Source organism: Neolamprologus brichardi, chromosome 10, assembly GCF_056152115.1.
Source record: "Neolamprologus brichardi isolate AB-2024 chromosome 10, ASM5615211v1, whole genome shotgun sequence".
In the NCBI taxonomy this organism is placed as follows: domain Eukaryota; kingdom Metazoa; phylum Chordata; class Actinopteri; order Cichliformes; family Cichlidae; genus Neolamprologus; species Neolamprologus brichardi.
The window spans coordinates 13,770,903-14,046,690 of NC_142113.1; the positions used below are offsets into that span (position 1 = coordinate 13,770,903).

Here is a 275,788-nt window from a genome sequence, read left to right on the forward strand (position 1 = left end):
TTGAGTGTCCTGAAATAAAATTTATCACTTGACTCGAGTTTTTTGGTGTTGCAAACGAGCCACGTGACTCTTTTGGCTGACTTGTGCTAATAATAACAAAAGTATATTATGTGACTTGTCAGGGTGGACATTTCCTGTGAGAGCGAGCTCGCTGGAGAAATGAAGCTTCGAAATCTCCTCCTGCCGCTTGCAGTCGGCAGGAAGTGGACACAAGGAAGGCAACATCTGCACAGCACTATGCAGCTTAATTAATTAAGAACAACTTTATGGGGAGATTAGCAAATAGAGTAAATGACTGCAGCTAATTATACTTCATTCAATGAGGTCTCCACTACCTTTATCTGGATGCTGTTGTTAGTGAGCTGGCCAGATGCATCACTACATGGCACTGGTATGGATACAAAAACAGCATAAGATGATACAGTGAGAACACCCACACACACTCCAATACACTTCTTATTTAACATAAACATATGCATGAAACCATTCTCACCTTGCTTTGTTTTGCAAACTCAAATCTTTGCTTTTAGTTTTATGTCTTTATGCTTTTTACAATTTTACCGAAAGGCCAAAAGAGAGAAGAACAAAACACCCAATGATGCTGAGGGACACAACTAATAATTTTTACCATTTAACATCTGCTGGCAACTCGTGGAGAGCTGATCTTGTGTGGAGGACCTTCAGAGTTCATGGGATTGTTGCCATCTTGTTCTGTTATTTGAAATGTTTATTCTTGTGCAATGTTCACCTAGGATATAAACTTAATATTTTCCATGATGGGTGTTGTTCTGGCTGGTGTGGTCAACTCACAACATGGTCTCTGGTCCGCTCCTGTCATTGTTTGTTTGGGCTTTTGGCATACCTAAATGTTTTACAAGGAGGGAAATGAAACCATTTGCTAGCCTTGGATATAAACGCGTTGTGTTCTCATAGGAAACATTCTGATGTTTTATTTAAAGAAAACTTGGCAGTGGAAAAAAACACCACTTCTGTCTTTAAAATGTTTTCTATCCATCCATTTTTTAATATCTTATCCCGTGGGGGGAAGGGCTATCCCACTTGACAGAGGATACCTTGAAACAACCACATCACTTTAGCATCAATTTCAAGCCATGAGTTAACCTAAAATTGCATTTATCTGGCCAGGAGGAAGCTGGAGTAATCAGAGAAAACTCATGAGGTTCAAACCTGATTATATAAATGATGGATATGATGTTAACCACTGGTCATCTGGACTTGAGTTTGGCATTTTGACCATAGCCAATGAAATAAGGGATTGAGAGCACAAGGTCCTAAGATAAGCATTTGCTGAGGTCATATATAAGGTGAACTTTCCTATAGACTTAAATACAACATGACCTCCTTTGTGCAAAGACAGAGTTGCCCCCTGCTGGCTGTTTCTGCACTAGTTGTGCCAGACTGCTGATCCTTGTGGGTAAGGGGTTAAAAGGCTGTGGTCAAAGAAAATAATGAATGGGCTACTATAGAAAATAAATTACCTATTTTATAAGTGTTCTTGTGAGTCTGAGTCTTGCAACTGCTCTGTGTTCTGCACTGTAATTACTCCAGTCCTTTTTGGCCACAATAGAACCATTACACTATATATTTATTGCATTTTGTGTTACCCTCTTGGTCAAATCTTCAATGTGATATTTTTCAATCTGATATCTAAAAATCACATTTCCAAAACCTGATTGCAGCTTCTACTGGTAAACAGAAATGTGTTTTCTGTTTACAAATAACTTAATATCATGCATGAGATTTTTTTTTTGATAGATTATAGGTTAACAAGTCATTTACAACACAAACAATCATTTTATGACAAATGCAAATCACCTCAGTTACTAACTCAGTTACTTTTTTGAAGAAGTAACTATAACTAATTACCTTTTCAAAGTAACTTGCCCAACAGTGGTTGTATCACTGCAATAGAGCACTTTGCTCTGAGACTGCAGGTTTACTTGCGGTTCCTCAGGTAGAATGGGAGGCAGAGCTTTCAGCTTTCAGGTCCCTCTGTTGTTGAACCACCTCCCATTTGGGATTTGGGAGGCAGACACCCTCTCTACTTATAAGATTAGACTTAAAACTTTCCTTTTTGATCAAGCTTATAGTTAGGTCTGGATCAGGTGAACCTGTCCCCCTTAGTTATGCTGCAATAGGGCTAAGGTGCTGGGGAGGTTCTTCTTTACTCACCTTTTTTCCCCACTCACTGTGTTTATACACCACTTTGCATTTAATCATGAGTAGTTGTTAATCTCTGGTTCTCTTCCATAGTGTGTCTGTGTTCTGTCTACCTCCCCTCATCCCCAACTAGTTGCAACAAATGGCCATGCGTCCCTGAGCCTGTTTCTGCTGGAGGTTTCTACGTGTTACAAGGGAGGTTTTCCTTCACTGTCACCAAAGCATTTGCTCATAAGGGATCATCTGATTGTTGGTGTTTTCATTATGTTCTCTCTGTTATTTTAGGGTCTTTACCTTACAAAAGCTCCTTAAGGCAATTGTTGTTGTGATTTGGTGTAATATAAAGAAAACTGAATTGAATTAAATGTTTAATTTAAATTTCACAAATAGCTCCTTTAAAGTATATATGTTCATACTGTATGTTTTCTCTTTCTCATTATGTTTTTCTTCTCCTCCACCACTCCTCTCTCTCCTCCTTCACTTCCACTTTATCCTTTTCCTCCTCACTTCGAGCCTCATCTCCTGAGCTGAAGACAGAGCTCTAATACACAAAAATGTGCATAAACATGTTTATTCATTCCCAATATTGTTGCAGTTGCTTGCAACTTTGATGTATCTGGACAGATGACAATGAGCTGGCTAGACAACAACAACAGCTGGTTATAAGTTAGCACTACATGCTAACTTACATAAGTTAGCCTAACAACTAATGTTAGGCTTGAGTGTCATAAAAAGGACACTTTCCCTCTAATAAACAGTTTGATTATATTCTCACATCTTAAGAGAGTTTATTCACTAAGTATCCAAGTCTGAAAATGTTATATCCACTTTAAAGAAGGCTAACAGCAGCTAACAGCAACAAAAACTGCAGCGCTTACTAACAGAAAATGTCCTCAACAACTGACCTCAGTATTGCTGCCACTGATCAGAAGGGAACTTACTTGACTGATTGAGTTGTATCGGACTCCTTTCACAAAGATTTACATCCTCCTAGCGTAAATAGACATGGACACTGGCTGAATAAACAGCAGACCTAAAGCCTACATTCACCAGATTTGTTTTTCCTAGAGCGACTACAGTAGATAAGATTATGTAACTGAGCTGAGAGGAAAACAGAATTCAGTTGACTGCAATCTGCAATCTACTGACATCTAGTGGCGAAATCTTCCACACTGTACCTTTAAAGAAAAATAATTGAATGTACTGAATATTTGATGTGTTTGTTTCTTCACTTGTTATTATTAGAATGTGTTAAATTTGTTGTAACTTCTGCTGCTCTCTTTGCCAGGTCTCTCTTTAAAAAGAGATGCACTAAGGTCAGGTTATCTTCTGTTTTAAGTTTGTTGTTTTTTTGCACATTTCAAATTATAAACAAGTACAAGAAAGAAAATATTTAGAGCCGCTTCAAGGTTCCCTGTATGTGAAAGCGATTATTTAAAATACTGTAACGCATTAGGCTCCAGTTTCCATCATTCCCCGCTTTGCACCCCCGTAATTAGGTGAACCAGGTGCGCTCAGCCAATCAGGTGTAGACAGAGCATTGCCCCAGGGGACGTTAAATCATACAGTTCTTCTGGAGAGGTGTCCGTCACACCTTGCAGTGTTTTGCTTTAATAAGCCACAGCTTGCAGCTCGGAAAAGTGGAAATATCAACCACATGTCATCTGCTGCGTTTGTCGTCGCCTGGTGGCCGCACGGGGGAAGCCCACAGCGTGAGCAGACAGGCAGAGTGAAGGCACACAGGGCTCAGAGCATGTCGCCTCCTGTTGCTGCAGCTCACTGTGGGATCTGCTGTCGACCTTTCACACTGTACACATGAAGGCAGAAAGCTTTTTTGCGCCTCTCCTCGCTATGTGCGACCCGGACCTTTGGATGAGTTTACCAGCAAAACGTCTCCTCTGAGCCTGGAGAGGGGAAATTTAAAAAAAAAACGGGTTTGTCGTTTGCGGGGATTTTCTTTTTCTTTTTTTGACACAACTTGTCAGAGAAGTCGTTTTCTGCTCCTGCTACTGCTGGCGGTTTGTTCGGAGCTTCTTGCGGTGTAAAAGTGTGAAACAAGTAAAAGAGAGCAACAGATGTTTCTGGTGGATATGCGGCCGGCTGAGGAATGAAAGCTGCAGCGAGGCACCGGCGGCCCTTCCAGCGGTTCTGCTGCTGTGGAGTCGGGCTGGTCGCCGTCATTTGGCTCGCGCAGGTCATCCAGGCACCAGGTGAGACCTTAATATAGACACAGAGGCTGAGCGCGCCTGCGTGCGTCTACTCTATAAATCCGAACAGATATCAGCTGTAGGATGTCTCGTAAGATTGAAATAAAATGTAAAACACATTCTTTCTCTTCACATTCGCAGTATAATGAATCTGACTTTCCACGCATGTGTGTTGGCTCTCAAGAATGAGAAATGCCGCTGCTGTGCCCACTCAGATGCTAAATTATTATTATCTCGTTCTTATATAAAGATATATGATGATTAATTCTCTGCATCCTGGCAGTGAGGAGGAGAAACCAGAAGGAAATTGTTTAAAAACGCACACACACGCACTTAGATGTGTATTAAAGATAGTGCTTCTCTCAACTAGAGCTACAGGAAACTAGTAGAAACGCTGCATAATTCATGTGTTTGTCTTCAAGAAAAAATAAAGATGTATGTATTACATATGTATACCTGTGGTACAGCTGCAGATGCACGTGTGTAGAAATACATGTACATTATTCCAACACTTAATGGTGATGAATAAGTAGGAGAGCAGGCAGGTGCGCACTGGATTGATTGTCAAGTTGAAATCTGCAGCAGGGTCTGTTCACCCTGAGGGAAGGTGACAGTTTGACGATTACATAAAGCAGTGACAAACTGTGGCATGTTTAAATCCAATCACTGCAGATAAGGTCATTTATGGGTTGGGCTTCAATTTATATTACATCTTCATCTCTGAAGAATTACTGTAGGGCATGTTTAATTTTTCGGGGCATATTTGCCTTATCCCCAAATAGACCGCCTGCCCTGTTAGTGTCCTCCTGTTCCCAGGCAGTTACCCGAAAGCAGCGAACATGGCTTTCAGTGGACAAAATAAAATGTTGCTAAGTGTTGTTAATTAATAGTTAAATTAATCTAATTTGTCTCGGTTCGTTTCTTTTGGCAACATGTGACATAACTCATATCCCCTAGGACTGATGCCTGCAGCCTCCAGGGTAAAATAAACTTACATCTATAAAAGGACATGTAGTGAAGGAAATGTCACATAAGTAACTGGCTTTATAATTTGTGCATACACACACACGCACACCTCCATCTTTATGTGCTTCCGTCTCCTTAAAACACAACCCCTCTAAGATTATGCGACACTTCCAGTTGCATCAGTAGCCGCTAAGTTAGATGCGTTATTCTCATCTAACAGCATTGCACCTAAAGGCATCACCCCGCCCCCTCACCCTTGTCCTCCTCCAGCTCATCATCATCCCCTCATCGCCTTTGCTGATGTGATCCCTCACTGTCACGCACACTCATCAGCACCAGCATCACCAACTGCGTTGCACCCCTCTGCCACCCTTTGTTCAGATAAATATTTGAATAGGTGAACTTTTTGTTCCATCACTAGTGGGTTTTTTTTGGTTTTTTTTACCTTTGGGCTTCATCCCAGTAGCACAGGACATCCTTGGTGGAAGAGTGTCCTTCTGAATGAGCCGTATCATTAATATTTATACTTCACCTTTAAATTATGAGTGTGCCCATCAGCTCTGAAGAGGGTTTCCGAACTGAGACCAAGGCTGCTCAACTTAAAACCATATAAAAGCACAAAGCGCTGGGCAAAGCATGTGTCCTGCTGTTTGTAATGATGACAGGCAGGTTACTCTCACAATAGTTGGAAAATATTACACATACTGTAGCATCCTGAATACCACTGCTCCTATAACCATTTATGGATGTGTAGCTCTGTTACTATCAGTCTGATACTGGGGTGGGGAAAAGAGAAGCTTTACATTAAGGATTGGTAGAATGCATTACAATCCAAAGCAAGCTATTGTCATGTATTTCTGTGCAAAATCATGTTTACTGTGATTTTTGCCAAAGAAAAAGATTAATGGTAAAATATTCATTGTTTTTAAGCAATGCAAAACACAAGAAACACCCTTCGGACACCAATATTATCACATGAGCAAGACACTTCCAACATGGGAGCTCGTCTCAGTTTCTGGGAAGATGTAAAAAAGCTTAGCAGGTTTAGTGAACGTTAATCTTTTTCACATTTTTCTGTCAACTTTGCAGAAGTAAACATAATATGTAAGCAAAGTACACACATGGCTGTACCAATACTGCTAATTTATATAACCAGCAGACATGAGGCAACTTTGGGATCATTTGGAGCTGTGTTTGTGTCTACCTGATAAAATTCAGCATATATGTGAACTTTTAATAGTACCAAGTTTCTATAAAGTGAAACACACATTTTGCCCGTGTTGCTGGGCATCTACCGCACGTTCACAGATAAACCCACGGCTGACGAGAGCACTGAGAATCAACCAATCAATTTTTTTAAAGCTGCATAAACCTGACAAAATGCTCCCGAGTCCCTCCACATGAAATCTTCATGCTTTTTCTTAAACACCTGCATGAAGATTACAGTGACACATCCACGTATGTAGATCTCGAAAGATTGAACAGCTCAAGTATTTGGATCTTTTACGTAAGTAAAGGTAGCAGTACTACAGTGTAAACACAGATAGTAATGTTGCTGCTCACACAAAATAACGGTGACATTTTAGGATAGGAACATTGTGCACACGTCCAGATGCCTGTCGTTGAGGTACGTAGAAAGGTTTGGCACATGTTCTTCTGTTATAAAAAATACTGTGAAACTGTGATCATCCATGATTTGTTCCTAACTGTCCGACTCTAAAATGTCTCCACACTTTTTTTTAAGTTTTTGATTTGGTATTGTCTGCACTCAGATGTTAATCAAAATGTGGCTGAGGTATAATTCAGGTTGAATTTAATGTTTATCAGCTCTTTGTTTAGCGACACAGGACACTTACTAAATGTGCAGTGTGAATGTCAAAGAGACCCAGAGGACTACAGCGTTATCTACGTGGAAACATTGCAGTGTTTCTGTGTAGATAACAGTGTTTCCATGAGAAGATTGGACTGCAGATTCCCCCCCCCCCCCCCCCAGACATTTTACCTGTATTGCTACCTTTTGAGGATTTCACTGTCAGGCAGATTTACTACTGCAGACTGCTGTCTGTCTGGCCTTGTGGAGGCAGTGAAGGTGTTTGGGGTTAGATCTCAGGAAGCCAGCCTGTCAGTCATTGTGTGACTGGCATCAAATGTCTTGTTTCCGCCAAAGATGGCGATACTACTAGGTTTTCAGAGAGGAAAAGAAGATAGCGTAGGGCCTTGTTAATCTGTATCTTAAATAACACATTGTTGTTTCAAGTCAGACAAAGGGAGGAAAAAAGAAGCTTTAAAGGTTTGTATGGTAGTTAGATCATTAATCCCAGTTTAGCACAAGTTACAAAAAGATTCCAAATATTTGATTTCTTCATCACATTAAGACTAAAAACAAAAATAAACAAAAGAAATCATAAATTATGCTGACATAACTTGCTTGGCCCTTCCCACAGTCTGCACTGCCATGCAGTGAGCTATGACCAAAATTATGTATTTAAAGTTTATGTGTTTATACTGGACCATTTCTCAGCAGGATTAAGGTATTTCCATTCAAACACCTCATTTCTTGTTCCATCAGCTTTCATCACTGATCAGTCTGGTTCCTTTTTCCTTTGTTTACATGTAAATGTTAGGGCCTCTAGCAGACAGTCTTATCTACTGTAACAGTAAAGTTGTCCAAATTTAACACCATTGATCATCCTTCTGGTCAGCGTGAAAGTAAACACTGCGTTCTTAATGCGTGGAAAGTGTGTGCATGTGTAATTTCTGTTACAAAACTTGTAACTTCAAGGATGTCTTTAAAAAAACGTTCAAAAAAACGAAACACTGGAATTTTGAGGTTTAGCACCTTAGAAAACTTTACAATATAGTGCACTGAAAACTGTGTCCATGTAGTTGGAATGTGAAAATCTAAAGTGATAAATTCAGAGGCTAAATCATTTTTTAATCAGTGTTTGTTTAATTTAATTAAAGTTAGAAAAAAATTGCTTTTAGTTATATGAATGCTTATATTTAAAGTTATATACGCTCATTGGCCGCTTTGTTAGGTTCACCCATTCAACTGCTTGTCAGCCAATCACATGACACCAACTCAGTGTACTTAGAATGCTTTGAAAAAGAGAAAGTATCGAGCGAGCTGCAGTTCTCTGGGCTAAAATACCCTGTTGATCTCAGAGGTCAGAGGAGAATGACCAGATTAACTCAAATAACTGCTTGTTACAACCAAGGTATGCAGAAGAGCATCTCTGAACACGCAACACATTAAACCTTGAAGCAGCTGGGCTACGGTAGAAGACCGCAGCACATGCCACTCATGTCAGCTACAAACAAAAACACTAAGGCTACAACTCACACACAGGCTCACCAGAATTGGACAGCAGAAGATTTGAAAAGTGTTGCATGGTCTGATGAGTCTTAATTTTCTGCTGCCACATTCAGATGGTAGGGTAGACATGAAAACATGGATGTATCCTGCCTCGTATCAACAGTTCGTGCTGCTGGTTGTGGTGTAATGTAGTGGGGAATATTTTCCTATCACACTCTGGGCCTGCTTCTTATTGTTTAAACACCACAGCCTGCCAGAGTACTGTTGCTGCACACGTCCATCCCTTTATGACCACAGTGTACCCTCCTGTGTACCATCACGTACAGTGTATATAAGATTTCTGTAGTTACTGGACATTACACCAGCCTAATAAAAGGTCTATTTTAAGTTCATTTGTTTGCATTTGTTACCTCAGCACTCCTACACTCCATAACTCGTGACACTTTTGTTACACCTGATTGTTTTATGATGTGCGTTTGATTTGATGCCCTAGTAAACTACTTTGCAGGGTAGATTTTGAAGCTTGCTTAATTAATTATTATTGATTTGATGATTTTAAAAGCATACTTTTACAAAGAATTATTGACCATGTACATCTTTTTTCCTATAATATAAACCTATGTAAAATTCATAGGTTTTTCTTCAAGGTTTATCTAACCTGGGTAATCAACCTTGTGTATCATCCTGTATTCTTCCAGCAAAATAATGCGCTGTGTCACTAAGCTCAGATAATCTCAAAGTGGTTTCCTGAACATGACAATGAGTTCAGTGTACTCAAATGGCCTCCACAGTCATCAGATATTAATCCAATATAGCACCTTTGGGATGTGGAGGAGCAAGCAATGAATAAGCAGCTGTGTAGCCAAAATCTCAGAGGAATGTTTCCAACACCTTGTTGAATCTATTTATGAAGACAAAAGGGAATCCAACCCAATACCAGCGAGGCGTTTCTAATAAAGTGGCGAGTGAGTGTATTTTTCCCCACACTGGAAGCTATTGCTTATTCAGTGTTAAAGATAAAACTGATATTTGCTTTCTGGTAAGGAGGTGTGACAGTGTTTAGATTTATTAACAGACAAATTTATTAGTTCAACTGTAAACGGCTTTTAAAATATCTACTCTTCAAAACCCAGATATATGATACAGTTAGTCAAACAGCCATGCTGTGTGCAGATCATAGCATGTTGAGATTACAGGAATAAACATCACATATTTATGTCTCCTTTTTTTAATGAGCTAAAATGTTGGTTTAGGCATTTATAGATGTGTCCCAGTCACACGTGTGAAACGCGGTACAGAGCCATCTGTGGCAGAAACCTATTTGAATTTCACACGAGGCGAGTTCCTCTTGATACCTCAACATGAAAGCCTTCACGTCTCTTCTCAGCCTCGACCGCTGCCCTCGTGAAATGGGCTCATTGAGCTGTAAGGTACAAAGGGACACGACAGCACCCGGCAATCACGAAATGCATCAGAGGCAGACGCCGAGAGGCCTCATAATAAAAGGACGGCGTGTAGTAGAGAGCGTAATAACTCCCTCGCTATCTTCTCAGCCTGTAGTGGAAAGCTCTCAGTGGGTGGTGGTGGAGAAGGAGATCTGTATATATATATATTTATATTTATATATATATTTATTTCCATATATATATAGATTGTAGAGGCAGATTTATCTGATGGGACTTATTCAGCTGTCGCTCTGTCAAAGCTATAAAAGGAAACCCACACATTTCAACTGTTGAGGAATAAAATACACAACAGAAATAGACACTGTAAAGATTTCAGCACTGATGGCTGAGAAATAGTGAACATGCTGTTATCTCCCACAGACAGAAACACAACGCTACAGTGTGATTATTTATTTATTTGTTTTTTGCTAGACAACCCCAAAAAACCCTCACATTGGAAATTACAGTAAGATTGCTTGTCCAGCTTTCGAATTCGTCAATACAGAAAAAAAAAATGATGGTGTTGGTAAAAATGAACAGTTTTTAGGCAGCACACACACAGCTCTGAGAAATCGCGACAGGTATTTTAATTCAGCTAATTATTTTCGTTATGACCTCTGATTATTTAGTTTTCATTTTGGTTTTTAAAAAATCCAGTAATTGTTACAGGTGAGAGATGTAAACCAGCAAGTGTTTGACATTTTTGGCTTGAAAAGATCAATAAGCGGTTTGTCCTGTCGTCGGCTAATTAAAGAAACAATCCATCCACATGCCGTGCAAAACATTAGTGAGAATAGTTTTTGGTATTCACTCTAAATCAAAGCACCTTCTGAATCTGGAGTCCTGTGAGGCCTGTTCATTTGGCTGCTTTTGCACTAAAATGGCTCGTGTTGTTTTGCAACAGAGACAGAGTCTTTGGGGTTTCAGCCAGGCGTGAATGGTGAGACGCTACAATGGACACGAAGGTTAATGCAGGAGAAGTCAGACAACCAGAGCCTGGATCTGGATCAGCCCCGAGCAGGTGAGTCACCATTCTTTTCCTAAATAGATGCCGCTTGTTTCTCCAGGACACACCAGCAAGCTCCACAACACTGTCTGTACTTCCTTCCACTTATTCCACGTAGATAATGCCTTAAAAAAAACCTATATGCTCTATAACAGTGAATTTTTACATTTTCTTAAAACTGAAATAAAACAGTTTTATACACTGAGGCAGTCATTAGTTAGGAATATAGAAAGCAAGCTATGCTGACTGATTGTGTATGAGGGCGACCTGAACAGTGACCACCACCAACTCTGATTCTCCTGCTCCCTGGAATTCCCACTTTTCCACCTGCAGGTGCATATTTGTATTGGCAACTGGATCTCCTAAGATGAAGTAGCAGGGAGCCAAAACTTGTAGGAAGTACAGGTTGTTGGCATTTATTGTAATTTGTTCAAACAAAAACATGGCTTTTCAATGAGCTGTGTGCCAGCACATGATTTTACGCACCACAGTTCAAGTCATTTGAGACAAATGTTCTCTCAGACTTCTTGGGATGTTACAGTTGTGCTCTGTGTTGAAAGTGTCACCCCCTCTTTTGGTGTGGACACTCCCTGATCTTTCAGGTGCAAGTTTGAACCCTGTGTTGAAGTCACAGGAGGTGAGAAGAGGACTTCAAGGAAGCAACCCACAGTGGAGGCTGTGTATTACTGCAAAAGCCAAATTTATTTGGGGTTCTGGATTTTGTTTGGTTATTTATAGGCACAGTCTCTGATCTGATTTATAGTGTGGTTCAGCAGTTATTTCCTGCTGGGAGTTCTTATGTATTTGTATTGTGTGTGTGTGTGTGTGTGTGTGTGTGTGTGTACGCAGGTAAAAAAAAGAAGTCTACTAGAGATGTGCTTCTCCCCTGCAGGTGAACTGAAAGGTCACACAGAGTAGGCATTGTGTTGTCATGAGTGTGTAGTTTGCGTGTCAAGCTCGTGCACTGTAAAGAGCAGGAGATGGATGAAGCCCATAAGAAGACCAGCAGAGTGAAGATCCGATTAGATTTTCTGAGGTAGTCTGTCTCTAACAAATGCCCAGTTACTTTCTTTGCTTCCTTAGCTTTAGTCGGCCCTGAACGCTTCGGATGGATTCAAACTGCCCTTCATGAAATTATTACTGAGACATGCAGCCGCTGAGCAGCCGTAATGGGACTGCTGCTTCTCTGGTTCTCAGGCTGATTAGCTGGCTGGCTGACATGAGCTGCATTCATCACAGCTGACAGTTTTATTATTAAAAATTCAGATCGGAGAGGAAATCTCTTCATTGTTGTGCGGGGAGAATAGCACAGAGTAGATAAAATAACACGGCTTCTCAATGAAAAATCTGTTGCCCTTCTGACAGAATACAATTCAGTATCTCTGTATCATTTGCATTCCCTCTATGGCTGTTCTAATATTAGGCTGTCAGTCACAATCCTGTATTGTATGCAAACTGAACAGTTATTGTTGGAAGCTGAGGACAAAATTTCAAGCTTGGTCTTTGGGCAAGTTATGCTAATAATATTCCATGCAAATGGCCTGCCAAGACCACACTCCTCACTAAATGCCACCCAAAAACTGTTCTGCCTAATCCGGATGTGCAGCTTAAAAATAAATAAACACAGTACAGGGACATGAGTATTGGGCCACACCTCTTCATCTTTGAATTCAGGTGTCATTGCCACAGGTGTATAGGGTCAAGCACCTGGTCATGCAGTCTGCCTTCACAAACGTTTGCAGAAGAACGAGTCGTTGTTAAAGAGCTCACTGAATTTGAGCGTGTTGCTGTAATAAGATGCCACAGTTACAACAAGTGAGTTTGTGAAATTTCTTCTCTCCTTGCCCGAGGAGTTCAAACGCTCCTCGGGCAATGACATCTGCACAAAACCTGTGCCGACCAGGGGCAAGACTGCTCCTCTGAAGCCATGTTGAAACACCTCTAAGCAGTAATTTGGGAAATTATTTTGAAGCAGTAATTTAAGATAAAAACAATATACCACCAATCATCCTCTATTTATTTTATAATGTCTCTGCAAATCCACAATAAGTGCAAAATCTCGTCTTAAATACACCCGTCAGTATTTATAGCCTCCAGATTGATAGTTAACCATGCCTTCATCCCAGGCTGTCAGAATTAATCAACGCCCCCAGTAGACACGCACCCATCATTTTACATATAAGAAAAAAAATTGATTTTAATTTATTTTTTTTTCTGTTGCGTGATGATGAAAACAGATATACAGGTGAGATACAGGTAGCTCACTGTCCCTCAGTCTGCCACACATCCTTACAGTAGAGGTGCTCATACTTCGCACTCCTGAGATAAAATAATGAGATTCATTGTATCTTCACCCCAGTGCTCCATTTGTAACCAGTTTTATGTTTTTTCTTAATCTGATGACACATGACCTTTATTGAGTTCCTGGCTGCAAACAGATTTCCCTCATTATCTCTTACAAAGGCACAAGTGCACATGGGGAAGGTACTTGGCTGTGCTAATAGACTGGAGACATAAAGATGTAAAAAGGCTGGACAGGTAGTATAAGGCACAGCAGTGAGCACGGCCCGAGCCTCAGGTTGCAGTCCCCCTTCTCAGCCGGCCGCTTGACAGTGATTGCATAATCTGGAGTGTGATTAAAAACCCTGCCCTGGACCTCGGGGGATATTATCTCGGGGATTGCACAGTAACATTCAGCCCTCTGGCTCTCTTTTCATCCGTCTGCTTCTTAGCAAGATGGAGACGGTGTGAGCTGACAAGCCTCGAGGAGACTGTGGTTGCTAGGCAACTGAATGCTAAATTTTGAAACCCAGACAATTCAGTCTTTCAAGCATTAAAAGTGCAAAGAGCTAAAAATAGACAGCTGGCCTCGGGTGGGGGTTTAGGGTTCAAAGACTCCAAACGATGTAAATGAAGTAAATGGCTCAGGGTGCGTTGTTGTCGAGGTTTGTTATGTTTGTTTTGGCAAGCAACAGTCGGCTTAGAATAGTATTTTTCCACAGCCATTTTTGGAGAGTTTTTTTTCAAGAGGGAGGAAGTGTTGAGAAAGAAAAACTGGCAGATAATCCAACTCAAATTGTCTTCGAATGGTCCTGGACTGTTATCAGGGCGCTTACATTATACAGTCGCTAATGAAACTGGAGAAGAAGCTTTGCAAAACAGCAGATATGGGTCCTTGTTCCAGTTCATATTCTGTCCATTAAATACTCAGCGTTTTAGGGCTGAAAGTATGTTTATCACACTCTCCTTTAAAAGGAGCTGTTTATGTTTCAAATCAAATTTGCATGTATCCCTTCAAGTCTGCAGAGCCATTTCTCCATCTGGAGTGCTCTTGAAGTTGCTCAGTTTTGGAGATGTTGACTGCAAGAAAGTTGTCTCCTTACTATTAAATATATTGAAATTTGGTAGATACTTACAGGCATATTTAAATTCTCACATGAATACTGTGTAAGTATATCCGATTGTACTTAATTACACCCATAACTGCTTACTTATATACATACTTAATTACTTACATACTTACTGGCACATATAATGGATTAATAGCTTACATACTTACATAATTGCCTACTTACATACATACATGGATGCTTGCATACTTGCTGAAATACATACTTAACCCTTTGAAGCCTGAACCACAAAATAATAATTTTAATTTTTTAAATTCTAGTTTAAAAAATATATATGAATGAGTTTTCATTTGTAGTATATTTGCTACATCAAGCATTTTCTGACGTACTGTAAAACGTACAGTGTACACGTACAATGTATGTCGGTCTTTGGGGGAGAAAAAATTAAAATTGACGATAGAAGTGTCATGAAGTCTCAAAAACAAAAACCCATGTACCAAATATGGTGTACTTGGCTTTAAAAGGGTTATTTTCTTACTTGAATATTACATATAGTGACATACTTACTTATTTGCTTGTTTTCTTGCTTCATTAATGTCAAGAAAAGGTATCATATTTCCTTTCATAAAAGCAGCACCTACCTAGTACCTAAAAAAAAATCAAACACTCAGTCCTTGTTGTTAGCAGCTTTGTGTCTTTGTGCTGAGCTACAATCACCAACTATGGTTGTTGGAAGTGTGCAGTGAGCTAAGAGTGCTGCTCACCTCAGAGGAACTCACAGGGCTCTAGACTAACCTTCTGCCACAGTTACATTGGTGCGCCCAACTTGATTAACTGCATTGCTTAACCCCACTGTTTTACATGTTCACTATTCGCTGTCCATACAGACAAGATTGATTTATAAATGATTAACTAACAATCTTGTCAACACAAAGTTCTTTATTTGGAGCACAGTTCTAAAAGAAAGATAAGTTACTCAAAAAGTGCTTGTGCTTAAAGTGTGTTGGCACTCTTTGGCAATATTGTAGACAATGTTAAACTCAATCATCACATCGGCCTCCTCTGACGACCTCTTCTCCCCAGCGCTGAAAGGCAGCGGGGAGAGGGGGACACTTGGGGAGTGCATTTATCATGGCATTTAATTTGTTTTCTGGACACACTGTGCTTTTTTAGCGTTCAGAGGTTGATGGCTCCGTGTCAGAGGCTATGAATTTCAGACAGATCAGGGCTTAACTTAACGAAAAAGTCATCTTTTCTCATTAACCACAGCTACATCCACTTCTGTCGGGCCTAGGCTACATAAACACAAAACGAGGACCCGAAGCATCAGAATCTGTGAGTTCTCGGCCTTCAGCACCGATGGTGTGTCCGTGTACTTGCCGTTGGGTGAGAAAGCCGCCATCTCACTGATTCTGATGCGTCGGGTCCACGCTTTGTGTTTATGTCTTTGTGCAGAATCCGTTTACCTGCTCTCATTTGATGTTTTAGCTGTTTGGTGGTTGCTGAAATAGTTTTGTGAGCTTTAACCTGAGATTCTGGCGTTTCTGGCAAAATACATTTATATTTAAAAGTTGATTCAGGATTTTATAACTCGATATCGCTTTATTCAAGCTACTCACCTCTCTCTATCCACCTGCACTTTCAAACGAACACTAATGTAGAACTACAGGAATATCTTGACCGCGGCCAATCAGAGAGGTCCCGCCCCTTTTATCTCTGATTTGTTTAGACCACGATATGGGTATAATGTGTGTTTGTTGTTGACCACACGGAGACTTTCAGAGTTGCGAAGACAAGGTGCAACCTAGGACTTTTTTAGAAATTAGGTCGCATATGCAGCCAAATTGCTTGCACTCTAGAGCCCTCTTTGCATCCTGTCACAAACACATGCCTCCCATAGATAGATGCTGAGTTCTTCACAGTGATGTGGTTGGCTGGTATAGTAGTGCGGAAAGAAAATGGTTCATATATGAAACTGCTCACATAATGGTTTTGCATTTTAGGTCTTCTTTCGAGTTTAGTAACTAGGTCATGATTTCTGGAAACTCATTGCTGCAGTTTCTCAAATGCTTTTTGATGGTTTGAGCACAACAATGTGAATACCATTTACTTTTACTGTAGAGAAGCAAAAGCCACCATCTCTATGCAATGGATAAAATGTACTAAGACCACATTTTACTGTGGGGGTTGACCGGTATTCTTTTAAAATGAGTGATTAATTTGACGTTTTGTGTTTCTCCTTTGAGTTTATTGTCTTGCTAATGATGCATCGTGTTGTAGTTTTATTGAGTGAACGTACACCCCACAGTTTTCTTTTGTTCTCTGTTATCAGAACAGCGTAAAATGATGTTCAGCGTTTATTGATGTGAAAGGTGGTTGTTGGAGCTTGAAGCCTGCTGCTGTTTCATCAGCTTTGCATTCAATCTGCCTCAAAGGAAAGGGAATCAAAGAACAAATACATAATTGAATTTACACTACACACCTGGATAAAATATTTATTTTCTGATTTCTCATGAAAAATGCAGCTGAGTTCTCTCTCTCGCTCTCTCTTTGTTTGTGTGTGTGTGTGTGAGAGAGAGAGAGAGCGAAAGAGAGAGCAAGAGACTATACGCCAGCGCCAGTCTGGTTGGTGCATGATATGACTTTACTCGATATGCTTGTCAATACCGTAGCTTGGCTCCAGGACGCCCTGCAGACTTACAGATCGATAACATTATCCTGTACCGCCCACTGTCCATCCATCGACTCCGCTGAAGCTCCATGGAGGTTTGATTTCTAAAACCTGCAGAATTTGCTCAGCACTGACCTTATGCTTCAAGATCTAATCTGCAGCATGGCCTGTTTTTGATCTGGAGCGAGATAAAATACACATTCAAGAAACAATCTGTCCTCTCACACTGCAGATTTAAAAATAGACTAAGGTTGTCATCTGATGTCATTATGCTGTAAAGTAGCAACTGGTTGATTCGTCCATTCAGTTTGAAATGGAAACATTATTTTATAATGGCTATAAGTCTTGTGGAGGACTCAACTAAAAGCTAATAAAGTTTTATGCTGTAGATTTTCAGTGCGTTGAGGATGGAAGCAGACACATTAGGGTCAACTTGCACTTGTTTCTTTACAAACATGCTAAACCATACCTCCTGGTTTTTATTGTGCTTTAGAGTTAATCTTAAAAATTTATGTGCTGACCTTTTTCTTTAGCGACTTATTTTCAGCTATAAATGATTGCGTTTTCCTTCTATGCCAGTCTCACACTGACAAACTTCAACAAAGCAAAAAATACAACAGCAACTGTTGCTTTAAGGTCAGCATAAATCTTACTGGATAGTCTAGAGCACACAAAGAGTGATGAGTAGATTCATAGCACACAATCAGAGCGTACACCTGTCAGCCACAAGATTAAAACCATCAGTTTTATAGTGTTTAGACAGATTGGCTACGAGAACCTCTGGGGGTGGGGTGGATGGTGGACCAGATCTACCAGTTCTTTTAGGTTCTGTGTTTTGTAGAGTGGCCGGCCATGTGTGGCCAGGAGGCTAGACACACACTCATAGACCTGGCTAATGATGATATTCTTGGTAGTGGGGAACAACGACAAAAGAGAACATATGTTTCTTTGCCACCCCAGTGGCCGTCCCTAAAAATGATCTGACTCTGCTGGTGCCGCCCTGCTCTGTCAGCAGTTTGTAGTGTGATGGGGTACATTGTCCTATGAGACAAGGCTGCTGCCGTCAGGGAGCACAATTTGGGTGTTTTGGTTTTTAGTTAAAGTAAGATCCAGATAAATGCCTACACCCAAAGTCTGAAGTTGCTGCTCATATGTGGTGTATATAACAGGGGAAAAAATCCTTTGCAAGAAAAGGTTTTAGGTCTTGAATGACCAGCATATCATCAAGTTATTGTTAGGCTTGAGTTTGAGTTCTGTCAGCGTGCATAGCTCATCTAAATCCTCAGTTGTGTTTTTTTGTTTTTTTAATGTGAACAATTTATGTATTTGTATTTATACTGACATTTGAATTGTCCACCCATAGCATATATTTGCATTTGTGCATCTGAAAGTAGAGAAATGTTTTGTTGATATGAGCAGTTTTTAATTTGCACATAATCTAAATGATACTCGTCATCTGATATTTCCAATTGGCACAGATCTTGAAACATGTTTGGTGATTAAACATATTTTTGTCATTAAATTGTATGCAGTACAACATATATTTATTATTTTTATAATGTATTGGTCCCTGTTAATATTTTGGAATGATTTGTTTCTCTGATGCATTGTCTTTTGGACTAGAGGAAAGAATGTCCAAAATACACATGTCATTTTTTTAGTTTACAATTTATCACTTGGATTTTATAGAAATAGATGCATACTCAAGGAGATACCTCACTTTATTGAAACATCCTAAATCAAACAGTCATTTATTAATGTTAGTAATATGGTAATTACTTTTTTCCGGTAAAAATTTATATATTTTTTTACTTCAGAAACATCTTGGTGTAGCACAAATAGTAAGGAAACTTGTTGCAGGGTTATTTCTTTGTTGTAGCAATGCTCCTTGGCAATAAATATTATACCATTGGAACACCTGTTCATTTCCCTTTAAATTGAGCCACTTTTAGAAAAAGAAAAATGCGTTTAAGGGTTGAGCAGCAGAGTTGAGCAGCAGGGTTGAGAAGCAGGGTTGAGCAGCAGAGTTGAGCATGAGGGTTACGCCCATGAAAAACTTGGCAAATCTTCTCTGTCAATGCCAAACTGCTTATTCTGATATTGACTCTTAATTGGTGTCATGTTTATTGAAGAATCTTCACCAGCTTGAAGTTCCCCTGTGGCACGGGCCCTTTTTACAAACAGTCAGACATGGTATGCTTGGAGTAGACACCAACTAACCACAGGGTCCATGCTCACAGGTGCTGACAATCAGCCTTGATTGGAGCCTGATTGTCAGCACCTGTGGTACCAGAAGCTCAAAAGAAGTGTCAATAGCAGAATAAGTTGAAGATTTGGGGTTTTTTATGGGCAAAACCCACATGCTCAACTCTGCTGCTCAACCCACAAATGTGGCTCTGTTTAAGAGGAAATAAACTTCCCAACCGTAAAAGATTTATTACCAAGATGCATTTTTACAACAAAGAAATAATCAGCCAAACACAAATCTCCTTACTTTTTACACTGTTTATGTACCAGACTTTACAGTTTCATTCATGTTTGTCTTCTGAAGGGTTTAGCTAAAAGAGTTTGTCTATATATCAGTCAGTTTGATTTATAGAGCAATTTTATCCCTAAAGACATGGCTATTGACAGTATTTTCAGGTTTAACTTATTTACGGTGTTTAATAAACCCTTTGAATCTACCAACCCACTACATTTCTGTTTAGCAAAAAGGAACAAGTTAATTTTATACCCTACTTAGCAGTAAAGTATTACAAAAGCTGCTTGGTTGTGCTAGTTCAGGTTGTGAAGAAGTCCTTCCTGTCAGCAGTACAATGCATACTCGTGTTTCTGACAGTCTGTCACTTTACCAGCAACCACACAGCGAACTAAACAGATCTGAAGAGTCTGTTCTTTAGCAGTGCTGCTTGTGGAGGAGTGCAACAAAGATAAGTGAGCTGCTGTGAACACTGTGACAGACAGAACTGGATCAGAGGTGAATGAGCTGTGGGAGCTTCTTGTGATGCTGGCAATAAAAAACACTGAGCCCAGAGAAATGATATATAGACTATATATACTCTCAGAGTAACCGCACACCAGCGCTGCTGTCCACATGTTCCAAAGTGATTAGTAAACTTGTGACTTTACTGCTCTGATGGCGCAGCTGGCTCAAATCCCCTGATTGGGAAAGTTGCAGATGTGCGATCATCTTCGAGCCTCTGGTGTTTCCGTTTGTGGCCTTGCACTGTGAGACCACAGCGTTAGACTCTTGGCAAAAGCACATTCAGCAACCTTGAGGAAGCCAGTAGACTGTTTGTGTCTCTGTGTATCTGTGTGCCGTGCCCCCCCCCCCCCCCCCCCCCCCCCCGCTCTCTCAGACCTCTCCTGAGGGTTTGTTAGGAAAAATAAATATTTTTAGACATTACAGTCCAGAGCTGCTGTCACTTTTTTTTCTTTCCTTTTTTCATAAACCCTAACCATGGGAAACACATATTCACCTCCCCTTTTCTCACTGCTCTCTCAGTTGCCTTGCCTATGGCTTCCTACTGCCACCCATCAGAAAAAAGCTGCCCCCAGGGAGCAGGTCGCCATAGTAACTACCTTCACCAGAGCAACCCCTCAAAGGGTCCATCTGAGCTACATGTTGAAGCCCCTTCATTTCCATCCTAATCTGAGAGTTTGTGTGTTAGCACACATGTCCGACAGCTGACAGGCCGCTTGAGAAGGTGCATGAGGAGCTGCTTCAAATCCAGCCTCTTTCATTTGTCAGATTGGGTGACAGAAAGTTTACGTGCTAAGCCTTGACAGTTTATTGGACGAGCTGTGGCCCGCAGTAACAGCTGGACCACAAAGGAGCTTTTTTACCTCAGCCCGTCCACAAACTCATCTCGACTCTTAAAAACCATGCACAAGAAGCAGTTCGTGGCACAACAGCAAAAATGCAGAAACGTCACTGCACAAACATTTATTTTTTCAAACTGAACAAATTTCTGTCCCCCTCCTCGGGACCATATGGCCTCCTCCTCCTCTCGATCTCTGCCGCTGCAGAGTCAAAGATCAAATCTCATATTCCTGATCACAGGGGACCCTCTTTTAATCCATGCAATCTGTTGTTCGGTTTCCATGCAGCCGAGGTGCAGCGTGTATCGTGGCGGCTACGCTGTGCTTATTGTGTGCTTGTCGACCCGCTGTTGTCTCACAGAGCACAAGGGCTATTAATAGCTTCATGCTCCCCAGTAGTTTACATTCATCCAGCTCGGCTCAGAGTTGTAAATTGGAGCTGTACCACACACTCAAGGCTTTCTTTTGCAGTGTCGAGGGAACAGAGGGGAGCTAAGCTGTCATTAACAGTTCTTTTTTCCCCCTTTTTTTTTCTTTAAACTCAAGGGAGGACAGGAAGCAGCTGCCAGTTTCACTTCCACCTCACTTCCTGTCTCATTTGTCACTGCAAAACGAACACTGCGTCTCTGTGATGCTGCAGTTTGTAGCTTGTCTGTCAGAGATCTTACCTGAAATTGGTGATGATGATGATGATGATAAAAAATTATATATTCATTTAAAACGTGTTTACAAATGATGATTAATAAAAATAGCCTTCTGGGTTTTTTTCTTTCTGTTTTTTGTTTTGTTTGCAGGTTGCAGGTTTCAGTTTTTAGTTGGCATTTATTTAATAAAACGTGTGTACCTTGCAGCCATCCATGAGTTTCCAGAGGACATCTTCACCAAGGAGCAGAGGAAGAATGGGGCCGTGTGTCTCCATGCACTCTGTGTGAGTATTTCTTGCAATGTTGCCTCAAATCTGCACATTTTTCCTCTCCATTTATAACCCTGAGTCATGATGCTGACACTTGACATCAATGCAGAATAAACGCACACAACAGGACGACATGTATAGCTGGTTTATGTTATGTAAAGGCAAAGTGTGTATGGGTCCCTCTCTTCCAGGCCATCTACATGTTCTACGCTCTGGCAATTGTCTGTGATGACTACTTTGTTCCTTCCCTTGAGAAAATATCTGAGGTGAGGAAAACCAGCCCCAGCTGGCCTTCAGATATAAATTTATTGTTTTAAAATATTATTATCGGACTATTCAAACTGTTTTTTAATTAAATTTTCCAGAACCTTCAGCTCAGTGAAGATGTAGCCGGGGCCACATTTATGGCTGCTGGAAGCTCAGCTCCAGAGCTTTTCACCTCTCTCATTGGTTAGTAACCCAGCTAGTCTTAACCAAGTAGCAGCTCTTTCCATTCAGAGAGAGCATTTGTTTTCACTGCTTGTCATCAGATTAAATGAGAAAAAGTGATGTTTGTCAGCAGACAGTGCCAAAACCTGGTGAAGTGGAGCATGGGTAAAGAATTGCTTAACTTTCAAAATAAAGCAAAGCTTTTGGGAGAGGATTGGCTCTCTTCAATCCTCTCGTGGTTTCAAAGGTCCTGATCGAAGTAGGTACCGGACATATCCAGGAGATGTCAGCAGAGTCCAGTTTAAAGCAGCACAATGATTTTTCTTAGTAGATCATATTTTAGCTTGATTCTCATCTGGGGTTTACAAGGATAAACAGCCCCTAAAAACACAGAATGACAGACAGATTTTATCTGACATCAGACAAATCCTCTGCACTTTTTCAGGTGTCTTCATCACTAAAGGGGACGTTGGCGTCGGCACAATCGTGGGCTCAGCTGTCTTCAACATCCTGGTCATAATTGGTTTGAGTGGAATCTTTGCAGGCCAGGTAGATTAAACTTGTGACTCTTACTCACATCTTACAGCCAGATGTTTGTCACATGTGGTGTAACTTTTCTTTTTCCATGCTTGTTTAAAGGGAAACTGTTGTGCTTTTAGATATTGCTACAGTGGTGATGTGTTTGTTAAACGTTATTAAAGTTTCAAATGAGTTCAGACTGCTTTAAAGGCTCGGTCTTCCACAGTTTTTTCCACTCCACTGCCAAACAGAGGGGTTTAGTCTGAGCGTGGTCATCTCAGGACAAAGCAACTTATCAAACTGGTGTAAAGAACCTTCATTTAATCTGGCTTTGAAATGGATAATTGGCAAATGTTATTAATAAAATGTAATAGAAGACATTGCAATAGAAGAAACCTGTTCATGCGCAGCTCTGAATAATGAATAATAAAATATTGTAACACGAGTATCTGTTCTCCACAGACAGTGGTTCTGACATGGTGGTCTCTCTTTAGAGATTCCTCCTACTACATCCTGTCAGTACTGACTCTCATCATGGTGAGATACACATTTAAACAATAAAGAGTAGTTCCTCTGGGCTCCGTGTCATCCTTTTTGCTTTTAAACTGTCTTTTCTTTCTCCTTAGGTCATCTATGATGCCACAGTCGTCTGGTGAGTCCACACAGCTTTTTCATTCTTAAAGGTTGTTTTAAGAAATTTTCAACTCCCTGTTTTTTTTGTGTGAGCCAGTACTTTACACTGTTTTCACTGCTTGTATAAATGAGCTCAGTTTGACCTTTGAGACTCGGTGTGTTTAAAAAGTCTGTCAGGAATCGGATTAAATGGGTTGGATTGCAACAGGAGCTGACGTTCCTGTTGACATGATTTTATTCCTCGTTTGCGGTTTACTGATGACGAGAATTGTAAATGTCACAAAAAATGAATTTAAAGCGTATTTTAATTTATTAGTAATGGCAGCATTATAGCTGTGATAACGGACTGTGGTAAATCTAATATGTTTCTGATTTATTCTTGAAAAATAGTAACATCTGAACAAATATTTCTAATCAGAGGCATGAAAGGAAAATGTTAGTAAATTAATTTTGATTGATTCTTTTGGAGGTTTATGCCATCAGTGGCACTCATTTCAGTCATTTGCAGCTTATTTGTAAGATTGATTTGATACTGGTTGTTAGATTGATTTCTTTTGTGTAACTCTTCCTTTACAGCTGTTTTTTTCCCCCCGCTCTGGATGCCTTCTTCACTTCTCATCCCGAGACCTTTAGAGTAAAAGAGCTTTCCATTGTTTGCAGTGTTGGGATTTTATTGAAAGGGTAGATTTATTCAAGGATCTAATGTCCACTGTGGCGCTGAATTCCTTCGTGATATATAGCGGGCTGTTTATTGAGTCCCACACCGAGGCAATCTTGGTGTATTTCACCTCACCGCTGTTTGCAGCGGCGTCTTTTACTGTCAGTCCTGTTTGTTGGTACGGATTGTATTTGAACTTGTTCCCTGGCATCCTAGTGCTCAAAGTAGTTCAGAAAGGACAGAGCAGACTGCAGCACACTGAACTTATTGTGCTCTCTGTGTCCGTTTCACTGCTGTCAGTCATAGCTTTATTTATTCACAAATCAGGAAAAGTAGAAGTAACTTTATCCAATATAAAATAATTTACTGTTATCCTTCTCGATTAAACAAAATGGGTTTAATTAAGGATGCTATATGCTGGGAATGTAACACAAAAAGAGGCACTTATGTGCATGCACGCGAGTGTGCTAAAGTTTTTCTGTTTTGAAGACATCTTTACGATTGTATCGGCCAATGGTTGAAGTGTGATTTGCCTAGATCACCAACACTGTGTCTCCTTGGAGACAGTGGTGTCATGCCACAGCTGAATAAGTATGCAGTGGGCCTATTGAGGGTCGGGTTAGGGATTCGTGCCTGACTAATTCTCAGGTTTTGGAAAGAATCTCAAACTGTGACAGTGAAAATGTGGCAGTGATGTTGAGAAGTGATGTTGTGAAGGCTTAGCTGTAAAAAATAGAGATGGCCAAGGAACAATGGGACAGTTTCAGTGAATTCATATTCAAAGACAAAGAGAAAACATGCATAATCTGAAGTGAACTGGACAGTGTGTACTAGACGTTTAGCTGCTTATTTTACAAATTGCTTTGTATGACTCACTCTGTGTCAGTGTTTCTGAACTGCCTTGTTTTGTGTTGATGTTTTTATATATATTTCAACTACATTTATATCCCTATATAAAAAATCATTCACAAAACACTTCACTTCTCTTTGACCTTTATGGGAAAAGCCATGGGGTCAAGGAAAGATATGAAGGGGAATTCATAAGGACTTAGCAAAAGATAAATGCAGTGTTAGGATGACTAATTGCAGGCTTTTTAAATGCATTTTTTTAAAGGATTTATATTCAAATTTGTATATATAAAGTGAAACGCAGTGCTTATAAAATTGAGATTAGTTGCTCGTCTTCTCTACTCATATGTTCTTGTACTTTATTTTGTATGCATTCTTTTTTTTATCCAAGTTACGATCTTCTCCACCTTCATGTTGTAATGTTCATAGCTCATGTGTGGGTTTAAGAACCTGTTGAAGGTTCTGATTGAAAACATTTTTATTAGTTTCGAGAAAGTTGATTCACTTTATCCAGATTTAATGTTTTCAGTGGGAGAAACTTTTCATCGCTCAACTAAGAAGCAGAAGCTGCAGTCAGGTGAACAGAATTAACTTTATCAGGGTTTCTTTCCCTGGATTAGTGAGCATGCATTGAGACATATCAGCAGAGTATGGCAATGGAAATGGAAAATAGGTTGGGTGTTTGTTTGCACACTCCATCACTTTGGATTGCAATTTAATAAATGATGCCCAAGTGTCTCCTCTGCTAACGGAGCATTACAGGAAGCACTGAAGTACCCCTTCTTAGTATTTAGAAGATCTGCTACTGTCATGGCCCCTGTCCAGATGCTTCTGGGATACCTCACTGAGTTTGGAATCTCTCTGAGCAAAACTGACTCCTCAACCACAAACTATAAGAAACTATAAGAAGTTGGTTTAAGGCGCTCCTATGTTACTGAGTTCAAATGACAGTCTGTTGGTAAAATCTGAATGATAATGGACTTTTAAAGCCATGTTTTTGGTGGTTTCTGGCAATTCAGAGGTTCAGAATACAAAGGTGACTTTCATTATGGGCATCTGATCAAAGTGTTGGAAATGAATAAAAGCCTGAATTTACAGTTAAACGCTTAAATTTGCAAAACTCCATCCATCCATTCTAAATAAATACATAAATTATAGTTATAAATATTCAAACAAAAGGGGGAAACATAAAAGATAAATGTGTCCCACATTTCTATCTTTAAAAAAAGATTTAATAAATAAATACATTTCTTTTGTAAGCTACCAAAGACTGAACTGCTACACTGTGACAGAGTGAAACTGTGAATAAAAGGTGACCAAAGAAGAACACAAACCAATCAGTGAAGAGGAGGAAGTGTGGTCAAGCGAGCTGGATAGATTTAAAGTTAAATAAACAGCTGTTTCTGTTTAATTAAATTATCCTAACTAAACAAAGCATTCTCAATTTATCAAGAGACTTTTCACGCTGAGGAAAACAAAAATTCAGGGAATTCTTATTAGGAATTCTGGAGAGTTTGAGGTCAATACTGTCATTAGTTTTCTTAAAAAAAAAAAAAAGAAGTAGGAGTGATTATAGATGCTTTCATAGCATTTTATTCAGCAGGGATATTTAAATTCCATCCTAAAAAATGGCTCAACTGCTTGAATTTGGTCCTCGGTTTTTAATATCACTTAATACTAAGACTGTGGCTCTGATAATATGGACTCCCTGGAGTGTAGTTAACATAGAAAGTTTGTAATCTGTATGTGGCATCTCTGGCAGCAGTTTTTGAGATCTGTAGAAACCACAGAGTTTTATTGCAGCTTGAGATTTTTTTTAAAGAGTTTAAAACAAGTGAAGGATTTCAGGGATATTAAAGCTGAAATAAAACACAGACAACATGTTCATCTGAAAATAGTGTGATAGTCCTCCTCGGGTAAGAGATCTCTCTTTTTCAAAGTTTCCATAAATATTATATGAAGTATTTGTAAAGGTGTTTTCTCCATCATTTTCCCAATTTGAATAAAAAAGAAAGTCACGTTATTGTTCACATTTGAAATACAGATGGAATAACCCCCCAGAAAAATGCAGTGTGCAGCATTACGAGCTCAATCTTAGCCTTAGGTCCTCTACTAATTGGAAGGCTGATGGTTAAATCCCTGACTGCTCCAGTCTTTGGGCAGGATACTGAACCCCAAGTTGTTCCCAATGCACACTGATTCTGTGAAGGTCAGACTTACATAAACGTTCTGCTCACTGTGCAGGTGGGAGTCCTTACTGCTAATGACGATGTATGGAATCTACATTATCATCATGAAGTAAGCTTCCTGAAGACAAAACCTCCTGATCAGTCAGTAAAGCTCCATATGTGTGAGTTGTAAGAATACTTGGATGGTGTAAGATGGTGGTTTGCTCTGTCACAGGTTCAACTCCCAGATTTTTGTGTTTGTGACACGTCGGTTGAGGAGCATCAGGCCGTGCTGCCTCCGATCAGAAGAACGGCGAGACAACAAGTTGGGAGAAGACACCTCGGCGTGCAACACATCGATGGTGCTTCTCAACAAAGGTTTGTTTTTGTTTTGTTTTTTTAAATGATTTGTGTGTCGAGTGTGAATGAAGTAGTTTTATATGTTGTGCTTTTCATTGCCAACATCTCATACACAGGCCAAGCCCATGGTCAGGAGGCTTCTCCAGTCGTCATGGTAGATGAGCTTCTCATCCTCAACCCTCACAAACTGTCATTCTCAGAGGCTGGCCTGCGGATTATGATCACCCCCCACTTCTCACCCCGCACCAGGCTCTCCATGGCCGGACGCATGCTCATCAGTGAGGTATTTAATGCTCACATACTGTGACGCACTCGCGCACAAGACGAAAAATTCTAAATGATCTTTTTTGACCGCAGAGACAGAGACTGCTCCGTATTTCAAAAAATCAACGGGACGTTGAGGCCGGACCCGGGTCAAGAGGGGGGTCCACCAGCAACAGTCTGAAGAGGACAGCCTCCTGCAGTCTGGAGAACGGAGGCGGGAGACCCGGGATGGTCGACACAGAGTCAGGAGACAAGCCAGGGGCCGAGGTGGGCCAGCAAGAAGAAGAAGATGACGATGAAGATGGGATTTTCAGTCCAGTGCGCATTCCAGGTGAGGAATGTATATTTTAGACTGTATAATCAAAACAGATATATAAGATGAGCTAGATAGGGCTAGGACTTCATAAACATTTGCTTTCTCCTCCTTTTCAAAAAGCAAATGTTCAATTCCGTTAACACCAAATCACGACAACAGTTGCCTCACTTTATATTGTAAGCTAAAGACGCTACAATGATAACTCAGTATTATTATTAACATAGTAACAATAATATAGAGTCAGACGATCCACTATGAGCAAGCACTTTGGCAACAGTGGGAAGGATAAACTCCCTTTTAACAGGTAGAGACTTCCAGTAGAGCCATGCTCAGGTCGGGTTGGCCATCTGAGCTGACTGTTGAGGGTGAGGGAAAGAAGACAGGACAAGGACACGCTGTGGAGGAGAGCCAGACATTAGTGATAACGAATAATTAAATGCAGAGTGGTGCATAAACACATAGTGAGTGAAAAAGAAATGCACAGTGCACCATGGGAAGCCCCTACCAGCCTAGGCCTGCTGCAGCATAACTAAGGGAGGCCCTTAACTATATGCTTAAGCAATAAAAAAGAGAGTTTTCCATGTGAATATGATGGCTCTCGCTGATTTTCTGTTCATTTTTTAATGTGTAATAACACTTGTTGCTTCTAAGTTCGATATAATGATTTGATTGATTAGCTGATTGACGATTGTGCTATAATGCTCATTTCTTACTCCATAGTCTTTTGCTCTACTAGAGAAGCGCTGCACGATTCAAGGTTAAAAATAATTCTTATTCATCTCTCTGCAGCCCCCGAGTTTACCCACTTACCTCCTGCCTGTTTAAGGCCACCCTGCCTCTAAATAAACTTTCTTCTGATTGGCTGCCCCTTAAAAACAGGAGGTTTAAATGCCAGGTGGGGTGGACAGAGAGCTGTGCACCTTAGATAATCACATTAAGGATATCATGAAGCCCCAAGAGTAATCACAGGGATTACTTGTGCTTTCGCTGGCCTCTGAACAGCCTTCAATAAATATAGCTAGAATTTGTCAGTTTATTGTTGCCTTAAATTGATCTTACTCCTCTATCATGTTAACCCCTTGATTGCTGATACAGTCCAAACGCTGTCTCATCACAGATGGCTGGTGTGCGCGGGTAAAGTGGGTGATCACATGGCCTCTGGGCCTATTGCTCTACTGCACTGTGCCTAACTGCATCCTGCCACGCTGGCACCGCTGGTTCATGGTCACCTTTGTGGCCTCCACTTTATGGATCGCTGTCTTCTCCTACCTCATGGTGTGGATGGTAAGAGCTGGTCTTCTGTCTACAGTATCTCTTGTATTCTCAGACACCTGCTGAAACTGATGTGATGTACATCTGCATGTTGGTTTGTAAATTAAAACAAAAACAAAAACTAGTTTGAAGGTTTTATAGACCAGTAAGATAACTTTATCCTGATATTTTCTATATGTTTCTATCAGGTCACCATCATCAGCTTCACACTAGACATCCCAGACTACATCATGGGCATAACCTTCCTGGCAGCAGGGACAAGCGTGCCTGACTGCATGGCGAGTCTGATTGTAGCTCGACAAGGTAAATGTGTCTCTCCCTTTCATTTTTATGTCTCTTTGTGAGGCAAGTACTTAAGCATTTCTCTGTCACTTTTCCTGTCTTTACTCAGGCATGGGGGACATGGCAGTGTCCAACTCTGTAGGCAGCAATATCTTTGACATCCTGCTGGGTTTGGGTTTCCCCTGGGCTTTGCGTACACTTGTGGTGGACCACGGATCAACAGTAATGCTTACATTCATCTTTATGTAACACCTATTCAAACTTCTTTCTTTCCCGGGTTACTAATTTTTCTGTGCGAGTTATCAGAGCGAAGGTTTGCAGCTTCTCACTTCTGCTTGATGGTCATAACACTGATGTTTTTCTTTCCCACAGATATCCATAAATAATAAAGGACTTGTATATTCTGTCATCCTGCTGCTGGCGTCTGTGTTTCTAACAGTAAGTAAATGCTAAATACCAAAGGTTGCACAGATATATAGGTGTTGATGTTCAGAAAGGTGTAAACAGTATAAAGTGTACAGCAGAGAGCTCTGCTAAATTTGGGGTTTTAAAAAAATCCCACCCAGTACATTTCTATATCAAACAGATTTAAAGTCATACGAATCAATAATGCTATTAGATCATTCAGCCAGGTTTGGGGCTCTTTGAGTGTTTTGGTTTGCAGCATTGCTGCAAACTTAATATACACTCACCAGTGTGTGTTCATTAGGCTACAAAATAACTCTATTAAATCAGCTGTGCATTGGGTGCTCGGCACCAGTTGCCACACTAACAAAGTTGGCAAACATGTGGAGCAGCTTGCAGCTAATGAACCAGATGTTTCCCTCAGGATGTGGTGGAGAGCAAAGCTTGCAACATGTTGCACTGCCCCCTTGGGGTTGAAATGTATATAAGTAGAAAGCTGTCCAGTTATGTTTTTTTTACTAAACAAAAACTAAACTAAAAAGGTAGATACATTAAAGCTAATTTTAATTAAAATAAATGGACTCTAGGCGATTCTGTCCCTGATCAGCATGTCTGCATGCTCTGCATCTGCTTGCAGGTGCTGAGTGTTCATCTGAACCACTGGAGACTGGACCGTCGGCTGGGTCTGGGTCTAATGTTTCTCTATGCCATCTTCCTGCTCTGCTCTATCCTCTTTGGGCAGATGTGAGGCGTACAGATCAAAGGCCAACCCAACTCAGACACCATGCTGAGTATCTACCTTTCTACCACACGTCCTCCTTCCTGAAGCCAAAAAAAAGTGAAAAAAAGTGAAAAAAAGTGACGGCATTGATGTGTTCCTCTTGTTAATTCCTCTGCAACTCAGTGGCACTTGTTAGGGTGATACTGTACACATGCAACTACACAAAAAGTTTTACCTTTTTTTTTTGTCCTTCTTGTACAGTGGAGTGTTTAAAAGCAGTCTTTCGGTATTAAATTGGGTGATCTAGCAGAAAATGTAGGAATGTGGCAGATGGAGGCAGCAGATCTGTTGGGCCTTTAGTAATATTTAAAAAACACACACAAGTTATGTAACTTAAAAGATGTTGAAGTGCTGTTATTGCACAGTAATGTGGTTATTTAATGGCCAATATTTTGATGATGATTGTACAGAGAACTGAGCTGAATCTTTGTTTTTCTGTGTAAGTATTACAGCAGCCACTCTGCTTTCCTTTCCTGCTAACGTGCTATTATAAAAGCTTTATGGTCGGTGCTGGACTGATGATTGGTTGTTCTGCTTTCAGGTGATGGATGAGGCTCATGATTAGGTCATGTCGCAGCTAAATTTGTCAGCTGTGGACTAATTTGCTAAATTGCTTTAAAAAACATTTTAAATTGGTTTGGAGATGAGGTGCACCAAAGGCCTGTGTTCTGAAGCAAGTCCACCTTAAAAGGGATGTTTTCTTATCTGGCTTCAGTTATCCTAACATCAGAAAACCCAATAAATCTGACAAGGTTAACTCAGAAAAGTCAAGCCAGGGTTTGTTTGTTTTTTAATTAGCAATGACTGAGTTCATGTGAGAGGGACTGTGTTTGCAGATGACCAGTCGTAAACATGGACAATAGTATTGACACTGTTGCCACATGATTTACAAAACTGTAATATTAAAAGAAAAAACAACCAAATCAGATAAGGTCAGACTTAAAGAAGTGTACGTGTGACAGAAAGACAACTTTGCTCATTAAAACATAAAATGCTACATGAGTATAAGCCATTTATAGCTAAATGCAAGATACTCAATCACTGCTCAATCATGAAGGTAGAAAGGGTCTACTACTACTCTGCGTTACTTTAAGGTGCTGGTTGCCTAAAAGAAAGTTCCTGTGGGGTTTAAGACAGTTTAAGTCCTTCAGTTGCAAACTAGTCATTGTTACATGTCTGAGAAGAACAGTGGCTCATCTCAGTGTAACACAAAGTCATTTAAACTTCTGGTCTGTTGCTCTGTCCAGTTAGGAATCACTGCGAATACATTTCACCTGCTTTGGTGCAAATGAAAGTGACAACAAGATGATGACCCCCAAAGAGCAGCTCTCTCTCCTGACTGATTTTTCTCTAGATTCGCCTTTTGCCAACTTCCTTGTAACAGTAGTTGCAGTTGCATTCAAGGTTTACGGGTTGTCCAGCTTCAGCAGGATGAGACATCGTTTGGTGCTTTTGTAAGGAAGAAAGTGGGCTGTTACGTGAGAGAGAGCACTACAAAACTCATCAATCCTGCTGCAAGACTGCTGTCTTCTCCTGTATACAATGAGGAAGAAGAGTACTTCTAGAGCGCTGCAAATGACCTCCAATGGGTTACTCTTGCATGTTTCTGACCAAGCTGTCTGAAACAGGTGGCCCTGGTCTCCTTTAGCGGGACCTGTTCTCACAGACCAAGGAACTAACAAGAACTAACAAGGAGTCTAGCAGAAAAGCGAAACTAGAAAAAACTAGAAAAAGCAAATCTAAAAAAGCCGTCATGGGGGGTAGCCATTTATCTGCACTGCACTTGTCACTTTCATTTGCACCAATGCAGATTCACGGTGGTTTATGTTTATGACTCTGTGAAATACTGGGGCGATTAAGTGTTCACTCATTTTATTTTCTCAAGCAGTGTATGAAAATAATTCAGTCCAGTTAGTAGGCTTAGCTGACTTGCTAATTTTACATAAGGACAATAAGTACAAAAGTTAGCTATAGCTATACTAACAATTGTAGAACAATGAAAAGGTTTAGATTTGTACAAGTTACTCCTGCTAAGAAGTGTAACTTCTTTACAAAGTGTAACTTTGTAACTATCTTTTACAAAGATAGTTATCTTTGTAAAACTAAAAACTCAAGCCCTTAATCCTGGATTATAGTCCAGGACTCTGAGTCATGAAATATCCGTTCATCTCTAATTTGAAATAAAATTAAAAAAAAAAACAACCAAAAACTCCAATATAACTTATAGCAAAGTATTAATCTCTTAAGCTCTTAGTACAGTTTTTTATGTCTGTTTTTAGTCTGAAAATAAACTCAGAACTAAATCTGTCAAGATAACGCAGAGACGTAAATACTTTTCTCTGAAATATAGAGGTGTATAAGTGCAACTTGTCAATGTGGAAATGCTGACAAACTGCCATTGATCTGGAGTTTTGGTTGGTGCACTCTGAGGGCATCTCTTCAAAAACTCTCTACTCTTAATGAGACTCCTACAGGCACATTGAAAGGGCCAACAACCAATCACCTCCCCCCAGCTGATCCAGTCCAGCACCAACCAAGATTTATTGGAGATACATGTTAGCAACCCTAAGAGCAGAAAAATCTGCAAATCTTTCCCATTTCTGCTGGATAGATTTCAGATCGCACTGTTCTCCATTCATTTTAGAGCAATAGTAATAGAGCAAATTTACATGTTCTACTTTTTTCATTTATTTAGATTTTCAGTGGTAATTCAGCCAAGCTAATTCATGACAACATCACTACCTAGCTGACTTCACCATGGCAACAAGGACAAATGGTTTCTGGGAGGGTTCGTTTTACTGACCTGTGTCTGATACTGAATCCACATATTTTCACGCAAGAATTCAGTATTTTATTTATTTTTTTATTTCTGACTACAAAAATCAAAGCGGCTGAGAAAGGTTTACACAGCTTGGATGGAGGGCAAAAATGATGCATCAACAGTAAAAATCCTGCTCTGTATACAGTACAGAAAAATGTCTTTATCAAACGGAATAAGATATGTTTCTTTCCCCACAATAATCGGGAGAAAACCGGCCATGGCGATAGTGGGAAGGAAAAACTCCCTTTTATTAGGGAGGAACCTCCAGCAGAACCTGGTTCAGGCGGCCATCTGACCAGTGAGGGGTAAGGGGGAGGGACACAGAACAATAAAGTCACTGTGGAAGAGATGCAGAGATTAATAACTACTGATTAAATGCTGAGTGGTGTGTAAGCAGATAGAGAATGAAAAAAGGAATAAAGACTCGGTGCATCATGGGAAGCCCCCCCAGCAGTAGTCGGGATTAAAGACTCGGTCCATCATGGGAAGCCCCCCCAGAAGTCTAGGTGTATTGAATCATAACTAAGGGAGGCTTCAGGGTCATGTGATCCTATATGCTTTATCAAAAAAGGCCATTTTTAGGCCTAATGTTAAAAGTAGAGAAGGCGTCCAAACATAAGCAGGCAAATAAAAAAGAGGGAAACCACTGCAGTTTTGAATCTTACCAAGAAATAACTTTTCAATCACATCACAGGAGTTTCGCATCATATTGACACAATTTAAGCTGGTCATTTCAAGTCATTTTGTCCGTGCTGCGAAGAGATTACGAATAGAGATTTTCAAATAGCCTCGTATTTTCTGAATGTAGCTGACGTTTGTGTGAAAATATTTACATGCATTCAAATGTAGCAGCTGGCACTGAGTTACAGCAGAGCACGTCAGACGAGAAAGTGGGTACTTTTTAGTCCTGCACCACAGGAAACCATACATGCGTCAGACTGTTTTTAATACAGCCGAAATGAAATGCACAGTTTCACAATATTTTGACAATTTTGCCTGATTCTAAGCACGTGTTGCTGCAGCTTACTGTAAGTAAAAAGAGTAGCAGTAGTACTACGTTTTGTTTTGTTTTTTATTTCGTTTTGAGGTCTTATTACTATGAAATCTAATATATATAAAAATATCAGTGTCACAGATTTTAATGACTTTATGTGCAGGTTACTAGTGAAACGTCACGTTTAGGTACGACTATCGATGTTTGTATTTCTTGTACGTTTTATGCGATCGTGTCACTTTGGTGGAACATTGTGCAGCAAAGCAGCCGATCAGGATAGACACAAAACAGCGCGCACACGCAGAGACGCGTCTGCTGTGTATTTATCGTGTCAAAAATCGCGTTGTGTTAAACAATATATACTCAGATACACAGTGTAATTGTTGGTTTCTGATGGACAAACTGTTCTCTTTTAGATTGTTGTGTGAATTCAATTCTTAAATGTTCCAGCAAAGGGATCCAGGTGATTGTTTTTCTTCCTTCAAATGGCTGTACAATTATTATCTTTGTCTATTCGACAATACTTTTTACTGTTTTTAAATGTTAAATAATTTACATAGTTTTACAATAATGAATGTCCTACAGAGACTAGTTTTGTGGTGTTTTTAAATATATTTTTTAAATACATGATGTAAAGTTAATTGTGAGTTATTGTAATGGAAACAAACGCGCGCTCTGCCGGTGCGTTCAGTGACCTTTCTAAGGTGGTAATCTTTTGTTTCATGGCTGATTCACTGACACGGCTGGACTTCACGTAAGAGAGCAAAGAAGACGACGCTCCTATTTACAGGTTTAAATTCAGTGAGAATTTTGAAATTTGTGAGCAGAAAACAGTGAATTTCTTTTATCTCTGCCAAGTTGTTTAGTTGGTTGTCTGCAGTGGAGGCAAATGAAGCTTATTTTTAATTAACTTTAATTGACTATTAGACTTTTTACATTGCCTTTTAACTAGTTAGGTGTGTGTGATTTTGGATGATGACATAGTTTTTGTAATTATGCCTCTGTACGCGACCACGTCTGTAGACTTCAGCCAGCCATTGATTGCAAAAGGGTTTTCATCCAAGTATTAAAAACAAACTTGATGCTGTGCAAATCATTTTAATATTTATAAATACAACTGTAAAAACTCCGTTGAATCAAAGCCTAAAATCCGCATTTTAATCACATCTAGACCGTTTTCACAGCACCACAGTGGATTTTACATCAGAGGTGAAATTACAAAAAGTGTCAATTATCCAAATGTTTATGGGCTTAACTTTATATTTCAGATCACAGCAACAGTCTTGCATGTTATCAAAGTCCGGTTTTAGATTGATTTGCTTTGATATTTTGTCAAATTAATGAGCAGGTTCCAAAGATGGAGTGCAGTCAAGGTTCAGAGGTCTGTTTTTGTGCAACACTCACAAGGAAAGGGAAACGTTTACTCAACGCTGAAACTTTTTTTTTTTTTTTTTTAAATAGAAATTAATCATCATAATAATTGCTGACATATTAAGCTGCTATTGCATATTCATTGGCCAACACTGGCCTTGTTCACTTTTGTTGGCATATCAGTAAATAACATGTCACTGGCCGACATTAACGTTAGAATTTTTGTGCAGTTCAAACTTTTAAAGTTAGTGTGTGAAGAGCCATGATGAAGATCTTTGTTCTTTTCACACAGGAGGGACAAATATGTAACTAAAACTACAGAAACAGGTGATATTTATAAGGGCAATGATTTGTTGCTTGTAATGTTTTCCCAACTCAATATCTTAATCCATTATTATTATTATGATGATAGAAAAAGGTATAGGTAAGCCTTCATCTTAAAGCCACTACAGGCAAACGGGGATAAAATGTTGGGTGAAAATTTGCCTCAAAGTGGCCGCCCCCACAGTCTGAGTATCACTATACTTAAAGTTTAATTGCCAATATGAGCACAGAATATCAGGTAATGATTGCATTCAACTTTTTCCATCATCTCCATCCTTCATCAAAATTTGTTGTTTTGCCAGCAGTTTACTTAAAGCAGTGTGACACCAGAGTCTTTTTTAACTCCACTGTAAGCTCCTGATACACACCTCATAATATGTAGCGTCAGAACAGCTCGACTTGCTGCAGTACTTGTTGTGGTTTCACCACAAAAAAGCAAAATAATAAAAAAACAACAACAATGTTCTGGTTATTCTGCTGTGATGTTGGAAATAGAAGATATTTTAGGCTACAAATTTACTGCTATAGAGATTGTATTGGATCATAGAAGACTGTTCTTGTATCTTGAGTGCAATAAAAAAAAAGTGCAATAACAACTGATTTTCTTAACATTTCTTTTAAGAAGCAGTGATTTGCAAAATGATGAAGGTGCCACTTTACGTGGTCAGTCCCACTGGACGTCTAGAAGGGAAAAGGTTTAGTGTGGTGACCAGCGTCTAATGGAGGAAACCAGAAAAGAAACTGGGCAACGGCCAAACTTTTTGGCCACTTATTTAACTGAGAACTAAACTGAAGGTGAATTCTGGAGAAATGTTTAAGCTGAAATAAACACTAATGCCATTTTCAACTCTCCCAGCTTCCATTACTTTTTCCCCATCCGTCACAGTGAATGTCACGATGTAAGAGGAAAAGAAATAACAGCAGACTATAGTGCTTAGTATTTTTATTTTCCTGAAGATAAATTTTCATACAATAAAACATTCCATCACAATCCAAATCAAAATCCACCCCATGAGAATTCCCCTACTATGTAAACCTATGACCTCGATTTAACCCTTTCATGCACAAATTATGGGAATTGTGCTAAAATATTTTCCTCTTTTTTTAAAAAATAAAATCTCACTGCCCACACATGTGGACACCATGCAACACAGGAATAAAAATGGGTACAAAGCCAGCGCCGACAGCATACATGAAAGGGTTAAATATGTTATTACTATAGTTGAACGCGTCTCACCCAAAGCTGGAAGCAAGAAAACCCGAGTCTGATATTAAAATGACACAAGAGCCGACTGTGACAACAAAAGCCGAGCACGTGCTTCTTGTTTATGTCAGTTTAGTTTGGATGTTGGCTGCTTAACCGCTGAACGCCATTATCCTCTTAATCACATTATGGACTTTGCTTCTTGTTGTGGAGCTTTGGAGGAGAGCGGCTCAGTTCAGACCTGGATCACAGGATTAACTAGAAAGCAACTTCCGCTTGAGTCCCGAAATGTCCCACGCATCAGGTATGCAAACATCACTGATGAATACAAAAACAAACACAAAAAGAAAACAAAAAAACAACAAACAAAAAAAAAAACGACCAGCAAAATATCCTAGTAGCCACCATCTCTCTAGATAAAACTGTAAGTTTAAAACATGATGAGAAAATAAACCAAGTTATACTTGTGTAATGCTTTAGTAATTGTTAGTTGGCTATTGAAACATGACAGCATGGTTAATTTATATTACACCACTTCCCAACACCTTTGCCGGCCTAACTGAGACAACTACGGAGAAGACGAGTGCTGACAATTACTGAACATGCACTTGTTTAACTGTAAGATTATGCAGTTATTGAAGCAGATGCTGCAGCTGTCATGACTATTTATCCCTCAGTCTTTGTGCCATCTATCTACAGCATGTTTCAACCCTTTAAATACTGTTTCTGTGTGAGGTAAAGTTACTGCTTTTAGCAGTTCAGCCAGACTTCCTCTCACCTTGACACAGAAGGAAACCGTTGCATAATCAAACTATGAAAGCAGTGACAGAAAGAGCCATCTCCCCACATTATACATATACATATTATAATCTCTTTTCTACAGTATGGAGCCATCCATAATTCTTGCCACAGTCCACTATCTGTAATAGCATTTTCTGATAAAGAACATTTACAGTATCGCACATTATCTCGCAACAGAGCCTAAACAGACTCAGCCATGAGTCCCTGTCATCCCTGCCTCCTTAAAAGGGCTCTTCTATTGCTTTTACATTGTCAGCAAGTGACCATAATCGAGGTCACATTGTCCTTAGATTAAAAAAAGAAGAAGAAGGAAAAAAAAAAAAAAAGAAATCTAGTGGTGTCACAACATCAACAGAACGATGGATATGGTGCATCATCAGCAAACTGCTAGAACACAGCGATTATCCCTTTAATGGGGCTGATAATGCTAGCGGGATTTGTATGTGACTCGACTTTATCACATCTGTCCAACACAGGCCAGATGTGTGGCCCGGTGAGAGATTCAATATCAAGTTTGCTTTGGAGAAGAGCCGAAAGGTTGTGTCAAAAAGGCCCCAATGCCAAATGAAACTAGCACATTAGTAGGTCTTTCAGCAGCTCTGAGTGCAGCACAAACACGAGTCCATCATTGGACTTCAGTCTAACTAACGTCCCTGAAGTCCTTCAGCCTTTGGAGCCACCTTCGACGAGCAGTTTCTCTGTGTACCTTTATGTGGCCGCAGGCAGCGGATGACATGGAAAAATTATTTACAGTCTCAGCAAATCCCTTTGACTCTATCGAATGACCAGCCAAATACAGTTCAATAAAACAACACCTGGTGCTGGATGAAATGGGCTCTAAAACATATCATAACCATTCTGTTTCCAATTTGTTCACACTCAACACTAATATATATATATATATTTATACTATAGAAATATATAAATATTATAAAATGTCTTTTTTTTACACTATGAGTGAGCATTGGCATGCTATTTGATATCAATGAGCTCTATTTATGCTCTAATCATAAAATCAGTACACTGACAAGGTTTTAGCAACTTTGCATGTGTAAAAAAAACAAAATTAAAAAAAAAAGCTGAACATGAAGGGATTATTTGGCTATTTATGCTTCTATCTGCGAACATGATTGGTGCTGAAATTGCTTATGTGGCAAGGCGGTGAAAATAAAAATCTGTGGGACTGAATCTGAGGTTGGAACTGTGTAACAGTCGTATCTGATGGTAACTGAAGCCAGTCTGGTAAAGGTATACCTCCCAATCCTTCCCTTTATCCATGTCCAGAACACACCCTCTCTCTGAGGTCAGCTTGTCGGGGAAGTCTGTCATCTTATCTTGAAGGGTAAACGACGCTGCTGCAGGACGGCTGGGTGATGAGTGCGTGCGGGCCAGAGCGGCCATCACGACGGTGGGGCGTTCTGGTTTTGGTATATAGATGCCTTGTCTTTCAAAAGGTCCAGACATAGATGACAGCTCCAGCTTCCTGAGTACCCAAATAACAGAGAGAGGCAGTAAAATCTGATGTTAAACTGCATTTAAACAGGAGAACAGTAGAGGCCCCTAGATCAGTGGGCCCCGACTTTTTTTGTGCCACGGACCGGTTTATGTCAGACAATATTTTCACGCACTGACCTTTAAGGTGTCGCAGATAAATGCAACAAAATAAAACCACTACCGGTACAAAAAAAAAGAAGATTTATTGATAACAGACTTGAAAAGACCCAGGGAAACAGTGTTAATGATAAAAATAATAAAAAATAAATAAACTTAAAAACGATAAAACCCTGAATATCATAAATATAAAACCCGAGCCTCAACTCTCGCAGCCCAGTACCAAACGACCTACGGACTGGCCCGGGGTTGGGGACCGCTGTTCTACATGATCAATGAGAGAGCATGCACTGCTGATAAATATAAATATGTTAAATAAAATAATTAAATAGTTTTTTTTTAAAAAATTACAAATTACAAAAGACTTGCTGTTTTCTTTGTTTAATAACAATGAAGAAAAGCTCACAGAGACACAACAGCTAGCTTTTCAGTAGCTGCTGAGACGAAAACTTGATATAAAAGCAGACTTATTACAGCTTTGTCCGAAGGCTTTCGTCCAGGTTGTGTAAACTTGGCTCCCTACAGCGTGACTCCGATTGCAGATATTTTGTCCTTTTGCTCAACCTGTGATTGCAGCCATTCCCCAACTCTCTGTGAATGGTACTCATGGCCATTGATCAGTGGTCTTTGATCAGTGGGTTTTGGTCAGTGGTTGTTGATCAATGGTCAATGAGAATTTGCATAATTATGATTAAGGAACTGACCTCACAGCCCATTGTTCCTTCAGTGGGCTGGTTTCAGTCTTTATGCAAATGTACTGTTTCTAAGATTGGGGAAACCTGCAGTCAGCTGAGACTGAAGAAGTCACTTGGATGAGTGACGAAACGTTTCTCCCAGAAAACGCTACGTCCAGATGAACAGAATCAACTTTTGGACATGAACTGTATACTTAACTGAAATATTACATGGCACTGAAGCAGTCAACTATTATTGAACTGGGCTTCTACATTTCAGTAAGATTCACACATGAACTTTGGACATGTGTGATAATGAGAGAATCAGGATGTGACATTTTCCACGGCTGTCCCGTCTACATTTAGCACACAGCAGGAAATAATCCATGTTCGCATTACTGGAAATACCCTGTGTGGTAAACGCACTCTTCTATTCACACATTGGCACAATCCGACATCACGGAGTCGTTTTGCACAACGCCGCTGACAGGTTAAAGACGAGCTCATGTCCAAAATAAATGCCTCAGACATTTGTAATCTCACATTCACCACCTTTGAGTGACGTCTAGAAAATGCAGCTGCAGGTCATCTGTGAAAAGGGCTTCAGATTCATTCTTTTCTAGGAAGTAGGGGAGAAAAAAAAGGGTGGACTTACCCTCTGGAGGTTCAGACATGGGGGGGTTGAGACAGTACATGTGATAGCCTCTATCGCAGTCATCGCAGAACAGAAGCTGATCCTGGAAAACAAAAACACTCCAGTTCTCTGCACGAACAACCTAGATCTCACTTTAACCCAGAGACAAGCAAACAATCTCTAAAGACGACTCACATCATTCTCCGATGTGCCGCACATGTTGCAGCATTTGCACTCTATGCACTGCCAGCGGTACGTCTTGACGGCGGCCATCATTACAGGAGTGAACTGCAGGCAGGAGGGGTGGCCTGCGCCGAGAAAAGCGTTTAAACACGTTACATCTTTCCAAGAATACTTGCTGCGTGGCTTTTCTCATATCGCTACTCTTATTTACCTGAACGTCCACAGTCAGAGCAGGACACCAGCTCCTCTGATTGGCCGGTCTTGTGATTTGTTTTGGAGTCTCCCAGGCAGAAATCACAGTAATTATTAGGCAACGCGAGCCCATCTGGACCTTTCTTTGGAGCTGTGTGGGAAGATGAAAACATGCAGGCCAATATCAGTGTTCAGTTACACCGGCGCTGTGACCTCAGATAATCAACTGACGACTCCTCCGAATCGACATTGCGCCGCTGTCGCTTACTTTTTGGCTCCTCGGGCAGCGACAGGGCGGGCTCGTTCATTTCCATGTCGTCTTTCTCCTCACCCTCCTCCTCGGCCAGGTGGGAGTGGGTGTAGTGGTAGCTCAGGCCAGGACGGTTCTTGTAGCGCTTCCCACAGACTGCCACCAAAACCACAAAATACGACATGTATGATATGAAAACAAAGAACAGACCAGTCAAATCAGGTGTTTCTACCACATCAGTGGAGGAAGGTGAGGGTGACTCATGGAGAAAAGGACTATTCTTTACAGTGCTATCATGGGACATCTTAAAGCTGATGAGGATGGTGAAACCCTTCCTACTGTTCTCATTATCATAATTAGCATCTTTAAAAGTATCTTAAGATGATCAAAGGACTCTTGCAGCAGTGTCCTACTTACAATGTAGCCTCATATCATGCACATATTTAACTGCTGTAACTGAAAAACAGTTACTTTGCAATTATTGATACAGCTATTAGTATTTCTATTTTTTTAACTGACACAATGCCTTTGACTATGTGAATAAAGGAAAAAATTAGACACAACATAGACTAGTGACACAGCGAGACAGAAAGCTACGACTCTCGTATGGTGGTTTCTCTCAATACATGTCAACAACTTTTTATGTGGTAAAGTGATGATGGGGGAGGGAGAAGAGAAATCACTTAAGAACCCACCAGGTTCCTGATGTCTCCTGCTTTCTGTTGAGTATCAAAATTGGCACAATGACATGATAAACTGGCGGTGAAATAATAGGAAAGATGAACAACATGCTTTATTTATGTATTTATTTGTTTACTTGAGACAAGCTTCCTCTTTGCTCGAAATCTACAGTAAAGCACAATAATAAGACAGCATCTCGACCACTAATATGCTGGAACTGCTCTGATCTTGGCTTTAGCTTCTTCAGTTTAAGCGTCTTAGAAGCATTGACAGTATTTTGACTCGAGACCTCACTGCACTGAAACAAAACTAAGAAACGCATGTCACCATTTTGCAAAACATCATGTTTCTGATTTGAACTGGTATTCTTTTAATAGTTGAGAAAGCCAGTGGGATTGTGCAAGGAGGATTTACTGACTTAAAGGAGAACAAAGATGCCACTGTGTGAAGCCGTTGTCACAGGGAGGGTGTGATGTTTGTCATAGCAGTCAAACACAGTACTTCTTCTTTCACTTCCACACTTTCTCTAATTTTCATTTCCTCAAAAGTCCAGCAATCCTAGGTCTTCGACTTTCGGGAAGCATCTAACCAAGAGGCTAACAACCAAACAAACTATTTTTTGTGTGGGTGGGGTTGGTGGGGGAGGGAGAAAACAAAATACTCCCAATAAAGTCAAGCAGACATTAAAGTGACTCAAAAATCAAGCGAACACGTGGAACATGGAATGAGATTTTACAGGGTGCAGAGGTGGTGAAGAGGAGAAATGCAGTCAAAATTAACATAACACAGGGGGAAAAAACAGCACACACACACTCACAAAAGGGGAAGAAAACATCAGCAGCAGGATCTAGCTTCCAGCTTATCAAAATCTGTAGGAGGTTCAAGGCCAGATTGGGTGGAAAAAGTAACTTTTAAAGGCCACTGCTAATCTTCTGTAAGCTGAGATGACTCGTATATGTGGCTGATTACATGATTACAAACTACACTTTAGGTAAAGCATATAATAACAGGGCATTTACGCTCTCCAAATGTAGTTAATTACAACTCAGGACGATGTGTGTAACAGAACATTTAATTTATGAACTGAACTACACAAAGAGCAAATCTACTTGTAACAGACAGAAAATAAAAACAGGCAGCAAAGACAAAAGACACGGCAGACTGGAATGAAAAGGAATGAAGAGAAGTATACCTCTTTCAGAAGGTTTTGAAATATGCTTTTGTTTGAGAGTGTCTGAAAGAGAGAAGAGAAGAGAAGGAGAAGAGAAAGCACAGACAGAGACTCAGACCGACAGAGGATCAGTCAAGTCAGTCGGCAATGACCTGCTGAGCACTGCAGCTCAAAGTGAAAAGGCTTCACAAAAGAGGAAAAAACAAAACACATCAAGCAGTCTGACAACGCCAAAAAAGAGGAAGACTTTTTTTTTTCCCTGCACATGGAAATACCAGTAAATTAAAGTATGACATCATAGTGGCAAAAATACAGACCGACTAGCTTTGTAAATATCAGATATAAGAAGTCTAACGAAGAACAGAGAAAAGATGGAACACATGAAAAGAAAAAGAAGAGGGTGAATTAAAATGTGATAGTTAATGAGGACTCGAGCTAATATAAACATTACAGCTATGAACACCTGCGGTGACCTTCTACTCGGAGCTGTATTCACATGCTCTACTCTCAGCCAACAGGACTCACTGTCACAGGCGTACGGCTTGTCTCGGTCCTCCAGTGCTGCCGTGTCCAGCTTCTTCCTGCTGCTGCCCACTCCTCGGCCCTGCGCACATTATTAGACTCAGACGGGCCCTTAAACGCATGCTTGGGTTCGAGAAACCGCATCGAACGACAGCCGTTATTTACCTTCCCTTTCCCTTTGCCTCTTCTTTTAGGCGTGTCTTCTTCATAGTCTTCATCGTCAAGGTCGTCCAGGAAGTCGTCAGGCTCGATGATTCTCTGTGTTGACAGAGGATGAGGAAGGCATGACAATGGGGTGTATTATATTTCACTTTTCCATCTATAGCAGCTTTACTTCAAATCTCAAAACAAGAACCTTTCTGATCCGGGCGGCAGGGTTCAGGCCTCCGGTGTAATCACTCATGTTGGAATCCTCCTCAGAGCCTCGGAGGTCTGCGGATGTCCTTTTGTCCAAGGAGTCCCCCTTCAGCAGGGCCTCCAGGCTGCTGCCATCCGATGACAACAGAGCATCCTTCTTCAGTCCTAAATCTAGCTCTATGAAATCAGGAAAGGCAAAACACAATATAGTATACCTGAAAATGTTGGTGCCAGACATTTTAGTTGGTTAAAATAATAGTGATTAAACCAGCCTATTTTGCAGCTCTCTTCCTCTGTGTTTGGAAACAAGATGATACGGTGAGCTATCAGCATGAAGCAAGTTTCTGCACTGATCTTGAAAATGAGCCGTTGTGTGTACGCAATGTCAGAGTAAACTGCCTCAAAACCAGCCCTCTGAACAGTGTGTGACCACATTCTGCACAAGCATGAGGATGTTAAACCACAAGGACAGAAAACTGCTGGTGCTAGCACTGCTAATGTCAGCCGCACTCAGCAAACCAATCAGATGTAAGGTGTAAGCTATGTTATGCGTGGCACAAAGAGCCACACATGTCAACGACATTCAAATACTTGTTTGCCCCGTGATTAGCATCAATTTTGAGTCTTTTCTGACTTTTAAACTAGTCGACATATCATGTTTTCTCCTGCTTAGTCAGCAGGAGCAACACCAACACTGATACATACAACTGTAAACACAGGTACAATTCAAGTTGGATTTAATTATTGATGGAAATCTGTTACAAGATAGCACCACATGTTCATCCCCGCAAAGTCTTTGATATCCACCTTAAATGCTGACACAGTAAAATAGGAGAATAAGCTAAGCTGCTCAGAGCTACTGTGCTACCTGATTTAACCGGAGGGAAGATAAGCCGGGGGTCTTCTGAAGGATGAGATCTTCGTTTCTTCCTCCACCTCCTGGCTGGGTAAGTGTACAGCTGCCCTGGAGCCATGCCTGAGGGAAGGCAGAACAGGAAGGTGTTCACAGTTATCAGACAGTTCTGACACACTGGCAGGGGGAAAAAAAAATCCACAGGCTCCGTTTGAATTTTCTTAGACTGTCCTTTTCAGAATCGGTTATTTTCGCATTTAAACATGAGCAGGCTCCACCTGGCTGCCAGGGAGTTGCATTAAGTACACAAGCTCTGTTTGTGATTTTAAATATGCATGCATGGTGTATTTAGTCCTTTGTTTTGAAGGCGTTGAGGTTATTTGTAGCTCCTTTGAGAAATTCTGATAAACAGCGGAAATGATGATTCATTTTAATCACTTAATCACTCATCTTAATAACGAATGCTTCACAGCATCTGTGCAGTTTCCTCTGGATCACCTCACCTGGTCCCCTGTGTCTTTTCTCCATCCAGATATAACAGTTGCTCTGAGCCACGCCGGTCTGCGAGTCGAGGAACGGCATCCGAACGCTCCTCTCGGCGCACAGCCTGGCATTGTAGTTGTGACACTGCTCCATGGCATCTCTGTAGTACTGCTCTCCCAGCCTGATGAAACAAAACCGGAGGCAGATGCTGGTCATTAGGTCTATTATGGTTCCAAGACAGAAATCAGCAGCTGTTGCCGCTCCAAAACAAGTGTGGTCTCAGTTTATTTTAAAACTGCTTGTGTTTTTTTGCTCTGCTGCCTCCTACTAAGCAGAGTCTTTGTGCTTCAGACTAAATGTTTAGTGCAACAGCAGGTGCTCTTTTGTTGGTGCATCAACAACAACAACAACGAGCTTTGGTAGAAGCACAGGCACAGCCAAGTGTTCAGTGTTTATAGCATAAATATACTGTTAGAGTGCTGCTTGCTTAATCCCTTTTAAAGAAGCTGAGGGCTCAAGCTACTCAAACTGAGACAGGAAGACATCTTACAATTCCCTCAAGCTATCAAGTGTCAAAGAAAAAAAAGGGGGGGGGGGGGGGGCACAAAGAACCTCGTGATGCAACAACTGCACCTCTTGAGGCTGCCAGGAACCCCCAGGGGGCAGCAGTTCAGTCCTGATGAGATAATAAACCATGTAATTGTGTTAAACCTTAAAGAAGCTTTTCATAGATTTCAATCTCCAGTTAAAGACTTCATTATTTAACTTGCTGTAAGGCCATAATAACATTGCAAAAAGCTGTCTGTGCTCTGTGGGGTCCAGCTGAAAATGAACACTTGCTTTTCTTTCCAGAGAAATCATTTCAGGCAGGGTGAATTAACTAGAAAGAAGCCGTCACAAATGCGTGAGAGCACACCAGATACACACACGGGTTGGCTAGTACTGACATATTCTTGTAGTGGCGTATATGTTGTCTGATTATTTATGTAAAAACGCCACCATTTTCTGTGTAGAGTTCGCATGCTCTCCCTGTGTTTGTGTGGGTTCTCTCCACAGCCCAGAGACATGTACAGAGGGGGTTTGGGTTAATTGGTGAGTCAAAATTTTACATGGGTATGAATGTGAGTGCGGTTTTCTGTCTTTCTGTGTTGGCCCTGCATCTCCCCCTATGGTAGCTGGGATAGGGTCCAGCCCTAATTGTGACTATGATAAGAATAAGCAGAAGAAAATGGATTTATGAAAAAACACACCACAGAAATGAAGAAATACTCAGAGCAGCAGAGTGGCTCTGGTTTTATTATGTGTAGAGTGATGCTGATTGATGTGCATTATTCTTGCAAAGGGAAAAAATTAAACAGCTGTTGAGTTGCATAAAAATATATATTCATATAGCCCCATTTCACCAGTGTCATCTCAAAGGCTCTTCACGTGATACGGTAAAGAGCTTCATATATTATGAAGAGAAAGCCAATGACTGCCTATGAGGATTCACTTGGGGACAGTGGAAAGGGAACTAAATCTCCCTTCACCAGGAATAAACTTCTGATGGAGGAGGCTCTTTGGGTGGGATGAGGGGACAGAAATTAAAAAAAGAAATCAGGTGAATATATTTCTGTCAATGTAACTATAGCATAGTGCATACATAAAGGATACCAGCTCATTCAAACCAGCACATCTAGCATGTAAACAACAGTTCATTTATATGTTTTTGGCAGCACAGACTTGGTTTCAAGATTACATCATCTTTCATTCTTTGTCAGTATTATTTCACAAGGAAATTAAGTTTGGAAGCAAATTAAAATATTTTGATGTGTGTCGGGTAAGTTTTATATGTTTGTGCTGCCACAGTTATCGCAGGTAGAGGTACGACGTACGCGTATAAAAGCTGGCGTGTGACATTAACCCCGAATCGGGCTGTACGGCTACACGATGTAAGACGACGGAAATGGAAGCATGTTAGAGCACAATACAGTGTTCTGGTCTTTGAAACGTTAAACTTTATAAGCAGTTCTTTTATGTGAATCGGAAACACCGGCTATGGCTCCGGGCTCTCGAGTTCAAATCTTCAGCGAGGGATTTTCATTCATTTTAAACTAGTCGCTCCAGCCACTCCAGCCTTCGCTAACGACGTTAGGCACAATTACACTCTCTTTAGCTTGTTAGCGTGACACCTAGCTGCCATACTCAACTGACGTTAGCACCACAGCGTCCGCTTGGTCATACAAACAGAAGTGGCCGCCACACCGCTAAAAATACACGAAGGATTAAATGAACACAAGTTCGTCTACATTGACTCGTGATCCATGTTTCAGAAACGTCAGCTGCGTGTCTGCTAACTTACACTTCCATTCCAGGATGTGAACAGACACGACGCTCCGACGCCTCTGGCTAACCTTACTAAGTCAGCTGGAATGCTGCTAAGCTAACTAACGACAGCGGGTGTACGATAGTACAGCCGTTACAATGTGATGGCTGTGTGTGTCACCTGCACACATGTAAGGTAAGTAGAAAAGTCCAACACTTACAGTTTGACAACATTCTCAACAACAGCTGCCATCTTGCTTCGATACACTGGGAAAGTGGCTGCCGGGTAATGTGTGCCCTCTGTCAGGACTTGTAGGCAGATGGTGGAGTAAGGTGAAACACATTGCCCCCTACTGCTGGCCCCGTGCCATTGCAAGGGGTTTTATTATTCCAAGCTGCAAATCATGTTAGTAATGTTTTAAATTACTTACAAAGCTTCCAGGGCACAAAATGTAGTTCAGTGTTCTTTATACACTCATCAGCCACTTTATTAGGTACACCTTCATTCAAATATCTAAACAGCTAGTCACATGGCAGCAACTCAATGCATTAAGGCGTTTAGAAATGGTCAAGACAGCCAGCAGAAGTTTAATCTGAACATCAGAGTGGGCAAGAAAAGTGATTTAGGTGATGCTGAATGTGGCAGACAACCAGGTTTACTGGGAGTGGTCCAAAAAGGAGAAAATATTCAATGAGTGGCAGTTCTCTAGGCAAAAATGCCTTGTAGATCCTGGTGAGCGGTCAGAGGTGAATAGCCAGACTGACAGGATAGCAACAGCAACTCAATTAACCACTCACTGCAAACTAGCTATGCAGAAGAGCATCTCTGAGTGTCAAATCTTGAAGCAGATTGGCTGCATCAGCAGAAAACCACACAGGTTTTTTTTCTAAGAACAGGAAACTGAGGTTAACAATTTGCACAAACTTATCAATGTCGTATGAGTCCTGATTTCTGTTTTCATTTAGATGATAGGGTCAGAATTTGGCCTAAACAACATGAAACATGATTGTGTCAACTGCAAACTGAGCATCATCTAAACACCACAACCTATTTGAGTATTGTTGCTGACCATGTCCATCCCTTTATGTGTACTAGTCTTCTATTGGCTGCTTCCAGCAGGATAAAACACCACGTCATGAAGCTCAAGTCATCTCAAACTGTACTCACAAGGCTTCCACACCCACCAGAGCTAAATCCAAGAGAGCCTTTGGGATGTGGAGGAACAGGAGATTCACAACATGTATGTTCAGCTGACAAATCTGCAGCAACTGTGTGATGATATGTCAACATGGACCAAAAACTCTGAGAAATAAGAATTAGCCTTGGAGGTGAATGGCGTGACATGTGTAGCAGCGAGGTTTAAGATCTGCTGCAAGAGCAGAGTACAGTCTGCTGTCACTCCAACATTAACATTTATTCAAAGCAGTTATGTGGGGGGAGGCTGTGTGATAAAAGTGACGGTCAGGTTTCATATTTCATAGAAGCAAAAGGTCACAAAAGACCAGATAGCAATTGTGCTTTTGTCATAATTATACAGGTGAAATCACTTTAACATGCCCATGGCTCAGTACCAGATCTATATCAAATAATTTTGTCTACAGGAAACAAAGCCACACCTAGGGTGGCTGAGTGGTTAGCACCATCACCACACAGCAACAAGGTTCCTTATTTAAACCGTGGTCGGGGAATTTGCATGATCTTTCTGTGCCTACGTGGAGTTCCTCTGGGTACTCTGGCTTCCTCCCACAGTCCCACAGTCAGTTTAACGCATGATTCTAATGTGAATAACATACTTAAAGTGTAGCAGATGAACGACTGTATGAATATATCATTTTTATTCCTTAAACTCAGCCTACAAGCACGATCTGTCTAAACAACCTGCAGTCATTGAAAAAGAAGGTTTTCACAGGACTCTGTGCATCTTCAGTGAAGCATTATATTTGCAGAAAGTTGGAAAAAAGGCTACAAAATATTTCTGAAGGCCTCTGTGTTCATCTATCCACATTTCATTCTTTTGTAGGAAAGTTTATTTCCTACAAAAGAATGAAATTCAAGTCTCTTACTCAAAGGTAACAGCAAAACAGCTGCAGACATGTGTACAACTTGATGTTCATGTGTCTACTGAAAGAAATAACACTGAATAAGACACTGCGATTCCCCAAAGCTTGTTATGAAGCAGTCTATAGCCAGAAGCGTTGGAGATGATCAATTGATACAATGAGGAAAAGCAGCTGCACGACATGTCTGATGGAGGTTTTTGCTGCTAAAGCAAGATCTGTGAGTTGCTAAATAAAGACTTCATGCATGCAGAACTGTGAATGATAATCCTACATATTCAATAAAGACAAAAACAATCAAACATTCAACTCACAGGCGCTAACAGAAAAGAATGTCTTTTTTTTTTCTTAACATAAAAGATTCAACAGCATCACGTTCTTGATTAAACCATGTTTTATTATTCCTAATATTAGATGTAGATACACAAGTCAACAAACATTATCTTCAATTTGTAATGAAAATGCTCCACAGCACACTGACATCGTGTGGAAAGGTCTGATATCACAGACGCGTACCTGAAAATGGACAGCAGTTATACTTTTTGCAATAAGTTGCATTAGTAACAGTAGTAGTAATAGGAACAACAGTAGCAATAATGATAATAATAGCAATTAATAATAGTAGTGGTATTAACAGCTCTGAATTACAGAGGAAGGAACAGACATTCGTCAAAAGAAATGAAGGTAGGTGGACAGGCTTATCAAATGCTGCGAGACAGACCACTGGATGAAAAAATGCAAGCTCCCACTAGACAGCAAAGATCCTGCCTTCTTCTAAAAAAGGAAGCTCAAATTGTCACCAGTCTGTTTTCAATCATGTGTAATACTTAACAAGTTGGTTTTCTGCTTCATTAAGTACTCCATCGTTACAAATACTCTTAGAATCAAAACGTAACTCTTTGACATCAATAACACATACTTCTCATGTTCTGGTCAAAGCTCACCAGTAGCACAATGTTATTTTAAAAGGATGCCATTTGCAACATCAAATCACAGCCAGCTAAGGACGTTTCCACAAGACTGGTTTGCCAGGGTCATTCTGCATTAAATATACAGGGCAGTATCAATACGTGAGTGTGTGAAAGAGAGAGAGAGAGAGAGAGAGAGAGAGAGAGAGCTTGTGTACAGTATGTCAAGTATGAGAAATATTTTTGCTTCACATGACCAATTTGGCCAAACTGGTTTGAATCATTCACATTCAAATGAGCTGATAAGAAAATACACTGTGTGACCTTTGAACTTGGATCGCCTAATATCTGATGGAAACTGTTCAGAGCGGTTATCGCTGGGACAGCTGGAGGGGGAAGGAGTCCTTTATTCAAAACTGTGCACAATGTCTGCAAACTCCACTGGCTCGCTTATGTATGCAATGACCTTTTTTCACCTGGATCCCACATTGTAGTTCAGACTGAAACTAACTGGGAGCGCAACCGTACACTCAGGAATGCAAACTCTTACAGTTAAAGAGACGAGGCAGGTTCGATAAATTTGGACCGCGTGCTGTTAACTGAACCCAGACTTGTTGCGGCATTCCTATGAACTGACCACTCTTTTATGGAACTGTATACCCATCCAAGCACTAATCAGCTTTAATAAGCTACTTTCAATATCAGTGCAACACAAATAGTTACTTGCAGCTCGTTTGCTTTTATGGGACTCCATCAGATGTTTGTTTGTTAAACCGTTGCTGAATCTTTGCTGTTATAAGCAGCTAATTCATGCTTGGTTATAAGTAACTGACTACACCAACCAATTAATATGAAGGCAGAATGTCAGGTTGTAGTGTCTACATTCACAATATACTATAAATCCCCTCTTCATTCAATATGTGAGGAGACTAGCAAACCTAACACCTATCATTTGTTTACATAATCCATAGTAGGTCACCATTTGATTTATTTTCACCGCCAACTGATTATTACTTGCTCTCCAATTATCAAGTCCAATGTATGTGTATATTAACACATGTAGATGGCATAGATTGGACACTTGGAAGTATAAATCTAGTTGAAATCATGCCACATATTCAAGAGTGCAAGGCTGATCAAAGAGAGTTGAGGGCATTCTTCTATTTCTGGGGTTGGTGCCAAATCAATCCACTGACATACATGAGGTCATTGCCACAGGTCACTTTTTAAACAAACTTTCGTTTCTTTTTATAAAACTTCCTTGACAACTCAATCGTTTGGTGAGTGAAAAAAAAAATGGGTTTAGTGTATTTGTAGTGGGTTCAAGTAAGGCTCAGGCTCATATCTCTTTGTTGTAAAGCACACAGCGCATTTCTCAGTGCCTATCCAGTCTCACCTTCACGCACCTTACTTCTCCCGTAAAGCCATCTGTCAACCCTTCATTTGTCCTGCTCTGGTCCCTGTGCTTCAGTTTTTTTATCTATACACACTGCCCCCGTGCCTTCACATCAGTAGGTGGAGAACGGAAATAGATATCAGATGACTAAAACAAATAACAAATTGTCTCGAAGATCACCGTTAGTGATGTCAGCTGAAGATATTTTCAAACCAAAAGAAAAGCACAGCTCTGGGAAATCATTCCAGTGATATTAATTTCTGTTTCTGCCCGGTTTACCGATTCTGAGTACCGAAAAGCAGCATCCATCTGGCCACGCTTGATCCGAAAAAACATAAACATGCAAAGTCCACAGCACCACAACTCACACAAACGCACCCACGCACACACACACACACACACACACACACACACACACATGCACACGCTAGAAAACTAATCTTCTCTGCTTTGTACAGAAAAAAGAAAGAAAGTTGAAAATCAAGCAGAAAAGATCACTCAAAAAGAAAGAATCAAATACAGGCAAAATTAGAGATAAAAAAAATAGTAAAACCACTTATTAAATATATATATTATTTTTCCAAGGAAAATTGTGATCACTTACTGCACACTGCTAAAATTCAATGAGCTTTATTTTCCTGTCAGAACACCTCATAAACTGTCATTCCTAAAAAAAAAAAAAAAGGAAAAAAGGAAAAAAGAAAACAAAGAAAACAAAAAGATATAGTACATACGAGGGCAAGCTGACATTCTCCACAAAACCAAATTTGCTTCTCTCAACAACATAAATCAAGATTATCTACCATCAAATTAGTCTTTGTCAAGCCAGCAACTGAAAAAGATAAATAGTAATAATGATATCAATAATATTGAGATTAATAACATCAATACCAAGAACAGAAGAAAAGATGTAATGTGATCCTTTCTAATAGAGAGCAGTTAAAACTGGGCAAATGAATCAAAATGCAGCAGAGTGGAAAACCATCATCTTTTTTTTTCTTTTTTTGTTTTTTAGAGAAACAGTATCACAACGGGGTTAGCTAATCAAGACTCACTGAAGAGCAAATATTCCTACAGAGGAGGATCCGGTTCGCTAGACTGGAACTGTCTCTCTGCTAATGACATCCACCCCCGGTTCTGACTCACACCAATGACCTCTGTTGGTCAAAACAGGGTGAGGGCTCTGATTGTTGGGTGCAGTTAAAGTGAGATGTGGACTGGATGAGTAATAAAATAAGTGACACATAAAACCAGCAAAGAGGGAGAGAAGAAAAGAGAGAAAGAAAAAAAAACTTTTCTCAGCTACATGACGCAGCTGTTGACAGATTCCTCGGGGCTTGCACAGAGAGCAGTGTGTTTGTATGACCTGTTTGTACTTTCCTTTATATCTGCCTCAGTTTTTTGAAATTTTGACAAATTTAGTTCCCATCCATGATTTTACAAATGTTTTATTTCTTCTTGCCGAAGAAGCTGAACCTCTTCTCGCGATCCTTCTCTTTCCCATCCTTGTTGCGCATGGTAACGCCTCCAGCTTCACCCGAGCTGGGCGAGATGGGCGGCATCGTCATGGCACGGCTGAGGGGCCGTGGAGCTCCAGGCGAGTCTCCTGATCCTTTTGGAATGGAGCCAAGGATGGACTGAATCCAGGAGCTCATCTCCGCCTTTCAACACACAAAAGAGGCTGGTTATGTTTTATATTCCCCTAAATGTGTTTTAATGATTTGAGCAATATAAACCTGTTATGTACATCTCACCTCATCCTTTGCTTGGAACAGGTACTCTTTCCCATCCCCTAACCTGCAGTCACAGGGTTGAAAGGGTCAACACTTAGTCAGGGGTAAATTTAACGTCTAGTACACCAATCTTACTATTTCACCGTGGCCTTTAACTTTCAGACCCTTCAGGCTGTCCGTCTTCTCACCTGAGCTTGAATACGTGTTTCCTTTTCTTATAGTCATGGGCTATTTCACACACAGCCTCTCCCAAGCTGATGGGAACTTCTCCGTGGTATGGAATGCCGTTGCTAGCACTCTTGCCGTCTTTATAGAAACCAAGACTTCCTTTTCGTAGGACACAATACACATTCTGCCAGGACCTGTGGGAACAAATGAACAGGATAAAAGTTAAACTGTTCTACATACAGATTGATACTGCTAACTAAAGCCACGTCAGCATTTGTCTGCATTTCTTTCTCTTTGCACGTGAACAAATCTTCTTATAGCAACGCTCACCTGCTAGCTGCCTTTTTGCTGTGAGACTCCATCTCCTGTTTTCGACAGAGCATCCCCTCCATGGTCTCGGGCTCCGAGTCTGCCGCGCCTCTGCTCGGTAAAGTGGCAGACGGATCGACGCGAGACGATGCCAGTCCGCTGTCTCTGCCCGGTCCGTTCACCGACTCAGACTCTGAGCCCTGTGGTTAAAACCAGGACATGAATGGTGGTGAGGGGGGGCAGAAAAAAAACACAGCTGGATGGAAGTGGTGATTAGCAAAGCAGCCATTCACAGCCATACACGAAAAAGCTATGATGACGTCTGCTTTGACAGCACTGTATGATTACCTGAGATAACAGCATAGTGAGGGTTCAGGAGGTCTACATAATCACACAGCATTCTGACATTGCACAGACTCTTACTGGTAAAACACACAATTAAAATAACCAAGCATACAGGAAACAGGCATGCTACACCAAACTAGATTTTAAATTCATTTAAACTGCTCCAAAGAGACCCAAAATCCAACATGTGAATACATTTAAATATTATTCTGATGCTAATCTCAGCTTCTTCAGTCAAATAAAAAATATAAATAAATAGTCCTACACTATTGCTCAATTACAGTTCACCTCTAAGACTGGAGATGTTGAGATCTTAGAGATACTGCAGCTTAAGTGTTGTGGCTTTAATTTATCTTATAAGCCTTAAAAAACATCCACAGACAACAGGATTTCGCTTCTAGTACTGCGCTATAGTAGAAAACAGAAACTCAGGGCACCTTTTGTGTCACGTACTTTTCTACAAAGGATTCTCACGTAACTCCATCAAAAGACTGACACTCAAAGGCGACTCACACACATGGATAAAGACTAAAACAAACTACATATAAATTAGCTTTGAACAGCTACATTTATCACCACATTTACTTTGGGCTCCACATTTACAGTCACTCCTGTCCTGGTCAATATGAGCACATATAAATATATAACTGCATATTTGATCCATGAAAATAGTGTGTTCATGAATCTGCATCATGCCTTTAAACAGCGATGGGGCTCGTTAATGATAGCTGTAGCTCATGAATAAATAAAGCGATGGTTGCATCTGTGACAGAGAGCAATTGCTTCTCAGTAGAAGGAAAAAGGCACTGCAGTTGACCAGGAGCTGAGCGGAGGCTGTGAAGGGGACGAGGGGTAGCTACAAAGCTGACCGTGACTTGGTACTCACACGCTCCTGCTGCTTTGGCTTACACACACGTTTAGGCTCTGATTTCTTTCCCACTGACAACGATAGCGATAATGACTGCTGGCAAAAACGCAATAAGAAATTGTTAAGAAGTCTGGGGCAAAAAGATGAACGTCAGGATATGGCTTGCACTTCTAGAACTGCAGAAACACAGAAATAGTTCTTGTTCATTTAGTGATTCTTCTCTGTAGCATCAGTTGCAGAGGTTTGCAACAGTGCTGCCCACAAGCAGCCAATCCATCACCTCTGACACATGAAGTCACCGGGTACTTGTTTTCATCTGCCACTGAAGAGAATCACTCATATAACATGCATGAATTTAAAGTGTAACACAGTTTTCTTTCCAGAACCTAACCCAACGAGTGGCTACATATAATAAACACATCTGTCAAGCAAAACACAACTGCTTGCTAATATAAAGCTTGGCATTACACTTCATAAGTTAGATCAAACTGCCTGATGGATATGAATTTTAATGACCTATCTAATAATGTGTGAGATGAAGGAAGACAACACGGTGGACTACATGTTAAATTATGCTGGAAACTCTGTAAAATCAATGAAGCACTTGAAGCATACACACACAAAGCGTTTCTTACTTGTGATGTGTCATTGTCGCTGTGTACTCCGTTCACTGACGCGGACTGATTGAGAGTGGTCTGGTCCAGACTGGTTCTGGTTTACAGAGGGAAAAGAAAGCATGTTAATTTTTCTCTCGTAGTGTGTTTTTGCTTTACACGAACACTCTTGTGCTCTACCCAGTCTTCTCTTTAGCGTACCTGGCTGCAGAATCATGTGGTTGACTTTCTGTCTCAGACTGTGGCACTTCTTCTACTGGTGGAGGAGTAGGAGGTCGCCTCGCTCTCTCCTCTTCCTCCCGCCTCCTCTGATTTTCTTGCTCTTCAAGCTAAACAGTGGAAAACAATTAGCCATTTTTTTAGCGTAATACCAAGGGAGTCGGGTTTCTATTGTCTAAATTATAGATGATGCAGAATGTACTAATATCCTACACATCCTGCATTTACCAGTGTACTCCAGAACAAGCCAAATCTCTCTACTTACTGTAGTGAGCTTCTCCAGCTGCACGAAGCGCTCTTCCCAAGCCGTGGCGAGTTTCTCAAAGGCTTCATGGCGCTTAATTAGGCTCTCTACTTCATCCACATTTGAGCCCAACTCTGCTGCGCGCACCAGAGGTTCTTGTCCAGCCAACCACGACTCTGCCACATAAGCATCACGTCCGAACTGCAACACCTCCAGCACTGATATGAAGATGACCAAAGGCCACAATATAGAGAGAAAAACAAAGAAAACAGAGAGGATGAGAAAAAAAGAATTATAATTCAATGTACAATGCTGCAGTTGCATAAAGAGACCTTTAAACCGGAGGTACCGGTTTGCATGTTATCTACCATCTCTTGCGTGTAGCAACTTGCCTACAACACCATGCACTTTTGCCACGGCTCTGTTAGCCTAAATGCACCCGTGTGCAGTCCAAAAATGTGAAGCATGCATACCAATTTGTAAATGGTCCATCTTGTCTTGCCATTTTTTGTTGATCTTATCTCTTTTTTCCTGGAGTTGAGTCAGTTTTTCTCGGATCTGTAAATAGGTGAACAGGTTCTTAGAAGACTGAGCACTTTAAGTAGATATCAGTTCTTGAGTCAACATGTTTTTTTTGTTTTTTGTAAACATGCACTGTTCTCTTTCAAGACAACCGTAAATGTGACCCACTGCAAAATACCTCATCAGATGCATAGTGGTTTTTGTTGATCAAAGTATTTCCCATCTCAACACAAGCAGTGAAGCTGTCTGTCCTAGCGTCAATCTCTGATCTGATGTCTTGATGATTGGCAATTACCAACCCTGCAGAAGATACATCCCTATAAAAAAAACCCACAGGAGACAGGAGAGGCAGGTTATATATGAATAAACAAGTTATTGTTGAAGTTATTTTATAGTAAGTGGAAAATTAAGCAAAAAATGACATTTACCTTGGGCTGTCATGTGCATCAATCTGCAGGTTCACGCCATCCATCCAGAGCATGAGGTCTCGCACCATGTTGAAGAAGCGGAATTTCTCCACGGTGTCCAGCAGGAGGAGCCTGCGAGCCTCGCCAGCCTCGAGCAGGCCCTCCCAGGCAGAAGTCACAGCATGTTCGCTTCTGTGAATGTCATCCGCTTTCTCACCAGCGTAGGCCTTCTGCAGGCGTGCAGCATCATCCTGCACTTGATTCACCTAGGAGTTCAAATGAGCAGAGGGATATTTGGTCTCGTATTCACATATTAGTTTCGCCATCTAAAATGAGATCACTTTTAGCAAGTGCTAACTGACCTGTCCGCTGAGGGCCTGGATGTCATGTTCAAAAGCGGTGTGCTGTCTGTGCAGATGCTGGACAGTGTTGAGGTCACGGCCAAGTTCAGAAGGCAGTGCTTCCCTCTTCTCCTTAACGCGTCCAAGCACCTCCATGGCATCTTGATGGAAGCGGTGCAGCTCATAAGAGGCTGCCAACATTTGCGTGCGCGTGTCAATCAGCTCCAGCAGGTCAGCCCAGGCCTCGTTTAAACCGTCTTTCCATTCAGCAACACTGGCGTTCTCAGGATGACCCGACTCAATCAGATCATCTGCCAGCGCATTTACACCATCCACACGTTCTTGGCCGATAGTGCTGGTGTCACGAGCAAACTCCCGGAACTTGTCCCTCAGCATCTGTACAAAGAAAAAGAAAAAACAGGTCAAAAGGGAGCAACATAATTAATTTAGCTAAATCTCTTTGAGCTTTCATGTCTCCAAAGTATGCTACTGAGAAGAAAAAAACTCACTGTGACATGTTCATAGTCCTGTCCTAGTTCATGGGAGCCAGCAACCACCTCTCTCTCTGCAATCCACTGTTCCAGGTCATCTACCTCCCGCTTCAGCTGGGTCAGCCTCAGCCTCTCCTGAAGCCGTCCCCGACGCTCCTCAGCAAGGTCCTTCAGACCTGCATATAGCTTGTCAACTTGGGCTTGTCGTAAGGTGATTCTTTCGCTGTTTAATTGAAAATGAGAGAGAAGACGTTATGGGTGTTCTGTTCTATTTATAGAAGGTGAAGTGCCGCATCTGAAAATGTTCACAACGCCTTGTGCTCTCACCTCTCTGGATGTTCATTGTTGACCATGAGACGACTGCTGTTGGCCAGTTGGTGGATGGTTTGGGCGTAGTCTTCAAGTGCCTGCTCAAGGATCTGGTGCTTCTTGACCATCACTAGAGCATTTTGCTCATCCTGAGAGAAAAAGAGAAAATTATCAACTTTCTTCAAGCACAAGATGTAGGAAAAAAACGCAATTAAAAAAAGCAATTCATCTCACTTTACACGAGCTTACCTTGGCTTTTTCTTCTGACATCATGTGCAACTCTTGCTCTCCCATCCAGGCCTCTGCCTCCGCAGCATCGGCATAGAACTGCTGGGCACGGTTAGCCTCTATTAGACGGGCATGACGCTTGTCTGTCTCGGCGATCAACTGGTCCCAAAGGCTCTGCAGTTCAACCAGGCGATCCTCCAGAACAGACTGGCGTTCACCATCTACCTGGGTCTGAGTCTTGCCTCGTCTGTGGATGTCATCGATGCGAGGCTGATGGCCTTGAATCTCCTTCTGCAAAGTCTGATTCACAACCAGAGACAATATTCAACTTTCTTAGTTGGCTAACATTCCCTACTCTTCAAAATTTCTCTAAACTCAGTCCAAGTGTCTGTTTAAAGTATTTAGATTCTTGCATGTCAAAGTTTGGAACCTGATTACCCATAAAATTACGTCTTATCTCTATGACAGTGGTCAGTGTGTTCAATAAAGACATAAAAATACATCTATCTTTGTACTGTAAATTTATTCAGGCCGTTCTTGACTGTGACTGTGACTTACAGTGGGGCAAAAAAGTATTTAGTCAGCCACCGATTGTGCAAGTTCCCCCACTTAAAATGATGACAGAGGTCAGTAATTTGCACCAGAGGTACACTTCAACTGTGAGAGACAGAATGTGAAAAAAAAATCCATGAATTCACATGGTAGGATTTGTAAAGAATTTATTCGTAAATCAGGGTGGAAAATAAGTATTTGGTCAATAACAAAAATACAACTCAATACTTTGTAACATAACCTTTGTTGGCAATAACAGAGGTCAAACGTTTACTATAGGTCTTTACCAGGTTTGCACACACAGTAGCTGGTATTTTGGCCCATTCCTCCATGCAGATCTTCTCAAGAGCAGTGATGTTTTGGGGCTGTCGCCGAGCAACACGGACTTTCAACTCCCGCCACAGATTTTCTATGGGGTTGAGGTCTGGAGACTGGCTAGGCCACTCCGGGACTTTCAAATGCTTCTTACGGAGCCACTCCTTTGTTGCCCGGGCGGTGTGTTTTGGATCATTGTCATGTTGGAAGACCCAGCCTCGTTTCATCTTCAAAGTTCTCACTGATGGAAGGAGGTTTTGGCTCAAAATCTCACGATACTTGGCCCCATTCATTCTGTCCTTAACACGGATCAGTCGTCCTGTCCCCTTGGCAGAAAAACAGCCCCATAGCATGATGTTTCCACCCCCATGCTTCACAGTAGGTATGGTGTTCTTGGGATGCAACTCAGTATTCTTCTTCCTCCAAACACGACGAGTTGAGTTTATACCAAAAAGTTCTACTTTGGTTTCATCTGACCACATGACATTCTCCCAATCCTCTGCTGTATCATCCATGTGCTCTCTGGCAAACTTCAGACGGGCCTGGACATGCACTGGCTTCAGCAGCGGAACACGTCTGGCACTGCGGGATTTGGTTCCCTGCCGTTGTAGTGTGTTACTGATGGTGACCTTTGTTACTTTGGTCCCAGCTCTCTGCAGGTCATTCACCAGGTCCCCCCGTGTGGTTCTGGGATCTTTGCTCACCGTTCTCATGATCATTTTGACCCCACGGGATGAGATCTTGCGTGGAGCCCCAGATCGAGGGAGATTATCAGTGGTCTTGTATGTCTTCCATTTTCTGATGATTGCTCCCACAGTTGATTTTTTCACACCAAGCTGCTTGCCTATTGTAGATTCACTCTTCCCAGTCTGGTGCAGGTCTACAATTCTTTTCCTGGTGTCCTTCGAAAGCTCTTTGGTCTTGGCCATGGCGGAGTTTGGAGTCTGACTGGTTGAGGCTGTGGACAGGTGTCTTTTATACAGATGATGAGGTCAAACAGGTGCCATTTATACAGGTAATGAGTGGGGGACAGAAAAGCTTCTTACAGAAGACGTTACAGGTCTGTGAGAGCCAGGGATTTTCCTTGTTTGAGGTGACCAAATACTTATTTTCCACCCTGATTTACGAATAAATTCTTTACAAATCCTACCATGTGAATTCATGGATTTTTTTTTCACATTCTGTCTCTCACAGTTGAAGTGTACCTCTGGTGCAAATTACTGACCTCTGTCATCATTTTAAGTGGGGGAACTTGCACAATCGGTGGCTGACTAAATACTTTTTTGCCCCACTGTAGATGAAAATGAGACCACATTTTATGAGTAATCAATACCAAACCTTTGCCCTTTAAGCTACTTACAATGCAACACCTAAAAATAATACTGAAAATTTCACGACTTTTTCACGATATATTGAAAAAGCTGTAACTTTACCTGGTTCTTCTTGATTAGCAGCTGTACAGTGGGCAGGTCTTTTCCATGGTCTGTGGAGGTTGCTAGGGGCATCCTTTCTGTCACCCACAGCTGAGAGGCAAAGATTGATTATTAATTATCTTAATATCAGGATATATTTTGTCAGAAACTGTTTATTTTATTGATGGAATCACTAAGGTTATCCCACTCACAATTTCATCCTCCAGGTCTCTGTTGAATTGATGTGCTTCTTTGGAGGCGAGCAGCTGCTGTCTCCTGAGGTTGAGTGGGTCTTGGAGGCTGGCGAAGCTGTCGGTGACACGCCTTTGCTGACCATCTATCTCAGCCAGTCCGGCATCTTCCTGGGACAGAGCCAGAGCCTGAGACTTCAGGGCCTGCACCTCCTTCTCTCTGACCTCCATTTGATGCTCCAGCATCTACACAGAGAGAGCACAAACATTAAAGAAACAAATGCATAACATTTAGCTCCACTAAGCAAACATGGCTACTTGCACCACATTAATTTGATTATATGTAATATTGAACATGTTTAAAAAGTGAGACTTTTTTCGCCCCTTTTAAAAATGTATTTGTAAGACTAATTTTGTGCTTTTTCTGTACTATGTAATGTACCTGGTGCTTCTTGAGGAGGATGTTCACACTGGTCAGATCTTTTCCATAGTCATCACTGTGCAGCTGACCTTCAAGGTTTTTCAGCCAAACATCTAGAGCGGAGCAGCTCTGTGTGAAGAGCTCTGCTCTGTTAGCATCAAATAAGCACTGAGCCTTAGTGCGAGTTGTGCTCTCCAGCTCCTCCCACTGACGCTGCAGGTCCTCCAGGGTCTGCTGGACAACAGGTTTCAGCTCAGGCTTCTCAGCAACCAGTGCTTGACCCTCCTGTTAGAGATGAGGCACAAAAACAAGCTTGAACGTTATTAAATGTCCCATTTGGTCAAAGTCAGTGCCATTTTCCAGTTTTTCAAAAGGAAAGGTAAATAAAGGAATTAAATTATAATGACATGGATGTTATGATTATATATTTACTGATTGAACTGGCCACACCTTATCAATTTTGTCGAGCCAGTCTTTGTTGGAGGCCAGCTCTGCCATGAATGCCTGGTGTTTCTGCCACTTGCTGTGAAGATTTCTGGCCTCATCATAAGACATGTCCTGAGCCGTCAGCATCTTCTCATTTATCCACAAGGTGAGCTATGAAAAAGACAACAGCATAATGGAAGTTTCAGTTTCAATGTAAATATCAAGATGCAATAGTTTGCATTAGTACTCAACTAAGCCATATTCTTACCTCTTGTCCATCTTGGAGGAAGTGCTGAAGTTCCCGGTTATCCTTAAGCTTGGTCAGCAGTTCATTTGCAGCCTCTTTATTCTTAAGATGTCTGGAGAAAATAAACGGGAAAAAATGTTTAGCCTTCAAACATCGAATTAAAAATGTAAATGATAAAAAGTTATATAAATATCAGTTTTTCTTCCTTCTTTTACTCTAACCTTTCCTGGATTGAATCAACTTTTTCCTGGATCTTATCCGAGTTTGCATTAGAGTCATTAATGAGGCGTCTTCCAGCTTCCACCACACCAGTTATTTTCTCTTCACTGGCCTCTGTGGTGGTGAGGAAATCCTCATGCTTCTTAATGGCCTCCTCTGCTGCCTGAAGACTGGTGGGCATCTCTGTGTGGGACAGCACGTACTCCTACGCAGAGATGGACACAAAAGGAATGTTAAACATCGTCTCATATGCAGTTTTCATAGGCAATTATCGAATTCCAGTGATTTTTACTTTTTTTTTTTAGGCCTTTTTTCCTATTTATTTATACAACAGAGTAAGGCATTTAAAAATGTGTGAACTGGTAAAGAAGAATTTCTCATAGAATATCAGATCCATTTTCTCTGAAACGTGCAGTTATTTGCTTTGCACCAATAAGGCAAAAAGTTGTTATTTCATTGTCAAAGAGTATTTTCCTAACCTGGCTGTTAAGGAATGCCTCTGCCTGCTTTGCATCTCTCAGGAAAGTCTGGAAGTCGAAGGCTTGGGCCAACAGGCTGTGCCGATTCTCCCACATGCGCCGCAACTCATGCCAGCCAGTGTCCAATGCCTGGAGCCTCTGGGCCAAAAACATGTGCTGGGCATCTGTCTGACCTTGGGTGACCTCCTCACCAACCGCACGCATCTTTTCATAGTCCTCCTTATAGTTATCCACCTCGTTCTTGATGCTCTCATGCTGGGCTAGCAAACTCTCAGCCTCAGGCAGAGAAGTGGGAATATCCTCTGAAGCCACGGCTGTCTGGGTGCGGGACAGCCAGGACTGGAAGTCATCCAAATCCCTAAGGAAACCCTGTAGCTTGCTAGCTTCCCCCAGTGACTCTTCCCGTCGCTTCATGGTGGCGTTCAATTCCTCCCACACCTCTTGAATCTCTGCCAAGCGTCCTTGGATCTCTCCTGCTTGATCTGGATGTTCCTTGGCCAACTTTTCTGCCTCATTTCTCAAGTCATCTAATTTTCCCTGAAAAGATAAAGAAAATATTTAAATTGCATATATTATAATAAAATACCTCATCACAGAACCCTAAATAATACTATATTCATTTTGCCTTGTTTCACTGGTGTTCTGGTCCCACCCTCCACCCATTATATTTACACCTCCCATACCTGGATAGCCTCAAGGTCCCTCTCCATGCCAGTGAGTTTGCGTTGTAGTGCCATCACTCCCGCCAAGTCATTGCCAAGACCCTGAGTAGATTCAATAACTTTGGTCTTTTCCTTCATCCAAGTCTGGATCTCATTACACTCGAGTTGGTAGTTCTGGATGTTGAGAGCCGACTCAAGATCTTGTTTCTTTTGTCCAGCCAGTTGCTGAAACTCCTTCCATCTAGAGACAACACAGGGCAGGCTTAAAATGCTACCTGCACGCCTTTTAAATAATACACATTCCTCAGCAGAAATAGGGTTACAATAATTCATAAATGTAGCTCTGACCTGTTGTTTAGTTGGTCTGTTGTCTGGTGGATTTGGTCTTTGTTACAGTTGTCTGAGCTCAGCAGCTGCTCTGACACCTGGTTCACATCAGTGACACGGGTTCCTAGATTGTTCATCTCAGGTTCCAGTGTCTCAAATCTATATCCATAAATGAAACACCATGATTAATTCAGTCATTCTATCTATCATAAACATTTCTAGACATTATAGTAGATTTAAAAACACTGACTGTTTATTTTTAAGATTAGATCTTAGATTAATATAATGTACAATTTTCATCTTTGCTTTATGTCATCAACATTAATTTCTGCGATTACATGTAATGTCATTTCACAACTACAAGTGTCCGTCTTAGTCTTTCAAACATGAAAAGATTTTGAGGAAAATAAATAATCTGTCATCATCTTTGGCATTCTAACCTTCCCTCGCCCACAGACTCACCTTTGCTGTACGACCTCCAAGTCCTCCAGCTTTGTAGGGATCTCCATGCCATGTAACCACTGTTCCTTTTCCTCCACCCAGAGCTGACAGGCACCAGCTTCGCTGAACATGCGGTAGAGGGCCAGGGCACCTTCCAGAGCCTGGCGTCGAGCTGCTGACAGGGTCTCCAGTTCTTCATAACGTTGTTCAATAGCAGGCAGACGACCATCCACCTACAGTCAGAAATAGGCAGTAATTTAGTACTACAAACAGCATGCAATCATTGAAGAAGTATGAAAAAGAAAGCACACGTACTTCAGGGTAATGTACATAGGCCTGTGGCAGTGCTTGGATCTGCTCTTGCAGGGAGTCGATTAGGGGATGGTGACTCTGGATCTCCTCTTCTATCTCCCTTTGCTTGCGAGCTAGAGTTTGGGTAGAGAACTCATCGTGGCCCACCTCCTGACTGGATACCTGTCTAAGTGTCTCCATGATCCATGCCTCCATGTCATTGGCATCCGTCTGAAACTGATGCAGGGCCACGGCTTCCTTAAGGCTCTGCTCTCTTTGCTTAGTTGTCTGAGAAGCATCAAAAATAAGAATATTATGGGTAAAAATGCAATATTTGAAGAAAGCACCTTAGAATTGATGATGAACATTTACCTCCTCCAGATGGGCCCACTGTGCACGGATGTCTTGAATCCTCTCAGTTACTTCCGAAGCTCCAAAGTGCCCTTCTTTAACCAGATCTTCTCCAGCAGCAATACTGTTACTCAGGGGGCCATAGCGGGCTGCCATCTCATCCCTGAAAGCCTCATGTTTACTGAGTAGGTGAAGGGCAGAAGTAAGGTCACGGCCACAGTCTCCACTAGCCAGGATCTGTTCCTGCTCTCGGATCCAGGCTGCCTCCTCTCCGAGATCCCACAGGAACTGCCACAGACGCCGTGAGTCCTCTAGGCGCTCTCTGCGATTCACAGCAAGCTGACCAAGTTCTTCATAGGCTTGACCCAGCAGCTCAACCTTCTCACTAACTAGTCCAGGCTCACAAGGTTTATAGGCTTGCAATTAAAAAAAGCAGAAATACACAGAATTTAGACAGTGTGCACAAAGGGTCAGACTAAAATGCATACTCTGTACACAAAATGTGCAAGACCATTTTTTAAGACTTACCCTGCTCATGGGAAGTGAAGCGGTTTGCAGCTCCTTGCACTGCCTTGATCCTCTCTGCCTGAGCAGAAATATCAGCCTCTACCAGATTGTGCTTTTGCAGTAAGTCTAACACATCATGCAAATGTTTTCCGCTGTCCTGAGACTGCAGACGACCCTGAAAACAGAAAGCACAGTCCAGTAGAATATTTCCCAGTTTTATCTTGTGAAAATCGACATTTACTAAATATATATTCAATAAATAAAGATTGTTTTTCAACTTGCCACAACATAAATGTAATTTTTAAATAAAAAACACTAATAAATCATTAGTGCTTGGTGACTTCTCACATATTGGGTTACAAACACATCACTCAGAGCTATAGACAAGTCACATCCAAGTAGCTGAGATTTTATACTACCCCATTCTATTGGTTACTTATAATATCCTTATAGGGTCAGGTCAGCCCAAAATTATATCTAAAAATTGTATCTCTGGCCTTCAGTGTCATTTATCCATTTAAATCTGCAAAACCTGTGAGTTATTTCATTTTACAATTACTTTACGTTTTACCAACCACAATCTCTCTGGAGAAGAAAGCATCCATTTGTCAGCGATAAGAGGATGATGCTAGTGACAGCATGACAGAATCTAAGCAGCTGGGCTGTAACGTTAGCTAGCTGCACATAAGTAAACAGTAAAAAGAAAATGCTTCCTGAATGAAACTGCTATTCCCATTGCTACTGCTATTCACGGAAGTCAGGTTTTAGTCGGTTTGGATTATACAGTATAAATTACATAGCATAAATGATACTTCACAATGTTCAGCTATTTAAACCAAACAAGGGGTCTGATATATTGGCAAATGTTGTGTCAGTGGCAATCAGGCATTACTGGCACTTCCATTGGCCAATCAAAATGTCAGCACATTTAAGATAACTCTTTATTGCCGTTGCGCAGTCATTCTTAGTACAATAGAACAATGAAGTTGGAAAACACAGAAGAAAGGCGCGTAATTCTAGTCACTGGAGTCGACCTCAGTCGACCTCAGTAAAGCCAGCAAAGAAAGGTAACACCAATCAGGCTAGGCCTGCACAAAGCTAATTACTGCTATAAAGTGCTGACACTAAAGCTGTCAGGGACATATGTGAAAAACAATTATGTTAATTGAGGATTAGCAAACTCATTTTTGCTAATTAAAACCTCAAGAGAATGCAGGAATCAAAGCAGTAATTCAACACAAAGCACAGTCAAATGTATGTAAGCTTCTGTTTCTTTGTGGTAGCTTTACCTTCTCATCTGCCATCCAGTCCATGATGTAACGCATCTCCTGAAACAGCCTCTGTAGGTCACGGTGGGCATTCAGACGCTCTCTGCGTGCAGCCAGAAGCTCTTTCAAGTATTCCCAGAGTCGAAGCACATTATCCCTTCGTGCGAGTATGCGCCGCACATCATGATATCCCTCTGCCTCCAGCTCTTTGGCGACAGCCTCCACTGCGGCCACACGCTCCCAGTATGCCCCAATGTCTGTCTCAATTGCCTCGTGTTTACGAGTGGCAGCTTCCACTGCTCCCAGGTCAGTTCCAAAATTATCCTAATATCAGAGAAAAAGAAGCCCATGATTGCATTATTGTAAATCTATTTACTGCATTCAAATCACGAATTCAAATTTTGTTTGTGTTTTTTCAATTTACCTGAGACACCAGCCTCTGGTTCTCGCTCAGCCATGTCTCCCGCATAGCAGCTTTCCGGTCAAAGCGAGCAGCGAGCATCTCCAGTTTCTCCTGGCGAATCAACTCATTTCTCAGTGCCAGCTCACGTTCATGTTCTGCCTTTTCCAGTCGTTCCCATGCCTGCCATGCAAATATAACCCAAGAAGCCTGTATCATCCAGAATCTACAAAACGAACATCGAGATGGAAGGCTGTACTTGCCTTTTCTAGAACAAGCCATACCTTATTTATGTCAGAAATGAGTTTTCCCTCTCTTGGCATGTAAACCTTCTGATTGTTTGCTCTCATCTTGCTTTGGATAGTAAAAAGAAGAACCTCCAAGTTTCCTTTCTCTGTAAATCTGAGGACATCAGACACTGATAGTTAACGTACTGCATAGCGTCACCATTTTGGATTATAATTGATTACCAAGCACTGACTCATTCACTTAACCCAGCTGACACTCACTTGGGAGGTTTCTCCACAGTCCTGTAGGAGTTAAAAGCTTGGAGCTGGTTCTGTACAGCACACAGAGAGTTAGCTAGCTGCCGATCATTGAGTGTCACTATGGTCTGCTCGATCCACTGCAGCAGCTCAGAGGCCAGGGTCTCGTACTTCTCTATCAGCTGGTCGGCCTCAATAGCATAGTCGAGCACCTGAAGTGCAGAGAAATGTATTATTTAAACTGGGGACATAAACTCAGTGTACATGTACTCACTTTCACTCACATAAATGTATACACACAAAACTAACCTTGCCAATTCGTTTGCCCTCCACTGCCAGGGCTTTCATCTTGGAGAAGTAATGATAGTAAGTTGCCACATAGGTAATTATAGACTTTTCATCAGGCTGATCCACATTGACATCTTGAAAAAATAATAATAATATGGTTAATATAAATATTTACATGGTATTTATATTATATATACTATAATATTTACATCAAAACACTCTGAATAACATGTGGGAAAGTGTTTATGTCTTTAATCATGCTTTTTGTTATGTCACTATAGCTGACTTGCTACAGTGATGCAGTGTTGCCTAATCTAAAATTTATTGCAGTAATCCTCTATAGCCAAACTCTCGCCAATCTGTTTCAGGCAACAGCTTAGTGCCTTAGCAGACAGATCAGGCCATCAATGTGACTTACAAGAGTGCTTTTGTTGTTGTTGAGGCTTTAAACACTCACCTTCTGGGTCCAGCAGCTTGGTAAGCCCCAGTTCCTTCTCAGCCACATTGAAAGCATTTTGGAGATTGTAGTGAGCGTTGGACCTCTTCAGGTTGTCAAACTCAATCAGGTCGGGTCTGCAGAGGATTGGAAACAATTGTGACTTTAATGAGAAGGGGTTACAAAAGAGTGCAAGGTGCAAGCAAATACGAATATCGGCTGACTTCTTGCAACTTGTTGTAGTACAGAAGAAAATGTTTTCAATCCAAGGTGCATAAAATGTTCCTCTAGAACTGGATGAAGTCATCTGCATGAAAAAAGGCCTCTGATCATGGATGAAAACCACACCTGCAAACTAATGCCTGAATGATGCTTTCATTTGCAGTTGCTAAGGTTTGATTGATTGATTGATTGATTGGTAGTTTATTTCAACATGTGAACAATATACAAGTACATTTAGAAAAGAAAATAAGAAAGAAAAAAAATACTGTACAAATTACATACAAAAAAAATTATTAATTTGCATGTTGAAAGGGAGTGGGAAGAAGTAAACACTTATTTAATCCCACCCCTTTGCCATAAATTATCAGTTAATATTTAGTCAGCTTCCTTACTGATATAATTTGTAATAAGGTTGGTGGTAGAAAAGTATGAAAGGAGTTTGGGTGAGTATATTTTATTAAAACCTATAGGATATTATAGCATGAATGCATTCACAAAAAATAAAACGAGGACAAAAAGGACTAAGCATAATGTAATTTCTTGCATGATAATGTAAACGACAGACAGCTCAGTGGTTTGCGTAACTATCCTACGGCTCACTAACTGCTCTGAAAGCCATGTTGGCTTTCATCTATCAAGTATCACCCTTATCACCCTCACAGTATGCAGTCATTGTAAGGAACAATATGCCCCCCTCTGTTTGAGTCATATGTGTTTAGGCTACACCTTTGGCTTCTATTTTACAGCTCCATTTAAATGTTAGCTATTCATGAGTTATCAGCAGAGTGTGCAACTGGGGTATCAAGTATGGCTCTTAATAGAAAATAAGTGGGTTATAATTTCTGTGATCTAGGTCATCTTATTCCCTATTTATTTTCATCCTTTCAGGCACACTGCAGACTGAAGAATGGGAGGAGCAAGTGGAGACCTAAATAGAAAAGGGGATAAAAACACCCCAGAGATGGGAAATGGTTCTGCGACAGGTGCTCCTCATTACGAAGGGAATGAAAACCATTAAAATACAAGACTCCCTTTTGATTTGGAGGATGACTAAGTTATCTAAAAAACCTTACAGTAAGAAACAAAAACTGCAATTACACTGAATAAGTAAATGCATAAAAAGGGCTGCTTTTACTGTAGCTGGTATCAGTGATGTGAAATACATGAAGAAGTCAATGACCTGTGTTTGTGCACGATGGCATTGAACGCTAGACCATCTCTCCAACTGGTAGTGAAGTTGTGGATGTTGACATTTGGGTATCTGAAAAGGGCAGATAAAAATTCATTAATCATTAGCCCAGCAAAGAAAGATTCAACCCTTCTGGTTCTCTTTTACAGCTCCTTTCTTACCCAGCAGTTTTCATTTGGCACCAAAGCAGCAGTGCATCTTTAGCTGATTTCTTCTCCTTATTGTCCTCAGTTTCCACACTGATGTCTTGAATCTATAAGTATGGTACACATCCAGTCAGACCTTCAAATATTATTGCAGTAGTGGGGTGTATAACATTTAAGGTAGTCAAGTAACAACAGTAAGTTCCTAACTACAGTAATGGCATAAAGAATTACTTTGTAAAATTATGTTAACTTTTAATAATTCAGTTTTTCTGGGCATTGCTAACTCCAGAGACCTGACATCCCAAAGCCCAAGTTCAGCAACATGGTGACTGAGGTGAGAGGGAAAATCTGTAGAGCTCATCACAGCTACATTATATATTACCTGGAAGCGAAGGATGATGGTCCAGATGAGACCCAGGGTGAGACGGTGATTCCCATCCACAATGTCATGTGAGCCCATATTTTCCAGATGAACTTTTTGCTCCTTAAGAAACTGTAGGGCTTTGTCAACATTTTCAAGGCAGTGGATACGCATGCGGCCCTTAGTAGGTTTTGGCTAGGGGAAGCAGCAGAAAAATACAAGTTGACATAGGTTGACATTGTTGAAGAAGACAAGGCTTGGCAGGAGTTTAAAAAGAGAAAAACAAGTACAAGCAAAAGAAGTAAATCACATAATTTAAAAAAAAAAAAAAAAAACAAGAAATGAAGCACATGATTTCTCCTTCCTCCTGACTTGTGAGGGTCATCCTGAGGGTATGGGTCAGGATTGGGACATAAAGCAGTAGTTCCTCTGTGATACTAACCAGCTGTTCTCCTGAGAGGACTTCCAGAAGGCGGATTAGCATGCGCCCATCCCGTAGGTCGGTGTACAAGTCACCAATGCGACAGGTCACTCGGCCTAAGTGAGAATTTACCCATTTGGTAAAGGTTTTCTTCTGTACTGCTTCACGTTCATCTGCAAAGGATGAAAGAAAAAGAGGGGGGTTAAAGCCTTTACACATTACAACAGCATAAACTTGACTATGAACTGTCTTCAGTGCCATTACTCTGTAGGAAATGCATATTTACAGTAAAACAAAACAAAAAAACAAAACAAATGTCTACAGTTTTGATCACATCTGAGCTCAGCCAGGAGACAGTAAGTCATAAGGAGTTAAGCCCCTGCCCTGTGCAGTTCATTTCACAGACAAGCTATGCCATTAAGTCTTTAGAATCACTAGTGACAGCTTAGTGAGAGGTGCTCCCCCCACAGACCACAGTTTACTGATAGCTCTGCTAATGTGTGCATTGCTAATTACTCTGAAGACGTCCGTTTAGAAACAAGACTGTGCAAAACCAAGCATGAAGTAATGGCATTTAGTGAGTACTTTGTATTGTTCCTTTGAAAGAGCAGGGCTGAAAAAAGGAATCACAATAAATTAAGCTGTAACAGCAGCTGAGACATATGGACCGGGGGAGTAAGAAGCTAATCCTGCTCCACCACCTAACAAGGTGACCTCATTTCTAGGATACAAGGTCTCCCTGCCTTTTCAAAACACTATTCTAGCACTGTACTTGCAGCACTGCACCTAATGCAAGAACAACTTAAAATTAGACACAAAACAGGGCAGAAGTGCAACTCAAATCTAATGTGTCAAATTTAAGAAACTCTCCATTGCAATCTTGCGCCCTCTCGCTAGTGAGGTCAATCAGTTTGTTTATAAGTTAGTAGTTAATTAGTTAGTTAACAAAAAATCTCAAAGGCCTTGCATGTGCTGCTGTTCAGGAGCACTGTTTGTTTAAGAGACCGTATTAGTTGCTGCATACGCTGAATTTGCATTTTGAAAACATCAACACTTGTTCATTTGTCAAAACTCCCCAAGTAGGAGGTAAGGCCTGGCAATGCAAACTACTTTATTGCTCTAATGAAACATTATGCAAAGCTGAGACTTTCCACTCAAAGACTTGTCCGATACCTAGTCAGTTCATGCAGGAGTGAAAGGCTGCAGTCAATAAGCTTAACAGTCATATTAAAAGTGATCCGTGAGATTAGAGGTCAGCATCCCTATGGTAACTTTAGTGGACTAAAAAAATATATAAATACATATTAAGCTGACTTCATAACCAATTGTTTGCACGACATTTACTGAAATTGACCGAATTACAATAAAAGAAAGTAGTGGAAAGATTACTGAGTCACTTCAAGGTTTAGTCATTTGTATTTCTGATTATTAGATGGATGCTAAGCTACTCTGGAATCACTGAACAATCTAAGCTGAACAAGCTGCAGTAATCAAAGACTGCTGTTGCCTAATCAACTTGCATTAACGGTAAACTCAAAAAGAAGAACATTTTGAAATCTCATGCACGTCTCCTTGGGTGGAACATCAAATCAGTGGTATAATTATTTCAGACTGAAGGTGCTTCCTCCACATTGCAGACAGCGCTTTTTTTTCTTGTAATGTTGCGCACACAGCAAACTCCAAGTAATCTGTAATTAATTGTCCATTTATAAGTATTTTCATTTAAATAAACCTTTTATTAAGCATGACCTCTCGCAACCTGGTCCATGTGGTGTTTGTTAATATTATATTAACATGGTATCAATGATATATATAAATCCAATGAGCATCCGACTTGCCAGACTGCCAACTACAGAAGGACAAACTTGTCGAGTCTCATTTTGCCCACTGAGACTCATGTTACAATGTCTTTCTAGCCATTTCACAACCTTGAAATGAAATCTCAAGGACTGATCACACTGCCAAAAAAATATCACCAAGAGAGCCTAGAGAAGACTCTGCATTAGCCTTATGGCATATGGACTGCATGCTCAACCTAGTGAGCTAAACCGCCACTGCAGTTTTTATACATTTCTAATTAACTGATTAACGTATTCATGTTTTGAATACATTCACTTAGCCAGGACATTGTTTTACTGAACCAGCACTGAACTGAGTGTCTCAACGAACATTTCCAAATAACAACAAGCACTTATGTCAGAATTTCACACAAAACCACACAGGAAGATGAAAGGAAGTTAAATTTACATACAACTATAAAGTATTATTTACTGATAATGTTACACCCTGTTGGGTGGGGCAGCAATTACTGAGAACATGTGCATAGAATCAATAGAGTTCCAAATAAATAATGCAGAAACCTTGGTACAGATTGCCATCTGACTGTGTTCACTGGATGCACAAAAAACATTTCAGTTAACAGATAGAAAGATACATATAGGAAGTCAGCAGAAATTAAATAAATCAACACACTGAATGTTATGACAAAACCAAGCTTGTAAAGCTGTGATTGTTCCTACTACCACTAGAACTGTAGTAGTACTAGGTCAGAGTAATACTAGTAAAGGAATAGTACTCTATTGATCAGGCCATTGTCTTAGAGTGGCTAAACAGAACTCACTCTTAAGTTAAAGATATGACGGGTGAGTCCATTTAAAGGTTAAAAAATGTACAAAACTTCATTCGAAGCAACTCTGATAGTAATACTTGACAATATGTGCAGACACCTGGCACTGTTTATTGCATGGTTAGTACCATTCTTAGACTAGTCAGAACTACGAGGAGAATGAATTCTGCCCAGACACACAGGTTCCTTAAAGAATACATGCAACCAGAGACTGAGACCACCTACGAACATGACGGTGAACAAAAACATACAGTCAGCACAACACCAGAGCAGCTTCAGGACAAGTCTCAGATTTTCCCTGAGTTGCCCAGCCAGAGCCGAAACAAAGTCAACACAACACTCATATTACACCTATGGAGAGAAAAGAAAATGCTTCCCATCCAAAGTAATAAAGGTCTTTACTTTTGTAATTTAGAGATTTAAGTTTTAGATTTTTAAAAACCCCAAATCCCCAAAACAAACAAACATATTTACAATTAATGATACTGTAAAACTGAATGAATGATAGAATTAAGAATCTAATTCAGTTTAGATAAGATGTGAAATGTTTGCTTTTTTTTTTAACTTGTTAAATTTTTAATAACAGAGTTATACAAACAAAGACAAAAAAGCAGATTGTAGAAAGAAATGTTAACTCAAAACAGGTGACAGGGCTGGCTGCAGCCATGGCCTACAGGCATATATGGTGAATAGCTGGAACTCAGGCTATCAATTAAGCTATCAGCTCGACAGTCCTGAGGATAGGTGTGTTTTTACCAGTTTTACTGGAACTTAAGAGATACGTTGACAAACAAGGAATAGCATTGTCATCAAGCAGCTACTCAGTCAAAGAGCTTTAGTATAGGATAGTTCTCTAGATGTTGCCATGGGATGAGCTAGTAGTGGATTGTGGTTTGGGCTTTGGTTCTTACACCTTTTAATAATAGACTATAACAAAGCCTCCTTTATTTGTTGCCCCATATTTCTCGTGTCTAACACTGACAGATTATTCAGTTATTAAAGGATTGCTAATCAGTATGAAGTTGTTTAATAAGCTAGAAAATAAAGACTTCTGTTGCACAGGAACGCTGTGGCTACATTCCTCTTAAGGCTTGGTCATGTTGTGACATAGCACCCAGCAATGAGGAGGAGGCAGTGGGTTGGTGGGCAGGGGTCCTAAAAAAACATAAAATGCTGGTACCTCGCCTGTGCTACACTCCTAATAACAATGCTGCCGAACAAGAAAACCAGACAGACAAACACAGACATCAGTCTCTGACGTGTTTGCTCATTCAAAGCAAGCAAACACAAACCTGTCATCAGAGGTGGATATGGTAGATAAGTGTAAAACTACTGCAGCTGTTGCTTTTGCGAGTGCAAAGCATGACACGTCAACTGTAATGTTAGTTCGTTCACATCTAATTGAGATTTTACATTTTACTAACCTGCTTAGCTTCCACAACAGGAAGTCTGGTGGTGCACTATGTATTTTGAAAAGTGTGAACACTGATGCATGATGTTGACAAAAGATAAAGAAAGCTCAAACTATGCTCTACTTATAGTGTCAAATGTCTCACGTCATGTGAAACACCTTCAGGGTTTCCAAACACTGTTAGAGAATTACACAACAGACAATATGAGAGAAGAGTGAGAAAACTGGGGCTTTAGAAGCCAAGTCTGATAATTACTAGTTTGTCTTGCATTGTCTTAGCTCTCTTCTTCAAATAAAAACACTAAAATAAGTCCGCAAACTTCACAGTTTAAAATAAAAGCTCTCACACTACTATTCATTGTGATAACACCGTTGATCTACTTGTGTTTACATACCTGTAATTAGCACTAAATAGACAGATAGTGCTCTGAATGTTATATAAATCCTAGCATATACCCCATGTCAAATGAGGATTCAATCTACTACTATATTATTTATTTTTTAATTCAAAAACATATTAAACTGGATACCCTACCACTAAATGATTTCACAGCACATGTGTCTGACATAAGAGTAAAATGTACCCGTATTTAGGTATCACTAATACGAACATTATAAATGTAGATTTAAGATCCTGACTATCATGCATTTCTTGCTCACTCTTTTAGAGTCTCTTTTGCAAGGTAGAAAAACAAGTAATTAAAATTCTAAATGTCATGTTTTTCCTCTATTGTTTACTAATAACAGATCAAAACCTGTGGTTAAAGTCATCGCTAAATGTTTCAAAGGCACATTCAGGCATGTCCAGCCACTTTGAACATGTTCGTGTCTGGTAGTAAGCTTTAAGTATATGTCAGAGTGAGGGAGGTGAGGGCCTGTCTCAGCCAGTGCCCTCTTTACAATTAAAGGTTCGGGGGTTTAGTTTGCTGCTGCTTTTCTATTTCACTGTCAAATGAACTTGGGCACTGTTGATAACGATGATTATCTGCAGGTAATCCGAACCAATATGCCGCCAGACTTAATCCTGTCTGTGTGGCTCATAGTGCCCGGGATCATGTTTGGTGATAACATGGAGACAGATACAACACTAACATGACTTAGCGGCCCAAGGCTCAGAAGGAAAATCATAAAGACAACAGTCTTTATCAGCAGTGGCAGTTTATGGGGTCATATAAAGTTTAGGACATCATTTGTAGGAAGTTATTGGTTTTTTATTTGTTTTTGGGGTTTTTTGTTTTTTTAATATGCCAGCATATAATGTGCTTTTTTAATTCAGTGGTCACTGCTGCATCACGGTGTAATAAATAATGATCACAGAAAAAAAAATCACAAGGCTGTGTACATTAAAATATGTTTTTTTTTACTTGCTGTGACCCCGCAGTGTGCAGTGTAACTGAGACAGAATATTGTTTGGCTGGAAATTTCACACTCACACACACTGTGTTCAGTTTGCAAAAAACAGGACTATCGTTTCAAAAACATATTTGCTGTAGCACAGCATGTGATCATCATGATGGTTGCCATCTCGGCCTGTCAAAAAAGCATTCATACAGCAAAATGTATAAAACATTTTAAATAACCCTGAAATACGAGGCAATAAATCAACTGAACAAAATCAGTAATCATCACTTTTTGATTAAGACTTTGAGATTATTATCCACTGCTGACAATGTCACTGATAAAATTAATTTCCTTTACAAGCCAACGTCAAGGTCAGAATTGATTGTGTGTGTTACTGTATACACAACAGAGACTGGAACAGGACTTAATGCCAGCACTGTTTCTGCCCCCGTCACTCATCAAATCTTGTCTGTTTGTGCTGTACATCACAAAGACAAAGCATTAAGGGGGGGGGGGGGCAGAGGGCAACTTCTAATCCTTTGCTTTGTTTCTTATGAATTCTGCATCCATGCACTGCGTTGGATGACAGTGCATTCTGGACTCTCAGTGGCATCACTTTTGCACGCTGGACAAGGAGCGACGCCATCCATAAATAACTTTCCACAGTAAGCACTTCAGATAAAAGCAAAAATTGCACACTGCAGATTTTCTTCACCTTTTCTAAGTAGGATCACCCACTGTCAAACACACTGGGCCATTGTGTTGCGATTTCTTTACTTACTCATAAATTCAGGCCCCTTTTCTTTGGAACCAGCTCCCAGTTTGGATTCAGGACACAGACACTCTCCCTACTTTTAAGATTCGGCTTAAAACCTTTCCTTTTTTGATAAAATATTTAGCTAGGACTGGATCAGGGGATCCCGAAGCCTCCCTTAGTTATGCTGCAATAGGCATAGGCTACTGGGGGCTTCCCATAATGCACTGAGCATTTTTCTTCTGAACTCACCTTTTTGTACTTGCTATGTGTTTGCACACCACTCTGCATTTAATCAATAGTTATTAGTAACCTCTTTTCCACAGTGTCTCCTGTCTTTCTCTCCTCAACCCCAAACTAGCTGTGAACCAGGCTCAGCCTCCCTGAGCCTGGTTATGCTATGAGTTTTTCCTTCACACTGTCGCCAAGTGCTTGTTCATAGGGGGCCGTGTGATTGCTGGGGTTCACTCTATTATTGTAGGCTCTTTACCTTATAGTATAAAGCACTTTGAAGTATGTGTTTGTGCTCTATAAATAAAACTGAATTGAAACTGTATATGTAGAGTAAATGAAAAATCAACACTAAACTACATCAGGATTGTTGGGTATGTATAAATGCATATTACTACAATATGCATACATTTATTTATGGATGCATGTCAAGTTTTATACTTGATACTTGCCTTTATAACATACTGCATATTTAAGTAATTCTGCACGAATGTATAACATGGCAGCTTCTCAGGAAAGCAGGGTGGTTAGCACTGTTGTCCCACCTTCTATGTGGAGTTTACATGTTCTCCCTGTGCCTGTGTGAGTTCTCTCTAGGTACTCTGGCTTCCTTCCACAGTCTAAAGGCAGAGTTGCTGATGTTAGGTTAATTAGTGATTCTAAGCTGCCTGCAGGTGTGAATGTGAGAGAACGGTTGTCTGTGTTTTGGCCTTGTGATAGACTGGCGACCTGCCCAGGATATACCCGGCCTCTAACCAAATGTCACCTGGGATAGTTACTGGCTCCATCACAACCCTGAACTGGATAAGCAGTTAAGAAAAATAAATGTATGTATGGATGGGTGGATGGATGGATAGATAACTTTGTGCCGAATCCATTATGTACATAAAACAGCAATTTTTTTTGGTTGTCACCATTCTGTGTCGAATGGTGACAACCATCTAAGGCCAAAATATTGTTGGTTGCTGCAAATAAAATCCTAAAATTGCAGGTTTTACCACTGAAAATTCTAAAACACACACAACAATCACACTACAGCACTACACGGGTCATTTGGAACTAATCTGGAAGCGCCATGAAGCTCAGAAATCTATAGTCAGTGATTGGCTTGAACTGTTGGCTATCTGAAATTACAGAGTAGACCCAAGGCACTCATTAAAGAGATAGCATGAAGTACTTAGAGAGAAAAAAAAAAAAAACTCCCACAGACAAAAGCAGCTTGTAATCTTTGTGGTTAGTGGTTACCATTCTGCACTGACACCAGTGGGTGGTTTCAATCAACACTAACTATGGTGTGGGGTGCCATGAGCAATGCAATCATTTTACAGAAGTTGTGGGAGATGTTGGTGTTTGTAAATATTTTTCTACCAGTATGGGAAAAACAACACATGATGTACTCATTACCTGGAGCCACCGAGCTAAAAATTAACGCCACATTGGCAGAAATCTTTCCCAGTCCCACGCTAATCATTTTTCCACTGTAAGTGAAATGTGTTTCTACACGTCATTTCACCACTGCTTCTTCAACTTAAAATACCTATCTACTTTGAAGTCAACAATTTAAGTATTAGCTGTTAAATATCTACAGTGTTATAGTACACTGCCACTGTTTGTGTTTATTCAGTGCCATTTTTGTATTCTGGTTTGATTTCATTCTTTGCATTTTTGTGTGAAATAGAAATGTCTTGTCTGTGCAAGTGAGCGAAACACAGATGCGCATGCTTTCACATTCTTCTCCCTATAAAAGCGGAACTTCCCTTCCTTCACTTCTAACTTTGAAACTAGGGCTGTAGTAAAACCGCCGCCTTGCCACATGTGGCATGAGTTATTCTTGCACTTTTAGCAGCTTGAGGTTGCAACTTTAGAAGCTTGCCCAACTTTAACGGGTTTGTTATAACAACTGACAGGGAGGGTATGACAGAGAGACCTCCTCTCCTTTTTAAATTGTACTGATGGAAGTGATACTCTCCTTCAATCACATTTCTTTGTGGAACTTTCAGCTGCACGTGATAATAAAGGAAGATGGGAGAAATCTAGACTGGGCAAGGCCAATCCCATGAGAAAAGAAACATAAATAAGCATCCCTTAACGATAACTTCTGGACCCAGATGGCATGTAACATGTAAATAGGACAACATTCATTGTACCATTGTTGTCTAATGACGTCTTTCTTTCTGCACTCTACAAACAAAGGAAGTTATTGTGTATGTCTGCACCTATGTTAAATCTTCACCCTTGCTGATGTGACTCTCAGTTACAGCCAAAGGCCACAAGTCACTGAGCTTTCACTGAGACTTTTAGAAATATCAGGTTACAATCATTCAATAGTGTCTTGCTAGATTTGATATTTGAGCAAAACGCACCACTGATGTCCCCCAGTATTAATTCATTTTTTTAATTATGCAGAAAAAGTAGATAAACACAACAACATTGGCCACTTCTTTATGGAGAGTCGACAGATTATATGAACTAAATTAGTACAGGAAATACATATCAGGCTGAGAATCAATTATTACACACTACAGTGAGAAATCTGTGGGTTCAGTTCAAAATAGCCTATGCTGCAAAGTATATATGGACACCTCGTCACTTTGTTTGTTTTAAGGCTTTAGAGAAAAGTACTTTCTGTTTGAACAATGCCATGCTGCTAAGGCCTGCTGAGTGACAGTACTGCCAAAGTCCACAGTGGCTAAGAAAGTGACCCTTTGGACCAACACTCTGTTGTCTAAATGCCCTTTTACACATTTCCATTAACCTTACAGCATCTGAACCTGTTAGCTTCAGTCTGACTGGGCACCCTGATCCCTCTTCTAAAAGCAGTCAATACAAGCACAAGTTTCGACGGCATGCAGCCACATAAATAGGGGCATACAGTTCAGCGATAGACACAAGATTACCACATACTGATATACTAAAGCATGCAGACGATGTGACTTTTGTGGCTATCAGAATGAAGCCAGGGGTAACAATGACATAAAAACAAAATGAAATGAATGAATGCTATCACTAAAACAACAAACCAAAACAGATGAAACAATGCCAAGTATGCCTGTTTGACAAATTATAACTCTTACCCTAATTACTGATGAATTGGGATAGTGAATGAAAAAATATTCATCTTGGCTCCTGCCTGAAGTAAAAGGCTGAACTTTGGTATAGATTTCCTCCAATGTACTTTACACACAAAAGGCATCATAACGCCTTGGAATATAATACACAGTGTGATCTGGGCAACAGGGAAAAAACTTCCCTCCAACCTGTAACAAAGACTACTGACAGAAATGGCGCAAACCACTAGGCCTGGTTTTTCATTAAACATGTCTGCTTTGACCACTGTAATATAGTTATTCAGTTTAACCTTTACCACTTGGCCATCACTTACACAACAGCCAGAAGATCCTAAACATGGCTTCTTGTTGGACTGGTACTGGGCCTGATAAAATATTTGCCTTTGTCTGTGTTAAGATTTCTAAAGTAACTGTAGCATATTGCACAACAGAGATGACGTTTGTGTTTAAAAATGACAAAGCGCTAATTTAAGCTTGCACAAACTGAAAATTGCAAATGAATGGCAAATATTTCTAATAAAATGTAAATGATGCAATGCAAAACCTTTTTGCAAATTGATGCTATGACAAAACTATGTGAGTGCACACCATATCCTTCAATTACACCAGCTCTCATGATTCAACATGAGGGAGTGACACAAAGAATGAGCCGCAAGGGTAGTCAAACTGGAAATGCAAGTGGGTGTTGACAAGATGTGCTGTGCATTTAGATACATGTGTATCATTGCATTTATGACACATTTTACCCAAAACACATCTATGCACAAACACGTCTATCAAAGTAGAGGTAGATCATGTGTAGCTCATAGTCATCTCTCCAACACATTAGACAGAAAGTATCTTTGTTATAGGGAATCATTGCTACTAGCTTGATGACTAATCTCTGAACCCAAACATTTGCATGTGAGTTACAGGCTGAAGTTGAAGAAAAACATGCTGGAATGTACCCGGTGAATGTGGGTGCAAGATCGGTTTAAGAAAATGCACCAACGTTTATATATTCTTAAGGAAAGTGATACCATTTGTTATGTGGCTCTTATCTCCAGTGAAAACTAGTGGTGTTTTGAGTTAAGATGTAGACATAACTTCACAGATAAGAAATAAACCTTCTTTCAACAGAAACCGTGTCTATTTCTGCGATAATCTTGCGATAATGTAGATATTGGCTAACATGTTGGTGTGCAACAAGAATGTCAAACCTGCAAAGAAAGTAGAAAGTAGACCTGCCCTTCAAGTAAACTTGAAGGCAGTTCTCCATCCCAGATGGCAACCGGGAATAGACTGATCTTCATGCACACAAATGGCAGGCCAGTGTCACTCACACTACACACTTATGTACACATTCAACTACTGTAAACCTCCACACTTTAAAAACTGTTTTCAGGTAATCATGTTTACTGCTATTTAGCACAAGCTTTTACAGACATTAGTTAAGAAAGTAATTGGATTAGTGTAGTTAAGAGATTAATTTTAAGGGAATCCTTTAAGTTTTAGCCTAAGATTCTTTTCCCATGGCCTCTGATTTCTATAAGCTAGATCTCATAGACTTGGCAGGCTTCAGTGAGTAACAGAGCTGTGTATTGTAATAAGATAAGAACGGACAGGTGGCGCAGTGATCAGGTGCCAGACTGACTGCCTGCTTTAGATATGAGCCGAGAGCCTACTGTATCTCTTCCTCATTTCTCTCCTAGCTCAGAAAAGGTTCATAAGTAAGAAGAATTATTTCAACCTCATGCTGATAATTACCTCATCCAGGGGAAAAAATAAAGTCTTTTGCGGCCTTAGTTACAACTCGAAGCACCTGCACCCACAACTACTGCATGCCAAGTAGTAGATCACTCAATATTTCCTGTTTCAACAAAACACAGGATACGTGTTCGCAGCTGGCTCTACAACTGCTTTATCAATATTTGTAACATTAAAAACTGTTTTATTAAGCAGCACAGAGTTATACGGCAGAGTTATCAAGGTTATCAAGTTATCAAGGTATCAGCTCAGTTAAAAAAATGTTTAAAAATTAAAAAAATAACAACATCATAGAAACGTGTGGTAATTAAAAAGGATCGTCCCTTTCAATGAGATCTAACTCTTACCTTGCAACTGTTTAAATCTTCCTTCGAGGATGTTAGAGTATTGCACCTGATTAACAAAAGCTGCTGGGGACAAGCAGGAATCTCTTTCCCTGTGGTCCCACTCCATGTTTTTTTTTCGTCCTCAAGCCGTCTTTGTAAAATATTCCTCTCAGGCACAGAATGAATGGGTATTCTCCCACATAGCACAACAGAAGCAAACTTTGCGACTTGTAAAAGAAAAACAAACCAAGATCAAATCCTTTAAAAGGTTATCCAAAAGATACTTTTAGTGTACCACAAAAGCCTTGGTATATCCTCCTCTTTTATTCCCACAACACAAGCTGAGAAATGTTGCCGCCTTTTCTTCTCTTCATCCACCGTAAGGTCCACCTTGTCCAATGACACGCAGAGTGAGTGCAACGGTGGGGGATTTTTTCAAAGAATCATTTAACCAAAACTGAGGAGTAAAAAGTTCTCTTGTTTCATTCATTTCACCACCCCTCTGGCCTCTGAGCAAAGTTACACTCCCTTGTGGTTCTAGTGAGAGAACAAAAAAAAACTTGGGTATTCCTTCCCTTCAACCTCTGTGCATTTGCTGGAGCAGAACACAGGAGCTGCAGGCAAGCTAACCGGCCATAGTCGGAGAGCTGTGTAAACAAAGCCTGCTGGGCTCTCGAAAAATTGTGCCATTTGCATAAGGTGTGTTTGAAGGAGGAGCACATAGATAGAACATGGTGGAAGCGAGGGAGGAGGTGTGAAGGCGGACTAAACCATTAAAGTCCTCTGCTCAGTGTAGCCCTAGGTGGATTATCTAACTCCACCTTAATTCCAGAGAGCACCGGGGTGTGGCTTGCCTGAAAGGTGCGTCACAAAAGTCCTCATCATTTTACATGATCGTATGTCACTTTGTAAGACAACGTTTAATCTTTCCTTTACTGTATGTGGGGGCTGCGTTATGAGAAGGGCGTTAAGACAGGAAGGAAGCTGCTGAGAAAGTCTCAGAAAGGCAGCAAGTGTTTCCTGCCATAATAAGATTCAAAATCTGTCAACTTGCGTGTTACTTCATGAGGCAAAGGGGGTGGAAGTGAGTTGTTAAGTCTTAAAAACTAAATGGTTTAAGCAGATCTGACTTCTTACTAGTTTAGAAACAAGTACTAAAATGATTCCTGGCAGCACTTCAAGAAAATCATTAAATTAATTTCATTATAATCAATTTAGGCATTTTCAAGCAGGCAAGAACTCATTCTCACCATTGTATAGTTGCTGAATACATACTTTCCATTATTTCCATTAAAGAGTTTAATCTGTGTAATACAGAGTAAGTTCACATTTAACAAAGACTATACATTAACAGGAGATTATAAATATAAATTCTTAACAGTAAATAACATTGAATGGAAACTTCACCTTTAAAATGTAATGTATATTTAATAAACACCAGCTCAAAAATAACACAAAACTATAAACACAGTGAGGACAAAGGTCATATTCTTTCAGGCTCTTTTAGTCTGGTCAGGGGGCGATCATTGTGGTCTGGTCTGTGTTTGTCCTGATGAGCTGGCAGCATCTGGATTGTTCTCATTAGAGGACCAAATGCCCCAGGCTTTCTGTAACTGGGTGTTTATGGAGGGGGGACTGGACTAATGAGATCCAAAGAGGACACACTTCCTCTTGAGGAACAGCGACTATGCTACAATCAAATGTAGTGAGAAAAATAGTGCACCAAAGCTATCCCACTTAAAATCCCATTGGACATATTTTAAACATCGCAATCACATCAAAAATAAAAAACAGATAAATGTGAGCATTACCTCGCTATGCAACCCACGAATGAACAAATAAAGAAACAAGATTAGAGTTACTTTTGGGAAACATGAAAACTGTCTAAATGACATCTGGGAGAAATTCCACACTGAACAAACTACAGGCAGTGACAATGAATAATGAGCTGGTGTGGTTAATTAGCCTGATAAGACAGAAAAACCAGAAGCTGCTGGGGGAGTAAGCACTAAAAAAGGGGTAAGAGTAGACATCTCTTGCTAAACATGTATATTTTATCTGTCTCACAGCACAACCCCAGCTGAGCACCCATGGGAGGACGGAAGAATGAAGTGTACTCTAAACTTTGATCTGAAGGGGAATTCCCCAAAAGAGAGTAGGGTGAACTACTCATGTGAGTCCATAAATGTGGCGAAATTTACACAGGCCAAATACAAACACACGTGTCTGTGTTATGTTTCAGTTGATTATTTAAAATATCCTATTAAAAGGCCTACTTTAAATACAGTTCAGGTTTGTTGTGTCTATGATAATTATGCAGATCTATTACAAAACTGAACACAAAGCACACAGATATTGAGAAATCACTCAAATAATTTTCAAAGGCCACGTGTTCCAGCTGTGGGTGCGCTCTCAAGTGAACACGCCTAACTGTTTGCGTTTGAAGCAAGCCGTTGGTTTCAAAAAATGCAAATTTGCACAGCTTGCCTTGCTGCCCACACGGTACAGTACAGTAGATAAGTGGTTATCTGTAAACAAAAATGATCTTAAAACAAGAGAAGCTCTCCACTGTAAGAGGTACGCACTGCTGTCACATGCGAAATAATTCACACTGGAAGATGTGAGAAAGAAAGCTAATCATGTTACATAGAGACAGGCACAAAACGTTTGACAGAGGAAGACGTGTAAAGAAAAAGCACCTTAGAGACTGCACAAAGTCTTGACATTTGGGGAGAAGTCATAAACGGTGGGCCTAAGCTAAGCCTGGGGGGAATAGCAGCTAGAGCATGTCAAAGAATGTGCACATCAAGTCCACACTTGTAAAACTTAGACAGTATTTAAAGACATTCACACAGAAGCGCACACATACACACACACAAGTTCTTGTTTGATCACACATGCAAACAGTATTACAGCATACTGCTATTTAATATAAAGTTACATGACAGGACATGATTGTTTATAAAGTGCAATTTCTATATAACGGCAGCACCTAAAGGAAATGAACTGTGGTGCACTCCTCCCCAGTAAAATAAGGTGTATATCTGAGAAACACATCGACTACAATAGTGCTCAAGATCATTATAGCATGTGGTTTCGATGTGTGCGTGTGCATGTTTGCGCATGTATATGTGTGTTGGCGACTGCCTGTTGCTCCCCTCTGCTGGGTTCATTATGACACTGCATCTTGTTTTTAACAATAGAGGTTTTAATAGAGGTGAAGCCAGGCCAGGCCAGTTAAATAAACACACACAAACACACCTCCAGCAGATCTGATAAAACAGCCAATAATGTGTCACCTTATTTGACGCTTCCAACAATGGCAGACTGGCCTGTGTTTGCACAGCTTTGAAGCTTTGGGGTAAGCTACTGAATAAAACTGTCATCAAAATGATTATTATTATTGCACTCTTAAAAAGGATAGCATCTTAATTCATTTCAGTAAGATCACTAATCAGACATAACATGAGTTTAGATGCAGAAGCACTGGTGTGAAAAGAACCTGCACAGAAACAGATCAACCTAGCCACATTTCTCCTTGCTCAACAGACTTTACAGCTTCCTAGTTTTGTCCTCCTTTTGGAAGTATTTCTGTCTTGCCCTATAAAGACAGAACTGAGCCTTTGGGGACAAAAAATAATGAAACCTGTTCCCCAGTCTACAGAAATTTCTGCAGTGTTAGTATCGGGACTGATCTCAAGTGAATATTGCTAAAACTCTTGTTGGATATTAAAACGCATGCTTTACAAAACAGTTACAACATTGGGGTAAGTGCAAAACGATCTTTCTCATAACATATTGGGAATAAAAGAGTTTTCTTAAACTCAACTTAAAAAGCTCAAGACTTCGCTGTCACAGGTTTTCTATTCTCACCTTCTCACCAATTGTTTTACAAGTTACATTTGGCATTGCTTTTAGCCATAATACTCCTCGGAGTAAATGTCTTATTTTCCTCAATGAATCTTCTTTCCTTTCCCGACTACTTCCCCAAAGAAATTGGTAGGATAAAAAACTGTCAAGCTTCCAAGAATTGTGCTGTCAAAACCTGTCATGTCAGAACATTGTGACGGCAAAAAGGAAGCGCAGAAATATCCCATAATAGGTCTGTTTGCAGAACTATTATGGATAGATTTAAACTGCCTGCTAACCAAATCTTGGCATACAAGAGCATCAGCATGTGTGCAGACACTTGATCTATAAATGGTATTATGGTAAAAATTCGAAAGATTTTCTAAAAGCTAATAAAACAATTCCCAATCATGTTTTCTAAATCTATGGAATGTCACCATGTTTAAATAAAGACTTGTCATATGGTAGCATTTCGGTATTTGAGACCAAACGTCATTATTGAGTTGTATCTTTTGTTTACTTTTTATGTCATTTCTTTGTACTTTTTTAATTGTCACACAATTTACATCACACTGTTAAGCTCTTAATTCAAGTCTCTCCTGGGCAATTTCGATCCCTGGATACCTGGCATGCACTGGTATACTTAATAAATTGTACTTACAACTTTAGTGTTACTGTATCCGGCCTCTAAACAGACATGTGACACTCTTGTTTTCAATTGTGACAAAATGTTTTAAACAGAAAGAAATGCAAGTACATGGGTGCACGTTGACAAGCAACACTGGAAGAATGTACACTGATGTGTAGCATACCTGCGAGGGCCTTAATACGAGACCGTTCAAAGAGACGTGCCGAACTGTTCTCATTGTCCCAGTCAGTCTCTGCTGCCAGGTCCCAGCGATTGTTGATGTCATTGTACTGCTGCTGGATCTCCAAGCTGTCGAAGTCTGTTGGCGAGATTGTGCTCATGTTGTCCAGGCTGGAGAAAAACGCATTCAACCTATAGTTCGGACACAGAAACACAGACAGTCAGTGCATGCACAGCAGGGAGAGGTCATTGCATAATACAAGAAGCTTCACAACACTAACCCTTGAAATATTTGAAAGACAAAGTTTGAAAATTAAACTTCAGAAACAAATGGTCCACTTCTATTTTCCATATAAAACCAAAAAAAAGAAAAGACTATGCACGTCAACCACACACTGAGCACACAAAGCCTGCCAGCTGCACTCTGGTTTTATATGCTCAAATGTAAGTCATATGCAAATGTAAGCTTGGACGGTGCAACTGCCAGTGTGTAACAGACTTTGAGATAAGTTTAGCAACTGTCATGAAGTCATTATGCTAGTCGATTAAAAACGAGAGCTCCTGTAACTCCAGTAATGTCATTGTATGCTGAGTCATAACGGCACAGCAATGTCAACCTACTTAGGTTTCAACTTTTGCTTGAGCAAAACATGAGTATAAAACTATAACCTAGCAACCAAAAAAGACGAACACATACGGCAGTATAGATACACTTACGCAGTGTCATACTGCATTAAACCAGGGTTGTAATGACATAAAAGATGCACATAAAAAAGCACTCTCTCAAGAGATTATTCATCGCATGGCTTCACTTCTAAAATTAAATAAAGAACTGCTTATCTGCTAAAATGTCAATACGTATTGTATCATTGCAGCAAAACTAAAATAGATTGTTTTTACAAGATACTTTAATAGAAAAGGGTTTATACCAGAAATCTACTCCCCTGCTTTTGTAGTCTTTTTATGCCATTATTGCATCTTTTGTAAAGAAATTGCACTGAACTAAAAATCTTTCCTTATGTCAATATGATAACAGTTCAATTATTATATATTTACTGAATTTCCCAGAGGAACTAATAAAGTTCTGTCTATATATTTATTTACCCATTATTGTAGATAAATAAGAAAGGTTAGTTAAATAGCACCTGTTAAAAGAAAGTCAGTCCGTTAACAGGTGTGGAGTCTTGGAACTGAAAGACATTTTGTTAACATTTCACAACATAATTATGAGATGTGTGTCATTCATGCATTTCTGTGCAAGTGCTGGCAGATTATATCACACAAACAGTAAGGGGCCTCATCAAAACATTGCTCTACATCGCCACAGCTCACCAAGTGGTCTAAAACCTCCTCAGAATAAATTAGTCACCTCGGTCATTGAATCACTGCTTAGAACGCAATATCTTCCCATCCTGCTGTTTGTACGAATTCAGCATCCAGTTATAAAAAAAACAAGGCTTCCTACTACGGCAACAATCAATACTTCAAACAGAATGAGGTCAATCCCACCCTCTTTCTCCAGCTGGCTAGCTCTCAGAGTTTGATCGAGAAGCAGAAGCATCTTGTCTTTTCTATTCAATTGAATCCTGAGTGTGAGACAATTATTCTGCACAACTACAGCACAAGAACTGCTGTACAGGCATGGTGACTCACACCTTAACCATTTGACATGGTAAAAATTCTATATGTAAAGGCTTAACTGTATATACAGCACTAACCAGACACAGCTTGTCTTTAGTGTTATGCACAAATACACACAATGGGGGACCTACATTAAGATTAAGCCCCCTGCAATAGAGACCCATTAACTAACTGAAGCCATTTGCTTAAGAGCATTGAACAGATTAATAGACAAGGTTGAGTAGTCAGTTTGTTAATACCTGTGAGTTTAGCTTTAGTTGTGTCTACCAGCTGTGGCTAACTTCATCAGAGCCATTAGATGAGGAGCAGTGATGGGAAGAAATGACAGATTTTTACAAAAATAATTGTGCTGTTAAAAGTAAGTAATTAAAGGCTAAGCATGACTGAGAACTGCTGAGCCCTCTCCTTTTGTTCAAGGTTTAATTTATTCATTAAAGGATAGAAACTGCCCTTTCCAAATATGGACATAAATACTGTCCATCAGGCTTATGTTTTAGTTTGGTCATTATTAGATCATGTTATACTGCAAAGAATAATCAGGCCACATTACACACAATTAGTATCTAAATTCAATTTCTGAGTCACCCAGGTATGACTTAAAAAACCTGATAGCAGCCAATGGAATAGATTTATCTGGTTAAATGTAAAGCTGCCGTTAATATATCTGGGAGAACTATTCTTGGACTTGTCATGCTTTGCCAAGTTGATGCATCCTCTAAATCACACTGGAAATCAATAACAGACAGCTACCAGATGGGCCCAGTCTGAGTGTACACAAGAAATACAGGGCCAGATTGCATCTATACATGTTCCTTCCATCACTGATTCTAGAAAACACACAACAGGCAGGCTATAACATCCCAGAGCAAAGTATAATAAAGGAAAAAAGTGCACATTTTAAAAGCCTAGCATGAACTCTAAAAGGAATCAGAACTGAACCTTTGTATCTTAAAATTTTAAAGAGTGTTCACTCCGTAAATATCTGTAGCTACACCTACTGTGTGACAGAGCAAAAGTATAAGGCTTCAGTCAGTTTTGTATTTTCTTTAAAAATATATTTTTCCTGAGCAAATTGTACATTTACCAGTTTTTAGTATATCTTAAGACAGAAAAGAAGAGAATAGATGCTGGTGTTGCACTTTCTGGTGCACCGTTGTCAGTATTGGGATATTGCTAATAATGATTTTCATCTTCGTTTTTAGATAATTTTGTTCAAGTCATGCACAGCCATTTCTCTTGTGCAGCAGCTGTGTACTTTAACATAAATTTGATTTTGTAAAATATAAATAGAAAAACAAAACAAAACAAAAACAAATGCTTGGAAAATCCTATTAGTGGTTGATTAAGAAAGTGGATGGGAATAGAAACTAAATGCATGGATTAGAGAAGCAGGGAACACAACGCCTTGGAACTGCTCCTTGACTTGTCACCTAGGACTGACTTGCCTTTTCTCTACAACTCACTGTATGCATAAGTAGTCAGGTATCACTGAGTCTTCAGTTGAAGATTGGAGAGATGTTAAAATATTTGTACTATGACACAGTGGTTTCAAAAACATCCAAACACTGCTCTCCTCCTTTTCAATTCATGCTTTCTTCTTTACTCTGGCATATTATAGGACTAACAATAATAATAATAATAATAATAATAATAATAATAATAATAGAAAAACAAAGACATGCCTACACTATGTCACTGGTATTGTATCAGTCTAGTGTTACTGATAAGTAGCTACATTTAAGATTTCTACATAGCCTAAATTATAAAAATGCCACAGCATGGAAGCAGGAGTCACACAGAAGACAGACTATCCAGGACAGGCCTGGCAGTAATATAGTCCAAGGCAATCTGTTTGGGGGATTGGCAGGAGCTGGAGAGGGGCAGGACCAGTGAGGTCACAAGAGTCTGGCAGTGATAACAAAGCGCCAATCCTCCCCTTGTTGTGAGTATGAAGAGGCTTGGCTCAGTGTCTGGACTAATCGCTCCTCAATGGATCAGACTAACAATCCCCTGACCTACTATGATATAGCCTACTGTACTCATCCTCCCACACACACATACGCACAACACTGGGTGACATAAAAACTGCACATACAAGCTGGCCTGACCTATTACAGCACACCACCCCCAACAACCCTTCTACATACAGTATACACATGATGCTTTTGAAAGTGACACTTACAAATCCGCCCACACAGCATGCAACCATATCAGCACTCAGCGCACAAAATAGATTGGTCCAACACCAACAATTATGCCAGCCTGAGTGATGTGCAGCCACCTCCCCCAGTCCAGACAGAAACAAAATCAGATAAAGAAATTAACCCATAAAAATGCAACTTTGTAAAAATGCCATGCAGGAGCCTTCAACCTGATTTTTTCCCCCTAAAAGCCTATTTTCCAAACCTTCAGACATAAGATTTAAGCCCCAAAGCTACTTAAAAATAAATAAATAAAAACACAGCCTGGCAGACAGATGTGGCACAAAAAGGTCACATAAAAGAGTTTCTATTAAAGAAAATCCCCCCAAGGTCTAATCCACAAATACAAAACAAAGACAAACATTTGTGTATGAAATATTTAGAACCTGTCACAGCCTTTATATCTTAACATGCTTTTGAAAAATTATTACTGTAATTAAAGCAAAACAATATACAAATGAAAGGCACATGACACAGATACATAGTGCTTCTGAACAATGGGGAAAAGATTAAAGTAGGGCACAAAGAAATGCCTCGTGGCTAAATCGAGCTCTATACTGGCCAGACACACATCAGGCTATTACTCACAACAGAACGACACTGGTTAAGAAAGGAAGGCAGAGCTAGCAGTATGATAGGCAGCGCCACCACCTCTGCCTATTTTTTCTTCTGTGTCACCCCACCTCCCCTCCCAGAGCTGCCTCCCTTTGCCCAGCTGGTCTGTTTGTCACTGTACCCGTTAATCAGGGAGAGAGGAAAGAGAAATAGAGCCTGCAATCAGTCACCCTCAGGGAATTAGGCTTGTGCACATTAACCAGCCAAACTGCTACCTTGCACCAGGGGAATAGGGTAGACGGGGACACACACACACACTCCTTATAATGGCAGACAAAGGGGCGATACAACTCATAACAAAACCATGTTAAAACACAGTCAGTCAAAACACACAAACAAAAGATTTTTAACATTTTACCAATTTCATTGTAAAAATCTTTAAGTGAAGGAAAACTACAATTAAAGAAAATGTTTTGCTGGCATTCTTTATGAGTATACCGAAGCCATGAGCTTTGCATTAATGAATATTAATATATTCAAGTTAATGTGGCACCTCTGCTTTGCCCCAAATCAAGCTGCCTGTGATACTTAGTTGAGCAGGGTGTGGAGGCAGATCCCAAAAAGCAGAGGACAAAGCGTGCCCTGCCAAAGTGGCCCCACACAATGGAGAGTCAGCAGAGGGATGAGGCCAGCCGTTCAAGCCTTTCCTGTTTGCAGAGATGAGGCAGCCAGAGGCACATATGCATCAGAGGCCCTTCCACGGCCTGCTGATCCTGGCCTGAATGCCCTGCTGAATAGGACAGCAGAGATCCTTTGTTGACCTGTAGCATCACATTTATCAAACACTCACGCAGCCAGCATGCCCTTCACATATCGACATAGATATCAGCCTAACTCCAGATAATATTTTGTTTTGATGTCATTTTATTCTACATCCGTATTATCTTTTATATTGGATTCTAATTTTCAAAAATGAGAGACTAAATTAATTTTAACAACTAATCATATTAACAGTCAAACTAATTTATTAATCAATGCAACATGGCAAATACAGAAATTGTTTTCCACAGCTGAATTACTATTCACTGCAAGAAGTCACATTTCCCTGTAGTCTTGGAAAATGTCATCAAACTCAGTGACGGTTTACAACTTTCTTATTAGTCTGAAAATACTGAAGCGCTACTATATACTTTAGGTACTTAATGGACAAAAACATAACAATCTAGTTTATAAACAATGTCAATCCTCCACATGACCTCTATATTATTGAAATCTGTATTATCTGACAGAAAACATGGATGCCTATGACCTACATCTTCTTCAGTGATTTGTCACATTTACAACAAAAAAATAATAATTAATAGTCTATACATGCTATACGGGCAAGTTAAGGCCCAGTGAGAATACTGGTCCATCCACAATATGGCTTATTAAGACTAATACTAAAAATAGGCAAATGCTATAGTGTTTGTGCTCCCCTCTTGCTGCTGCAGCTGAATGAGTCCTGGGCTTAGCCTTCATTTCTAAATACATTTGGCTGGGAGTTACAATAGCATCAATCTCCCAAGCTGCCAGAAATCCAAATTAAAAACATCAGTGAATTAATTATTCATGCCATTTTAAAACACACAAGAACAAATGCAGGCACGAGCTCGGGCATCACGCCTGCACGTGCTAAGACACAGTGCTTCGGATTCATACCAGATCATTCATATCAGTGAAAATAGCTTCAGCCAATCAGAAAGCTTTACTACTTTATGGACAACTGGCCAATACAAAAATACCTGGAGCCAACAAGACTACCCAATATATGAATAATGTGGCTGAATGTGAGCTATAATGTCAAAATAAAAAACAAAGCCTTGCTCTCAAACATTTCAGTTACCATTAAACATCCTAATGCGCCAATATAAAAACACACCAGGATTTTATTTTAAGATTTCTACCAGTGGTGTATAATATTTTTGTACCACTTTACTTTTTAGTTTCTAAACCATCTGAAATGTAAAGTTTTATTTAGCAACATCCTCTCTCTGTAGGAGTTTGATAATAGTTACCCCATGATTAACAACAACCTCGTGAAATATGTTCATCTGGGTGACAGAAAATAACACATATTTAAGGTCTGCGGCAGATTTAAATCACCACGTTGGTGTTACTTATAATGGTGGTGTCACACAGCTGTTCTTTGAAGTGTTTTGAAAAGGACTAGCAAGCATTCATTTAGCAAATTGCAACCTTTGGCAAAAACGTGATCACTTTAGTCAAAAAGCAGTGTTGCTGCACTAAGATGCTGTAGTTCCTAAATGTAATTTCAGAGTACCCAGAGAAAAGAAAGAACTGATAAGCTGAACGCATACACTGAAAGGTATTCACTTAATTTTAAGATAAGTGATTATCAGAAAATGCTCCTATCCAAGTACTTAACCAGTGTCCATATCAGTATTGCTTGCTAGCTCTATGATTTGAAGTGGCAGTGAGACTTTGCGCTTTCAGATTTCTGTGGGGGTGTGTAACACTTTGTGACCTTGTGAAGCACTGGCGAAACAACTGTTCTCCATCTAAAAATCAGCCCCCATAAGTGGTGCTGACAAAAGCCTTCCAGACCTCACCTTTAAGAGAGATATTTATTCATTAAAAGCCTCTAGATGCAGGTTTACTAGAGTACAAGCTGTCATAATAAAAACAGCTGGAAAATGTCATGTTAAGAGTTGTGTTTTCCCTGTTTTCTACTACATCTACTACAACATCAATGCTTCTGGCAATATTATAAATAATATAAAGAGAGTGCTGGTACTCGTTCAGTTTACAGTTGGTTTTCATAGAATCTGAGATACTGTGTAAAATTTAACTGAAAACTGTGTAAGCAACACATAAGGAACGCAAGTTACTAGCATTCCTGATGCTCCAGGAACCCTAATAACCTGGAGCATCAGGTTAAAGGACATCTGTATCACTGTGGTGCATCTTAAAAACAATCTATAAGTATTAAGTTCAGTCAAGTTCTTGACTACAGTCTGGTCGCCACATTGTACCAACCACACCCAAAGGCAAGCAAGCACACAACTAAATAGCTATGCAAATGTGAATTTAATATTTCTTAAAGAATCAAAATAGCAAAACCAGCAGATCATCACAGTCAACACCTATAGTACACCCACGTGATGCTGCCTTGTTTCTTAGCGCAGGGAGCTAATTTTTATTAAGCAAACCACTGGGTATACATGACATCACAAAATGTTTCAGTGTGAATCCTCAGTGAAAGAATGGAGTACCAGTGTTAGGCAAAACCAATGTTAAATGCTTTGGCACCATAAAGACAGCATAAATTTATATTACCCTCTTATTAACTGATAGTTGCTGATTTACTATAATATATTGCTTGACACAATAAAACAATGGTCAGAGATATTTATAAATCTGGTTTTTATAAGAGCAAAGTGCAGAGCTGCTATTGTACTGAGTTCGTGTATAACTTCAAGAGCAGAAAATGGCTGTAGCCACTTGAAAAGTGATAGAACTGGAGCATCTTTAAGTGCTACTTCATACTGGCTGCAAAAGTAAGTCAATTCCCAAAGAGCCCCAAGTTAAAACGCACAACTTTACAGCGTTAAAAAGAATGTTTAGATCCTGGTACAAAAAGTATTTTGTTCTCTATGGATGGCTTCATATATCTAGGCAAGGTGAATTTTATTAATCCATCTGGACTCTGGAATTTAGGTTTTCATTAACAGATATTCCAGCACAAAAAACACTGGGAACTCATCAGCGTTTTCTAGGCTTCATGTTCACTAACTAAAATCACTGAACTGGACCTTTGTAACTCGTTTGTGCTACTGATACATTTTTATGGCTTGCAGTGTGGCACAGACTGTCCAAGAGGTGTTTCCTTCAGTTTGGTGAGTGAAATGTTAGTGTTGTGAGTCAAAGCAATGTTGTCCATTTCCAAACCTGTTAATCCACATTTAAAACTGAATTAATGCTGGAAGTCCACTGTAGAAGCACTTCAGAAGGTTCAGTATTAATGGTGCCCTCACAGATGTGCACATTACTATTCTACATGAATACACTTCCATCACATCACCCTTGCTTCTGAACCCGCCAAAAGCACATGAGGCCTAAGCTGACACTACACATTGGCATAAACTTAACCATATGTGAAGATCTGTGAATAGTTCTCCAGCTGTTATGTATCTGTGCAAACTCCTGTTGGAAGTGGGGATAAAACTCCCCGGTGTCTATTTCTCCCTCCTCTTGTGTGCAGAGTAGCCACAGCTAAATTAGCAATTAGCATCCACACAGCAAAAAGATAGACAGCAGTATTAATTTGTATCATTTCACTCGGTATAATAAAAACTAATTGGAAAAAGGGTTGGGAGATAACACTAAACTTTATGTTAAACAAAAAAGTTACAGCTTGCGAGATGCTTTTAATGATTATAAAGTCCACCCAGAATCACTTGACAGTTATTTTGAGAATTAACTAAATTAACTTTCGTTTTAATGGTCACAGGGACGTTAAAACTGCATGCATAGAATCACCAGCCAAATCTGATTAAAACAAATAAGTTAGGCAATTCTAGTTTACAATAATGTTTTAACAACTTTTTCCCTTAGAAGTTAAAACTGTCATTATCTTGGCTCTTAGATAATTCTCTCATAGATTTAAATTTAGAACCATTTCAGTGCTACATCTTCAGCTGATAATGTCTCTGGCTCTACACACCACATTTCTTTGTTTTAAAATACTTTAAGTTGATAATCACACAGTTGTTCAGAGAAGCGGCTATATTCTAATGAACGGAAACCTCAATTTAACCTTAAAAATGTAAACTGCTTAGGTGGTTTGCATATGACCCAGAATTTTTGCCTAGTAAGACCGACTCGACATTTAAAACATGGGCTAATAAAGTTGAAAGACGGAAAAGTGATGAGTTTCCAGGACCTTAAGAATAAGTTTGGGTTGCAAAATCAAGACTTTTTTTTAGATATTTGCAACTGAGGGACTTCTTGAATAAAAAGCTAAAACATCCCCAAGTGGGGATGAAAAAATTATTTACATATTCGAGAATGCATATAGAGATGCACCCTATCAAAAAATGATTTCCAAATTATATCGTTCACTGACCAACCCAAGGGGTCATGACACAAGATATGTTAAAGCAAGATGGGAAACAGATGGTAATCTATCCCTAACAGAAGAGGATTGGGATGGGATCTGTATGCAGCAGTGGTCGGTAACAAGCTCCCCCTTGTGGAGGGAATTCAGTTGGAAGAATAAAATTCGTTATTTTAATACCCCGGCTCAAAAATCCAATTATTCCCATAAGACAACATGCTGGAGGCAGTGTGGACATGCAGCAGCAAATCAGTTCCACATCTTTTGGGAATGTCCTCTTGTGGCTCCATTTTTGAAGGAAATACATAAGGTCCCGGAAACAATCTTCCAAAAGAAAATATAATTTCATTTTGCAGTATTGTACCTAGGTAACTTAGAGAGTCTTAATCTATGTAAACCGGATAAATATTTGTTCAGCGTGCTGTTGGTGGCTTCCAAAAAGGCCATAACCCGGTGTTGGCTTAATGAGGATACTCCTACTATAAATGAGTGGATTGACGTGATATATACTATTTTTGTTATGGAAAGAATAACTTTTAGGCTAAAGTTGCAGGCGGACTCATTTGACGAATACTGGTCGAAATGGTTGAACTATGTACAAAATGGGAGGCCTGATTTTGGATAATCTCATTGTATTTTCTGGTTTCTTTTGTTTTTCCTTTTCTTTTCCCCCCAATGTGGTTAAGTTGTATTGTTGTACATGTTGTATAAATAAGAAAACCAATAAAACATAAATGAAAAAAAAAACATTTAAACTGCTTAGAAACACAACTTAAACAGCATTAATCTATTTCTGCCAGGTATATCCAAACTGATACTAGTTTTTAATGATTTCCAACTTTAGAAATCATTAAAAACTAGCACATATTTTATGATTTTTGTGGTCCCCTTGAACAGCATGTTGTACAAAATACTATATAGTATAGTATAGTATTTTTAAAACCTATTAAACATTCTTTACCAAAGATTTAATTTAATCTTTGCATCTATCCTGTCTTAAGAATCAGATGTAAAAATCATCATAATCAGCGTTCTAAATTTGTATCAAATGTAGAAAGACTGGATAAATTAACCACAATAGATAAATAGATTATATATTAGTACACTATATCATGTGATGCTCCTGTAGTTAGACCTATAAATATGAATTGTTAAGAGATGCACATTAGAAAGCAGCCATAAAAGGCTTACATTGGGTTAGTAATATGGTTCACTGCCGCAAGATAAAAGTGTGAATAGCATGAATTGAAAAAGGCTTGTCCAAGAGGGATTTTGAGAATCAGCACTACAGGGGGCCCATATTCAAAGTCCCATTCTATTGTTGAATGCTGTTCATCGAGGCAACCAGCCAGCCAGCTAATAGCAATTTCTTATCCATCTATATCATCCTGTCTGTGTCTCCATCAAAAAAAGCTCCACATTTTTTGGGTGTTTTTCGTATGATCTGGATTCCATGAGGTATAATTGGTCAACAAGCACATTTTACTCCAATGAAAGGATTTAGTGCATTAATCTATTTTGTTTTGTTATTTCTTCTTCCAGGAAACAGGATATAGCACTAAGTGAAACACTAAGCACAAAGTCTAATTACACGATAATTGAGAATACTTTGACCACAACAACACACACCTCTTTCCTGAACATAAATGCTTATTCAGCTACCAGGAACATGGCACTTTAAAAAATATTTTTAAGCTCACACATTAAATGATAGAATAGAATTACTGGTTAGTTATATCAGTTACTTGAACTGAATCTATAACAATATGCTAATATAGTTTACGTATATATGCATGCTGATATTTTCTTCAAGTCTAGCCAATGCAGTGATTACAATGTGTATTAGCAGTCCAGAAAGAGCTTATTTATGTTAATACATCTGAAGAAAAGCCACTAACAAAGACAAGAAGACTGACCTATTCTTCATATTCATCATGTGAAAAGCAAAATCTATTTGTAGCAAGAACTGGGATCAACTCCACAAAGAAAGAGGCAAGCAGAATAACTGGCTAATACTGAATAATTCAATTAGTGGCTCCATATTCTGTTTTTTTTTAACAATATAATGGTAGGTATGATCCAATTCTGAAATGTTAGGTCAAGGCATGTGTTTACCTTTACAGCTTTCAATGGGTGACAGCAATATCTTTGCTTGTTTTGTTATTGTTGTCATTCATCTCTGTTACATACCACGAAAAAGTGACGAAAATTACTTTTTTAGTCTTATTGTGATTGTGATCTAACAAAATTGTCAGCCACTGCCATCTGTAAATGTGTTTCTTTTTTTTATAAGTGGCTAGTATTGACTGACAACAGCATAAAGCCAATATATCAGTACTTCCCTATTATTTAGGTATGCAGGATTGGTCCTGTTTAGTTTTCAAGCAACAACAACATTTCCGTTCATCAATGGCCATAAATAACAGAAAGTGCAGAGATGTATGTTAAGTAAAGCAGCACAGACTCATTGCCTCAGCTACATATAGGCCAGTCATGTTTATGTGCCTAGTCACCCGCTTAAGGCTTATTTCAAGCCATAAAAAACCTTAGTATGGCTATTTAGAGACAATAGTTGTACAAGCCTTAATACCAGGGATAGAAAACATATGAAGTAGAACAGTAGAAATGGTAGAACGGCACAAAATCTGGCACCGTTTCATAACACACTGCTGAATGTGAAACATACACTCACTACCAAATCATCTCTGCCATAAATGTGCCTTTTACAAAGCTTTAACATATTGAGTTGTCACAGTAAAAATCATGATCATGTTTATTATTGAGGTCATAGTGGGTTTTAATGATGTACTGGACTACCCTGCACTGGAAACTGTCCCTAAATTTTTTGTGATGAATATGAACTGAGGACATGCAGAATGATTTCAGGCCTAGCTGACAGGAAGGGTCTTTACCAATTAAAACAACTCAAATCCTACATGAAATTAAAATTACATTTTAGAATATATTTTACTTATTTTGTGTTGACTTTATAGACATGAATTCAACAACAACAACAAAAAAAAAATCACACAATTATATCAAACATTAACATCCGAACCAGTTTTCAGGCCTATGATACAGGAAAGGGGGAGGAAAGGCAATGGAAATATCACAGAATTAATCTGCTTTCTAACATACTCTGTAAAGCTAGAGAATCAGTCACTGAATATAAACTGAGCCACAAACCAGAGCTGTACTGTGCTGAGAACAACTGGATGACTGTCTTCTAATGAAGAGATCCTCACTTTGGTTTCAAACCATTTCCTTGCAGACTCTTGTAGCCCTAACAGCAGTTAAGTGACATCAACAAACTCCTTAGCTACTGTGTGGTTTACCACACCTAAACATTTTAGCCCGACATTACTAATTTGTGCTTTAAGGTTTAAAAATAAATAAATAAATACATACATAAAATCAACAAAAACACCCCATCATGGGTGTTACCCAGTACCAACGTTAGACAAAAACATCAAATTGCAAATTCCTCATCAAGAATACTGATTTTTTGTTTTTTGTTTTCCATCTATTTTCAGTGCAGGCGTTTCTGGGCCAATGAAACATGGACCTACACGTGGTGGCCAGTAAATGCCAGTTCCGAGCTATCTGCTAGTTAAAAAGTGAGGCGCTTGATGTCCATATAGCAAACTTTCACATTTCAAAACAACGTGTTAACTGGCTTTTGATTGCAATCATCTCTTCCCTAGTGAGCCCTCATTTTTACTTTTACCTGATGCATCCCAAGCTATGACTCACAGCCTAGGCCAGGCACGCAGAATAAATCTCAAATATGATATGATAACATAACATAACCACGAAGCCCACAGCTTTACAAGATGCCAGCACTGTAGCATATCATGGTATGGTACGAAAAAAACATAGCCAGCGGCAAGGCTTGGTTGGTGTAGAAGCAGATGCTGAATCAAAGATCCACAGGCAGGCTGGCTGACTGGCTGTGCACAACACGCAGATAAAATGTGGCTGCATTTGACATCGATTCAAACAAAGGCAAGAAGAGGCAGATGTACACAGAGATGTTCCCAACGACTAACACAACGCGCTGCAGTTGGACACTTCCCAACCAGGCACCTAACATAACAGAAATGTATGCAGGTTTATCTCCAGTCACAGAAATGTAAAACAGAAAACGTTGTCTTTTGGCATGAAAAGCTAATAGCAGTGGCAAGCTAACAGCAAGTCACCTGAATATCAGACTCCCCCCTCATTAGCTTTGTTACGAGTGGCTAGCCTGCTGGTGGCGGAAAATAAAGAGACAAAAAAACCCCAACAACACACACACTTACCCCTTATTTTCTCTTCTGTTTAAGAGGCCCTCGATGTTTTCTTTTTTTGTCCTATCGCGTCGCTATATGCGAAATTTAACCAAACATGTGAAAAATCTTCCTTTGCTCTCGGACGCGTCCGGCTACGCTAAATTAGAATATTAACGGTTTAACAAAAATCCCAGGTGACACTGGTAACGTCTTCCCTTTAAATCCGCATCCTCGAAAAACCTCTTTCCCTCCGCGCTGCTAGCGGTGCAGCGCGTTACGAAACCAAACCAGGCTCTCTCTTTATTTAGCTTTCACACAGCAAAACGGTCTGCTGGGGGGGAAAACATATACAGGCTGAGAGGACCCCGTTTTGAGGCAGGTATGAGACGGATATCCGCAGCAGCTTCTTCTCCCCCCCACCCCGGCAGCCGAGCATCCGAAGGACCGTCCGTACCTCACTGACTCCAGCTCCCTGTGCTAACGTTCAACAGGGAGAAGAAAGAAAGAAAAAGTAGATGTGGTGGTGGTAGCTAGGGATGTGCGTGGGAGGGGGTTAGGTGGCGGGTGAGTGGGAGGGTGTGTAGGTTGGGTTCTGACCCTTCACAGTCGCGCAGTATTCTCACAGTATCAGTATTCTCAACAATAGCAGGAAGATAATGCTCTGTCCTTGTGTCTGGTGCTGTCCCTGGTGCTAAAACTGAAAGCTTTCACTTTCATATACCGTGCTTTTAATTAGACTCTGTCTATCTACAGTGCTGTGCAAGTGTCAAACCAGCCCCCCATTTCTTTATATTATGCTAGGAAAATTGTAAATTGGAGCATTTTATTGAAACGTGCAATAATTCTTACTAACCTGAAACATAGTTTTAATTCTTCAACAGCGTTTTTAAGGCTTCTTGGACTTCCCAGTGCTCTTCTTTGGATGTTGGCTTCTTTTTGTTGGTCACTTTGTCACGATGATCCCACACTGCTTTGGTATTGAGATCTGGGGAGGCCAATCCATGACTTATAGTAAGCCATGAAGTTTCTATGTAGGTATGCTTTTTTGAAGGGGGGTTAGTTTATCTTTATTAACCCCAAGTTGCTCTCTGATGGGACTGAATGTTAGATGTTAATGTTAGAAAGCACATAAGCATAGAAAGGGCCTTAAATGAATGGGTGAATGACGCTAGTTGTATAAAATTCTCCAATTGACCTGACACTATTTGCTTTATCAGTTCTGACCGGATCCCCACCACGAGCTGAAATGCAGTCCCAAACATGACAGAGCCTCCACTGTGCTTTATGGCTTTATGGCTGTAGATACTCACTGTTGTACCTCTCTCCTGGCCTTCTCTATGCATACCAATAGCAGTTTGAAGTAAAAATGTCAAATGTCATCACTCATTCATCACTCCATAAGACCAGCTGTCACTGATTTTCAGTCCAGCTCTTGTGAAATTTGATACACATCAGCATTTTCTCTGTTTCTCTTCCTTAAGAATGGCATTTTGACATCCACCCTTCCTCTGAGACTGTTTCTGATGAGGTTTTGGTGATCAATAGATGGATCAATTGAAGGGCCAGATGCATCACTCGGGTCCTACGTTGGATCTTTGCTGGATATTTTCCTGTTTCTTAAGTACATGACTTTCAAATGCTGTTTATCTGTTGTAGATAGTTTCTTAGGCCTGCTCTGTGTCAAAGCCAGAGCATATGAACTGAACAGGCAACCAACTTTGACAAGAGGGCATCTGGTTCAAGTCACTTTGCTACTCCATTGAAAAAAAAGTGCTTGCACTCACATACACTTTGTCTAGAATTTATAAGCAAATATGTACAGCAGTATCTGTTACATTTACATTTTAAAGGGTATTACAAGAGTCAGTCCTCTGTGATTACTAAATCTATACACTGTGCCAGTCTGCACAATAAATTTAAGAATAAACAAGCCACTTTAAACCACAATCACAAACTGGTATGCATAATAACAACCATAGACTCATAGAAAAATGAATCCACAGTTATAAAAGTGTAAAAATATCTTTCTTAGATTGCAGAAGCAAATTAGGAGACAAGCAGGAGACACATTTTCTCTAGGCGCAGAAGTGGATCAATAAATCACTCGTGCACAGACACTAGGACAGCTGACTGAGAGCACAGACTATTTTCAGCGCATTTCCATTTCTTTAGCAATTTTCAAGGGATTTACTTGTTTTAAAACTAGCTGCGTAAGCTGACGAAGGCCCTTTTTTAGTTTCAAAGACACATGAGGGGTACTTCCCAAGGTTTAACCTGCACAGGTCCATCTGCACAGTGTCCTCCATTCTGGTTAACATGATTGATGCAGAAGCACTAAACTACCAGTAACTGGATAACTGAATTGATTTCTCACTGCAATCATTTATCAGCACTGTGAGTGTTTAATTTTTTATCACCACTCTGTAGGAATTAATGTAACTTATAGTTGAAGTATGTTAGCAGAATTCAGCTGAGGGAGCACTGTGACCTTTATGGATGGACCTCCATCCAGTGTTTGTCCATAATGCCAAGTACATATCCTTAAACCAAAGCAAGTAATATTTTTTCCTATTAAATTCAAGACAAGAAAGTTGTTTCTACTGTTGTACAGCTGATGCCTCCAAAACTGGGAAACTCATACAACAATAGAGGGGATGTAGCTACACTGTATTTTTTGAGTGAAGTGCCCTTTTAAGGTGGGCTTAAATTCCTTTTATAGCTCTGACAATTCTCCAGTCATTAAGCGAATTATTTCATGACAAAGGGTAAGCATATTCAAATTAATTTTGGTCTATAATTCTCTTATTACTTTAAATGTGTAAAATATCGTTAAATGCTTGGAGTATTAAATGTATAACTGGACCTTAAAGCTTCAGATTCTCAAGGTAGGCTATCGCCTTCTTTGTCAGGATTTCTTAGGATTAGGATTTTGTTCCATATTAATGCACTATACTGCGAGAATACATTTTACACTTTTTGAAATGAAAGACCTATCCTCAACACCACATTCTTAATCTTTATTTTTATATATATTTATTTTTTCTTTTCAGATTTTACTCCAGATTTCACTTAAGTTCAGAGGGTTATCTTCGAGGAACTGCGGTTCTACTAAATAATTCCTGAGACACTATGCAGCACCTGGCTGGTGTGCAACATAAAGCAGGTCATTGAGATCTGGGTTATTCATAAAGCCCCGGAAGATGGTCATGAAAGAGTGTCTCAGCACCATGGGTAAGTGTTTTCCTGTGTGCTTTTTCTCTGCTGCACTACAGTGTGTGCAGTGTCTTAATGGTTACAGCAGTTAGAAAAGATGAACACTCTAGGGAGCCATTCATTCATGTTGGTTCGCTGTTGACAGGAACTGAGGAAGGCACCCAAACTGACACCTAAATCAGTTTTGAGTCTTGGTCTAGGTCCGGCCTATCGACGGGTGTAGCAAAACCAAAAAAGTAGCGGTGGGGATGGGTTTATGGGATGATGGGTCTCTTAGGGAGGGCTCAGCAATTTGAAGAAAAAAAAGCATGCTACTCATTAAAGGCATTTAGTGGTAATGAAAAAGCTCTGCTGTGTTGTTAGAGTAGTTTGAACACTTTGCAGTTTTGCTATGGACGTATTATTGGGGTTTTCCAAACGAGCAGCCTCTTTACAGCTGCAGCTAGAAAGGTTGTTTTTGATTTGCAACATCTTTAACTATATTTAATGCAAAAAAAAGGAAAATTGGGAAACGTTGTTGATTTGAAATTTGAAAGAAGAATGGGGATATAAACCATATGTATTTGCCTGTTTAATGAGATGGCAGTGGGAAGCCATAAAACAGTTGAAATGTGTTCAATAAGTATTCAAGTAGAATTTGATTGGCTTAAAGTAATTATTTTGTGAATTTGGAACATTATGATGTAAGTTTACAGAGGTTTGAGCTTTCACAGTCAGATTTATAATAGAAAACTTATTGTTAACCACACAAATGAGACCATGTCACATCTGGAATGTAATGTAGGGTAACCCTGAGTAAACTGCTCCCTCCTTAGGATGACTGAATAACACAGATAAATGTAAAGAGTAAAAACGTTACCAAATATTTATCTATTAATTAGAAGCTGTTAACAGGTTGGATATAAAACTGCTGAGCTGATAATGCTGTTTATACAAGCTCATCATTGACACCTATCAAGGCACATTTCTCTTTATCTCTAAAATTATTCTTGAAAGAATGTGACCTGTAACTACACAATGATCTTAACGAGCCCTTAAGACACTAGAGTTAAGGTGGATTTAAGTGTGTAAAGGAAACCACGAGTCTTTGACCAGATGCTACACAGCAGTATTTAAGAATAAAAGAAAGCTCCGGGTCTTCAAAAATCACTCAACTGAGCTGCATGCTTGTGCATCAGGAACGATAGCTCTCTCTTTCTCTCTCTCTCTCACACACACACATGCACAGAACCTGTTTACGCCCTCAGTCCTAGTCACCCACCTCTGTTTAAAGACCCACACCCAAGCAGACAGCTCAGCCACAATCCACCATGACAAAGGAAAAGAGCTGAGCGTGGGATATAAGGCTGCCACTGGCTGCCAGAGTGTGTCCAGCACAGTGATTTCTGCAGATTGCAGCAGTTTGAGATAAACCCCCTTCTGTCTGCTCACTATAGATGGGACCTGGGTGGGTGGGGTCATCATTGGTGCGTGCAGTGAGCGGGGTGGTGCTGGAGGGTGGTGTCTGTGTATACACCACCACCCCCACTCCCCATCCAACCTCAAAACAGTCTGTGTGTTTGATTAACACTACCCTCGTTAAAGCTGGGTAATTGAAAGGGGTCTCTCTATGCGCTGCAGCCTTTATAAGCTGAAGAAACAAGACTGAGCCTTTATTCCAGATAGATCATGTCAAACAGATCACAGATATGATATGTACTGCATAGTGTCCATTTTGCAAATTAATTCAACAGCCTCCCAATTAACTGAAAATATAAATTGTAAGAAAAAGGTATATTTGCAGGTACTAATGCAAAATAAGCCTGCAACTCCTGCCCTAAAGGTGCCATCCTTTTATGTCCTACACAACATGAAACATGGAGTGGAGTTGGGTTGCAAAGAGGCTTGCAGACATGGAGCAATTGTAGGTAAGTTAAAGCAAAAAGTAAAAGTAAATGTATCTCATGAGATTCAACTGCTGGTAGAATGATGAGCCGGGACGCTTGAGCAGTGGCCTGCCTACGCTAATGCTATTGTCAGTTTATTTATATTAAATCTTGAAAGTTTATCTATTGATAAACCTAAAAAAAAAAGTATTTTTGCTGTTTCTAATCAGCGCTAGTTTCTGCCTGTATGTCAAAAAGGAGGAAAAGAGGAAGACCACAGTGAAGACTCATCAATATAGTGAAGGTCATGCCGAGGGTTGGTGTGATGATGCTAGTGACAGGGTGACATGGAGGCAGGTGATTCGCTGTGCCAACCCATAAAAGGAGTAGCCAAAAGAAGGAGTAGTAGCTGCCTTTATGTGTGACCAGTGTTGAAAGTATATACAGTAGCTAGAGCGTATAAATCAACCAGCCTTTATCCACAACAGTGCAAACAGATTCTCCAGACAGGTAACAACACATTTCAACCTAGATCATCTTCCCCTTTTTATTCCCTCTTTGCATTAATCAACCTCTAGACTTTGAGCATATTGAAGAGTAAACCACCCTAAATAGACTCACACACTGACATAATTATCCTTAAAAATCTGGTGAGACTTTATGACTCAGCCATATGAGTTTTCCCAGTAAATGTTAAAGAAAAAAATGCAGATCATCTTGCTCTGTAATTGCAAAGTGGCAGATGTGAAATATGCTTGTCATTTCCAAGCATCACCATATGCCGTATTTGTCTCTCCGCCTCCAAAGTCAACCAAAACTGTATTAGACCAACAAAGAGGAAAGTTTAGTAGCTGCAGTCTACAGCCCGCGACACCCAGCGGGTTATACTCCGGTCAGCATGACCCACTAACAGATATTTTTATCTCCAGCACAACTTTTTGAGTTTTCTCCGGAGAACACCTATGCTATTTCTGGTTCGGTTCTTGCTCATCTGTCTTTGCTGTCCCTTTTCTTATCTCTGTTTCTCCCCAAACTAGTTGCTGGAGGTCACCCTGCTGTTCCAGTTTAAAATTATATAATAATTAGACAGAATGAAACCAGGACACCAAGGAACTGCGGTGCCACTATGGTGCAACGTGACTCACAGACCGCACAGAAATTGGGACCGACTACAGGTCTGGACAAATAGGAAGCAAAGCTGAGTGGGGGAGTTGTGACAGTTTTTTGTGGTTTGCAAATCACAAGATAAGCTGTTTTACAGGCAGTTAATGTTTATGAATCCCATGATAATACTGTGGATCCACTCACATTCTTTAGTGTTTCATATAATTTGTGTTTTTAGGAGGTCACAGCGGGCATGGGAGTCTACACATGAGTCAAGGCAAGTCATGATAACTGTGTACTTTTTGCAACCACTGTGTTTATCAGACCAAATCCTTTTGCCAGACAAGCAGACTGAAATAAATCAAAAACTGAAATCGTTAGTAACATTCAAGTTGATGTTTAATTTGTGAATAAAGCACACACAGCATGTTTCCCCCACAAAAATCAAATTAACAAGTATGCAGGAGCAGCTAGACTGAAGATTACTGAAAAAAACATTCAGTGCTGTACATGTACTAGCAGCTCCCTCTAGTGTGGGTTTTATTTGAGTTTATGTTTTATTTTTGCAGGGAAGGGATAGACAAAAGTAAACTCTTTGTAAATGCAAACATTTTAGGAATTAATTTTTGATTATAAATCAAAAAAAGTCAAATGTCAAAGTAATAATGCAATGCAACGTCAAAGTTCAGATTTGCATCATTTATTTTATTGAAAAATAATTAACTTCAGTGACTAAATGAAATGAATAAGTGTGGTCTTCAGTGCATATAGTATTCAAAGGTAGAGAAGTAGGATAGTCAGGGAGATGAAGAAAATAGTGGCAAAGGAAAAGGAGAATTTGGACAGATGGAGGGAATGGGGAAGGTGGGGAAGAGCTGCTGTTTTAAATTGGGCCACTAGATGGCACTGCTCCTTTTGAGGTACCGCTGTGAGTGCAAAGAACGGTAGATTGCATTGACGCCTAGTTTATGAGCACTGGTGTTTGCAGGGAATATAGGTTCATTGTCTTGAGAAAATATCCTTTCAAACTGTGTGTTTTTTACTAATAAGTATTCAAACGCGTTGAATTTGGGAAATACTTGGGGTTCTGTCCTTGAGTGTAACCGTATTTGGGTGGATGTTAATAGAAGTGTGAAAAGCTGAGCATCGGTTGTGAAAGAGGCCACCCTGACCATTTGTCCCTTGTGTAATCCCTTTTCTTGATCTTCTGCATTGCTGCACTGTTGAGATACTTTTTTTTTGCATCCTGACTTAGAATTAAGCCTCACGCAGACACTTCACTATGTCAGACAGAGACGATGGTGACGACCAGGATTTGGGGGAAACTACAGAAAGGAACTCTGTCACTGAGCTTCAGGCCAAAAGATCAGAAATGGGTAATAACTGTTTTGAGTTGTGGAGCTAGCAAGTCATATGTTTATTTGCCATGGGTGCACCACATCCAAGAGCAATGGATGGACGTTCTGTTGACGAGTTTATTGATCAAGTACCAAAGTCTCTCAAAACTAGAAACCTAGGCAAAGATAATCAGATTGACTTCATCCTGTCTCTCCTCAGGGGTTCCACACTTGAAGAGATCTGTTTATGTACCGAGGGAGAAATATTCAGTTTTCTCAGAGAAGCCCAGCACAGCTGTTGGGTACCTTTCATAGTCATCCCCAGCTGGAAGGTGAAGATTTCTTTGAATACTTGCACACACTGACCCATATTTTCCACTCATCCCTTAAACAGAAGCCTGACACAGCATCTGATGCAAAGTTGGCAGCAAGAGAACAGTTTGTGGAAGGAATAAGAAGTTCTGCACAGTGAAGGGAGCTTCACAAGATAGTGAGAGACAAGACAGAGTGAATGCTTTTTTTTATGTATTTCAGTGAGCTGTTGCTTGGTCTCTAGAAGACAAAAGTCTTCTAGTGCCTAGTGGCACTAGAGTTGCTAAGAGCATGACATCACTGGGTGAAAATGTAGTCGAAGGAAGTCCGTCTATGTATGGAAATCAAGAAAAGCCATCTGCTACCTTAGATATAATTGTTGAGGTGGTATGAATGTGGTAAGGAAGAGTGTTACGCTCAGACAAAGATCATACAAAAATCCCAGACCAAAGTTTCACTCCACAGACGATCGAAAGCCTTTTTCAAGTGATTTTCTTCTGAAAGAGTAGTTAGTATATGTCCAAAAGATGAAAATGAGCGAGGTAGGTTAAAGGCTAAGACCTTTTTTGATACAGGGATCAAACTTAGCTGACCTTTTGGTGTTTGCAGTGGTCTGGCGACTTTGGAAAGACTCATGCATGCCGCTGTAAATGCCTTTTAGTCTTTTCATGCTTGTATACTAAAACAACATATTAGTCCACTCATCAACTTTTGAATACCATTTGGCATGTCTTCAGACAGCGTTGCAAAGATTCAGGGACACCGGGTTAAAGTTTAAGGCTGTAAAAATGTTATCTCCCCTGATCTAGTATACACTTTAGAATCAGATCTCAGCTGAGGAGCTAGGCACGGACCCAGCCAAGATAGCCGCTGTGAAGCAGTGGCCAGTACACACCACAGTAGAAGACTGGGGTGATTCTTTGGACTTTATGTCAAAAAAGTTATTACAGGAGGGTTTTTGTAGCTTGAGGGCACTACACGAATACATTAATGTGAGTGTTCGGGAAAATACCCAGCTAAATGGAAAAACCAGTTTGAAAGTGTGAGGACACCAAGAGTTTTTTGAATAGCTGAAAGAGAGGCTTACGAGTGTTTCTCTCCTCGCTTTTGCTGATTTCTCGCTCTCATTTATATTTGAGATGGATGCCAACAGCTTAACCCTCATAATTTCCTCCCGATTTTCATACACCTGGGGTGATCAGGGGTCAAAAATGTCCCCACTTCATTTGAGTGTTTTTTCAAGTATAAAGTATAAATTGTCAATCAATTCAGTGTTACATCTTAGTTTTACTTAAGACCAACACATTAACACAAAATTTACCCAACATTTTACATTTTAGGGCCACCACACCTTGTTTACAAAAAATACACCCTGTTTTTAAGCGAAAATAAAACAAGAAAATTAAATATTTAATTGTTTAGATAATTTTGACTATCTGACTAACTACAGAGTGCTGTATGTTGAACTTCAGTGAGAATTTTTTATTTGAACCATTTAAATTTTTTAAATGGCAGCACATAATAACACCCGTGGTCCTCAGGGGTCAAAAATGTCCCCACTTCATTTGAGTGTTTTTTCAAGTATAAAGTATAAATTGTCAATCAAGTCAGTGTTACATCTTAGTTTTACTTAAGACCAACACATTAACACAAAATTTACCCAATATTTTACATTTTAGGGCCACCAGGCCTTGTTTACAAAAAATACACCCTGTTTTTAAGCGAAAATAAAACAGGAAAATTAAATATTTAATTGTTTAGATAATTTTGACTATCTGACTAACTACAGAGTGCTGTATGTTGAACTTCAGTGAGAATTTTTTTTTTGAACCATTTAAATTTTTTAAATGGCAGCACATAATCACACCTGTGGTCCTCAGGGGTCAAAAATGTCCCCACTTCATTTGATTGTTTTTTCAAGTATAAAGTATAAATTGTCAATCAATTCAGTGTTACATCTTAGTTTTACTTAAGACCAACACATTAACACATAATTTACCCAACATTTTACATTTTAGGGCCACCAGACCTTGTTTATAAAAAATACACTGTGTTTTTGAGCAAAAACAAATTGAGAAAATAAAATATTTAATTGTTTAGATAATTTTGACTATCTGACTAACTACAGAGTGCTGTATGTTGAACTTTAGTGAGAAAGTTTTTTTTGAAGCATTTATAAATTTTATATGGCAGCACATAATCACACCTGTGGTCCTCAGGGGTCAAAAATGTCCCCATCTGGTTTGATTGATACTTAATTAATATGAAGTCGATTTTTCCCCCACTTTTAATTAAAACTTAATTCAAACATTTTTAAACATTTTTTTTATTCCATTTCAAATTTAAGTCTGATAAAAACCTCATAAAAAGAAGTATAAAATATCATCCATCTCTGTGTTTCAAGGTTTTATTCAACTTTATTCCAACTCGTTACCTGACAGTTTTCTATATTTTGGCATGGTGGGAACACCAGGGCATGGGTCTGAGTGAAGGCAAACTTTCATGAGGACAAAGACGTGTCCATATTTGACACAAGTGCAGGAGGAAGCTCAGGTTTATTCCTCTGCACTGGTCCCATCATGGACAGCTTTCTTTCTGCAGTTGCAGGCCAAGGGTCATATACAGTAAACAAGTTGTTACAGGTGATTGTTTTCTTTTGGAAACCTGCAATGTTAGGGACAACTCGCGTGTCCTGACTGCAGGAGACGGTTTGCCATCGTACACTAGCATGTTCCATGTACAGCTGGACCTGCATCACATGCTGCCCATGTTTGTATTTCATAGTTCCCTGGTTTACTTGGATGTTCTGTTGGACAGAGTCCTCTGAAGGAGACTTGGTGCTCATACAGTCACATCAGAACCAGGATCTGACATCACAGCAGGAGACACGCCCACTTGTTCCATACACCTCAAATGGGAGCACGTTTGTGTCATGAACGATGATCATCTATTGTGTCTTTATCAAGAAATTATATCCTTTTTGTGCTTCTATAATTAATCTTGTGTCACCTTTAAAACTTCTCTACCAGACTCAGGATGTCATAAACTGGCTGTAGCGACTCTACTGGATGCACGGCAGTAAGAATCAACACACCCACATACGCCTACAGCTGCATTCGATCCATTTTTCTTCCTCTCTCGTTGTCCCTCCTTTTTTGTCATTGAGTTGGCTGTAGAGCAGCTCATCTGCTGATTGGATGGTTGTTGGTTCAATGTCTGTGTGCTCTAGTCTGGAGTTCTTACCAAGGTGTCCTTGGGCAAGTTACTGAACCCCAACTTGGTCTCTGATGCATCCATTGGCATGTAAACGTTCAAAGGCAGAATACAAGCAGAATACACTGTGTGTAATGCTTTCAGTACTCGAGTAGAAAAGCAACTGAAGGAGTATGGGACCTGGCACATGTGCTTGGACTGTGGTAGATCGTCTTTCTCTGAGGCACATGAGAGACTCATGCATCGTCTGACACTGGGAAGGATAGAAGACCAGATCAATGTTTCCTCACATTACTGCAAATACTCCTCTGTCTCAGCTGACTCCTCTTTCCTGCTTGATTCTTTGTCTTCATCATAATTGAAATGAAAGATGTGTAGTCCTCTGACACATCTTCTATTTCAGTTTCACATTCTGAAAATTCAAGAAACTTCAAGAAGCCCAGTCACTTTCTTTCCAAGCTCCTCAGACTACCATGTCCTGGAGGCCTGAGAACCTACTTGAACATAGTTCAGATTCTTCATCACTTTTCTTCACTTCATAGCCTTCTTCCACTTCTGCAGGTGGGTGATGTGCTTTTTCAGAGAAAGGGTAGCATATGCTCTAAATATTAGCTATATTTTCATTATCTTCTAACCCTGGATCTTCCTGAACATTGATTCTTCCTCCTCATTATACTAGAGGACAATATGTGCTTTGTCCTGCTGGTCATTGCTTTGCACAACATGGTAAAAAAACTGAAGAAAAAAAAAAATTAAGACGGACTTTTGCGAGATCTCGCAAAACAAACTCGGGATCTCGCAAAACAAACTCGGGATCTCGCAAAACAAACTCGGGATCTCGCAAAACTTTTGCGAGATCTCGCAAAACAAATTCGGGATCTCGCAAAATTTTTGCGAGATCTCGCAAAAGTTTTAGCCGCATTCTTCCCATTAGCTCGAAGCTAACGGGAGGTCGAGACCTACTACAGCCGGGAGGAACACCGCTTTCCCGGCACATCGTGCCTCGACCGCCCGGTCAGCTTCGAGCCAGCGTCCGAAGAATGCGGCTAAAACGTTTGCAAGATGTATTCTTATAATTGTTACCTTTTTCTTTTACCCCTGGCTATTTGTGTTCATGTTCTGTTGTTTTGTATACTTCATCTGTTCGTATGTTGTATACTCATTGTTTGTTAAATAAAGTTTAAAAAAAAAAAAAAAAAAAGGAGGGAAAAAAAAAAGGCGGGAAAAAAAAAAAAAAAAGAGAGAAAAAACAAAAAATTTGCGAGACCCTGAGTTTGTTTTGCGAGATCCCAAGTTAGTTTTGCGAGGTCTCGCAAAACTTTTGCGAGATCCCGAGTTAGTTTTGCGAGATCTTGCAAAACTTTTGCGAGATCTCGCAAAAGTCAGTCTTAATTTTTTTTTCTCCCATGTCCCCTGCGGGGCTCCGTACAATACGAAGCACTTTGATGCGACTGTTGTTGTGATTCGGTGCTGTGTAAATAAACTTTCATTGAATATAGAGCACCTGCCTCCTCATTGTGCTGACTGTTGTTATTGTTGTTGTGGTTGTTATGACCTTTGCTTGACCCCACACATCAGTGATCCAAGATCAAAGATGTTTGAAAGCAGTATGTTGTGAAAATACGGCTCTTTGCAACACTTTGTACTTTGGGGTCATTTTTGACCCCTGAGGACAGCAGGTGTTATAAAATCCAATAAAAACCCCATAAATAAATCAAATTACTTAAAACTTATTCCAATCACGCATAGTATAGTAATGAATAACTTCTGTTATTTTCAGACCATTTAATGAATAAAAAACACATTTTTGATAGCAAAAGATTTCTTTAGAGGACAAAAATGACCCATGGACAGCACAAGGGTTAAGACTGGGAGCAGTTCTTTGCCAGGTGCAGGGTAGCAGAAAACATGTCACAGCACATGCCAGTAGGAGACTGAAGAGTGCAGAAAGAAATAACAGAAATTACAGCAACATGAAGTGAGAGCTGCTCGCTCTCAAATGGGCTGTCTGGGAAATGTAAGAAATAACTCTGGCTGCAAATTCACTGTACAAACAGATAACCACCCTCTGCTCCACCTTTTGGGAGATGAAGAGGAGTTTGATGGCTGTATATCCATTTGTAACTTAATCAACTGAGCAACAGCTTTAGTGCCAGAGATAGTAAGCGCAGGCTTAAAGTGTTGTCAGGTCAGGCAAGCTCATGTCATGGCAACTGAGCAAGATAGTCACCTTAGAGACTCCCAGGGCAATACATCCACTCTGGCAGGTTATGCTAAGTAAGAGCTGCAACAGTTCAGGCAGTTTTGAGCCCAAAAGAAAAAGCTTACCCATCACCAGAGAAAAGGTTTGGCTAAACCTTTGACTTCTCTGCTCTGACAGTGGCCCCAAGTCAGGAAAACTGAAGGATTGCTGTATCAAGTAATCAATGATGGGCATTTAAGAGAGTATAGTTTTGTTTACAGGAAGCTGTTCTGGAGAGTGTACAACAGGGACTGGAGTGCACGCAGAATCTGTTAAGACAGATTTGAGTTGGTATGTATGATGAAGTGGATAAATGGGTATAACAGCTATAGAGGTGTGTGCCCAGTTGCCACAGCCCAAAAGACGTGCTCTCACGAACCCTTTTCTAGCCACTAGACCTCTTGATTTGAAGTTCACGCTGACTTTCACATGACCAAATACTGGTACAAGTGCCAAAGTCCTTCTCTGAGAGTGGTTTATTAAGTGGTACTGTGTGCCTGAGAGCATTCAGTTCAAAACAGCAATTTTGAAAATGGGGTTTTTCAGGAGCCGCACAAGTTATATGAGGTCAAGAAAACATTGAATCATCGTCAAGGTAACGCACAGTGGGAACGTTTTAACAGGATGCCTCGCGGCCTATCACGACACAGCTTACTACTGGAGAAGAAACACTGTCGGCCTGAGTATTTTCAAGAACTATTAAATGTGCACAATGGAACTCCCCATGAAACGACAGGTGACTCACCACATTACCTCTGGCTTGGAGTGCAGTCACACCTTCCTGTAGATGCTTTGCTAGGTCAAAAGCAGGTATAGAAATAAGGAAAAGGATTATGGCTCATTTATGTTATCATATTGGTTTTTAGGCTGGACATAATTATTCCACAGGTAACTGGCAAGAGTGTGGTAAACGGGTCCCTAGCTGCAAGGGCACAATCTTAGAGGGGGGTGGCCAAAATTCAGTCCCTCTGGGCGCTGGGGTGTGTGGTGGTAGCAAAGAAAACACAACTTGCAAGGGAGTGTGAGGTCCACAGGATTTGTTCCTTGCCGTGTTGTCTAATTTGTCCAGGTTCATTTGTCCGGCAGCTTATTATGCAGCATGGAGAAATGAAGTTCAAATGTTAGTGCTCTTTGATTTACTGAGTAGAATGAGTTCCTTGTGTTCTCAAAATAATGATCTGTCAAAGGTTCACAGCAGCAGTCGGCTATCCTAGAAAAAATATATCCTAATGCAGTAGTTATTCAAAGTAAGACATGTAGGACACTGGGCTAAGAAGATGAGGTTCAACACTGAGCATGTGGCAGTGTGTGACATTCTCTCGCCCATCTTTCGCTTCATCATCCTACTTTCTCTTCCTGTGTGTTGCCGATGCTGATGTAGAGGGTGCTGACAGTATGCCTTCTTCATCAGAGTCATTCCCACTGCTGGTGGTGGTGTCTGACAGTTCGCTGGAGGGCCTGAATCAGTTATTGGTCATCTGGTCATTGTCGTCATCATCATCCTCTTTTGGCCACTTCCAGGTACCGGGCTAGAGAGCACTAACACCGGGGCATCATCCTCAGAATGATTTTCAGTGTCACGTTCAGCTTCAGATTAATTCCAAATTCTCACCATTACTACCCTCTTCATCGGCCTCTTCCGCAGTATTTTCAGGATTGTCCTCAATAATTATGTTGGAAATGGCATTGTGCTGGAGTTGTTCAGGAAAAAGAGTTCAAAATACAGACGATTTCCTCATTTAACAGGTCACACATTATACCAACCCACAGCCAGCTGACCAGTAGACAAATTTTGTCAATTTCTGCATATCGTTTCACTAAAAGTAATGCCTGGAATATCCTACCCCTATAAAAACAAATAGATAACTATTTTACTGTTTTAATGCTCAGATAGTGGGAAAACACTGGGAAATCTGTGCAAATCTCTGTGCAATCCAGTTGTATCTGAGAGCTAAATCAGTTTAGCTTTCACATTTCAGCAGCAAATTTCCCTTAGTGCTGCCCCTGGCAATAATGTCCACAACACCGAAGGAATTATAGTGACACAAAGAGACCACAAGATGGTGCCATTATTTAGGTAGCTGATAACATTTGTGGGCTTTTAAGTTTAGGATATCATTTTCACCACTTCATGAGCATTTTGCATAGTTTAGCCCTAGTTTAAACTGATTGTGTTTGAAACTTGAGATTAAGATTCAGATAAAAATTAAGAAAATGATTATGGACAAGACTTTCAAGGTTTGATATCCAACATCTGTAGGACCTCATTTGCAGCACTTAGAGGAATGGCTACATTTGTCCTGTGTTACTACTTGAAACTTTTTTATTGAATATAACCAAATCTATCTATAAACACTTCCTGATGCTGCAGAATGTTTAAGCTTACAGTATTTAAAATCTCACTACTAAATATGAGAAGATTGCAGATTGCAATCAACTGAGTTCTGCTGTCTTACTTACCAGTTGAACTGCATAATTAAGTTCGCAATCCGAGCTATGGTGGCCACCGTAGGACAAACACTCTGGGCACCATTCATCTGTATTTACTCTGGAGGACACTGTAAAACTTTGTGAAAGGTGCAGGATACAAGTCAATGACCTAGTAAAGCTCACTTCTGCCTCATAGCGATACTGAGGTGAGTTGTTGAGGATATCCTGAACTTTTCTGTTATTAAGCGCTGCTGTTTCTGCTACGGTTAAGTGCTGTTAGCCTCTGTTAGCTGCTATTAGCTCCTGGTAGCTACTGGTAGCTGTCGTTAGTAAACTGCTGGACATTGTTGAACTCACACACTTATTGAAAAACAACAATCTTAGGTTATAACCAGCTTTTGTTGTAGTTAAAATGGCTTGCTAATGAAATTATCAGAATATTTGTAAAATATAAAACTTTAAACTTAAATGCTTATTTTGTTAAATATAATTCGGAACATTTGTTCCAATTCTAAGGAGTTACTTCTCCATCGTACTTATTTTGTGTGAGGATACAATAAAAATCTTGCTTGTGCTATTAAAAATGGTATTGAGTATTAAGCATTTTCCTGGTTTACAAGTCTGAAATTCTAGCATCGGGAAAACCCCAGTTAGATCCCTGACTTTAGCTCACTTGAGGTGAGGAGGAAGAAGATTGGCAGGTTTGTACACACATATAAAAATGCATTTAGATTGAACTGTATTCAAGTTGGTGGGGCAGCATGATGGCTTCCACAAGCCCACTCCTATGTTTTTTTTATGAATTATTTCTAAGCTCATGAGAATAAGCGGATGTAATTACACACTAATTAAGGTGCATTTATGAGTACAACATTCTATTTTTCTTTTTAAATAAACTCAAAAATGATCTGACTGTACCTTTAAAATGTGAAATCAGTACTGTGTGTGGAGGAAAAAAAAGCACATGAACATAAATCTAATGGAAGATCTTGGGAGACTCTGCCATGCACTGGGTTTATTTGCTTTCTAGGCGTGCTTGAAAGGCAACACTGAATCATCCACAGTCCGGTCCGGCATATTTCTGAACATGACTGTGGGAGAACTTTGTGCCTCCCTGCCTGAATGTGTCTGTCTGAACTTAAAGCATTGCTATTTTCCACATATCTTCATATGTGTGGACAAAAAACACATTTCCCTCAAACAGAAGAAAAACAAATGCATGAAAGGTTGTCATTTTTTTAATCAAATTCTTCTTATCACAACAGCATCTTTGGCTTTCTAAATACTTTAATGCAGTGTTTAATGGCAATAGGTGTTAAACTTGCTTGATTTCTTTTTCAGAATAAGCTATATTTCGCAAATATTTCCACTATATTTATTGCTAAGTGCATGAAATGTTTTTATCAAGCTTAAGTCCACTTAGGTGCACATGTCAAATTATACAAAAACCTCAGGTTTCTCATATTTTACATAAACAAATAAAGAAGGGGAGGACAGGGACCAATCCACGAAACAAACTGTACAAAAAAACAATGTCAACAACGTGTGGCAAGGAAATAAAATTCAGATGACTTAAACATGAAAGAATGTGGATGCAACTGGGAATGTAAATGGGAATACCACAAGGCATTCCTACAATATACAACTACTGAATAGGTTAAAGACAATTATAATACCATTGAAATGTTTGAAACTCATTTCCTCATTGTTTGAATCAAAAATTCAAAAGAAGATAAAAGCAACTGGGAGGTCAATGACAAAAATCACAAAATGCACAATTTAAACTACAAAAACAGTTCGAAATAAAAAAATAATTACAAAATACTTTTAGCGCACAAATAAACAAACATATTCCTTATCTGTGTTGCAGATTTTTTTAAAATGTGGACTGGCCAATGAAAAGGGGGCTGACAATGATATGTTTTGTACATTTTATATTGTTATGACGTGGCTCCCGATGACAACATGTTTGTATGTTTACTGCGTTCACACAGTCCCATGTATGTACCATGAGAGAGGAGTGTAAGAGCTGCACGTGCTGGGTTGTTTGTGCACGCCGCGTAGATGGGGAGAGACGTAGCGGCACGCAGAGCAACGCACAGAGGTTACCGAGTTCTGCGACGGATGCACACGTTTGGCCTACGCGTGTGCACAAAGCCTTGCTTGCACAAGCACTTGTACGAGCCAGAAGTGTTCACACAGCGAGCGTTCTTGCACGGACTAACACGGACATCTGGTTCTGCACACTCGTCAATGTCTGGAACAAAGAAAAACAAGTATTCATTAGTGACAATGAGCCATAAAACAGAAATCCAAACATTAGTTGACAGAACAAAGTTATAATCTGCACATTGGCTGCTGTACATGCACTAATAAGAGAATCTAGGACTAAAAGAATATGTGTATTTGCATTTTTGTAGTGTATATGTAGGACAGACCTATACAGCGAGCACGCGAGTAGTCTAGCCTAAAGCCTGGGTTACATTCACACATAGTGCCCAGGTAGGAACGGACACAGCGGCCATGTCCGCAGCTGCATTCGTCAGAATCTTCTTCTGAACTGTCACCTTTTCACAAAACGAACCAGGGGAAAAGAGAAAATGGGGGCAGAAAGAGGTAAATAAATAAGCTTTGTCTGAGGGCAGGAATGTTTCAGCTATCACTGATTTTTAAGAAAAACTGTCATTGAGTGTTACCCGGGTTGTAGTTGGGAAAAGCTGCCTGCAAATCCTGTTCCCCGTCTGACTCCGTCTCAAGATGCATCCCACACAGATGGCTGAACATTGCTGGGTAAAACAGATAAAATTCTTGTTAATTCAATAAATGGATTAAGTGCTAAAGAGGTCTGGCAAGTTTTCAGTAGCTCACCTGAGTTTCTGGGAGGGCAGCTGTTACACTCGGGCCCCCAGCCACGGCCGAAGTGACAGCAGCACTCTGAATACGTCACCACCCGGTTCTGGGGCTCGCTGCAGATCCAGCCCTCCTCAATTCGCGTGAAGCACACATCCTTGTGAGCTGCAGTCCGATCTAGAGATGGAAAAAAGGATAAAAAAAACAAGTCATGAAATTTTAACTGATCTCAGTGTTTAAGTGTATTTAATAAGAGAAGGTAAAGATTACTAATCTTAATATGCAATATTTGAAAAAAGTCAGATTGGTTCACATTGCAAATTACACCTAAAAACAGTAAATGTACATTTTTATTTGTACTACAAAGTAAGCACACAAATACTTTACTATTTTTTTACAAGCTTGTAATATCTGGGAGTAACAAGCATCAGGCGCCCATTCAGCCATGTATATCCATCTACACCATATGGACAAAAGTATCGGGCCACCCACACATTTAGGCTACGTTCACACTGCAGGTCTTAATGCTCGATTCCGATTTTTTTTGTCTGCTTGTTCACACTACAAATAAAATGTGACAGCAAACGCGCTCTAGTGTGAACCCTCAAAGTGGCCACATGCGCAAAAGAAGACGTTACACACAACGCGCTCTGTTTAGACTCAAACCAAACAGTATTGTTTGACTGATGGCCGTTAATATAAAGACTTGTTTCGGACTTTACGTTTCCCAATTTTGCTTTAAGTTATAAAGTTATTTTGTTATTTACATATGCCCTAATAATTATCCTTATTGCTGTTTTAGAGGAGCGGTGCTTCAAAGGATAGTCGCAGATTTCTATCAGAATCTGCAGATTATACAGTACAAATGAAATGTTCACGTTTCTCCAACGTTGTCTTCCCAACAGTTTCACTAACATCTACACGGGATGGCCAGGAAGCATTCGCGATGTCTTCTTGGGCACTTCTCCGGTGCTGATAGTTGGCGTCTGGCGGATTTAATGCGACTTGACCGTTCAAACAGCAGTCGCTTTCTAAAACATCAGATATGTATCGGATTCAGTACCACATACGAAAGTGACCCAGATCGGATTTGAAAATATCGGATTTGTGCCGTTCACACTGTCATACCATGATTGGATATGGGTCGCATAGGGTCAAAAAAGTCGGATTTGATGCGCTTTCGCCTGCAGTGTGAACGTAGCCTAAACCTACAGGAGCTGCTCAGCCATGAAAACCCGGGCCATGACGCTCCCAGCACACAGTTTTTGTGCTGTTGTTAAGGCGGAGGAGGTTAGGAACTCTGCAGTTATTCAGTCAGCAGGGTGTTGGTGACATTTACACACAATGTGCCTCAGCACTCGGCCACACCGCTTTGACTTTACATGGTCTGCCACTTTGTGGCTGAGTTGCTTTTGGTTCCTAAACTCTTTCACTTCATAATAATACCGCTACTGTTGATCATGGGATCATGTAAAAGGGACTTTTTGTGTCATCACTGTGGCATCCTTGTAGTACAATGCTTAAATTCAGGGCGATATTTAGGGAAACCCATTGTTTTGTTTGTAAAGGCAGACTGCATCTCTCTTAAGAGAAGTAAGAGGTGTGGCCAAATACAATTGCCCATACACAGTCAAATGAAAATAAGACTGCATGGAGTCCTGTGAAAAACTAAATACACCCCATGATTCAAACTTGTAAAACAACTTTCGGCCCACTCTTCTTTATGACATTGCTTTAATTAACTGAAATGTGTAACCATTTGTTTATGCACAACTCTCTTAACGTACCGCTACAGCATTTAAATCAGGTTGAGGTCTGGACTGGGCCACTGCAACTCCTTGATTCTTTTCTCTTTATAAAAAAAAAATTGCTTGTGTAGTTTTTATCATTTTCCCCTACATGACCCAGATTCAACCAAGATTTAGAGATTGCCTCACGTTTGACTCTAAAATACTCTGGAATGATTTCACATCCAACTTAATGAGTGAAGGTGCAGGCCCTGTGTCGGCAAAACAAGCCCAAATCATCACCCCTCCACCCCCTTGCTTGATGCTTGATTTGAAGTGTTTGTGCATATGCTATGTTTCATTTAAATCAAACATGGTGCTGTGCATTCTGCTCACAGTTCCAGTCATCTTGTGGTTTGTTAAAATGCAAGTTTGCAAATCTTATCTAAATCTAAATCTTTTTAAAGAGAACAAGAAATGCTTGTTTATTCTTTCTCTGATTGTGCTTGTCATTGACTTTAACATTACCATGGTAACTGAGCATGTTGTCTGAGTTGAAGCTCTTGACTTCTTGTATTTTCTCTGGGCTGTCTGACATTGCGATGAATTTGCTAAGATGTCCACTCCTGGGAAGATTGTGGCATTATGTTAACAAAGACCTGAATCCTTCTGGCCAGCAAACATCCAAAACCTCTGCTTTAATAGAGGCGCTCACATTTGATCAGTTAATCAAGTGGATTTATTTAGAAGCACCTGGCTGCTACTTACCCTCTTAATACATGTGGAAGGGTGTACTTAGTTTTTCACTGGACTGCAAAGAGTCTTTTCGTATGACTGTAGTGTACATCTCAAACTACATTTGGAGGATGGAGACCTGATCACGCTATATACTTCAAACAGATTCAGTTATTCTGTTCAATTATTCATAACGTCTTGTATCTAGGGATACGTGATAAGCATTGAGTTACCAAAACCATAAAAACACCAACAATTGTTGCTTTTACTAAGTTATTCATATGTGCAGGATACTGACAGGCTGACAAATAACAATTCCTGCAGTGTCTCTGTTTGTAGTGACAAATGATGGATGTACAAGTGAGATGACAATGTAAACTCAAAGGCTAAAATATATTATAGTTCTGCAGAATTATTGAGAGTGGGTTGTCAGCCTTTCATGCACTGTGTTTAATAGGAAACAACACTCTCGTTGTTTGCCAGACAAAAAAGACAAACGGCTGAAGTTTAGCTTCATTAGTTACAGATCGTTTGGTTTTGGAACTGTTTGTTCTCAGCCTCTACATTCTTGGAAATAAAGTATTATAATGTTTACTTATAATGTTTGTCACACTTAAAAAGTGCAGCGGTGTTAATTGCAAATATTAAATGACTCCATTGGCATTGAAAACTAATGCTGTGAATCGTGTATCGTACAGGCCTTTCTCCAGCAAATGAGAAGCTTTCAGATGCTGACTAATTCTGTAACCTAATAAATGCAATTTTCATCCACAATTTAAAAAACCCAAAACAAAAAGGATGCACATGTTTCTTTGTTTGTTTGTTTTTTCATTTAAAAATGCAGGCGGAGTTGCGCAAATTATATGGTTACTGTCACACACTCTGGCATTGTTTGTGTGCCTAAATAAGTATATTCACCATATTTTTCATAACTACACAAAGAACAGGAAACTTTCTCTATAAATTGGGTAAAATGCCAGATAGAGCCAGTAAAGGCCAGATGGGACACAAATTGGAGGAATTACAGTAGGGAATTACATAAGCGGCAGATGACGAGGTAAGCCAAAGCTCATTTTGAGTGGTCAGGTTCAGGTGAGCTGACGCTGCTTTGTACCCACCGTCATAGACGCACTGTTTCAGCGCTGCACTGAAGGTGAGGGGAGGGTCACAAAAGCAGTGAAAGGAGCCGGGCGTGTTCTCACACCTCCCGTTCTTACAGTACGAGGGGTCCTGGCACTCATTCACATCTGCAAAGGGCACCACAGACACTGGTTACAGTAGGAACATCTGCTTGGGGCCGGCTATTAATTCCAAAAGAAAAAAAAAAAACACATTACGATATTCAGAATAATTCAGTCTGGCAACTAGTATTTTTTCCACTTATTTCCTAGAAGATGTGAAAAATACATTTCCTGCAGATTTTGCTTTTTGTTAAGGCTGATGTGAGCTCTTTTTGTAAGGGTAAAGTTTATGTCTTAGTTACCCTGTATGTCATGTTTGCTACCTGTTTACATTTTTATCATAAATACTAAACATGAGGGTTTTTGTGATAAAATTTAGCCATGCACAGTACAACACCTAGAACTCCTCTGATGTATCAGAAAGTTTCAAATAGGAGGCTCGGTTCCAGCTACATTTCAGTCTGCCAATAAATTTAAAGACACTTTAAAAGTAAGAATGTACTGTTATGCACAGTGGCTGAACTAGTTCTTTGATCACCTGCTGTATTTGTAAGTTTGCTCACTTAATAAATGAACAGTGTCTAATTTTGATGGTAGTTTCATTTCAATAGAAAGAGAAGGAATATCAACCAAAAAGCCAGAAAAAACACATTACATAAAAGTTATATACGGATCATTGAGTGAAATAGGTATTTGTTCCTCAAGCAAAACATGACTTAGTTCTTGAACGAGTAGCACTGTTGTCAAGTTTCTTGTAGTTGGTCACCAAGTCTGCACACATCTCAGGAGGGATTTTGGCCTGCTTCACTTTACAGAAACTTTCTGAATCCTTCAGGTTTCTTGGCTGTCACTTAACTTCAAAGCTTCAACTCCCAGCAATGAGTTTCTATAAGATTGACATCTGGAGACTAGCTAGGCCACTCCATGTGCTTCTTCTTTAGCCAATCCTTTGCTGTGTTGGTGGTATGCTTTGGGTCGCTGTTTTGCTGGAAGACCCATCCGTGACCCATCTTCAGTCTTCTGGCTGAGGGAAGGAGGTTCTTGTCCAAGATTTTTATTTATACAGCCTCTCAACATATTAAAATCGTCCTGGATCCTTAACAGAAAAACAGCACAAGGCATAATGTTTCCAACTCCATGCTTGAGTGTGGGAATGCTTCTATCTGGGTCATAATCAGCACTTCTTTTCTATCACTATCTGACCACAGCACTCTCCCAAGGCTTCTCTGAATCATTTAAGCTGTTCACTGGCAAACTTAAGACAGATCTGTTTATGTGGCTTCTTGAGCAGAGGGATCTTTTGGGCACTGCTAGATTTCAGCCCATTAAAGCACACTGTGTTACCAGTGGTGTTTTTGGTAACTGTGTTCCCAACTGCCTTCAGATAAATAAGCAGCTCCTCCCGTGTAGTTTTGGGCTGATTCACCACCTTTCTCCTCATCATCCTCACCGTATGAAGCAAGATCTTTTACGGAGCTCCAGACCGAGGCTGACTAATGGTCATTTTAGATTTCTTCCATTTCTGAATAATAACACTAAGAGCTGGCAGCTTCACACCAAGCTTCTTACTGATGGTCTTGTCGTCCGTTCCAGCTTTGTGCAGGTCAAAAATGTCCCTGATGTCCTTTGACAGCTCTTTTGTCTTACCCATGGTGGTGGAGAGGTTTGATTGGAAGAAACTGATTTTGTGGACACGTGTGTTTTATACACATAACGAGTTGAGATCAGGAGTATCTGTAATTGATTGACTGATTGCAATCTGTGTGTACCATAAAAATTAGAGACTGTTCATTTCTTTCTAAGTAAGGAAACTTATAATAATTATTTTCCCCACTGTAGGCCATTTACCTGGATTGGAGTTCTGTTTATTATTACTTTAAATCTCTGTTCTTTTCCTCGAAGCTTGAATTTAACAAAATATGGTGGGACTTCTGTAGACTAGAACCTACATAATAGGGTTTTACCAAATACTTAGATGTCATGCTTAAAATAGAGACCTAATCACAGTGGATTTTCACAGTTTTCAGTTTCATACTCTTGATTTCTATTTTCAGTACAGAAGTACCAAGGATTTTGTGAAAAGCATACAGTTACAAACTATTTTACACAGGCCTTATGCTTTCCAAAATTAACATTTTATGACAAGAGCATATGTCAAAGTAAGTTTATTTTAAACTCATCAGTATCCATCCACCTGTTCCTGAGTAATTTATTTATGTCGTGGTTGTAGTGGTAACAGGCAGACCCAAACCATTTATACTTCGTACTCTCAGGACTCTGGGTCCTGTTATCTAAGAAGCTTTCTCTATTTTTGCAACTCTAGCATGTCAGCCACAAAAAACTGAGGTGGACTTTCCAGGAGCTGCTAGAGCCTTGTTTTGATGACATGATGCAATGGATTGGTCTTGGTAGAGTTCTTTTAATTTTAGGGATTTTATGACCACTGGTGGACTTAAATTGACAATTCATGTGCATGTAGCATTTTACTTTTGTTGCTAACATGAGAGCTGGTCAGCTTTATTGGAGCCAATGTCCCGAACCACAGGTCAGTGCCAAGATTCTTAATATGATCCTGTGTTACCTGAACTCCTCCACTATGAGCTATTGCTTCCCATGTCACCTGTAAGGTGTAATCCTCCATTCTGTGGGACAGAACCGATCTCAAATTTGAGGCAACCATCTATGTCCCAACTGTACCTTATTCAGCAGCAGTGCCTCTATGAACTTCATCTGCACATCTGCAATGGTGCGTCATTGCTGCAACATGAGACGCACTCCAAACCCACTGTTTGGTTGTGTGCATAAATATAGTATAACAGACAAAACAAGGATACACATGGTGTTGAAAGCCCACTTTAAAAGACTGACCACATTTACACAGGAATTCAGGCAGTATGTTCATCGTACTGCCCCCCTAAAGTCATTCTTCACTGCTGAATTTTAATACAACTTTTTTTTACTGCATTTGCTTTGCAATTGTAATTCTAACTGCAAGTCCTCAGCCTTTGGTCATAATGGGGGGAAAAAAGCAATTTTCCTGTATAACACAGATTTTTCCACCACATGATATTAGCAAACTTACACTCCATGGGACAGCTAGGCCTATCTGGTAGCTGATGCAGCTCAGCACTGAGTGATGACCAGATGAAAGCCCAGTTATTTTTTCCATCCACAACATTAACTTCAAGATTTATGAAACAGCTACATGATAAGTCATTCTTTTCGAGCGTTGTGTAACACCAGGAACTCAAAACCTGCTTTTTTCCAGTATAAAAAACAAAGCGACTACTTCAAAAATCTCATCAACATGCAGATTTCTCCTTAACAAATGTAATATTTGTTCAATGTTTGACACTGATGAGCCACAGATCCAAGCAGCAATCACACTGGACATCAAAAGACAACCGCTGACTGGAGTTATCTAGATTAGAGAACATGTAAGCATTATTAAAGCCAAACCTAATACTTGTAGAGGAAAAGGGGGCTATTTTTAACAACTGTCTGTTACAGCACTGGACTGAGACTGAGTCTACAGTCTAAATATAACATTTTTCCATCACAAGCACAACTTCACAGGTTGTTGTGAAATTCACAACTGATTTATGTGGACAGCACAAGCACAAGGTTTTAATCTTTATATGCTTTAGCTCTGTTGACTTGATAAAACATCACTGTCATTATATCACCATTGCTACAGGTAAAAAAACAAAACACAGTCAGACAACTTACAGTATTGTGCAAAAGTCTTGAGTCTCATAACATTATATATTTTTCTAGAAAAATGGGAAATGGTTGTAGCTAATTATTGAAGCGTGTGTTAACATAACTGTAGAGTTGGCCGACCTTTATTCTTCAGCATAGCCTGAACCCTCTTAGAAGAGCTTTCTTGTCATTTCTTCTGTGATACCTCCCTCCTTACCTCCAGCGAACACAGTGATGATGATTTGAATCATAATTTTCAAATTTGGATTTATTATTCAATCAGACTGGCTTCTTGATAGAACTGAGACTGATTCTGATGAGGCTTCACTCAGATGAGCCATATGCATCACTGTGCCAAGTCTTTGCTGGATTTCCCCCCCCCCCCCCCCTATTTATTAAAGACGTGAGGTTCAGATAACGTTCATCTGCTATAGATAAGACAGAAAAACTTGTCAAGTTTCTTCAGATATTTTAAGGACATCTTTAAGGATCATCTGGCTGGTGCAAAAATACAGGTTCCTGGTAATAAAGTAAATTTAAAATTGGTTCTGTAAACACAACAGTGGCAGATCCCTTGAGTTGGGTGCCTTTTTATGCTTGATCAGTGTTAAATGGCTTAACAAATAAAAGAAACACTTCTCTGAAAATGGACAGGTGCAAGGACTGGATTGAAAATAAGTGAAAAAGCAGCTGATTAGCCAAGAAAAACTTTGAAAGACCTCCTAAAAGTATGGAAAACTACTGCTCAAGATCACTACGAGAAAGGTCTGACTCCTTGCAAACAAAGCATAAAGAAAGGAGGGGTGAGTCAAGACTTTTGCACAGTATTGTGTGTTTGAAATGACACATTTATTACAGCAGCAGCAGAATATATTAGTTTTGCACCTAGGCTCCAAGACCATCACTCCCTACAAATATAATATACAAAAATTGGGGAGTGAAGCATAAATATAACCCCCCAAAGGCTTTCAGAGTGTATTATTGATATATGATGTGAGGAGAGAGTGGGATTTGATATGTGCATGATGCAGTGCAGCTGCAGTAACCAGCCTAAAATGGCTCACAGACGTTATTCATTTTAAGCAGGCACAGAAATATTTTGTCTTACATAAAACATTTACGTAACATATAACACTGATCACTGGTCTCTCCCACTGCAGGGAGTCTGCACTCACCAGCCTGCTCCTCAGGAGTCACACAGCTGTTGCGGTCAGTGGCCAGGGTCCAGGGTGGAGAGCAGATGCAGTAATAGGAGCCCGGGGTGTCCACGCAGCGGCCATTTTTACAGTTTTCTGGGTTCTCACACTCATTCACATCTGCGCAAAAAACCCAAAAGAAACAGTGTTCAGGATTATTCCTATAGTATCCTGATAAATGCAGTTTAAGCTGGGCGAAGATACTAACCTGCTACTGTTACCATTACGCACTTTTTCCTGTTGGAGTCTGGGACCCAGGGTTGATTGCAGTTGCAGTAGAAGGACCCTTCAGTGTTGATGCACCGGCCATTAGTACACATAGACTCATCGTGACATTCGTTCACATCTGGGGAAGAACAAGAAAAGAATCCATCAAACATCTTTTAGAAAGAACCTAAAAATCTCTGTTATGATTTTTCAAAATGAACCTTTAATACACATTTTTATGTGAGGGATTTACCAATGCACTCAAGGAGGTTGCTATCGTAGTAGAAGCCCTGTTGACAGTAGCACTCGTAGCCTGGAAGCGTGTTCTCACAGCGACCTTTCTTACAGATTTCTTCAGCAAACAAGGAACACTCGTCAATATCTGTGGACAAGGAGAGAAAGATTGCTTCCTGAGCGGCAGATTCACAGCTGATTCTCAGAGGGATTAACTGACAACTGTGACTAACAGCAAACATTAGAAACTGTCAGCTTCTTTGGACACGGATGAAACAAAGGCTCTGCAGCTGATTAAAGTGGAGCTCAGATTGTTTTAACATCACAGAATGGATTAAGCACTGTGTAATTCTGGTATGCAGTATGTGATCTTGGCTCTGACTTTACACAATACCTACCCTGGTAGGCCGGGAGGTTGTACTGGAGACGCTCTTCATAGTAGAGACCTTGCCCATTTGGACAAAGGTCGTGGAACTCGGCTGGGTTGGAGAAGTAAAAGTTGAATTCACAGTACATGATGTAATTTCCACGTATTTACTGAACACAAATATAAGTTGACTTGCTTTTTGTGTACATGGTACGGTTCACATTTACCTGAATGGGAGACAGGACAGGGATAGATCTCACAGTGATCTCCCCATCCCACTCCGATGGAGCAGCAGCACTCCTGCTTGGTGACATTGGTGGCCAGGACGCTATCGCAGAAAACGGTGTCATCAAGGTTCAGGTAGCACTCTTTCTTCTCATCCATCACCACTCGAACAGCTGCGGGTTTACAGGAGCGTTTAGTGTGGATTTCCAGCGACTTCACTGGGCTACAAACGGCCTTGGGTTTAACTCAGTTCAACTTTATTTATATAGCACCAAATCACCACAAATCACCTCAAGTTAGACCCTACTATAATGCAAAGCCCAGATGCCCTTTCTTTTTGACCTTAACAGCTCATACATATACAGAATATGATGATTTATGTCGTCTGAGGAAATCAGAGCAGACTTACGCTCACAGTAGTGTCTATCCTCTGAGAGGATGTAACCGTGATTGCAGACACACTCGTACGAGCCCGGTTTGTTCCCACAAAAGCCGTGGGGCTGGCAGAGACTTCTGTCCAAGGCACATTCATCAATGTCTGAAAGAGAAATCAGACGGGCTGCTCTAAATATGGGAATTCACACAACACCTGAGTTGTGAGTAAGAAAAAAGTGTGCTGTTTGTGCATTTTCAAACATTTACCACATGACGACACGCACCAACAGCTGACAGTCGTCAGCTTCATAAAATGATTCACAAAAATGACGACCTTTCAGAATTTTAATTAAAAGGCAAAACGTGGTGTTCAATCCAATTCACAACATTATCATTTATTACACACATGACGTGACTGACTGACCTTGGCATTCCCTGCCTCCGACCAGTTTGTACCCCTGCTGGCACTCGCAGTGGTATGTACCCATCTTGTTGATACAGCGGCCCCCATGACAGCTTGATGGATTTTTACACTCGTTGATATCTGACGGGAAGGAAACAAATACAGCGCCAGAATGTGAAGCATGTGATGGGAAGCTGGAGCTCTGTTCTTTCCTCGAACTGGTCAAGGCTTCACTGAACTTTTTTTTATGTGCTCTTAATAAAAGCAGGTGGTTAAAAGATTGCATTTCACTGTCAGCGCTATCTGAGTGTATGGTTTCATGCCTTCACAGTGGCTGCCCTCTTGTGTGCGCTGGTATCCTGGGTAGCAATGGCATTTGAAGGAGCCGTCAGTATTGATGCAGTGGCCGTTAGCGCACAGCCGAATGTCCGCACACTCATCGATGTCTGCGTGGGAGAAATCATTTCAGTGAACCCAGCTGGTGCAAACACACCTTCTTTTATTGACAACTCCTCGTTAAAATGCGCTTGTGGGGATGAGGTTGCTCAGTTTTAAGACAGGCTTGTTCCAGGTGACAAAAGCATTACTTACCAGTGCAAGATTTGCTGTCTACAGATGGGAGGAAGCCCTCGTTGCACAGGCAGCGGTAGGTACCAGCCAGGTTCTCACAGTGACCGTTAGGGCAGATGCCAGGCTTCTGACACTCATTAATATCTGGTGAAACGTGGGAGAGATCCAAACAACTTAGTGTGATGCAGTAGCCACAGATCGCTGTTTCTGCTGAGTTTACCTGCGTATTATCTTGATGTTTGGGTTTGACAAGACCTGATAACCGTTCCTGTCACTCTACTACAAATTCCTGCTACTGGAAGTATTTGCCAGTTATTTTGGGGGATTTGACATGTGATTTATGTTCAAGTTCTATATTTAGTCCTTTGACTATGATATCATTTCCTAGTGCTTCAGAGCTTTGTTTCCTACGCTGCTAGTGACCTTTCCTGTCCATTCTCTCCTAGCCTCATCTCTGTGTTTTGGCTTTTAGCTCTCCTTTGGGAAGTCAGCACTGTTTCCATGTCAAGTTTGGATGTTTGAGTCTGTGTCTCAGTGTTATTTATTTCCCGTTTTATTTTGACAATCTCTTGTCTCCTGTGTTTTGTGTTTAGTTCTACTTCCCTCAGCTCGTCCTCGGTGATTAGTCCCACCTGTTTCCTCACCCCTCATTATCTCGTGTGTATTTATTCTTTGTTGTGTATTCCCTCGTGGTAGTGTGTTCCTTTGCCCTGTATCTCCTGTGTTTTACTTCAAGAATCAAGTTCCTACCCAGTAGCTGTTTTTGGATTTGTTTTCCTGTGGACTTCCAGCAATAAAGCTGTGCTTTTGAGCTCATTCCTGGTTTCCAGGCCCTGCATTTGGGTCCTAATCCTGTCTGCCTCACTGCCGAATCCTGTTGTATGACTTCTTGTCTTATTTTGTGAGTCTCTTGTGCCTTGTTCTTAGTTCTACTTCCTGTGTCTTTGATTAGTTTCCCAGGTGCTGTCACTTCCCCTAATTGCCTTCTGTGTGTTGCTGTGTATTTACTGCCTCAGTCCACTTTTGCTCCCAGTCATGTCATACTGTTTTGATCCAATTATTTTGGTCTTGAGCATAACTCAGCTGTCATAAGACAGGTCACCAGAGAGAGAGACATTCACGCTTAAATTCACAGTTACAGCCAATTTCGAGTTATCATTTAATCTAAGTGCATGTGCTTGGACTGTAGGAGCACCGACGCAGACACAGGGAGGAAAATAAAGCCAAATAAATGTGGCAAATGAAGGCGGCAAATGAATGTCACGCTTTTTTTGTGTCTCAATCTCAGCAGGTTTTGGTTTTCTTAAAGTTTTAGTGTGATCAGTTTTGCTGTATGGCAGAGCTGCACTTACCATAGCAGATGCCAGCACGGGCTTCATGACCAGGCAAGCAGGGGACACACTCGTAGGAGCCTGGCGTGTTCTCACATTGTTCATTGGGGCAAGTGTCAGGATTCAAACACTCATTTATGTCTGAAAAAGATATGGAGAAGCTTACACACCGTCTAGCTGTGCACATATTAACAAGTAGAGCACGGATGAATGCATATTGTAGCAACACACATAGTAGGTGCTGTGTCAGTGGGAGGCCTGTGCTCTAGTATGCACAGTGTCACAATAACCTGTGTTTTTGTACCTTCACAGGCTGGACTACGGTGTGACTTGCTCCTAAAACCGCTGTGACATTCACATTTATAAGAGCCTGGTAGGTTCACACAACGACCCCCGATACCACAGATGTCCTGGTTAAAGCACTCATCCACATCTGCAACACAGAAAGGTCAGAGTCGGTGCAGGGATATAGGAAAAAATCATTTTAACATTGGAAAGGCTCAGCTTAACTTACCTACACACTTAAGTCTACCATGCTGCACCATGTGTTTGTAGCCTGGGCGACAGAAGCATTTGTATGCTCCCTCTGTGTTGACGCAATAGCCTCTGCCATGGCCGCACGGCTCTGACTCACATTCGTTATCATCTAGACAACAGGAGTGAGAGAATGAGTCAAGCAGTATTTAATACAGACAGACAGCAAAGGCTCATAAAGCTTAAGGGACAGATGGCTGGAGTTTTTCACGACAAATGAATGTTGGTCGTTTGGCGAGATCAAGTGGCTTTTACTCAGTTAAAAAAAATCAGGAAATTAAAAGCATAGTGGCTAAAAATATGAGTTTTTCATCATAGAGATTATAAACATACCCGTTTCCTTAAGAGAGCATAAATTATTTCTATTTGCACACAATAATAGAATTATTTCAGAAAAAATAAATTACCAGGGTCAATAATATAGCTGAACCTTTTATTGCAATGATAAGCTTTATCTTTTTAATAAAGAAAGTTAAAATTGATTTTAACTGGAGAAACCATTGTGCCAAAAACCAAAGAAATCAGTTTGGACTGAAGGAAAAAGAAGTGTTGATGCTCACAAAGCAGGAGATGTATATGTAAAGTTATCAAATGTCAAGAACTGGGTTGAGAAGCATCATCTATAAATTCAAAGAGAGACACACAGTACCGAACAAGCGTGACAGGTACTGTGTGAGGTAGGAAGTGAATTATTTCAAAGACACGTGAATGACTCAGCCAAATCAGAAACCAGAACTGTGGGGAGGAACGGACTATGAGGCATCAGAGCAAGAAAAACTCCACTTCTGCAGAAGAGACACCTTCAAGCCAGACTGAAGTATGCTAAGGACAACCTGGAGAAAGATTATCCATACTGGAAGCACCGTCCGTACAGTGTAACATAGTGGTGGGAGTATTATGATGTGGGGATGCTTTAGTGTGTCTGGAACTGGGAATCTTGTTGAGGTGGAAAGAATCACGAAATAAGAAATTTTTAAAGACAACCTCGAGCTGTGTCTTCGCTTTGGTGGTCCAACAAAACAACAACATATGTGACCCCTTAACTACCTCCTCCCTCCAGAAGACCAAAGTGAACATTGCCTACTGGCCTGTCAAAGCCCTGACTTGAATCCCATTGAGAATCTGTGGGGTGAACTAAAGGAGACCATCAAATCTGGAGGATCAAATCTAAAGATTTGCTAAAGAAGAATGGGTACAGAAAGTACAGAAAATGGCACCCAGCAAAAAGATACATGACAGACTATTAGCATCATGGGAGCTAATAGTTACAGGTGTAAAAGTAGCTGTTCAGTGTGAATAGGCCTGCACCGTGAAATTTGAGTTCAAATACAATTCAATACAGCTGCTACTTCTGCTATAACAGGAAATAACATGTAAAATATTCCTGTTATGTGTCTATCTTTACACCTGAAACAGCTCAAGGCACTGCACGTCAGGAAAACACATGCAATCAGTGAAATACACCTCAAATAGCAGAAATGTTTCCCAGGGCACAAATAAGTTCTTACTGTGGTTTGGGATGTGTCATTTTGCCATTCAGTGTTTTATGACTTTGAACACATTTGAAAATGAAGTTGGTTCCATTTTAGCTGAAATTCTAACACTGCTGATGACTTTAATAATGTCAAAAGTCACAAAATATTAATGACAAGCAGACTTTAACACATCTTTGTGTCACCTGGAAACCTTTGACATCTGGTTTGGAGAGTATTTCTGTAGTTAGTCGTATGTTGTCATACTGATGAAGATGCTCAGTGTATTTTGTGTTTAATCTATTTGCAGGTATTTTGTAAGTTGCAATGTCTCTTGCAGCCACTGTAATGTTTCTCAAAAAGAGATTTTTGTTGCCGTTGTTGTTTTTTTTTGACATAATATTTAACATAATAGTTTTTATTCTCTAAAAGCGGTGCCTTTCCATTCCTATATGAGAAATATTGCTTGAAAAAATCACACACTCATATGTGAGAAACTACTCTCTGCTGGCACCTCCTGTCTCTACCATTGTCTCTTACCCTCACAGATGTTCCTCTGCGGGTTGAAATGGTAGCCAGGATGGCAGTGACAGATGTGCCCAGTCAGGCTGTTCTCACATTCTCCATGACCACAAATGTTTCTGCTCAGCCTGCATTCATCTGTCGGTGCTTCAAGGAGGAAACAAAGAACGACGTCATATATATATATACATGCATATATATGGATACATAGATGCAGAAAGCTGAAAATGTCCATGCCGTGCCTACATTTTTCTGTCACTGGCTTTGTTTGCATTCTAGCAGACACTGAAATGCGTCAGACTTTTTTCCAAATTAAAGCCAGTGACAAAGCTGAATAGAAAAAGACCGACTGAAGCTGCCATGAAAGAGAAATTACACTCAAGGAAGACTCTAAAAAAAGTCACACATCTGCACAGAAGACAGACCAGATGAAAGCAGCAGAAGCACAAAAGCCGAGCCCCGTGAGTGCTTTGGATTCCTGCTATTATTCAGCACTTTTTTTTAAATTTTCATTTCATGGAAATGGAGCGTGTCTCTTACCCTAACCTGCTAACCTGCTCTTAAATACCAGCACACTTCACTTCCATAGAACCGAGAGACTGTAAACATGGCCTTGAGGCTGGTTCATGCTTCATGGTTGAATGCATGTGACATGCACGGTGCCCCAAAGCATCAGGTAATCACTAAAGCAAAGCATGCGTCAGATCAGATTGGCTTACTTGACTTATTCCCCCTCCCCCTTTTTGTTGGATTGTTTTAGCCTTTAAAGTGGAGTGCTAAAACAACGCACAATAAAAAAAAATAATAAAAAAAAATGGAGTGCATCACATGACAAATGCTGTTCACCACACGGAGAAAGTCAACATGTCATTTGTGAGAAATAAGCGCTCATCAGGGGATCTTCTCTTACTGGGGAATGTGGGGAGCTGGATTTTTCTACCTTTGTGGTGCATGAAACATGAGCCAGCATTTATATTCAGAACCCTTTAAGAGATTAATAGAAATAAAAAAATTTTAAGCTGGTTTGGCGGCTTGTGTTTGAGACTCACGGAAGACTTTTGTTTGTGTTTCGAAGGGGTCATTGCCGGGGGTCATTCGGATGATTGTCGGCGGGGTGGGTTTAATAACTGTGGAGAAATGAAGTGGGCAGACTTCAGGAGGATGTATGACATGTTCAAGTCCTGATGTTTGATCATTCTTCACAGCATTCAGTCTACAATGTCTACAGATGTTCCCTGCAGTGTGCCTTTAGTGAATGAATTTTCACACGTAGGACTCATGCAGGCGACCCTCAAGGTGCGCTTACCAGGCACACGAGGACGGGTGGTGCTGGTGGGGACCTGGTGCGCAGTGGTCGTTGTCTCTGCATGAATCTGATTGGAAGAGACGATCTGATTTTTAAACGGCAACAGCGATTGCTTTTTATTGCTGTATTAAAATGTAGAAACTATAGCTTACCCTCTTGGTGTGCTCTGAAAGAAACGGCAATAAAGGGAAATTTAAGCTCTCAATTCACATGATTCATATAAAGATTTTTCTAAAAATTGCAAAGAGATTCTTTGTGCACTTACCTTGGTTTTCATGGTCGCTGGGGACGGTGATTTGCACCGTCTCTCTTATGTTTTGCAAAAAGTAGCCTTTCCCAGCAGGGCAGAGTTTTTTGAAGGCCACTGAATGCCGTCGGGAGGAAAAAAGAGGAGAGGACTTAAATGTTGCTTTAATTCTCACACCCTGTAAAACAGGTTCAGCCAACTAATAGTAAGTTTGGAAAATCACTCCGTTGATATGTTTAAGTACAACCAAAAAACTGCATTTTGGACCCTGCAAAGAGAAATTGTCTAAAATCCCATATGGAAATCCCAAAATGCAGGTTTTGTAACTTTAAGAGATAAAGAAACTACACTGCTTAAAAATAATTGATCTGGTCAGTTGAGTAACAGAGGGGGTGAATGGTGGTAATGAAATTAATACCAGGTGCACAGGGCAACAATGAGACAACCCCCAAAACGCTGACATTTCCCCATCAGCAGGACCGGTATCGAGTGCTTAGTGGAAGGAGGGACAGGATGAGTACTGCTAGGGTCACAAAATGACCTCCAGCAGGTCACTGGTGTGAATGTCTCTGACCAAACAATCAGAAGCAGACTTCATGAGGGTGGCCTTATGGCCTGATGTTCTTTATTGGGCCTTGTGCTCCCTGCCTGGCATGGTGAAGTCCTATTGACACAGAGGGACACACACAAATCTACAGGCCTGACTGCCATTAGGCATCAGGATGACATCCTTTGACCCATTTTCAGACCCAATACTCCTCATGTGGAGTACGCAGGCAGTTCCTGGAGGATGAATCATTAGATGCTAATCACAAGGCCCCAACACTCGCCTCACCTAAATCCAATAAAACAACTCTATTTCAGTTTATCTGGCACCAACACTTTGTACTGTCCAAGAGCTCAGTGATGACCTGATCCAGATCTAGCAGAGATTCCACCGGGACACCGTCTGTCCTCCCATTAGGAGCGTGCCCAGATGTTGTCAGGCATGTCAGCACATGGGGGCCATACAAACTACCATTCTGAGCTGCTGCAGTGAAATCTCAGCAGAGCCTACCGGATCAGACTACTGCATAATTTTTCACCTTTTTTCAGGGATCTTTGAATTCAGCCTTTTGCAGGTCAATCATTTTTATTTCATCCTCAAATGATGTGGCATCCTTTCATTCCTAACACATCGCCCGGTCCATATCAGTATAGATATCCAGCATTTCCCCACTGAGCTCTTATATGTTTTCATAGTTTGACTTTAATTTGTTTTGAGCAATGTATGAATGTTTATCTTTTTAAATTCAATTATGAAAAGAAAATTAAGTATATTCTACTTAGTTCACTTAATGGCCTAACAGTTCAAAATCTCCTGCTTTTTTTTCTTATTCGATTCATCCCATCAGACTGAGGAGATCAGAAACTGTTTACATCTGAGAAGCTGTAACGATTTATTTTGTGCAACTATTTTAACTAATTATCAAACACAGCAGCAAACTGTATCTTCAAGCATGGGCAACAAAATGCTTGAACGCTTTCTTTTGTTATTATTATTTCTATTTCAAACTTTCATGTCATCAAGAATGAAGAGCTGAGCTGCATAATGACCTGGAAAAATCTCTACAATATATGTAGCTAAATGAAAATAATGATTATTTATTTAAAGAGGAATTCTCTGTTGATCATAAATAAGTAACTTTGTTTCTAGACTATGCTGGTGTGCAGCGAGTGGACTGATGTCCCCGTGACAAAAACGAACACGACGCTCGACGTGGCAGGAAGTAAAACTCGTAAACTGACTCACCTGTGCCCTCCTCAGGACATCTTTCACAGTTTCGGCCCCAGGCTTTGCCCACTGTGCAGCAGCATACCACCTGGGTGTGGGGGGTCGGCAGCGGGTAATTGCAGCTCCTGTCGTTGGATGCTATCCGGAAGCACTGACCCAGAGGTGGATACTCTAACACAGGAGAAAAGTGTTGTGGCAATCTATCCCGACAGTACATTACACGTTTGGAACGATTGTTTCATGTCTTGTGCTTTGTGGCTGTGCAATAAAAAGCAGAGAAGAGAAGAAAGCCAGAGAGGGTTTATATTCACCAACACATCGATTTCGCTCCAAGACAAAACCAGATTTGCATGAACACTTGAAGCTGCCCAGTGTGTTCAAACAGTCTCCGTCCTGACAGACGCCCTGCATGGAGCACTCGTTGATATCTTCGGGGTCAGAGGGTCAGGTGGAAGAAAAGATAAGTTTAAAATTAAAATGGCAGAAACAACTCCTAAACTTGGCTTTAAACTGTTCTTTTCCTTGTTATAAGCTACTCCTGGATACTGTAAAAAAAGTATTTGGCCCCTTCCTGAGTTTTAAATTTGTTTTTGCACATTTACGTAAATGTTTCAGCTCATTGAACAAATTTTAATATTAAACAAGGACAACCTGAGTAAACCCAAAATGTAGTTTTTAAATTATGTTACCTACTTGGATCTGTGTGAAAAAGTAATTGACCCCTAAAGAACAGCAAGAGCTGCAGTCAGGTGTTTGTGATGACTGCAAAGAGTCTTTCACGGGCCACACTGAAGGCCCGAACGGCCAGGTTGAAGTCATGCCAAAGCTTCTCAATCGAACTTTAATTAGGCGGGTCCAAAACCTTTACAGTGGACTTGCTGGTTTGTTTCGGATCGTTTTTCTCCTGCTAACCCGAGTGCGTTTGTGCTTCAAGACACAAACTGAGGGTCAGACGTTCTCATTCAGGGTTTTCTGGTAGAAAGCAGAATTCATGGTTCCCTCACACTGCTCTGACTGTTTGATGGTATGATGTTCTTTTCATGAAATGTTGCGTTTGTTTTTTAATCAGACTTCGCCTCTTACAACTATAACATGTTTTATGCAAATTGGACAACGAGAAGAAACTCCAGAATTTTTTCTACATTATGTCTCTGCCCCAGATTACAGATTCAGACTCATTTTGACAGTAAGAAAGATCAGGGACAATTTATCTTTAATTGTTTTTGAAATATTCATGTTCAAATATTGGCTCAGATTTTAATGTGTGAAAAACGGTTTGAGAGTGGGTCAATGGAACACTTTGCAAATGAAAAAAGAGAGCAAAATTACCCTGAAAAACATTTAATATATATAGGAAAAAATTCACTGACCTTATTACATGAAACTGTGTGTGATCAAACTGTGGGCCATAAAATGTTTACGCAAATTGGAGATGACGCTCAAGCAAGAAATGTTCTAAATAAGTGGCTGGTTTGACATGGAGTGACCCAAATTCGAGACGGGCCTTTGTGCTCTTTGTGGTCAGCAGTGGTTTTCTCCTTGGACTCTCACACGGCTGCCTTTTTTGTCCAGTCTCTTTCTTATTGTTGAAACATGAACTCTGACCTTGACAGATGGAAAGTGATGCCTGAAGATCCTCTTGGATGAGTCGTCGCTGCGCTCTTGGAGTCATTTTGGTCAGCTGACCACTGCTGGGAAGCTTCACTACTGTACCAAGATTTCTCCATTTACGGATAATGGCTCTCACCGTGGTTCATTAGAGTCCCAAAGCCCCTCATTACTGAGGGGAATTACTTTTTCACAAAGGGTTTGGATAACTTAACTAAGGTCATATTTTAAAAACTGCATTTTCTATTTACTCAGGTTATCTTTGTCGAATATTAACACTTATTGTTTAAAGTAAGAATTCAGGAAGGAGGCTTTAGTTTACCTTTACAGTGAGTGCTGTTGAATCTTTTATAGCCTTGGGGACAAGTAGAGCCATAGTCTTCCACAATGTTCTGTTTGACTGATGCATCTGAGGAAAGACACAGCAGAGCACACAGGTAAAGGTATATGAAAAGCAGAGAGTTTGACATCAAATTATACAAAATGTAAGGTAAATGCACTGCAGTTGCAATTTTGTATACTTCAAATACTACAACAGCCCTTTACAACTAATCAAGCAGCTGTGAAACTCCCACATCACCTGTACTCAGGTATTCTCGTCTAAATCTCATCAGTAAATCTTATATAAGGCTTTAGTGTCTCCCTACTGTTGCTACAGATCTGCAAACTGTTTTGCAACCCAGCTCCACCCCTGCCTCTCCTTTCATGCTGTGTCTGACAATCAATACTGTATCCTTTGTAATGCCTGTTCTGTTCTGCCCAGAGATCTGGCTGCTGTTCTACACACCTCCAGCTTTCCACACAAGCAGGTAGAACAGGAGGAAGTTCCTACACTGAAGTCACAACACTACCTATAGTTTACTGCAGGTGGAAATGAGAGCTTTCTTTTGGATGTAGTCGTCCCGGTTATCTGTTCATGCAACACTTAAACTCCCTCCTAAACTCTTTTCTGAACAAAACTGCTTCCCTGACTTTTTGAACAACTGTCACACAATCAAAGCCTTCAAGCAAAGCGTGAGAAAAGTGAGAATAGTTTTGTAATTATTGTAGAGGTGTGGGAGTTTAATTCTTGATAGGAAAAACACAGAAGTCCTAGTTTAAATGTCAGTAATTGGGGGAAAGCACCTTTTTACTGCGAGCTAAGTGACAGGGCAGTCTCCCAGTGTCTGTGGAGGCTCTCTACAGGTCTCCCACAGTCCAAAGACACGGCAGTCCAGAAACACGAGTTTGGACTGTGGAAGTGGTGTTTCTAAATCACCCATAGGCGTGAATGAGTGCATGAATGAGTGTCTGTCTTTTTGTGTTAACCCCTTTTGACGGACCACCTATCTGGAGGGTACCACACCTCTCACCCAATGACAGCTGAGATAGACTCCAGACTGAAGGGGATGGTTAAAAACTATTGCCTGCAATTCAGTTCAATTCAGTTTAATTTATATAGTGATAAATGTCAACAACAGTTGCATCAAGCAGTTTTATGTTGTAAGCTTACAATAATACAGACAAATACCCAAACTTGAGCAACTGTCATCAAGAGCAAGCACTTGGTGACAGTGGAAAGGAAAAACTCCCTTTTAACAGGAAGAAACCATCTGCTGCGATTGGTTCAGGTTGAAGGGACAAAAAAAGTTTTCATCTGCACAAAACTGCACGTTTATGTCTCAGTAATTGCTACTTCTGATTTTTTATGTATTTGTCTAATTGTGTGGTTATACAGATCAATGTTCCTTTAATACTTTTTAGTTTAAGTTCCATTCTTAGGTCTGAACAAACCTTCCCTTTCTTTTTGTTTTCTTTTCTAATCATAGTTGTTTGAAGTCTTGGGGTGGTAGCCTGCAAGAGAACTGCCTTAAATTTTCTTTCATGAGACCTGAAATAATAAACCACGGTATTCTCCTCCTCCTTCTTACTGTTCAATTTTCCATCAGGGAGTAAAAACATGCAAAGCAGTTTTATGACAGAGCCGTGGAAACACTGCACATTGTGAAATCACAATGGAAACAGAGGCAACACCGCAGCTTACTTTTGTCATCTCATTGAAAAAGAAAAAAGAGATTAAAAATACAACCAGGTGTAACAAAACAGATAGCACTTTTTTGCAAAAACAGCTTTTAAAAGACTAACCAGGATCAGGTTTTGTCAAAGGCCACATTGTCTGAAGCCAGAACTGAGAGAGGGAATAATAGCGGAGTGGAAAAAGCACGAGTAGCCAAGATTTTCATGAAATTTGATCTTCTGCAGCGCGATGACAGCGCTGAACTGGGCAGGCCCATAGGAACATGCTTAACTAGAGGGTTATTTTCCACATTCTCTTTTTCTGTCTCGCTGTCTGTGTGTAATTCTCATAATTTCTTCCGTTTCCCCCACCTTACCGCTAACTTTCATGTAGACGTTCAGACACTCGTTTTTTTAATAGAGGTACAAAGTGATTGTTTTAATCCAGGGCCATAATTTCAGAAGGTGGAAGGTATAAATTGGTGGGAATGCTTCACATTTTTGGCTCAATAAACAGTAATTTTATTCCCGGGAACACACAAGATGTTAATTTAAAAAAAAAAAAAAAATCTTAATACTGTAGATAAAGATGAAAGATAAACCCTAGATGTGTGACATTTACAAAGCTGGTAAAAAAGGACATTTCTTGAGGTACTCACTTGGTAATTTGGGGCACTGATAACATTTGTTTTGTCCCCATGAATTCCCCACACTCCCACAGCAATCCTCCTGATTGGTCAGAACAGGAAGCGGGGTGCTGTTGCACTAAAAGACCAATATTGAGAAATATTAACAATGGCAAAACAAGGAACGCATCTATATTTCAAGTTCAAAACTTCTTACAACTGAACTCACGGCTTGTTTGGGCGTGGTCTCTTGAAAGCAGCGTCCCTTTGGTTTGCGCCTCACCAGGACCTGGCGTGTCCCCGTCTTGTGAGGAGGTTTGATATCCGTTGAGTCGAGTGAGTGAATGATTACGGAGGTGTCTGGCGTGTGGTGAACACGTACATTAAACTGCACTGGAAGAGAAAAATCAGATATGAAAGGAAAGGGAAGAAGAGATATTACAATGTGAAAAGTGCTGAGGCAGACGATAGGTACCTTCTGAGGAGTGATGCCCCGGCTGTGATAAGGGGACGTTGAAGATTGACATTGACGACGTGTGTGTGAACTGGCTGCGGCTTATGCTCGACTCCACAAATTTCTGGCTGTCTGGCTTTAAAGCTACGGGGTACACAGGCTGCTCGTTGCCTCGCGCTGCCTGGGCTTGCTGGAGAGGAAACTGGCAGAGTCGACCGGTGAAGCCGGGAGGGCACAGGCAGTGCTTCCTCGAGCTGCATACTCCTCCATTCAAACACGTCAAGGGACACACAACTGCAGAGAGGACAAGGCAACAGGCGCAGTCTTAGAAATATAAGTTGATAAAGCATGTATTCATTTATTCACTAAAATACAAGTATTTCATACTTTGAAATCCATCAATATGTATTCATGAGTTTTGTCAGACTTAAAGTGCTGATTTAGGATCCCCTGAGTCAGAGGCAGACTTTTATATGATCTTTCATAGAGTGATGTGAACAGCCTTATGATTCAGTAATGTACAGCATAAGTATGGAAGACAGGCCAATGGGTTTGCAGCATAAGCAGGGCAGCGTAAAATCTTCACTTTGAACCGTGCCACCATAAAAAAAATGAATGAGTCCCTGAAGCCAGTCGGCCTGAGCAAGAAAGCAGGTAAAGTCATTGATCTGTATAACGGCTTCACTGTGGCATATGGGAAAGATCTTGAAGTTCGTGGGAAAGCGGCTGGCCTTAAAGGCATATACAGTACTCGCTGCAGGTTTATTAGGTTCCCCGCTGTGTTTATTTAAGTGCAAAGTTGTTGAAATTCCCACAATAAGAACAATCGCAGGAAAGAGATAAGAGAGAGAGCAGGACTGTAAGAAAACAGCAAGCAGTGATGAATCCACAGAGAAAGATAAAAGCCAAACAAGCTAGTGAAGTGGGAGTGAAAGCTTAGTCATGAAGGCCATCTCGTTATTGTGCTTCGATCCATGTTAGGTCTTTGTAACATCCCAAATGTTTGTGATACCTGAGCATCAGTAAAACTACCAAACACATGCACTGCAATTATGAATTAACATCATGAGCCACACGTATACTTAAGAGCAATTCAAGACAGTTATTATTAAATGTGCTGCAATTACATCACACAGCAAAAAATATTCACTGGCCACTTCATTAGGCACAGCAGTTCGACTGCTCATTAGTGCAACTTGTTTAATCTTATCAGCCAATCACATGGAACCAAATCAATACATTTTGTTCAAACTGTGCATTAAAATAGGAAAAGAAAGATTGTTTGAAACTGCCGCGGTTTTTGGTGCCGGACTGAGTGCTTTAGAAACTGCTGACCTGCTGAAATTTTACTCCACAGCCATCTCTAGTGTTTACAGACAATGAGCCAAAAAAAGAAAATATCCAGTTTGTGGCAGAAAATGCCTTGTTGATGTAAGAGGTCAAGGGAGAATGACTGCTTCAAGTCGATAGGAAGGCAGCAGTAAGGTTAGCAGCCACTTGTTACAATCAAGGTATGCAGAGGAGCATCTCTGAACGCACAAGGTGTCACGAGACACTGAAGCAGATGTTGCCTGGTCCGATGAGTCTCAACATGAAAACATGGAACCATCCTGTCCTGTGTCAACAGCGTAGGCAGGATAATGCCCCATGCCACAAAGTTAAAAACATCTCAAACTGGTTTCTTGCAACATGACAATAAGTTCACTGTACTCAAACGTACTTCAGCAGTCATCAGCATCATCTCATGTGATGGAATAGGGGATTCACATCACAGGTGTGCAGCCGCAGCTGCGTGATGATGTCATGGCGGTATGATTGACATGAAACAGATGCTTTGGGAAAATTACACATTATAACTAAACACATCCAGAAAAGGTGTATATAGGGTGCATAACAATGTGACTGTTAGAGCGAAACATCTGAATGATGATGCTCACACAGTAATCTAACAATGAGTTAAATGGTGCACTTTATCAAACCGCTGAGCCCTGCCTTGAAGAAACACGCCTTTACCGCATAAAGATGTTCATCTTTAAGACTGTCTAAGCTTTCCCTCTTGTATTACATAAGAATTTTTTTAGTAAGAGAAATACTGTGTCTGAGCTTAAAAAAGGAGTTAGTCGGTTAATAAATTCCCACATTTTGATAGTAAATCAGGCAGCTGGCAGCAACCAAACCAAGAGGTTTGTGGTTAAAAAGCAGCTGTGGACACTACTCATCAGGTTAAGAGCTTTAATGATGCTGTGCTTGTGTCTTTAATGTGTCTTTTATGTAAGAGAAAAATACGAGTGTTATTAGCTGTCTTCAAAGTTTCTGCCAAAGGAATGTGTGTGCTTTCCAAAATGTTGACCAATTCAGTAATTAAAAAAAAAGCTAGAGGTCTGTTTGAACAACAGAATCCGACTGCATTTAAGGCCCTTTTTTAGGTTATAAACCAACCAATTAGTCAAGAAAAAAAAATTGACTGGATGAAAGCAACTGTTATTTTCTAACAAGCAAGAAAGAAACTAGACTTCAAATGACAGGGTGCTCACTTGTGGTGTTCACACAATGTTTTTGTTTCATTTTTCAGCTCCATTGTTCTCACTTCCTCACACCCTCCCTTTGATTACCAAGATCCAAAACTTTTCTCCTATTAATGCAACTCCCTTTGTCAGAACGGTTTCCCCTCGGTTATTTTGCTGCCGTGTTTTTCTCCTTTGTCTCTTTTCGTGTCACTTGAAGTTGAATTACAGCCTCTTTGTTAAATGCACTCACTGTTGTCTTCCTCCTCCTCACCACCGCTTCAGACTTCTGCCTAAATATAGAGTCCACCATCTCTTCTACATGAGTTCTGCTTAATCACTCAAAACTTCAAATCCATTTTTCACCAAACAAACATTCACTATAGAGCTTACCACTCCTGTATCGCTACAACATTAACTTTGAAGAGGAGAGGAGAGGAGGCCTCTCACTGTTGCTGAGCCAGGTTCGCACACGTGGAAGTAATTAGTTGCAGACTGCCGAGGAGTCTGGGCTGTGGGGTAATTAGGGGACTAGATCACTTTAAGCACAGCAGGGACATCCTCATATGGTGAAAGTCTGGCAGAAAAATGAAAGAACCTCAATGAAACACCCAACAAGTGGCATAAAATATTTTCACTCTGAAGCAACATGGACACTTCAGAGGAAGTCTGCCTATAACACTTTGTGACAGAGGACTTTAACCACTAGGACTTGGTGCAGGCAGCAACATGCAGAATCAGGTGGAAAGGCTCAGGCACAGACTGAAGACTACTTAACTCTGATATAAGAGCTCCAGTTTCCAAGGTTCACATTTCATCTCAGAACTGGATTTCGAATGAGAGGAAACTGGGAAAATGAGGGCCTTGAAAATTGAGATTGCAGACACAGAAAAAGAGCCAGAGGACTTTTTTCCCCGAATCTTACATTAGATTACACAATCTAAACGCACAGAGGCTGTGGAAACGACTAACTGTAGACAGTCTGGACTTGATCTGGGGATGTGTCTGAATGAGACCTGATCCAGCTCCTCAAAAAAGAGAAGAGAGAACATTTTTCATACCTGGAGTTGAATTTCTTGGACACCAGACCGTAGAGTCCTGTGAATAAAACCTCTTGATGTTTTTAGCCTGACGCTGCGCCATGCTACATGCAACAATGCTGATTACACAAACAATACTCTGTGGATAACACACATCATCTGCTTGGTGCATGATTATATATATCACATCTGTTGTTTCTGTGACCGGTCTATTTTTACACTGAGTTGTGAAACACACTGGTTTATCTATTTTAAACAGAAAAACAGTCAAAAACGCCAAAAAGGGTCATTCACAGCATACAGAGATGACAATTCTACGTTGATTTGTTTTTGGAGGGAAAACTCGCTCTGTTGTTTGTGTCTTCTGGCTGTTTAAAGGAACAAACTCCACCCTTGAAAGGTTGTAAAATATACTCCTGACGAAGAGCAAAGTGAGCCTGCAGCTCTAATTAAACTGTAGTTTAAAAAAAAGAAGAGAATTTCATTTTAAAATCAAATCCGGACACACCTAAACAGCAAGAGAGACTATCCGGTCGTTAAGTCTGACGTCACTAGCCGTGTCTGGGCCTAAACTCCGCTGCAGGTCCACATATATCAAACGATCACTATGGCATTACAGAGAGTTGAAAAACTGTCTAAAGTCTTTCATCTTTAATAAAATGATCAGCATTCTGCTCTACCAGGTGTAACAATTGAGTTTAGCATCCAGGCATCCATGAAAACGGAATTTATGACATTTAACGGAGTTAGAAGTTAGCAGGAAGTTAGCTCGCTAGCTTCTATCTAAATACAATATAGCATGTCCTAACTGCGGGGTTTTGGAAACAAATTAAAACGTACAGCTCACTTCCAACATAAATGAAGACAGAAATCTAAACAGTAGTGACGTTTGTAGGGTTACTGAAGTTTGGCTAGCTGGTATATAATGATGTGCTACGTGACCGCTAGCGACACAGCTATGTTAGCATAATATAAACAAGCTAACTTTTTTCCCACTCGATAAAAGTTAACGTGAGTGTTCTCGGTGGTCAGGAACAAATGTAATCGCATGGCAGGATGCTGTAAAAGGACCAAACTTCAGCCAGGAGAACAACTGAGATAATCCATCCACAATACGAGGTTAGTCATTCATATACTGCTGCATGGGCTGGGCTGTAGTTACATCCTAAGGTTTTAAAAACTGAGCTTAAATAAATGATTAGCAGTAATAAAAGCCGAGGGAGGTCAACAATGATCACTGACTGCTTCAGGAGCTTTTTGAGATTAAATAGAAGAAAATACAAAACATTAAACATGTTAACAACACAAAAGCCATATTAAACGCAGACTACTTTAGGCCCGGAAGTAGGATTCATCATGTCATCACTTAACAACCGGATAGATGTAGGAAATATCATCAGCTGTGATATTGCAGATGACCTTATTCCTTCCTTTTTGGGCTTCTTGACAACTATTAAGATGTTCTTCTCTATGTGTTACATGCTGCTGTGAGCGTTTTGTTGTGTAATGTCAAAAAAAAAAAACCCTATATATTTATTTACAAAAAGCATTTCATGGCACTTTAAACAGAAATGTCCGAGTTAACAGAAAAAAAACCAACCTGCAACATCTGGAAATTTCAAATTAAGCCAAAGTGAAAGAGCAAAAATCTGAAGATCCTCAAAGAGGCCATTTCAGACAGGCTTTAAAACTTGGTCAGCCCCTGAGCTCCCATGTTATAGTGTTAAAATGCCTAACTTAACAGCAGAAATAAACATATAAATTTGTTTTTTTTTTTAGGTGTTCGTAACTGGCTATAACTGCCCAGAGATACTGCCATGATGTCTGCTGGGTGGCAAGACGACACAAGCAGCCAAGACGCAACTGTTTCAGGACTTATTGAAGTCTGGTAGATGATCGCGGGATCCTTTCCATGGTAAACAAAAATGCCTCCATAACAACCAGCCAAGTGTTAAAAATAAAAACTACGCAGGAGGAGGCTTTATCACTCAGTGGACCATTTAGGCATATGATGTCAAATCTATCGGAACATGAAGACTGTATACGGGAGCAAAGAGGGCTGAGCACAAAGTGCATTCTGCAACAGCATTCTCTGGATGACTGAGTCTGTGTTCAGGAAGGAGGAACTATGGAGGTTTTGAATAGCTCATGGCCTTAAGCATATAACATCATCTCTAAAACAGTGGAGTCAGTGTGATGCATGTGCATGCTTGGCCTCCATTGGCACCGGGTGACGTGTTTATTCGTTTTTATTCATGATATGACAGACGTGAAAATATGAGCGCTACTTTCTGCTCGGATTCAGGGGTGAGGAAGGTTTCCAGGGTCACAAGAGTTACGTATCAAGTTAAAGCTCCGAGGGCAGGTGGTATTACACCTGCACTTCGTGCCTTTATTATCCTGACGCATAAGCCTCCGCTTCACATCTTCCTCCTTTAAGTTCGAGCCATGCACAGACTAATGTTTCCTGCAGATTTTGTTTGTAAGTGGGTGTGTTTGTTTGTGTGAGAGTGCTATTAAGTCAAGGGTGTATCGCCTCCTCAGAATGCTGCTGCGGTGGAGCGACTGCACCACATTACAAGCTGAAATGGGCACAACGTTTAAAAGCTGAGATCATAACAAAGGGTTTTACTCTTCGGCGGACTTTCCCTTTAAATCATCACCTCGGAGTTCATTGGCAGAATTTATGATCCAAAGTCGCTCAGCGACTCCGTCTGTCAGCTAGCTTAGCCTCTCGGAGACAGACGCCCTCTGTTTTCCACCACACCTTTGTCTTTACAGATCTAACACATTCCTGAACCGAGAGGTGGTGTGTTATTAAAAATCAAACGTGCTTAAGAGTTATTTGGTGGTCTAGATGAATGTGAGGCATGAACAGGGCTGGCTGTGTCAGTGGCGGGATGTGGAACATGTGCATCTGAAGCAACTACTCTATTATGAACAATATTTTCCACATGTTAAAAAAACAACTGAAGAAGTAGAGAACAGTCCATGATTTCAACATTACTCACTGCTAATCCATGCCAAATCGATCCACATAAAGTTTTTAATAGATAACTTCATTCACTTCAGATCATGTAGACACACCACACTGCCATATCATATTTTTGATCTATCTTTCCAAAATGTGGTTGGAGTGGAGCTAAGAAAGCATTTGAAGTTGACCTTGTGCTTTGCTGTTATGCTTTCAAGACCTAATTTAATTTTGAATGCCAGCTTCCCCGTACGTTCCAAGAGTCAGGAAGCTTATAATTTTCCCACCCACCGCTGACTTCAGAAGAAAGACACGAACAGCACAAAGAGACAGGAGGGAGACTCCTTGTCTTCAAGCTCTTATCATCAGCACTTCAAGTGATGGACAAATGAGAGGGAACAAACAGTGTATTTATTATATATGTATATCGAGTACATGTTAAAGTGAGGGAATAAAGCCACACGAGAGAGATGTAAAATCCACAGACTAAAAAATAAGTGGATTATTGCGATTCCCAGACACTTATTTCTTTAAGAAAAAAAAATAGATTGGTACATTCCTCAGCTCCTACGTAAGCAAGCCCAGTGTAAAGAGAAAGACATAAATAATGTCCAAAGAAAGCCCAGGAAGAATCGATCAGATTGAAAGATCTGAAAAGTTTAATGATGTTAAAGAAAGAAACAAAGAAAGAGAGAAAGAAAGAGTTGCCCTTTGAGTACCCTGTGAAAAACCCACCCACTCACTTCTGTCTGTCTGGAGATGACGCATCATCAGCCCCCTCCCTCCACAGCGTCCTTTCAGCCGCAGCCGCACCCTCCCAGCACAAAAACAACAAATTACAGTCCTACAGACTGCAACTCACTGAACTGAAAGCTACCCCACGTAATCTTGAGCCATACAGATGATACAATGGCCCGATCTGTCTCCGTCTCTCACTACAGTCCTCTGGCCAAACTTAGCAAGCTAACCCGTCTGAAAGTTGGTGATGACTCCCGCTGAGTCACTTTCACTGTGATTCAGTCCCTGGATGGGTTTTTGGTCGACATGCCCGGATCTTATTGGCCCGTACAGCTGCAGGAATACAGAGTGCGTCACCACCAGGAGTTGTTTTTAGACTGGTGGAGCTTTCAAATTATTACTGAGTAATTGTGAAGCATGACACAGTTGGTAGTTGGTGTTTATCTTCAGTGGAAGTAATGATTACATCAAACTGAGTGTAGAAATATCTAAAAATGTACTCCAACATGTTTTTTTTAATGGATGGATGGATGTTTTCTTCCACATAGTGAGTAATTCTCATCAAGATTTTATGAAAATTCCACTTGGTGGTTTATTAAAGTGGACCTTTTCCTCATTCATTGCTCCATATTCATAGTCCTGGACTCTACTACAGTAGAGTGGGTCAGTATGAGTCACAGCTGCTTATTTTTCTTATACTGTACCTTAATGCAGCCTCTCGGTTCACCCACGGTCCAACACAAGCCATTTAAGCCTTAAAAGGTGCCTTAAGGCCACCCTTCTTTCAGGTCAGCTTTCTCTTAATTGGCTGTTGCTTGGCTTGGCTTCAGATGCAGTTGTTTAGTTTCCACAAACACAGCCAGGTGCTTGAGGGTACTGCCACTAAATCAGGTTCTAAGTAAACTAACTGCAAACCCACTAAAAAACATAATTTGTCAGACTTGATTGGGCAGTCTTTTAAATCCATCCATCCACGTTCAACGCCGAACCTGATCCAGAATATAGGAGCTGGGAGCAGCTACAAAGATTACAGCAGGAAGTCTGAATATTTGGTACAATAGGTCAGCTTTAGTGTTCACAGTGAAACATAAACACTGCTTCTTTGTTTTTCATGGCCTCTGTGGTCTCATATGGAATATGAAAGTGGTGAAGCTCAACCTAGCTTAATGCCTGCGAGTGGAAAACTAGCTTTAACCCCGTGACCCTGTTTTCATCTTTTAAAAAGTGCCTCCAGGATTACTTCTGGTTATATTTTTTTCTTCTCATTGACCTGAGAGAACTGTGACTAAACAACACTGGCTCCCATAAACAGTTGCCACAAGAGCCGGTGTTTAAAACGAGAAGAAGAGAATGGCTATCATCATATGACGTGCTTCCCTTTACCATCAAACCACGTCCCCAAATACACCCACCGTCAACTGGCACTGTGAGACCACATACCACGCCAAGCAAGGGACGACGCATGAAGTGGGTCAGACTCCCGCAGCTGAGCCAGACACTGGGAGTAAATGACATAATCACCGCCTTATGAAAACACAAACCTGCGTACACATTCCTCCTCCTCCTTCTCCTCCTACTCTCCCCCTGTAGAGCTCCCGCTCCTCCATCAACCCCCAGAAACTCTGGACGGCCTCACTTTCAGCTATCCAAACAACAGTGCTGCCCTTTGCCAGAGTCCAGCACTGTCACTGAAGGCTTTCATTACCTCTCTCTCTCTCACACACACACAAAGGCTAAAACAACAGTTTGTTAACATTACAGAGACGGGATGATGACAACGACGACTGCTCCCGAGAAACAGAAGCAGCCGTCATTAAGGGGGATCAGTCTGAGTATAAGGAGGGCCGCAATTATCCAGATCTAAATCAAACCCTGCCTTGCGCAATGTGGTTTTCACATGTCATGGAAATATGCAACCACACTGCACAGCTTTTTAGCGGGCACAAATCCAGTGTTACCCCATCACGCCCCTCTGGCACATACGTTTTGTGGAAAGAGAGCAAGAGAGTCAGATAGAATCTTGGCACCGGTGCAGATGATGTCATCTAATGACTATCTAAAAGCCTCGGCTATAAGGACTGCAGGGCAGGCAGGTAAGAGTGCTGACTGTGCTCTGCTGAGATTATGTCAGATACCTGTGCTGTGAGATACTCAGCACTGGAGTGCGTGGCAGGTAATGTCTGCAGGGCGCTCTGTCTCAGGCCGGGGCAGGAGGCAGCGCTGGCGGAGGCCATGTTATTCTGTTTACCCTTCCTAATCGCTACAGCTACAGGGTCTCTGCTCGGTGTGGGTGCAGTCCCCAGCATTCCTCTCAGTAGCTTTAAATAACTGCTCCATTCCCCCCTCTCACTACACAAATGGGAGGAGAGTGTTAAAGATGGCAAAGAGGGTTGTTTGTTTGAGCTCGGTTCATTCAGCACACCGCTCCCAGACACAGTCACATGCAAAAAATATACACGCCGTTGCCCTGAGACGATTTAAAAGAGAGCACCTCTAATTGCTGCTTTGTTTCCACAAAGTTCATTTAATGAGATGCTTTTTTTTTTCTCTTTTTCTTCGCGCTGAAAAGTAGGATTAAAGCGCTCGGAGCGGCCTGTAAGACTAGAAAAGCGCTACATAAATGCAGGCTATTTAGAGTCTGATTGGATGGGGAACTCCGGCTTAAGATCATGTGGATGTTGGCTCTGAGTGAGTGTTGTGGTGCAAGCTTGACTAAAGTAAAATTTTAAAAAAAGGAAAAACTGACTGTGGAGTTAACCTTTTTAAAAGGCCACGCTTCACTGAGGGGAAGCTGCACTGAATCGAAACAAAGTGACTAAAACTGGGTGTGTTTATCTTTTAAACGATAAAGCATTTTCACAGCTTTACCAGTTGGATCCACTTTTATGAGGAGAGCCCACAGTGGAAACTAAGGCAAAAAAAGAAAAGGTTAACGAGAACACAAAACCTCCCAAATAATTACAAGCATTATTTAAATGGACACACGGAGGTTACACCTATTTACATTAAAACTCAGCCTTGGCAACGGGGTCAATGGCCAGCCTGTAAACAGCAGCCAAAGGTAAGAAGCTTTCGTGATTATTAAGCTGGGAATGAATGTGCCTGAGAGTCCATCGCTCATGCGTGTTTGTGTGTTTGTGAGTTTGTGAGCACGGGAGCCGTGCCCAGCTTTGCCTCTGAGCTCAGTCCAGCCTGTGGCAAAAAATTCGGAGTGCTGCAGGTTTCTTGGTTGCCTGTGTTAGACCGCTTTCTCCAAAGTTTGGCATGACAGAGAAAAGAGCGTGTGGGGAAGAGCAGAGGGCTTTGAAAGGTAAAATAAACTTGCCTCCCTAAAGAGAAAGAAGGAGAGAAAAAGCAGAACAGCCCTGACTGCTGTATTTAACTGACTTGTGTTCATCTTCAGGCTCCCATGGACCTCTGACCCATGCCAAGGGAAAACCAAAACAAACCACAAGGCTACTACTGTCACTTTACCCTAAATACAAAACCACATGGGAAATCCTCAAATAGCCATTTCCACTTGTCATGATGCCCATTTTAGGGGACGCAAGCCCAGACTGAGCTATGATAAGAACCACTTCCTGTGCAAACGAGGCCCTGCCCCCCCTCACAGCATTCCCTTAGTTATTCCAGAAAAAGATGAGAATCTGGAGCTGCCTGGCAACAGCAGGCCTGATAAAGAGGAGATGCAGAGGAGAGAGGGAGCTGTCTGGGAGCTGAGCAGCTGCTGTCAGGAAGGCAAGATATATTGGATGCCTCCGTGCTAGCAACAGCGAGAAACATTTAGACTTGGACTAAACGCCTTAGTCAAAGCAACCACAGTATGTGCACTGCTTTTATGTAGCCATTGATTCTGAAAGAAATACATAATTCTGACAAAGTACAAGATGTTTAAACTTTTAGAAGCAATAAAGCAGCAAACATAGCATCATATTGCTGTCTATTTTTCTCTCTCACCAACAGTTTGAACCAAGATTGAAAGTGTTGGGGATAAAATAAGTTTTTAAAAGGGGTTATAGCATGTGATCAGCATAAGTTAAGGTCATTCACGGGTTTGCAACTCTTTCATCCTTTTTAATATTTTCCAGTCTCTGAATGCTAAAATTCAACTTTAATAAATAAAACTATGTATTCTGCAATAGTTTTGTCGCCATCATAACCACCTAACCCCCTGCAGAGCCCTGTGATTACTTACATAGGCACCATGTGGAGTCCATGAGGAGGGCAAATTGTATGTTGCTGCAAACACTTCTTTTTTCTGCCTGCCATGCCTGGAAGGAATTCTTTGCTTTCATCAGTTTTATAAAGTGTAAAGTGAAATGCAGATTCATTTATGACACATGCAATCAACGCTAGCGTATCGACAAAACAAATCGGATGTCGTAATCTGATGGCCGATCCTGAATGGGACATACTTAGGAATAAAACGATGTCCTGTAACGTCTGCCTGTGTGCAAACGTTCTCTTATAGAAAGTCCAAATGAGCAGCGTGCTGTGCAGGTGATTTATATTCATGTGCTCCAGGTTATTCACACTGAGACAATCTGCTCTGTCTGAACATCTGGGTGGTCGCCTCTCCGTCTGTCTGTCCCAGTCTGCAACAGCATAATGACATCCCGCGCACATCAAACAGATTCATTATTTCTATTTATTACTTGATTTATATTTTGGATAATTGCTGTTTATGAACTAGTGTATTTTTAAACATAAAGAAGCTCGGGCCTTTACGCAAACAAAGCTTCTGTGGTATATTGCTGGAAAAACAGAGTAATTGTTTAAAGCTGCTCTAATCTATGCCATACCTTTTTATTTTAGTCACAGCACTGCGCCAAAGTCTTAAATCACCCCTCATTTCTTTATGTTTTGGATCTTTCTGCCTTTTTTTTTTTTCAGTTCTCTCAAGATGATCCCACACTGCTTCATTCATGTTGAGGTCTGGGCTGTGGGGAAGCCAATCCATGACTACCAGAAATGTAGCTCCAAACCATGACAGATGGCTGTAGACACTCACTGTTGCTTCTCTCCTGACCTCCTCCATACATGCTGATGGCAATTTAAACCAAAAGTTCCAAATTTGGATTCATCTCTCCAGCAGACCTGCTGTCACTAATTTTCAGTCCAGTTTTTGTGTGAGCAAATCTGAGCATTTTCTCTCTGTTCCCCTTGCTTAAAAATGGCTTCTTAACAGCCATCCTTCCACTGAGACTGTTTCTGATGAGGCTTCGACAAACAGCACGTGGATCAGCTGAGAGATCAAATGAGTCCTGTGTCAGGTGTTTGCTGGATTCCTTCTTATTTCTTAAGGACATGACTTTCAGATCAAGTACACCCGCTGTAGATAGTCTTTAGGCCTTCTTCTGTCCTCTGCTTGTCCAGTTTCCTCAAATTTGTTTAATGACACGCTGCACGCCATGGTGAGTTTTCAGCTAATAAATCTTTGGGAATCCCCCTGTTGGTGCAAATTTACTCTTTTGTATTTGTTAAACTGTGTTATCTTTGCCATTTTTCATAGATTCAACTAAAGAAATTAGTAAACAAATAGGATATTTTAGGACATTTTGTTAGTAACAAAGTGCCTACAGATAGAAATTGGTTCTTTGCTAAGTTGTCTGTTATGTGTAGACACAACATTTGTTCATCCCTTGAGCTAGCTGCCTGTTTTATGCTTGAATGATACATAGGTCAGCGTGAAGTGACTTAACAAACAAACAAAAACAGTCACTGTGCTGAATATGTTTGGGAAAAGCAGCCAATGTCCAAAGAAAACCTTAGAGAGATCTTCAGAAAGCCTGGTGAACTGTTGCTCGAGACCACTCGAAAAAATGTACAAGTCTGGTTTCTTAGAAGCAAAATATAAAGAAATGGGTGCCAGCTCAAAAGTTTTGTACAGTAACATACAAAGAATATAAATCGTGCAGAGTGATTTCACATTCTTTAGCTCAGCCGCTTTAGTTTTAAGTGCCTGTCACTGGCTGAAAAGTCAGAGCATCAACGAACTGAGGAGGGTTTTATGATCACCATAAATACACGCACTGTACCTGTATTATTTAGCTTTTGATATATTTAACTTTGGATAACTTCTTTGACCTACTAAAACAGAACAAACAGAAGTAACGAACAGGATTTTACTTCCCTCTTTCAGTTTAATATAAAATAAATGACCTGTTTTGCCGTGGAAACACAAACTTTTGAGAACATGTCAAGTAAAGCAAAGCAAAAAGTCTCAGTGAACTACATTATGACTAAAAGTGTATCTTGGTTCTGAATGTGTTTGCTCTTTAAAGACTCTTCTTTACTTCTACAGACTGACAGGAATCATATTTTCTTTTGTGGAAAAGTTTTGTTCAGTCTGGGCGTCAGGCTCGCCGTTGCTTACATCACAACTGCTCAAATATGGAAAAGTCTTCATATTGTTGCTGCTATAGCCTTGGCCGTTTTAACACGGGAGAGAGAAATTTCCACTTGTCCAGACCACATTCCAGCGCTCGCGCTGAACAGCACACATCTCCTGTGCAAGCTGGAGTCGACTCCTCGGTCCCTCTCTGCAAAAACTCCGATAAACGGACAGATAAATCCGGGAGACGGGACTGTGTGACGACATGATCTCGTTATCCAGACACACTGCGAAACAGCATGAGGCATTCCAGGAATCCGACGCGTCTCTCTTGAATTACTTTACACAGAAGCTCCATAAAACGTGACGTACCGCAGGGAAATCGGGGGGAGAAGAGGGAAGACTGATGCCGGAGCCAACTCTTTGCCTCTACACTGTGTCAGAGTGGAAGAATACTGTCACAGCAGTGCAAGTACCATTCACTTGGCCTCAATTGAATCCAGCCTGCTTCGACTCCAGCTACGACTCTACACGCAACTGCAACTCTGTGCAAACCTGTGTGTGATGAATGCAAAATGCACCACAACCACAACCTGCTGCTGCCACTCCTCCCTCCCCACAGGCATTGTTTATTTTTCATCCAGCAGCTCTGCATCTTAGTTTGGTTAAAAAATAAAGGAGAGAGAGAGCACATAAGTGGAAGACAAATCTATTTTTAGAAATATGTGAGTTTTAAGAAAGAAAAAGAAGAAAGAAGCCGTATCATGTTAATAAATACTGAGCTGTGCCGTGCAGTGTAGTGTATTAGCTCACTTTCATTACTGTTATTGAGTTAATTCACTGTCAGACTGTGTTAGCTCAATCTCACTCTGTACACCGAGCCACTGAGGGTAAATCCATTTGTGGAGCGGCACACTGATGTAGACTGCGAGGCTCCAAGTCTCAACCACAGCTGATCTGATACAGCATAGAAACAGCTCCACTCATGCCAACCAGACACTGGAGTGAGGGAGGTGGGGAAAGTATAGATCTTAAGAGTACATTTATGTGCCATGTAATGAGCCGTGCCTTACTAATTAAAGTGTAACCCAGGAACGTTTTCCAGATGCAGCGGAGGGTAAACCTCAGCTCACCTCATCTTATCCACCTATTTATTTGCAGTTTCCTCACATGAACCCACGGAGCCTATCAGCAGCAGGTATGGAACCAAAAGGCCTCGAGATGATCAGATATGCTTGCTTTGAACCGGTTATTTTGTGGATTATGGGCCATTTTTTGTCACATGGAGTTGGTTTTGATTTTTAGGTGGACTTTATTGTTTCAACTCGCGCTCGTGCTATCAACTAACCTTGAAATGAGCTAAAAGTGTTTCAGATTTTCAGGCATAACCTTTTCTTATAGAGAAGCACGGTTGGGCCAGTTTTAGGTGTTTTATGGAGCTCCACATTGGTATAATAAGCTTTTAAGAAAGTCAGCTTTTAAGCAAACAAACAGGCCTCCCTCACCTCTCTACAGGGGCGATGTGCCAAAAAGTGATTTCCATGGTTTCTCCTTGTTTCTTATGTCTAATATCTTTACTTATTTTGGTAAACAGATGGAGGGGAACATGATGCTGGGGAAACTTAAAGTATGCCTATATAATTGTAATGTTATATTTGTTACAGTTTCTGCTGTCCTGTTGGCCAGATCCCTTATGAAGATTGTTTTTATCTGCATAAATAAAGAATATATAAAAGTCACTTTGCCAAAACCCCTCCAGCTTCGCCTTGTGACAGAAATGTTCCTTCTGGCTTTAAATGACAGGACATCAGTCATGATGTGAGATGTGTTTGGCATATTTTTGACAGATTGAAGGCCAATGAGTCATTTATAATCGTTTAAATAATCGCGATCATGTCTTTTTGCAATTACCGGAAATCAACAGGGATAACCACAACGTAAAAGCCTGGGGTCAGGACAGGGCTCTCAATCGCAGGGGGTCTATTTAATCGCCCCCAGCCCTCATAAGAAACTGCCTCCGTCACTTACCGACCCTGAAGCCCGGTCCGGTGAGCGTGTCGGCCCCCTGCCCGTTCTCCGCGATCAGCGTGGTGTTGTTGCCCTGCTCGCAGGTATTATGGCACTGCCCCTTCAGGCAGACCCGCTTGCAGATGAGAGGAGCGATGACCACCTTGAAACGCTCGCGTGTGGAGGAGCGCTCCGTGCACCACACCAGCCTGTGGACGCTCAGCCAGATGACAAGCAGATGGGAGATCAGAGAGGGCATCCTGGCATCCTTTCACTGCCCTCCACAGAGACCCCGGGACATTTAATCACAAGCTGAGGGTTTCAGCTCCAGCTCAAAGGCGCCTGCTTTGTTAACACAGAGGGAAACTTTTGACGTCTCATACGGTGGTGGAAAAACAAAAAACAAAAACGTGTGTCCTCCCTCCTGTTTTCTTCTTTGGGAAAAATAAACTCAGTTCCCTCGCGTACCCATGTGATCCATCTGCAAAACCGACGCGTTTGGCATCCTCGGAAGCTTCTCCTAGTTGCGCTCGTTCCAAAAAAGTTGCAGGAGTTGCTCTTTTGCTTTTGTCGCTCTTCCTTCTTCTCGCCTGTTGCTTTGGAGGGCTGGAGAGGAGTGCGTATGTGGGTTTGGAAGAGAAAGAAGAGAGGGAGGAGAGGAGGAGAAGGGGTGAGCCAGCCCTCTCTGGAGAACTTGGCGGCAGGCCAGCCAGGCGGTGCAGGAGCAAAGCTGAAAGTGGTTTCCTTGTTGGTTATTTCTCCTCTAACAGCCCTCCTCTGCTCTATTACCCCCGCACAGACAAATCACAGCTGCACAGCTGTGCGTGTCACTCTCAAATAGAAAAAAATAAAACAAAACATGGACACAGGCTAATAATTCACTCCGTGTACGTGAGATTCTAGTGCGTGAAAATGCACTGGCCTCTCCGATGTTCCTCTCTATGTCTGTAAAATATCAGCCAGTGTTCATACACTGATCATAACATGTCATTACGCCGCAGTGTGTCACTGCACTACATCAGCCATTTTATTTGAATATTTAGCTTTTCACTTGAAGCTAAAAAATATCAGTCATGTGGATTTCTTCAAGATTTTACAGGCAGTCTAATATTTCTTGTATTGTGTGATGAGCTTCTTTATATTTCACAGCTCAGATATTTAAATAGCCATAAGGATGTCCAGAAGCAGGGTACAGCTGAAAAGCCAGTATCCCAAGGGACCACTGGTGCTGAATGACATATACATGCTATATACATGCACTGAAAGAAAGGCCATGTTGGATTTACTTGATTCAATAGTGGACATTGGTTGCACACAAATGTTTTGCTTTAGCAGAAACTTAAACAATTGAGTTAAATCAACACAACTTTTTCATATTCAGTAAACCTGTGCATTTTGTGTTCATAAAACGTGATTGAAACATGTTCAGATGAAGTAAGTTGAGCTCTAGAATATTTTAATCCTTCACTATTTTGTCATTTTATTTCAACACTATTCAATAACTTTTACCCCAATACTACTTGGTCACTTAAATACTACATGTTGTCTTCATATTACATAATGTTCAACAAAGTCTAGAGTCTGGTTACCATAAAAATTGAATGGATCTACAACAACTACATCCTGCTATCTTTATCCTGGTTGCAGGGGGGCTGGGAAATAACCCTGAAGTGATAGGTTACAAGGCAGGGTACACCCTGGACAACTCACAAACAACCATTTACACTTACATTGACAGGTAATTTAGAATCACAAATTAATTTAACTCTAACAACTGCATGACTTTTAACTGTGGGAAGAAACCAGAATACCCAGAGAGAAACCAGTGCAAACTAGCCAGATTGTGGATTTGAACCCAGGACCTTCTTACTGTGAAGCAACAGCACTAACCACCATGCCAACAATCTAGGATACAAGAAAGCTATGATTTCCTGTGTTTGATGCAGAATTTTTTTGTTTTTGTCCTTGACAGGTTAATCCACAATAAATAGCAATAGCATACACATTGTATGTGTCTAGTTGTCTGCCTCTTATAACTCCAGTGATTTTCCTGCAGTTTGAAATCTCATGTGATCTTGCTAATTTCACGAGTCCAGCAACGAACCATTAGATTGTATCATGTCATCTCAACAAGGACAAATTAAGTTGTTGAATTTCATACAGATCCTTCATGATTTAATTATGTTCGTAGAAACATGAAATTATTGTGTTCAATTACAAGTTAGACTTTTTTAAATGTAACAACCACCCAATTTCCTTTTTAGGTATACCAAAAAAATGTAGAGGTGGCTGCTCGACTTGACTGAGATGGATGCCTTCCTGAAACCCCGATCCAAAGAGTGCGAGACTGAAACCCGTGCAGCTTCGCGGGATTTAACATTGCTATATTATTGACTTACTTCACTTGAACACGATATGAACAATTTAATGTAGCCTCTCTGCATATCATGTAGTTTCTACACTACATAGTTACACTTAATGTTAAAGCATGAGGCAATTGTGTTAAATACACGCAAGATGCTTACGTATATCCAAGAGCTGGCCAATCCCTTTTTTTTCAGTGTGCTTACAGCCATTGTGTGTGTATTGTCTTTTAAGAAGAGTTCACCAGGTTTGAAACATAAGGCCCGGGGACCAGAATTAGCCAGCGTTTTCTGTCCAGTGGGCCGGAGTGTAAAATTACAGTCTTTGGCAGGCTGATATGAGGCCTTAGGTTTGACACACCTGATCTAGATGCTGGCCTACTTGCAGTCCTGGCCTATCTATGATGGTAAAACATTTCACTTTCAAAATGACAGCAGTGGGTCTCCTCTGTTTCCAAATGCTTACAGAGTGCTGTTAATAGAAGAGGTGATGCGACCTGGCATCAAATCAAAACTGAGCATACACTTCTCAGAAAACACCTCTCTTACTTTCAGCATTTAAATTTGTTGGCTCCGCAGCTAATAGATGCTTTTACAGTCTGGGGTTATAAAAGCATCTATTAGCTGCTGAGGTTTTTGCAACAACTGCAACAAATTCCAGTTTTCCATTCTTGCCCTCGGTGTGCAGATAAATAGCGCTCAATCTCGCAGCCGCCCACGCCGACTGAAACAGATTAAAGTCAGACGGCCGACGTGACACCACACAGTCTGCAGCGCTGAGACCTGCCTGAACACTTAATGCATTATAAGTTCAGCTGCGACTCTCGCCTGGGACGAACGAGCGTGCTGATTAATCACACTTCAAAAAGTAAAAAAAAAAAAAAAAAAATCTGAAGGTGCAGCACGGGGGCTAGTCAGTGTCTGGGGGTCATGTGAGCAATGGGTGAAAGTGAGAAACAGACAAAGAGAGGGGAATAAAGCAAGCTGAGTCACTTCCTCTCCAAAAAAAAAAGTGAATGTGTTTACTTTTAGTCGCTGAGGAAATGACTGCATGGGCCTACAGAGAGTTCACGAGCCGTTCTCACATGTCTCTGAGCCTCTGCTGCTCACCATCATAAGGTCACCGACTGCCAAGACACACACACGAGCACACATGCACGCACACACAGAATGAAAATACACTGCAGGTCAGACAAGAACCATCCTTATTGTTAGTACAATATAATTACTTCCCATCTGAAAACTGAAACCCTGGTGATATTCTCTGACAAGCAGACAATAATAACAGACAGCACGGACAAATAAGCAACCTTATTACACAATCTGCGTGTAAAAAGAGCTGAAGATGGAAATTCAATCCTTTAATTGGATAAAAGCAGCAATGCAACATCCAAAAGATGAAGAATGTGAGCGACTAAAGCAAAGACTACTTAGAGCAGAGTGCCCCTAACAATAATAAACCCTTCTGCTCAATGTGTCCCGGGCCTCTAAGTTAATCAACACACAAAGTGCAGTGAGATAGTTAACATATTAGACTGCGTCTTTATTTCTACAGCAGCTCGTGTTTCTCTATGGAAACAATCGGAGCCATTTCCACAGACAATGCCAAATTTTTAAAGCGATCACGAGGAACCTCAGACTACACTCAGCGGCGTTGGAAGTTTTATCAGGTTTGGCCACGAGAGAATCTCAGTGAACACTCAGGAGCAATGACAACAGCTTAATGGATCTATGGCAGCCTCTGCTGGATCACTTGCCCAGTGGTTTAAACAAAGACGTCCAAAGGGCACATTGGCTCCAAGTGGAGTTTTCTCTACAGAACAGTAAGAACAAATTCGTTTCGGTGCCGTGCACAAAGAGTCTTTTTTTTGGATCAAGCCTGGGAATCATATTAGGAAGATTTACACTACATGAACTATATACGGTTTTTCTTAGGAGCAGATTAGACTGTGTATCAACACAATTTGTACTCTGGATTTTGTGCTTTCATCCCCAGAAGGGTCAGTGATTATGACTGTTTATCCTTTACAAGGTTAAAATGTGTAGTTTCTTTTCCAAACTGGTCTAAAACAAACCCACAACTGCACAACTTGAACCCAATGGTGCATTTTGAGAGAATAATCACTGCGAAAACTTGTCCTGGGAGATTAGCTTTTAGACCACTTGCCATAAAACTCATCACACTGGCTATTGTTCCACCAGACAATTGATTGTAGTAAGTTTAGTGATCCTGCAACTTTTTTATCTACTGCACGTTGAAATTTCTCTTTGTCCATTTTATTTATTTGTGACCAAACAGATACAACAAGGTGCTGGAAGCATTTCTCAGAGAATTTCGTCCATATTGACATGATAGCATAACACAGTTGGTGCAGATTTTTGGGCTGCACATCCGGCATGTGGATCTCCTGGTCCAACACGTCCCAAAGGTGCTCCGTTAGGTGTAGATCTGGTGCCTGTGGAGGCTTTGTGAGTATAGCAAACTCACTGTCATGTTCAAGTAACCAGTTTGAGATTATCTGAGCTTTGTGACATGATGTGTTATCCTGCTGGTAACAACCATCAGAAGATGGGTACACTGTTTAAATGATGCTCATTGGTCATAAGAGGCCCAGAATGTGCCAGGAAAATATCCCGCACACCATTACACTTCCAGCAGCAGCCTGAACTACTCATGCACAGCAGGGTGGATCGATGCTGAACCCCTACCATCAACACTCATCAAGCCAGGTAACCTTTTTTCTAATCTTGTATTATTCAGTTTTGGGGAGCCCACATTCTTTGACCCAGTGTGGTCTTCTGCTGCTGCTGTAACAAATCTCCTTTAAGGTTTTATGTGTTGTGTATTCAGATGCTCTTCTGCACACTGATTGTGACCAGTGATTATTTAAGTAGCTGTTACCTTCCTATCTGTGGTCGACTCCTTTGTCACGTGGTGTGAGCAGAATCATCTGCAGCTCAACGTGGCAAAGACTAAGGAACTGATAGTGGACTTCAGGAAGACCAGGAAACATTTGACCCGTTTCAATCCAGGGGGTCAATGCTGACATTGTGGATGACTATAAATACCTCGGTGTACACATTGACAATAAACTGGACTGGGCTAAAAACACCACAGCACTTTACAGGAAGGGCCAGAGTCGTCTCTATTTTTTGAGACGACTGAGGTGCTTCAACATCTGCCGGACAATGCTCAGGATTTTCTACGAGTCTGTTGTGGCCAGTGCGATCCTCTATGCTATTGCATACTGGGTTGGGGGGGGGGGGAGCAGGCTGAGCAGGCTGAGGGTCGAAGATGCCAACAGACTCGATAAACTGATCTGTAAGGCCAGTAATGTTGTGGAGATGGAGCTGGACTCCCTTAAGGTGGAGTCGGAGAGGCGGATGTTGTCCAAGATAAAGACAATGTTGGATAACACCTCCCACCCACTCCACGACATACTGGTCAGTCACAGGAGCACGTTCAGTGAAAGACTGAGATTACCAAAGTCTACATGTCTAATTTAACTGAATTGCTGCCATGTGATTGGCAGATTAGACATTTGCATTAACAAGCAGCTGGACCGGTGCACTTAAAATAGCTGGTGAGTGTAAACCAGATAGTACAGTTCTTTGATTGGAACTGTATCACAGCATTAACTATCCTTTCTCTGTGTTAAAGGCTTATCCAGCTTTGAATGGATAATGTTTGCGTGAGACGTCCCAAATATTTTTGACAATCCCAAACATGTCTTTAGCAGTATTTTATGCAAATGTGTTCTGGGCGCTATGACTGCTAATAATATCAAGACATATCCAATTTACGCTTACGAATCAACACATTTATGTGCTATGAACCTTGATGAGCGTGACCTCCTCTGGAGGGGATATAACCAGGAGGGACCTCGATCTGTTTTATGGCAAATATTACAAAAAGAAAAGAGCTTTAAGTCTTATAGTGTAGCCAACAATGTTATGGAGGAAAACATTCTCATTTTTTTCAGGTCCATCAAACCTGTTAAGTTTCCGTAATCGTACCAAAGGCTAACTTATACCTTAAACAGCAGTTTGGTGTTTTTGAACACAGATGTCATTACTCAGCACTGCAAGGAGAGCAAAGTGTTATTTGGGATCTGTGTCTGGGTGTGACCACACCACCTACACAATCTATTCTGGCAGCGTTTCAGGCAGTGTGGAAACTCTCCCCCCAGGCTTAATGCGTTTTTTCCTGCCATAATACGACAAAACAATAAAATGAAACAAGATGAAATGGCAGCTTTACATGGCTCAGAGTGAGCAGTTAGGCGGCTGATCGAGCTCACAGATTATTTACTACCTATGCACGATATAAATTATCTGGGTGCGTTTTGGCTTTGAAGCAACTTTTTCCCTTTTCCCCCCTAAAAAAACCCAAAAACAAAACGCCAGAGAGAAAAAACAATTATAAACAAGGCCCTTTAATATAGTAACATGTACAGTATGAATGTGAAGTGGGTGAACAAATAAGCATAAAAAAGTAATTCATTTCACATTTAAACACTGATTTCTTAGGGAATAATGCCATTTCTGTTCAAGCCTACATGCAAAGGTCCCCCCCCCACCCCTCAAACCCACCCATGTGTAATGCAAAAAACAATAAATATGCTTATCTGGGGCAAAGACTACCTTCTTGGTATACACAGTGACAAATATTTAACACTTTTAGTGTCACTTTAAAATGACTTGTACATAGAATAGTTACATGGAGGTCGTTATAGTAGTACACATGTTAAATAACACCAGACAGTTTAGTTCAAAGGGCTGAGAAGATTAATGCTCTGCTGTTAACGCCTGGTGCGCTGTAGCATCAGGAACAAATGTAACTGGGTTACATACATTTACATGGTATGTTAGTATACTGCTGTTTTCAGCACAATGTGTGTTTCCTTTAAAAAACAAAACTGTTGCACGACAACTTAAGCACAACCCTTACTAAACCGAATAAAACTGCTCTAACTACATTCTTATATACACAAACAGCTGAGAGGCATTGTTGCCAGCGGAGGAACAGATATGCACATGCAAGCACCAACGTCTGTCTGCTAGCGACTGCCTAGTAACAATGATACAAGTCCAGAAAAAGAAAATCTTTCCAGACATACAGTAGCAGCGTGAAAAAAAACAAAACAAAAAGAATAAAATTAAAATGGAATGCTAAACTGAGGTCCACGCGGAGACGTTATTTAGCGAGAAGAGAGAATAGGAGAGTGTTTGAGCTCCTTATGTGGTGCATAAAGATGCCAGCTAATTGCCTTCAACTAGTCCTGTATGATTTGATAAACAAATAAATGCACTGAGTGATTTCTTCAAAACAGGATGTCTTCGACACAGATTACTTCCGTTTGATAACATAGCAATTGTGGACCGATGAGGGCTCTGCACAGTGACGGGAAGAGATAAGAGAGGAGAACTGGCTGAGAGAGAGAGAGAGAGAGAGAGAGAGAGAGAGAGAGAGAGAGAGAGAGAGAGAGAGAGAGAGAGAGAGAGAGAGACAGAGAGAGAGACAGAGAGAGAGAGAGAGAGAGAGAGAGACAGAGACAGAGAGAGAGAGAGAGAGAGGTGATGGCTGACTGAAAATTGGCTCATGATTCATCTCACACACAAATATAGCTGAAATTACACTTTAGCTTTTGGTCTGTTAGTGTTTTATATGGCATTGCTACAGCCTTTCATTATAAAAAGGAAACAGCGGTGACAGCAGTGGTGTAATAAAAACAAGCATACTGTTGTCTTTTTTAAAGCAGCATATTTTAGATTAAAATGTTACCGTTTCCACCTATAGAGGGCAATAAAGTATCTACCTGGGGTTTTACTGAAGTTGTCGATGAAAGAAATCAGATGCTTCATTCACTCACATTCAAACTCTGATGAGCTTTTTTGCCCAGCGATGCTTTGGCATGCACACTGGAGCAGCCGGACATTAAACCATCAACTTTCTGATTAGTGGATGGCCCGCTCAACCTCCCGACTCCTCCTGGTGACTGTATCTCAGAAGGTATATTACTAACAATGTTACCAAGAACATGAGCCCTAGCACCTTCATAAAAGAAATCAGGATAAAAGTTGGTAGACTGGGCCGATTGTGATCCGTGACCACTGAAACAGCTGGTGCATATAAATCTGGCATTAAATAAAGCATGAGCATCAAAGATGAAAGGAGCAGAGGTGGGAAGATATTAATATACCATGAAAGGAGACCATCTTGGACTACCTTGGCTATAAAGCCATAATAGTTTACGCAATTTGAAAGTTGAGTGTTAAGGCCTTTATACATTAAACATGTAAAATTCACACAAATATTTTGTGCAGCCTCGCCTGTTCTTAATGCAGCCGTTCATACCAACCAGGTATGATTTTTTTCTCATTTTTCGCATGTGCATAAACAGAGCTGACCAATCAGATTACTGCGTTTTCCAACAAGTGTGCTGAAAGCGCACACCGGTGCTGAACATACAATTATATGGACACAGGAAAATAATATTATTTTACCTCAGACACACAACTAGACGCTGCTCCGGGTCAATCTGCTCACTGAAATGATTTCTCTGCCTCCTCAGGTGTTAAATGTTCTTAAATGTACGAAAGCTGCCGTGATACAGCTTCAACTCCTGGATTAAACCAGCTTGTGAGAATTGGAGAAAATCAGAATCATTGTTTCTTCTTCTTGATGTCAATTTGACGTTACATGACAAATTTGCATCCAAAATAAATTTGGATTTTTGTGACATTTTTCCACAATGTGCTTGGTGTGTAAAGGCCTTTATCTGCTACTTCAGCTGAGGGAAATTCACCCACATTAGACATTGGTCAGTTTCATAGATGTGATTATAAATGCCCAAACCTGATCAAGTTATTATGATTTTAAAAAAACTAAATAAAAACCTACAAACTAAATATGCTGTTACCAAATCCTTTTTCTGTAACAGCAAGGATGCCTTCATTATTGTGAGTGTTTTATAAATTCATGCCCAGCTCCGAAGTTTTTTGTTGTTTTTTTTAAAATATCCTTACTTTTTTTTTTTACATTTTTTGGCTTGTGCCCACGTCTGCAATAAATTTCCCAAATTATTGCCAGAAAGTTTGCAATCCAGCAACTTCCCGGAATCTATACACTACCTGCACTGCTCCATAAACATCTGTAAGGAAGAACAGCTGTTGCTGAAGAATGTGTGGTAATTTAAAACTAAGCTTCACATCTAAAAGTGTAACACTTTAATATCTTGGACAAACTAAGCTCCAAGGCTCTGGTTATATGCAGCCTGGTTCATCACCCTAACACCGCGGAGTGAAGGTGACCTCGTGGTCCATCAAACTACACAAACACATCAGTCTGTGCTTTTTTAAAAACACCAACAGCGAGGCACCTCTTTAACCTCCACCTAGACACAGTCTACAACTGAGCTGTCATCCTCCTCAGCTCCCCACTCCCCAAACCTCATCTGCGGAGACGGAGCTGCTGGATGGAGGTTATTAATGTCGTCCATGGCGTCTGGGTCGGCGTCTTCATTGGTGCCGATTCCCATGTGACCGCCTTCCTCGCGGTGCGTGCGGATGTGTTTCCGCAGAGCCGCAGGCTCTTTGAAAGTGCGGTTGCAGAAAGGGCAGCAGCATGGCCTCTCTCCGGTGTGGATCAGCTGGTGGTGTTTCAGGTGCTGCAGGCGACTGAGCCGCTTCCCGCAGATGGCACACACGTAGGGCTTCTCCCCCGTGTGGGTGCGCCGATGTTTACGCAGACCATCCAGGTGGCGGAAGCAATTTCCGCACTCTGAGCAAGAGTATGGCTTCTCCCCCGTGTGTATGCGCAGGTGGGTTTTAAGTGCCCCTGACTCGCGGAACCGACGGCCGCAGACTCCACACGGGTACGGCTTCTCGCCTGTGTGGATGCGGATGTGCTTCTTCAAGCTGGAGATCAGACGGAAGGTCTTTCCGCACTCCAAGCAGTGGTGAGGCCGATCTCCAGGGGGCTCGACCACTGCCGTGTCAGGAGCTGATGGTCCTGCAGAGTCCTCAGCTGCGCCCGATGAAGCGCTGTCACCTCTTCCTGCTCCAGGAGTCCTAGCTAACTGTTTCTGTCCATTAAGTCCACCCAAGGCACTACTGCATTCACGCATGGGCCTTTGGTGACGCAGTGGGTGAGGGAAAGATCGCTGGGAACCTGCCTCTCCTCCAACTTGACCGTAGCCAAGATCTCCCACGTTATGTGACGACCGGTCTCCGTCCCCCGTCGCTATGCTGTCCTTCCTGTTGGGTTGAGTGGAGCCTGAAGCTGGTCCCTGCTCCTCTTTAATCTCAAATCTGGACGCTCCACCAGGTCCCTGAGACTGCCTCTCGTCTATAGACAAAAATAAAACATGTACACCATTACCATGTTTGAACACAGTCATCAATCTTTGCTAAAGCTCGACACTCCACACTCACCTGGTCGGCCAGAATCGGAGCACATATGAGATGCATTGGAAGTGAAGGAGTCCAGAGCATGGTTGGTCACAGACCCATCTGGCTGGATTGAAAGCTGGCACATTTTGTACTCATCTCTTGGTTCAAACCCATGAAGTGACTCGTCCACAGAGCCACCAAGACCCAAGTCGACACCCGCTCCATTCACGTTTCTGGGATTCTGGTGGTCCCTGTCCAAAGTCATGGAAGCCATGGAAGACAGCGACGGGGCAAACACTGACTGACTGATTGACTGAGGGCCCGTGTAGGACACCTGAAGCTGATCTATGAGCTTCTGAGCACTGCACAGGCACTCCTGCAGGGTCTTCAGCTCCCTCTCAGACACTTCCAGGCGCACTTTGAGCCTTTCGTTCTCCTGCTCCTTATGCAGCAACTCCTGCTGAGTCTCATTGAGCACTAGCACCACTTCCCCGAGCAGAGTGTCCACTGCTGCGGACATGGCGGTTTGGATGGTCGGGGCGAGACGCGATTTGAGCGACGTTACAGTCACACTGCCCTGCGAGCCTCCGTATCCACCCTTGTCCGCTTTGCGATCGTAACAGGACTCAATCCTGTCGGGGATGCTAACAGCGCTTTGTTTGCGGTTCCCACTGTGGAGCGAGCTGCTGCCGCTGTTTGACGGAGAGGAGGAATCCATGCTTCCAGCATAGCCCGTCCTCCTGGAAGTCATTATTATAATGCAGTTAGCTAGCTGGTATTCAGTCAGCTAACGTTTACACGCCGTGCTCCTGAAAGCAGCTCGCAAATCTGAGCAGCAAGAGAGGGGAAACTCTGCGGGTTTTGTTGCTTTAATGTGTGAGAGCAATGACTGTCAATGACTACATGCGCCTCATTAGCTGTTTAACTGGCGCTGCCGACAAAAACAATGTAGGTAACTCTCCGCTGGGCCTGGCTCTGGCCCGCTCTCTGCAGGAATAACAAGGCCAGACGGCAGAGGACCTCTGCTAACGCTGCGACCCTGGTGGAGAGGTGTGCTGCCGCTCTTTAGCTGTCCTAATAAAGTCTACGAGTTATTGTTCAAAACACGTCCACTCTGCACAGCGACTCACCCATCTCCTGCCTCCGTCTGCAGCGACTGTAAGCACAGGCCCGTCGCGTGTTTGTGACGTCAGAAGATGGGGGCTTGTTTTACCCACGGTAGTGACTCGCAGGAGGTTCTGCGCACCTAGTGACTTATCTTGCTTTAATCTCACAAAACATTCGAGTTTAGACACGTCCCAGTTCGTACTTTTTTTTCTTTCGTTTTCTACTTCTACTCTGAACTACAGCTACAAATATGAATATCACATTCATGTTTTGGGGAGTACTTTTTAAAATATTTTTTTCAGTGAAATAGAAAAAAAATCCCTGTAAGTTCTTCTAATTTTTTAAACATCCAACTGGCCAGTTTTGTCAGCACTTTTGGCAAAGTTTTATGGGCAGAACTTTGTTCCACCAGAAACTGGATTTGAAGAATTCAAGTTACAATTTAGATTCAATCCGAGGAATTCAAATTCAAATTTAACTTTTTCTGATGGCACAATGTTCTGCCCTTACTTTTAACTGTTCTTTTTCCAGGTTGGTTAAGAATGTACAGCATCTTTAATGACTTTAAAAAAACACGTATTGGTGGCACAAGTTTCATTTTATTTTGGATTCTAAGCCACACAGCCTCAAAAGTATACATACAGAATATACACACACACACACACAACTCACTAATATTTGGTTAAATATCTCTTAGCAAGTTGCACCTCAACCATTTTAGTAACCATGAAGAAGCTTCTGGGATAATTCTGGCTGTATATTTGAAGACTCTTATTGTTAAAATAGGTAGAGTTCACTTAAATTGGTTTGGTTTCCTAGTACGGTCCAGACTTTTAAGCCTAGCTTTTAACCCTGACTTTGGGAAGGCCATCCAAGAAGTTCAATGTTAGCTTTTTTATCCATTCAAAACCTCTCTTAATGTGTATTTGGGGTCATTGTCCTGCTGAAACACCCCATTGTGTTCAAGCTGATTTAAAGTGAAGTTAAATAATGTGGAGGTAGTAGTAGTCCTACACATTGTGCTCACATTTAGGCTTCCAAACATACCTAACCTGTCATTGTGGCCAAATGTCTTTGTGCCTTCTGTCCATAAAAGTTTTCACCAGAAGGCATTTGGATTGTCCAGTTAGGTAGCTGCCTGGGACTTTCCGGAACATCTGAACAAATTTCCTTTCAACTGAGGGTGACAGTTTGAGTCTTCTTGTTTGGGGCGATCGTGGCTCAAGAGTTGGGAGTTCGCCTTGTATTCGGAAGGTTCGAGCCCCGGCTTGGACAGTCTCGGTCGTTGTGTCCTTGATCAAGACACTTCACCCGTTGCCCACTGGTGGTGGTCAGAGGGCCCGGTGGCGCCAGTGTCCGGCAGCCTCTGTCAGTGCGCCCCAGGGCAGCTGTGGCTACAGTGTAGCTTGCCATCACCAGTGTGTGAATGTGTGGATGACTGGATGTGTAAAGCGCTTTGGGGTCCTTAGGGACCAGTAAAGCACTATACAAATACAGGCCATTTACCATTTAATGAAACTTTTAGTCTGCCTGGTGGTTTCTGGAGCAACTAGAGCGTGTTTGTTAAAGTGTAATGGACAAGTGTATCCTGATTTACAGCCTTAATTCCATGTTTCAGGGTGAAATTGGCTCCACAATTCCTGGCAGTACAGCAGCCATTTGATGAGGAGAAAAAAATAATAGATACAAGTAGTGCTCACAGTCTGAAGTATGCCCAGGTCACCGACCTCTTGGTCAGGTTAACCCTGTGGAGAAAACATCTGCAGTCTGCTCCAGGCGAAGCTTCACAGAACCACTAAAGGTCCACTAAAGCTGAGGAAACTGTCCAAAAGCACCATGAACTTTATGTTTTGCAGATGTCAGTGCAGTCCATCATGCACACTAATTAATGTCAAATCCACCCATTGCAGTTACGGCCCACACAGAACAAATCTGTTGTAATCAAGATTTTTTTTTGTGTGTTCCCTCTAAAAAAATGTTTTTAAAGACACAGGCTGATGAATGAGCCAGATAAGAACCTGGACGTTGCTATACAATTGGACCAGCTCCTCTCAGACACGAACACCCTCAGGACTTCAGCATATGTTCCTTTTTATATTAATACTGGTTGTTCACAAAGATTGTGTGAACTATCGGGACATTTTCCACTTACTGTTTTCTTTTCCTGTAGGCCGTGGAAAAAACAGTAAATGGTTTACGTGACCACATGTGGAAAGAAGGCGAGCACCATTATTAACCATACCAAGATCTCCTGTGTAGATCTGTTCCAGATATAACAGGACCTTGGAGTATTTGTTTGTGCTGCTTTAGTTTCATATATAAAAATAATCAATTCCTTATAGAGTCATTTCTGATGAGGAAAGCAGACCTATCCCCAGCCGCAGGCAGTGTTTTTTTAAAAGGAAAAACTGATGTGATCTGTGGCAAATAAAAAAGGGTAGACCATTTCAGGATTATGCAACAACCCATTTAACAGTTACCATCTGCAGGGATTTGTGTCACTTCGGGGAAACGTTTCTTACTCAGCGACTTTACATTTGTCATATTGCCCGTCACGCCCTCTCTGCTTTCATTAAATTCTAAAGACAGTTTGTGTCTTAAATGTTTTATTGACTTATTGTGAATAAAATCCCCCTTACTTTGTTATAGAGGATATAACTTAACAGTATAATACTATCAGCTCTTTAGCTGCCATCACACTGAGTCACATGATGTGATGCCGTCACATGATTCAGTATTTGTATTACACAGAAATAAAAAGTCAGCGTCAAGACCGTGCAACCATTCTGAGATGAATATTGTCTGGGTGTGATGAACCCCGTCCAAGCCAGAGGTCAGTTTTTTGTTTAACACTGATTTGACTCACTCAAACACCGGAAGCCAGACTGCACAGTCACAGCAATCAAAATGCAAACCATGACTTAGACTATACCCATTTATTAATTACTTGAACGTAAACATTTACACACTAACGAGCTTCTGGGCCCAACAAAGTAAAAAAACAACAACCAAAAAACAAACCCCAAAACATAAAGTTAACGTACTTTATTATACAATTAGTGAACAGTTTCCTGTATTTTCATAGAAATTTGTTACAGTGTGTGAAATGAAGAATGTAGGAAAACTGACGCAGGCTTTGCAGTATTGAACTCGGATATAATAACAACACACGCTGCACAATATAAACAGAGCATTACTCAGACGCATCCTGGATGCAGATATATATACGTGCCCCCTTCACACCCACACGCTCGCCTATGTATCCAAAAACATGTTCACACATCCACAGATAGAAGCGAGAAGCGACAAACACTTATACCGCACCTGATAATGATATAGGAAATAAAACTTTTAATTCCTCCATCTGGTGTCTGCTGAATAACGGCAGGAATGATGTATTTGGGTATTTGAGCGGGATTGTGACTCATTCAGCGCATCAGTTTTCAACAGACTTTATCTGAGCTGTAGGTATCCCTCGGGTACAGGACGGTGTGCTTTGTGTTTTTCTGTGACTTTAGCTCAAAAGCAGGGCAGAGATATGAGGGAACAGTTGGGTTTAAAGCCACGTGAAGTTTTTAACAGGTAACAAAAAAATAATCTCATACAACTGTCTTTTGACATCCACCACGTTTTCTACTCAATTTATTTTATGCTTTCATTTTTTCTTCAAGGAGAAATAAGTACATACGTTACAAATGATTCCCAGCACAGGTCCAGTCTGTTTCGTTATTAGTAATTCGGTGAACAGCTGCTAAACAGCTTCCTCTATTTGACTCTGGAGCTGTTTCAGTGGAAGTCACAGTCTACGTGTAGCCACTACGTGTATGCCAGAGATGAAAAACATTTAGATGAATTAAAGCTAGAGCTTTCCAGTCCTCTGTAAATCCCTTCTCCCCTAAAAGGGAAACGAGCCTTCATTAACAAATGAGACATGCTCTGAATAATGTGCTTGTTGTGAAAGAATGAGACAAAAAAAAAAAAATGTGGTCACCAAATTAACCAGTGGTGATGTAACTAATAGCAGACTATAGTATTTCTCCACTAAATGGCGTGCTCACTCACAGACACATCACTAAACAATTTGGCAAAGAGGGAGGTGGAGCTGGTGCAGAAGCCAAAGCATAAGGAATAAGGGAGGACAGAAAGGAGGAGGCGATTTTTGGGCAGAAGGAAAACATATAAAGAGGGAGAGACCACGCCGGAGAGAGCAACTGGAAGAGAGGCGAGGAGAAAGAAGCACATCGGTTGTCTGATAACGTTTTCAAACTTCTCCGAGAAACAGGTAAATGGATATCTTTTTATTACACTGTTTCAGTGAGCAGCGTTAAGCTGCAAGTTGCCAAAACAGCTTGCATAAAGTAGATTAGTATTCAATGGGGGCTCCTACTCCGTTCACCGCACTGAGATTTTTGAATGGCCCCATTGTTAGGTTGCTATGCAAGTTCACCACACAGCATATTTCAGGTACGCTCGTGTGGATTCTCAAGGAGCAGCAGCTTTCCTGTAACTAGATACAGCTGACAAGCCTACGCCGATTCCTGGCGTGCAGGCATTTGAACCTCTTGTGCAATAGGCCAGTGGAATGCTAAAGTGGAGTGTGGAACCTCCAAGTCTTAACAAATGAGGACTATTACTAGCAGTTTGATATACAACACTAGACATCATTTATAAACACTTTGCATTAATTTCAGCTACTTAGGTGTCGGCATTTTGTCATTTCGCCTATTTAAAAGCTATGTGGGCTGGGAAAAAGTTTTGATTTTGACCGATTCATTTTCCCACTGAAAATATCGCTTTATTCAAGTCAGTCGATTCATTCGAAACGGTCCTTTGCCTCTGCAGGTAGATCATCTCCAAAAGACACAGAATTAGGGGGAGATATATTCTCATTCTGGCTCTTTCATACAAGAGACAAAGCAACTGACTTAGTAAATGTACACACAGTTAGAAGCCCGAGGGGCTTAAAAACAGATTCTAAAAAATTCTGATGGAATTCTACTTTTTTATGTTTTCCAGTACAACGGCTGCCATGAGGGACCTTACTTTCCCACTCGGGATCATATGCCTGTTTTTCATCAGAGGTTACTGCCCCCTGCCTATGAGCTCAGAAGGGATGCATCCCATGGGAATTCACGGCCCATACGCACACTCAGACGAGGATTCTCTTGTTAACGATGAGGATTACAATCGATATGAAGATACAACCACTAGATCATCCAAGACGTTGATTCCAAGTAGAAGGACCCTTAAGCAGTGTGACTATGATCCCTGTCTTGAAGGCCAGACCTCCTGTTTTGAGCTTGCAGCCTCCTCTAACTGCTTGTGTCTGGGGATCACGTTAAATAATGTGCCCCCAGAAGCGCCCAAACTAAGCTCAGTATCCTGGAACGGGTCCGAAGTTGTACTTCAGTGGTGCACACCTGATTCATTTGTCACAGCCTATGTTGTGACTGTCGGAGGGCAAGAGAGGCGGAAGTTTGGGGAGGACCGGAGAAGCGGAGGAGTGGGCGAAGTTGGCAACATAGCAGAAGTTTGCGTGGTGGCCGTGAATGATGCCGGAGCCAGCGAAGGATCTTGTATGATGTACCATCCCAGAGATAACAGCCTGCCTTTGACAGCAGGGCTCATCGGGGGAGCCCTGGGCTTCCTGCTGCTCCTCTTGCTGGCCGTCATGCTGTGGAGGCACAAGAGGCAAAGGAAACAGGAGGCCACCATCTCCATGCACAACACAGCTGAGACGAGGTGAACAGGAAGCACCGCAAGACTGGACACTCGTCGAGAGAAGTCTGTGCTCTGAGACTCTTCTCCATTATTGCAGTTCGCTATGAAAACACGATAACATCTGAGGTTTCCTGCACCACGAGGCTTTCTCAAAACAAGAGGAAGCAGCGATGTATTCATTTCACATGCTCATCGCCTGATGCCTCGTCCATCCTGAAAACCCCTCGGCGCGAGAAAGTCCCACATCCACAACAAATGCATAAAATTACTCACAGAATTCATTACTTGCAAATTATATTTTTTTTCCCCAGAAATGAAACCCTGAAGACAAACATCAGGGAACATCCCAGCATGTGGTCCCTGCTTTCAACTTGCTTAGCTGAGCAGCACAGTGTGTAACTGCTAATAGTGGGGTAAAAATATTTGAAGCTTACATGATAAAAGTTTGAAAAGCGCCACTATGGTGCTCCAAGACTTTATTACTTGACAGAAGTGTATCTTTCCTAATCTTGTGTGCAAATTAGAGGTTTCTTGAAGTAGTGTTTACAAAATAGTGACGTGTATTAAAGTGTTAATAGCAAAATGACAACAGGCACAAATTCTGTTTGAAAGAGTACAGCAGAAGGCATAGGAGATGGTAGCAAAGGTTCAAATGGCACTATAATTTTTATATAATATAATTAGGGTTTGATTGTTGAGCTCTGTGATGGGATGGCGATCTCTCTGGGCTGTACCGCCTCCTCTGCTCTATGAGGGCTGAGGAAGGCTCCCCCAGGAAAGGAAACAGATGCTGTCACTTACTGTTGTAGACATCAAAGCATGCTGTAATGAAATCTTTTCATTGAAACTCTCTGTGAGAGCTCCTCGTGTAATGGAAGTAATTAAAGCGTGAATGGATCGATTGTTGGAAAGTGACTTAAACTGTATTTATTACAATTGTGTTCTTTTTTCGCCTCTGGACGTTAAATGTGTTTGATTGACCACTTTTGCTCGAGCCTGACTATTAAAATTAAGTAAAACGTCGCCTTAGTCACCACCGCTGTGTCGAAATGTGTCATTTTGTATCATCTTTTACTTGGAAGGATGGGTGTGCTTTTCCATCTGTCTTATTGACGGAAGTTATGTCAGCGCCCTGGACGAGCACCAGTGTTCGATGATGTTTTTTCCAGCTGTCACACAATCGCTTTTTCAGAGGGATATGGATTTTGCGAGGGCTGTCTCATCCCATCTGAGACTTCCCGTCACGCAGCATCGGGCTGATGAGAAGCTTGAGGCTTTTTTTTCTCTGCCATGATGAGAAGAAAGTCCAAAATTTTAATCCTCCCCCCCAGTTTATCTCATGTTCAGGCCTCCATCTGCGTTTCTCGCAGCAATGTTATAATTCCCTTTTGCTCCGGCTGCTGCCATGGAGTTGTTCCACCGCCCTTGGCATGGCGTCTTTCTTATTCCAACTTGACTGCACAACTTACACCACAGAGCGCAGCATCGAAGTCATCTAACATCTGTAATTTGGAAACACAACAAACTGCTCGTTTGAGTGGCTCAAATGGCCTCAAGATGTTTGCTTTTATGACACACATTGCCATCACTGTCAGACTGGGAGGGAAATATCTGCATGAATGGGCCGCTTTGAGATGAAACCCAAAAAAACACGAGCTGGCAGCAGCCTGTTTAAAACAGAAAGAGACGTTCTGTGCTCAAAGCAAATGCAGAACACAAGAAACTTTGAAACCAGTAACAGACAGTTCACACCGTTTCTGCAATGGCTGCAGAACAGAAGAAGAACATGAAAAATACATTAGTATCTTATTTCAACATGCAAACAGCTCGATTTATTTCAAAGTACAATACTTTTCCAAACCCTGAAAATGTTTTTGAATTTTTGAAGAAATCAAAATTTAGCCCGTGAACGAGTGCCGAATCCAGTAAAGTTCTAAGAAGAAGAAAATGAAATAAGGGTGTGTACAGCCCCCCGTGGTCAAGTATAAATGCTTCTGAGTCCTTTGATGTTAAAAATGAAAAGGCTACAGATCTATAATGCCAATAAAAGACAAAGTCACACTTTATGTCTTTTCCTCTTCAAGAGACTTCCAAGATCTTGTATGGAAGTATAAAACATCCGTATTAAAGGCGAGTAAAGTTTCAACAACTAATAAAAAATTAGATTTGAATTAGATTTGCAAAATTCTAAATCTGAAGTCTTCACTTTGAAAATTCGAGGGTTTTTTTTCCAAGCAAATACTTAATTTTAATGTATTTTAATACTGAGCATCTGATCTGCTGAATCTGTGAACTATTAGAAGAAAAAAAAACCCTAAAACACAATAAAATAAAGTCAAGATTTTGCTTTTATACCTGCGTTTACACCTGCAGCTGATCCAAAACAATTCAGCGCTATTTTCTGTAAAAAGTATTCTTTAGCTGCGGTGTTACAATCAGGCATTTACATGAAATTTGTTTTTTCAATAAACGTTTATGATCTCCAGCTCTGAGGAAATGACTTAATAACTAACTACATAAAGGCTCAATTGGGACCTAGATGATGCACAGACTGTTCTGTTCTCTACTAATCATTTGCTAATGTGAGTATTTTGAGGCTCCTGATATATGACTCTCCCGAGTTTTGCAGAGCGCATTTTGAAGCTCTGTACAGCACGTCCCAGGGAGACGCAGCGCCTCTCCAAACAGATTTTGGATTTTACTTAAATAAAGTGGAAGATTATCTGGAAGAAAAACAGATGTGAGGTGCATTTTCCGTGCTGCAGAGCTGCTTCTCAATCTTCAATTTTTAGATGCAATGGTGTCTTGGTATTTTGTTTTTTTTGTTGGCAACAGGAGGGAAATGTTGAAGTGAGGTTAGGAGCACGGGAATGTGCTGACAGATGCTACTCACTTTAGAAGAGTCATGCTGAATCATAGAAATCTCCTTCAGTGATCCGGTGAGTCATTTTCTGGTAAAGAGGTAAGATATAAAGAAGTGAATCAGCTTCACTGACTGTGTCAACAAGATGCTTCGTCTCTACCTGACACCTCTGTTACTGTAACCACATTAGTAACCAGCAGACAGAATGAGTGTTTGTTTGGTCTGTGAACTGATGCTTAACACGTTTACGTCGGGGTTTATGAAGTTTGGGATTTTACCCAAAAGTCTGACATTATGTTATGTTGCTAATGATACTGCAATGTTTAGACGCGCAGAGTTGCGAAATAGCTCACGAATCAAGCCGTTGCTTCTCACAGTGGAGCAGACACAATGTCATAATCCAGGATTGCCATTAGTGTCATTCAGTATCCACGACCATTTCTGCATCAGGGACAGATTTGATTTAGTCATTTGATTTGTGCCGATATGACACAAAATTTACACTCACCGGCCACTTCACTGTTTGTTAACACAAATATCTAATCAGACAAAAATGTGACAGCAGCTTAATGCATTTAAGAATAAAATCATGGTCAAGACATCCTGCTGAAGTTCAAACTGAGCTTCAGAATGGGGAAGAAAGGTGATTTAACTGTGAATGTCTCATGATTAACCCTCTCGAGGCAGGCGTTGCCGATTTGCAACAGTTAAAAACTAACAACCTGATTACCCCACATACATATTTTATGAGTTTTTTTTACTCAGAAGTACCACTGCAGGACTTGGTTGTGCATTAGCAAGGCAAGGCAAGGCAAGGCAAGTTTATTTGTATAGCACAATTCAACAACAAGGTGATTCAAAGTGCTTTACAGAGACATTAGAAACAAAAACAAATAAAAAGCATGATTTAAAATTGATTAAAACAAGCAAACAAACTAACTAACTAATTAACAAACAAACAAACAAACAAAACAGTATATAAAATCAAAACAGATAAAATCAGAACAGTAGACAAAATCAGTAGTTAAAATGTAAGTTTTGAAATTTAAGCTTAAGTGCGGATTTGGTGCTTTATTCAAATGCAGCTGAGAACAGGTGAGTCTTCAACCTGGATTTAAATAAACTGAGTGTTTCAGCTGATCGGAGGCTTTCTGGGAGTTTGTTCCAGATATAAGGAGCATAAAAGCTGAATGCGGCTTCTCCGTGTCTGGTTCTGACTCTGGGAACTGATAAAAGACCGGATCCAGATGACCTGAGGGATCTGGAAGGTTCATACTGGGTCAGGAGGTCACTGATGTATTTTGGTCCTAAACCATTCAGAGCTTTATAGACCAGCATCAGAACTTTAAAGTCTATCCTCTGACGGACAGGCAGCCAGTGTAAAGACCTCAGAGCTGGACTGATGTGGTCCACTTTTTTGGTCTTAGTGAGGACTCGAGCAGCAGAGTTCTGAATGAGCTGTAGTTGTCTGACTGATTTTTTAGGTAGACCTGTAAAGATGCTGTTACAGTAATCAAGCCTACTAAAGATGAATGCATGGACTAGTTTTTCCAGGTCCTGTTGAGACATCAGATCTTTTATCCTAGAAATATTCTTGAGGTGATAGTAAGCTGATTTTGTTATTGTCTTAATGTGTTTTTCTAAGTTTAGGTCTGCATCCATCACTACACCCAAATTTCTTGCCTGGTTTGTGGTTTTTAGGTGTATAGATTGAAGTTCTCTGGTGACCTGTAGTTGTTTTTCTTTGGCGCCAAAGACTATTACCTCAGTTTTGTTTTTGTTTAGCTGGAGAAAATTGTGGCACAACCAGTCATTAATTTCCTCAATGCATTTACCAAGAGCCTGTACAGGGCCTCGGTCTCCTGGTGACATTGTGATATATATTTGTGTGTCATCTGCATAGCTATGGTAGTTTATTTTGTTGTTCTTTATAATCTGTGCCAGTGGGAGCATGTAAATGTTGAACAGAAGGGGTCCCAAGATGGAACCTTGGGGAACTCCACATGTGATACTTGTCTGCTCAGATGTGAAGCAACAAAAAGTTTAATTTGAGCCTGAGAGGGTTAATGGCCAAACAGACTGGTCTGAATATTTCAACTCCTCATCTATAGGATTTTCCTATAAAACCATCTCTGGGGTTTACAGAGAATGATCCCAAAGAGAGACAACATTCCTTGACCGGCAGTTCTTTGGGGGGAAACATGTTGTCGATGCCAGAGGTCAGAGGAGAATGGCCAGACTGCTCTGAGCTGATAGGAAGGCAACAGTGAGTCATTACAACCAAGACATGCAGGAGAGCATCTCTGAACACATGACACAACATTAAAGCTGATACAGTTTACAGTAAGCAGAAGACCACACTAGGTGACACTCCTGTAAAAAACAGTTCACAGGGGCTCATCAAGACTGGAAAAAGCTTGTCTGCTCTGATGAGTCTATATTTCTGCTGCGTCATTCAGATGGTAGAGTCAGAATTTGTCATAAATAACGTGGAAGCATGGATCCACCATTCATTTAACTTTTAACTGACGTTAGGCTTGGAGAAGTAAATGTATCGCCTAGAAATGGTCAGAAAAAAGAGGCCTGTCTGCCTGAATGGGCAGAGACTCAAAGTTGCATACCTGTAATTAGAAACATGCCTACCAAGTGGCACCACATTAGGCTCAGTGCTGATTGGAAACAACATGAGATAAAACAGATTCCTCGAGGTCGAGTCACCTCCACTCAAACACTGTGAGCACACAAGTCAAAACAACACCTGCAAAACTAGAGGAGGAAGGATCCTTAAAGGTCAAATGAAAGCTGAATAATCACTTGTGCTGTTTTCTCAAGTTTCACTCTCATCTATGTTGTCTCCCGATCCATCAAGCAGCTGTTTTCATCACCGTACGGGACGTGCACCACTGCGCAAAAACTGTCAGGGTGAATATCACGTCAAATAAACCGACGACGTGAAAACGACAAATACAGGAGCTGCTGCAGTTGAGCTTAACCTTCAGTAATGTGGCAGAAAACAGGACAAAGGGGGCCGAACATGATAACTGCCAGTCGGATTTGACCTTTTATTTGGCAGCTGCTTTCGCAAAAAACAGATTCCTCTTTCAGTAATTTCTCTGCTTCTCGCATTGCGACGGCACCACAGAGAATAAGGACTGATCAATTCATGATTTGATCTTTCTGCTGATTGTGCGGCAGCACGCAGGTGAGGCTTTAAGAGGCTTTTCTGCAATGAAAATAATTGGAAGCTGTAATACTATATTCATCCCATAACATTATACAGGTTCCCATTCAAAATTGTCATTCACTTCCAGGCAGTTAACATTTGTGAAAAATTAATTTGCATTTGGCACTGGGGAAAAAAAAAAAAAAAAAAAAAAAAAAAAGCACTACGTATGTATAAATTTTATTATTAATATCAGTAGTTGTAATCCACCAGCAGGGGCACTAATGGCTGCTTTCTCTGTCCGGTGGGGTCAGCTTTTACAGGGCATAAAATGTCCAAAGTAGGTCAGACATCCATCAGTGCCCATTATTGGAAATGGTGCCAGAACACATACTGGCTTGATTTAAATGCAGAACTGGTCCTCCTCCCCTTTTAGTCTTTTAGGCACTTTGACGAGAGTACAATGAAGAAAATGAAAAGGGAAAATGAAAGGGTGTCAATCAAAAACCTCTTCCAAATGAGCTGGTTTAGTTTAGTCGAGTGTATAAGCAGCCTTTTAAATGGGGGGGGGGCGTGCGGTGGCCTTCATCAGAGGAATCAGCGGGTCTAAGTGGGTGGTTGTAACAAGTGATCTCCCCCTGCAGGCGTCTCATCCTGTTTACTTCTGTGTCTGTCTGTCTTGGCTACAACAGCAACCCTGTAAATAAAAAGATTACCTTCTGTCTCCAAGTGTAAGCCTGATGTCACTGGCAGGATGATGGGGGTGGGGGTGTGGGTGGGTAAATGCATAGATGATGATATTTCCCTTTTTTGCAAATGGAAAAAAAAAAAAAAGAGCAAGAGCACGAGTGGGACTTCCTTCGCATCATCCAGACATCTCTCCAAACAGGTTCAGCCCGAGTCTCGTTTGCCTTCACTGGAAACCACTAGAGGTCATTATTGCAAAGAGCACTGCAGAAATTCAAGCCACCTCTGGCATGCACTCAGTGATAATGTGCTGGAAATGGAAATTAGTTGTTCTAACAGGGATGAAAATGAGTTTGCAGTGGTAATCAGCTCAGACACATTTGTGCATCGCAGGGGGAGTTCGAGGAGAAGAGTTCGTGTTTGAAGAGGCAGCTTTCCATCACTGCTGCTTTCCCACCATTTTTATTTATTTATTTATTTTTCGTATATTCACTGTTTGACAGGCAGGTCAGCACTCCCCACTCTCAACCCCCCAGGAAAGCTCCGCCACAGCATGTCAAAGGATGTGGAGGAGGAGGAGAAAATGCCCCCCCAACACATCCCCGCCCCACTCCCCTTATTTCCTTGTATGAAGAGCTAGGGTAACCATGGCAACCTGGCATTATACAGGAGGAGCTGACGAGGTTGAGTCTGCGCTCAGCTTGGCGAGGAGGGTTATCAATCACTTTGGCATCGGCACTGTCACACATGCACCCCTGCTCTGCTCCTCCACCCTTCATGTGACCTCGCAGGCTTTTCATCAGGAAGCTACAAATACAAAAATCACTCCACCGTCTCGTAACCTTAGGATGTCGATGCACAGGTCATAGGAGTGCTCGCAAGTTGCACTTTTTCTTCATAACCATGTCCGGTTTGCCAAATGAAGTATATTTAGTCAAGTAATGTACAAGGGCACAGTTTTGACATACATCACATTTCAAAAGGTATCGCTGTGCTTTTCACAGAGCACCATTTAATTGGACCAGACTTCGATAAAAAGCATACAACGGTATACACTCACGTCTGAAGATCAAACCGAGCATCGGAATGAGGAGAAAAGAGATTTAAGTGACTTTGAACGTGGCATGATTGTTGGTGCCAGACATGCAGGCCTGAGTATTTCAGAAAGTCCTCGTCTGCTCTGCTGGAGTTTTCCCACGCAAACATCTCCGGGGTTTACAGAGAGTCGTCCAAAAACCAAATCAAACCAAACAAGTGTGTGTGTGTGTGTGTGTGTGTGTGTGTGTGTGTGTGTGTGTATATATATATATATATATATATATACACACATACACACATATACATACATACACACACATGTATGTATGTGTGTGTGTATATATATATGTATGTATCTGTGTATATGTGTGTGTGTATATATATGTATGTATCTGTGTATATATATATATATATATACATACATACATACATACATACATACACACACACACCCACACACACACACACACACACACACACAGACATATATATATATACATACACATACACACACACACACACACACACACACACACACACATACATATATATATATATAAATAAAAAACAATCTTACTGGGTGTCAGTCCTGTCAGCCAAGAACAATTTGCTCAAAATTGGACAATAGAAGGCTGGAAAAATGTTGCCTGGTCTGATGAGCCTCGATTTGCTGTTGCTGAATGCTGCTACAGCCACGTGGTAGGGTCAGAATTTGGTGTAAACAACATGAAAGCATGGATGCATCCTGCTTGTATCAACAGTTTACACTGCTGGGAGTGTAATAGTGTGGAGGACAATTTAAGCACCACAGCCTACCTGAGTAGTGTTGCAGACCATGTCCGTCCCTTTATGACCACCCATCTCCTGATGGCTGCTTCCAGCAGGATAACACCCCACGCCACAAAGCTCAAAGCACCACAAACTGCTTTCTTGAACATTTCAGCGAGCTCTCTCTAATCAAATGCCTCCAGTCACCTGGCGGAAGCATTTTACTACAGAATACACTTTGACTGTAATACTTGCTAACGTTTCTCATTTTTCATCAAGCTTATATTTTGCATTTCCCTCTTTGCTCTAGACAAATTTGCACTTTCTATTCTGTGAATTCTTGTGCAGGCACTGCTTCAACAAAGTACATATTGTCCAACCCTAATTTTTAAATGTGCTCTATAAAAAGGTGACTTGACTCGACATTTCCCTTTACGCGTTCTTAAGATCTGAGTGCTTCTTCCTCCACTAGTGAACTTTCATCCTGTTTTTAAAAAAAAAAAAAAATCTTCATGCATTGGACCTTTATTATGAAAATTATGTTGCAAAAACCCCTGACTCTAACTGCAGGTCCCCAATATGACAATGCATACATGATAAATGACAATTATAGAATTTAAATATTTTAGGTTCAAATCTGCCGTGTCTATGTTTCAAAATGCCACAGCATGGTTTACAAATGTCAAAATAAATTACTAGAATGAGTCAAGCTGATTTTTTTCCAAGGCTTGCTTTCCTAAATAATCTTATCTTGTCGCAGTTTCTGGCTACAGTCAGGATACATTGCTTTGTATTTCCGGGTATGCTTTGAATGTTTGACCAGTAATTTGTTTTACTTGAGCTTGTAAAAAGCTTCATTTGGAGCTCAGGTGCAGAAAACCTGGAGGGAAGCTAACCGGGAGCTGTATTTAACCCATGTGAGGTCAAGTAGTTTTCCCAGAGCGGTTGAACTGTTCTAGTTCCACACTCTCCTCAGCTGGTCAAAGGGAAGAGGCTTTTAAAGCAGTTTACCTGAGGCAAATGTGTGATAAATGCCAAAGAGGGTTAATTACAGTTTTTTTGTAGCCAAATTTTACACTTTAAAGCTCTGAGTGTGCAAACTCCACTGTTCTCTACAAAATTCCCAGTTTAATATTCTCTACTTTCTCCTGCCCGTTGTCAGGGGGGCACTGGAGCATATCCCCAGCATGCATGGATTGAAAGCAGGGAGGCACCTCGGAGAGGCTTCCTGTCAATCAATTCTCCAGTCCACTTTTTGCATGTTCTCCCACAGCTCAGTCTTCACAGACGAGTCTGAAACCCGAGCACCAGTGCACCTTCACAAACGTCAGCACAGAAATATGACTTTTAAATACAAACGCAGTGAGGTGGTTCCGAGAGGCACATCATGCCCTGTCCTTTAGACGAAGGAGAGAAGATCGAACAGAGGGAGAAACGATGTGCTTTTTTAGTCAGATCCCTACATACAATGTTTTACATGTGAGATACAACTGAGGCGAAATCTAGGACTGGTACATGGCCAGATGTTGAACAAAACAAATCCCAATTAGGCCTACCCCTCCCACCTCTGCTATATTAAAAATACAGCCAGGGCAGGAACAAGCTCTGGAACAAGAGATGAATCAGGGACATGTTATTCAGGACACAGTCAGGGGGGATAGAGAGCTCAGGAGGAGCGCAAGGACTTGACCTTTTGTGAATATTCATGATGAGGGAGAGAAGAGAGATGTAAATCTCTTTTTTTTGGAGAGAAAAAACCTTTGTGGAGTCTAATAACAGAAGGTAGCTTGCAGTTGCAAAAATAAATATATCTAGCAGGCGTAACATCCAGATATCTTGGCTGTCTGCCAGTCAGAAGGATCAATAGCCATTAACACCATCATGCATGCAGTCAGAGGACACGCAGGGATCTGTGGCTCTGCACACTATTTCATCATGACGGGAGGTGGATAGGCGCTTTGGTTACAGTAAAAAGAGCCCCACTCCTCGCAGCTGAGAGCGATGCTTTCTGACTGACAATGTCATCAGCGCTCAGTGTATGTAAACACATCCAGCAGCCTGGAGAATCTAGGTCATTTTCTGACTGGGATGAGATGAGGAGGAGGAGTCGTCGTCTGGAGACACACGGAGCCACAAATGTGTGCCGCGTTCATGTGTCAAGAGTCAGGTCGTAATCCACTCGCTCCTCTTTTATCTGCTTCATGAATCAAGAGAACATGTCTCCAGTGGCGAAGAAATCCACAGAGAAACACAGGTAGTGAAGCGGAGGGGAGGAGGAGGAGGAGGAGGATGGGTGAACGCTTGTAATTTTTTGCTCCAGTTCTCTTTGGTTTAGCACCGAGGACACATTGTCCAATAATGCCTAAATGTTCAGTCTTCAGAATACACAAAGCTCTGCATCATGCAATATTGACTGTGGCTTGCAAAAACACAATAGCGCGACCCATTCGAGAGGAATTACACGTTTAATGTGGATCATCGCTCATTGCATCACTGCACAGGCCATGGAGCGGTGATATTGGCTGGAGAAAATCCTGCCTTCTCCTGAATACAGTGGAACTAAATGGTGCTTGCATTGTTGTGCTCTAAGAGCTAATAATACATCAGGACCTGGTTTTCAACACAAACCTCACTAAGAGCACTTTCAGGAAGGAACTACTTTCTCCTTCACTAAACTACACCTGGTCATAATAGCAGAATGAAGCATACCTCTTTCCACAATGAGAGCAGCATGTAAACATTATTGGTGGCTAACTGGGTTCACACACCAGCCAACACTATCCTGGCTGCTTTTAGGTGGGCGAATGTTTGGCAGATCCTGGAGACCACCAGCTAGTCCTCATGTTCTCCAGACCTCATTATGTAGTAATACATGAGACACTGCTAAATTGCACCAAAAAGCTGTCCAGGATATCCTCCAGGATGCCATCCATAACCTCATCCCAGACACTGTCAGAGTGCATACAGGCATTGTGATTGGTTCAGGCTGTGATTTCAATAACAATAACAAATCAATGATCTTGATTTTTGGTGTAATTTTGAATCCAACCATGAAAGCGTTGATGATTTTGGTTTTCCATTATGACCATCAAGTCATTTTGTTCTCAACAAATTACACAAATTTAAAGGCGGTAAAGATTTTCAACTTGAATGTTTTGTTCATAGAGATACTATGTGTAATTTAAGTGGTGCCTTATTTTTTGCAGTAATATACTTTCAGTGTGTAGCTGCTATGTGAAAGAAAATTTCATTTTTGGATAAAACGGTCATCATAATAAGGTTAAACATCTATACTATAAAAATCTTTGAGGTTTTCTTGAGCCCTGAGGGATTATGAACTAAATAGGTTGCTAACATTAGCTTGCTAACGTGCTTAAAAACTAGAAACTAAAACTAAACCATTTAAAACAATACAAACAAAACTGAAATAGGAAGATCCACTCAAGAAACTACAATCAATTAAAAACCAAAACTAATTGGGAAATAAAAAAAAAAAACTCTAATAATTCTGATCCAGAAGAAATTATTTTACACCGAGTGAATTACCAGTTGCTAGAATGTGCAAATAATAAAGTCCAGCATCAGCATGGATTGAAAATTCTTTGCCTTTATACTTTCAGTTATTTGCAAACCTACCTCCGACTGGCTAAGACTGCAAGCATAATAAAAAAGTACCACAGCATAACAACTAAAAGAACGATTTTTCAGCTGACAAACTTACATAAACTCGTTATATCAGGGACGTATTCAATTAGCAGAAAATGTTTCCTAGCAATCAAACTTTACACAATAGGAGGTGGATTAGGTTATTAGCCTTAAAGAGTCTCTCAGTCTAAATAATCACCCTTTTTCCCAGCATGCTAACTGAAGCGGTTATCATCTTATCTTACTACTTTCTACCTGCAGCATCACTCCATCCTCTTTGCTCTCATTACTTCTCTCACATTCAGCGGATCCACAGGGTAAATGATAACCAGTGTAAGGGTTATTTTCAGTTAAATGTCCAGGCAACAACGGCACTGAAGTCCTACTCCTGCAACCTCATCTAGCAGCTGTGCGCATCACATGTTTTGCTCCTCTGTGTATTCAGTGGCTTTCCATTAAAATGATTACAAAGTGCCTATTTTTAAAACTAGATGAATGATGCAGACTGTTACATTTAAAAATGACTTCACAATAAGACTCTTTAGAAAAAAAAAAAAGATTTTTGAAGTGTGACATTAACATATCCCTCAAAAAAACACGACCAAGCTAAAATGTAGCTAATGAAACAAGACTGACCCGTTTAACACATAAGAGCCTCAAAATGAAACATTAAAAAAAGCACAAACGCATATCAATTTATAACATGTTAAAACAATCTAATTAAAGGACAGACCTATAGCAGATTATTGCTCTGGAAAACACAGAAACAGGCATTAAAATCTCAAATCTCAAGCACCATTGCAGCATCTCATTAAAGGGACATAATGGGACTATAATGAGGATTTAAAGCTCTGGAGTCAACTCACCTGATGATTACACAAACCTTTTGTTCCTAGTAACAGCTTGAAGCCGACGTCTCGGACACCATATGCTGCTATTAAGGCTTTAATGATCCGGGAGCAGGTGGGCAGATTGTGGGCGACATTACCGTCTGTCATGATGGCAGGAGAAGAGGTGACAGCGGTGGAATTGCCAAATTCCAGTTAACACTTGTCAGCAGTGTGGTTTGCATCACTGGGTGGACAGTGCTTCAACAGCGTGGCTCTAAAAAGAAAAATCACACTCTATGTCTGTGGTTATCCTTTACTGCATACAGTCCAGCTCCGCAGTATAAAAGCGAAGTCATCGTTCCCCGCAAACAGACTGATTGATCTTTTCCTTCGCATCATTCACAGCTCATTCATTACAGACGAGTTTACAAAGCAACAAAGGAAGCCAACTCTCTCTCAGCTGATTAATGATCATGAATCCTGTATAAGAGATTTTAGATTCACTCAGACATCAAAATACGACCTGGATACGTGCAACTTCAAGCTGTAGCGAGTGAAGAGGACAATATTTGATTACTTTCAAAATCATGTTTATTAAATTTAGAAAACACCATTTTTGTTAACAGTTTCATACCAACAGCAGGAAAGAAGTGAAACTGCAAGAGAGACGAAGATGGGGCCTGGGCCAACCCCTGAGTTAAAAACCACTTGTCTTTTAAAAGCTCATCGGTCCCTATGCGTTTGCTGTCTGAGGAGGGTGTCACCTGCATCTAACCTGGCATAGACTAGAAGAGAGAGTCAGTGTGGTAGTCAACATCTCAAGGTAGAACACCAAAAGAAACGAGACATAAGAAAAGTCTGGACATCAGGTAGAAAAGTTGATTTGCAAAGTCACTTTTCAAGTGGAGGTTGTTTTTTTTTGTTGTTGTTGTTTTTTTCCTGCCAAAATATACCAAGTATGCAAAATTAACATGTAATTAGGTTGCCAAACCATGTTGGTATGTAGGTTTCATCACGCAGATGTGGGAGGGGGGGTTCTGCACAGCTTTAGGGGATGTGGATTTGGGGGGTAGTTTGGGATGCAGTACAGATGTTGTCCATAAAGGAAGTGCAAACAAAGTCTATAAGGTGTGTTTGTTGAGGGGGGCTGTCGGGGGGGTGGGGAAGGGTTACGGGGGTATGAGCGAAGTAGGGCTCACCCCCTTTGCTCATCAAGGTGCTGAAAGCGGCGACTCTCTGGAGGGTGAGCCCGACATATCATCAGGGGGGAAAACTGTGAGTGTGCAGGCTCGGATCCCCCCCAGTGACTCGGGCAAGTCGAAAACTTTGTGCCATTCGTCTTTCTCGGGGTCGTACTTCTGTACTATTTCCACCATGCACCTATTGTTCCATGAGTAGCCGCCCACCACGTAAATCTTATTCTCAAACACGGCCACGCCCACGTCGCTCTGACCTCGCAACATGGCGGCGATAGGTGTCCACAAGTCGAGGGCGGGGGAGTAGTATTCGCAGCTGAGGACGTCGTCGTAGTCGCTGGTGCCCCTGAAATGATTGCCTCCGATCACGTAAAGACGGTCGCCCACCGTGCACATGCAGTGGAGGCCGCGAACTGTCGTCATGGGCGCTTTCTGAGTCCATTTATCGGCATCCGGGTCAAAGCACATCAGCTCCTTCTGAAAAGTGTCGTGAGTGATTCCACCTGCAGCAAGAAAAAAAATATAAAATGAAACAAGAGCATGGAAATTAGGGCTCAAGGCTCATTAGCTGGGAGAAGCTGTCAATCAGACGGATTAATGACTCGTTCGCTCAAGTCAGCCAACCTTTTTATTCATCTGGGCGATGTGGAGTATCAGCCAGCTCTGACGCTGGAAGGCCGCACATTTAAAAAAACAAACAAACAAAAACAAAAAAAAAGACCCCTGACTTCTCTTTGATCCCCTTTTTCCACACCTTCACTCAAACCCACCCGCCACTTCGCAGGCTAAACACTGATTTCACAAACCGAAGTGACATCAATAGCTTTTCAGCCTCTTTTCCACAACATGAAATAATGCTGATGAGGAGCGCTCAGTACAAAGTGGAACACCATTACAAAGCGTCCACGCATGCACGCGCATTCACGCAAACAGTCTGTAGACACCGCAACACACAATGCTGAGGGAAAGTGGGGAAGGAGGGAAAAAAACACAACCAAAAAAAAAAACAGGACATGTCTACAGGGAAGGCTTAAAATAAAGAGGAACACAATCCCAGCATGCATTTGGGTGGAAGCCAGCCTACCCCTCCCCCCCACAGGCAGATTGACTAGGAGCAAATGCAGTGAAGATTTGCAGAGCACGCCGAATACAGGCAGTATCCCTCTTTTCTTGCTGCCCAGTGATCGTGCGCTCGGTTTATTGTTCAGGCCTAAGCCGTCTATTCAGCTGCCATGACTCAGATCTCTGATGGAGCACCCCCTTAGCTAATCAGGTTCAAAGATGGCCTCACCATCCGTTTTCCTTATCCAAGTAGTCCACGGAGCAAATCAGCTATTAAAACCCTGACAAGAGAACAGTGCTGGAGTCAAAATAGCCTCCTTGTAATACCTCTCAAGGGAGTGTGCTGCTATTTTGATTCAGTTCAATGGCTTTGGCCTTTCCCTAATACAATAATGTCTGATCAGTTTTCCAGTATCTTTGTCTAATCAGCGCCATTAGAGAGACACTAAGAGCAGACAAGATTTTGCCAAATTGATCCCAGCTCTGACAAACTTGCCGAGGAGCTTTTGCCCTGCCATAGGCAGCTTAGGGCAGACTGCGATATTGTTCATAATGTCTGCTACATATGCCCTTATTTTACCACGCCAAAACATTTCCCTGTTCAGCCATGCAGATATAAAACAACTGCAGAGTCCCCTTGTAAAACCAGCGACCTGGTTGAATCAGTGCCAGCATATGTGGGACTCACAGAAATGATGCGAAATAGACGGGGAGGTGGGGAGGGGGGCTTAGCAGATTCCAAAAATACCCCGTAATGAGTTAGAGAGCCCATATGTAACGATCTATGTATCCACGTATTGATTAGTGTTACTGCAGAGTGGTTTAAAATATATGTAGACTGACATTAACATACAAAAGGCAGCGCAGGCTTGATGAAACCAGTTTTTACTTTCTTCTCACTTTTCAGAGTGACTTGAAGAATGGAGAGGTTTGCATTTATGGCCTCTGTGTCATGCAAAATACTTTCAGTCACTTGCGTTTCTCCATTGAGCATAATCACCCTCTTGAAGTCGTACTGTCAAGTTCATTTTACAGCCGTATGACATCTCACTCTGACTATTAGTCCCTGCAGGAATATGAGCTCTAAATGGCTCCCCTGTTCCCTCTATTCACTATTTCTGATAAAATAGACAGTTATTTACTCTTGAGGTGAGCAGCAAATTGAAATTTCAGACAGTTATGAGCCATTATGGGTCATCACTTCTGGGTTTTAAGTCATACAATGAAATTCAACACACTTTCTCTTTAGGTTTTAAGCAGAAGCCCCTTATTTTTTAAATTCACTTCATAACTCCACACAAAAAAGGCAGAGGAGCTACGCTGTAACAGTCTTAACCAACACCTGCATTATATCACGAGTGCAGCAACTATGTCAATACGACCAACATTTTATATGATTCAATGTGGAGCCATCACAGGACATCACCATTTGGAAACCTAATATTCGTGAGCACCGTCAGTTCTCTGCACTCAGCCCAAACAGACTTCAAATGCATGTTCAGCACAGATGAATCAACGGTGTGAGGAATGATTAGCATAAATCTGTAAGTGTGAAAGACAGTGTTTTTAAATGATGTAGCGAGTTCAAACATACAAATACCTAGCAGACTGTCAGAAATAAGAAAAAATATGAAAAGGAATCTTTCTTAACCATCTTTCAAATGACCGCTTTCAACTATTTCAATTTATCCAAACAACTTTGCAGGCCAGAACAAGCTTAGTGCAGAAATGTCACTATTAATGCAAAGAAATTAAATATAAACACACATGTAAGCTAAGAATCGAAAAGCACGTTCAGCCCAGCAGATTTTTAAACTAGAAAATATCCTGATCTGAAGGAAGCACATCCATATATTGATCAGTTTTACTGTGGGACGGTTTAAAATAAATAGACACTGACATTAAAATAAAGAGGCTAGAAAGGGATGATGAAAGAAAATGAAAAATCTTGAGCTCCAATTTTTACCCTCTACTCCCTTTTCAGAGTAACCTGAAGAAAGAAAGTTCTGCATTACAGAACCATATCCATTTGAGATTACTGTCAGCTCTCACTGACATTAAATGCATGTTCAGCATAGATGAATTAAAGCAGAGAGTACTTTAGATTTTTAAAATATAAAATGTCCCGATAAATATAAATGATCAAATATAATCATTTTTAATGGAGGAAAAAAAAAACAAATAAAAATCTCAACCATGAGATTTACATCAACATTTTTTCTTTACATAAAAACACCATTAGCAGACAACAGCGAGTTGTGAAAACCTCAAAAATCCCCAGTCAGTGAAGCAACAATCACACACAAATCATCAGAACACCCGGAGAAAGTGTAATAGTAAAACCAAAGGGTCTTAATTTCTCGATAGGAATGTGGACCAGCAGTAGCGTTGCTCTGTGCCGTTTTCAGTGCTTGTGTCTGAACTCTGTCACACCACTTGAGCCGTGATGGTCTGTGGGCTGAGTGCATTCGTCAGGCTCATCCAGCTGACAGAATGCCTTCAGACAGCGCAGCAGCACAGCCGGACAATGTGACCTGATGTACTGTGACAGCTAGACACAGAAGTGCACTCCAGCTCGGGTCACCTTGCACAGCGCGACTGTAACCTCTGAGACCGCGGATGCTACAGCAGGGACTCGCCGGAACAAAACTGCACTAATGGGTAATGCTCGTTTACCTGTGCTGTGGGCATTAAAGACACTTGAAAACACGCTGTTGTGTTATAACCCAGAGCTGTACTCAGAAAACTGCCTGACCAGCTTTATCGTGTAACGCAAGTGTTCATTTTCCCTGACACATATTTTCAGCTGTCACAGGTGCACAGCCAGCTGTTACAATAGCAGAATTTACAAGACTGCTGAACTGTGATTGATTGTATCTCTGAAACATGAGACCAACACACAAACGTACACACACACACGAAAAAAGGATAATCCATTAGACTATCAAAAAGTGGAAATAAACGCTACGAAGTGGAAAGTACTGCCAGGGGGCGAAACGATTCATACACCTGGCTACCAGCAGATTAGCTCAGGCCGTGACCATTTTGTTATTCATCATTTCACTTTAGTTATATTAAAAAGTAAAATGTGTGGCTTTCATCTCGGCTCCACTCTAATATTAGGTCTGCCAAATCTTGTGATCTGTGTGATCCCAAACATGCCCCAGTTCTTCTCCCTGATAATGTGAAATATTAACCAATTTAAAATTGTTTATATAAACCCTGATAGTACTCATGTGTGGAGGTAGTCCTTAGCTTTTGGCCTCTTTCCAGCACGTCAGAGTTCGGTGATATAAAAATCAAATCAAAGGGGCTGCATGTACTTTTAATGTGGCAATTTTTTCCAGCTAAACATGAAAGATAACTGGAACCAATGTGATAGAGAATGTGAGGTGCCTTCTGTAGGACCATCTAACACCGGCAAACGTTTGCAGGTCTGTGGATTGAATTCATGGCTTGTGTGCACAGTGATCACACTGCTGGATCTAATAAAACTGCATGCAAGCTGGTCAACACCTCAGGCTGCAAATTGGTTTAATACTGCTGCTAGTATATTGCTGCTAGAGAGTATTTCAATATTTTATTTTCATTAGCTAAAGTTTCCCAAGTGGCACTGTAAGTACAATATGTGTTTAATATATAACCTCCATTATCTATTTTTTGAAATATTTTTGCATAAAACAGTTTTTTTGCTCATGTGTTGCAGATGGATCATAGTACCCATGGCCAGGAGGGATTATTACAGTCTCTTCTGTGTTACACCTCCTACACAGGCTCTAGTCCTCTACTTTGCTCCATCCTTCCCAATTCCCCTCCACCACCACCACCGTTCCCCATCTTTTGTAGCACCGCTCTGGATTAGTCACACTAAGAAACTAGGGCTCATCTCCATACTGCAGGATTTGTTTTCCGTCGTATTAAGTGAACAAGTGCCCAGGTGTCACCTAAAGAGAAAGTACTGGCTGGCTGAAGGCCCAATTCTCAGTGTCCGCCATCTGCCCTAAGTGTTGAACCCTCGCAGGCTCCAAAAGCATGCTCAGCATAGATGAATAAAGTGTGAGGAAAGATTTGCAAAAGTCTGGAAGTGTGAAAGACACTTTCTTTATATGAAGTTTGAAAGATAAAAATACCTAGCATTAACAGGCTGTCAGAAAAATCCTGACTCACATATAACTCCAGAACTCTATGTACTGTTTGTCTAAAATGAGATACTATTGTGACCCCACCTTGCAGTTCTATAACACATTCAGAGAATAAAATTTATTGCTATTGTAACTTTAAAACATGCAATTAAAAAAAACAACTCTTACCCAGTCATGCAACATTACATCTCTATTTATTTAAGCCAATAATAAACTCAAAACTCCCTGGAGCCACTTACCTGAAATATACATATAACCACCGTACACCGTCCCAGCGTGGCCATAATGTGGCTCATTCATTTTGGCAACGTATGTCCATTCATTTGTCCTTGGGTTGTAGCACTCCACAGTAGCTTGAAGAAACAGATGAAAAAAAAGAGAGAAAAAGACTGTATTAGTAGAAAGTAGGTCAAGACACAACTAAGGAGGACAAACAGCAGCAAATGAGGCCTTGGAGGGTCTCAGCGTGGGAGCTAAAACAAGGATTTAAATACAGAGTACACATCCCCACCAGCTCTGAATGCACTGACTGTGCAGGAAATAGTGAGATTGTTCGAGCTTTCATCTTAAGGTGTCTGAGGATGGTTCTATAAAATATCAGAGAAATCAGAAAGGGGACCTTAGGGTTCATATCAGATGCTCACAGGCTGATAATTGCTGGCTGGAAACCCCAAAACCAGCCAGTCAGCCAGGGTCCATCAACATGTATGATCACTGCATTGATGGAGAAGGGTAATGATTTACCTTCACATCAAACACCACAGTTTAACAATGCAGAATCACAAGTTTCCATCTCACTAGAGCTTGTTAACATTCATGACAAGGATTTGTGAACTACTAAGAATTACCAGAATTTCTCCATTTATTATGGGTTACAGTCCTATAATTCCCCTGTTGACTTGCTCCAGGCTTCCTGGCAAATAAAATGGGTTTCACCAGTGGCTGATCTGTTTCATCATTTCTGCGTTCACTATATCTGGGATCCAGTTTTCTACATTTCTGGATTGAACTTGTTGCAGAAAGTATTTGAAGTGAGGTGCTCCAATTACGGAGTCTGGAAATGTAGGCTGTAGATGAGCCAATCCCCATAAACATGCTTCAATCAACTTTCACAGAACCTCAGAAGAGTGCTACAGGAGTAAACTGAGCTGGGAAAGGCTACACAGGTATTTCTAAAGACATGAGTGAGGACAAATTCTGAACAATCAGGACTGTTGCTCCACTTTCCAGAAGCAGCTACCTGCAAAAATTACAACTGAGACAGTTAAGCACAAACACACTTAAATACAGAGTACATCCCAATAGAAACGGTGGAAATGAGCCCAACGTTACCTGCAAAACGCCTGCAAGAATCTCTACAACCTGCTTAAACTCTTTTCATTCCTGAAACTAACACCGAAGCTGTAAGGCATAGTGGAGGTAGTATCATTATTCAGGGATGCTTTGCTACCTCAGTCCTGGGTGCCTTACAATAGTGTAGGGAAGAATAAATTCAAAATTTCCATCCATCCATCCATTTGCTTCCGCTTATCCTTTTTCAGGGTGGTGGGGGAGCTGGAGCCTATCCCAGCTGTCTTAGGGCGAGAGGCGGGGTACACCCTGGACAGGTCGCCAGTCTATCGCAGTGCTAAATTTTAATGAAGAAATTTTCAGGGCAGCAGTGCATTCCCTGAAGCTTTGAGAACACTCGTGATGAGAGAAGACAATAAACCCAAGCTCACAAGAAAATCAGTGTCACAACAGTTTTTATAGTCTGAATAGTATAAGCTTTTTGTTCAATCATATCATTGTAGAAATAGATAAAGATTTTTGTTTAGAGCAGTCCTTCAAAATTCCTCCTCATTTTACAAGACTCATAAGCCACTGAAGAATATGGGGTTATAGAGGAGCTCCTGTTAGTTACTCAGCTCAGGAGCCGGTCTTTTGCAGCCTGCACTGTAAATGATTAAACCATTGTGTTATTAGTTCTCTCACATTGTGTTTCTTCATAAATGAGTCGGAACAAATTTAAATGGATCAATTAGTTTAGAAATCCTGGTAATCCAATGTAGTTCACAAACTTTTGGTCATCTTCTATAGTTAACAGATTTACAGGCAGTTAGTTTTTGGTTTTTTTGTTCCCTCACAAGGATTGTGAGTCATCTCTGGACCAGCTGGACAAGTCTCACCAAGGAAATCAGTGAATACCTAGGTCTGCTTGCTCAACAACTATTATCAAAGTGACCTCCAGCAGTATACAAACTCTCACACCAACTAGATGGAAATAGCACAGTTGTGCTGACCGTATCTAAACGGCAATGTTGCTGAAAATGGAATTCCTCACAAGCAACTTCTCAATAAAGAAATTATGAATTGCATTTAAACCTTGAAATGTACTCAAAGTACGATTTTCTTCTGTAAGCTGGAAAGGTCACATTTGTAATTAGCATGGATTTTTTTTCTTTCTACAAGTTCTTCACCACAACAATAGAAATAGAAAATAGAATAATAATTTTAAAAACTGGCAGCTTGTAGTGACATACAGCGAGACCTGTACATTTTGCTTCTTTTTCAATTAAAGCATATATAGGTGCCTAAAGCAGTCTTATTTTTATATTAAAAGACTGAGCTGTTATTGTGCAAGAGCTATAAAAAGGTTTACAATATGGTGAACTAGAATTAGTAAGTACGTGCATCTTTGTTACATCCTTTTGAAAATATAAAAGCAGCACAAAACTAAAATCCATGCAACACTCAGTTCTGCAAGTATATTCTAAATATCCGTTTCTATGTCGTGAAGCTTTTCGTTTAAAATCTAGGCATTTCTGACGTAACAGAAAAACCACACCCTCGTGATCTACCCAGAGCAAACAAATATAATAAAAGGGGCACATCCAGAAAAACATGGAGGCCTAACCGCATGCAGTTAAAGGGCAGTGAAACGTAAAGAAGGAAGAGGCAGCTGTGTAGACTGACAGTGAACTGGTGCTGTGTTTTTTGGTCTAATTATAACCCAGACTGCTTCCACAGTAGCCTCTCTCTGTCCACTGCAGCTACAGAGCTGAATTTAAGTACTGGGTGGCACCTCTCTGTGGTCTACAGTTGGTGCAGAGATTGCAGGGTGCATCAACAACCAAATTACAAAGACTAGATATAAATGTTTAAATACATCTGTTGGCTTTTTCCTTTCCACCAGAGGGATGAAATGCGAACCAAAAGGCTTGTAAAAGCATCAGATTACTGATACAAGTTGATCTGATATGACCCGCTTTTTTTTTTTTTTCTTCCCTTTTTAATCACTGAAAACGCCACTGGCAACATGTATCCACCTCTTTATTTAATCCTCCCTGAAGGCACAGTTTGTGTGCCAGCTTCAGCTGTATCTCATCACCTACAGTTCAATGTTATGTACCTACCACAGCTCTGAACAAATAGAAACATTGTGACTTTGTTAAGACTGCATCAGCGTAGGCTGTGGCTTTGTTGTATTGCACTGCATTTTATTACACGGAGAGAGAAAAAAAATCTAAACTTATTTTATTCATGATATATTATGACACCCTAAACAACACCTCATCAAAATCCATGACACTTCTCTGAGGCTGCGATGACTGAAACTGATTCTGCATGTGCTGAAATGCTTTTGTAATGGATTACATTCGATTGGGAGGGTGTTTGTGATAATGTGCCCATCCTCTAAATTTTATTAAATTACACACACATTATGTGTGCAACGTGTTGAAACAGCAAATGATGTGTATGCACGGCTCTTGATTACTTGGCGTCGGTATGCTTGCAGCCTTATTAAAGCGCTCATTCTTTCTCACACTGCTCTCTCATATTAAAAGTGTAAAATTTCATACAATATTAATTAAAGGCCCCTGTTGTTGCTTAAAAGGAAACAAAAACAAACAAGTGGGGGAAATAAACTCACCAAGCTCCCCTGCAGCATTCCTTCCACCGACAGCGTAGAGGTGTCCCTTGAGTGCACTGAGGTGGAAGAAGGTACGTTTCTCATTAAGGCATGCCACCTGGATCCATTTGTTGTAGCGAGGGTCATATCGGAACACCGTGTCCACTGCTGTTTTGCCTTTGGTGTCGTAGTTGCTTTGGCCACCCACAACATAGAGAAAGTTGCCGATGACCGCAATGCCGTGTTGGTAACGAGGTGCGTCCATGGGCGCCAGCGCCTTCCATTCGTGAGCCCTCTCATCAAAGAGACGCAGCTCCTTGCTCACAACAAGCTGCTGGCGCAGAACACCACCCAGAGTGACCAGGTGGGCACTGTCTGAGCGGATGGCTGTCCGTTCTGACTGCATAACTGGCTGCATGTAGGGCATCATTTGGTAGTTGCTAGCTTCCAGGAGAAGGTTGACACAGGTGTTGTCCGTACGCATAAAGTCCACAGTCTGCACGTGATTGATGAGATCCTGCGGGTTCATGAGAGGAAAGCGGATGTTCTTCATGAGCTTTGGGGCATAGTCCATACGGCTGTCTTCAAAGCGTAGCCAGCGGCAAGCCGCCTTGAACAGGTCCAACTCAGTGCAGTGTTTTAAGCTGTTACTGGACAGTACAAAAGCCAAGCGTTCAAATGGTAGCTTGACAAACTCCCCCGTGCCCAGCAATGAGGGAAAGTTCTTCAGGATGAAATTGTTGACGTATTTATCCACCTCTGTGAGGTTGTATGTGTTGGCAATGCGTCCCACTTCTACACAGTTGTCCAGAGAAACCTTGACAAAAAAAAAAAAAACAAGTAAAAAATCTTGGAAAGCTGCAAGTAAGCGTGAAAAGAAAAGGATGGATGTAGCTTACAGCCCTTGGAAAGTAAAACAAACTCTTGGCCTACAATTGGTCATTCTTTTAGTTGTATAGAAATTTATGGAAAAATGTCCTCAGACCCTTGCTCTGTGAATTTATGGGCCTTTTGCTAGTTTCAAGTCCCAGTGAATGAAACATAAATGAAAGAAAATGCTATGATATTGACTAATTCTCAGCTCAAGGGAAAGAAGTCTCATTACAAAGAATCAGTGCTTTAGCAATTTAACACACAGCAGATGTCAACTGACTCTGCTGCTTTTGTCCATTTTATATCACTTTAAATTTAAAAAACGTGGGTTTTCAGACAGTTGGCAAGAAAACCAGCTTTAATACACCTTGATAAATTTATCAGTAAAAACAGATTGCTGCACTGCATTAAAGAAAAAACAAGTACATACACTCTGCAAACACTAATAACTGCTCATATACATTTTTAAACACTTTGCTGTCAGCACTAATAGTTACTGCTTGATAACTTTAGCTAATGAAAGCAGGCAGACATATTAACAGTTGAAATTATAATTAAAAGCTGATTTCTCTTGACTCTGTACAACAAGCACAACCCGTAAACAAAATTGTTCTTCAAACGTACTTTTTCTTCATTTAAAATAAGTCTTTGGTTTTTTGCTCTTTCCCTGGCTCACAGGCATGCTCTCACAACTTTCCCACCAGTTCAAATCCAAAATATTCAGAATCCAGATACTTTTTTAATCCCTGATGAAATGATGTGGTCACAGTCAATCAAAGACACCAAGAATAGTAACTAAACTAAAATATATTAAATTAAATTACAAAGTTCATAAATATCCAAGTACATTAGACAAATTTAATATATGTGGTTCACATTGAGGTGGCCCTCTTGTCATACTGTACTTTGCTATTTTCTCTGTAGAGGATGTGCAAATAGTAAGAGTGTGCAACTATTGCAGTTTGTACTTCTGGATTAGATGGAATTTGTTTAAAATGACACAATGTTTATGAAAAAAAGTTTCAAATTTTATATCCAGTTAATTCAGACAATAAACTAACTTAAAAACTGCAGGATAGCTGTAAAAACACAGCTTTTGTGAGTATTTCCTTACCCCAGAGATGAGAAAGACCTTGCAAAAGTCCAGCACTGGAAGGATTTGTAAGAAGCTGGCTGCCTCAAGTGTGTCTTGCAGATTCTCCATGTTGAGCGACAACTTTGCCGTGTAGATAAAGTCAATGATCTTCTTGAGGCCTATTCGGTTTACTCCATGCAGCTTGATACACATTAAATCCTGTTCTTTCATTCCACCTGCACCAGAGGAGAGTAAGGGAAAGAAGAAACTATAGTACTGAACATATAGTATCTTTATATGGTTCAACTCAGATAGTTTTTTTTATTCAAAAGAATAAAAGCTAATATATGCACAAGTCACGTAGATGCAAATGTCAATACCAATGTTTTTACAGTCAAATGACTTATGTCACCAAGAATAGTAAGCATAAGGGAGCACTTTTGTTCAACATTTACACTCAGAGCATTCCCTTTTCACTAATAAGCTAACTTAGGGCTGTTCGATATAACGATATATATCAGATGACGATATAAAAACGTCTATCGTTTCATTTTACGCTATTGTTTGTTTCGTGGTGTCGCAAAATAAACTGTTTACGGCAATATTTTTTCATCCTTATGATGGTCACTGTAGTGGCTATATTAATTTCTTAAAGTTCTCTCTTTCGCTTATATTTTATATAACCACACTAGCGCCTGTTTTTATGCGTTTATGTTAGCGACAGCGACGGTAACACCTTCGCGTGTCCGCTTGTTTATGTTCCACATAAACCTTTCACAATAAAGCTCAAGATCCTGTTGAGACTTTTCAAAATAAACTGAATCACGTGAAAGAGCAGATTATTTACGGATGAGAATTAAAAAAAAAGAGCCGCCAGGTGCTAAAAAATAAACCTTAGGCTCAAACGTTAGAACAGGCTTTTCCCCGCAGCACGCCGTGTAATAAATACTCACAAAGAAAACGGCGGCCTTTACAACTTATGTCTAAAAATGTATAGTTTCATGCATCCGTTAAAACACTCGACTCCAGCTACATGCAAATCGAGCTGCCCGAGATTCACAGAATTTACAGAAAATGTTACATTTTTGTGATTTATATCGTTATCGGACGATAGAATTCTTATATCGGGATATGAGATCTTGGTCATATCGTACAGCCCTAAGCTATTAGTGAAATAAGACAAAACAAAAAGCTTTTCCTCTGTTCCGTTATATTTCACAAGCTAATCTGGACCAAACAAAGAAAAAGAAATTCATGTGCACTGCTCATCATATAGAACGTGATGTTACTTGATGACAAGTTGCCCATCAAAGCTTGAGTCATGAAAGTAAACACCTACGGTTTAATACAAGATACATTCAGTGCAGTAAGGTTGCGTTCTCTGACAACATCTGTGCTACTCGTTTTCCCCGCGTCAGATTAAAAGCTTTCAGTTTAATTGCCCAGATATCTTTGTTATCTGAAAGTGAATGAAGAAAATTTTTTGCAGTCTGTTATTCCTGAAAATACCCCACAAACACTCTCTATGTACTTAAAAAGAGCTCAAGGTTCTTCTGCCTCTGCATACAGTGCACAAAGGAGATGAAACAGGCAAGTAGGTCATTTATATTCATTGCAAGCACAAATGACCATGAACATGAATGCATAACAATGGCTCAAACAAGCTGCTTTTATAATATGAATATATGCTCAGTACTGGAGGGATGAGGGCACAAGGTCAATTTGAGTAATTTATTCACAATGCAAAATTCTAGCAACATGACTGCCACTGTGTAGAAACAGAAATGCTCATGAAAAGAAAGCAATTTAGTGGAAAATACAGAGATATAGAGTACTTAAATGCCTGTGCCACTGTCACAAATATCACAAAATTCTACATCGTGGTTTGGCTGGAGTAAGGGCTTGTAGACCAACCTGTGAACATGGCTTTGAAATAGTCGGAGGAGGAGGCCATCATTGCACGGTGCACAGGGAAAGCTTCATCACAGTCGCCAGCCACCAATGTGACATCACAGAGCAATCCCTCTATCCTCAGCTGGTCAAATCCCTTAAAGAGAAAAAAAAACATGAAAGAGAGAGAGGGTTGTTGTTGACCTGAACAGCTCTGATTTTACTCCCATGAAGAAGATCTCGGCTTAGACAAAGCCAGATGAAAAACACCAATACTAAAACTTTCAAATATGGCTGCTGCCAAAAAAGGAAAAAGCAGTCACTGCTTTAGGGCTCAACACAATGAACTTGTGTGGTTCAGTGAGGATAAAAACAAAATGCCGTCAGCAACGGCCTGTCAGACATGAGCTCATGGACCTGAAATGATACGTGACAGTGCTCTAGTCTTGAGCTGGAGCTGACCGACTTGATTGTTGCCTTCATATTTTCTTGGCTTTCTTACGCACAACTGGTTCAAAGTGACATGTTTAGAATTACAGGGATTTTTTTCTCTTGTTGGCATAGAAACCTGATGCAAAGTTACAGCTAAAAGGCACTACCTACACTAAACATGGGCGAACACACTTTAATTCATAAGTGGATATTGCACTTATTCACCCAACGCCTGATTTCACAACCTACCAGCTGAATACCACTTCTGATTATGGTTATGGCGGGGTGCACTAAGAATGTGCAAGCCAAAAACCGCCTTGAGGCGACAGTTACTGTGATTTGGCGCTATTTAATAAAACGAAATTGAATTAAACAAAAAAAAAAAAACCTGTATAACACATACCGACTCTAAAACAACCCCTGCAATAATCAGTGGGCGGGTTTTTTGGTGGATGCTTCCAAATGCACCACCTAATTGAGACTAACAGATTCTATAATCAGGGTGTACGATCACATCAGGCTAGAAAAATCATTAGCATTCCCTTACTGTGCTGTGGCAGCAAAAGATTAATGAGCTGCAAAAGCAGCCAACGGCCATTCATTTTCAGTGAGAGCCGATGACGAAGGACAGTTATTGCTGTTGCAGCAAACAGCATGATGCCAGCACTCACTAGCACAACTTTAGGCTGATCTTCACTTTGCACCAATCAGCGGTGACATGCCAAAGCTGCCACCAACTGTAACATTTATGCAGCTTCCTGACTATTTTTTTTTTTTTGGGGGGGTGGGGGGGTTGTGTATGTACAAGATGAGTGAGCTTTTGTTATATTTTTCATCAACAGTAAATCAGGTTGCGCTCACCCCTTACATCAAATTACATAGACACCAAATCCCAACTGTTTTGGATTATTACTGAAACACGAGACGAGATATTAAACTGTGCCCAGGAATCCATGGTATCAATTCCCCTATGTTGTGTGATACCGCAATGTTAACAGTTTTTAATCTTCAAAGAAATCCAATTAAAACAAATATTCAACATCTTGCTGGCCTGCAATCTGCAAACACCTGTGAGCAGAGCTATAGAAACTACTCACGAGATCGCCAAAGAAATGGTAAGGCCAAACATTAATGTTATTATCAGACGAAGGTGATATTTGACTCTACACTTTGTTTTCTCTATGTTTCTGCACTCTCACCTGAAGAACCACTGAGCTGTGCGTGTTGCTTGTGAAAAATCGAGTGTTTCCAGTCTTTGATGCCTGAAGGTGAGCAGAGATGCCCATATCACCATAGCCCAGAGCAACTTTCATGTGAGCGTCGTCGTCCTCCACGAGGGATCTAATAGGAAAAAGGAAATAAGTTTTTCTTTTTTTTTTTTACTTCAAACGGGTAGCAAATGCACATTTCCCTCTAATTTTAGCTTCTGGAAAGTAGGACAGATGCATTTTCAAAGTGACACTGCTTAAGGACATTTTGGGCGGCGGTAGCTAAATTGTTAGACTGTCACCTAAAAGTTGTAGAACTGCAAGACTGAATCAGCGAGGGAAATTGTGGCAAAGGAAGTGAACGAGGCACAATGAACTTCCCAAAGCTCTAACCAACCAGACTCCAGCTCTAGGCCACTCCTGAGTCTTAAAAAGCTGCTCATGAATTCCATGAGAATATACTAATATGCAAGAAATGTTTCTCCATAATATCAGTAAAACATTGTGAAATACCCAAGGCTGACATTGCATTCGTTCTAACTTTTGTTAATTAGCACTTAAATGAACATGCAATGATATGCACTAAACATTCTGTGGAAAAAAACAAGCTTTGAAATCCCAATGTCATATTCACAGCCTTCATTATCCACTTTAGTTGTATAGATGAACAAGTTATAGGCACATACGTCTGTGTCACACCACCAGCACTAACATCAGCAGGATCTGGCATGAATATTCAACACGGTGCCAAAATGACCTCTGCCCTAATGCCACTATGAGGTCAAAAACTGAATTTACATGAAATGTGATGTGGATATTTGCTGTAGCCACAGTATACAAGCCCTTTTGCCAGAATTGAGGATTTCCACTTAGGTGGATGTGGTATAACAGTTCAATCCCAAGCTCCTTCTGTCCACCTGTCAAAGTGACCTTGGACAAGAGGCTAAACTCCTAATTGGTCCCAGTGGTCAGGAAAGCACTGTGCCTGGTAGATTCCTGCTACCAGTGTGTGCTTGTGAACAAGACACAGACAGGATAATATCACTATATAAATGGAGACATACACCATTTCCCACAATACACAGTAAATGTTTAAATTATGAAGAGAAGCTCCCTGCATTGTCCCTGGATGATGAATAGATTTCATTCTGGACAACCTCTACCACCTTCCATCTAGAGCCTCCATCATGTTAAAATGGCAAGAATATACATCTCAGTGAAATATACATGGACATAAAGTTTGCAAATGGATTCGCCACTGACAACTGCATCCTGTCTTCCGATACATTCAGCAGCAGCTCACCTTCCTTCCACTCCCCTCTTCTTTTCTTCATGCAAGGCTTTTTAGTATTGCACATTTCTTACAAACACTGAAACCTCTGGAGGCCACGGAGTGTCACAAAACACATTATTACACCAAAATATTTGAAAAAGTAAGTGTGAAGGTGAAAGTGAAGCGTCTGGCTTCAAGTTGACATTGAAGGATTTTTCTGCAGTGCACAAAAAATGAGCTAACTGCAATGGCTAAGTGATAAACAAACAAGAATACCGCCCGATGTAGACTTAGTGACACTTTAGCTGTTTTTTGACTCAAGCTGGATGCTGATGGGTATCGCAGCTATGTAATGCATCATCTCTTGAAATTTAATGAGGAAATGAAAAGAAGAAAGCTTCTAATGAATTCAAATGAGCTGCGCAGCACTGAAAAAGATCATTAAATAGAAATAATGTGACTAATAGTGAAAGCATATTACATGTCCAGTTATTATTTCTCAGGTTTCAGAGCTTAGGGAGGGAAAAAAAGATAGGATACAAAATACTGCCAATGATGATTGAAGCAAATGAAAGTTTTGGGGCTTTTTTGTTGTTGTTTTGCATAATGTCTGAGCCATTTATCCTTTCATGGATCCTACACAGTAAGAGTCCTCTGGGAAATCTTGCAGCAGCCGTCTGTGAGAAAAAAGTCAGCGCCGTGGGAGCACGATAATTTAGCATTTTGTTATAATCTATGAATGTGTAAAAGGATGAAAATTCAGATACAACTACGACCTCGACATGTGATGTAATAGGGTGTAAAGTCCCTAACTGCTCCATAGAGGGTGAACATGGAAAGACGGCAAGTGTGACTCAGATCCCCAAGGCAAATACTCTCGGGATACGAGTACATTTTGTTCAGACAAAACTGACATTAGAGAATGAAGCTCATTTGGGTACAAGAGCTGTGGATCAAAAGAAGAACAATACTAACATTTGCTATCAAGCAACACAGCTCTATAGTGTATATCATAAGCAAATCATTTGGATTGCTTTTCTACTCCAAGTACCAAAAACAAAACAAACACAAAAACAAAACAAAAAACAGCTGACCTTGGCGTTAACAGTTCGCAAAAGAATCAGAAACACCTGTCTTGCATTTCTAGAAAAGCAAGAACATGATGACAATCCGACAATAAAAACAATGATGTGATTGAATAAGGGCAGTTGTTTTAATGGGAAAGAAACAAAACTTTCTTTGCCAAGTCTGCGTCCACAGTAGCCAATTAAAGATCTGTATTTCTAACACAGAATGAAAACTAGGCCTAAAATATTATTTCTATTCTCCATGCACTATATTGAGATGACATAAACAGCAATTAATGTGCAATCGGGGCCTCAAACAGTGTTAATTTTCAGACGAATACTGGCCTGGTTAGAAATCCTTTTTTTTTTCACCCCACAAAAATGTCTGGCTCAGCATAGAAGTGAATTTGCGTCTTCAAACAGACCCCATGAGCAGGCAGCGCTTGTCAGATATACGAGACTAATGGAAGTAATTTGAAGTTCTTGTCTGGCTGAGCGCTTGATTTTTTAAAAATTTATTTATTTATTTTTTGTGGGTAGTGGAGTGGTTTTCCCATTTGTGAGTAAATGTTCCCTGTGCTTTGATGGGCTGTTATTCAACATCACTGAATAAAACATAGCTTTTACATGTTAATAAAAAGGCTGGGTGAGCTGCTGAGTGTCACGCTCTTCTTTCATATGTATGAAATTAAGTTAATGGGGCATATTTAGGTGGAGGTAATATTTTAAAATTGCTTCACACTTAAACTGAAAAACAGTTTATGTCTGTCCCAATAACAGATAGATAAACATACACACAGAGGAGGGTGTACAGCTATTCTTTTTAAGTATACGTAAAACTACACACCCACAATGAATAATTAAAGAACGTTCTTGAAATTGAAAGTCTCCTAAATATGTCTGCAGCAATACTCATATAGCAACTCTGATCACAGCAAAGTGAGCTGCTCAGTCTAATAACCAATCATCTAGTCTTCAGATTTCCTCAGCATCTCCAACATGTCTGGTTTTTACTTAATCATAAAGAAAACATAGACCCAGCTGGTAAAGTAAGTTGGGAATATAACACTTGCCTCCGTCTGCATTACATGCATATCTATTTTAAGACTGATCTCATATAACGTTATGTACATCAGTAATAAGTAGGCAGAACATTGCTTATGTAAATTGTACATCCATTAAAGCTTTTGATGGAGGTCTATTATAGGAGTAATCAAGTGTGATGGTGTGTTCATCTGTTACATAAAGATTTGGTAGCACAACATGGTACATCTGATTAGAAGAAACAAGATAGTTAAAGCTAGGTCTTTTGCTGTGATTCTAATTCTTCATGACACTGAACATGTCATGAAAACACACTTTGATGACATCTCTTTTGTGGGGGGAAAGAAAAAGAACAGGGGAGAACTCGGGTTTTTAAATCCACCATCTATTTGTATCATCTCCCCGTGTCTGCATGGATTCTCTCTGGATTCCTCCCACAGTCCACAGACATGCAATTAGTAGGGTTAGGTTAACTGGTGATTCTAAATTGCCCACAGGTGTGTGTGTGGCTGTCTGTGTCTCTGTGTTAGCCCTGGTGACCTGTCCAGGCTGTACCCTGCTCTCTCTGCTCACCATATGGCAGCTATAATAGGCTCCAACCACCCCCATCACCCTGAATTGGATAAGCAGAAGAAAATGGATGGGTGGGCTACGGGGAAAACAGATGCAATTCACAGAGAGGATGTAATGAATGCTAAATGGCAGAAATAATTATTCACACCTGCTTCTATCAAAGTTTGCTTTGATATTGGTACAGATTATACATGCATGCATGCATGTTAAAACAATACTAGTGTCCTCCTATTTTTCTTATGTGGAAGCCAGTTTCTGCTGAATGGTCAGTGTACAAAGGGCGCTGCTCCAGAGCGCTTGTGGTTTAAGTAGTAGAGTTGCTCCTACAGTCTATATGTCAAAGTATCCTTGGGAAAGATATTGAGGCTCAAATTGCCCCTGATCCATCCATCACAGTGTACATGTGTAAATTGATACAATAGTGATTAGGTATAGATAAAGGCACTGTAACAATGTATAGGTGATTGGGTGAATGAGAGTTGTAGCAGAAAAACTCTAAACAAGTTCCAGTCCATTTGCCATTCTTTTTCTAACTGTACCATCACAAACTTTAACATTAATCATACTAATTGAGTCAGACAAGCAGCTCTTGGGGTTTCTGCAAAAATCTGAGCACTGCAAAGTCTGACTTTGGGGTAAATTTGCTGGGAAGATTTGAGCTTTTGTACAGAAAACTGCCAAATTTTCTGTTATTACACAGATACTCACAGAGGCTTGTTATCCGTTAATTGAATACGTTTGATTAACAGTATCTTGTTGCTACTTACCCTCTTAAGCAGTCCCTATGTGGGGACTACTTGTTTTGTTTTTGTTTTTTTTGTTTGTTTGTTGTTGTTTTTTTTACTTTTTAGAGACTATTTTCTTGTGATGTGTAACTCAAATAGGTCTCCTTTTTCACAATAGTTAACCCAAAATTGAAAAAAAAAAAAAAAAACTCTCAGCAAAGGTAAGATTTGCATTAAAAACTGGATGGTACAGCAAGGACTTCACTATAAAAATTATATTCTTACCATTATTAGTCAAGAACAGAGAGAACCATAACTATAAGGGATCAGCTTGCAGAGTCTCACTTCAAACCCTATGCAGCATTTACAGAACTGTGCAAAGACTGTTTAGTTGGTTTTTCATAGGACTGCACATGAATGAGTCCACATGACTGTTAACAAGTGCAACATGCATTGTTTTTTAAAACAGTGTCTTTATTTTTAAAAACATCACAGGCTGCAGGCTGGCGAATCACCTGCAATACCGCACATTTGACCTGAATAACTGACCTCAAGCAATGTGACAGAACTGGTCTACTTTCACTGGCCGTAAACCATTTTGTCAACGTTAAAGACTGTATTAAGACAGTAGTTTTGATGGTTTTGACAAAGATCAAGATTGAAACGATAATAAAAAAGGGAAGATCCCTCTCCTCAGTTTAAATTAAAAAAAAAAAAAAAAAGGATTCGCCATTTGAAATAAAATGCCATTTAAACACATACAGCATTTTTGCCTTTAGGTTTCAGAATAAGTAAATGTTGAATCATTAAATTGTTAACCTTGCACATATTAAAGAAACTCAGAAATGCATAATAATTACTGAACTCCACGACTAAAGACCCAACAAATCAAATGGTCACTTAAAAAAGATCTACACCATTAACTAAGTAAAATAAAATGCTCATTACTGGCCTGATTGCTGCTATTGTTATGCTTTAGTCTGTGAGCAAATAAAGTATGTAAGCGAGCAGAGATTCATTAGTCTGCAAACACAGAATGGAAATTAAATGTCTGCTTGGGCATTGTAATGTTTTTGATGTACATTAGTGTGAAATGTAAATAGCCATCTTTCAGTAATTATTTTTATAGTAACTGTTGCACAGTAATTAACTTTACCAACAATTATAGATGCTGAATCTTTTTGCCGTGAAGGAAAACTGCACACAAGGCTGGAAATGCAGAATTATTAACGATGTGAGGCACAATTACCTTGGATCAGTTGGACGTGGAAAAAAAAAAAAAAAAAAAAAAAAGGGTTTCAACTTGCTATACTATAAAAATGTCACTGAATGCTTTTGCTGCCTAATCTGGTTTAAAAGTCCTTATTGTTCATCTTTAGACTCATTATTCGTGCTAATAAAAAATTTAAAAAAGTTAGCTTAGGAGTTGTGGGCGGAAAACTTTCTCCTCTTTTCTTCACAGAGAAACTTTAGGCTCTGATAAGCCGAGCTGACCTCAAACTCACAAAAAGCTTCATCAGGTAGGCTTTTCTGTCACCTCACATCGCTTCACATCTTTGCACTTTAACACACCACAAAGACTTCTGCAAACTAACATTCCTGTGTAGACCTTTTTGGAAAGACTCAAACGATTAGGCCAAAGACATTTGGGATATATGATGGATAAACATTATGAGAAGGTCAGGGTGAATCTAATTGTTATTCCTTTCACATGCTGAACTGAGGAGCTGGTAGGAGGACCAATGAGGATACATAAACAGATAAAATAAGCACAAAAACACGGAGACCTCTACCACCACAGGACGTAAGGAAAACTAGAAATATGAGATCTAGCTATATTACTACAGGTCTGTTACATATGAATGATTAAGAATTAAATACAGCACCATCTTTTAGATGACAATGAGAGAATGGAATTGGTAATAAGGTACATTTTACAAGGAGATGATAATGGACCATGTCTAGCAGGAACACCATTACCACGAAATACTGATGGCTTTAACAATAGTCACAATCACACTGACACAGAGCACAGGCAATGTACTGGTACATTTACCCCGTCAGGTGGTAAGTCGGACAGGCAGCGAGGAGAGAGTGGGTTGTCCAAACCACAAAGGAGTGTTGGTGGCTGCCGGAACGAAACAAAGAAGACAACAGCTACAGCATCCCACATAAAAGTTCTGCTCTTCCTTACAGACCAGAGAACAGAGTCTTGAATCTCTAGCTGCATCCCTGAGTAGTCTGAAGATACAAAGCTTTAGTGCACGCAGCACTGACCAGTGCAAAATTAATATGTATATTATGTTAGATTTTTTTCTCTGATCTTGAATAAAAGTACTATTACATCCAAATAAATTCTACTAAGCTTCTATATTATATACGTATATAACATTTGCACAATCATATATGAACTTCTTAAAACATAGCAATATATAACACTGTATTAATTGTGGTGTTGTGTTTGTATGAAAGATTATGCTCAATAAAAGCTGTCACAAGTTCAATGCTAAACTCATTTCACAGTTTAATACTCAGCAGGTCATGAAGCACATTCAACCTTTAAACCATGAGGGTGGATGAATACAAAACTGCTTATCAAACACTGTCACACATACTGCCGGGATAATTTCAAATTTTAAAAATCAGTGCCTCCCGCCTGATTTTTTATTTATTTAATTATTTTTTTTGTACAATAACTTGTATGTACTAAATAAAGCCGTGTAAACAAAACAAAGCCTTTGCTATGAAAATCTTGAAGTACACAGGATTGAGGGCAAACTTTTCACATTTTAAGCCACTTCACAAAGTTTTTTCATATAACCAACTTTAAGAACAAATATCACAGGATACATCAATTTGAAAAACAAAACGTCCTCAGTTTAAGGTTTTGCATAAAGAGTAAGAAAGCCAAACATTGGTGTCGTGCATGTGAAAGAAATTTAAAAAGTGCACTTTGGCTAAACTTCAAGGGGTAACGTTACCATGTGGGATAGGTGGCTGTCAAAACAAATTATAGCATATCTACCGTCTCTCTCTTTTTTAAACCTGCATTTTGATGCCTTGCTTATCTTCTGGCTGTGATTCATACCGTGTCAAAATAATTTGATAATTTAGTCATATTGTAAACGGTTGCAAATGTAGCTAACAGCCATGAAATGGAGAAACAAAACTGATGTTCCTTAGTTCTTTAAAATGCTGAAATTTGAGCACACAATAAGGCATAACTAACATGTGTACTTTGAGGGCCTGTAATGAAAAATATAATATTCATAATATAGCATGAAGGTAAAATTTTTACATTTTCTCCAATAAATACGCTTAAACAAAATCACAAGTTACTTGATCATATATAGAATAACCCCCCTATTTCCTAGAAGTTGGTATTATATCAGAAGCCTTAACATATTCTAAGAAAACCATTTTATTTCATTTAACTTTAAAACATTTTAATACATGCATAATACTGACCACTTCACAAGCTGAGTGTGAAGTAATAGATAACAGATGATATAAATCCCTCTTTTAAAGTCAATAAAGAGATCTATCCTAGATTTTATGCATAGACAAAGTTTAAATAAAATTACTAAAATAAAATTACTATCAGGTAGTACCTTGAAATGCAGTTACCTTAGCAACTACATTGGCACATTGATAACAATTCAGTTAAAGAATCTGTATAATGGTGGTACAGATGAAAGCCTTTGTTCAGGTCTTTCCTCAACCACTAGAAAATGTACTTCTAACTACAACGACAAGTGCAAAATATGTGATGCTATACAATCCATTTTAATATCAGTGAGATTTGCATGAACAGGAATGTTGCCTTAATTTTCAGCGAGCCGGAGAAGGAAGCTGAAGGGTTGCAAAGAAGTAATAAGGGAAAGGGTGGCAGCCTATCCAGTCCCTTCATGTCAGTGGAAAGCTTAAACACATCCTTACACCACTGACAGTTCAGGAAGCTAAAGTCAACTTGGCTTTCTCCTGGAATGACAGCAGAAGGGTCTTAAAAGATTAATGAGTATGGCTTTACTGCCTCGTCATGTTTAGCCTTGCATCGATAGGAACTTTATTAATCTCATCTGTTTTAGGTTCTTTGACATTTGTGGGATCAACATCACATTTTCTGGAGACAGATGCTTTTAAATTTGTAATGCACCAGAAATTCTTTTCACACGTAATAAAAACAAAAACAGATCACTTTTTCTTTTTATTCAGCATTGCATGTTATATAGATAAATGTTAACAAAAAAACTTGGTGTCTACACGTGCCATCAGAAAAGGCTTTCCTGTGTCAGTTCCTGGACCCTGGTGCAAAGTAACCAGGGTAAAGGCTAAGTTAGCATTGCAGTCCTCGGTGCTCGTGTCAGATTTATTGTCAGATGCATTTATTTCCCCATTTGTTTGGCTGTTGACATTATTTTGAATCCTACTGTATAAATGTAATCATGGAGGCCACACAACTTGATTACATCAATAACTAATACACAGAATAGAGTGTGTCTTTATGAGGACATGGGGAGAAAAACGGAGACACCAATCATAATGGCAGTGGAGGGCACTAAAATAGCGCAGCCATTGTGTCTAAACAGGAAAAAATAAAAGAGCTAAATAGGCTGGTGCGTTCAAGCATAATCAAAGGCATTCTGTTTCACGTCTCTGCCTCCGACAGACGGCTTTTCATGTCTGATTTCATTTTTTATTGAATGCTGAACTCATTCCCTGCTTTCACACTGGAGACTGGAATTACCAGTGCAGGTCCAGTTTTGAAGTTGTGAAACATCTATATCGTCTAGCAGGGAAGGGATCAAAAGTCTTTTGAAAAGTCTGAACTTGGGATTTTTCGATTCCGCAGGCACTTGATTTATTGGGATGTGTCTGTGATACCTGCCCACACTTTGCAGACTCACAAAAAAAGAAGAGAAAAAAAACGGAGAGATCTCTATTCTTAGGTTGGAGAAGCAAAAAGAAAGAATCATAGATAAAATTGGTGAGAGAAAAAAAACAGCATCATAATCTAAATGATCATGCTTTGGGGTGAGCCACTTTGTATCTCTTTTGTACAAAGAGATACAAAAAAGGTAATATCTGATACTGATATGTAAATAATGCCAACCTGTCCATCAGTCTGACGCCTAAAATACAATAATTACTGACAACAGTGGTAAAAGCTGAAACCTCTTAAAAGTAAGTGGAGGTTTTTCTGTGCCACCTTAAACTATACTTAACTGCATTCTGTTTGCATTAGGTCTCAGTCACACATACCTGATGACTGGTCAGTGATCATCTGGCAACAGAGGTTACAAGGGAAAGAAAAGAAAGATGAAAAAAGTTCATTCTCAGACCTGTTTGTGAGTGGTCGAAGGAAAACGTTAGCGTGAAAGTGGTTGCAAAGAGGATACTCCACCGAAAACCTCTTTGTGATTGCTTTGTTAGCTAGCAGGTTGCCACAGTTACATGTAGATGTAGTTTGTGTGGAAGGCAACAACCTTTCTGCAAACACTTGCAAGCTACTCACCCAGCAGTACTGAAATTGTACAAGTACAACACAGATCAAAAAAACTTTTACCCTGAAGGTGAGCACTCTCGATTTCTGGTTTGCATCACACATTTTCAAGTTTCATTACAACTCAGAAAGTAAATAGTACATTCTATGCAAATCACAAACGACAAGAACATTGTCCAAAAGATCAAAGCAACCACAAAGAGGTTTTGAGTGTAGCACCCTTTTTGCAAAAAAATTTCACCTAGCAACAGCCAGCAACCTCCAGCAACCACTCACCAACCTGTCAAGGAATACACACATTTTTCCCTGGAGATTACCTGGGGGTTGGTGTTCAGTCTGCAGGCTTGTGTGACTGAGGCTTTAATTATTATCCTTGAAAATGTGCATCCAACAGGAGTCCACCTCTGACAAACTAAAGTGGCTGTAAATAGTTTAGAACAACTATGTTAAATAAAGGATAATGTAATGATTTGTAAATAATGTAGACCTTCTGAAACGTGACAGTTTACTACAAATTGCAACAATTTAATTTCACACAGCTTTTTCTTCCTTATTCTCCTTAAATGTTATACTTTCAATCTCTTCTGAAACACAGGTCTCAAAATCCAAACTTACTGTCAGTGAAAAAGAAGACACCATGAAGTCCAAGTAACTCTCAGTCAGAGAGTTTTAGAAAAGCCCTTTCTAAAACTTGGAGCACACCAGCCTCAATAATTATGAAATTGAAGAAGTTTGGGAGCACCTCGGCTCGTCATAAAGTTGGCAGTCTAACTCAGTGGTCACTCAGAGTGAGATTCATAGGTCCTCTGAAGAGATACCTGCTGGAAGGATGGCCATGTCGATGGCACTTCATCAATCAGGCTTTTAAGGTAAAGTGGCTAGACAGAAGCCACTGGAGGAAAAAGACATCTGACAGCCCAATTGGAATTTGTCAAACGGCATTTTCAAGGACTCCAAGAACATGAGAGAAAAGCTTCGGGTTTCATGGAAAAACTGAAGTCTTCCATCACAAGGTACTAAAGCTTGGGGTGGCTGCATCAAACTGCAGGAGTGTAGTGACCGAGGAGCTGCGTGAAAACTGTCAAATAGATACACAAAACCTGCTCCAGAGTGTACAGAAATGCTGATCCTGGCACCTATGGATGAGATTGCAAGAAGCTCTGCTTGTAATGTCCTGACAAGTACGAGGAGGGGCTTTGATCCATCTGTAATGTTGTAATTAACAATGAAGCTCTCTTATTTTAAGACAAGAGAAAATAATTACTATTAAGCGCGAGAGAGAAAGAGAAACCGAAAAGATATCCCCCTCCTTCCCTCCAAGGACACATCCATGGCAAACACGGCTCATGCATCATCTGTGGAAAGACTTGACGATGGCAGTTGAGAGATGCTGCCCTTCCAATCTGACAGAGCTTGAGAGGATCTATAAGGAAGAAGGGGATAAATTGTTCATGTTTGCAAAGCTTGTAGAGACTTACCCAAGAGCCAAAAGCTTTAAATGCTGCCAAAAGGGCTTCCAACAGTACCAAATTAAAAAAGCCTAAATAATTATGAAAATGAAAGACTTCGGTTTTTCCATTTTTAACAGATTTACATATTCTTGTGTGACCGATGGGCAGAAAATTGCAATTTCATCCATTCAAGATTAAATCTACAAGATAAAAATGTGTCAAAGTGAAGGAGCCCACATACCTTCTGAATCCACTGTGCTTTGAGTGTTTGTGTGTGTGTGTGTGTGTGTGTGTGTGTGTGTGTGTGTGTGTGTGTGTGTGTGTGTGTGTGTTCTTGTTTTTCCTACCGGGTGGGGACTTGACCCTAACTACACACCGACCCGTGGGGACTCATTTCACCGTGGGGACCTCACTTGAGGTCCCCACGGGCACAGGCCTACCAATAGCTCTAAAACAGTATTTAAAGATGGCTGGTGAAGTTTTCTAAGAAGGTCCCCATGTGGTCAATTTCCAGACAAAATGTGTGTGTGTGTGAATTCTAGTGACCCTAATGGTCACACAGCGGTATTGCAGTCCCCATTAGGTTTGGTGTTCTGGAACTGTGCGTAGTCATTTGTTCACTCTATAGCGCCCCCTATTGAACAAGACCAGTATTATACTTTGAAAATGTATTGTAAAAAGTGTTTCTTTTTTTAGCAAAGATAGACATTATTATATAAATATGTATATATAAAGTAATTGCAAACATGCTCTGTTATTAATTAATGTAAATTTTAATATTAAAATATATTTGCAGTTCACTTATATATGAACAGAAATAAATATTTTAAATATTTTCAAGTCAAATTAATTATGGTAAGTAACTCAGTGAATAATTATATTGTTGCAGTGAAATTATTAAAACACAATTTTTGAAAAAGGAAATAAAGTAATGATGATAAATAGGGCATTAAAAAACATTAACAATAAAAATAAAGTAAAATACAGAAGTAGCAGTAAAATACATGCAGTATGCAGATGAAGGTATGGGGGTATTTGATACACTGCTCATAAATTAGAGGAACTCTTTGTAAACATCAGATCTCATTTGGAAATAAACATCATGCTGGATATCCATACTGATATGGAACGGGTAATGAGTTAGGAACAAAAGAATTCTACATCAGTTGATGGTAATTAAAATAATCAACCTAATCCAGAGTCACCAAGAAATTAAACTGAAAAGCAGATGCAGCAGGCTAGATCAATTTGCTGAAATTGGTCATTGCAGCAACTCAAAATGGTACTCAGTAGTTTGTATGGCCCCCACATGTTTGTATGCATGCCTGATCATTTTGGGGCATGATCCTTATGACATGACACATGGCGTCAAGGATTGTCTCCTCCCAGATCCTGACCAGAGCTTCACTGAACTCCTGAAAATTTTGAGGGGCAACCCTGCTGATGTAAGATGGAGCAAAACATGATGTCTCAGAGGTTTTCTATTGGATTTAGGTCAGGCGAGCGTGGATGCCAGTCAGTGGTATCAATTCCTTCATCCTCTAGGAACTGCCTCCATACTCTTGCCAGGAGACATTATCATGCACCACCTAACCACAAATGTCTGCATAAACCTTCATCTCACTGCCAATGTTAAGCTACACTACCACTACAGTTATTCTGTACACATCTTGCTTGCAAGAAGCATGTAAGCATACAGTCGCATTCAAACACTAACAATGTGCTGCTCATTGTGATCACTGTGTACAGTGATTATTCTGCCCTCGCACTTAACCAGGCAGATAGATAACCATCATCTCATGAAGAAAAACCACTCTGTTCTTCCTTTCTGGTTGTTTATTTCCAACTGGATACCTTGCATCCAGTTGGAAATATTTATACAGTTTAAACATTTATACAATTACAAGATGCTATTGTAACCAATAAGTCTACTCACCAAAGAATGAGTGAAGCAATATGGATAATAGCAGAGGACAAATTTATTTAGGGTCTGATGGCAATTTACCATCTGTGTCCAGCACTTTAAAGGATTGATGGACTGGAGCACATACGTCCTTAACATACCCTCTTAAACATCAGCTTGACACTGATACATCAAAGGAAACTTAACCGACTCTAAGTGCAAATGTTTCAACCTGAACAACTTAAAACTTCCCTGGGATACAGTGTAAATAAAGACAAGAAGAAGAAAAAAAAGAAAAAAATATTTTCATCAATAGCCACTTCTCCTAATCAGGAGACAAGTGAATATATTGTGTAATGGGTCTTTTTTCTCAGTCCTGGGGTTGTAACACCACAACCTCCTCAGTCCGTAATCAGAGAGTGTCTATTTGACAATAACCAAAATGTCTTTGGATAGTCTTTGTGAATGCAAAAAGAAAAAAACAAAACAATGGTGTTAGCTGGCCAGCAAAATAAAGATAGTGTATGGCACTGAGTGCGGGCGTGTGTGTGTGAGTACTTCAGTCCAAATAATCGAGGTCCGGATGGATGAATGGATGGCAGCCGCCAGTCCTTTAATGGCACCAGCGAGACAGCACAGTATTAAGGCAGCACAGTAGCGAGGCGTCTGGCAGGAGAACGAACAATAGTCTTTTTTTAAGGCTACTGCAGAAGGAAATATTCCCCGCTAGCTCACCCAAGCTTGCTCTCTGGCACAGCTACAAGCCATGTGAGCTCGTAGCCCCTCAGTGACATATGAACTTGGCTACCAACGTCTGCTTAGCATGGCGGCTAATTGTCTAGCTTGCTAGCTTATCCCCAATTAGCAATTAGCACCTTAATAACCATTACTACACATCATATCATAGCAAACACATGATAACACATGGAATAGTATAATATACATACGAAAAAGATTTTTACCTGACAGGAGAACGAACAATAGTCTTTTTTAAGGCTACTGCAGAAGGAGATATTCCCCGCTAGCTCACCCAAGCTTGCTCTCTAGCACAGCTACAAGCCATGTGAGATAGAAACGGGGTAACTATGTGAGAATGCTGCTTGTAGACTACAGTTCAGCATTTGACACAATAGTGCCCCATAGACTGTTCACAAAGCTGAGGGATCTTGGACTTAACAACAGTTTGTGTGCATAGGTGCTGGACTTCCTTACTGGTAGATCGCAGGTGGTGAAGGTGGGTAAGTGTGTCTCTGACAGCATCACTACCAACACAGGAGTGCCACAGGAGTGCGTACCCTTTTCCACTACATACTCCCTCTACACCTCTTGATTGTGTGGCCACTCAAGGCTCAAACACCATCGTGACGTTCGCTGATGATGCTGTGGTGTTGGGCCTCATCTCCAACAACGATGAGACAGCCTAATGGACGAGGTGAAGAACCTGGCACCTTGGTGCAGAGAAAACCACCTCCAACTGAACGTCTGCAAGACCAAGGAGCTGGTGGTGGATTTTAGTTGGAGAAAGCAGCAAGACTACAAGCCCCTGGCCATCAACGTGGAGAGGGTGCTGTCCTTCAAGTACCTTGGGGTTGACATCTCCTTAGACCTGACATAGACTGTTCACAGTCCAAAAGGGCTAGGCAGCGCCTGTATCACCTGAGACAACTGAGAAAGTTTGGAGTCTCTCCAGGGATCCTTAGGACTTTCTATTCGGGTGCTGTGGAGAGCATCCTCACACAGAACTTTACATCCTGGTATGGGAACAGCTGTGTTCAGGACGAAAAGCCCTTCAGAGAGTGATCTGTGTGGCAGAACACTGCTACAGGTCTGCTCTCCCTTCCCTACAGGACATCTACAACAGGAGATGTAGGTCCAGAGCAGCTTGGATTTTTAAGGACTTGTCCAGGACTCCTACAAATAATCCAGCACATTACACCATGGTGTAAGATGCTAGCAGGCAGGGTGTACATTTGAATTTTTTTAACCAAGTAACTCATGAGATGCCAACATCAGGCAGAATGAGCATAAGCTTCAGAAATACCAAGGGCTATGAGAAGAGCTAGGAAAAAGTGTGGAGGGAAAAGGCAACGGTGGTCCCTGTGGTAATCAGAACCCAGTGACCCCCAAACTGGGGTAATTGCTCCAGATTTCAGGAACAACATCCAAGACACCTAAGATACCACATAGGACCCTGATTCTCACAGACCTCTGGTAAAGGCCCCAACTTTGAAGGAAAAAAGACTATATATATGTGTATATGCAGGCCAGCCGACAGATCTGGGTAGGCCCGGGACAACGCTGTCAGCTCAGTTTCTATTAATCTCTTTGGTTTTTGCAATTGCTGCAGATCACTGAGGTAAGGAGTTGCCTTGTCATATAAGGCTTTAAAAACAATTACAATCACATTTGCATTATCCTCTATTCACCTGTTGTGTCATCCACTATTGTTTTTGGTTTTTACAATAAACTTAGTTTACCATTTATTGAAACCTGCCTGGCATAACTTTTGAGTCCACACAATTCTGTCCTTCACAATAATACCTGTCTAGTGATCACAATGGTTGGTAGTAGTTGATTGGTTTACATTTTTGTATTTTTTCTATTATTTATTTATTCCTGCATTTAATTAATTTTGCTACTGCTTATATTTTGTGTACATTTCAACTCAACAAATATCAGTTAGGAAATTGCATTTCTAATTAAGCAAGTAATGTGTGGATTCATCTCTACTCAGCAATCATTAATATATTACACAGATCCTGACATTTGAGGTCCCCACTTTGACCATGCCCATACCCCACCCACCTACTGTCTACTGCAGCACGTCAAGATGGCGGAGTGACAGTGCAGTTTGTTTTAAAACATAAACAATAATTTCATACATCTACAGTCTGACATTTTTATTTCAGTTATTTTTTAACGTACATATTAAACCAATTTCAGTTCAGAAATTGTATTTCTCACTTAGCAGGTAATGTGTAGAGTCATTTACTTCGTTCTCAGCAATTTACACATATCTTGACATTTGAGGTCCCCACCTTGACCATGCCCATCCCCCCACATAGATGGCCGAGTGACGTTGTACTTTGTTTTAACACACCAATGACCCGTCAGTGTCCGGTGCGGTATGTGTAAGAATCAGCGGAGTTAATCTGGTGTGCGCCTCGTCCCAAATCAAGCGCTCCTTTTGTGATCACCACACCTGCTCTCCTTTGGCGCATAGACAGACGACAGACATGCTTCAGACAGCAAGCACGTGCGATATGCGGAGTACAGCTAGCTGTGCAGCATTAACCAGAATGGTAAGTTTTGACTTATGTCACATTATAATATTGTGCTTTTGGGTTAATTTGTGTCGCGTTTGCACATTATATTAACACACAAAGTGTCGTGTGCAGCTGTAACTTAATGGTATGACTTGATGGTTAGCTAATGTTAGCTAACAACGATGCTAACTGAGTTGCTGTTAAATCTTGGTCTGCCTATGCTTTTGTCAAGTAAAATAAGTTTAAAACGGTGTAACAATTGGCTGTAAAAATACTACGGACTGTGGTGATTTTTATTTTAATGGATATATAGTATTTTCAAAATGAATTTCTGTTATTGGTACTTAGTTGCTACGAAATACTTTGCTTCAACACAGTGTTACATTACACAAACTACACCGTTACAGTAAACTGTTCAAACCAAACCATCAAAATATACTGTTTTATTGTCTTGATAGATATTTCAATTTATACTAAAACTGCAGTGGTGTTATGGCTGTAGTTGATCCGCGATCCCTTTATATCACTCTGCACAGATGCGCGTATATGCACGGATTAATTCAAAATTGTAAAGCTTCAGCATCATACATCGTGTTTTAGTGGAACGACTACTATTTAAAGTAGATTTAATGTTTCTCTACCTCGTCTTAGAGCTGCAGTGAAAAGATACCATGTAGGAGGGTTATCACGTGAACGGCGCATAACCGTGACCGTCATGGTCAGCGGAGGAACGTGAGCTGCCTCGCGCATTATTTGATAGTATGTGATCGATGATCGGTGCACAGGTGATGAGGGACAAACCAGCTTGTATTTAATTAGCACATGAAAAGAGCAGTGAGTGAAATTAGCGGATGTGAGAATATAGTTGAGATTTCTGCTCTGCTCTGTCCTCTGTCTGTGACCGAGGGCAGGGTTCAGCACGCGCACGCAGAGCGGGCAGCAGGCACAGAGAGAGCGTAGGTGAGCTGAGACTTTAGTTTGTGGGACCTGACGTGTTACTGCACACACTACAAAGGTTAAAAAAATTAAAAAGGTATTTAATAAAACGCTTCTTAAGGAGACATGCTGTCAGAATAATGATAACGCTGCGTCTGCATTCACCTACGTCACCAAGCTCGTTAACCACAACAAGCTTGTTTGTAAATTGTTAGGAACACGCTAAAACGAAAACCGACTGTATGTACATCTGTACTGCATCTATAATTTACTACACACTTTAAAATTGAGCTGGTTCTGGTCACTGTGTCTGACAACAGCTCTTAGACCAGGGGTGGGCAATTCCAGGCCTCGAGGGCCGGTGTCCTGCAGGTTTAGATCTCACCTTGGGTCAACACACCTGAATCACATGATTAGTTTGTTACCAGGCCTCTGGAGAACTACAGGACATGTTGAGGAGCTAATTAGCCATTTAAATCAGCTGTGTTGGTTCAAGGACACATCTAAAACCTGCAGGGACACCGGCCCTTGAGGCCTGGAGTTGCCCACCCCTGTCTTAGACAATGAGAGCAGTCCCTCCCTCTGCCAGGTGTAGCATCCCTGCTCAGCCATATAAGAATGGTAATATATCACAGGACCACCTGTTCAAAACATCAACCTTGTATGTAAGGGAAAGAAGACGAAGCTATTGCTGTATTTTTTGATGATCTGTTACATCCCTCAAAATTCTAATAAATCACCATAGAAATTGTAGTGAAATATTTTCTGTCATTGTCCTGCTTTAATCATACGTCAGAATTTAAGTTAGTAGCTTTGTCACTTGACTGTATATTGGCAATGACTGTACTTTCATAAACATTTCACAGACAGGGAAATATTAGGAAATGTTGTGGGTAATGATAACCACCATGACAGGCTATGATGTCACAAAGTAACATACATCAATATACTGCCAAATTGTACAACTGGAGCTCACTGAAGTACAGTGAAATTTGATTATGTTGGTCCTTAAAGTTTGATTAACTGTTTCACTTGTGCTGATAGGAGGATGGCCCAAGCTTTGCATCTACCAATGGCAGTGCTGAATGCACAGGTAAGAAAGCTCTGTGTTACCCTACATTTTTCTTCATTGTTGGTAAAACTGTAAATTGGCTTCTGTCATTTTTAAATTGCAAATTGTACAATTGGTTCCAAACCTGAATAGATCAAATAAATTCAGTTAAAATTCTCATTGGGGTAGAACTGCAAATCACCAGAGAAATGAAAAGCTACAATTCAGATGTGTCTTCAGCAGATACTCTGCTGTCACTGTAGGTAAATAACATGAAATAATCATAATTGTTTTTTGTTAGAAATAATTTTATTTGGTCTAAGTAGAGGTTGTGCAACAACTATTCTTTTCCAATAAATTCAGCCTTTCAAGTGTTTAGGCTATTTTAAGGCAAAACTCAATATATTGTAAATTAAACACATTGCTCAAAGACCGTCTCAACTTGCTATTGTTATTTCATCTTGAACCAAGTCAACATTTTTAATTTTGTAGTTGCTGATGGAACAGATGCCTTTAACCCTGCACACAAGAAAGAGGTAGGATATGCCATCTTCTTTTGGTTCTTAAATGGACCAGTAAACCAGCTGTGCACTTAAACAGCTGTGATAGACATTGCACATTGTTAACGCTGACATACTCACTTTACATTATCATTTAAGGAGCAGTTTAGGGTTGTTTGAGTTCTCATCTACACCTTACACATTATATAGCTGTCAAGCCAATATTGCAATTAATAATCCATTAATATTGAAATTTCCACTATTCATTCAGTGTACATCATGCTAGAATGACTCTTAGAATGATTGCTGAAAATATCACATGCACACATTATGTTTTTGCCGTTGAAAATAAACATTCTGGGATTGTTTGATGTGTAATATGTTCAGTTCGTTCAGCTTAAAGTAAAGGTTAGACTGCAGTGTGTTCAGACGGTTAAATTGGTAGAAGGATTTTAAGTAGGCAAACTCCTCCAGTTTGGACCTCAATATAAAAGGTAGTAAATTAGTTTATGCACTGCAGATACATATTCATGATTTCTGATGTGATAAATATTCTTAGTATTTGTTTTAATGATTGTTTCCATATATTTTATTTATGTCAATATATGTACATCTTGTGATGTGAGAGCTAAGTGGAATCAAATCAAATTGTCGCCTTGATTTTTATGTTTTTTCTTAATTTTAATAAAAAAAATTACAAATGTCAGCCACATTAAAATGTTTGAGGACACCGTAAAAACAAATCATTCATTGTAATAAAGTTGTTTATAATTAATTACAAGGTATGATTAGGCCTTGTCTCAGCAGTAAGGCTTCTTTTCGCACCTAGGCTGTTTGCTGTTTGTCATTCCCTCTTTGTTCTGTCTTTTGTCTCTCCACTACTATCTAATAAAGCAAAAAACAATAAAACAAAGGTTTTGATTTATTTCTTTGTTTGCAGGTTAAAAGTCGTGGCTTGCTTCGCCTCGAGAAACTCAGGAGACATCATAGTGTATGTGAGGAACGCTACGAGAGGGCACAAAGTAAAAGGTTAAACGACCAGAGGGAGAGGACCTTGTTTCTACACCGTAGCCTCAATATGAAGGTTAGTTGTACTACTTCTTCTTTTGGATCCTCCTTTAAGGGGTCGCCACAGCGGCTCATCTGCCTCCATCTCACTCTATCCCTAACATCCTGCTGTCACACGCTCTCTTGACTTGTTAGCACATCTCCATTTCTGTCTTTAATCACCCGAACCTGCTGCGCATCCTTTCCAGCTCAATCTCCGTCTAGCCAATCAGTACAAGTCCTTCCTTCAATCCTCACATACAACTCACTATAAGCCTTTTTCTTCATCTTTGCCACCTCTCTCTTGGCTGTACTCCCAATGCTCATGTCTACTTCCTTAATCTCTCTGACTATCACACTTTTTCTTTGCTAACCTCTTCATTTGGACATTTTCCTGTACTTCACAATACCATCAGGTTTCCTGTCATCTTTTCTCTGTCTAGAGGATACCCCAAGCGCTTTCTTGGCCGTTGCCCTCCCACTTCAGCTGTACTTTCCAAGTCATCTGGTAACTCTTCCATACTGCCCAACGCCTGTCTCAGCTCCGTCATGAACAACCGTCTTCCTTCCTCATTTTCCACCATTTAATTTTTGCCTCTGCCTTCACTTGCTTCTTTGTTGTTACGTCCAACTTCATCCTACAGACTGCCATATGATGTCGCTTAGCTACATTCTCCCCTGACACCACCTTACAGTCTCTCTTTTGGCAAAATCCACCAACATTTGTCTTTCTGCATTTCTATCCTTAACACAATACCTAACCAACAACTCCTCATCACCTCTGTTTTCTTCAACTACATGTCCATTGAAATCTACTCCAATCACCAGTCTCTCATTCCTAGTAAAACTCTCTACCACTTCATCTCACTCACTCCAGAACTCCTCTTTCTCGTCTACCTGACTTCCAACCTGTGGGACATACACACTGACAACATTCAGCATAGCCTCTCTCTTCAGCTCTACCACACTATCCGCATACTTTTCCTTCAGGATTATCCCTACTCCATTTCTCTTCCTATGAACACCCTAGTAGAACTGCTTGAATCCACCTCCAATGCTCCTGGCCTTGCTTCTCTTGCACCTGGTCTCCTGCACACACAATTAATCTACCTTCCTTCTTTCCATCATGACTGCCAGCTCTCTGATATGTGTACTTATTGATTTAGGTATATTACATCTTGCAGTAGTATAGCTTAGATGTGCTACACTGAGTCACACAGAAGATGATTTTCATACGCTACAGTATGTTTTTATTGCTTCACTTGCTTAGGTTGAGAAAGGTGATCATAGCAGTGTATTGTGGTGACAGCTTGTCAGACTGCTGATAATAAAATCTGCAGTTAAGTGCTTTATGTACAGTGCAGAAGCACAACGAGAAAGTAGTATTATGATAACTCAACATGCTAAACAGTGTAATACTCAGAAAGGTCTTTCCACCCTGCCGGAAAGTGTGAGCCTTTCACAATGACAAAAACAAACAAACCCTTGTTTAGAGTTTATATTTTGCTGGCCAAATCAAAACTGTGGCCCATCTTATCTGAAATTGACAACAATTGTGATATTGCTAGAGCAACTGCTGCAAAAATGCATTAAGACACATATTTACAAATCTGTGTTGTAGCAATAATTATTCTGTAATTTATATTAATCTGTAATCGTTATTTGTATCTTTTTCTGTTTACTTTTCAGATGGAACAGCAGTTGTCCAGTGACAGCGACAGTACCATTATCATTAAACCCACTTCAGCTGATTCTGACATGGATACAAGTGTACCTGAGCTCAGAAGGACAGACAGTGTTATTGTAAGTTTATTTGTACAACTCCACTACAGATCTCAGATTTTTGTGCACAGAGCACAAAGTGAATAGACGGTAACCGTCAAATTTAAAACTAACAACTAAGTCTTGTGAAAAAATATAATAATAATAACTACCTCCTGTACAATCATGTCACCTTCTTGGATTACGAGCACGCCTTGATAGAACGACTGTAAGCTTGAGACAAGGGGTTTCTCATTTATCAATATTGTCAGGGACACTGATGTTTAATGTCTTTTCTAGTGTCTGAAGTTCAGAGGTTTTAGTGCTTCAAGTTCACAAAGGTTTTCAAGGTGTTACAGTAATAACAGTAGCTTAAATTCAATTAGCATTGCATTTGCATAGGTAGTAATGTATGATTGCATTTAGTTAGCAATAAAAAATTTTAAGGAATAGCTTAAAGTACATAATGACTTTTGTGATCAACTTTATATTCTGTATGTTCTCATAAAAGGTGATACATGTTATTTTTAAGCCTACGTATATTTTATCTGTGACACATTTTAAGTCTCTTTTGTGTAGTGAGGCAACAGGATTCTTCATTGTGATAGGATCATTTGGATCATTATTTCTTGTGAGGTGGTTCCAAAATGCCCATTTTATTGTTTATGCGGTATGACTAAAATTTATTTCTTTGAATTTGACAAAAGGAGCTCAACAAATGACTGTCATGCTTTTGTCGCTTACTAATTAAGCATTTGTCAGTCTCATCCCCTGATAATCCTAAAATGCAATGCACTGCTAAAATCTTCAGTTTACCTGGAACACAGTTGATACTTGAGTAGATACTGTTCTACCTTACAAACATAAAAAATGTTCTTCAAAGGTAATTGATCCAGGTAAAAATTATATCATATATTTAAATAAAGAAAATCAATTTCTATAAACATTAGTGTATTTTTACAAAAAGAAAACGAAGTTCAGCAATTTCCTAGAAACAGTGTTAGCTTAGAGATTACATTGTCCCAGATGTTTAAAACTAACCTAAGTGACTGTTAATGAGTGTGACATCACAGCTGTATTGACAGTCTTTGGGTAATGACAGCATATCCAGACAAAGCCACCCAGGGTTGTTTGGTAAATGTGATGCAGCAGAGGAAAGATTACTTAATAAGACTAGTTCAAATTAAGTTGTGACATGTGTGGTATTGTAAATGGTATTAATACAACTGTCAATACAAGTACAGCTGTTACAACTACTACTGTACTACCTCTGGTCTTTAAATGCTTGTGTGAGTGGAAAAATTTAACTATTTTCTTTCTTTCTTTCTTTTTTTTTTTTTTAAGCTTACCAGACAAATGCTTGGATGCCCATCTATATCAAGTACTGACATCAGTGAGGAAGAATATGCTCCTCAAACTGCTGAAGAAAGTGACAGTTCTGCAGAAAGTCTCATACAACACAAAAGAAAGAAGAAAAAAGCACGGAAAACTACTTCAGGTAACTCTCAGGAAGATGTCCGACAACTGAAGAGAAGGTGTACCCGAACTCAATGCAATTCCTCAAATTCAAATGCTAAATATCTATCTTCAAAGGCTCTCCGAAATCTGAGTGAGGCAAAATGGAATACTCCACAACTTCTTCCCTTTACTGAAGATGTGAAGAAGATGCACCAGTATCTCAACATACAACGGATGGAGTGTCATACAAAGCTCAAGGAAGAACCAAATAAGAAGCACTGGGCAGAACTTGCAAAAATCACATTGTGTGAAGTGATTATCTTCAACCGTAGAAGAGAAGGAGAGGTTTCCAAAATGATTCTTAATGCGTTCACATTGAGAGACACTTCATTGACTCATCCAGATGTAGAATTGGCTTTAACTGACCTGGAAAAGAAGCTTTGTAGGCACTTCCAACGAATAGAGATAAAAGGCAAACGTGGAAGAAAAGTCCCCATACTCCTTACACCTGATATGATGACATCAATGGATTTGCTCGTTAACACTCGCCGAAATTGTGAAGTATTAGATGAAAATCCTTTCATGTTTGCGAGACCGAAAGCACTTACTCACATCAGAGGGTCAGATGTTGTTCGACAGATCGCGCAGAGCTGTGGAGCAAAACAACCAGAAGCGTTGTCCTCTATTAAATTAAGGAAGCACATGGCCACCATGTCCAAGATCCTTAACTTAAAAGACAATGAAATGGATAATCTGGCAGACTTCCTTGGCCATGATATTCGAGTGCATCGCGAATATTACAGACTGCCTGAAGGGACGTTACAGCTGGCCAAGATAAGCAAAGTCCTTATGGCCATGGAACGAGGACAGCTGTCAGATTTCAAAGGAAGAAATCTTGACGAAATAAACATTGATCCACAAGGTAAAAAATGTGTTAATAAATTGTGTATTTAAAATCGAAGTATTTCAAAAATCATGCAGTATTATGCTGATGTAGTAGTAGCAGTAGCTAAGACTGTGTGTCCGTAAGCACGGTGGATGATAAGTTCTGTTCTTCCACACGGTCTACAAATGTTTTATTACTCATGAAAGGTGCTTCTTTCTGAGGAAAATTGGTAGGAGGCCTCAAATAGGAGACTGAAAAGGGCTCATTTGTAAAAAGCCTTTTCAGGTCATGTGTGAAATGAAACCCACCTGGTGGATACATTTGTGTTCTACCAACTTTCTGCAGACTGAAGAAACTCTCTGGCAGAGTAATAAAACACTTTAACCTAACAAGAAGTCCAATTGATGCAGTTTCTAGAAAACTTTATCTGGATGACTGACAACCTTCAGACAAATACGTATACATGTATACAGAGCTTTAACTACAGCTATCCTCCTCTCCCTATCCCCTATTGTGTGATACTTCTTAACATTGCTTAGGAGCAGTCTTAATGTTTTTTTCCAAATGGTTGCTGTGTTTCCCAGAGAACGTAGCTGTTGACAGTGATGCATCAAGCAGTGAAGATGAGGATAACACAAATGTGACAGATGCTGCGTCATCTGCTGCGTCATCTGCTGCGTCATCTGCGGAGGCATCCGCGGAGGCATCCGCTGCGTCATCCGCTGCTTCACTCTTATCGACAAAATCTTCAGGTATGTTGCTGACTTGTGGATTACTCTGCTGTTGCTAAAGTATTACCATTAACATAAGGGCTATTACAGGTTAAGAACAAGAAAAAGATACCAGATGTAGGTTGCAGTCATATCATGGATTCACGCTATAACTTGTCAGTCTCTGTCACAAATGCAGCTGTGGAGGTAATGTCAGAGTCACATCATCACACCGGTGATGTCGGAACAGAGAACACATTATTGCAGTGTAGAACTGGATGACCAGCCCTTGTCCCATTAGTAATAGAAGATGTTGTGTTTTATCTTTAGTGTTTTCACACAGTCACAACACCCAGAGTGCTTCATTTACAGCAACTATGTTCATAGTTAATCTTCCAGTTGTGTTCTTTAAGTAATTGAGAGGGAAGTTATATTGACTGTCTCTTCTCACTGATAGTTTTATTTTTTTAAATTTATTTCCCACACTCTGTTCAAAAACGTAAAACATGTTACAACAATGTTTGACAAATTATTTATTTAAACATCAATTAATTCTTTCATAGGTTGTTTACAGTTAAATCGCTGCAATGCATTATGGGCATTTCTTGTACTTATACTTGAGGAATACCAACAAGTACAAAGTATAGTCCAAATGTACCTATAGCTTTTGATATACTTGTCGACATACTCCAAGTATCACATCTGGTCATAAGGGGAGTCATGTGATTACACACCAACTTGATGCTCTTCTTTTTGAATAACATGGTTACTGTCTACTTTATTCAGGGGCATCACAAACCACAAGAAGGAAGTGGACTGAAGCAGAAATAAAGGCTGTGGAGAAGACTCTAATGGAGTACATCAGCTCTGGAAAGGTTCCTGGGAAGGCAGAGTGTCTCAAATGTATTGAGACTTCACCATTAGCATTGAAAGAGAGACGTTGGGAGGGAGTTAAGTTTTACGTGAAAAACCGAATTGATGCTTTAAACCGAGAGTCAGTGAAAAGAAGGTAAGAAGCTAATGTCAAACAAATGGAACATAAACGGCTTCAGTTACCGTTTAAAATTTTCTCATGTTTAGAGAAAAAAAAGACAATTGTTACGGTGCTGGGTCGGGGACCCAGTGTTCTTTGTTATTATTCCGGGCTCATGTTTTGGTCCTTTTGCTCCTTGTGTTATGCTGTGACCCCTCTGTTCTGTGTCCTGTCATCCCTGCCTGTGGGCTCCCTCTGTTCCAGTTTAGTCATGTCCCTGTGTTAAGCCCATGTCTCTCAGTCTGTGTCTTCGCATTTGTGTGTTTTCTGTTTTACTTTGAAGTTCTGTGCCTCATGTGGATGTGTCTTGCTTTGCCCTCGTCTTTGTGATTTGTATCAGCTGTGTTCCTCGTGTGTTCTGACGCTCCTTGTTATTCCCCTGTGTATTTATGTCGGTGTCTCCCTCAGTCCCGTGTCGCATCGTACCCTCACCCTGCTGTGTTTCCGCCCGTGTATCCTGCCTGCTTTTTCCTCAGTTTGTATTCTCAGTTTAAGTTAGTTTGTGTTCAGCAATAAAGCTGCTTTTTCGTCTCACTTTCGTCTCCGTGAGTCTGCATTTTGGGTCCACCATTTCCTGCCCGTCTACACACAGCCATGACAGCAATGGTACATTAGTATTGAAAAGATTGTTTTCTTTGCTGTTTAGGTTAACTTTGAGCAGGGAGAGTTCTTTTTTATACTGTATATCTAAAAGATGAGTTGGGAAGGTAAGCTCTTTAGTTGAAACATTTTTTTTTATTGAAAGCAGAGGCCAGTGCACAAATTTTCCAGTGAACAAATACAAGGGGTAATGACAAAATAACAAAAACAATATAAAACTCAATAAATAAAAATATGTAGCAGAAACCATTCTCTGAAATCCAACCAGCACTTGAAAGCTTTTTCATTATACCAGCTTTGAATACTCTGGTTGTAAATTCATATAAATTGACCCTCTAACTGTAAACGTGCAATAGTGTCACCTGGTGGTGGTTTGTGAAAAGACATAAAAGCTGTGTCCCCACCAGGTAGAAAAACCTGACAAAAATTGGATTTTGTAAATTTAACAAATTGTGGTACCAGAATAGATGTTTGATCCCTAAAAAAATTAAGAGTTCAAATAATGCCTTAATAATGCCTCTATTACATTTAGAAATGTTGTGTCCCCACGCGTAACCTCCTAGATGGAAGTCCCCACGTGGCTGGAAAAACGTGTATGTGTGTGTGTGTGTGTGTGTGTACTCAACAAAAAGATCACAAGACTCCTACAGTCTGGCTGGTGCCCTCACAATACACTCTCTAGCAGCTGAATTCAAAGCGCTTGTGAAAATAGAAAGGCACAAGACAAGGTGACAAAGTGCACGGAGAGAAACAAAACAGGGACGACTGGGTGAGCACCTCTGAAGCTAAGTGAGTGGAGTCAGGAGGAAAATCCATTTGTCTTTAGTAAACAGACACCTATAGTGAAGCGTCACTCTCAATCACTGAGAATAGCAATGCAATAATGCTATGTCCTGAGCAGCTCCTATTCATGAAAAAAAATAAGGAGTACAGTACAACGATCAAACACTACATCACATCAATCATCATTAAGGGAAAACACCACAAGTTTACAGACTCAACAGATTTGGCCTTTATCCATCCATTCTCTCCCACTCATCCTTATCAAGGTCATATGGGGGGGTGGGGGCTATCCTAGCTACCTTAGGGCGAGACATGAATTACACTCCGGACAGGTCAGCAATCTGATGCAGGGCTAACACAGAGAGACAGACAACTGAATTCCAACTCAGAACCTTCTTGGTGTGAGGCAACAGTGCTAACCACCGAGCCACCGTGCTGCCGCAGCTAAAAAAAAAAAAGCCCTGTAGCTGGGAAAATGCAACCCAACCTACAGCATCAGCCTAGGCATATGAATGTCTTAATCCCCGCACACACGCGTGCGTCAATTTAGCTGCTGCACATTTCTCAGCATCTCTATGTTTCCCTCAGCAACAACACGCTTTCTTCTTCAACTAATCTGAAAACTCTAGGTGCAGCTTTTGTTTCGCTTCCTGCACCCCACACACACACACACACACACACACACCCGCAAAACAAGAAACAGTGGGGAAGAGAAAAGGAGGAAGTGTTACAGTCTTTAAAATTCTCCTCTCATACCATCTCTTTCCATCAAACAGACCTCGGTGCATCCAAACTGTGACAGCGGGTCTGTTGGATAGACTGCAATAAGAAAATGTGTTCACAGTGAAAACAGAGATTTTAATGAAGTTATTGTGCAGACAATTTTCCCCCTGTTTTTGGTCAAGAGTTACCCTAGAAAAGGAAGAGCTCACTCATTTCTTTTCAGATATCTGTGTCTAGATGTGTCAGACAAATTGCCTTTGCTCTGTTGATTCAGATGAAAATTGGCACTTCCCTAATTAAAACGAAGCCTTCTGAATCAATACTCAATGCACTGGTCACACACTCAACAGTTATCCTTTTAATTGCTGGCAATCACAAATGGAATCCTTATTTAAAATAGTATGTAATTAACCTGTTGGTTTTAATTAAAAACAGAAAAACTAATGAATGCAAAGGAAAATATTAAGCTTTGGGCCCGCTGATATTTTAAGTGGATGGTTGGGGCTCTCTCTGTCTAGGACAAACTATCCATGATCTCCAGATAATTGCCCCAATCGCAGCTAATAATCAGTCTCCATATGCTTTAATGAGCCTGCAATTACACCTTATAATCAAAGAGCACTTTGAGGTCAAGGTTCCATGAATACAACTGAAACTGAACTTTAACTGAATTTCAGGAAAAAAAGGAAAAGAAGAAAAAAGTTTCAGCCTACACTGCAAATTGCTAAGTCAAGAAAGCTTCCCACGGTGTTTGCTCATAGGTGGAACAATCTGTCAGCATGTAACAAATGTTAAATCAACCCAAAGGACGTTGTTAGAGGTAACATGACCCAGCAAGGCCTGCTGTGTGTAAGTCAAAAGAACAACTACAATGCTCTACCCGGGCCACTAACTTGCCCTGGGTAGAACAGTAATTAAGCAGAGGCATAACTTTGCATACAAAGGGGTTTAATCTTTCAATATCTAGAAAGGGACGCATGATTAATTGTAGATCCTGCCACAATTGTATAGGTCAGCAATGTTTATTTCTATTTTTAATTCCCCTGACTGTCCCAATGTGGTATCGCCCCTCTTCCATTAAACCAATTACATCCTTTCAATGTGAAAACTATCCAAGTAGAACAGAATGTACTTGGGAGGGAGTTTTTTCTGGGAGTGAATGGAGAAAACTTGCAGCTCTTATGGAAAAAGAAAAGAAACAAAGGTGCAAATATAGTGACAAAGAGTAAGGTAGCTCTGACTGACCCTCTGACAAGAGTCAAGAATCTGATTTTTCTTTCGGGAATCTATTGTTGGCTCTGCTGGATTTGCTTTCCAATCCAGTCCCTAAACCTGAAATAACACTTTCTTTTTTGCCCAAATGTTCTCTCTGGGCTCGACAGCTGTTCTGATTTTTCTAGTCGTCCTCCCCAGTCTTTAAGGCAAGCTGTACTATTCTTCATTTTACAAGTCCCTGTTTTATTTTTGGGATTATAAAAAGATTTCCCCCTCTTGCTGCACTGTGTTCTGACAGACAGTAGCACTGTGAATCTGATGTTATCCACCTAATACGAGAGTTCAATTTGGTTACTGCAATGCATTTTTTTTTATTCTTGCCAGATTAGATACCTACTTAGAGGTGAACTGTTTGGTGAAAGTACATCCAACTTCATCTTATCTTTGAGTAGGTGTTTGCATGTATGCGTGTGTGTGTGTTAGATGAGCACAGATATGACAGTTTCACCTGACTGAACTCAGTTGATGCTCTGCCAGCCAAACTGCCTGTGCCTCTCCTCTGGCCTTTCAATGAAAATAAATGATCTCTGGGTGGCTGTTTCTTTTTCTACAAAATGGCCACAAGTCAGCAGGAACTTAATGTCCGCTCCAAAGGGAAGGGAAATTAAAAGCTCAGAGACAATTTTCTAAAGTTCTTAATTTATCCACCAGCACAGCAGACGTTAAGCTTCTTTGTGTGTGCAGGTAGATGCATACAGATGAATATCAAAGCCGTGATCCAAGGCTGGCCTTGTTTAAAAGTAGCGGCAGATGTTGATGCCGTGATGACGGGGTTCAATACTACAAGGTTTTTCAAGCAAACTATTAGCAAGCTATTCGATTTGTGCAGGAAGCTGGGAGTGCGCCATAGCATTGCTTGACATGAAGGGAGGCACACCAGTGCTTTTTTAAAAGAATTATCAACTTCTAAAATATTAAATGTGCTCCTCGGCAAAAATAACTTGGCCCACTTTGTGACAAATAAACAGAGCAATAATTAACCGCCTCTTGAGCGAGTCTCTTGTCTTGTTGTTCAGATTCCCATTGCCAATGTCTTGGAAAGCAGTTAGCTAAGGAAGTCTTTGTTCTGTTCTGCAGCCTTGCTGAGCTTTAAGTTGCGTTTTTTTTTTTTAATGCCGTCACCAGCAGCAGACCGAAATTGTTAAAACTGCAGGACAAGAAACTCTCAAGCAGCAGCTGAATGATATCAAGAACTGCCAAACTGTGACCTGGCCGCATGCTGGTAAGGGAAAAAAGGCAAAAAATACAAAAGCTCTGGTTAGCAATTACTAAACTTTCAAAATAAGAGCAAGGGAATTGCCTGCTGGAAAAATTATCGCAGAAGACGCGGTTTAGAGGGGGTAGACAGAACATGAGCCAAGCCAGTATATTAATGATTTCTCACTGATCTCCAAATTTAGCTGCACTTTTAAAGAGGTTTTCAGCATTAGCTAAAAACAGCACTTTCAACTTTTCTGCTGTCACAGGTGTTAAACTCAGTCAGACCTGACTGAGTCCAATTAACACATAAATCACAGTGTGATATATCTGGTGAAACTCTTGAGAATACCGCCACTCTTGATTTATGTATTTTTAACCATAAAAAATGCCTGCGACCAGAGGGAGCTGAAATTCAAAGTCAAAGCAAATGAAAATCTACATCTCTTATTTAGTTTGTCAGCTGTCAAATCAAATATGTGATTATTTTCAGAATATTTGAATATAAAATTTTGATTAAAAAAACAGAACTAAACAAAACAAAGACTGGCAGGAAAAAAAAAACCCTCAAAGTTGGACAAAATTCACAGAAATGGTGATAATTAAAGGGCTATTTACCTCAGAGACAGCAAAATTCATTTCATAGCAGTAGCACTGGGGATTTCAGCAGCAGCAGAAGGCTTTTAGAGCCACACGAGACATGTGGAGCATCTTGATTTGCAAAAATCTGTTAAACAGATTCTCAGGGCTTTCATTTTATGTAAAGCTGTTCAATCTGTATGGAATCTAATGCGGTCACACCACTTACACTGCTACAGCCACAATACAATTTAAAAAAATATACAAAGAAAAATCATCTTGTCTATAAAAAAAACCTTTTAATGAACAGACATCGTGTTCTGTGAGTGCTGGACTTTTAAAAATGGTCCATTTCTGTCATGGAAAAAAAGCAACAGCGATCACTTACAGACTCTTTGAGGGTAAATATTAAGAAGCAATTTGTTTTCCAGACTTTCCAGCATTTTCCCTTAATTGCATTATACTGACAAAGAGTGACGGGAATGTGGGGACAGGGAGAAAGGGTAATGACGTGTTAAAGGTCCCTGACAGGAATCAAACAGGTGTTGGTGCAGTTAAGGCTGCTGGCTCACCGTGATGCCTCTGAGAGGAGATTACAAAAGACAGCAGTCACATATATTAAGTGCTTACTACTGAATCACCGTAAGATGAGGGATGACATTCATTTCAAGGACTTTTTGTGGAAGGAAAGATAAACCCAGTGCTTTTTCTTCACTGAGCTCAAGATTAGTCCACACGCCATGCTGCCAGTGAACCTTAACTATTCTTTTCTGGCATGAAATCTGCACCACAGGCAGTTCACTAGTCCATATATAGATTAGGGAGGTTTCAAAAGAGGTGAGCACATTGTGCAAATATCTTATTTCTTTATACATGATGAGCACTCTATACTCTAAAAGCTCACTCTCCTGTATCCACCCTGCTCGGGATACATATACAGAGATGACTCTTGCAGCAGATGGAATTAGAAATGTCTCTGGAGTCAAACAGAGGGAGGGCCTATAAAGAGTGACTTCTCCCTGCCCATAGCGTAACCTATAATTGGGGGCCCAATATCAGCGCGCCTAAAAACACAGCTTACTATTTACACTTTTTTAAAATAGACGTGTTGTGGTGGGGCAGGGCCACACTTGGCAGCATGAGGTGGATTCTCAAGGCCTGAATATGCTTCACTTGTCAGCGTGTCCACATTATCTCCTATGAACAGAACCCAAACGATGTCTGCAGCCACTTAAGTACACTTGATGTGCTTTTCCTCCAAACGGCATGCTGACGTGCTGGTGAGAAGATCCTCCTCTCGAATTTGCACAATGTCAAGCCTTGGAAATAATGTGAATAGTTAAGCTTCAATGCTTACAATCTCTGACAAGGTCTTGATTAATGCTATGGCAAAAAGGCGTTACCGGCATTCGACCAGAATGCAGAAAAGTCACTTTTAACGCACTGACACAGCAGGTTTTCCTTTTTCCAACAGTGATGCACAAATTCAGCATATCTGCAGACTGAAATCCTTTTTTTGTTTAAATGCTCATTCACTCTTCTCTGTTAATAACTTTTTCCACTTAATTAACTTCTTATTTACAATTAACCATTTACAGCCCATTTACGATAACTGCTTTTATGGGGTCTGTGTCGCAGTTTTAAAGAAATTAAATTAACAAGAAGGTCAGTAGTTTGATCTACAGGCTGTCAGGAAATGAGGAAGCGCCTTTTCCTCTCGGTTGCTACCATCACTGAGATGCCCTTGAACAAGGCCTTTAACACCCAACTGCTCTGCTGGAGATGCTCAATTGCCAATAACTGTGACTGCCGGGCAGGATGTTTAACCTTAACTAGCCTGATGAAATCTAGATTAAATCTATAACTAACAAGTCAATAGTGTCATTAGTGAACTTTTATACGTACAAGATCTCACAATTTAGTCCTCTCCAGGATTCAGGACATACTATCCAGTTTAGGTTTATGCTACACAATAAAAAATGTATTTTGTACATTTGCAGTGTTCATAACTGTGTTTTGAGTATGAACAGTTCTACTGAGGATATTTAAAGGGGAGCCTGACATAAGATAAGTAAAAGCATGGCTTTCTCTTACTGTGCTGCACTAATACAAAAATAAATATTTGAGTAAAACCATCAAAAATAATCTCCTAAGCTTATAAAGATACAAGATTACTGGGAACTGCATGAATCCAATTTTGCAGAAATCCCTCTAAGTAAGCCCAGTTAGCCTCTGAAATTCCCTTTAGGCTTTTCAGTTAGCCAAGGTTGTCTTGAAAACTGTCACTTCCAAAATTGTTCTTACCATCTGTAAACCAACCCCGGTAACGTTCAGAAAGTCAAACAAGACACTTACAGGTAGAGAAAAAAATGTAAAGAGAGATGATGGCAGGGACTGTGTGAACCACTCCAGATCTACCCTTCCCCCTTCCTCCTTCCTGAACAGTAGCAGATGACAATAGCTTCTAAACCAGGGCACGCCAGACATCCTGACAAAGGCAGGCTCCTCCCAAGCTGCTGAGTCCCCGGTTCCCAAATAAACACAGCCACAGGGAGAGGGCAAGAGTCGGGGATGTGGAGCATGCTGTGTCCAGACAAGCAGCAAAATGAGTCCTTTTGCCCGAGAGCAAGGCACTCTCCCAGCGAACCATAAAATTCATCTTGGACAAGGGAAATCTCTTGACACACTACAAGGCTTAATCGCATAATTAAAGCTGCAACAAAAACAACAGTGTCACACTCATTTAAAAAAAATAACATATAATAAAATATTAGAAACTAAGAAGCAAATAACTGCATCTCCATACGCGCTGCTGCAATTGTATATCTTGAATGTTATTCAGCTCTTACTCACATGTAAGCAGGCGAAAGGGGTGAGGACCTGGACGTCTTAAGAACTGGCACTGGGAATTTCCAGCTGACAGGAGAACCGCTTTTCCATTTCAACGGCATGTTGTTGTCACCAGAATGGTGCTACAGCAATACCAACAGCAAAGACCATTTCCATGAAAAGGTTTCCAATGCAGTCTTCCATCCCACTCTGCCCACACCATTTAAGGGGGAGGGAGAGCAGCAGCGGCACCAGCAGCTACAGAAATACACTGGTAAAGGCAGTGCGGGCTACAGTCGGGGTTGTGACTTTAGCGGCAGCACTGAGAAGCCAATAGATTGCATCCACCACGACTACTTGCCCTGCTGCATTCACAGTTGTCTCGTGGTAGGAGGGGGAAGAAGCCCTGCCTTCTCATCACCCTTTCAGGGTAGTGAATAGCCCAGTAGCTAAGCAACAGTGCCACCTTGTTAGATGAGCTGTGATTACAGCTCTTGGCTTTCGGTGCAAATACAAGGATGGTAGATTAAGAAAAATATATATACAAGTCAATTTAAAAAAACAAACAAAAAAAACAACAACCAAAGGATCCAGTCTCAAGAGATGGGCATGTCACTGATTAAACTATATAGTTCTATATACTAGGTACTGGACATGGGCCACTATATTCATATTCCCATCGCCTTTTAAATTAACAGTACAGAAAGAGCGCAAATTGATCAAAATTTTAACTACACTACCTGAACTGTTCCACTTTACCAAACCTAAGCATGTAGGGATTTGGAGTCAACTGTAATTTGATGTTCTCTTCCTCTTAAATTATCCCCCAGACAAAACTGATTGGAAGGCGATTGGCGGTGCAGTTGGATAATGACCTAAAACCATGGAAGCAACCCAAGAGCTTATTAAGGCAAAGGAGTGGAATGCTTTTAAATGGACAAGCCAATCACCTAACTTCAAACCAACTAAGCCCACCTTTCCCTTACTGAAAGAAATAAAACTGAAGGCACAAACAAGACCCACAAACAAGCAGGTACTGGTGCTAGATGCAGTGAAGGCAGGGCAATGCATTCCACAGGAAGAAACATCATTTGGTAAGATGCTCTGACTCAAGACTTCAGACAGTCAATAACTGCAAAGGATTTGCATCCAAAAGTTAAAGTCAGCCCAAATTTACAATTAGATATATATAGATGCATAAATATTTATATATTTATAATTAAGGATATTATATTACTGTCCTAGTATTTATGAGCCAGACTATAAGGAGTCCCAGTAGGCTTTGCTTTAGGTCACAATACCTTTGAGATACAATGCAACACCTTTTACAATCCATCTGAATAATAGATCAGATGATCGAACACATCGACAGCTGAGATTTACACTGATGTTATAGAATATTACGTTACGGACTTCAGCCAGCTTTTTAGCTATAGCATAATTTTCTATCTCTGCAATTAACTAGAGGAGCTGATACACCAAGCCTAAAAACTGCTGCTCAGGCTGTACGGGTCAGACTGTGGTCACGAGAAGACAGAGTTGTCACTGTGATTGTGGCTGTGGCCATGGCTGTGCTTTGGACACGGGCATGATTAAAAGGCTTTGACACATTGGTTTCTGCTGCGAACTGAAATGGCTGTGCATACTGCAGGTTCTGAACTCTTGTGCTGCGTGGGTAAGTCATTTGTCTTACCTACGCTTTCTTGGCTGGAAGGTCATAGAAACAGTGCAGAGTAGTTACAGCACACCTAGACATATCCTCAGCGCCACAGATTGGCTGATAAATGCAACCACAGTTTATGCTATGCCTGCTTCCACAGTCAGAAAGGGCAGATCCATCTAAAGGCTATGCACAGTTATACATATGCAACAGGGCTGCCCTTGAAAGTTAACACTTCATTTAATGAAGCATTTAATAAACATATCTAATTTGATTAACATTCCCCAACTCAAATCAATTATTTATCTACCAGACAACAAGGGCTGTGAAAACTAGGAAAACTAGGAAAACTGACCAAAAGTCACTCTTATTTGGAAAACACACACACAAATATTTTAAATATCTGCACACATTATATGGGCACATTATGTCCACAAAACAAAACAATAGAACTAACCTGAACAGGTACATGTATTTCAACATAAACATGCCATTTACAAGCCCTACATTACCACATATTACAAAAAATAAATAAATAAATAAATAATAATTTGCTTTTATTACAAAGAATGGACATTCGACACCCTTTGCGAGGTCTGCTGTGGCAAAACATGGAAGATAAATCGTTTGCTCAACATGTAAATGGGAAATAATCAAACCAGCAGGGGGCTTAGGTCCACAAAGCTTTGATCATCATCCTGTTCTCTATTCAGTATCTAGCCAGTTAAGGCTCCACGATTTGATGTCTGCTGACAAAAATCTATTTTACCAAACAGGAGTCAGAATGTAAATCATTATCTGGAGCCAAGATGGGGTTTCATCTTTCTACCATTATTATCATACGACTGTTTTAGAAATTATTCCAGGCGTAAGCTTACCCCCTACGGAGCCCGAGCAATCTGAAAATTTTGTATTTAACAGCTGTTGTTCAGACAAAACAAAAAAACAGTTTCATGTATTTTTTTATCGCACTGTTATTGCCTGTTTTAGTTTTTTGTTTTTTTAAATGGTACACATAATAAAATAAATAAAGCCACATTTACTTGGCCACTTATGTTCCCTGCTTGTGGCAAACTAACAGTGAAAATGTACACCTGTATTTTCATCTACACTATAGTTACTGGGTAACCGCACACCCTTGTCTCCCCCTGGAAATGTAACTACATGGCTGTGATTGACCTCATCAGTATAATCCTTTCTTCTTATTTCTTCCAACTCCTGTTTCTGCCATGATTTTTTATTTTTTTTTGAATGGACTAGATCAACTTAAACAGAAACTTGATTGCAAACCAGTGTTTTGGAGGCGAAGCTGCAGTACAACAGAGACACAACACGCACAAGCATAAATTTTGGCAACGTCACCAGCCCTGTGCGTGGACTACAAAATAGGCTCTACACAGATTCGACTCACACAAGTCATAATTAGTCTTAAATCCTTCACCACTCTCTGTGTATCTGAGGTCTGAGTGAGACGTCCACCTAAGACCTTTGCCATATATGAATATGGAGAATTCAAAACACTTAGCATTACATTGTGATTCTTCTAACTTTTTATTTGCCAGAGACTGCGAAAAGCACTGAGAGCCAACCAGAGGCCAATTCCAAAACACTGTTTTTGTGTGTTAATTAAACTGCAAATCGGTTATATCAGATAGACTTCTTGGATCATTGCAAAAAAAAAGAAAAAAAATTAAAACATAATATGTCTATGTATGTAATATCTACTTCTTTAAAAATACAACAGTAGCAGCATTTCAAAATAAATCTTTCTTCTCTGTGTTATTTTTGTCTAACCTCAACTCACCATCAGACTGCTGCAGTTTCAAGTGGCCAAGAGTGCACTGTCCAGCTATTACAGGAAAGGCTTCATGTGAAGTGTTCAAGCATAAACTCTTTCTGGTGGCTGATTTTGTGACAAAGTCCCTCTCAGAAAAGATGAATATTTGTCCACTTAATCTGTTCTTGTGTCAAATTTCAGCTATGCTGCATGTGTGTGCAAGCACCCCCATCTGTAGTGGATATTCCTGCATATGACATACAAACCCAGCACTAGCCAAACAATAACATCTTTAAATAGTCTTCTCTCCTCTTGCATTCTGAAATACATATAACGGTCATGACCCTTTTCCTCCTCTCTTCTTCTCTTCAACTGGCGGTGCCATCTGTATTACAACCCCCGTCATCACACCTTACGCTGTAACTGGCAGAATGACCTTGCGTCTTAACCAAGGGCAGCAGTCATCGTGCCGCTTCTGTCAAAGCCTGAAGGCTCAGTGCTACACCCATTATTCACAGTCCTATTCTATCACTCTCCTCCAACAACTGCAAACCCCCACATAATAGAGCTGTCCATGTCAAATGGCAGCAATACAATAATTCCACACCAGTGTAAAGATTTTATTTTACATGAATGAACTGTGAACAGCAAGGCTTCTATGCTAAATACAATTTGATTATTATCCAAAAGCAATTAACCATAGGAGAAGTGAAGTGATGGTGTTTTTAAGCTTCTTTCATTTATTAAACAGGCTTTTCTAAATGTGTTACTGATAGCTTATGCCGTGGAGAGACAGTCAGCACTCCGCCTTAACTTTACACTCACAACTGTGTTCTCCAACTGCCCATCCATTTGGTGGTGTGTCTCATCCACCTCCACACAGTCTCAGTTCTGTTTTCGAGCGCCTTTTACAGACCATAGCTGTCCAAAGGGAGTTTAACCTACTCAAATTTAACTTAATTTTAATCAAAGAAGTCACGGTTGAGAAACTGGCTGTCTGAACTGGCAGGATTACAAAAAATAAACAACCTCAAATAAATATGAGGAATTAAATTAATCTAATTCCAGCTAAAAGTAACACCAAGGCTGCAGCCAAAGCCAAGGAGGAAGGCTGGGAAAAAATGTCTGCTGTGTAAATTAATAGGCTTATCAGCATCACCGCCCCATTATTAAAGCAAAGCATATCTGATTAGAACTATAATTATGCGTTCCATTTAAATTTTGTGTTGCTTAGATGCAATCTTATGGCATGTACGACTACTTCACCCTTTTCTTTCAGGTGTGACCCTGCCAATGTTAAACTGTCTTGAAAGCAATTAAAGATCAAATATAAGCATGCTTACAAATCTTACACAAGCTCAACAAGTATTCAAAGCTTCTTCAGTGCTAAACGAAGGCTTTAGGAACAATAAAATACATCTGAAATTGTTTGCTACAGGCTAGAATAAAAAACAACGAGGCAAAGGAAAATGTTCTCTCTCCAGAGAATCAATATTGTTATTGATGTTTTGGAAAGACAAAGGGTTTAGATGCTCTATTAAAAAGACTAGATGCTCTCTCTAGATGCTATCTACACATCAAACTATTTTTGTTAAAAGTGGTTGACCAGTGAACCAGGCCTTTAAATGCAAACATCTGTTACCTGGAAAATAACCAGCTCTGAAGCTTTTTAGAGATACAATTGAAATTACCACGACTCAGTTGGCTCACTTAAACTTTGTTTTTGTAGCATACATTATTCAGGAAGTTAAAATTACCTGGATAAGTTATTTTTATCGATAGTGTAATGCTGGTGCTAAGACACCAAAGATGATCAATTTTCAATTTCAATAAAAGTGGAAATAATAATAATACTTGGGTTGTATTATTGTAGGGTCTTTAACTTGCAATATAAAGCACCTGTTGTTATGATTTGGTGCTATATAAAAAACATTTCATTGAATTTAATTGAAATTGAGTTGAATTGAATCAGATAAAAATGTGGGGGTTGTATCAGGCAGAGCATCCAGCCTAAAATGTGTGCCAAATCAAACATGTGGTGTGGTGAACCAGGGCTCGCAAAATTTCAAAATCCCTAGTAGCCCTTCGGGCAAAGACTCTTCAATTTTTGGTAGCCCAAAATAAATTTAAGTAGCCCGAATAAAAAAGAGAGCAATTTTTTGATTGATGTTTTGTTTCCTGTTTTGTTTCTGTTACAATATTATACATTAAAGTATAATATTGTAACGGAAACAAAACATTAATCAAAAAAATTGTTGAAACACAAATTACAACATTGTATAAAAATTACAATCATCAACTCAAATACTTGGTTCTAATTGAACAGAAATTTCTATGAACTTGTAAGAACTGTGTAGAACATGAATCAGTCTGTGTCAGATCCTGAATTTGAAATTTCCACTGAAGTCACGGGTAAGAGGCAAGTGGAACCAAGATCGTGGCCATTTGCTTTTTGAAGTTTGCAAAGACTGCTAAATTGTGCCAGTGGTAGTTCACTCTTTGCAACATAGTACGCTGTTCTAAACAGATTTCTCAGGTTTATTTTTAGTATGTTATTTGCAATTGGTGTTTGTTCTGGGAAAGATATTGCAGACTGAGCAATAATGCATTTCTTGCATTTCTCATGGGTTCTAATGGGGGCCTTTCTTAAAATGACTGGTCCCAGTAACAAAGGCACTTGTCGACTCAGAAATCGAGGGAAAACCAACAACACACCCGGCAGAACATTATGTTATTTACACGGGTGCACATAAGTGGTTCGCATGTGCGCATTCTCTGTCAAAATAAAAGACGCGCACCAGATAAGAAGTTGCAACGCGCGTTTGCATACATATAAAAGGAACTGTTTTTGTCCGCTAGAGTGGGATTTTCACAGCACATTCTGCACCAAATCTCTGTGCGTTCATCATTTGTTTGAAGCCAGCTCACCTCCTGCAACCACTTTTCCGAAAATACGCGCTTCTTTTGCGGTTCGGACATTTCTTTGGAGGTGGAGGAACACCAAAGTAATTGCTTAAAGGAGCTTCTTCGACATCTTTAACAGTTCTAAACAAATGTCTGTCCTCCTCCAGAAAATCTTATGTACGCAAACACGCGTTGACACTTATCTTGTGCGCATTTTTTTATTTTGACAGCGAATGCACACCTGCGGACCACTTATGTGCAGCCCTGGTTATTATTTAGCTCGTCATATTGCAGCCACAGAAATTCTTTTGTCCATGAAACCATAAAGCTGCACTTTCTTTTTGCCTTATAGTCTGATTTGTCATAACTTTTCCGTTTTGTGGTAAGCTTTTCTTTGGCTGTCCCTTCTTCACCCTGACCTGTCTTATTTGGCTCAGCAGAACTAAAATATATATCCTGCTGCTTTTACACAGGCACTCACATAACGCTCAGCGATTCTCTGCGCGATCAACCTCTCACATGTTTAAGCTTCCTGCGGGAGATTTCACTTGTCATGTTTGCATAGTAAGCTAACGATTGATAAGATGATGTCAGAGGAATTGGTGCGAAAATGATCATCACTCACCAATCAGTGCTGTCGCTCTCTATACACAGTTCGCGCGATTGCAAAGTGAAAGCAAAAAACAAGCGCAAATTCAAACGCGATTTCAATATGTCACATATTGACAGTGGCTCACCGATGCCAATGACATAAATACCCAGCTACATTTCCGAAAGAATGCAAAAGCATTGACATATATTTTTCCTTCCTATGACAGTCCGACGGGCAGGGCAGAGATGGATTTTGTAGCCCGACTGGCAAAATCGCTAGCCCGGGACGTCGGGCTAGCGATTTTCCGAGCCCTGTGAACCCTCGGGAAATAAGGGTCCAGCTGAAAGTACCTTCTTCTTCTATACCTGCTATGAAATTGTTGTCTTCTATCAGTGATCTCAACAGAAACTTGCACATCTTAATTCTATTAGTACCACATCAAAGAGCTGTAACAGTTATGAAACTGAGAGTGAAACCGCAACACAAATACCAACAGTTTTGGTGCGCAGTTTGACTTCCTTATCTCTTCATCTATCGCTTTTGCTTAAAGTGAAAGTTATAAGCTACAAAGGCAAAAGACGAACAGTTGTGGATCTACAAAAAGCTCAGACTTCTTATATAAATCTTTTTAACACCTATCCAGTCAAGTCAGTAGGTATTGTGCCATCTTAATCCAACAACAGTGGAAGAAGCTAAAATGAGGACAAAAGACTAATTCTGTGGTCTCTGCATGCATGAGTGTCACTATTGATTTTGAAATAGTTATGCCCGTCTCAAACTTTAAGTTCCGCCAGGAACCAAAAACAGAGGGCACCATCCACCACAGTTATACCCAGTGTTGGTCCATATTAAGTCACATCACGTTGAGTCAAATGACTCAGCTTGATGAGTCATTTGACTCAACTTGATGGGGGTAAAAAACAAAAACAAAAAACAAAGACAAAACAAAACAAACAAACAAAGAAACTGTTTGTTTTCAATTATTACCAAGTCCAGTTATAAATGCCATTAAAATCCAATTTGAGTATATATAGGAAAGTATGAAATAACTATGAGTATGTGAAAATACTGTTTGTTTAGTGAGAAATAAGCCACTATTACACACAGGCTACTCAGGCAAGATGTAAAAGGTGACGTACTGGAGAACAAAATAGTATATTAGAGTCACTGGAGAGGCTCAAAGGTTTTAGCAGTATTTTTCAGTCCTGGCCCATGTATACTAATGCATTAATACTTTAATTCCTTAACATGTAATAAATACTACTTAATTAACACCAGGTAGAAGCCATTCCTATCCAGAATTTACACCAAGCATTACCTACAGTTTAAAAATGGCCCACCATCAATTCTCTATTGGAAGACGCTTTTTTAAAAAACGACTAATTTTGGCTGGTTACATTTAATATTATTCTAAGAGAAGGAAAAGGAAATCTTAAACATTGCTTACACCGTATGTTAAACATTCCTTAATTTTTGGTAAGTTTTGTGAGCAAAATATGAAATTCATAGGCATATTAATAAAAAAAATAATGCAAGATGAGGCCGTCTGCATTACCATACCTATCGTGCAGTCCGACGGGCATCGTCTCCCCTCTGTGTATAGGGTGCTCCATACCCTCGCCAAAAACCACACCTCAAAAGCAAAATATTTGTGTTAAAACCCTTCTCCAAGAAGCACACATTCAATTGAACTCCAGAAAATGCCGTAATAGTTTTTTTAATTAGGTGATTTTTAATTCAGCACTTTAAGGACAGTTTTGACAGTATTAACAGCATGTTTAAACTGAACTTACGTTATCATGTTTTAAAGTTTGCACACTTTAACGAGCCAGTATAAGAAAGCTTATCCAGCAAAGCATTGATCTTTTCTTAATCCACTTTACCCCATGTCAGCTGACACAAACATTCAGTTACATGGCAATACACCATCTGAACGCTTATTCTCCTCAACTGAGATGTACCACACACACAGAAATCCTTCATATAGTTTCACCTTAGACGATATTAAACTTACATTAACATCTTAAATAATTGGTAGTAACAAAGTGCGTGCGCATGCATGTTACTTTGTAGCTGAAAGCTGAAATAGATTGACAGAAGGGTGAATGGGTGTTTCTTTGACCCCATCCGCTGCTAAAATGTTACAGTTACATCACAACTTGTTGCTTTACACTGAACTGGGCTAATTAATGCTAAATATAGCTCCAGTCTATGTTACTTGAGAGAACAATCTTCGTGCTCGTTTAAAATACAGCAGCATCACCTTTAAAATAAGAAAAGATGAGCAAACTGTCATCGCGACTGTTTCAAAAGCTTAGCTCAAAAGTTTTTGATTTTTGAGAAGTTTTCCTAACACTTTGATTCCCTCTGTTTAAGAATTAATTTAGTGACAGGGTTTAATTTGGGACGAACGTTTGTCACCACAAAGTGCCGAGCTGTCGGAGAGACGTGTGGAGAAGGAGAGGTTAGTCCTTTTAAAGCTCAAGGTTTGATATCGTGATGTATGGGAGAGAAACTAAGACTGACTTTGTTCCTAGCAAAGGCTTCAGGCTCCTATCTTTAAACACGTCTGTCTCCATTAGCCGGACTGCGACAGCTGTTCAGACTTAACAGACAAGGCAACCAAATGGGAGCTTTGCTCATTTTCTGGCCATGTTTGACTCCATACTGTCGGTACACCTCCGGTGGGAACAGGCTAATGCTAACTAGCTAGGCTAACCCTATCGTTAACATTTGCTAGCTTAAAATAACATCAAATCACGACAGTCGACTTTGTGGTTGTCGCGTAACTTTCTCTTAAGCAATCTTCCCTTAGCGACATTAGCTTAACCAGTGACGGCGCAAAGGACTGTGGTCCTAATATAAGTTAGTTGGTTTAGTTATTAGTTGGTCTGGTTGGTTGGTTGATCTACCACCACCAACAGATGCCTATGGCTAACTGACAACCCGGTATGTGTTGAGCTTAATATACTACGTATAACATATTCATTAATGTAGGCAGCTTAACTATACTCTGCAAAGTTTTAAAAAGCATATTCCATACCTTCCACAACGATATAGCGTTACCTTGCGTCCTTGTTTTCCTTCCAAGCCCTCAAATCCACTTATACCCCTGAAGCCTCCTTCCTAGTTTTATCCAATGCAGTTGTAGCTTACTAGGAAAGCCGGAGTATCCACACTTTCCATTGGCGGAAGAGTATGGCAATCTTCTCTCATTGGCTTAAAACTTCCGTTACTAAATAATGGTTTTAAGACAGCTTTTTTTACTTGAAGCACCTGGACACTGGATAATACTTTGTGAGGTGAACCATAGGCTTCCATTTAAAAACATTCGTGAGCTATATTCATAATGAAAAGTATCACATGTTGGAAATTAGTGAGACAGGGACGCACATAAACTATGATAATTAGGTTGGTTATTTATTTATTTATTTATTTATTTATTTATTTATTTATTTTTACAAAAGCAGAAGTCTGAATTTGGAGTTTGAATATTGTGGTAAATCAAGTGGAAATTTCAAGATGAGCTAATGTGAGAGGCTAATGTTGTTGAAATATGGGAGTGATTTGTTTTTTCACAGGTACAGCAGAGATCGGTGTTCCTGCTGCCCAATGACATTCCAGCTCAAACAGCAAAAATTAAAAGGACTCTCACAAATAAATAAGACAACACATACCTCATTTATCCCAAAGGTCAGGAATTTCTTTTTTTACACCATGTAAAATTAACTAGAAAAAAACCCCAAATAAATATGTTAAATAAAATTAAATAAAATATAACAACAATACATAAAAAATATTTTAATTCGTTTTTACTAATGAAAAAAGTAAAAGATGGATCAATTCTGCAATGAAAATGACCAAATAGACAAACAATAGCCACATTTGCTCACAGTATGTAAATAATTTTAAAAGACATAAATGTCTTTTTGAATGACCTGTAAAATATGTTTGTTTGTTTTTTGTACTTTTTTAAAGTACAAAAAAACTTTGATGAGTCTTTGATGAGTCTTGTGACTTTGTCTTGTGACTCTTGTGACTGTGCTACAGTCTACAATGACAAAATGTGTAAAAATAATGTATGCATTCATTAAAATGCACTCAGATTCTCCAATAATCACCTTTCTGCAACCTCCACCTTTTCATGCTCTTGAATAATCCATTAGATTGTAGTCTTATTATCAATCAGCTGATGCATTGATCTGGAACAAAGAGTGCTTTGATTGCAAATGAAAACACTTCAGTCTGTGGTGATTTTTCTGTACCTCATTCACTGTGCCTGTCGCAGCATGTGAGAAAGAATGAGCGGGGCATAGAGCGGCTAACATATGAGCGTGTAACTTAAATGAGTTTTTCAATGGATTTACTAAGCACTACAATTTAATTACACTTTCTAGTATACTTAACAATACCCCTGCACTAATTACTGATCAGTAACCGTGTATAGAGTGGCGGAAATGATTGTTTGAGAAATGCTGAGTATGATCAAAAGAGTGCCATTCCTACATTCAAGCACAGAGGTGAAAACATTGTGCTGTTTTTCTGCTGAAAGTACAGGACGACTTCACCACATTGAGGGACCAATGAGCGGGGTCATGTACAATAAAATCTTGGACAATAACCTTGTTTGCTCACCCAGAACACTAAAGATGGGTCAAGGATGACATTTCCAGCATGGCAGTAGCCAAAACCAAGGCAACAAAGAAGCACATTAAGATTATGGAGTAGCTTAGCCACTCTCCAAACTCTCTCAGTCCTATAGAAAATTGGTGGAGGGAGCTGAACCTTTGAGTTTCCAAGTTGCAGCCAAGAAACCTAAAAACGTTTCTGTAAAGAGGAGCGGGCTGAAATCCCTCCTCAGATGTGCACAAACCTGGTGACCAACTAAAAAAAAACTTCTTACCGCTATGCTTGCTAACAAGGTTTTCTCCAACAAGTACTAAATCATGTTTTGATTGGGGCTCAAATACTTACTTCACTGAATGATATGCAAATCATCTCATAATTTTTTCTTTCTGGGTTCTTGGTTAAAATCCTTCTCTATCCTTTCTCTCTCAGTTAAAATAAAACTACCATCAAATTTGGAGACTGTTCATTTCTTTTTAAGTGAATTCATCAAAAGATCAAAATAATTATTTCCATCACTGTATCCTGGTCACATTTATTTAGCCGGTTTTCTGGTGACCTTACATATAATTAATCTTATTCTAACTAATAATTAAGATATAATTATTATGTCTGTGTGTCTGCTTAAAACAACCAAATGTCAGCAAGGCTCTAAACTGCTCATTAGTGGAAAAGTCACATGCAGTTTGCATACAAACCAAATCTGCCAGTAGATGATGCAACTATATACATGCTGCAGAGCGCTAACTCCCATCTAAAAAAATGGCTGCATGCAGAGGATCACTTCCTTTGATTTCTCAAATTAAAATGATCCAGCTCTTCTCTCTGCTGAGAGAAAAGCGATAAGAAATGTCAGTAAACATGTATAGCATCTCATGGGTTACTGACAGAGATTAGTCAGCTCCACAGACTTTCAATGCATGCGACCTACAGAAATACTCTGACAGTTCTGCAGTGGCAGTGAATTTATTAGTGATAGGCAGGAAGAGTACAGAGCACCAGTGGATGATGTGTGGCGTGTTCTGTGAAGAAACAGAAAAATTATGAGGTTTTCTGTCAATTAGGTGTTGCAAGCCCAGTGTACTTGCCTGTGGTCTGCTTTGGGAGCAGCATCAGTGCTGGTGACATGAACAGAATCACTGAAAAGGCTAACTCTGCAAATGCCAGCAAACTGGTCACTTTTGAACCTGTGGTGAAGCTGTGGTGTCAGTGAGCAAACTTTAAACTCCATGGATAATCCTGTCCCCCTCTGCACCACTGACAGGCAGCGGCTCACCTTTTCCAACAGACTGTTTCAGCTCCACTGCCACAAGGACAGATATAGGAAATCTCTCAGACCAAATGCTACCTGCCTCTATTCAAAAATCTCTGTCAGAGAGTCATCTGCCAGATACACTAATAATAATAATAATTTCTCAAATATGGGTTAAACAAACTGTTGCTCTAATCATGATCATATCATCCTGAGAGAATTATTTAGGAACCAAAAACTACACCTTGCTGCTAGACCAACTAATACACTCTACTCCACCTGATCAGTAGCTGTTATTCTCTTGGTTGTTCAGTGAGTATTGTAATGTATACAGTAATTTTATAAAACGGCACTCACAATAGAGAAGTAAAATGAGTGAGAATTAAAAGATTTAAAAAAAAAGGATTTAACAACCAAGTTGTTCCATTCAGATTCCAGTCCAGAAGGTGGCAGTATTAGCCGTAAAAGCTGTTCTCCAACCGCCATTGAAAAAGAAGAAGAAACAAGAGGGCGCCTGTGCCCCTCCCTTGCTTCGTTAGGATGTATTTTTTGTGTAGCTGGTTTGTTTATGACGCGGTTTTCTGGTTCTGTTAGCTTGACAGCTTATCAAGTGTGTAATGTTGTGAAAAAGCATAACAAGAAACTCGCTTGTGGCGTTTTTCTCGGTCGATACTGTGCTTTGTGCAAGATAGATCTAAAAGAGGGTCAGGGTTAGTTAGCATTAAGTGCTGCTTAGTCGTTCGACAAGATTACATTTGTTAGCTGCAGCGTAATGTTGGACCGGAAAGTTGTTATTTGAAGACTCCCGGGCTCGGGCAATGGAATATCAGTGTTAACATAGAGGACGTTACAAGAGCATATGTAATACCTTTCAGTCATTGGCTGGTTAGGCTTATACACAGTTGCCTGGAAACTAGGCTAGCTAGCGAACTACATTGACGTTAGCATGGCGTCAGATACAAGTGACACGGAGGAATTCTATGATGCTCCAGAGGACCCCAATTTTACTCCGTCTCCACAAGTGTAAGAAAAGACGTTTTGCCAATATTACTTTTGAAAACGGTGTTAAATGAACACGCGTTCTTGCTTGTTTTTGTCTTGTCTCATATGTATCTAGCTAACGTAGTATTGACAGCTAACGTTAGATTTGCAAAATGGCCATTCTTTCATGAAAAGCATAAACTCAAGCTGCTTCAAAGCCAGGTCATGTGCCGTGTGCAAAATACGACCCAGTCTGTTTTGTATTTAGATGCCAAATATTAATTATATGCTGTCATACAGTGCTTGTGTTCACCAGCTATTCAGTGCAGGTACAGGAGAGTCTAACCCTCAAAACACTCACAAGTCACATGATGACAGTAGGATTTGGACTAAACGAACAGGTTTCTTATCAAAGCTGAAACCACAATGCAAATTTACAGTTTTCATCCAAAACATAGCTTGTTGGAATAAAAAAAAACCCGACAAAACAATATTTTTGTATGATCCGCTGTACGACAGCTCGATTAGAGATTGAAAATGTAGTGTAAATTTTAAAGATGCATTTTGTGTCCACTCAAATGCAAGCGGTTACTGAACCACTCTGTAAATGTTTAAAGTGTGTGCTCTCTTGCTTCTATTATTTCTTCTGATCAAAAGTTATATATGGGGTAAAAGTTATTTAATTCATTGTCTCAACTGCTTAGGTGACAGGTAAAATTATAAAAAGTTAGATTTTTGTGTTGTATTTGGGTTTTTTCCTCCGCTTTATAAGTTTAGCCTATATCAGTTTTAAACCATGTGTTTTGTGTTTCTTAGGTCTCCCGCAAAGTTCGTCATTCCTTCACCTCAGGTATGTTTATTTAAATCTAGGCACTGTTGATACAAGGTGTCACGAGTTGTGCTGAGTTGCTCTTGGAATGATTACTCTATAGTTCAAAGTAATATGGCAACAAAATAGTGACTTTTTGATTTTTCAAATTCATATAATATATATATATATATATATATATATATATATATATATATATATATATATATATATATGCGCGCACTCGCACGCACACACACATAAAACACTATTAGATTGTAGCTTGTCTATAGTTTTCCTGTCTCTGAATGACTTTTGGGAAGGGGTGACTACAGTAAAAAAAAAAACATAGAGATCTATGCATTTTCCAGCTATGTTTATTAATCTTGCTTTATCCATGTTTATCTCTATGAAAGGTGCAGATTTTTTCCTATACCTTTGTGATCATGTGTAAATGGCTATGAGCAATACCGTTCCTAAACACCTTTGTGTACTAATTGTACAAGGTCCCCTCCAAGCTCATGGCAATGTAATGTTTTTTTGACTACCTTTATGTTACCTCTCAGTGAAATTTGCATTACTTTGCATGTTCTTTTTTTCTTGTTTTTTTTTTTTGGGTTTTTTTGCATGACCTCGCAAAAGATTTGCATTTCATCTGACCCATCGTAAAAGGCTTTACTGTTTTATGATGTGGTGTCATGTGGTATTCTAGACTGCTGCTGGTTGTGACAGCAGTGAGAGTCAGGACACCCTCAGCTGTATATGTACTTATGACTGCAGAGTTGGGTTAGAGATCATTGCTGTCAAGACTTGTTTTTTACAGTTATGGCTGTGACAAGTTTTAGTGGTGCAACATTGATTATTCGAGCGTTTTTTTGTGTGTGTGTGTGTACTGATGGTGTTGTTCCTGCTCCTGTTCCATCATTATTATAATGTTTGTCCAGGATGAACATTGCTACTGACCAGTCACATTGTTGTCATGTCATAACTTTGGAATGCGGAGGAAAAAGAAAAAAAAAAGTTTATATAAAAATCCTTTCTGGAGTAAATTGTAGGCATTTCAAATATTTTCTTTATTAATTTATGAATTATGACAAATATGCTATTAAGTTACATTTGCCAAATTTAGGTTAGTTGGTTTTCTTGTGATAGTTTTTAATGGCGTTTTTAAAGAAGATAACTTCTTGCCTCATGCTAACTGAATGCTCAGACAATTTAGATTCTGAACCAACATTGTTATGATGTTAGTTACATGTTAGATGATGCTGATAGCTGTCCAGGATAAGAGTTTAATGCTACTGTATGTTGGTAGTATGACACATTTGTCACTGAAGACCTGATCTGGACCAACAAGCAACCAAACTTTTCTAATGGATCATCAGGAATGCAAAGCAGGTTGTCAGAGAAAACAAGTTACTGCAATTTAATGCACAAATAATTGCAAGGAAAAACAAAAATAATATTTATGCTATTGCAAGGTGATCCAAACGTTAAAGACGACAATCGCCTGACCTCACTCCATGCAGGAAATGGGACCAAAATAGGAGAGCGGTATACAAATTTTGAGTGGTAACAAGATGTAGACATTACTTTCAATCTAGAAAAGCCATTTGTTATATCATAAGCTGGCAGTTGCACAAGGAATTAATATAAAGGTAAACAAAGAATTATTACATAACATAACCTCCAAGACTGTGTTGATGAATATCATAAGATAGATAAACAATTCAACTCTAGGTTTCCATTTGTGTGGATACGCCTGAATAACTGTAATTTAGCTGTCATGTTACTGTTGATATTTCTCCTGTGTGTGTGTGTATTGTAAGTACATGTTGGTAAATGGTCTATATGTTTGTTTGTTTTTTCGAAACAGCTTTTGCACAGTTCAGTAAACGTTGCGCAAGATTTGAGCTGTGCCACTTCTGAGACTCAGCAAGATGATTCGTTACAGGTATGTTTCTCTAGTCTCATCCTTGTTTTAAGTTCTGTGCAAAGACAAACACGTTTTCTTAGAGATGAGCTATAACGTAAAAAAAAATAGATGTTGTATTCCTAAATCGACTGTGTTTTCTCTTCTTTTAGATCATTGATAGTATCATCGAAGAGAGTCAAAAAGGAGACGTAGGTGAGGTGGCTCAGCTGTTAGATCAGCTGCATGTTGATGTAGCAGCAGAGCCAAGTGAGCAGAATAATTGTGACAGAGTCCCTGGGGAGCTGGCTGTGCCAGCTGTTGAACCCCAGCTTGTCGAGAGGTCAGAGGAACAACGGAATAGCATAGTATCAAACGGCGAGTGCTCTATACCTGCTCTCGAGCCCACAGATCTCCCAGGGCCATCAGCTGGCTCACAAGAACACGTTCAGCCTCCAGACATCACCAGCACCATAGGACAGAGTCAGCCCAGCCTGTCTGTTGCGGTTGCAGAAGGTGGTCAGGAGCCAAGACCGGCTGACATCTTAGACCAGGTTCCCTTGACTGACAGGCCAGCTGACTCGGACTCCTCTGGATCTTTAAAACCTCAGCAGTTCACAGTGGAGCCAGACATTGTAGCTAGCACAAAGAAGCCTCCTCCCTCACGCCCACCCCCTCCAAGTGGGGGTCCTCCTGCAAGACCTCCGCCACCATCTCGGCCAAAATTACCTACCAAGAAGTCACAGGAGTGTGTTAGGCCAAGTGGGCTGGAAGGTAGGCAATACAGTGCGATTTTAATGGGCCTCAATGTCAAATGTGTTGCATCAATCCAGTGTGGGATTTTAAACTGTTACCTTTTACTAAACAAGTGTTAAAATGTCTTTATCTTTTATGTATGTCTATGTACTTATCTGCCGCATCATATGAATCACACTAACATAAAGCAGACAGAAAAAGAAGACCAGTTTTTCTTATAACGTTTTTTTGTTGTGTTGCGTGATTTTTCCAGTGTCTGCTGTCAGTGTGGTCTGCAGTGATTCTCTGGAGCCATCAGGCCTTCTGTCTCCTGGCAGCACTGTGAGGAGTCTAACCAAAGAGCTGCAGCATTCCTTGGATCTGGCCAGTGCTACCAGTGGAGACAAGGTGGTGACGGCACAGGTGAGTGAGGCTCAGACTTCTTTTTGGTGCTAAAAAAGGAATTTAAATATTGTGCAGTAATTTATATTTTATTTATTTATTATTTTTATTATTTATTTATTTTTAGGAAAATGAAGATGAACAGACCTCATCTCAGAGCGGAGGACAGACCCCAGGCCCTCAACGTCCTCGGTCAAATTCTGGCAGAGAACTGACAGATGAAGTAAGAGTCAGTTTTTGTATGTGCTTGAGTCCAAGCCACAACCTAAAATCGACACATTCCTGGCACCAGTCGTCTTTGCAACAAAAATATGCTTGTGGGCATCTTAAAACAGGAAATCTTGGCCAGTGTGATGATCAAGAATTTAGACACTGGGGAAGAAATTCCGCTAATTCAGGCGGAGGAGAAACTTCCTGCTGGGATCAACCCTCTCACTCTGCACATTATGAGGAGGACTAAGGAGTACATCACGTAAGCAGAACATTATTTACATGGGTTAGCTCAAGTTGCTGTTGTCAAATTTAATTTAAAACTGTTCAAATCACAGCTTATTAAACAAGTCAATGAGGGAAAGATTAGGGTGAAGCCAAACACTTGACCTTCAGATCAGATTCCCAGAAAAGAAGGTTTTCCCTGTTGAGGGAATAAGCTGATTACAATGGGTTGCACTGATATTGCTCACATAAGTTTCCCATGGAAAACATGGTTAAGCTTTATCATCTAAAACAAGAACCTGGTAAAGTTTCGAGACGACGCTGATATATTTTTGGCTTTGCAGGAATGATGCAGCACAGTCAGATGATGATGAGAAGACTCAGACACCAATGACAGACACAGACGGTGGAAAACTAAAACAGAGAACGTAAGGACTTGTGGTTTTTGGTTGCCTTTTGCTGAAAGTTAGTGTATTTCCCTCTTTCACAACACCATCTAATTTAAAGTATGTTAATGGTTTGTTGGTATTTCTGACCAGGACCCAGTTAAAAAAATTCCTCGGCAAGTCGGTGAAGAAGGCCAAGCATCTGGCTGAGGAGTACGGAGAGAAGGCAGTCAACAAAGTTAAAAGTGTTCGTGATGAAGGTAAAAAAAAAAAAAAAGAAGACAGAAGTGAAAGGATATTGTGCAGAGGCAGTTGTATTTTTTTTTTAAACCATACAGCCTATATTCATGTTCCTGTTGATAACTTACTAAACATTACAAGAAAATGTCCTGTCCAACTACAACCCTAGTTGTCAGTATAACAAGTTGTGTGCACACACCGTTTTTAGTGTGTGCTTTTTTTTAAGCACCATAAAGAAAAAAATGCATTAAAAATACAGTTTGCTTGAACACAAGAAAATAAATAGTCTTTGACTCTGTCTCAGTTGTACGTGTTCACTATTAGAGCTCTGACTGTGAGCACAGAACCCCTATGAGTCCAAGAGTGCAGAAATATGGACCTGGTAATGAGCATAATGGGTCTGACTTTAAGAATATCCCAAATGCCAACACAGGCTTGTGAAATAACCCTGATACACTTCTTCTTTTTGTTTATCCTACGCTCAGTCTTCCATACAGATCAGGATGATCCATCATCGAGCGACGATGAGGGTATGCCTTACACCAGGCCGGCCAAGTTCAAGGCAGCACATAGCTTCAAGGGTCCCTTTGACTTTGACCAGATTAAGGTTGTGCAGGACCTCAGTGGAGAGCACATGGTGGGATTATTGTACCATGTTATTTTATGCACTGACACACTGTGTGCTACTACATGCTTGTATTAAGAGATCTTTGTTTGCTTGTGGGTTTTTTTTTTTTAAGGGGGCCGTTTGGACAATGAAGTTTTCTCACTGCGGGAGGCTGCTGGCAACTGCGGGCCAAGATAATGTAGTTCGCATTTGGGTCCTGAAAACAGCGTTTGATTACTTCAATAATATGAGATTAAAGTACAATACTGAAGGTAAGCGCATTAGCAACATATTTGATTTCTTTTTTATTTGTATGATAATTGATTATTTGAAGAAAAAAAAAAAAGAATTCAGCTGCCTGTCATTTTGCTTTGAAGGAGCCTTTTTTTTTTTATAAGTCGTCTTTAGGCTTTCTGATCTATTACAGACAACATAGCAAAGAAACAATTTTAAATTTATAGTATGGAACCGATAGTTTCAGCAATCTCCCTCCAGGAATCTGCTGACATTTGTGAGTGTTTATTATATTGATGCTATGATTATCTTTTATTATACTGACATGATGATTGGTATTCTCTCAGTGATAAATTCAAAAGCCCTGGCAAAAAGGTAGCTGGAAATGTATACGGGGACTCAACAATACTAAACAGACTGCGTTTACCTCATATGTAGCTACATTTCTAGGGAGGTGCACGTCAGGTTACACCTTAGGCTTTCAGAGGGGTTTGTGGTTATAATGTAGCTATGGCATAAATCCCCAGTAAGAAATAGGAAAAAGTCAAGCAAAGGACCTAAGAGATGCAGGACCTTGTGCTGATCCATCGCCTGTTCACTGAAGCCTCATCAGAAATGGTCTCAGTGAAAGGTTGGCTGTCAAGAAGCCATTCTTAAGGAAGGAGAATAGGGAGAAAAGTCTGAGGTAAGCCAAGTTACACAGAAACTGGGCTGAAAATCAGTGACAGCAGGTCTCATGGAGTGATGGATCCAAATTTGTCAGTGTATATATGGAAGGGATCAGAAAAGGGGTTGCACAACGAGGATGCGGCCAGTGCTACTGGAGATCAAAAGTGAAGAAATTTTGTATGCAGAAAAATCAGATTTTGACATATTTCTGAACATGTGGCAGTCAGTGTAACAAAGCATACCTGGATAGAAAAATGGAGGGGAACACTATCAGTCAGCTTTGAATGTCCTTCAAGAGGCCTGCAGAACCATTCCTGAAGACTACTTAAAGAAATGACCAGAAAGCTTCTCAAGCTGCCAACTCTGTTTTTGCCCTATATACTGCATCTGATGTACGTTTACACATGCTTTAGTAAATAGTTTGTTACACCTATTTAACATTTTCCTAGTCAAATATAAAGAAATTAAGACTCGAGACTTTTCCAGAAGATGTTCAAGTTCTTGTTAGAGAAACCTCCTTTGTTTTTTCTTCTCCAGGTCGAGTGTCACCTTCTCCTTCTCAGGAAAGTTTATGTTCTTCTAAATCTGACACTGAGACTGGGGTGAGTGATGACACTAACACAAAAGTCAGACATTTTTAAGCCATTTTGTTCCAGATGTGTACCTAAGTGACTTTTTTATTGTAGGCGAGTTGTATTCCAGAGGATCCAGACACGGAAGATAGAAATGCCCCTTTCCGTCAAGTCCCTTTCTGCAAGTACAAGGGTCACACGGCTGATCTGTTGGACTTATCCTGGTCAAAGGTGATTAAAGCACCCTGTTAAGTTTTTCTACCCCCACACATTTTCTTCTCTCTTGTCTCATCTTTTCCAAAAAATTTTTTTGTCTAGAACTTTTTCCTGCTCTCCTCTTCCATGGATAAAACAGTCAGGTTATGGCACATATCCAGGCGAGAGTGTCTCTGCTGCTTTCAGCACATTGATTTTGTCACAGCCATTGCTTTCCATCCCAGGGTACGTTAAGTCACCTTGCATTACAGCTCTCAGCGCAAATCATACATCTATTATTTTGTCTCACAGACTCTATTCATAGTACTTTCTTTTCCTTGTTACCCAGGATGACAGGTACTTTTTAAGCGGCTCTCTAGATGGAAAACTACGGCTCTGGAACATTCCAGATAAGAAGGTGGCTTTGTGGAATGAGGTGGATGGCCAAACCCGGCTCATCACCGCTGCCAACTTCTGCCAAAATGGGAAATATGCAGTGATTGGCACCTATGATGGTCGATGTATCTTCTATGACACAGAGGTATACACATATATTGCTTCATCCAGGCAATACATGGTTTAATTATTTCTTTATAGTACTTTTTTTCATGAACACATCCATTCAAATATGAAGCAAATGCATTTTTCTGTTTGCACCTTGTTTTTAGCGTCTCAAATACCACACGCAAATTCATGTGCGGTCCACCAGAGGAAGGAACAAAGTGGGACGCAAGATCACTGGCATTGAACCTCTGCCTGGAGAAAATAAGGTAACAGCTGGCCATCACTACAAATACATCTGCGGTGGGTTGTCAATAGGGCTTGGTAAACTGCGGTTTACTAGACCATCTTTATTTCAAGGCTTTCATAGCTTAATTTTTCAGATTTAAAGAGAATAAAAAAAAAAAAAATATATATATATATATATATATATATATACATATATACATATATATATATATATATATACATATATACATATATATATATATACATATATATATACATATATATATACATATATACATATATATATATATATATATATATATATATATATATGTATATATATATATGTATATGTATATGTATATATATATATATATATATATATATATATATATGTATATGTATATGTATATGTGTGTATATATATATATATATATATATATATATGTATATGTATATGTATATATATATATATATATATATATATATATATATATATATATATATATATATATATATATATATATATGTATATATATATATATATGTATATATATATGTATATATATATGTATATATATATATATATATATATATATATATATATATATGTATATATATATATATATATATGTATATATATATATATATATATATATGTATATATATATATATATATATATATGTATATGTATATATATGAGAAATAAAATATTATCTTAATATTTAAAGATATTGGTCAGTAAAACTTTTGAGGGACTGACTTGAGCTGTTGGGTTTTGCTGAATTGCTGTTAACATTATGATGGCGTAGATGTTAATAATTAAAGTCTTGTTTTTAGCAGCACAAAATTTTGAATCAAAGTCCAGAGCAAACTTCAGAATGCTGATAGGCGCTGGTTCATTGAACGAATCGATGGAATACTTGATTACTAAAATAATCGACAGCTGCAGCCCTAGTTGTCAGTGTAACAAGTCGTGTCTGTAAGACTTGTGAAATGCCAAATGTTGAACTGTACCCTTTGCCCATAGATTTTGGTGACATCAAATGATTCCCGCATTCGCCTTTATGACCTGAGGGACTTGTCTCTATCAATGAAGTACAAGGGTTATGTCAACAGTAGCAGCCAGATTAAGGCCAGCTTCAGGTAAGGGTGTACATTTCAAGTCAATCTTCACAAGCTGCAGTTTTAAGTAGCACCCGTGACTCTAAACTCTGCTTCTAGTTTGTTTGTTTTTTGTCAGTTTCTAACCTTAAGCATGGATAAAAGCTCTTTCTGTTGTTGTTGTTGTATTGACACAGTATGTTGCAGTAAACCTGTTTGGCCTTTTTCCTGTAGTCACGACTACTCCTTCATTGTAAGCGGCTCAGAGGACAAGTACATATACATCTGGAGCACTTACCATGACTTGAGCAAATTCACATCTGTACGGCGGGACCGCAATGACTTCTGGGAAGGGATTAAAGGTAACTGTGTTTATGCTAAGTGGCAAACACCGTTTAATGTAAGCAGCCTTATTTCTCAGTTCTCATGTGATTGGGCCGCCACTAAAGAGGTTTTCTCTTTCAGCACACAACGCTGTGGTTACGTCAGCCATTTTCGCACCCCACCCAGGCCTTATTGTCCCACAGGAGAGTGGTGCAGAGAAGCCAGAAGCAGAGTGTAAGAGCCTGGACTCCACAGACTCTGAAACGATACCCTCAGGTATGCCCCCTTTAATTTGCATATGACTCAAGATTTCTTAAAACATTACAGTTCAGTGTCGTAAACTTGCAATGCCGTTTGCTCTCTTTGCAGGAGCATTAAAGACAGATCACACAGAAGTTCTTCTCTCCGCTGACTTCACTGGAGCCATCAAGGTTTTTATCAATGTAAAAAAATACTGAGCATTTTAGAGGCTCTTGGCTCTTCAGGTTCAGGCCTGTCTATCAGTGATCAGTCCTAAAGGTTGAGGACAACTTGTCTCAGAGCCTTGTAAGGGCACTAAGTACCTAATGGTACTGAGACAAAGTTGTCTGTAGTAGCTGTTTTTGGTAAACAGGGACCCTAAAATAAAAGGGAATAGGTGGAATAAATAGACTGTAAATGGACAAAGTGAGGTTCCTTACCACTTTTTGTTTTTAATCTTTGATACCAGACAACTGTGAACAGTTTGGTCTGAACGAAAGATCTGGACATGTCAAGCGTGAACAGAAACTAAATCTGTTCAGATACGCACGTGTACATTTCAGGCTGTATGGTCAGGGCTGAATATAGCTAGAAGACTATCTGTAACAGTATGGGGCACCTTATGCTTTCTTTGGCTACCACATTTCAGAAGAAATTTAGAGAAGCAAGGCACTGATGTTGGGCAGATTTTCATGTCTTGTGTTAAGACGCATTTGTCTCAAGGTGTCTAAAGCTGGACTGTAATGTCATTTACAAAATATTCGTGCCTACAGAGTCTAGATTGCTTTCTAAATTATACTTCTAAAGCTTTCCTCTCACTTTATCAGACATTTCAGCAGATAACAAAATTTTCAGTGCAGGAGATGTGTGGCTACTAATGATCGGGGCTGGGCATCTTAAATCTGTGTTTCAGAACCAGTATTGGGTCAAGTACTTTTGATACATTTCTTTGTCCAATGAAAGCACATTTCATTCTATAAAACAGTTGTGTAAATTTACTGTGTAACATTGCATACTTAATGCTTTTGTAAACAAATGCTCTTACTTTCCTCAATAAAAATACACACAAACTAAGAGTGCTTGTCGACAAGTCATTGTTAACTTAACATTTTGATGCTTTTTCTCACTAATCATATCTTACACACACACACACTTCCATCACCAAAGGTGATTTATTTAGTGTCCGAACTTTACAGCGACATTTGTTTTGTTTGTTTTAAACCAAACATTAAAACAAAAATAAATATAATTACAGTGTTCATTCTTCATCATATAAAAGTGTACTGAATCTTGCATGGAGTGTTTTAGTTATGACAGAGCAGACGTGTTGGTCTGTTTGAAAGAGCGCTGCAGAAGTGCACTGTGTTACTTTGTGGACACGAGCACGCACTGCAGAGCTGAGTCAATGTTTGCTCTTCTTTGCTTTCTTGTGTGAGCGATGGGGTGACCGTGACCTGGATTTGCCTGCCTTGTGGTCCGGAGATGGTGATCGGGAACGTTTGGACCGTTTGGGAGACCTGAACAAAACAGAACATATAACATACTGACTTTAAAGATAACACTCGGGGTGGATGCTACTGCAAAAGCCTCACAGTTGACTTACTTTAAAGGAGAGATGCTCCTTGATTTCCGGGCCTGGTGTCCAGGGTCATTACTACGTCTTCTATCCCCATCGTCATTTTTTCTGCTCCTTTCTTTGCTCCTCCTGTCGTCCTTGGACCTCTCTTTGGATTTTGATGTTGATCTCTCATTCTTCTCTTCATCTTTTTCAAACTCCTACAGGACAGAGTAAAAACATCCCTGTTAATTTGTAGTTATCTATCTAAAGATGTAATTCCCTAATCAGCTCAGTCAGGTTTAATGGGAGTTTCTTTCTAGGGGGTTCTATAACAAGGAAAGTAATTTTTTAAAAACCTCTTTGTCATCTTTTTTGGTCCATGGGCAAAAGCAATAAAATGCAGAATTATTTAAACGCAATGAAGCTGCTACGTTAGAACACAAGTCCAGCAAATTCTGCTAGTTTTTTTTCCCCTCTTGAGATCTCCACACATAACATACCCAACAGAGCAACATTTCTAGTAGTGAATATAAACCGTGCCACACAAAGCAAATTGTGCGCAAACGAGAACCAACAGCACCTAGGTTAAAATAAACTGCAGCTACAGTTCCTTACCAGTAGATGGCGCAATTTTGACAAACATTTACAACTCTGCCACCAAATAATTATTTTAACTGTACTGACTAATTTGATTGAACTAATTTTCTTTTTTTCCCCACTACACTTCATTATTAGAGGATGTGCTTCTATTATACATGAGTGACTTGTATTTTGCTTAAAGTGGGGCTCTTTTGGGGAGAAAATCTGAGCACCTTTTATTCCTCCACAGGTAAAACACAATGCAATGTAATTTTAAAGCTATACGAATTCAAGTGGCTCATCAACCCACCTTTTGTAGCAGTTTGTTTCTGTAGTGCTCCACTTGTTGCTGTAAGCTCATTCCAGACTTCCTCGGCCTTTTGCCAGACTCCAGCTCATCTTGGATCTTCATAACCTTTACCTGTGTTATAGTGAGAAAGCAAATCAGTTCTGAACATTTATCAACTATAATCTGACTTACTGTCGAACATGCCTGATGGTGGTACTCACAGGCATCAGGTATGGACTAAAACAGTTTATGCCTGCCTGAAGTGTGACCTTTTTTTTTTTTTTTTTTTTTTTAAATAAGATCTAAAAGTAAACACAATTTTCAGCAAATCTAACTCATACAAAGATGAGTTAGATTTGCTGAACAAATTTTCACTTGCCTCTAGCTCTCTCAGCCTTTTCCTTTTGCTCTCAGACATCTGAAAACTTCTGAGCGAGCTTTGAAAAACTGCACTGTCATAGTTTGATAGACTGGAGGAATCGGCACTGCTGTCACTCTCCGAGTCTTCGTCTTGCGAGTTGCCACTGTTGACAGGCATGAGATCCATTTGACTGCAGTCTATTTCTTTGTTTTATAAATGTACACAGGAGGCGAGACACTCGGGCCTTACCTCACGTTTGCTTCATCGCCGCTGTCTCGCTCCACCACAGTGTCCCACTTAGATTCAGTCTTTGCTATGAGAGATAAGAGAACAATGAGCACGATGATCTGGGCAGATTGATGATACAGTAACATCCTGACAAGTCTTACCTTGAGAAAACACCCCAGTATCAGTAGTCTTCTCCCACTTAGATAAAGGCACACTTGAGACAGGAACACTGCCTTCATCCACTGGGGAGATAACAGCCACAAGGTTAGGACGAGGACAGGTCATCCTTGAAAGGCTTCCAGTTAGATCGTGATAACAGTGAGTTTGCTCTTTAATGACTGAGAAATACAGCACAAATCTGTTCCTGCTGAGATCGAGATGCGCACTCGTTACTCAGGACGTCAGTGTTTTGATGTACAGTGGGGCAAAAAAGTATTTAGTCAGCCACCGATTGTGCAAGTTCCCCCACTTAAAATGATGACAGAGGTCAGTAATTTGCACCAGAGGTACACTTCAACTGTGAGAGACAGAATGTGAAAAAAAAAAATCCATGAATTCACATGGTAGGATTTGTAAAGAATTTATTCGTAAATCAGGGTGGAAAATAAGTATTTGGTCAATAACAAAAATACAACTCAATACTTTGTAACATAACCTTTGTTGGCAATAACAGAGGTCAAACGTTTACTATAGGTCTTTACCAGGTTTGCACACACAGTAGCTGGTATTTTGGCCCATTCCTCCATGCAGATCTTCTCAAGAGCAGTGATGTTTTGGGGCTGTCGCCGAGCAACACGGACTTTCAACTCCCGCCACAGATTTTCTATGGGGTTGAGGTCTGGAGACTGGTTAGGCCACTCCAGGACTTTCAAATGCTTCTTACGGAGCCACTCCTTTGTTGCCCGGGCGGTGTGTTTTGGATCATTGTCATGTTGGAAGACCCAGCCTCGTTTCATCTTCAAAGTTCTCACTGATGGAAGGAGGTTTTGGCTCAAAATCTCACGATACTTGGCCCCATTCATTCTGTCCTTAACACGGATCAGTCGTCCTGTCCCCTTGGCAGAAAAACAGCCCCATAGCATGATGTTTCCACCCCCATGCTTCACAGTAGGTATGGTGTTCTTGGGATGCAACTCAGTATTCTTCTTCCTCCAAACACGACGAGTTGAGTTTATACCAAAAAGTTCTACTTTGGTTTCATCTGACCACATGACATTCTCCCAATCCTCTGCTGTATCATCCATGTGCTCTCTGGCAAACTTCAGACGGGCCTGGACATGCACTGGCTTCAGCAGCGGAACACGTCTGGCACTGCGGGATTTGATTCCCTGCCGTTGTAGTGTGTTACTGATGGTGACCTTTGTTACTTTGGTCCCAGCTCTCTGCAGGTCATTCACCAGGTCCCCCCGTGTGGTTCTGGGATCTTTGCTCACCGTTCTCATGATCATTTTGACCCCACGGGATGAGATCTTGCGTGGAGCCCCAGATCGAGGGAGATTATCAGTGGTCTTGTATGTCTTCCATTTTCTGATGATTGCTCCCACAGTTGATTTTTTCACACCAAGCTGCTTGCCTATTGTAGATTCACTCTTCCCAGTCTGGTGCAGGTCTACAATTCTTTTCCTGGTGTCCTTTGAAAGCTCTTTGGTCTTGGCCATGGCGGAGTTTGGAGTCTGACTGGTTGAGGCTGTGGACAGGTGTCTTTTATACAGATGATGAGGTCAAACAGGTGCCATTCATACAGGTAACGAGTGGGGGACAGAAAAGCTTCTTACAGAAGACGTTACAGGTCTGTGAGAGCCAGGGATTTTCCTTGTTTGAGGTGACCAAATACTTATTTTCCACCCTGATTTACAAATAAATTCTTTACAAATCCTACCATGTGAATTCGTGGATTTTTTTTTCACATTCTGTCTCTCACAGTTGAAGTGTACCTCTGGTGCAAATTACTGACCTCTGTCATCATTTTAAGTGGGGGAACTTGCACAATCGGTGGCTGACTAAATACTTTTTTGCCCCACTGTATGAGCTGGGTGGATTGACTTTTTTTGTTTAAAAAAAGAACACTTAATATGCTGTGGACTCACAAGGCATCCCATCAATGTCATCAGTGGTGACCCCTAAGGGAACACCGTCTATGTCATCAACAGGGACTCCATCCAGAGGGTCCCAGCCCATAGGGCAGCCATCCAGGTCATCCACAGGAGCTCTGTCCAAAGGTATGCCATCTATAGGTGTGCTGTCCATTGGTGCACCGTCAATATCAAAGGATACTTCCTACAAAGAGACAAGGAAATGCATTTATGTCGAGGTTCATTTACTTTTCAACAAGAAGGGGAGCCTATATTGTTGAAATGGCATCACCAAAAGGCAGTAATAAGGGGAGTAATTCAGCTAACCTCTGCCAGCTCCTCCCCTGCTTTGGCAAAGCCGAGAAAGATATTCTGAAGGTGGATTAGATAAGGCTGTGGGTAAATGGCCCAGTCCTCCCAAGCTCGAAAACAACTCATGACCTTTTGCTGTGGAGAGACAGAAAGAGATAATATGCACATGAAAATGTTTTGTTGTCCTATTTTTAGTAAATGTCCTTGTGCGAAAGGCAAGCAAATTCCATGATTACCTTAAACAGCTCAGCCTGCAGCCTGGCTTGTATGTTTTTGTGCGCTGCGTTAAGATCTCCAAAGATCTGTGGCAGCTTTGCTTCAAAACTGGAAAGATGAGGGGAAAACTTTAAGATGGTCAGACAAAGCTGAAATAAAATGCGATCAGAGTCCTCAGGCCAAACTTAGGGAAAGTCTCTTACTATTTCCGGTAATATGATGCACCGGCTACTTTGGCACAAGAATTGTGCAAGATGTCTGACACAAGGTACAATCTGGCAATCTGTGAGATTGAGGTGGACAGAAAAGTTCAATATGACCTGGTTATTGTAGCTTTACAGAGATTCTGTGTAACACGTGTTATATAAAGATATAAGGAAGCAAACTGCCTTCTTCTGAAGGGACGTCTGGAGCGAGGAGAAGGAATCGGAGACATGTCCCACTACTTCCTCTGCTGCGTCCGCTCGGTCAAGACAGAACATCATGGCATTGGCAATGTCTTCTCTCCCAGCAGTGAGCTCCTTAAGCAACATCTCCAGCCTCTGTCTGTGCCTGAAAGATGTTTACAGAAGAGTCATGTTCATTCAGTTTAACTGAAGTTACGAGCGTAAATAAATGTCGCCATGACCGCTAGATGACTTACTCGGCTCGGAGTTGCCCTTTCTTCACCTCCTCCTCGTGGGAAACATCATCTTCTTCCTCTGCCCTTTCTTCACTTCTCTGAGAGTAGCTGTTTAAAGAAGGTGGTCTCCACAAAGAGCCTCCGCGGAACATGCGGAAATCTGTCGTCCTCCACTCTGTTGGGGACTCTCCCTAAAGTACGGATGAAAACCAGACAAATTTTAAAAAAAAAGAAAAAGATGATTTAAATCCACATGACCCCGTTACTTCCGGTAACTGTTCAGAAACAAGGTTTTGCAGAAACAGAATACCTGAAGAATGGAGAAAAGCTTCCAGCGATAGTACACATGATCTTGGCTTTTGTTGTCAAAAAGGAATCTGAGACAATAACAGATAAATCAAACACGATGCAATTTTCTCTCAACTTAACACCAACACGGGCCCAAGTGCTGCAAACATACCTGTAATGTGGGTTGTTTTTCTCTTTATTCATGATTATGGCTTCAAACACTGGACCTTCACGCACCACAAACTCTATCATCCTGTGAATAAGGAATAACAGATTCCTGTGGTGACAGAAAGGTGAATCAGAGCCAGGTTTAAGATTAAAACTCATAATGCACACTCAAGCATCTCTAACAGTAAAAGGCCCATGCATGAATATTATTGGCAGACTAAATGCTGCTCACTCTAAATCAAGATATACTGTGCTTATGCATGCCCAAATATAATAGGATAACCACATGTGTGGGCCTCTCTTTTTTCCTGATAACTGAATGTAAGAATGGAGAAGAAATGACACAATCACAATAACCTTTCATGGCTCACGTTGCAAAGCCCCAATCCAAAGTTTAACATTAATCATGAAGCTTCAAGATGCTAAATACGCCATATTTGACTCATGCAAGGCTTTGAGAAGAAAAAACAGTAATTTATTACTGTGTTTTAGTCGTTAGGATTGCCAAATTTATGACATCCTGTAAAAATCTTGCTGTCTAAAATGTCTGAAAAAGATGTATCCAGTGGTTACTTTGGATTGGGTCTGTTTGAAAACTACCTGTTTGAACTTGATCAGTGTAGACTGTGTTCATGCAGTTATATCTGCCACTATAGTTACACTCACATATTACTCTACTATGACCTGAAGGAGCAGCTGGCTTGATTTATGACAAAAGTACTACTCTACTGACATCTGACTTGAGAAAAATCAACATGCCTTCTAGCTGTATCGTCTGCAGTGTCTCAGCCTACCCATGGGAAATCCAGGGCGTGTTGGTTTAAAATACAGATACCAACGGATATTTACAATAATTGCAATTAGGTATTTAACAGAAAAACTAGCTGACAACTGAATGACATGGTGGGAACAAGATGAGTTTTGATGGATTTTTAATAAACTGAAACAAGAATTGCATGTAAACCTCAAGCCATGACATTTGACATGTGTGAGGAATTATCCAAAAGTTCTGCAACTCTGCCCTTAAAAAGCAAACACCAGGCTTGACTTAAAATTGGCAACGGTGCTTTTTGGCCACAACAACAGTTTTCACTGTAACTGCAAATGGTCAGAACACACCTGAGCATGTAGCCTTCTAAAAACAGCAGCTCTGCTGGAAATGGTTTTACTGCTTCCCAAGAAGAGGGGAAGGTGAACAAATTTAGATTTTTATCATCACGGGCAGAGTCACACCTCCAACAAGTTGCAGATGTCAAAGTATCCACCCACTTACAGCAACCGTAAAACAACTGTGGGATGCCAAGTGTATTTCTAACAGCCCTAAGACCTGAGACTTCCTGCCACAAACAACACATCTGGATAAAAGAACAGTGCACCACAGCTTCTCGCCTATAACACTTGTGTTACAACAGCTGGGCAGTCATAGTAAGAAGAGTGTGTATACCTTTCGGTTGGGATAACCACTTTGACTACGGCTTCGGACAGAGTCTGTTTGTGAAGTCAAACCAAATAGTGAAAACGTTAAAACGTGAGCACTTGTACAGATGAAACACTGCAGGATACATACGGCATAGAAAACGATGACAGTATTAACGGTCAGTGAAAAGAGATCGGGTGACACAGCTGTAGGACTCCAATGAACTATTGTAAAATACTACATCTATACAATCTATATCTATACAAGCTGAGCTGATTCGAGTAAATAACTGTGACAAATAACTTTTTAAAGCACAAATTTACCCTGACTTGGTCACTAGCTATAGTTTCCAAACTTAGATCAACAGCAGGCCTTTCCACAATAAATAAGTTAATAATAATAATAGTAATACTGATAAATCTGCAGGTCTTTAAAGAAACAATTTTCCTTTAATTGTCACACTCTTATTCCTAATTCATTACATCACCATACAAATGCAGTTAACACCAATTACTTGTGGATAAGATTTTACCTTGTCAAGCTCTTTTTTAGACATGCCCAGCGGCTTGGTGAAGTCATTGCGGAAGCGATCCCTGGGCTGAGCATTGAAAGGCAGGCCGGACGGCGGCGGCGGTGTGACTCTCACTCCCACCGGCATGTAGAGTGGCTGAGGTGGGATGCGAGCTGGTTTGCCCCATCCCAGCTTCATCTCAAACCCCATAATCACTTTACCTACAAGGCAAACCATATTTCATTGTGCTGTGAGAAGAACAGCTGTGATATGTAACAGGGGTATTTTTAAGAGTCACCTGTACCATCTAGTGCAGCCAAGGCTCTCTCCGCATCTTTCCGTGTCATGAAGGCCACGAATGCTCTGTTAGAGGTTCTGCAGCGCTCCTCGTCTGTTCGGGGCCACATAATCTTCACACTGGCCAGGGGACCATACTTACAAAACTCTTTACAGAGCATTTCTTCATTCATCTGAAAAGTAGTAGAAATTTAAAGCGAGGGTCGTACGTGAGCAATATGTTGAACCTATGCAAGTCTGTGTGGACCTTTACCTTCGGACTTATGCAGTTAATGTAGAGATTAGTGGTGGTTGGCACTGTCAGGTCATCATATAATGCTGCAGGGTGAAAAAGGGCTTGATGTTAGGTCAATTTAAAGGTTACCAAATTGATTCAACTAACAACAACAGTAATATCAAAGGAGGGGTTTTACTCGATCGTCCTGATAAAGGCGTGTCCAGATCTCCATATGGTCCTCCACCGGAGTCAGTTTTCTTCCTTTTATGTCTCTCCTCACGCTCTTCTTGTATTCTGTATCCCCACACATGAAAACAGATTTACATGTCCCAAGAAGATAAACATATTTCACAGAAACAGCACATTTTTCAAAAATAAATTAAAAAACAAAATCAACTTACAGTTTAAGTTCTTCCTTGAATAGTTCGAGATTACTCTTCTTTTTCTCTTCTGCCTTTTTTTTAAAGGTCTATCAAACAAACAAACAGCTGGTTATTAAAAACGTTCAAACACTGAGAGCTAATGCTAATAGGACTGTATTTTTACATTAATACTTAATCAGATATTATGCATTTAATCCAAAATAAAAAAAAAAGAATAAACTTACAGACTTCTTGCTTTCAGCTGATGGTGAGACATGCTGGGACACGTGGACAAACTTGGTAGCAGGTTGGTAGAGCTTACTTTTCTTGACCTCTGCTGCTTCCTCCTCTGCAAAGATTAAGACAACCCTCGAATACTGATCCGGCTTATTTATGTAATCGCTTTCATTGTTATGACTTGACCCTGAACACCATTCGGACAGAAAGTGGCACTGGTTCCAAAAACAATTCATATAAACTCACTCACAAGTGAACTAAATGAGATGTCTGCTCATATAACAAAACGTTGAGCAACTATGTTCAACTATAACTAATCCTATAGTGCAGTTCTCCCAGAATTCACAGAGTCTCTGAATTTTATTAAACCATCACAAACATGTGGCCCTTAAAAATGAAGATGGTGAACTATTTCACTGCTGAGTCAGGCACTCAGTTCATTATTATTATTATTATTATTATTATTATTATTATTATTATTATTATTATTATTATAATCATCACGCAACTTGCAATCAGGCTTGGTCCTGACACCCCACTGCTGAACAAAAGGAACATAACTGCAATGTCGCTAAATCACATCATGATGCTTGTGAAAACCCTCGCTGCTCACCTTTAGTCGCATTCACAATACCTCCACGGACAAAAGTTTTCACTCTGCTTTTCTCGCTGGTCTCAAATGAAGCCAGAAATTCTTCAAACACCTCTGCTGCTTTTTCTTCCTCCTAGACATACAAGGAAACACTATTTGTATTAATTCATTACCATATGATCTTAATAAGGTTTTATTTCCGCCAAACATTCAAAAAAAACACTCTGCATCGTATCTAAATGTCACATCCCAAACCCCCTGCACCTTTTTTTTGAGCTCCTCTTGTTCCTTCTTTGTGAGTGTTTTCAGTGGAGCTGCTGGTTTCCCCTTTCTATCTGCCATGCTCAAGCTGCAAGCAGTACATAATAATACACAAGGGTGGAAAAGTTCATGTTAAAATGCCTTTCAATTGGTAGCACAGAAGCAATTGTAGAGGTCTTAAAAATGCCTAACATCCTCGACAGTGGTTTGCACACAATATTAAGCAACTTGTAGCATTTTCATGCTTTGATAATAACAGTAAATCTTAAGAGAGCTCCCTGATCCAGTGGGAGGAAGAGCCCACAGGAGCAGACATGCACTGAAGGGCAAAGCAATAGAAATCTCTGTCTTCTGTTGAGTCATCTTACCGATTTAGTGTCACTTATGGCATCCTTTCTTTGGTACGATATTAGATACAGACTATTAAAGGAGAAAAACACAGAGTATTAATCGCCAAATAAAATAAACAACACACAGGCATAGAAAAAAATAGTGCTACTCATCAATAACCACACACAGTGCTAACCTATGGTACCAGGGGGGTGGACACTGGGTGTTTACAACCCTTAAGTTTGATAGTTCAAGCCAAGAAGATGAAGTGCATTAAACTAAGAGGCTCTCTGAACAATAAACATGCACTACTTAAACAGAGAAGCTGGTCAGGTCCATCTGGAGCAAATAAACGTGTTTAAAAGGCCTGGACAACACACAGGCTACCATTCCGCTTTGCTAATGTTAGCTAACGAATAAAGAGCTAGCCCACCCTTAACCTTCACATGAATAATGCTAGAGCTTATATTTCCTCTGTCAACCTATGACCCCAACAATTCAGTTACTCGGACACATTTGCATCTTTCATAATCGCAAACACCTCCCTCAGTGCTAACACTCACACAGAGCTCAGACACTCTTAGCTAGCTAACATAACTGTCTCTTTATGTTGTTCTGAAACGCCGCAAAAGCGCCGACTGACCGCGCAGTACAGCGTTTAAACCACAGTGCATGCACACAACCCGATATAACCGCAACTTACAACGTGTGTTAAGCTATTGCTTCACCATTTGTTTGCGACTGACAAGTGTTTTTTTTATCACATCGTGCTAGCACGAAGCGAGTGGAGCTCCTGAGAGAGGACGCCTGCTCTCCTCTGCTCGGTCCGCAGCTTATTAAAGGAGTCCGTATCTCTGTGCGCTCATACTCCACTCATTACGGAGACTTCTCTTTCTTTCATCTACCTGCTGCTACAGTTTTGCCTCCTCACGTCCAGGTTTGTGGTGGTCACCGGCTGTGGGGTTTTCATAAATCTCATAAATGTCATGGGGTTTAAACAGAGAGAGAGAGCGAGAGACTCCTTTATTTATTAAAGTGCAAGAGGCTGATTTAAAGCACTTTTGAACATCAGTGGACAAAAGACAGTCCGAATCAATTACTGATTATATGTGACACGTGTGATGGAAAAAATTAAGGTAGGCTATATAAAATAAATATAATAAATTCAAAACATGCCCCGATCATCAAGCTGCAGAGCAATTGGTGGACCTTAGCTTACTTGTTTTCATGATCATTTATGCCCATTGAGTTATTATCCAGTCCAATCCAATCCAACTTTATTTATACAGCACTTTAAAACATAGTTGACCAAAGTGCTTTCCAGTTAAAGGATAGCCATATTAAACAAAAAGGAAAAATAAATAAAACAGGGAAAACTAGAAAGAAAAAATGTACAATAAATTAAAATAAAAAATACATTAAAAAAATGAAAACTAATCAAATAACTGACTAAAACTGACTAGAAGCCAACTCTGATACTACTCCTAAAATGCCTTGAAGAAAGTGTGTGTTTTTAAACGTGATTTAAAACTCAAGTGTTAGGTCCAGCCTAATATGGAGGGGCAACGTTGCTGTTGTGGCAATTTGGCAGCCACACCAGCAAAAGCTTGTCCCCCTGGTGTTTTTTCAGACAACAAGGAGTGACTGGTCCTTGTTGTCCACTTTGAGGGGTGTATATGTGTTGAAGGTCTGCCAGGTAGGAAGGAGCTAGGCAGCTAAATATTTTTTAATTAATTCTAAAATGGACAGACAATCAACGTAAAGAGGCAAGACCCAAGGAAATATGTTCATGTTTAGGTGTCCCTGTCAGCAGACAAGCTGGGTTTTTGGATAATTAGTAGGCGCAATAATGAGGTCTGATCAATACCAACAAAAAGTGCATTACGGTAATCAAGGTGAGTGGTCACAAATAATGTAAAACTCTCTAACTCACAAAAGTGATAAAAGACACAAGTTTAGAGAATTGCCTAAGATGAAAACTGTATTTATTTTGTCAATTTTAAGATTTATGCATATTTTTACCCCAAGGTCGGTAAAAACTGGTTCGTGAATCTGACAGTCATCTACATAAAAATGAAATGAGACATTGTGTTTGTTAAATGAGAGCGCATCAAATAAATAAAAGAAAGGGGTCCAAGGATGGATCCTTGAGGTACACCACATGGGAGGGAGATGAACAAAACTTACCAAGTGAGACAGAAAAATATCTGTCAGGTAGGTATGACTTGAACCAGTAAAGGCAGGACCTCTGCCAACATGATGTTAAATGTTGTGATCTAATGTGTCAAAAGCTACTGTGAGATCTAAAAGCACAAGTATAACAGAGTCCCCAAAGTCAGCGGTTTGAAGAAATAATTTAAATTTTTTTTTTTTAAAAATTCAAAAGTACTTTAAAAACTTGACTGAAACACCTCAAAAATATTGTATTTGGAAAAAAGGCTGCAGCTGTAAAGCCACTAGTTTTACACACATGGTACATGTATAGAGAATAGTTTTGATTTATGAACATCACAATACACAGTTTAACTGAAACCTTATGTGATATTAAATGGAAAATGAAGCAGTATAGTAAGTGTCCACACACACCTGCTGTCATCTACTTCCTA

General features: G+C 40.3%; 10 protein-coding genes across 19 annotated transcripts; 4 read left to right on the plus strand and 6 right to left on the minus strand.

Moving 5' to 3' along the window:
- The first annotated feature begins 3,910 nt into the window (after nucleotides 1-3,910).
- LOC102792026 (sodium/potassium/calcium exchanger 3) lies at nucleotides 3,911-32,671 on the plus strand. The gene is made up of 17 exons (XM_006802223.2): nucleotides 3,911-4,391; nucleotides 11,020-11,136; nucleotides 21,816-21,892; nucleotides 22,069-22,143; nucleotides 22,243-22,327; nucleotides 22,752-22,855; nucleotides 23,288-23,362; nucleotides 23,452-23,477; nucleotides 27,210-27,263; nucleotides 27,369-27,511; nucleotides 27,610-27,776; nucleotides 27,851-28,088; nucleotides 29,191-29,357; nucleotides 29,534-29,648; nucleotides 29,737-29,849; nucleotides 30,000-30,065; nucleotides 30,670-32,671. The coding sequence occupies exons 1-17, from the start codon at nucleotides 4,289-4,291 to the stop codon at nucleotides 30,778-30,780; spliced, it is 1,836 nt and encodes a 611-aa protein (XP_006802286.2). The 5' UTR covers nucleotides 3,911-4,288; the 3' UTR covers nucleotides 30,781-32,671.
- A 4,588-nt stretch (nucleotides 32,672-37,259) lies between these two features.
- dpf2 (double PHD fingers 2) lies at nucleotides 37,260-48,564 on the minus strand. Of its 4 annotated transcripts, XM_006802224.3 has the most exons (12): nucleotides 48,465-48,564; nucleotides 45,960-46,120; nucleotides 45,472-45,579; nucleotides 44,602-44,780; nucleotides 44,412-44,504; nucleotides 44,250-44,328; nucleotides 43,746-43,787; nucleotides 41,891-42,028; nucleotides 41,642-41,773; nucleotides 41,443-41,555; nucleotides 41,269-41,350; nucleotides 37,260-39,811 (listed from the first exon to the last, which is right to left on the minus strand). In XM_006802224.3, the coding sequence occupies exons 1-12, from the start codon at nucleotides 48,494-48,496 to the stop codon at nucleotides 39,729-39,731; spliced, it is 1,242 nt and encodes a 413-aa protein (XP_006802287.1). In that variant the 5' UTR covers nucleotides 48,497-48,564; the 3' UTR covers nucleotides 37,260-39,728. The 4 variants fall into 4 exon arrangements, with proteins under 4 accessions (XP_006802287.1, XP_006802288.1, XP_087703357.1 ...); XM_006802225.3 differs by lacking the exon at nucleotides 43,746-43,787; XM_087847231.1 differs by lacking the exon at nucleotides 37,260-39,811 and having other exon boundaries at nucleotides 40,377-41,350.
- Nucleotides 48,565-50,677: 2,113 nt separating this feature from the next.
- sptbn2 (spectrin, beta, non-erythrocytic 2) lies at nucleotides 50,678-101,929 on the minus strand. 4 transcript variants are annotated; one of them, XM_087847233.1, is made up of 40 exons: nucleotides 101,438-101,929; nucleotides 87,625-87,812; nucleotides 71,482-71,633; nucleotides 71,061-71,234; nucleotides 70,694-70,785; nucleotides 70,524-70,604; nucleotides 69,143-69,258; nucleotides 68,707-68,819; nucleotides 68,422-68,609; nucleotides 68,197-68,314; nucleotides 67,937-68,095; nucleotides 67,534-67,836; nucleotides 66,266-66,419; nucleotides 65,759-66,153; nucleotides 65,411-65,674; nucleotides 65,117-65,328; nucleotides 64,676-64,813; nucleotides 64,349-64,568; nucleotides 63,666-64,202; nucleotides 63,189-63,391; nucleotides 62,989-63,079; nucleotides 62,745-62,891; nucleotides 62,316-62,579; nucleotides 61,895-62,119; nucleotides 61,704-61,793; nucleotides 59,425-59,703; nucleotides 59,194-59,324; nucleotides 58,885-59,089; nucleotides 58,397-58,771; nucleotides 58,056-58,300; nucleotides 57,806-57,944; nucleotides 57,579-57,663; nucleotides 57,127-57,323; nucleotides 56,844-56,971; nucleotides 56,664-56,739; nucleotides 56,047-56,121; nucleotides 54,837-55,015; nucleotides 54,527-54,700; nucleotides 54,360-54,402; nucleotides 50,678-54,266 (listed from the first exon to the last, which is right to left on the minus strand). In XM_087847233.1, exons 2-40 carry the CDS (start codon nucleotides 87,779-87,781, stop codon nucleotides 54,054-54,056), a joined length of 7,137 nt encoding a protein of 2,378 aa, XP_087703359.1. In that variant the 5' UTR covers nucleotides 87,782-87,812; nucleotides 101,438-101,929; the 3' UTR covers nucleotides 50,678-54,053. The 4 variants fall into 4 exon arrangements, with proteins under 4 accessions (XP_087703359.1, XP_006802289.1, XP_087703361.1 ...); XM_006802226.3 differs by having other exon boundaries at nucleotides 56,047-56,124; XM_087847235.1 differs by lacking the exon at nucleotides 56,047-56,121.
- A 16,416-nt stretch (nucleotides 101,930-118,345) lies between these two features.
- ltbp3 (latent transforming growth factor beta binding protein 3) lies at nucleotides 118,346-158,988 on the minus strand. The gene is made up of 29 exons (XM_087847236.1): nucleotides 158,383-158,988; nucleotides 142,786-143,058; nucleotides 142,540-142,703; nucleotides 142,344-142,449; nucleotides 140,012-140,098; nucleotides 138,393-138,509; nucleotides 138,100-138,252; nucleotides 136,326-136,424; nucleotides 136,213-136,226; nucleotides 136,061-136,127; nucleotides 135,804-135,881; nucleotides 134,773-134,901; nucleotides 132,741-132,872; nucleotides 132,531-132,659; nucleotides 132,248-132,367; nucleotides 130,917-131,039; nucleotides 130,649-130,771; nucleotides 130,347-130,466; nucleotides 129,957-130,085; nucleotides 129,550-129,720; nucleotides 129,354-129,434; nucleotides 128,975-129,103; nucleotides 128,723-128,860; nucleotides 128,494-128,634; nucleotides 123,554-123,682; nucleotides 119,992-120,150; nucleotides 119,820-119,909; nucleotides 119,562-119,690; nucleotides 118,346-119,380 (listed from the first exon to the last, which is right to left on the minus strand). The coding sequence occupies exons 1-29, from the start codon at nucleotides 158,618-158,620 to the stop codon at nucleotides 119,229-119,231; spliced, it is 3,720 nt and encodes a 1,239-aa protein (XP_087703362.1). The 5' UTR covers nucleotides 158,621-158,988; the 3' UTR covers nucleotides 118,346-119,228.
- Nucleotides 158,989-165,161: 6,173 nt separating this feature from the next.
- Nucleotides 165,162-170,280, minus strand: si:ch1073-224n8.1 (uncharacterized). Its single transcript, XM_006802232.2, has 2 exons — nucleotides 169,161-170,280; nucleotides 165,162-169,074 (listed from the first exon to the last, which is right to left on the minus strand). Exons 1-2 carry the CDS (start codon nucleotides 169,867-169,869, stop codon nucleotides 168,122-168,124), a joined length of 1,662 nt encoding a protein of 553 aa, XP_006802295.1. The 5' UTR covers nucleotides 169,870-170,280; the 3' UTR covers nucleotides 165,162-168,121.
- Nucleotides 170,281-174,321: 4,041 nt separating this feature from the next.
- LOC102794466 (leucine-rich repeat neuronal protein 4) lies at nucleotides 174,322-176,976 on the plus strand. Its single transcript, XM_006802233.3, has 2 exons — nucleotides 174,322-174,507; nucleotides 175,242-176,976. Exon 2 carries the CDS (start codon nucleotides 175,255-175,257, stop codon nucleotides 175,969-175,971), a length of 717 nt encoding a protein of 238 aa, XP_006802296.1. The 5' UTR covers nucleotides 174,322-174,507; nucleotides 175,242-175,254; the 3' UTR covers nucleotides 175,972-176,976.
- Nucleotides 176,977-189,508: 12,532 nt separating this feature from the next.
- On the minus strand, nucleotides 189,509-248,946 carry klhl13 (kelch-like family member 13). Of its 4 annotated transcripts, none has more exons than XM_035912699.2 (8): nucleotides 248,883-248,946; nucleotides 247,377-247,449; nucleotides 204,702-204,843; nucleotides 203,095-203,227; nucleotides 201,220-201,416; nucleotides 199,254-200,049; nucleotides 195,580-195,693; nucleotides 189,509-190,639 (listed from the first exon to the last, which is right to left on the minus strand). In XM_035912699.2, exons 2-8 carry the CDS (start codon nucleotides 247,427-247,429, stop codon nucleotides 190,152-190,154), a joined length of 1,923 nt encoding a protein of 640 aa, XP_035768592.1. In that variant the 5' UTR covers nucleotides 247,430-247,449; nucleotides 248,883-248,946; the 3' UTR covers nucleotides 189,509-190,151. The 4 variants fall into 4 exon arrangements, with proteins under 4 accessions (XP_035768592.1, XP_006802298.1, XP_006802299.1 ...); XM_006802235.3 differs by having other exon boundaries at nucleotides 248,860-248,946; XM_006802236.2 differs by lacking the exon at nucleotides 247,377-247,449 and having other exon boundaries at nucleotides 248,860-248,933.
- Nucleotides 219,166-232,095, plus strand: LOC148100869 (uncharacterized). Its single transcript, XM_087847237.1, has 8 exons — nucleotides 219,166-221,551; nucleotides 223,496-223,544; nucleotides 223,995-224,038; nucleotides 224,943-225,086; nucleotides 226,739-226,852; nucleotides 228,155-229,190; nucleotides 229,739-229,906; nucleotides 230,651-232,095. Exons 1-8 carry the CDS (start codon nucleotides 221,486-221,488, stop codon nucleotides 230,875-230,877), a joined length of 1,848 nt encoding a protein of 615 aa, XP_087703363.1. The 5' UTR covers nucleotides 219,166-221,485; the 3' UTR covers nucleotides 230,878-232,095.
- Nucleotides 248,947-252,188: 3,242 nt separating the features above from the next.
- Nucleotides 252,189-263,341, plus strand: wdr44 (WD repeat domain 44). The gene is made up of 20 exons (XM_006802237.3): nucleotides 252,189-252,717; nucleotides 253,492-253,525; nucleotides 255,357-255,434; nucleotides 255,566-256,166; nucleotides 256,402-256,550; nucleotides 256,657-256,752; nucleotides 256,865-257,001; nucleotides 257,309-257,392; nucleotides 257,504-257,610; nucleotides 258,076-258,227; nucleotides 258,331-258,469; nucleotides 259,638-259,702; nucleotides 259,787-259,903; nucleotides 259,991-260,113; nucleotides 260,217-260,408; nucleotides 260,536-260,637; nucleotides 261,628-261,743; nucleotides 261,936-262,063; nucleotides 262,167-262,301; nucleotides 262,395-263,341. Exons 1-20 carry the CDS (start codon nucleotides 252,641-252,643, stop codon nucleotides 262,481-262,483), a joined length of 2,721 nt encoding a protein of 906 aa, XP_006802300.1. The 5' UTR covers nucleotides 252,189-252,640; the 3' UTR covers nucleotides 262,484-263,341.
- On the minus strand, nucleotides 263,233-274,037 carry zgc:163098 (U2 snRNP-associated SURP motif-containing protein). The gene is made up of 25 exons (XM_087847238.1): nucleotides 273,886-274,037; nucleotides 273,221-273,272; nucleotides 272,856-272,940; nucleotides 272,613-272,724; nucleotides 272,008-272,111; nucleotides 271,802-271,869; nucleotides 271,597-271,694; nucleotides 271,437-271,501; nucleotides 271,191-271,356; nucleotides 270,908-271,107; nucleotides 270,403-270,446; nucleotides 268,963-269,067; nucleotides 268,813-268,879; nucleotides 268,524-268,693; nucleotides 268,270-268,432; nucleotides 268,084-268,163; nucleotides 267,901-267,988; nucleotides 267,680-267,799; nucleotides 267,368-267,557; nucleotides 265,442-265,522; nucleotides 265,302-265,365; nucleotides 265,071-265,215; nucleotides 264,713-264,823; nucleotides 263,869-264,041; nucleotides 263,233-263,782 (listed from the first exon to the last, which is right to left on the minus strand). The coding sequence occupies exons 3-25, from the start codon at nucleotides 272,931-272,933 to the stop codon at nucleotides 263,668-263,670; spliced, it is 2,607 nt and encodes an 868-aa protein (XP_087703364.1). The 5' UTR covers nucleotides 272,934-272,940; nucleotides 273,221-273,272; nucleotides 273,886-274,037; the 3' UTR covers nucleotides 263,233-263,667.
- Nucleotides 274,038-275,788: the final 1,751 nt, after the last annotated feature.

Coding starts and splice junctions, on each gene's coding strand:
- klhl13 (XM_006802234.3), bottom strand. CDS start 239,005: ATGCCGTTGAAATGGAAAAGCGGTTCTCCTGTCAGCTGGAAATTCCCA. Junction 200,050..201,219: donor AGGTCTTTCTCATCTCTGGG/GTAAGGAAATAC, acceptor TTTTTTGTCAAG/GTTTCTCTGGACAACTGTGT. Junction 195,694..199,253: donor GAATGCTGCAGGGGAGCTTG/GTGAGTTTATTT, acceptor TGTTTCTTCAAG/CTACTGTGGAGTGCTACAAC.
- wdr44 (XM_006802237.3), top strand. CDS start 252,641: ATGGCGTCAGATACAAGTGACACGGAGGAATTCTATGATGCTCCAGAG. Junction 252,718..253,491: donor TTTACTCCGTCTCCACAAGT/GTAAGAAAAGAC, acceptor TGTGTTTCTTAG/GTCTCCCGCAAAGTTCGTCA. Junction 258,470..259,637: donor ATTAAAGTACAATACTGAAG/GTAAGCGCATTA, acceptor TTTCTTCTCCAG/GTCGAGTGTCACCTTCTCCT.
- LOC102794466 (XM_006802233.3), top strand. CDS start 175,255: ATGAGGGACCTTACTTTCCCACTCGGGATCATATGCCTGTTTTTCATC.
- LOC102792026 (XM_006802223.2), top strand. CDS start 4,289: ATGAAAGCTGCAGCGAGGCACCGGCGGCCCTTCCAGCGGTTCTGCTGC. Junction 22,328..22,751: donor GCTTTTCACCTCTCTCATTG/GTTAGTAACCCA, acceptor GCACTTTTTCAG/GTGTCTTCATCACTAAAGGG. Junction 29,850..29,999: donor TGGTGGACCACGGATCAACA/GTAATGCTTACA, acceptor TCTTTCCCACAG/ATATCCATAAATAATAAAGG.
- zgc:163098 (XM_087847238.1), bottom strand. CDS start 272,933: ATGGCAGATAGAAAGGGGAAACCAGCAGCTCCACTGAAAACACTCACA. Junction 272,112..272,612: donor TATTGTGAATGCGACTAAAG/GTGAGCAGCGAG, acceptor TAATCTTTGCAG/AGGAGGAAGCAGCAGAGGTC. Junction 270,447..270,907: donor CTAAAAAAGAGCTTGACAAG/GTAAAATCTTAT, acceptor CTTCACAAACAG/ACTCTGTCCGAAGCCGTAGT.
- si:ch1073-224n8.1 (XM_006802232.2), bottom strand. CDS start 169,869: ATGACTTCCAGGAGGACGGGCTATGCTGGAAGCATGGATTCCTCCTCT. Junction 169,075..169,160: donor CTCCGATTCTGGCCGACCAG/GTGAGTGTGGAG, acceptor TTTTGTCTATAG/ACGAGAGGCAGTCTCAGGGA.
- LOC148100869 (XM_087847237.1), top strand. CDS start 221,486: ATGCTTCAGACAGCAAGCACGTGCGATATGCGGAGTACAGCTAGCTGT. Junction 221,552..223,495: donor GTGCAGCATTAACCAGAATG/GTAAGTTTTGAC, acceptor TTGTGCTGATAG/GAGGATGGCCCAAGCTTTGC. Junction 223,545..223,994: donor TGGCAGTGCTGAATGCACAG/GTAAGAAAGCTC, acceptor TTAATTTTGTAG/TTGCTGATGGAACAGATGCC.
- ltbp3 (XM_087847236.1), bottom strand. CDS start 158,620: ATGCCCTCTCTGATCTCCCATCTGCTTGTCATCTGGCTGAGCGTCCAC. Junction 143,059..158,382: donor CGGACCGGGCTTCAGGGTCG/GTAAGTGACGGA, acceptor TCCTCTCTGCAG/TTGTGTGTCCCTTGACGTGT. Junction 128,635..128,722: donor CGTAATGGTAACAGTAGCAG/GTTAGTATCTTC, acceptor TTTTTTGCGCAG/ATGTGAATGAGTGTGAGAAC.
- dpf2 (XM_087847231.1), bottom strand. CDS start 48,496: ATGGCAGCTGTTGTTGAGAATGTTGTCAAACT. Junction 44,505..44,601: donor CTGCCGCCCGGATCAGAAAG/GTTCTTGTTTTG, acceptor CTGTCAACACAG/AGAATCATCGAGCCTGACGA. Junction 41,556..41,641: donor CTCTGACTGTGGACGTTCAG/GTAAATAAGAGT, acceptor TTCTCGGCGCAG/GCCACCCCTCCTGCCTGCAG.
- sptbn2 (XM_006802226.3), bottom strand. CDS start 87,781: ATGAGCACAATCTCGCCAACAGACTTCGACAGCTTGGAGATCCAGCAG. Junction 63,392..63,665: donor AGGCATTCCTTAACAGCCAG/GTTAGGAAAATA, acceptor ATCTCTGCGTAG/GAGTACGTGCTGTCCCACAC. Junction 59,704..61,703: donor TGCTAATCAAGAAGAACCAG/GTAAAGTTACAG, acceptor GTTGTGAATCAG/ACTTTGCAGAAGGAGATTCA.